At 42.8% G+C, this 245,828-nt stretch overlaps 1 protein-coding gene across 2 annotated transcripts; it reads left to right on the forward strand.

Moving 5' to 3' along the window:
- The first annotated feature begins 15,721 nt into the window (after positions 1-15,721).
- Positions 15,722-223,147, forward strand: LOC144678970 (lysophosphatidylcholine acyltransferase 1). Of its 2 annotated transcripts, none has more exons than XM_078539111.1 (14): positions 15,722-16,006; positions 72,456-72,598; positions 114,224-114,438; positions 135,759-135,871; positions 138,573-138,633; positions 151,563-151,621; positions 166,736-166,770; positions 170,997-171,051; positions 172,880-172,962; positions 174,128-174,253; positions 188,696-188,849; positions 195,336-195,434; positions 201,859-201,997; positions 218,857-223,147. In XM_078539111.1, exons 1-14 carry the CDS (start codon positions 15,869-15,871, stop codon positions 219,048-219,050), a joined length of 1,614 nt encoding a protein of 537 aa, XP_078395237.1. In that variant the 5' UTR covers positions 15,722-15,868; the 3' UTR covers positions 219,051-223,147. The 2 variants fall into 2 exon arrangements, with proteins under 2 accessions (XP_078395237.1, XP_078395238.1); XM_078539112.1 differs by lacking the exon at positions 15,722-16,006 and adding an exon at positions 75,273-75,401 and having other exon boundaries at positions 72,503-72,598.
- Positions 223,148-245,828: the final 22,681 nt, after the last annotated feature.

Here is a 245,828-nt window from a genome sequence, read left to right on the forward strand (position 1 = left end):
ATAGGTTAAAAATTTATGAAGACGTATTAAAGAGGCTTGCTGTACTTAAAGTTGTTAAGTCATCAGGACCCATTCAGATGAATTCAAGGATACTGAGGGAAGTAAGGGTGGAAATTATGGAGACATTGCCCATAATCTTACAATTTTCCTTAGATACAAGGGTAATACTAGAGAAATTAAGAATTGAAAATGTTCCACCAACGTTCAAAAGAGGTTGTTGCAAAGGGCAAATCATGTTCAGCTAACTTGATTACGTTTTTTGATGTGATAACAAGAGAGTTGAAGAGGTTAATACAGTTACTGTGCTGTACATGGATACATGGTCTTCCATAAGGTGTCTGATAAAGTGTCATATAACAGGCTTGTCAGCAAATTAAAGCCATGGGACGAAAGGAATAGTGGCAGCGTGGATATGAAGTTGGTTGAGTTGTTTCTCAGACCGATGGAAGGTATGCAGTGGGGTTCTTCAAGGATCAGTACTGAGACCGCTGCTTTTTTTGATCTATATTAATGGCCTAGACTTGGGTGTCCAGGCACAATTTCAAAATTTGCAGATGACACAAAACTTGAAGATGTTGTGAACTGTTAGGAGGAACTGGTGGAATGGGCAGGTGAATTTTAATACAGGGAAGTATGAAATGATTCATTTTGCTAGGGAGAATGTGGAAAGGCAATACAAACTAAAGGATACAATTCTAAAGGGGGGCACAGGTACAGAGGGACATAGCAGCAAATGTGCACAAACCATTGAAGGTGGCAGGGCAAGTTGAGAAACCAGTTAATAAATCATATGGGATGCCAAGCTTCAGTATAGAGAAATAGTGCATAAAAGCATGGAATTAATGGTGAACCTTTATAAAACACTGGTTTGGCCTCAACTGAGTATTGTGTCCATTTCTGGGGACCACACTTTAACCACAAAATTGAAGCTCCAAATATTTGTCAACAAAAGCAAGCCAAAGGGGTAATAAACAGGTTTTGGAATCACGAAAGGGAATTTAATGAGTTAAATGGCCTGCAGACTTATGAAAATAGCAGAAAAGGATATCAAAAATGATCTCAGTAAAACACCCAATAGACACTAAAACTAAGGAATACTATGCTCACTTCCTTTATGCTATTCTCTTTCTCAAATTCATATTCCCTGTACTAGTTCAGTCCATATTTATTGCAAAGTATTTGTCTTAAAAATATAAAGTCACGGTTCAAGAATGTGACATCATTAAGGAAAAAATTAAAATCAGTATCAAAAATTAATGCACTACATAATGTCACTATCAGGGTTCAAGGGCACTTATATTTTGGTGGTACAGTGTTGTCTGAATACCATTTTGAATGATACAGCACAGAAGGAAATTCAGCCCATTATATCTGTGCTGGGTCTTTGAAAGAACTATCCAACTAATTGCACTCCCCTGGTCTTTCCCCATAGCCCTGCAATTTTTTTTTGGTTCAAGGATGTATCCCTTATTCCCTTTAAAATGTTATCGAGTCTGCTTCCACCGCCCTTTCAGGCACTCCATAACAACTCAATATGTAAACAAATTTCTTCTCGTTTCACCTTTGGTTTTTTTTTACCAATTATCTGACATTGGTGTTCTCTGGTTGCTGACCCTTTTTCAGTAAAGCAGTTTCTGCTTTATTACTCTATCAAAATCCTTTATGAATTTGAGTACCTCTATAAATCTCCCTTTAACATTCTCTACTCTAACTCCAGGTTCTCTAGTTTCTGCACATAACCAAAATCCCACATCTATGGCACCATTCTGCTAAATTTCTTCTGCACCCTCTCTAAAGCCTTGACAGCTTTTCTAACATGTGTCCAATTCTAGGCACCACAACGGCCCAAATCATCCAGTCTCCAAATCGTCAGGAACCCGACGTACAACTGAGATGCACATCGGGACCCTGTGGAAGTCTAACTTCTGATGGGCAATTCCCCTGGGGCCCTCCGCAAATATCTTCGACTGAGTTAGTGTCAGAGGATTCGGACAGTTCAATGGAACTTACCTGAATAGTTACCCAGGAAATGTCAGAGAGGTTAAAACCTAGTCGAACATCTGTGTAATTACAGGACTGATCCCCCAATCACTCACACTGACCCCTGAATCCCCGCTGACCTGACCTGATCATCCCCAACAACCCGACTACATAAGAACATAAGAAATAGGAGCAGGAGTAGGCCATTCGCCCCTCAAGCCTGCCCCACCATTCAATAAGATCATGGCTGATCTGCCCCAGGCCTCAACTCCACTTTCGTGCCAGCTCCTCATAGCCCTCAAATCCCCGATATTTCAATAATCTATCTACCTCCTCTTTAAATACTTTCAGTGATCTAGCCTCCACAACTCTCTGCAGTAGAGAATTCCAGACATTCACTACACCCTGAGGGAAGAAATTCCTTCGCATCTCAGTTTTAAATGGGTGTCTCCTTATTCTGTAACTATGTCCCCTAGTTTGAGATTCCCCCACTAGTGAAAACATCTTCTCAACATCTACCCTGTCAAGCCCCCTCAGAATCTTGTACATTTCAATGAGATCACCCCTCATTCTTCTAAACTCTAATGAATAAAGGCCCAACCTGTTTAGCTGTGCTTGATAAGTCAACCCCTTCAACCCAGGAATCAGCCTAGTGAACCTCTTTTGAATTGCCTCCAATGCTAGTATATCCTTTCTTAAATACGGGGACCAAAACTGTACACAGTACTCCAGGTGCGTCCTCACCAACACCCTGTACAGTTGTAACAAGACTTCCCTATTTTTAAACTCCAACCTCCTAGCAATACAGGCCAAAATTCCATTTTCCTTCTTAATTGCTTGCTGCACCTGCATGCTAACTTTTTGTGTTTCATGCATAAGAACACCCAGTTCCCTCTATGCTGCACTTTTTTGGGGGACTCTCTCCATTCAAATAATAGTCTGCCTTTAAATTCTTCCTACCAAAGTGCATGACGTCACACTTTCCTACATTAAACTCCATCTGCCAAATTTTTGCCCACTCAACATATCTATATCACCTTTCAGATTCATTATGTCCTCATCACAACATGCCCTCTCACCTATTTTTGCATCATCAGCAAATTTGGATATATTACACTTTGCCCCTCCCCGGCCAAGTCATTAATATAGATAGTAAATAATTGAGGCCCTAGGACTGATCCTTGTGGCACTGTATTAGTTGCATCTTTCCAAACTGAAAAAGACCCAGTAATCTCGACACTCTGTCTTTTGCGTGTTAACCAATCTTCAATCCATGCAAATACACTACCCCCAATACCATGAGCTCCAATCTTGTGCAATAACCTTTTATGTGGCACCTTATCGAATTCTTTCTGGAAATCCAAATACAATACATCTACCTGTTCCCCTTTATCATCTCTACTTGTTATATCCTCAAAGAACTCTAGCAAATTTGTCAAACATGATTTCCCTTTCACAAAACTATGTTGACTCTGTTTCATTGCGTTAAGCTTTTCTAAATGGCCTATTTCTTCCTTAATAATGGACTCTGGCATTTTCCCAACGACAGATGTTAGGCCAACAGGCCTATAGTTTCCTGCTTTTTGTCTCCCTCCCTTCTTAAACAAGGGCGTCACATTAGCAGTTTTCCATTCCACCGGGGCCCTCCCGGAATCCAGTGAGTTCTGGAATATTTTGATCAATGCCTCCACTATCTCTGCAGCCACTTCCTTTAAAACCCTTGGAAGCAGGCCTCAGGTCCTGGCGACTTGTCTGCCTTTAGTCTCCCATTAGTTTGTCAAATACTTTGTCTCTTGTGATTGAGACGGTTACAAGATCTTTCCTCCCATTAGCTCCTTGCTTATCTGATATCTTTGGGATCTTTATAGTGTCTTCCACTGTGAAGACCGATGCAAAATATTGGTTTAAATTATCTGCCATTTCCAGGTTCCCCGTTATCAATTCCCCAGTCACAACCTCCAAGGGTCACACGCTCACTTTAGCCACTTTCTTTTTATACACCCGTAGAAGCTTTTGCTTTTTTAAAAATATATATTTCTTGCCAATTTACTCTTAATTAGCTTTTTAGTCATCTGCTGCTGGTTCCTAAAAATTCCCAATCCTCTGGCCTACCACTAGTTTTCACTGATTTGTATGCCTTAGTTTTTGATTGGATACTCTCCTTGACCACCTTTGTTAACCACAGGCGGTTCATCCTTCTCATCAAGTCCCTCTTTTTGACCGGGATAAATTTTTGCTGAGTGTTATGAAATATCTGTTTAAATGTCTGCCACTGCTCATCCACTGACCTTCCCCTTAGTCTATTTTCCCAGCCTGTTTCAGACAACTCTTTCTTCATACCTCTGTAATTGCCCTTATTTAAGTTGAGGATACTAGTTTGAGACCCGAGTTGCTCACCCTCAAAATGAATTTGAAATTATACCATGTTGTGAGCGCTACCCCCTAGAGGATCCTTAACTACGATATCTCTTATTAATCCCACCTCATTACACATTACTAGATTTAATATAGCCTGTTCCCAGGTAGGTTCTGCAACATATTGCTCTAAGAAACAACCCCTGGTGCACTCTACAAATTAGTCTTCCATGTTACCCCTGCCAATCTGATTTGTCCAGTCAATATGCAGATTACAGCCACCCATGACAATTGTAGCTTTCTTACACGCTTTCCCAATTTATACTTTGTCCTACAGTGAGGCAACTCTTCGGGGGCCTATAGAAGACTTCCACCCATGACTTCTTCTCCTTGCTATTCCTTATTTCCACTCAAACTGATTCCACATCACAATCTATTGCACTTATATCATTACTCACCACCGCACTGATACCTTCCTTTATTAACAAAGCTACCCCACCTCCTTTTCCGTTTTGCCTATTTTTCCGGAACATCAAATACCCTTGAACATTGAGTTCCCAGTCTTGGTCACCCTGCAACCATGTCCTGTAATAGCTATCAAGTCATATTCATTTATTTCTATTTGTGCCGTCAACAAATGCTGCATGAATTCAGAAAAAGAGCCTTGAGCTTTGACTTTTTATCATTATTGCTCATTCTGGTTCTAATTTCTGCTTCTCTCTGCTGCACTCTTCTGGTTATATTTTCTCCCCCTTCCTGTCACACTTGATTCTCGTTCACCTCTTCAGTACCCTGCATCTCGGCTCTCGTTTCTTTTTGATTTTTTAAACTTCCTTTCAATTGAACCCTGCCCACCCTCCTCCACCCCGCCCCACTAATTAGTTTAAAGTCCTATCTACAACCCTAGTTACAATGATCCCAGCATGGTTCAAATGAAGCCCATCTTAACGGAACAGCTTTCTCCTTCCCCAGTACTGGTACCAGTACCCCATGAATCGGAACCCATTTCTCCCACACCAATCTTTGAGCCACGCATTTACCTCTCTAATCTTATTTCCATCATGCCAATTTGCACGTGGCTCAGGTAGTAATCTAGAGATTATTACCTTTGTGGTTCTGCTTTTTAATTTAGCCCCGAGCTGCTCGTAGTCCCTCGGCAGCACCTCTTTCCTAGTCCTCCTATGTCGTTGGTACCTACGTGGACCACGACAACTGGATCCTTCCCCTCCCACTCCAAGTTCCTCTCCAGCCCAGAACAGATGACTTAACCTTGGCACTAGGTTTGCTGCAGAGAGCAGTATCTATTCCCCTAACTATGCTATCCCCTATTACTACTGTGTTTCTCTTTTCTCCCCCGACTTGAATCATGCTCCATGCCACAATGCTGTGGTCAGTTCGCTCATCCTCCCTGCAGTCTGTGCCCTCGTCCACACCGGGAGCAAGAGTCTCGTACCTATTTGACCTGGGCACTGGCTGAGGCTCCTCTAAAGCTAAATTCTGGATCCCCATACCTGTCTCACTCGTAGTCACACCCTCCTGTCCCTGACCACAGTCCAAATTTGATGTAATTAATCTAAGGGGTGTGACTGTCTCCTGAAACAGTGTCCAGGTAGCTCTCCCCTTCCCTGACTTGTTGCAGTGTCCGCAGCTTGGACTCCAGCTCATTAACTCTGAGCCGAAGTTCCTCGAGCAGCCAACACTTGCTGCAGATGTGGTCACCATGGATCGTATCAGCGTCCACCAGCTCCCACATACTACAGCTGCAAAAAGATCACCTGCCCAGCCATCTCTATTCTATTTAATTAATTAATTTGGATGTTAAATACTTCAAAAGTGAATTTCTTAACTGTACTCTTCATCTGCAATAACATCTCCTGATTTAAGCCACTTGGCCAATCAAAAGATACACAGAAGAGATACCCACCTACCTGTTTTCCTTTGACGTCACACTTCAGCTCTGACAGGTAGAAACAGGTTTATTATAACAGGTTGAAGGGGCTCTCTGCCGCCAGTTTTTAATCTTCCGCCACTGCTGCCCTTCTCACGCAGGTCCGCTCTCCGTGTGCTGAGAGCACAAAGCCAACTACAACACTGACAACACGAATACACCACTGACCAGACCCAACCACCCGATCAGCCTCCCCCGACTAACCCTCCGACTAGACCTGAAACAACCAATCGCCCAACTATCCTACGAGTACCTGACTACCCTCCCCAACCCAACTCGACCACCCTACAGACCTTTGGACTACCCCCAGACCCAACTATGACCTCACCCACCTCCCACTTTGTCCACCCACCACCTCACACCTCAACCACTTGCCATCTCATCCATCTGATACCCTACCCACCTGCCACCTCACCCACCTACCCATCTCCTCACCTACCTACCTCACTCCCTTACCCATTTCCCCATCTCATCCATTTGCCACCTTACCCATCCAACCCACCTCATCCATTTACTCATCTCACCCACCTACTCAACTCACCTTCCTCTGCACCTCACCCACTTGCCCACTAACCCACCTCATCCACCCTACCCACTTAACTCAACCACCTGCACACCCTACCCATTCACTCATTTAGCCAGTCATCTATTCACTAACATTCAAACTTGTCTTTTAAACTTACCATACAGCAGCTGGTGCCGTAAAAAGGAGGCGTATCCTGTCTTCCCCCAACTCTATTCCGCTACACCAGAGTTCCCTGAATGACACTGCGCTCTGATTCCTGGAAAACCTGGTCTCAGAAGGCACCGGAAGAAATGCAGAGCAGCATCAAATAGGGGGAATTTTTGGAAGATCCTAGTTATTACTTCAGCTGCAGCATGACCAGTGAATTGATAAAGGTTTAACAAAATATCCTTGCTTTTTTTACTGTATATCTCTGTTTATAAAATACAGGATGCGATATGATTTTTTAAACAGTCCTCTCAGATTGTGGGATAACCTTCAAAACCCCTGGACTTCTTTATTGTGCATCGTCTCTAAAATTTTCAGTTTAGTTTATGTTTCCTCTCCTCTCTTTGCCTACAAAAATCAATCATTTCACTCTTTTCTATGCAGGGTCAGCCTTGCCTAGAACACTGTGGTCAGGGTGGGGTGTGGGGCGCGGGTAAACCTGAATTGAATTGAATTGAATTGATGGTTAAAAGATGTTGACAGTGATTTTTTTTCCATTTAGTCATTTTTTTTCATCAGCAAATATTTTGGCAATCAAATTGAGCAGAACTATCCTTGCTCCCCACCCTCTGATCCTTCAATAAGGAGTTCCATCAGTGGGCTGCCAGTTTGCTTGATTGACAACCAGAGGCAGAACACTCAGTGCTATAACAGGAATTTAGATCAGATAAATAAGCAAATGAGTCCGACTGGAAACAGGCTTGGTATGAGTAGGAGGCAGGAGTGGAGTGTGGCTGCCATATGTGAAGCACAAACTGGACTGGCTGTTTCAGCTACAGGAAAACACAGAGGAGCACTGACAGCAGCATGTGTTAAACTCAATGTTCATACACTGAGTAAAGTGTGATCTGGAGCCAGTCTTTTCCTTAACACAGGTTTATTCACAAAACCACAGAACACAGGCACAGACTCCCCTTTTCCCTCCCCTACACTGGTGCATATACTTAAGAATAATTCCCTAATCTTTCCCCAATTAGTAACAGCTGCTCTCACGTACAAACTAAAGCATGCACTTCATTGTAACAGGATTCCAACATTAACAGATTCCCTTCATTCTTAAGAAAAAAAAAGTGCATTTTTATTTTCAGATGAAAAACTGATGAAAGAGAAATAAATCACACATTCTGAGAATCACATCATGAGTCATCCTTCTTCTAGTACTCCCACTAATTTCTTACTAGAAGCATTCCTTTTGGTAAAATAATCTCATAACTGATGGCTTGTATCTGCCCATTTGAGTTTGGAGATTTCCTTTTTCTCCACCATTTGTTTGAGATTTGCAATGTCAATTCTTAACCTTTTCTCATTTACACACTTTGTGGAGTGCACGTTATCCCAAGTAGAACAATTGCCTATATAACATTCGGTTGGGTTAATTTTTTTGGGCATTTCCCTCATATAAAATTTCCCCTAATATCTTCGGTAAGAAGAATGCCATGTTAACTGCCTCAACAAGTGCAAGAGTCTCAGCAACCAGGACACTTTTTACTGTTCTACTTATTTTCTTGGCTTCCCAAGCCAAGAGGCAAAATTTTCCACTTTCCCCCATTAGAAATATTATAAAACCTGCTGCCCTTGAAAACCCATCATGAAAGTTTGCACGAGAGGCTTCACTAAAAACAATCAATTTTATATTCTTAGGGTCAACCAAAGATGGAAATTCCAGCACACATTTCTCCATCTTTTTTTTAAAATGTTTTGTTCACCCATAAAATGTCCTGGACCTTGGGATGTTTCATTATAGTGCTCATCTAAACTTGCATCCAGCTTTGTCTCTATGCCCAGCAGTTCAATTGTTCAAGTAGACATTGCAGTTGCTCTGTCTCATCTTTGGAAGCACCTGCATGTTTTTGTGAGGACCTAGCCCAATTGACTGTGATAGGGTTAATGCCTTCTAAATAAGATTGTTGATATAACATCACACCCACGCTGTTTTATTTCCAACCCAATATATTTAAAGTCCCCAGAAGCCTGATTCCCAAACCTTTCAATTCTGCTCTAATCCTGTCAACAACATTGTTTTGAAATTTGTTAGTACCACCTAATAGGAAGTCATCAACATGCATCATAAAGATGCCTGAGAGTTTCCTACCATGACACTAATAAAACTTGGCAGGATCTGCCTTCAGTTGGAGACAACACAGCTTTAACAACACTGATTTAACTGAAAAGCAGCATACTCTGGAGGCATCATTTAAACCATATACACACTTATTTAACTTCAAAGTCTTCCTTCTACATCTGGCACCTCCTAGCAGGTTTGAGAAACACTGCCCTCTGGAGATGATCTCCCTGCAGGAATGCAGCTTTTATGTCCATTGACTTTCACTCCCAAGAAAAAGTTGCCAAAAGGGCCAAAACAGTTTTCAAAATTAGCTTTCCTGCTGTGAGCAAATCCACTATGATCCTTCTACCTGCTATGTGGTCTTCAAAACCCTGGATCACTAACCTAGGCTTGGTCTTATATGTTCCATCCAGTAGGAATTTTTCTGTGCAGATCCATCTATGCGATAATGCTGGCTGACCCCTAACTGGGACCTCTGAATACATGCCAAATTCCCTTCAACTGTCTAACTCCTGCTGCTTAGCCTCCCATATGGTTTTATCACCCAATTTGCTGGCTGCTATGAGTGCCTCATGGTCATGGGGACTTCTGCTTCTATTATTTTGTCGTGATGGTTCTGCAGTCTTCATTCTACTATGTTGTCTAGTCAGACTGCAACCCCCTACTCGCCTGTTGAAGTCTTTCTGGGCTGTTGCTGTTAGATCCCCTGCATACCATATCTGAGGTCCTTTCCACTGTACATGAAGGCTTCATCACCCAACCCATTATTATAACTTGAGCTATGCTTCCTTATTTTCCATTCTCATACTCCATTCTCCCAGTCCTTAGCCTTCACTGCTTGTCCATAGTCCTGGACATTCAAGCAATTCTTATATTTTTCCAGTTGATTTCCCTGAAATTCCCACTATTGTCGCACCTTTCCAGTTATTTGCTCCTTCTGGATAATACGATAGCCAAGAACCCACTTTGGGCAGCTGACCTCTAAAAAAGAAATAGCCCTTTCCTGTTCATTACAATCAGCTTTTTGACCAGTATCTAACTCTTGATTAATCATATCTTGTCTCCCCAGCTTTGACCCGCAAAATATACGAGTATGCGATGCACATATTGCTTCGTCATCCCCTATCACATTATCGGTATCTGAAAATTCATAATTCACTCTCATGACCAGTGAGGAATGGGTTTTTGTTTGGTTCCCATGTTGGATAGTCACAGTTTTCCCTTCACATCCCAAAACTTTCCCTGGGGCTTTCCATTCTTTATGTCCCTCTCTCTTGCAATAAACCAGATCACTGAAAATAAAGTCTACCTCAGACAGTCTTATGTGATGTTGTAACCCTCTCTGAATTCTTTCCGAAACCTCAGCCTTTGTAAAAGCTTTCCTGCCTGCATGTAATGTATTCAAGTGTGCAGAGAAAATAGAGCTAATGGTGGTTCCTTCTAGAGCAGGGGGTGCACCTGATAGCACCGAAGGCAACTTTAAATTCCTTCCATACACCAATTGATATGGGCTATATCCCTCAACCATTTGCCATTTGCAACTTGCAAGCCGGTTGGTCAGCCGGTATCTTACGTAACATCTCGTCAATCACTGCAAACTTCCTCTCACATAAACCACTGCTGAACAGACACTCAGCCTAGAATTCAAATTCTATCATATGTCTGGAATTCATCATTTGCGAATTCTCCTCCATTAGCTGTCAAAACTTTCGTTGGCGTTCCTAGTCCAGTACCAACCCATTTTTCCATGACCTTGTCTACAATGGTCTATTCGTTCCTGTCATTTATCACTGTAGATAGGCTAAATCTAGTCACCATTTCCACAAAGTGTAATAAAAAAAACCTCGATCCTTGTCCCATACCTGGCTAGTTGAAGACTTACAACAGGACATGGTTGGTGTCCTCTAGTACACGGACGATGTCGCCGTCTTCTGCTCGGATCCGCTGTCGGTGCGCAGACTGATCCACATCTGCGACCAGTTCGAACTGGCCTCGGGAGCCAAGGTAAATCGTGGGAAGAGCGAGGCCATGTTCTTTGGGAACTGGGCTGACTGATCCTTTGTCCCCTTCACTGTCAGGGCTGACGGCCTGAAGGTGCTGGGGATATGGTTCGGAGGGACCAGGGCATGCGTTAGAAACTGGAAGGAGCGAGTGTCTATGGTGAAAAGGAAACCGGGCATGTGGGAGCGATGCTCCCTCTCCATTGCGGGTAAGAACCTGGTCATCAGGTGTGAGGCACTCTTGCTGTTGCTGTATGTGGCACAGGTCTGGCCCATTCCACACTCCTGCGTGGTGGCGATCACCCGAGCCTTCTTCCGCTTTATCTGGAGGTCGAAAATGGATTGTGTCCGCAGAGACACGATGTACAAGCCTCTAGATAAAGGGGAAAAAACGTGCCCAACATCGCCCTCATACTGATGGCCACTTTTGTGTGTGGCTGCATCAAGCAGTGCGTAGACCCTCAGTATGCAAACACCAAGTGTCACTACGTGCTGAGGTTCTACCTGTCCCCGGGGTTGCGAAGGATGGGTCTGGCCACACTGCCGCGGAACGCTCCAAGTAGTTGGACCGTGCCGTACCACCTGTCCCTCGTGGGAAAATTTATGCAGAGAAACACCTTTGACCACAAGTCCATCAGGCAGTGGTTGGCACATAATGTCTTAGAGGCCCTGAGGGAAAAGGAGAGGGTGGATCCTGTGGGATGGTTCCCCGAGCAGACTGTCAAAGTCATTTGGCAGAATGCCTCATCGCCAGAACTTTCCAACAAGCACCAAGACGTAGCTTGGCTGGTGGTGAGAAAGGCCCTCCCCGTCAGATCCTTCCTACACGTCAGGAGTCTCACCCCCTTGGCACGTTGCCCTCGAGGTGGCTGTGGTGGGGAGGAGACCGTTGTTCACCTCCTGGTGGATTGTGCCTTTGCAAAGAAGTTCTGGAGAGAGATGCAGTGGTTTCTGTTGAGGTTCACCCCGAGCAGTTCTGTGACACAGGACTCTGTGCTCTACGGGCTGTTCCCAGGGACACACACCGAGACAAACATCAACTGCAGCTGGAGGATCATCCACTTGGTGAAAGACGCTCTTTGGTCTGCCCGAAACTTTTTGGTCTTCCAGCGCAAAGAGTTGTCCCCGACCGAGTGTTGCAGACTGGCACATTCCAAAGTCCAGGACTACGTGCTGAGGGACGCACTAAAGCTTGGGGCAGCCGCCGCAAAGGCGCAATGGGGAAGGGTCGCTGCCTAAGACCTTTCTGCCACAGTGCACCGAGGGACTGGAACTGTGTAGAGCCCCTCGGGCTGTACAGCTCAAAATGAATGTCTGCAAATGATTGTAATATTCATTTATTGTATTGATGCATTTCGTGATACACGTTGTAAAAGTTGAACCCGATTGTATTTTTGTGATGGTGATTTTGAAATGGTTTGAAATGTTGTTGAAGATATTTTGTGAATAAAGTATATTTTTGCAAAAAAAAAATTTGACACAAATGGCACATTGAGTTGTAATTTGCTCATTAAGAGTTTCATATTCCATATCTACTCCAGATTCCAGCAAGTTCCCAATGATTGACATTAGGCTAACTGGCCTGTAGTTCACTGTTTTCTCTCTCCCTCCTTTCTTAAAAAGCAGTGTCACATTTGCCAACTTCCAATATCGTAGGACCGTTCCTGAATCTAAGGAATTTTGGAAAATCATAGCTACTGCATTCACTATCTCTGTAGCTATCCCTTTTAAAACCCAAGGGTGTAGGCCATCAGGTCTGGGATTTCTAAGATTTTAGTCCCTTAAGTTTCTTTAATACTTTTTTTTGCTAATATTAATTACCTTAATTTTCTCATTCTTTTTAGCCCATAGGTTATCCCTATTTCTGGTACACAATTTGTGTCTTCTACTGTGAAGACAAATCCAAAATATTTGTTCAATACCTCTGCCATTTCCTCATTCCCCATTCTCCTGTCTCTGCTTCTAAGGGGCCAACATTTACTTTAGCTACACTCCATTTTTATTTACTTATAAAAGCTCTTGCAATCTGTTGTTATATTCCTGGCTAGTTTACTCTCATATTCCATTTGGTTTCCCTTTTTATCAACTTTTTGATCGTCCTTTGCTTGTTTCTAAAACACTCTTAGATCCTCAGATTTGTTACTGTTCTTTGCAACATTATAAGTCTCTTCTTTTAATATAAAATTATCCTTAACTTCCTGAATGGATGGGTCTTTCTGGTCATTTTTTTGATGGCATGTATTTTTGTTGAACATTTGTAACTGTTGCTTTAAATGTTTCCCATTGTTCAACTACTGCCATATCTTTTTCTCTATTAACCCAATCAACCTTAACCAGTTCTCCCCTCATACCTATGTAATTGGCTTTGTTTAAGTTTAAGATTCTTCTTTGTACTTGGAGTATTTCACTTTCAAACTTAACATGGAATTCAATGGCATTATGATCACTATTTCCCAGTGGATCTTTTACTATGACATTACTAATTAACCCTGCCTCACTATATGATACCCGATCTAAGAGAGCTTTATCCCTAGATGGTTCCACAATGTATTTCTCCAGGAAACTTACATGAAAACACTCTGCAAACTCATATTCTAGACCACTCTTGCCAATTTGATTGTACCTGTCTACATGAAGAATAAGGACCCTCTCAATTATTACAGTGTCTTAGTTACAAGCTCCAATAATTCCTTGTTTAATGCACTGTCCAATGTTATAACTACTGCTAGGAGGCCTATAAACTACTCCTGCTTGTGTTTTCTGACTCTTGCTGTTGTTAATTTCCATCCATATTGATTCTGCTTCTTGGTCTTCTGAGGCCAGATCACTTCTCACTAATGTCCTTATGTTAGCCTTTACTATCAGGGCTACCCCTCCTCCTTTGCCATTTTGTCTGTCTTTCTGGAATATTGTGTAGGCTGGAATATTTATTTCCCGACTTTGCAACCATGGCTGCCATTTTCTGGCCCCACTAGGGTGGAACCCACTGTGGGGGATGCAGCGGGCCAGCCAAAAGTCCATCGACTTTCAGCAGGACCAGACGATCCTGGCGGTGAGCGGGGTCAGAAAATCCCGCCCGTCTTTCTGCAATGGTGATTTAACCTAAACCATTTACCTCTATTTGTGCCACTAGTTCATCAATCTTTTTGCATATACTTTGTGCATTCAGATAAAGAATGTTTAATTTCATTTGTTTACTTCTGTTCCCTGCAATGACCTTATTCACAATTTATGCTAAACTCTCAGTCCCTTCCTATCCCATGCTGCTTGTCTTTATCCACATCGCTATACTGTTCCATTGCCTCGATCTTTCCCTTTGGATTTCTAAATCTCCCTTCATCTTCCTCTCCCACTCCCCCATTAGTTTAAAACCTTCTCCACAGCTCTAATCATACGATTGGTCAGGACACTGATCCCAACCCAGCTTGAGTGGAACCCATCCCTATGGAATAGCTCACTTTTCTCTGAATACTGAAGCCAGTGCCCCATGAATTGAAATCCCCTCTTCCCATACCACTCTCAGCCAATGTTTAATTCGTTAATCTGCTTACACATGGTCAAGTAACAACCCAGAAATGATCACTTTTGATATTCTGCATTTAATTTTGACCCTAACTCCTCAAAGTATCTTAGCAGAACATCATTCTTGATTCTGCCTGTGTTGTTAGTTCTTATGTGAACCACGACAATTGGAACCACAAGGAGATGGCACCAGGCATCACAACACAACCTTCAACGCTTCCACTCACGGCTGCAGAGAACAGCATCCATCCGTCTCCTATCACCACCACATACTTCTTGGCTCCCTCCACTTGAATGGCATCCTTCACCATGGTGCCATGGTCAGCCGCTCATCCACCCTGCAGCCCTTCTCATCCACACAGGTAGTAAGCACCTTATAACTGTTGGACAAAATCAGGGGCTGAGGCTCCCCCTGTCGCTACATACTGTTCCCTCTATCTGCCTGACTGGCAGTCACACATTCCTGTCCCTGTACATTAACCAACTCTAAGGTTCTGCCTAACCTCAAGGATGTGACTGCCTGCTGAGACAAAGTGTCCAGATAACTCTTCCTCTGCCTGATGCCCCAATGTCTGCAGCTCAGACTCCAGCTCAGCAACCTGAGCTGAAGTCACACAAGCTGCACACATTTGCTGCAGATATGGTTGGCTGGGATTGTAGTGCATTCCACAGATTCTGACACGCTGCAGTCGTGGCACACCTTCAATGTTGCCATCTCCGTTACATTAGGCAATTATTAACATATTAATTTACACTGCAAAAGTAACAGAAAGTAACAATCTCCTAACTTGGAGACAAAGAAAGACTCACCAGCTACTGAAGCCTGAAAAAAGGTAGAAAAGTAAAGATAAATGTATAGGTCAGCCAAATTTTAACTACACTAGCACAGCTGACTAATGAGGCTTAACAGGGGTGGAGGGGATCTCCCAATGGCGTGTAAGTTTTTCCCTATGTCTCACACTTACTCTTTCACTTCATGTATCCTTTGTTAGAAGCTCTATTAGTATCCTCCTCTGGAGCTGATTAAGTTGCAGTGGGTGTGATGTAGCGCGTGCTCCCTTGCTCTGACGGGAGTGTGCGCGCGCGCCGGCGGAGACCTCGCCCGCCTGTGGGGCGCGTGCGCGACGAAGAGGTGGGAGGGAGACGGTAACTGCGACACGGTTGAGAGCGGAGCGAGTGGAATCGGGCACGGTGCCCTCTCCAACCCAGTCAGCCATCCATTCATCCCGAGTGGTGTGGTGTGGCGGGGCGGCTGTCCACCAAACATGAGGATGTCGAGGAGAGGACACCGCTCAGCGAGAGGAAGCGGCGCTGGGGGTGATGAGGAGGAGCAGGCTCGGCTGCCGCCGGTCAGGAATCCCTTTGTACATGACATCCGCTTCTCGGCGCTGCAGAAAGTGCAGGTAAGGAGAGGGGGGCATGGAGCTGGAGCCGATCCGGAGCCTTGGGGCTCGGCACCTACTGTGCTGCAGAGCCCGGCCTGTCGCTCTCATGTTGCTCTCCTTTAGGCCCTGACAGTGACAGCGCCAGAACTGATGAGAGAGATCCACAAGTGATGGGAAACAATCTCCTCTTGTAACCAGCGTTAATTCAGCCTCGCAGTCCCATGGTTGCTGCAAACGCAGTGGCTCAATTGTAGAGTTTATTTTTATTCAATTGTTAGTTTTATTGTGATTTAGATCTCCCTGTTTTTCGCTAGATATTGAGACATGGGGAGAGATTTCTGGCGTAGGTTGCAATTCAGTTTTTCAGTCTGCCCAAAGCTATGGTAAGGTGGTCGTGTAACAGATTAGCAGTGCTATTATTACACTGTAAACGCCACGGACTTGTAAAGTCTGAGTAGAAATGTAAAAACAGCTGCGGTCCATCCGTTATGTGTTGTAGTACTTAAGGCTTACTGCTTCTTTCCTTAAGGAAGCTCCCAGCTGTGAATAGCGTTCCTCTGGGAATCCAATGCGCACAATGTTTAGCTTCCTGTTACTTGTAGCACCGGATCATAGCGACGCCATTGCGAATGTGCTCCACTAATTTTGAAGGCATGACATTCTTAATCGAGTATGCACGGAGGGCTTCTAACTGATACTGCAACCGAGTGCAATATTTACCTTTTGGGGTTGAGGCACTCGACTAGATGAGAATATAATTATCGTTTGTGATATTTTTATGATACTCATCTGGGGAATAAAATCAATAGTGTATCCGTGGATTAAATTTCGTAGTCCCATATGTTACCTTATGTTCCTGAAAGGTAAGCTGGTAATGCACAGCATCTTTAATCAGCCTTTACACGAGTGATCAGTTAAAAGGTGTTTGTGAGGCACATGGTTTATAAGAGTAATAGGAGAAACATTATTTAACAATGGTAATATTCTCATGGGATGTAATTTGACTGCAAATATGCTCCTCATGGTTCAACTGTATGTGTGTGTGTGTTGATACCATAGGTTCTAGGGAGTTGCAGCTGGTGCTTCAGCACACTTGTAGATGCTGGTGGCTCACTGATACTTCTATTATGTATTAGGGAAAAATATGAAGTGACATTGTATGAGTATATAAAGTACTGCAGATGTTGGGAACCTGAAATAAAAACAAAATCCTGGATATATATAGGTCTGGCAGCATCTGTGGAGAGAGAGAGAGCGACAGTTAATTTTTCAGGTCGATGACCCTTTATCAGAGAATTGTACAAGTGTATATCTGAAATATTTTATTCTGCTTTATATAACAAGCATATTGTTTGCCACCAGTTTTACAAACCAAATTGTTTGGGCAACCTCTTGTTTACAACATTTCCCTCAAACTTCCCTTTGATTATTGCAAAATTGAATCCCATTTTTCATTGCATTCATAACTACCTATCCTCATTATTCAAATTAAGCCAATTGTTAAGTAGCCAACTAGATAGAGCACTATGAAGCAACTGAGTATCCTGTCAGGGAAGAGAAAACAGATGTCGCTACACTTTCTGCATGCTGCAAAACACTTTTTTTCCTTCCCCCCCCCCCCCTGCCAGTGGATAAAAAAAATGTATGATTGCAGAAGTATAATTACTGTTTCATGTATGGTTAGTTTTCTACGGAAAAAGCACCAACCATCTGACATGAATATAACTCCTGGCTTTTATCAGGCTGCTGGCTTTTACATCTGAAAATTAAAGGTGAAAAAAAAGTCATTTGCATCAAACCTAATCATTCAGTCAACAGTTAACTGTGTAATTAAAAACAGAAAATGCTGCAAATAGTTAGGTCTGGCAGCATCTGTGGAGAGAAAAACTATTTCAGGTGGATGACTCTTCATCAGAACTATTAGTGCTTGAAGATATTACTGTTTTTAAGTGATCATTTTAATCTTCTATACGGTTCACACTCTCTCTGACCATGTTATCTCTTGGGAGAGGGTAAAATATTGGTTGGCAGTTTCAGGAAAAATGTGACAAATTCCTATCTGACTCCCAAGAAAGTAAAATATCTTCAGAGATCCCTATTGGCAGCGACTTGCCCTAGTCACAGCTAGCTAGAAACTTAACCACTATAACTGGAAATGCCAACTTCTCAAGAATTTGGCAGTTCCATTGTAAAGACTAGTAACTCTTGGTCACCACATGTCTTGATAGTTTGTAGAAGGTGGTGACTCCCAAAGGAAACCATTCCTCTGGATTTTCCAATACTACGCATGCCCATTTTAAATACCTTTCTAACCAGACTGTATCCGTTTCCTCGCTTAGCCTCATTTATATCTGTTGTAAGCCTATTTTTCTCCAAAGTAAATATCCCTACCTCTTGTTGCTTACCCTTATAATTGAGCTGTAAGATTTTTTTATCCTTCTGGTTGCCCTCAGACCCATCTTCTCCAGAAGTTTAATACTTGTGCAGGGTCCAAAACTGGGCACTGTGCTTCAAATGCCCACATACCAAAGCAATGTATATAGGAAGAGGAGTAGGCCATTCAGCCCTTCGAGCCTGATCTGTCATTCCATTAGATCAAGCTGATCATCTACCTCAACACCACTTTTCCACACTATCTCCATATCCCTTGATGTCATTAGTCTCCAGAAATCTATCGATTTATGTCTTGAACATGCTCAATGGTTGAGATTCCACAGCACTCTGGGGTAGAGAATTCTAAAGGCCACCCGCTGAGTGAAGAAATTCCTCCTCATCTCAATCTTAAATGGTCTACCCCTTAACCCGAGATTATGTCCCCTGGTTTTAGGCTCACCAGCCAGGGGAATCATTTTATGTATATCCACTCTGTTACATTCTGTAATAATTTTGTAAGTTTCAACTAGGTCACCCCTCACTCTTCAAAACTCTAGGGAATACAGACCCAGTCTCCCCAATCTCTCCTCACAAAACAATCCTGCCATCCCAGAGATTAATCTGATGAACCTCCGTTGCACTCCCTCTATGGTAAGTATATCTCTTCTTAGATAAGGGGACTAAAACTGCATACTACTCCAGGTTGAGGTCTCACCAAGGGTCTATACAACTGCAGCAAGACACCTTTACTCCTGTACTCAAATCCCCTTGCGATAAAAGGCCAACATACCATTTCCCTTCCTAATTGCTTGCTGCACCTGCATGCTAACTTTTAGTGACTTATGAACAAGGGCATCCGGGTCCCTTTGGACATCTGCACTTCCCAACCTCTCACCATTTAAGAAATATTCTGCCTTTCTGTTTTTTTCTACCTAAGCGAGTAACTTCACACTTATTCACATTATATTCCATCTGCCATGTGCTTGTACATTCACTTAGCCTGTCCAAGTCTTCTTGAAGGCTTCTTGCATTCCCCTCACAACTTGCGTTCCCACCCAGTTTGGTGTCATCAGAAAATTTGGAAATATTACAATTGGTCTCCATATCCAAATCATTGATATAGATTATGAATAGCTGTGGACCTAGCTTGGATCGTTACTGTACCCCACTAGTAACAGCCTGCCATCCTGGGAATAATCTGTTTATTCCTACTCTCTGCTTTCTGTCTTAACCAGTTCTCAACCCATACTTGTATATTTTCCCCCAATCCCATATGCTCTAATTTTATTCACTAACCTGTGTGTAGGACCTTATCAGCAGCCTTCTGAAAATCGAAATACACCACATCCACTGGTTCTCCTTTATCGATGCTCCAAGTAATGTCCTCAAAAAAATTCCAACAAGTTTGTCAAACATGATTTTCCTTTCGTAATTCTATGTTGATTGACTTTGCCCAATTTTACCATGTTTTTCTAAATGTCCAGCTATCACATCCTTAATAATAGGTCATAACATTTTCCCAACTGACGTCAAACTCGGGTAGTTCTCCATTCTCTCTCTTCCCCCTTTCTAAAATAGTGGGGTTACACTTGCTACTTTTCAGTCCGCAAGAATCTTTCCAGAGTCTATAGAATTTTGAAAGATAACCAATGCACCCACTAGCTGCCTCCTTCAACCCTGGGAAGAAGATCACCTGGTCCAGGGGATTATCAACCTTCAATCCAGTTACATTTTCAAGTACTACCTCTTTACGAACACTAATTTCTTTTAGTTCCTCAGTTTCACAAGTCCCTTGATTGCTTAACATTTTTGGGAGATTTTCTGTATCATCATCTGTGAAGACAGATGCCAAATAATTGTTTAGTTTCTCTGCCATTTACCTGCTCTTCATTATAAGTTCTCCTGTCCTCACCTGTAATGGGCCCACACTTGTCCTAGCTAATCTTTTCCTTTTCACATACCTAAAAAAGCTTTTACATGTTCCTCGCTAGTTTGTTTTCATATTCCCTTTTCCCTTTCTTAATCAGTTTCTTGGTCCTCCTTTGTTTGGTTCTAAATTGTCCCCAATCCTCAGGCTTACCACTTTTTCTGGCATCCTTATAAGCCACTTCCTCTGATCTAATGCAATCTTTAATTTCTTTTGTTAACCATGGTTGATTTGTCTTTCCCTTTGTATGTTTGTCTTCGAGGAATGTATATCTGTTGTAGACAGTGTGGTACTTCTTTAAGCACTAGTGATTGCCTGTCTACCGTCAAATCTTTTAGTATATTTTCCCAATCCACCATAGCCAACTTGTCCCTCATACCTTCTTAATTTCCTTTCTTCAGGCTTAAGATCCCAGTTTCAGAATGAACTATATTGCATTCAAACTTAATGTGAAATTCTATCGTATTATCAGTATTTTCCAAAACTCTTTTACAGCAAGGTTATTAATGAGCCCTTTCTCATTACACAACACTAAATCCAAAATAGCCCGATCCCTAGTTGGCTCCTCCTCAACGTATTGCTCCAGAAATCCATCTCATACACACTCCAGGAATAATTCCTCCTGAGTATTAGTGCTGGTTTGGTTAGCCCAGTCTGTGTAAATTGAAGTTGCCCATTATTACTGTATTACCCACAATACATGAATTTTTAATTTCCTAATTTATACCATGCCCAACGCTAGCACTACAGTTTGGTGACCTATAAGCAACCCTTGCCAATGTTTGCTGCCCTTTGCTGTTTCTTAGTCCCACCCAAACTGATTCTACATCGTGACTCTTTGATTTAAGATCCTCTCTTACTTAAGTACTGATCTCGTCCCTTATTAAAAGTGCTACGCCGCCACCTTTTCCTTTTTGCCTATCCCTCGTAAATGCCGAATATCGTTGGATATTCAGTTCCCAGTCTTGCTCACCCTGTAGCCTCATATCCATGATGACAATTAAATCATACCTCTTTACCTCAATTTGTGTATTCAAATCATCAACCCCTTTGCAAATGCTACATGCATTCAGATAGAGTGCATTTAATTCTGTTTTTTCTTAAACATGACACTCTATTAAGTTCCTATTGGATGCTTGCCTGTGCTTTGTCTGTCTATTTTTGCTTTCTACTTTTCTACTTCTGTTTACCAGTTTTGCTTCCGTCGAATCTGAACTCCCTCTCAGGTTCCTACCCCTCTGCCAATCTAGTTTAAACCTTCCCCAACAGCACTAATGAATCTTAGTCCTGGTCCTGCTAAGGTGCAGTCTGTCCATCTTATGGAGGCCCCACCTGCCTCAGAGCCAGTCCTAATGCCTCAGAAATCTGATGCCATCCCTCCTATGCCAGTTTTCCAGCCACATGTTCAATCGCTCAATTCTCCTATTTCTATGCTCACTAACATGTGGGACTGAAAGTATTCCTGAAATTACTGCTTTAGAGATCCTGCTTTTCAATCTCATTCCTAACTCCCTTAAATCTGCTTACAGGACCTCACTCTCCTTCCTACCCAAGTCATCATTACCAACATGGACCATGACCTCTGGCTGTTCACCCTCCCCCAGAAGAATGTCCTGCAGCCGCTCTGTAACATCCTTGACCCTGGCACCAGGGAGGCAGTATACCATCCTGGAGTCACATCTACAGCAGCAGATATTCCTGCCTGTTCCTCTAACTAACGAATCCACTATCATTGCTGCTCTTCCCCTCCTGTACGTCTGAGCCACCCCTGGTGCCACAAACTTGGCTCTGACTCCACACCAAGGAACCAAACAGAAAACCGATTAGTAAGTGGGACATCGGGGGACTCCTGCAGTACCTGCCTGATTCTCTTGGACTGGATGGTGGTCACCCACCCCCTTTCTGCCTCTATGCTCCTAGCCTGCCGCATGACAACCTCTCTGAGCATGCTATCCATGTAGCACTCAGCCTTGCAGTTGCGCCACAGTGACCCCAGCTACTGCTCGAGCTCCAAGGTTTCTGCAACTGGTGACACTTCCTGCACATGTCTCTGGTAGCATCCACGACTTCACACAAACTAGAGGATATGCATTCCACACAATCAAGCTGCCTTGTCATGCCTTAACTTTACTTCACTTATGTTAACTTTATTAACTTAACTTATCAGCTATTGCTCCCCCCCACCACCCCCCCCCCTGCCCCCACACCCAAGCCTCATGCATGATCCGTTACGTATCCAAGTGTATGGTACTATAATATTGCTTATACAAATAACATACTTCTGCTAAAAGCAGCCGAAGGAGCAGAGCTTGCAACTACAGAAAATAACCTCAAATTTTAATATTGCAGCTTCTTGTAGTGCAGACAGCCCAGATGTCTTCTGTCTCCAAATATTGTTAATTGCAGAAATAATGTTCTCTATTATTAAAACACGTAAAAAAAAAAGCAATTGAATACAGAAAATAAAATTGAGTTACCACTATTGTTTGTGGCTCAAAGTTAACAAAATAGGCTGATCAAAGATAAGAAAGCTCAGAAAAGACTCAAGTAACTTACCTTTGGGATTGTAAGATCTTTGACTATAGTCCTGCTTAGGTTTTCAAAATGCTCAAGATAGTCGCCTAAAATAACGGAGTGTCATAGTGTATGATATATAGTAAAAAGTTATGCTATTGAGATTCTTGAAGGTTTATAGTGTAATCTCCTTTCTTGTAATCATTTGCCAGTAGCCTTTTGCTGTATGTGTATTTAGGTATCACAAACTTGGTAGGCTGATAAACATTTTCAAAAGCTCCAAAATCTTTCAAGTAGTAAGTTCTCTGGATAGCCTGCATCAAAGTTGTATTTGCAGACTTAAGCATCCGTTTGCAGCAAGTGAATGGCAGATAAAATTTAGTACAGCCAAGTACTGAATATAAGATGGAAAAGTGGGCAGGCTAGGTGATGAAACAGCTATGGATGAAGTTGAAAGATACTTGAGTCTCAGTAGACTTGACACTGTGTGACCATCCAATGCAGAGTACAATCAACAAAATTAATAGATTAATGATCTATATAGTTAAAACAGTAGAATAAATTCAGAGGAAGTTGTGATCAAACTGTATGGTGCACTGGACAGATCAAACTTTGAGTCCTGTGCCCAGTTATGGTTACCAAGCCAAAGGGGACGTTTTACAATATCAAAAACGCTGCAGAGACGAGCCATGAGTTTCATCCTCAGTGTCAAAAGTTTGGATTACAAAAAGATTGGCGCAACTTGGGTTTTCAACCTTGGTGATGTGTGAGAGATTATATATAGAATTAATGGCATGGAAAGGATAATAAATGCAATTATTTTGAATCAAATTGAGAGTAGGAAACGGAACTATAGGACTTGAGGGTCTTTTGGGATAGACATACTAAATAGGCTGTTTGGCTTTCTTTCTTAATTACCTTATGATTTGTAACTATAGTTCTTGTACTGCAATCAATATTCTACTGTCTGTATCATCTTTCATTAGTCAAGCAATACCAATTTGATATGTTTTGTTTGATTCTTTTAAAAAAGTCATGACATTGCCTTTGTTTTTGTGTTGGTGTAAAATTGATAAAAGGATAATTGTAAGGGACTGACAATGTATAGAAATAATTTTGGTCACCTTTTACTATTTTAGTGTGTCTCTGTTTCTCATCCAGTCTGAATAATAATAGTGATGTGGTACAAAATCTGAGAGTGGGTTTGTGCAAAGAGTTTGTATCCATTTGAAACTGCAAAAATGGGTTGTTTTGACATTGAACTGAGCACTTCTAGATTGGCTGAAGTGCTACTATGCACTATAGCCTCAGAGTTTGGAAATGGCATTTGTTAGCAGTTACTACTTTTGCAAGGAGCAGTTATATTGTAACAATTCAGGTTCAAATTTTAGTTTGGTTAAGTGGCTTCATTATGACATTGAGATCTCAAGTTCATTTAATAATAAATATCCTGTTTCACTATCCAATAAGCAGTAAATGACCTATGTCAGGCAATCTGCTCAGCCTGCTTCTGTTGATATCGTTGCCATACGGCCTCATTATGAATACTTGGCATACTTCCAAGAATGACAAAAGGACTTGGCCCTGTGGGCCGACTGTTTACTCATCTTGAAAGGGGCTACTACCTTTGTTTGAGTTACAGTTTTATGAGATTGTAATAAGTTTATCTTTCTTTGAAGTGGTTTTTCAATAACTGTTTAGACAAGATTAAGAGGCGTTAGGATTAAAGGTTTCTTCATTGTTTGTGTTTGAATGACAGTTTTGAGAATGTGGCAGTTTTATGAGAATGTAAGAGGACCAATGTTTTTGAAAGGAATTTTTGAATGGCTGGCTTTCTTTTAATTTCATGAGCATTTCAAAGACTTGACAGTCTTTATTATATGGCTCATTGGTTGTGTACCTAGTACATATTGGATGAGGGGGGCGAGAAGTGAGGGCTAGAGACCCTAAGAACCATGAATACAACTGTGCTGCTGTCCCAGTAAATGGAGGTGGGCTTTGTAATCTGAAGGCCCTGTCATCCTCCAGCCTCCGTTGCCATTTTGGGAGGCAGTGGCCCTTGCCTCCTTGGGATGACAATATGACGGGTGGACACTGCCATGATGGAGGCAGGGTTGCGAAGTCAGGAAAATTCCGGACACCCGATTCCCGCATCGAAGATGAACATCCAACCCCTTATGTTCTAAGGCCAAGCAATAAATATGCAATAAAACAGATGCCATACCGCATATACTACTGTTTTCTCTAATTCAGTGTGAAGAAACCATTGACACAGCCTATATAGATTAGACAAACAAGTGCTACTCTACCCTTAATTTGAAGTCACCTCATTAAAATTACCTGATAAGTCGGGGTTTTTTTTCCATTAAGTTCTGACTGCTTATATAGTTTTGTTCAAATTGTTGGATAATTCACATTTTTATGTAAATAGCACTTGAATTTAGAACACTGACTTAGTTTACTTTAAGAAGTGAATTGAAGCAGAAATTGAGTAAATGAAAACGTTCTGTCACTGGTACATTAATTGTGTTTTCTGACTACTATAAATGTTTTTCAACAGTCTTAGTTCTTTTCTGGAATCCACAAAACTTTAATATATGAGCGTAGCTGCAGTGATTTGGCCAGACAGTGTAAGAGAACGAACTTCATGTTCTGAGCTAAGGCCACAGTCATATTAATTCCCAGGTTTAACTTCTGCCCATAGAACTGTTGATCAACATCGGAAGAGATGTGCCATATATATGAGCACCAACACCTGAAAATGCTCATAGAAATGCAATGTGCACCTGCTCTGCCATACAAACACAGTATCATCTTAGCTAATAAATCTTCTGCTCATCCTTTTGATATGGAAGAGTTTGAATTGACTGTTCTGAGTAATAGTTAAAATTTTGTGTGATAGATCTTGTTTCATCAGGTAATACCCTTTATGATGTTGTGAATTATCAATTGCAGAGTTGTTCAGCTCATGAATTAATCCATAGGTGATGCATTTGATCAAATATCCATATTTTTATCTGTACATCTCCAAAACACACATCAAAAGTAAGGGAAAGAAATGGAGCAAGGGAATTGATACTGAAAAAAAACTGATACTTAATTACATCCCTACTGACTTTGCATCTGTTTACATCGCATCTATTTGTGAAGCACCTTCGACCTCTGATTTAATGTGCTTATACATGTGCAAATTTTTATTGGTCAAGTGATGTTGAGAATTCGATGTCCAGCTACAGCCTGGGTGGGGAACCCTTTTTCTTATCACGAGCCATTCGCACATAGACAAAATCAGTCGCGGGCTACACACAAAAAAATCAACTTAATTTAGCTTTTTTTAGAATACAGAAATGTTCAACATGCCTGCTATTTTAATGTAATGGCTGAATTTGAATATTATATTGTTAAATATTATAATAGTAATTTAGCCGATGCTTTTATCCAGAACAAATTTGTAGCGATGATGATAAATGCCATTTGGAAGGCGCTACTGTCACAAGTCTATATTTTTAGAAATCTTGCTGGAAGTTGGATGAAATTGAGCAATGGGCCAGATCCGGCCCACAGGCCATAGCTTCCCCACCCCTGAGCTACAGTATTGACAAAGGCTGAAATAAATCAGGCCGTAATGCTAGCCAATTTTGGATTATAGGGATGTGATTTCTCCAATTATTGTTTTTGCTACTTAGGGGTTCTTTTGAATGGCTTTTTAGTTATCGCCTTTCCACCCTCCCCAATTTTGATTAATACACTGGCGATGAGAAATTTCCATCATTTGGCATATCAGAAATCCGCCATTTAAAATATATGTTCTGACCTTCATTGCTGGTATGGGCTTAAATAAAATTCGCAATTCTGCTGTCAGTGAGAGCAGGAACTGACTGCAGAGCTGTGATTGGAAGAGAAGCCAGCGCAAAGGGGATAGAACTTCTCCAATCATAGATTCTGTCTCTCCCGTGCTGGCTGTTCCAGCTCCTCCAATCGCAGATTCCCTTCCTCGTGCTCTTGCTGCTTCTACAGAAGCAAGATATTTGATTGGAGGAGCAGGAAGGAAGGGAACCTCTGATTGGAGGACCTGGAGCAGTTATTCTAGCTGGTCCTGAGGCCGCCATGCAGGAGACTTTCAACTGCACCGGGATCAATCCTGATATCTTTGGAAGACTGAGGAGAAGAATCTGAAAATGAAAGAAGAGGGGGAGTCTCTGTCAGTAATGAGGCTGGAGCAGGGGGTACAGAAGGAGGAGGAGGGGGCTGAGTGAGTGTATCTAGGTGGGAACAGAAAGAAGGGCTGAATGATGGGGGTGGATGAGGGGGGAGGGAAGAACATGAGTGGGAGGCTGAAGGGGAGAGAGGGCATGAGTGAGGAAGGGGTTTGGGAAGAGGTTATTTCTTCAAATGCTGCTGAAATAGTGCACCAGGAAGTGTAATTTGAAAGCAAATATTTAATGTCACCACACTATGGAGGTGGGGGGCCCCTCGACACCCATCATCCCCCCCCCCCGCCCGCTCCACCCACTGCTTGGTCATTTCACTCCCTTGCAGGACTCACCCGTTTTCATGTTTTCGCCTTTGACCCAGTCACACGTCTGGGATTAGCATCTTATCCAACCATTTTTTTTCTTTTCATCTTTTGTTTGACATTAGGATCATTTTTGACCTTGCTGCTTTTGAGCCTTAGGAAGAAAAAAGGTATTGCATTCTCTGGTATTTACTGTAGTGACTGATTTTGAAGACATAAAAACACCTTGTTTTGTGAGGCTAACTAAACATCATGAGTCCATAAATAAATAATAGCAAGTTGCTCCCTCACCAAGAGAGCTGACCTACAATTTGCTTTGCCTGGATTGAGCTCTTAACTCACCCAACAATAATGCAATTTTTTGGTGTTATACACAGCTATACCATATTTGTACTGTACAACTATAGTTCTGTGGACAGTCTGCTGTGAAATGTTGAATTTTTTTAATTCTTTCATGGGATGTGCTCATCACTGGCAAGGCCAGCATTTGCTGCACATTCCTAATTGCCCCTTGAGAAGATGAATTGCCCCTTATTGAACATAGCTCCATGTGGTGTTGGTGCACCCACAGTGCTGTTAAGAAGGGAATTCCAGGATTTTGACCTGGTGATGGTGAAGGAACGGTAAAATCAGGATGGTGTGTGGCTTGGTCGGGGTAGGGGTATCCTGCAGTTGCTGGTGTTACCATTGTCTGCTGCACTTGTCCTTCTAGGTGAATGTGCTCTTAAAGGAGGCTTGATTTGTTGCTGCTGTACATTTTGTGTATGGTACACATTGCTGCCACTGTGAGATGGTGGAGGGAGTGAATGTTTAAGGTGCCGATCAAGCGGGCTGCTTTGTCTTGGATGATGTCAAGCTTCTTGAGAGCTGCTGGAGCTGCACTCATCCAGGCAAGTGGAGAGTATTCCATCACACTCATGGCTTGTGCCTTGTTGATGGTGGACAGGCTTTGGGGAGTCAGGAAATGAGTTACGCGCCACAGAATTCCCAGCCTCTGACCCCTTATAGTCATGTATTTATGTGGCTAGTTCAATTAAGTTTTTTGTCAGTGGTAACCTCCCGGATCTTGATGGGGAATTCAGAGGTGTTAAAGCCATTGAATATCATGGGGAGATAATTAGTTATATTCACTGTTATTGGAGAACATGACATAAGAAATAGGAGCAGGAATAGGCCATTCAGCCCCTTGAGCCTGCCCCGCCATTCGATAAGATCATGGCTGACCTGCCCCAGGCCTCAACTCCTCTTTCGTGCCAGCTCCTCATAGCCCTCAACACGCTGATATTTCAAAAATCTATCTACCTCCTCTTTAAATACTTTCAGTGATCTAGCCACCACAACTCTCTGGGGTAGAGAATTCCAGACATTCACTACCGTCTGAGAGAAGAAATTCCTTCGCATCTCAGTTTTAAATGAGTGTCCCCATATTCTGTAACTATGTCCCCTAGTTTGAGATTTCCCCCTGGTGGAAACATCTTCTCAACATCTACCCTGCCAAGCCCCCTCAGAATCTTGTATGCTTCAATAAGATCACCCCTCATTCTTCCAAACTTCTTCCAAATGAATAAAGGCCTAACCTGTTTAGCCATTCTTGATAAATCAACCCTTTCATCCCAGCAATCAGCCTAGTGAATCTCTCTTGAACTACTTCCAATGCCAGTATATCCTTTCTTAAATACACAGACCAAGACTGTACAGAGTATTCCAGGTGCGTCATCACCAACACCCTGTGCAGTTGTAACAAGACTTCCCTATTTTTAAACTCCAACTCCCTAGCAATACAGGCCAAAATTCCATTTGCCTTCTTAATTACTTGCTGCACCTGTATGCCATCTTTTTGTGTTTCATGCATAAGAACACCCAGATCCCTCTGTGCTGCGCTTTTTTGGGGTCTGTCTCCATTTAAATAATAATCTGCCTTTAGATTCTTCCTACCAAAGTGAATGATCTTTCACTTTCCTACATTAAACTCCATCTGCCAAGTTTTTTTTCCCTCAGTCAACCTATCTATATCCCCTTGCAGATTCCTTATGTCCATCACAACATACCATCCCACTTATTTTTCTATCATCAGCAAATTTGGATACATTTACACGCTGCCCCCTCCTCCAAGTCATTATAGATAGTAAATAATTGAGGACTGATCCTTATGGCACTCCACTAGTTATGTCTTTCCAACCTGAAAAAGACCCATTAATCCAAACTCTGTCTTCTGTGTGTTAACCAATCCTCAGTCCATGCTAATACAATACTGCCAATACTGTGAGCTCCTGTCTTGTGCAGTAACCTTTTATGTGGCACCTCATCAAATGCCTTCTGGAAATCCAAACACACCATATCTACCGGTTCCCTTTTATCAACCCTGCTTGTTGTATCCTCAAAGAGAAGGCAGGACTTGCCACTTGTGTGGTGCGAATGTTACTTGCCACTCATCAGCCCAAGCCTGAATGTTGTCCAGATCTTGCTGCATATGGGCATGGACTGCTTCATTATCTGCAGAGTTACAAATAGGACTGAACATTGCAATTGTCGTGAACATCCCCATTTCTGACCTTATGATGGAGGGATGGTCATTGAGGAAGCAGCTGAAGATGATTAGGTGATACTAACCTGAGGAAGTACTGCAGCAGTGTCCTAGGATTGAGATGATTGACCTCCACAACCATCTTCCTTTGTGCTAGTATAACTCCAAGCAGTGGAAAGATATCCCCTCCCCAATTCCCATTGACTTCAATTTTGCTAGGGCTCCTTGCTGCCACACACTTGGGCAAATGTTGCCTTGATGTCAAGAGCAGTCACTCGCTTCTTGAATTCCGCTCTTTAGCCCATGTTTGGACCAAGGATGTAATGAGGTCAGGTACGTACTGAGTGGAAATTCAGAAAATGTAGTTACGTAGTTTTGAATTATTGGATGGAACCTGGACTTCCATCTAATGATCAGACCCCACATTTCTGCATCTAATGTATAAGTTGATTTAAATCATCTGTTATAGCAGACATTCAGAGTAAATAGTTTATTTGAGCAGTATTTATACACATCTATTATTAAATTCCCTGCAACTCAGTCCACTGCCCATTTCTCACTTTGTTAACTTCCAATGTTCAATCATGTCATGATTTTAGACAAGCATTGTGATATGCTGACACATGGTGATGACTGAAATCATGCTTATTGGAATGTGTTGATTCCAGTTTAGTCCCCCCTCCCCTGCCCCCCCCGGCCAGAGTCTCCCCCAGCAGCCTTCATTACAAACTGAGCTTTCTGTAGCTATCTGCAAAAAAAGTGATTTTTATCAAAGTTAAGATTTTAACTCTGAAAGTTATTTCTAAAATCTGTTTGTTTCAATATTTTTATACAAAATTCATGGCAAATTAACTTTGTTATGGAATTTGTTGCAATGAAAACTGCCCCATTGGATTTTGTTGAAAGCTTTTCTTCTCACATCCTACCCCAGTCCACGCCCTGTCTCCCCTGTCCTTGCTAATTTATTTTGACTTCCAATTCCCTAACGGCTCCAGTTTAGTGTAATCATCCTTGTATTTAAATCCCTTCAGGGCCTCCCCTTTCCTATTTCTATAATTGCCACAAACTCTTTCTCCCCCCTGCCTCCGACAGCTCGCGGACGAACTCTCCCTTCCTTTGACTTTTTTGTCATATTCACGGGATGAGGGCTTCACTGGCTGGGCCAGCATTTATTGCTCATCCCTAGTTGCCCTTGAGAAGGTGGTGGTTTGCTGCCTTCTTGAACTGCTGCAGTCTATGTGGTGTAGGTACACACACAGTCCTGTTAGGGAGGGAGTTCCAGGATTTTGACCTAGCGACAGTGAAGGAACGGGGATATATTTCCACGTGAGGATGGTGAGTGACTTGGAGGGGATTTTCCAGGCAGAGGTGTTCCCATGTATCTGCTGCCCTTGTCCTAGGTGGTGGTGGTCGTTGGATTGGAAGGTGCTGTCTAAGGAGCCTTGGTGAATTCCTGCCGTGCATCTTGTAGATGCTACACACTGCTGCTACTGTGCATCGGTGGTGGAGGGATGAATGTTTGTGGATGGGGTGCCAAACAAGCGGGCTGCTTTGTCCTGGACAGTGTCAAGCTTCTTGAGTGTTGTGGGAGCTGCATTCATCCAGGCAAGTGGGGAGTATTCCATCACACTCCTGACTTGTGCCTTGTAGATGGTTGACAGGCTTTGGGGAGTCAGGAGGCGAGTTACTCGTCGCACGATTCCTAGCCTCTGACCTGCTCTTGTTGCCACAGTATTTATATGGCTAGTCCAGTTCACTTTCTGGTCAATGGTAACCCCTAGCATGTTGCTAGTGGGGGATTCAGTGATGGTAATGCCATTGAACATCGAGGGATGAAAGTTGGATTCTCTCTTGTTGGAGATGGTCATTGCTTGACACTTGTGTGGTGCGAATGTTACTTGCCACTTGTCAGCCAAAGCCTGGATATTGTCCAGGTCTTGCTGCATTTGGACATGGACTGCTTCAGTATCTGAGGAGTCACGAATGGTGCTGAACATTGTGCAATCATCATCGAACATCCCCACTTCTGACCTTATGATGGAAGGAAGGTCATTGATGAAGCAGCTGAAGATGGTTTTGGGCCTAGGACACTTACCCTGAGGAACTCATGCAGTGATCTCCTGGAGCTGAGATGACTGACCTCCGACAACCACAACACCTTCCTTTGCACTAGGTATGACTCCAACCAGCAGAGAGTTTTCCCCTGATTCTCATTGACTCCAGTTTTGCTAGGGTTCCTTGATGCCATACTCGGTCAAATGCTGCCTTAATGTCAAGGGCAGTTACTCTCACCTCACCTCAGGAGTTCAGCTCTTTTATCCATGTTTGAGCCAAGGATGTAATGAGGTCAGGAGCTGGGTGGCACTGGTGGAACCCAAACTGGGCGTCAGTGAGCAGGTTGTTGCTAAGCATGTGCTGCTTGATCGCACTGCTGGTGACCCCTTCCGTTACTTCACTGATGATCGAGTGTGGAATGATGGGGTGGTAATTGGCTGGGTTGGATTTGTCCTGCTTTTTGTGTACAGGACATACCTGCTCAATTTTCCACATAGCCGGGTAGATGCCAGTGTTGTAGCTGTACTGGGACAGCTTGACTGGGGGCGTGGCAAGTTCTGGAGCACAAGTACTATTGCTGGAATGTTGTCAGGGCCCATAGCCTTTGCAATATCCGGTGCCTTCAGCCGTTTCTTGATATCACGAGTGAATCGAATTGGCTGAAGACAGGCACCTCTGATGTCCTCCGGAGGAGGCCAAGGTGCATCATCCACTTGGCACTTCTGGCTGAAGATTGTTGCGAATGCTGCAGCCTTATCTTTAGCACTGATGTGTGGGCTCCTCCATCATGGAGGATGGGGATATTTGTGGAGCCATCACTTCCAGTGAGTTGTTTAATTGTGCACCACTATTCCTGACAGGATGTGGCAGGACTGCAGAGCTTAGATCTGAACCGTTGGTTGAGGGATCGCTTAGCTCTGTCTTATCACTTGCTGCTTATGCTGTTTGGCACGCAAGTAGTCCTGTTTTATAGCTTCACCAGGTTGGTACATCATTTTTAGGTATGCCTGGTGCTGCTCCTGGCATCCCCTCCTGCACTGTTCATTGAACCAGAGTTGATCCCCTGACTTGATGATAATGGTAGAATGGGGAATATGCCGGGCCATGAGGTTACAGATTGTGTTTTGAGTATAATTCTGCTGCTGCTGATGGCCCACAGCGCCTCATGGATACCCAGTCTTGATTTGCTAGATCTGTTTGAAATCTATCTCATTTAGCACAATGATAATGCCACACAACAGGATGGAGGGTATCCTCAATGTGAAGGCGGGACTTCGCCTCCACAAGGACTGTGCGGTGGTCAGTCCTACCGACACTGTCATGGACAGATGCATCTGCGACAGGCAGGTTGATGAGGATGAGGTTAAGTATGTTTTTCCCTCTTGTTGGTTCCCTCACCACTTGCTGTAGATCCAGTCTAGCAGCTATGTCATTTAGGACTCAGCCAGCTTGGTCAGTAGTGGTGCTACCGAGCCACTCTTGGTGATGGACATTGAAGTCCCCCACCCAAAGAACATTCTGTGCCCTTGCCACCCTCAGTGCTTCCACCAAGTGATGTTCAACATGGAGGAACACTGATTCATCAGCTGAGGGAGTGTGGTACGTGGTAATTAGCAGGAGGTTTCCATGCCCATGTTTGACCTGATGCCATGAGGACTCCCAGGGCAACTCCCCCCCCCTTGACTGTTTACCACTGTGCCGCTACCTCTACTGGGTCTGTCCTGTCAGTGGGACAGGACATACCCAGGGATGGTGATGGAGGATTCTGGGACATTACCTGTAAGGTATGATTCCGTGAGGATGAATATGTCAGTCTGATGTTTGACTAGTGTGTGATACAGCTCTCCAAATTTTGGCACAAGCCCCCAGATGTTAGTAAGGAGGACTTTGCAGGGTCGACAGGGCTGCGATTGCCATTGTCGTTTCCAGTGCCTAGGTCGATGCCGAGTGGTCCATCCGGTTTCATTCCTTTTTTTTTGTGTCTTTGTAGTGGTTTGTTACAACTGAGTGGCTTGCTAGGCCATTTCAGAGGGCATGTAAGAGTCAACCACATTGCTGCAGCTTGCGTTGGTTGTCACCTTTGTCGCAGAATTTCCAGCCATACCTTCAGCCATCTAGGCCCAATGCTCTGGAATTTTCTCCCTAAATTTCTTCACCCCACCAATCCCTTCCACACTTTAGTCCCTCCTTAAAGCCCACCTCTTTGACCATGTTTCTGGTTATCCCTCCAAAAATCTTGTTTGGCCTGTCATCCATTTTTGTCTGAGTACGCTTCCACAAAGCAGTTCTGGAAGTCTTTCAGGTGGTATATAAATGCAGTTTGTTGATTTATCTTTTTATTGAAGCAAAGTAAAATCTCTTCTCTTCACTACTTTTTATTGAAATCTTTACTAAAGTTTGATGGAAAATTCTGTGCGTTGCTTGGGTTCATATCCACCTGCTCTGGTGAAAGTTGTGTGACTGCGACAAACTGTGCAGGAAAATCTCTCCTCCCACTTTATAAGGTATATTTTCTTATTCACTATGCTTATCCCTGCTTTCTTAATTTTCCAGCAAAGTTTTCTTTTTCAAATTTTCTCACCTGTTTTATTGTATAAATTCACACTTTAGGGATAACAGCACAGCCTAAATGTCTAGATTTTGAGCTGCAAGAGACCATTGGCTCATTAGTGTGAATAACCAGGAAAATGTGGAATTTGCCTGCCTCAGTGATCTGCAGTTTACACAAATATTAATTGCAGAGTTTGTCAAGTAAGCAAAAGGATTTCCATTCTTGCAAGGATTTGGTGTTAGTGGGTGTCCAGGCTACATTTTTTAAGTTGGATGCAAAGGGATCACAGTGCAAGGAAGTTTTGTTAAGTATGTTATATGTGGGCAGTCGTATATCCTCAATGTATCCATGAGCAATGCACTTGCATTAAGGGATGGATTTTTGCTAGTGAAGTGGGAAGCTCGAGTCGGGAAATTTCCCGACACATCTCCTTGAAAAGGGTCCCTGCCTGCCATATTTTTGTTCTAGGAAGGCAGGGTGGGATGGAGTTGGATCCACTGGGTATGGCCATGGAGGCAGGTGAATACTAGGGCAGACTGGTTAGAAGGCCTGCCTTAGCTCTCTGGGACATCTCTAGGCACAGCTGTATAAAGGCTGTTAGGCCTGCTAGCCCTCGCCTCTCACCCCCCCCACTCCCATACCACATCATGCCCCTTCCAGCATGGGCAGACCTCAGGAGCCATGTGGAGATGAAAAAAAATTGAACTTCTGACAATTTGTGAGAGCTCTCACTCAGATTAATGAGTTTTTTCAGTATCAAATGTATGAAACCCATTCAAAAATATTAAATCCCTTCAAGTGTTCAATCTGGTCACTAACCACTCGAAAGACTGCTAATCCTTTAATAGCCTCTTAAAACTGACAATGAAAATGTGAACCCACATCCCCATCCTGCTGAGAAAAGTCATTGTGGAGCTTTTGAAACTCAGCTAAGCATTTATAATGGTCTCAGCTGTAATAACAGCTCTTGGGAAATGTCAACAATGAAGTTTGTTGAAATTGTGGGTCATGTCATAAAAGTCATACTTATTACAGCATAGGAGGCCATTCGGCCCATCAAGTCTGTGCCAGCCCTCTTTAGAGCAGTCAAATGCTCTATCCCTGTAGCCTGTCAGGTGTATTTTCCTTAAGTGTCCATGGGGCCAGGAAAGGTAATTGCTTAGGAGCTGATTTAGGAAGGGAATGAGCAGCAAACAAGGCTGTCATTAAAAATTTATTTTGGAGAAACTGTTGAGGATGCGGGTTGGGGTCGAGGGGAAGATAGTGGGATTGGCTGTGGGGTGAATATGGGATGCGGTACTGATTAGGAGAAGGGGAGATGGCAATGGGAGCTATGTGGCTAGCCTCAATCTCGGTGACAAATAAATCCATGAACTGTCCATACTTGGTCGTGGAGGTTTGTGAAAAAGGGTTTAAAAAGTTGATTTCTCATAGACACCTGGGTTATTATCACTATGCAGAGTAATCTTAGAATAATAGAAGTTTGGCTAAGGATAGTGAGCCATGGTAGTAGTTAAAATGGTTGAAGAATGACTAGGTCAGGCAACACCAGATGTACTCAAATTTGTGACCCTTGGATTTAAAGTGAAAATAACTGTGCCAGGAGACTGATGGGAGGAAAAGATGGTGCATGGTTTGGTGTTAGCCAGGGTATCAAAAACTGCCGGTCAAAAGTGTCAGGTTGTAAGGCTTTTGAAGGGAGACAAAAGGGAGGTGAGAGTTTTAGTGAACTTGTGAAGGAGTGGGATAGAGTTTTTTTCTTCAGAGTGAGGTGTAAGAGTAGTGAAGTTGGATTAAGGTAGGGAAATGTAGAAGTAAAGGCTGTTTCAGGGTAGTTTAGGTATGGATTGAAATTACTGAGGGTGAGGAATTGCTCTGCAAATGTTAAGGGAGGAGTTCTCTGGTATTGGGAGGGTGGTATCACAGAATCATCCTATGGTTACAGCATTGGAGGAGGCCTTTCAGCCCTTTGTGTCTGTGCTGGCTCTCTGCAAGAGCAACTCACCTAGTTTCTCCCCTGCCTTTTCACCGTAACCTGCATATTTCTTTGCTCAGATAATCATCCAGTTTTCTTTTGAGAGCCTTGATTGAGTCTCTCTCCACCACACAGAAGCAGTGCATTCCAGATCCTAACCATTCGCTGCGTAAGACAAGTTCTTCCTCATGTCCCAGTTGCTTCCTTTGCCAATTGCCTGAAATTGATGTTCTCTTGTTCTCTATCCTTAAGCCAATGGGAACAGTTTTTTCCCTATCGACTCTATCCAGACCCCTCAAAATTTTAAATACCTCTGTCAAATCTTCACCCAAACGTCTCTCCTCCAAGGAGTACAGCCCCAGATTCTCCATAACTACATAACTGTAGTTCCTCATCCCTGAAACCATTCTTGTGACTCTTTTCTGCATCCTCTTATGCTTTCATATTCATCCTAAGCAGTGGTGCCCAAAACTGGACACAATGCTCTAGGTGAAGCCGAAACACTGTTTATCATAACTTCCTTTTGTGTCCTATGCCCCTATTTGTAAAGCCCAATATCCTGTATACTTAATTAACTGTTTTCTCAACCTGTCCTGCCACCTTCAATGCTTTGTGTACATGCACCCAGGTTCCTATGCTCCTGCATCCCCTTTAGATAATCACTAAGAGAAAGGAAGGATATTGTTTCACAGTGAGATCGTGGACAGCAGGAGTCTAATTGGAACGGGTGAATATTGGATAGGGGCAAAATTAAACTCTAAGGAGAAATCTGGGTTGGGATGAATGCCAGATTTGAGGGGATATGGGCTAGCTAGTGATGGGTAGTGCTGAATACCAAAGGAAGCTGTGGGTGCATTCAAGTGGGTTCATTCAAATGGGTTCATTTGCAAGAACTGGTACAGGAGAGAAGGCTGGGATTTACGTTGAATGGGAATTGAAGGCCATGATGTTGGAGGGAAGAGAGATGGAAGGATGTGTGACTGAGGAAATGAGACCAAAGGTGAACAAAGCCAGAAAATGGCTACTGGAGAAGCTGGAACTTAGCTGAACAGATTAAAGTTTCAAAATCTCTGACCAGCATTCGGGCAGTAATATCACAACTGTGCAGGTAAGAAGCATCAATGCAATTATCAGCATTTATATTATTATCTGCACACAGTTGAACCTTGCATTTGACATTCACTGTTTTTCAGCACTCTTGTAACAGTGTTTATTTACCTTGTATTCACATGCCAGCCTGTGAGGTCTTGCTTTGCGCTAATGAGCTTGGTTGTTGTCATTTGAGTTGAAGATTTGTATGCAAGACACGAATCCTTACAGTAGTGTTTTTGCCCATTAACATTTGAGCACTTCAAAGCTTGTGGAAACTTCAACAAAGTGATTCTGCATCTAGTATGTGTAAGAGTATCTTGTCAGATAATATATGCCACTTTGTTTCATTCCGCATCAGTTTAAGATTAGGAGATGGTGGCATAGTTTAGAGGTTCACATTTTTTCTCCCTCCATTTCAGCTGGGAGGAAGGGATTAAGATGGTAAATGTTTTTTCTTTGTCAAGACTGCACCCGTATAGTGTGTGATATTCCAGCCAACCTACACTTTGTCTGTGCTGGCTCTCTGCTATGGGTATGATGGGTCAAATGGCCTCCTGTACTATAACCATTCTGATTCCTCATTTCTTCTTTTAACTGCATGTGCATGGTCTCTGGAACTTGCTGTCTGATTTATTTTTTATAAAGCTGGATATAGTGGTTAAAAACAACAGTGAGGCTGGCAGCCTTACTGTTGTTTTAACTACTATATCCGGTATTTATTCTAGTTTGACTCATTCTAAATTTCTCTTAATCTAGGAACAGTTTACAACACTTGCATGCTCATACCTGTCTTACTGATTACCTTGTTAGTCTTAAACCCAATTTCCAATGCTTATTCATGCTACAAATGCATGATGTATCTTTTTCCCTTAGTGCCTGATGTTTACACTGCAGACTGTTTTTCTTTAGATATTTCCGCCTGGCTGGACAGGACATGCTTGCATAATAAGTCTAGGAATCCTTAAATGTCTGTTTAGATCGCTGACTGATATGATGCAATGATGATTATGTTTATAAACCATTTTTTTGCAGGAAAAGATTTATTGATAACCATGGGTTTGAAGTTTGCATTCAATTTCTACTTTCTGTGGACTGTACCTTTTTTATTAATTTATGAGCATGTATGTTTATACATCATTGATGGAAATATTTTGTAATAAGAGCCAAATTTCATATTGATAACTTATTTAAATAACTTTAGCCAAACACATTTTTAAAGATAATTGTTTGAGCAAATTGTATAACAACTCTGGACAAGGGGCAGATATGTGGTTAACCAAGATATCCAAAACACTTCTGCCCCAATTGTGCCCCACAGTTGTTAGCTTCGTAAAAATGGCATCTCACTGTCTGTCTCACCATTGAAATGCACTACCTGGTGTGAGGTTGCTGTATTTGTATGGTAGATGTGAACTAAACTTGCTACAGAAAGTTAGGTCTTGTCTTTTCAAGTGTAAGTACCATTTTAACAACATGATGAGTAATTATAGCCAGTCAGCTACTGGCTCTGAAAATTAACTATTGCAAGTGTGTAGCGTCATTCCTTCAGGTATTAATTTCAGGAGATTTAAAATGTAAATTTTTAAATGTAAACTTTTTTCTTTCTTTGTTTTTTCCCTCATTTGTCATTTTGTACCTGAAGTCACCCACTCTGATTCCCCTTCCTTCACTGTCCTTGTGCTGTTTATTTTGCAGTCTTCAATCTGGTTAAGGAGTTACACATTTGGTTGTCCTGTTCGCTTACTGTCCTTGCAGCCCTGTTATCAGCTTGCATTTTTTGCAGCTTGCAATCCAAAAAGTTTAAAAACCTAAAAGGATAAGTCAAAATAATGCCAGTACAGTTAGATGCCCTGCTACAGTAAAATCCGAGCTTGGAAGGAATTTTTGTTACCTCATGGTCTGAGACTTGTCTTTCCCACTGATTTGCTCAAAATATGAATCATTGACCATGCAAATTTGTTAGGAATTGCAGTTGCAAATGCTGTGGAAAACATCCTTCATTATTTTGCTACAAGTTTTGAAGTATGTTTACTTACAAGTGCAGCAAGTACTACTAAATTCAAATAAGTGCAGATATTTGCCGATGAAATTTCTGCTTTTCTCAAGAAGACTCTCACAGTTAAGAGAGACCCTGGAGTCATCTCCTTGTCATGCCCATGAATCAATGAAAAATGGACATTTTACTTTCTAAAGTAGAATGAAAAATGGACAATTCACCTTGAAACAAGATGGAGTTAAGGAGGAAGGTGATCTCCCATCTTGTCTACAAATATACATGAAGCTGCGCAAGGCTGGAAGTAGCCAGCTTGTCTGGACAAGACATTAAAATGTGAATGACCTTTTGGAACACTCCTGAAAAGGCAATAAAATGCAACAGGTCTGTCCTGTGGCATTAACAGCCACTATTGTTTAAATGCCTGCAGAAACTGATGTACAATGGCCACCCAGACTTCGTGGCTGCAGGTTGAAATTCTACAAAAAGGGTGTGAAGGAAAAAACCCAGCAAGCAAATCACAAGAAGATGCAAATGGCTGATATTCAATGTGTCAATACTAATGTCATCAGGGACCATCCTTATGGACAATGGGAACACCAGTACTGTGGTCACCTGACAGATACTAGCTTGTGATAAACATTTTATTGACATGCATCTTGAGAGCACCCAAAAGTCAGTCAGTCAGGGAGACAAATACCACAGAGGGGAGGGGGAGGAGATTCCACCCAGCAAAGGAGAGGACCCTGTCTAGAACCTTAATAGAGAGAAGTGGGGCTATCCTTCTATCTGCATATCACTTTGCATTGGCTAAACTGCATCCTATTTCATTATTCAACATTTTTGCTTTCAGTAGACAGCCAGCCCACTCACCCCACCACATACAGACAAACTCACATTTATTTTGGGTCTTTTTTTACTGGCATTTCATAGTTTGGTAAAATGCACTGGTGTAGCACGAGGGCAATAGACGGATACATGTACAAACGGGCACATCATGAAAATTCCAAATAACTTGCATTGTAAAATATACGAGAGGCGCAGTGAAACAGCAGACACTAGCAAATTATGATCCAAGGACTGCCTTTCAATATACTGAGTGCTATTTACTTGGTATATTTTACCCCTTAAACCAGGCCCCAGCTTGAAGTGACCTTTTAAAATATTCAAGGCACATTTTGCATCTGTGTCAGATATGATGATGACTGTTGAGTTTCTAATAGTAACACTGGAGTGTGAGTGGATTTCTTTTTCTTGCCAATAAATAGGGTTTAGAATCTGTGCCTCCTGCAGTAGCCACAGTCACCTCTAGTCCCCAGGTTTGAATTGCCTCACTGCTGACTCTCTGGGATTTGAACCTTCCCTTTAGCTGCTGGCTGCCCCCTGGGGTTTGAATCTGTCCATGGTTACATTCCTGCTGGTTTCTGAGGTTTGAATTCCACCTCCGCAGATCCCCAGGATATGTTGGTGGATTTGTTGATTTTCGGGAGTCTGTCGAATGGAGACAGTGATGGCCTTCCCACAATGTAGAGATGGAGGAACCAGGGTGTTCGTGGCAAGATATGTTAAGAGAACAGTTAGCAAAGCATTGGGATCTTGGACCTCATAAATAGAGGTTTTATGTACAAAAGCAGGGATGTTATGCTGAACCCGTGGTTAGGCCACAATGAGAGTATTGCGTCCAGTTCCGGTCACCACACTTTAGGAAAGATGCAGAGGAAATTTACCAGACTGGTTCCAGGTATGGGACATTTTAGATACAAAGTTTGGTTGCGGAAGCTGGGGCTGTTCTCCTTGGAGCAAAGGAGATTGAAGGGTGATCAAATAGAGGTGGAGAAGATTGACACATTTAAATGTGGTAGACAAAAGCTGCTTGGGGATACAAGGACTAGTGGACACATTTAAGATTTTGGGCAAGACGTGTGGTTGAAATGTGAGGAAGAACTTTTTTATGCAGCAAGTGATAACCTGGAACTCTGTCTATAAGGGTGATGGAAACAGAAACAATTGATTTAAAAAGCAAATTGGGCACTTGAGGGCATGAACATGCAATGCTATGGGGATATAATGGGGGAATGAGACTGACTGGATTGTTCTGCATAGAGCTGGCATGGAATGAATGGTTGGATTGGCCTCCTTTTGTGCTGTTATGATCTATGACTTTTAAAATCAATAATTTTGGGGAATCAGTCTTGCACGGCTGACTTTGCAAAACCTAATCACATTCCCTTACATCCAACCCTGTTAAAGATTGGCACCTTCTGGAGAGTGCAACTCGTTGCTCCTTCAAGATGTACAACTACTTAAATGGAGCAGCTCTTCTTCCTTCATAGCCATAGCTTTTGTCTCTCTCCAGTGTCACTTCTTTTTTTATGTGAATACAGTATCAAAACTCGTCACAAAAGCAGTAACTATACATTTGTGTTCATATTCAAATAATGTGGCTTTATATCTGTTATGGCAAATTTTCTTGCACAGCACAATGCGATTTGGTGTTTGAATCAGGAGAAAAACTCCTTACAACTAGTCTGCAGTCTGTACAAATGACCTCAAATAATTTTTAACTCTAAATAAAACTCTTTGATCCTTTTGTCTGTCCATTGTTTCCACTTCTAAGCATTGGATCTACTTGGTTAATGCATCACAGTTCTAGAATAAGTCTGAAAAGGATGTAACACTTTTTTGTATGATATAAGTTGGGATATTACAATGGTCATGGCACAGAAGGAAGCATTCAGCCCATTGTGGTTTGTGCTGGCTCTCTGTAAGAGCAAATTGGCCAGTTCCACTCCTCCACCCTTTCAGTTCAGCCCTTTCAAATTTTTTCTCTTCTGATGCTTATCCAATTTCATTTTGAAGGTCATGATTGAATCTGCCTCTACCACACCATCAAGTAGTGCACTCCAAATCCTAACCACTCGCTGTTTTTTAAAAAAAACTTTGCCTCATGTTGTCATTGTTTCTTTTGCCAGTGACCTTAAATCAGTCCCCTCTGGTTATTGACCCTTCTGTCAATGGGAACAATTTCTCTATCTGCTCTGTCTAGATCCCTCATGATTTTGAACGCCTCTATCAAATTTCCTCTCAACATTCTCTCGAGAACAATCCCAGCTTCGCTATTCTATCCATGTAACTGGAGCCTATGATCCTTGGAACCATTCTTGTACACCTTTTCTGCGCCCTGTCTTAAAGCCTTTACATCCTTTGCAAAGTTCCGTGCTGGAATTAGACACACTACTGCAGTTGACCTTAAAGTAGTGCTTTACAAAGGGCCATCTTAACCTCCTTGCTTTTGTACTTTATGTCTGTTTATAAAGCCCAGGAATCATTTTTTTTTACCGCTTTTTCAATCTGCCCTGCATCTTCCAACTAATTGTCCACATGTACTCCAAGCCTCCTTTCCTGCATCCCCTTCAGAATTGTTAAACTGACTGGCCTGTAGTTGCTGGGTTTATCCTTGCACTCTTTTTTTCGACAATATGTAACTTTTGCAATTGTCCAATCCTTTGATACCAGTCCTGTATCTAAGAAGAATTGGCAGAGTAAGTCCAGTAGTTTCGCAGTTTCTACCCATACAATCTCCATCCTTGGATACATTCCACCAAGTCGTCTTTCACTGTGATTTTGACAGCAGCAGCTTCCTTGGTAAAGATACATGCAATGTACTTTTTAGTATCTCAGCCATGCTTTCCACCTTGACGCGTAGAACCCCTCTACGATCATTAATTGACCCCAACCCCTCCTTATTGTTTTACTATTTATACGCCAATAGAAGACTTAGTCACTCTTCTCATACTCTCTCATTGCTTCTCTTATTTCTTTTTCACTTCCCTTCTTAACTTTCTATATTGAACCTGATTCTCACTTTAATTATCAACCAGCCATTTGTCATGCTTTATCTTGCTCTCACTTTCTCTCATCATCCAGGAAGCAGTGACTTTGGCTGCCCTAAATTTCCCCTTTATGAAATGTACCCGTAACACCATCTCTTTAAAGGCAGCTCATTGGCAGGGAAAATGGTAAAGGAACAATCAATCCATTTTACTTGGGACAGACTTGTTCTTGACTTGTTCTCATCCCACTGAAATTGGCCCTCCCACAATAAATTATTTTTACCCTGGATAGCCCTTTTCTGTACTTAACTCAAACCTTATACTATGACTGCTGTCCCCAAATATCCCCCTACTGACACTTGATCCAGTTGTCCCGCCTCATTCCTGAGAACCATTCCAGCAATGTCTCCTTCCTTGTGCTGGAAAAAATACTGATCAAGAAAGTTCTCCTGAAGACAACACTTCAGAAACTCATACTCTGCTCTTTACACTATTACTATCCCAGTCTATATTAGGATAATTCAAGTCCCCCGTTATCACTAGTCTATAATTTCTGCACCTCTCTGTAATTTCCCTGCAAAGTTCTTTATCGCTTCGACTATTTGGTGGCCTTTAGAATATACTCAGTATAATGCTACTTTTATAGTCTCTTAACTCTAACCAAATAGACTCTGTCCAGGACATCCTTCATCTCCAGCACTATAATAGAGCCCTGACAGACAACAATTACCGTAATAGTTTAATATACATTGATACAAAAATCTAGTTTCATAATTAATATGCCTTTCAGTTTGGGAATTGGATATTTTTAAAAATGTAAATAAATGGAAATACCTGATTGAGAAACTGGTAATAACCTTGATGTAAATGCAAATCAAACCACCCTGAGTTAATCAAGTTAAAAAGTAACTTGTGTTTATTCAATATGTTCGGAGTTGGTAATGAGAAACTTAAACAATGGACAACCTATCATTGAGCTTTTGGTAGAGGCAGAAAGTCTACACTTACCCCAACCAAAGGTTTAAATTATTCATGTAGATCCCAGACGAAAAGAAGCTGGGAGTAGTTTGTAAACATAGGGATTCCTTAATAGGGTCCAGCAAGTTAGGAAAGAGGGTAATCATATTCATTAGAGATATAAATTATTCATATGCATTACAGAATCAGTTGTGTTGAAGGTGCAGAAGAGGCCCTTTGGCCCTTTGAGTCTGCACCGACACATGAGAAACACCTGACCTACCTTCCGAATCCCATTTACCAGCACTTGGTCCATAGCCTTGAATGTTATGATGTGCCAAGTGCTCATCCAGGTACTTCTTAAAGGATGTGAGGCAACCTGCCTCCACCGCCCTCTCAGGCAGCGCATTCCAGACCGTCACCACCGTCTGGGTAAAAATGTTTTTCCTCGCATCCCCCCCAAACCACCTGCCCCTCACCTTGAACTTGTGTCCCCTCGTGACTGACCCTTCAACTAAGGGGAACAGCTGCTCCCTACCCACCCTGTTCATGCCCCTCATAATCTTGTATACCTCAATCAGGTCGCCCCTCAGTCTTCTCTGCTCCAACGAAAGCAACCCAAGTCTATCCAACCTCTCTTCACAACTTAAATGTTTCATCCCAGGCAACATCCTGGTGAATCTCCTCTGCACCCCCTCCAGTGCAATCACATCCTTCCTCTAATGTGGCAACCAGAACTGCACACAATACTCCAGCTGTGGCCTCACCAAGGTTCTATACAACTCCAACATGACCTCCCTACTTTTGTAATCTATGCCTAGGTTGATAAAGGCAAGTGTCCCATATGCCTTTTTCACCACCTCACTAACATGCCCCTCCGCCTTCAGAAATCTATGGACACACACGCCAAGGTCCCTTTGTTCCTCAGAACTTCCTAGTGTCATGCCGTTTATTGAATACTTCCTTGTCGAATTACTCCTTCCAAAGTGTATCACCTCTCACTTTTCAGGCTTAAATTCCATCTGCCACTTATCTGCCCATTTGACCATCCCGCCTATGTCTTCCTGTACCCCAAGACACTCAACTTCACTGTTAACCACCCGGCCAATCTTTGAACCACCCGGCCAATCTTTGTGTCACCCGCAAACTTACTAATCCTACCCCCCCCACATAGTCATCTATGTCCTTTATATAAATGACGAATAATAGGGGACCCAGCACAGATCTCTGTGATAAGCCACTGGACACTGGCTTCCAGTCACTAAAGCATCCTTCTGTCATCACCCTCTGTCTCCTACAACTAAGCCAATTTTGAATCCACCTCATCAAATTACCCTGTATCCCATGTGCATTTGCCTTCTTTGTAAGTCTCCCATGTGGGACCTTGTCAAAGGCTTTGCTGAAATTCATATAAACTATATCAAGTGCACTACCCTGGTCACCTCCTCAAAAAAATCAATCAAATTTGTTGGGCATGACTTCCCTCTGACAGAGCCATGCTGACTATCCCTGATTAAACCTTGCCTCTCCAAGTGGAAATAGATTCTCCCCTTCAGAATTTTCTCCAATAGTTTCCCTACCACTGACGTGAGACTCATTGGCCTGTAGTTCCCTGGCTTATCTCTACAACCCTTCTTAAATAGCGGAACCACATTAGCTGTTCTGCAGTCCTCTGGCGCCTCCCCCTTGGCCAGAGAGGAATTAAAAATTTGGGTCAGAGCCCCTGCGATCTCCTCCCTTGCCTCCCTCAGCAGTCTGGGACACAAATCATCCAGACCTGGTCATTTGTTCACTTTTAAGCTTGCCAACACATGCAATATCTTGTCACTCCCTATATCAAATTGCAACCTCGCAGTCCCTCTCACCGAGTTCCAGATCTTCATCCTTATTCTCTCGGGGGAAGACGGATGTGAAGTATTCGCTCAACACTCGAGCGATGTCCTCTGGCTCCACCCATAGATTGCCCCCTTGGTCCCTAATTGGCCCTACTCTTTCCCTGGTTATCCTCTTCCCATTGATATACTTGTAGAATATCTTGGGATTTTCCCTACATTTACCAGCCAGAGCCTTCTCAAATCCCCTCTTTGCTCTCCGAATTGGTTTCTTAAGCTCCACCCTGCACTTTCTGTACTCCACTAATGCCTCTGCTGATTTGCTCCCCTTGTACCTACTAAAAGCCCCTCTTTTCCTTCTCATCATATCCTGAATATCTCTGGTCCTCCATCGTTCTCTGGGCTTGTTACTCCTTCCTATCACCCTAGAGGGAACATGCTGAGCCTGTACCCTCCCTATTTCCTTTTTGAATGCCCCCCCACTGCTCTTCTGTAGGTTTCCCCACAAGTAGCTGTTCCCAGTCTACCTTGGCCAGATCCTGCCTTACTTTACTAAAATCCATTCTCCCCCAATCCAAAACATTGTTTTGCAACTTGTCTATTTCTTTGTCCATAACAAGCTTAAATTGTACCATGTTGTGATTGCTATCGCTAAAATGCTCCCCTACCACCACGTCAGCCGCCTGTCCGGCTTCATTTCCCAATATTAGGTCCAGCACTGCACTGGACCTAGTTCTCCTGTACACCTTTCAAGAAATCGACTCCATCCAAGCCCTTAACACTGTCTATCCCAATTAATGTTGGGAAAGTTGAAATCACCTAATATAATTACCCTATTATTGTTTTTACACACCTCCGCAAAATGTGCACATATTTGCTCCTCAATTTCCCGCTGACTATCTGGGGGTCTATAATAAACATCTAACAATGTGGTGGCCCCTTTTTTATTCCTAAGCTCTACCCACAAAGCTTCATTCGATATACCCTCCAAGATATCATCTCTCCTTACTGCAGTAATGGACTCCTTAACTAATAATGCAGTGCCTCCTCCTCTTTTACCCCCTCCCCTGTCTCGCCTGAAGATTCTATATCCCGGAATGTTGAGCTGCCAATCCCGCCCCTCCCTCAACCATGTCTTTGTGATGGCTACTATATCACAATTCCACGTGTCAGTCCTCACCCTTAACTCATCCGTTTTACTTGTAATACTCCTGGCATTAAAGTAGAGGCCATTCAGCCTTGCCTTACTCCCCTGAAACTTAATGCAGCTCTGACTTGATTGTTTTACTGTATTATGATGTGTCCCTATTCTGCTAACATTCTGTGTCCCCCTCCCCCTGCCGAATTAGTTTAAACTCCTCCCAACAGCACTAGCAAACCCACCCGCAAAGATGTTAGTCCTGCTCTGGTTCAGATGTAGACTGTCCCACTTGTATAGGTCCCATCTTCCCCAGAAGCGGTGCCAGTAATCCAGGAATCTAAAACCCTCCCTCCTGCACCAACTCTTAAGCCACTTATTCATCTATGCTAGTCTCCTATTTCTGTGCTCACTAGCACGTGGCACTGGGAGTAATCCAGAGATTATGACCCAAGAGATCCTGCTTTTCAGTCTACTGCCTAACTCCCTGAATTCTTGATGCAAGACCTCATTCCTCTTTCTACCTATGTCATTGGTACCAACATGTACCATGACATCTGCCTTATCACCCTCCCCTTTCAGGATGCCCTGCAGCCATTCAGTGACATTGCGGACTCTGGCACCAGGGAGGCAACACCCAATCCTGGAGTCACATTGATGGCCACAGTAGCGCCTATCTGTTCCTCTGACTATTGAATCTCCTATTACTATTGCTCTTCCTCCCCTCCTGTACAGACAGGCTGCTTGTGGTGCCAGAAGCTTGGCTCTGTCTGCACTCCCTGAAGGAACCAGTGCCCTCATCAGCCTCCAAAATGGAATACTGATTTGCGAGTGGGACCCCAGGGGACTCCTGAACTACCTGCCTGTTTCTGTTGGACTGCCTAGTGGTCACCCATTCCCTCCCTTCCTCAAGTCCCTTCATCTGTGGTGTGACCACCTCTCTAAACGTGCTATCCATGATGCTCTCAGTGTCCACAGCCGCCGTTCCAGCTCTGAAACCCAAGCTTCAGGAGCTGTAGCTGGACACACTTCCTGCACACATGCTGGTCCCGAGCACTGGAAATGTTCCCGGCTTCCCACATGGAGCACGAGGAGCGCACCATGGCTTTGAGCTCTCCTGCCATGACTTATCCCTTTTAAGTCAAACCTTTTAAATCAATTACACTTGGGCCCTTCTTTCCTGATCCTCGTTACTAATATAATATACAAACTATAAACCACAAAAAGACCTTAAACTATAAGCAATAAAAGTAGTAAATACTTACCCGACCGTACCCACTACTTACCAGTCATTCCTCTCCCTTGTAGCCCCTACTGCTGCAGTAGGGCAAGACCACTCTGTGAAGATTTAAGAAGTTGGATAGCAAAGAAAAAATGCAAAGAGCACCTCTTCCCTTCTGCACTGAATTCCCACTGCACCAAATTGCCAATACCCACACTCACTCTGGCTATGTTTTATTCATGATGAGGTGTCTCCCCTGCTCATGTGCCAGCACACTAAAACTGTGCTTCCAATAGTCCCTTTTTAAAATAGAGCTGAGATGACTCATGATAGTTAAGCTTCAAATAGTAATCAACACCTATTCAGGCCCTAATCAGGCTTCAGGTGATTGACAGTTAACTGTCTCACAGCCAGCCGAGTCAGCTACCTTACCAACCTTTTAACTAGACTACTGAATTTACAAAAATTAAAGAGAAAGACTTACCAGTTCAATTCCCACTGTGCACCAAATTGCCAATACCCACACTCACTCTGGCTGTCTCTCACTCTGGATGAGGTGTCTCCCCTGCTCGAGCGCAAGCACACTGATTGTCTTGGAGATGGGCTATGGGGGTTAGAATGTTCCTTTGTTAAATTTATCTGGGCATTTCTCACAAGGCAGTTGCAGAATTGGTTTTGTGTAGGTTGCAGTTTACTTAGAAAAAGAGGAAAAAGAGACTGGAAAATTTGCCTATCTTGGAGCTAGAGTATTAAATCTGTAGTGATCCTCAGTGGAAACAAGCACTTAGCTTGGAGAATGCAGTGTAGCTTAATTTTGAGCTGAGAAGTCCACAGTTGAGGTTTTTAAAAATTGGAGGATTGCTCAGCTAAAAACTAATGGAAGGATCCCCATGAAATTTCGTACCTCTGAGAATAGCTGAAACACCTGAGGAGAAGTCAGTGAATTTTGGAGGGCTTTGGTTGTGGCATAACTTTGGGTTAGTCCCAGGAAAAGTAAATAAATGAGCCTTGAATATTTCGTAAGATGAGACCTGAGTTTATAGCATAGGTCTTTAATAACAACACCATCGCTTATAGTGCTTGCTTTGCATATTTTTTATATACAAAAAAGTTTGGTTTTGTTTAAAAAATGCGAAATCCTGTGGCATAGTTCTGTTTTAGTTAATTACTAGGTGTTCGGATTTCTCTTATAAACTTTAATAGTCCCAAACAGAATTGTACCAAGGTTGTCTTTGTGCTTTGCACTTCAGTTTCACAGTTGTAGAGAGAAGATTGTTTTGTGAATCTGTAATTCTGCTTTAACTGCTTAGCAGTTTCTGACAACAATTTCATGGCTTTGTGGTTACCAATCAGAATAATCCTCCTGCTCTTGGCAGTTGCTGATGCATAACCTACTGTTAGATCTCAGTAGTTGTTCACATCTGCTGGTATCTTGTTTTGTATTGTCTTTCTGAGTTAGGAAAGAACTCTATGCATTCAGATAAGCACTCCTTATACCTAATTGTACAGACTAACTTTGTGTGTTTATCATGTTCTTTACTTTCCCAGGAAGTGAAAGACTCTCCCCTCAGTTTTTCTTTCGTATTCAGTGCTTTGCACATCAATCAAATTGATAATCTCCATCCCAAGAATCCGTTCACAGCAAACAAACTCCCTATTGTCATAAGTTGACAAAGTATTGGTTGAAATGACATAACAGATTACTTATTGCTTCTAGCTGTTGTGGAAAAACAGTAAGGATTGTTGGACTTGCCTCCTCCACGCCGAATAAGTCTGTGGTGGGTAGGTGATTGGTACTTGATCAAGGGACCCCACATTGACAAGGGGAGGTTTTGCTGAGAGCCACTCCCTGCCCTCACTGCAAATCCCTCTCCCGCCATCACACATCTGTGGCCTAGCATTTAGCAATGATACTAGGCCTTGGATGGTAATTGTTCGAACAGTAGCTGCCGACCCTCCCAGTGGTGCTGGCATCTGAGGCCAGCAGCTCTTGACAGGTGGAACTTTCATCCCCCATGGGGTCCTTGATCCTAGGGAAGGTCATCACTGGCCTGTCAAGCACCTGATTGGCACATGAGGCGGCTGGCCTTCCTGAAAAGAGGCGATGCGGAGCTCTCACCAACTCTTCAGCTGGTGGCCAAGACTCCTGTTGCCTCCACAAAATTCCACCCACTGTCTCAATGCCTTCTAGGAAGATTTTCAACCTCTGAACTTAATTTATAAAAAACTTAAATGTTTTCAAAATCTTTGTGGACAAATAGAACAAATCCTGAAACAAGGTGAATGGAAATTATTTTTTCCCTTGAAATTTAAACTAACAATGCCTAAACTAATTGTGCTTGGGACCATGCCCATGGATTACAGAGGGACTTCCATCTTGCCTGTTGAACTTAATTGCATCCTTGGGTGCAATCTTGTGGAGTTGACGGTGGTCTCAGCTGCTTGCTAGAGAGCCTGTGAGACCTGGAGGTGGGGGCAGGGGGAGACAATCCCAACAACAGAGCTGTTGACCAATGGGAGAATGTCAGTTTTTCTGTGTGTTGCCACTATGCTCATCCAAAGCCTCGAATTGAGGGGGAGTTGGGGGGACAAGCACAGGAGAGTGGCAGGAAGAGGGTCGCACAGTAGGTATTGTGGGTTAGGAGTGTGGAGGGCAGTGGGGTGGCTCTCAGCCCCCGCCTTCCCTTTCCAATGCAGGGTCCCTCAAACAGGCACTGTGCCTTTGAACAAGGTGCCCCACCCCCCCATGCAAACCCTGTCATGTTTGTCATGCTCCCCACATGACTGGCCCCTGCCCAACAACAGCGGGATGAGGCCCATAAGTGGGCAGTTAAGGGCAGGAAGGCTGTCTATGGGCCTTCCCGCCGTGGACTTAGATCATGGATGGATCCCCATCCGCCACTCCCCCACCTGATTAAAAGCCCCCCTCATAACCAGGCTCGCTACAGGAGAGGAACACAAGATCCTGTCTCCTGTGTGAAGAAAATGTGATTAAAACTGCAGAGTTGCAATGTTAATTGTGTACCCGAGTAGCTTTCTGAATGAAGTGTGGTGCTGTGAAGCACCATGACTTTTATTTTTTACTTAGGTTAAATTTCTGTGGCTTCTGTAGTTTCAGTACAAATCATGGAAAGTGACCATTCACATTATTTATCTGAGGTTTCCATTGAATTTACTGTGGGACTGTGGGAGAATTCTGATGTATATTTTTAAATAACTTACATTTTGGCTATTAATGTTTGTTAGTGTTATAACAATTTTGCTTCCTGTCTTTTTTTTAATAGTACATTTACTTCTGCTGATACTAGCGGCCAGACTTGAATTGGCTGGGTTGGGTGCTGGTTTGGAAGCTGCTGGCACTGTTAAAACTGTGGAAAAAGTGAGATATTGGGTAGAAGAATGAGACCAGCAACCTGGATGGTGACTGCTGAAGAGAATTAAAGGGAATTGGCTCAGAGACACAGCATGGGAAAGAATGAGAGTAATTGAAGGGAGTGAAATTTCTGTACAAGGATGTCAAGGACTATTCTGAAAGTGAGCTTTGAGCACCGAGTACAAATTCTATGAAGTGCTGATGCTGCCCAAAATGTCATGAGTGTTTAATAGACAGATCATAATTGAAATAGCCTTTGTGCTCAGTTATTTACAACATTTTCACCTCTTACCCATGTTAACTGGAGAGTGTGATAGGGTGAGATTGGACTGTGCAAAACGGGAGCAAAAAAAATCCAAATTCACATGTCTGCCCAAAGTTACCTGAAAAATGCCTGTCAACTCTTTGGTTTGGGGATCATTCTGGAATTCTTTGCTATACCATCAATAGCCAGGGGATGAAGTATAGAATTGGAGCCTCGTCTTTACAGTCTTGCAGGCTTTTATTTATAGAGATGTGCTTTACAAACGTGTGCCTCCCTATCCAACCCCCACAGTTTCATTTTGAGTACGCATTAACAAAGAACTAATAAGTGTCTGCTCCTATATACTCTTTCGAGTTATCAACAGTCACAGATTGCAACTCTTCGAGTACAATCACAGTTCTTGGTTTTCCAGGAGTGGGACATGAACCCACGACCCTCTGATTCAAAGGCGAGGGTGCTATGAACTGAGCCACAGCTGACACCTCTCTGCTCCTATATATAGGAGCACAAATGAATCCCCAGTTAATGCCCGCCATCTGAATACAATTAAATTCCCAGTTAATATACAATTAGCATTGATTTTCAGTACCTTTAAATCCAAGCATGCCCTGCTCCAATGTTTGGTTTCTTCAGTTGCCTAATCAGCAGCCTTTAGTGACGCCAGTAACAAATGGGCAAGTTTTTAACCTTTTTAACCGTGGCTTGATGTGGAACTAGAGTGTCAGAAGTGCTCTTCCTGGCTCCACAGTACTACTGCAGACCCCATCGCATGGCTCCCCCTCCCTGAAGGATTTATCTGAGCCCTACTGCTAGCATCGCCGCTCGAATAATTTGGTACTCTCCAAACTGAAGAGCTAACTCTAATTGCAAGCAGAAATTTTGGACAGGCCTTAAGGTCTTCAACTTCTGGCACGTTCAGTGTGTTACCTATATGGGCTGAATAAAGGGCTCAGTTCAGTTTCTAACCATTTGCCAGATAATGCCAGTAAAAATTAAACAGAGGTCCATGTATGACTCTAGGAGAAGTGAGTGTTCTGTCCAGATATATTTTACCAAATACACAGGAAGTGACCATTCACTTGTTTGTTCCTTTTTGATTACCCATACCAGAGGAAATAGTTTATCTGAATCTTATCTATCAAATCCTTTTAACATTTTAAACACCTCAATCAGATTACCCCTCAATCTTCTAATACTCAAGGGAATACTAACCAAGTTAATGCAATTTGTCCTTATAATTTAACACTCTGCACTCTGATACCATTCTGGTGAATCCACTACCTCTCCAAGCACGAAATAATTTGTTCTTGGACTCCCAAGTTTCTGCTCCTTTACAGTTCTTAGTTTCTCACCATTTAGAAGATACTTCTATTTATCTCTCTTGGTGCAGAGCGGGCAACCTCACACTTGCCCATTTTAAACTTCTTCAGCTGTGCTTTTGTACCCTTACTGTAGCCGTCCCTATTGAAGCTATGATGAGGGAACTCAGAAACAGCAGCAGAATTTCAATCAAACAGTAAATGTGTCAGAGTTACTGGGACCTTCCCATTTAGCTGCAGACAAGTCTGCAAGTCAATCTACTAATAGGTAGGATGAACTTGGTTGGATAAGCAGCAGAAGGTTTGGTTGTGCTCTGTACCTGTCACACTGTGGCGTGCAGTTTCTTTGCGTATACTCTCTAGCACTCCCTCAAAACAAGGAAGGCGCTTGCTGCAGAGTACTGTGGCAAGAGCTTGCACGTGGAGGCTGTTGCACTGCAGCTACCACACGGTTCTTGCTGACCACTGAAACACACCTATGTAAGACTGTAAGAGCAGGAGTACTAGAAGGATTTACAGGTTAATAATCAACCTGTTTGGCCACATTTTGGATGCATCTTCCGTGGCCATCAAATCATGGCATGGGACTTGAACCCAGAGCTTCTGGCTCAGAGGTAGGAGTGCTACCCAATGTGCCACAAGGCCTAATAGTATTTATGTGCTTGAGTGCATATTCTAATTGAACAAATTTGTACAAATAGGCTTCTGGAATGCATAAAGATATGCAGCAAAGAAGAAAGTGACTCACCATTTAGAGCAGAACAAGAGGAGGACTCTGAGGTACCAATGGAGAAGCAGCAAATAAATTAAAAAGGGAACCATATGAAGTTGATAACCCTACACAGATTTTGTGGAAAGTTAGTGCTGAAATAATGGATAATAACCATGGCCGAAATATTAGTCTTTTGGAAAAGGGTCGGATATGGGGGTGAGGGGAGATCATCACATCATTTCTGCATTTTACCGATGGCATTGATATGGAGGGCAGAACTGCACATTGACTCACTGAGATTGTAACAAAGGCAATTAACTGGCCAATTACAGCAATTTTAGTGTTTTTTGAAATTTGTTATCATGAATGGGGATTCAGAATCATGCCAGGTTAAAGGAGGCAGCAAGCAAGTGGAAGCTGGGTGCTGGCTTTCTCTGGCAGCCATGGAGAGAGCCAGTGTGGTATGCCAGAGTGTGTGAAGCAGTGAGGGCAGCAGCAAACAAAGACATATGGGGAGGTGGGGAGGGTGAAGGAAGGTAGGGTGCCATTGGGGCAGTGATTCTTGAGGAAAAGAGTGGGAGTGGGGTGATGGGGCATGTTTGCATAAAAGAGGCTATGTGCCATGGGCTGCATTCATCCAGGCTTCAGGGCTCCTGTAGTGGAGGAAGAGTACCAGAGAGGGAGGCAAAGGCAACAGGACATTGGCAATCCCGGACCAACAGGAGGGTGTGCCTCAGGAGAAGGTTGCAGAGGTATGCCAACAGCCTCTTGCATGCAGAAGAGGCCACCCTCCAGAAGAGGGTCTGTTGTCTGAGGCCCAGCTATCCGTGGTTGTCCGAGTGGCTGTGTCCTTGAAGACTATGCCTCTCCAAGAAGGCTGTCACTGATCTGTGCGCTGCGCTACAGGATGAGCTGAGCCCTATGGGAGTTGGTAGACGCACAATATCAGTGATGCTGGAGGTCACTGTGACAGTGAACTTCTCCGCCGAATCTTTTCAGGAGTCCACTGCAGATATTTGTGGGATGTCGCACTCTGTAGTACATCAATGGTCACTACCTTGATGAAATGTTGCCCTTTTCAAGAGGGCTGATGAGTGCAGTCAAGCTGAGAACCCCCATTGGGTTTGGGGGCCATTGTTGGATCCTGTCCGGTGTTGTGTACATACAAATATAGGAAGTAGGAGTAGGCCACTTGGCCCCTCGAGCCTGCTCCACCAGGTATGATATGGCTGATCGAATTGTAACCTCACCTCCATATTCCCACCTAATCCCGATTAGCTTTCACCCCTTTGCTTATCAAGAATCTATGTAACTCTGCCTTAAAAATATTCAAAGACAATGCTTCCACCACCTTTTGAGGAAAAAAGTGCCAAAGGCACTTAACCCTCAGAAAAAAATTCTCCTCATCTCTATAATAAAAGGGCGACCCCTTATTTTTAAACAATGACCCCTAGCACTAGATTCTCCTACAAGAGAAAACATCCTCTCCACATCAACCCTGTCAAGACCCCTCAGGATCTTATGTTTCAATCAAGCCGCCTCTCACTCTTCTAAACTGCAGCGGATACAAGGCTAGCCTGTCCAACCTTTCCTCATAGGACAACCTGTCCATGCCAGGTATTAGTCTGGTAAACCTTCTCTGAACTGCTTCCAACGTATTTACATCTTTCCTTAAATAAGGAGATCACTACTGTCCACAGAACTCCAGATGTGGTCTCACCAATGTCCTGTTTAGCTGAAGAATAACCTCCCTACCTTTGTATTCCATTCCCCTTGCAATAAACGATAACATTCCATTTGCCTTCCTAATCACTTGCAGCACCTGCATACTAGTCTTTTGTGATTCAAGGTGTGATCGACTGCATGATAGAGGACATCAAGGCTCCCAATGCCCAGATAATAGCTGCTTTCAACAGGAAGGGCTTTCACTCGCTCAATGTACAACTAGTCGGTGAAGGATCCTTCAGGTGCGTGTATGATTCCTGGGAAGCAGCCACAACACCTGCGTACTTTGGCAGCCCCAGGTGCCACAGCTTTTCTGGTCCCTCACACACCTTCAGGGAAGAATGCTTGGAGACGAGGGCTGCTCACCAACATGATTACTAATGCTTGAGAGGAACCCACACGTGTACTGAGAGGATATAAATGCATTGGAAGCAATTCAGGGAAGGTTCATTCGACTGATAACTGGGATGGGTGGGCTATTTTATGAAGAAAGGTTTGACAGGCTGAGCATCTATCCATTGGAGTTTAGAAGATTGAGAGGTGATCTTATTGAAACATATAAGATCCTGAGGGGACTTGACAGAGTGGATGCTGAAAGCATGTTTCACATTGTGGGATAGACTAGAACTAGGGGACACAATTTAAAAATAGGAGATCTCCTATTTAAGACAGAGATGAGAAGAAATTTTTTCTGAGGGTCGTGAATCTTCGGAACACTCTCCGCAGAGAGAGGTGAAAGCAGGTTCATTGAATATTTTCAAGGCAGAGAGATTCTTGAGTAACCAGGGAGTGGAAGGTTATTGGGGCTAGGCAGAATGTGGAGTTGAGGCCGCAATCAGGTCAGCCATGATCTTATTGAATGACAGAGCATGCTCGAGGGCCCAAAGGCCTACACCACCACCTAATTTGTATGTATGTTCTTAACACCTGCCATGGAGCAATCAGAGTGACCATTGAGCAGATCATTGATCTCCTGAAGATACGATTCAAGTGCCTTGATCCAGTGGAGGCCACTGGTATGCCCCAGCCAAGGCCTCACACGTCGTGGTGGTCTGTTATGTATTGCAGAAGCTGGTGCGGCAGAGCGGGGGAGGTGTTGAGCAATGAGGATCTTGTAGATGATGGTGCGTCCTATAACAATGAAGATGTTGAAGAGATTGCTGACCAGGTGATGCAAGATAAAGGATCCCAGGGACCACAGGCAAGATGCAATGAGAAACATGCAAGGGAGACTTGGGAGGCTCTTATACATAGATATTTCATGTGACCCGTACTTCCTGTTGGAACTATACCAATAAAGCTTTACCTTTATGCAGCTCTGCTGTCGTCTCCAGCGCCCAGGTACACATTGCATAATGGCAAGGCTAGAGCATTTACTACGTGCAGTGCAGCCTCTCAAATGCAGCCTCTTGTGGGAGCTAGGGTGTAACTGAAGTCCCAAAGGGCAGCAAGAAAAGAAAGGACATGTAGCATAATACATTAATCCTGAATTAAGTGGCACAACGCATGGCTTAAAACTTTTCGCCTGTGAACTCTAAGTGGAGCTAAGTTTTATTCTTAATTCTATGACACATGCTCCTACATGTGCTTGCCAACACTTTTAGCTGGGCTAGAGACACGCTGCTGACCTTGCTATATCATGACTTGTGATGACCTTGATGGTACAGTAGTCCTCTAACTGCTTGAGGCCTGCTAGGTACGAAACCCTCTCTGTCATCTGAGCTACATGCACTGGTGACACTGGCTGAGGGGCTCCAAGGAGCTGGATCTACACTTTGAGCTGCCTGAAATGAGCCCCTAGATCTAAAAAGCAGACACTAACCTCTTGAGGTATACTTGCACTTCTCTGCTCAGCAGGAGGTGGAGACTCGAGGTTCCTTGACACTGCTGCATTGAACTAATGGATAGGTGATGGCATATAGATTTGATTGCATCCATTCTGGCAACCACTGACTGGTCTGTTGGTCCTGGCTCTCCTTGAGACTGGCCAATATGTAGGTGGAGGAAGCCATCAGTGCACAAGCCAGAAACATGGCAGCACTTGAGGCCTGCCATGTTAGGTTGTGCTTGGCTGTGTAAAACCTCTGGAAGCTGCCCAGATATTTCCTTGCCTCATGCAGCTGCAGCATTTGATGTGTTGCCAACAACGCCAGAGGTACATCATTAACTTTAGGCTAAGCATTGGACTAGGCTCCCACAGTCCTCCAACCATCAGTGGCCTTGCCTCTCTCAGCCTCCATCAGCTCCTCGGGTGTGTCTGTGCTGTGCTGATCAGGTTGTCTTCCCGTATCTACATGTGAACAGATACTCTTACATCGGTGGGTATCTGCGCTGGTAGAGGGTGCGGGGGAATGATGTGACATTGAATCCTCTGAGGCCCCCTCCTCCTCCTCAGACAGCTAACTGCCTGCTGTGCGGTCTGATCCTGACCAGTATGAGAGATCAGAGATTGAAAGGCTAAGGACTTGCTTTGTCATTCAACTGTCCCTACTCTGGAGCTCTATTAGTTCAGGGGTGTACGTATAAAGACTATGCCTTGTGTGTGCCAGATGCATGCTCACCATTTCAACTCATTCTCACACCCTCACGGGTGGGCGCTCCTGCTTCAACACCAGCAATGGAGCGGCTGTTGTGCGGTCCTGCCAACTCTAAGGCCTCATCCTTCTTGGGGGTCAAGATGGAAAGAAATGGCACCCCTTCTGTTGACCTGACCCTTTGCTTTGTTATGCACTATATTCTGCCAGCATTAGGGTGAACACTTAATTTCTCCGTGGAGACAAACACAGCACAAATGCTGGTGGAAGCCCAGCAGCGTGATGGGGGCACATGAATGCCCCCCTGCATGTAACCATCTTGGGATCTAGTGGAGATCAGCAATAACAGATGGGTACCTCCTTACCTGAATGTAGTCATAGCTCTGACAGCATATGCTATTTCCTGACCCCACTGCCATCAACTGGGTAGTCATTCCCTCTCCACCAAATGCAATCTCTCAAGTTGGCACATGCAACCCCAAAGGGAGAAGAGTATGGAGTACTCACCTTGGCAGTCTGAGTAAGGCCTTGATACGTTTGCAACATTGTATCTAGGTTCTTGAGGTGACCCCCACGGTTGTTGACCTCTGCGATCTCTGTCCAGGCTTGTTTGGTCAAACAGGCTGGCCTCCTATTCTTGGGACCTCTCACCTCACCCTTGGAGTCCTAAGGAGAGCATGCAGGGAGGCATTGTTGAATCTCGGGCCATCAGGAGTCTTCTGCCACTATAACTGCAGGTTTTCTTCAAATTTTTTTAGCAGTAGATGGTGAGTAGGCATCCAACCTAATGTAACTGTTCGATTCATGGGCATGATGTTTATAAGTCTTGCAGTAGCATTCTGATCTTTGCAAAACTAGGCTTGTATCTGTTGGATGAGTAAGAGGCAATGTGATTGAAACATATAAGGTCCTGAGGGGTCTGAATGGATGTGGAGAGAATGTTTCCTCTTGTGGGTGAATCTAGAACTTGGGGTCATTGTTGTTCAAAAAAAAGGGGATCGCCCATTTCAGACAGAGATGAGAATTTTTTTCTGAGGGTAGTGGGTCTTTGGCACTTTCTTCCTCAAAAGGCAGTGGAAGCAGTCTGAATATTTTTAAGGCAGAGGTAGATAGATTCTTGATAAGCAAGGGAGTGAAAGGTTATTGGGGGTAGGTAGGAATGGGGTTGCAGTTACAATCAGATCAGCCGTGATCTTATTGAATGAAGGAGCATGCTTGAGGGGCCGAGTGGCCACCTTCTCCTAATTCGTATGTTTGTAAATATATTAATCAGGAGTTAGCTGCAACAGGCATTTTCTGTTGAAGTTAATAGAATATTCAGTTTTCTTAAATGAGCCAGAAATACACATTTGCTTTTTGTCATGCCAATTTTGTCAAAGGCCAAAAACATTCGCATTTCCAAATTGCTGAAATGGGTTTGAAGTTTTTGGTTTATTAAAGGGAAGCTGGCTGGAAAAAGAAACTGAGTAGAGTTTGGTGCCTCCTTAGGGAGCAAATTTCAGTAAGAGAACAAATTAGCTGAACAGCATGTGAAATGCTGGTTAAAGAAAAGAAAACTGAGCAAGTTGTCATGGCCATATGTGGTATTGAGAAAGTTCTTTCCCATTGGTATTGTACATGCTCATTAACCATCTGGCAAGGTACAGTAATATAGTGGCTATGTTGCTGCACTGGTAATTTAGAGGCCTGTACAGATCCTACCATTGTAGTTTGAAAATTTAAATTTTAGTTTTTTTTAAAGAAAATTGGAAATCAAAAAAAGGTGATATTAATGAAAAGTGACCATGACCATAAAAAGCCCACCTGGTTCACTAGTGTGGCATTGGCAAGACTGAAGCCATCTGTCTGGTTCTTGCCACATACTTCACATTTTAACCTCAATTGTATCTGATCTAGCTGCTTGGGTTACTTTGTCATCCTTAACTCTGAACTAAATTTTGCGTTGCAGATCTATATTTTTACCTCTTCTATGTCACCTGCTTTCATGCCTGCTCACCACTCTGATGCTCTGATGCTGAAACCCATATTATGCCAGTCAGATCCAGACTTGACTTCTGCAATGATACACTCTCATTAGCCATATTGAACTCTGTTAGAAAAACTACAACCCATCCAGAATTCTGCTGTGAATCCTTCTTGCACCTAGACCCTCTCCCTAATATTGCTCTTGCTAATCCCCTGATTTGCTAATCCTTATCTTCATTTACAGATCTTCCAAAGTTCCACTCCATCAAATTGTGTAATCCTACAGCCCCACCCTCTCATTGGTACTCTGCCCTGCGGTCTGGTCGACTGTTCTGTCTTCACCTTCCACCACTGCCAAATGTGTTTGAGCCGACAGCTGTCATGGCTATGACCTCTGGAAGTTTCTCCCTAAACCTTTTCCTTTTCCAACATCTTAAAAATCCTCTCTCCACCTATTTTGAGTGCATTTTCCAATTCTTCTTGAAGCCTTCCTCCATTTGCGCCCAACTTTGAAGAGCTTTGGGATGCATTACTATATTATGGGCACTTTAATTGCCAAGTTGTGTTTTATTTTGATTTCCACCCCTTACTAATATTTAGGCAGACTGTTTTGTTAGTTTTCTCTGGAATATTTTTCTAAGCATTGATACGTAGCGTCAAATGCATCCCTTCCCTTGGTGAATAATTGTTGTGTCCGGTGCATTAGATGCTTAGTAATGTTGCATAAGAATGAACTGAATTGGCTGGATGATGGTATCTATGATGGTGGCGACCTCAGAAGAAGGCAAAATAGGATAATTCACTCTTCATATTTGGCTGAAAAGGTTTGGAAACATTTCAGCCATGTCTCTTGCATTCATATGTTGGGCCACATCATGGTTGAGGGTGAGAATGTTAATGAAACCTTCTCTTTATCTAACATGCCTGGTTGCAGAAAGGCAATGGAGCTTTGCTCTGATCCATTGACTGTGGGATTTTTTTTTTGACATTCAGTGTACACATGTCACTATGTAGAAGCTTCATATCTCATTCTAAAATATGCCTGATACTGTCCCTGACATGCCCAGCTACACTATGCATTGAATCTTGTTGCTTGGCAGCAATGGAGGCATGATGGATGTACTGGGCAATAAGGTTCTGGTCGTGATGTTACGCTACTCTGCTGCTCTTGATGGCCTACTGCATCTCTTGGATCTCCAATTTTTGCTACATCTCTTTCATCAGTCCCACTTTGCAAGGTCTAGCATAACATTACATGCTGGAGCATTTCCACACAGTGGAGATGAGATCTTGTCTTCACGAGGACTATACAGTGGTCACTTGTACCAATTTTACAGTAGAGAGACCATTTTTATAACAAGTAAGTTGATGAGGATGAGATCACACAGGTTATTCCCTCATGGTTACCTTGCCGCTAATGCAGGCAAAATCTGGCAGCTCTGTCTTTCAAGGCTTTGCCAACTCTGTAATTACCGACCCAGCATTAATGGGCAAAAGAGTCCTCCACCCAAAGTGTATTCATGCTACTTTTGGAGCTTCCACCCACCGATGTTCACGAGGGAGTAGCTTTTCGTCAGTTATACAGTAGTATGTGGTGATCAGCAGGAGACCACTATGACTTTGCTTAATTTGAAGCTGTGAAACTTCATGGGGTCTGTATTCCCTGATGACTCATCAGGCCACTCCGACCTCCACCTCACTCTTGACTAGGAACTATTGCAAATCCACTTGTCAGTAGGATAGGACATACCCGGAAAGAAAACACTTATTAATTTATACAAAACCTTTTCGTGACTTCAGAATGATCCAAAGAGCCTATAGCAAATGAATCGCTCTTAAAGTGTTGTCACTGTTGTAATCTAGGAAATATGGAAGCCAATTTACACCAGGCAACATTCCAGAAACAGCAAAGAGATAATGAGCAGATAATCCATTTTTCAGTGATATTTGTTTAAGGCCTGTTGGCCGGAACACAGCTGTCTTGCTCCTCTTCAAGTAATGTCATGGAATCTTTTATGTCCACCCGAACGGCCAAATAAGGCATCAGTTAGACATCTCATCCAAAGATGGCACCCCTGATAGTACACTGCTCTCTCTATTGCGCTGGAGTGTCAATCTGTTTTATGTGCTCAGTCTTTGGGTTGGGTCTTGAACCCACAATGTTTCTGACACCGAGACGAGAGTGCTACTACATTAGAACAGTGACTACATTTCAAAAAGTACTTCATTGGCTGTTAAGTGCTTTGGATGTCTGCTTATGAAAGATGATATATAAATGCAAGTCGCCTTCCTTTTCCCCTGTGCTCCCTCCCCCAGATGCCTGAGGGCTGGTGATGCAGGACTCTCAGATGTTAGCTGATTGCTTAACTAGTGTCACAACTCAGTGGGCATAGCGCGCTGCAATATCAAGCCCTACTGCTCCCCGAGCTGTGAAAAGTTTGATCAAACCAACCTAATTGTTTAATTTAGGTTAACAAAATACGAACACCAGGTTTATAAACTTAATAAGTAAATAACTGTTTATTGAACAAATTGTCTTTAACCGGTGGCAAAAGAAAGAAATATGAACTGCTAATTTCTAACTCTACCCCTTTTAAATTCCTATACAGACACGATACATACGACACACAAAACATAGATTTTAAGGGTGGGATAAAACAGTTCAATAGCACCAATTCCGGAGTACAGGATTCAATGGGTTGATTTTGATCGATGTCTTCCAAGTTTCTTTCAGTTCTTTATTGATGACATGAGGTGTCCTTCCCAGCACTTTGTCTTTAGTTCACTATTTGAGTACTTGCTTTTCAATGGCTGGGATTTTCCGGCCCCTTCGCGGGCGGGACCTGCCACGGGCGAGGCAGTGCCTCAGCCAGAAGCCCATTGACTTGCAGCGGGACCGGAAGATAGCGGCGGCAGGCGGGTGCAGAAAATCCTGCCGAATGTCTCAAACAGTGATTTTCTGCTTTTCCTCTTAACGAGTTTTTCAGAGAGAGAGAGAGAGAGAGCAGGTTATAGAGATATGAGGAAAAAAACAGCTAGCTATTATTGTAGAATTATTGAAATCTTACACAGGAGAAAGAGGTTTTAGGTCTTTTCTCTTTTCAGGCTTGGAGCTTTTCTCCTGCTGTACTGCTCTCACACAAACCCTGTTCACCCAGTTAGGAGCCAATTAAAATGTTGTTGCCAGGCAGTTCCCCGTTAGACCGGACTCCTCCTTGACACCATCTTGTCTTTCATGGCACACTCTGTCTTGTGTGTGTGTGTGTGTGTGTATCTAATCCCTCACACTGTTCTAGTAGATATGTCCTTCAAACTGCAGCCATTGTAATTTTAATCCACAGTCCACTGGAAATAAAAAGTATATGTTCTTTACACTGGTCTGCGGGGCCGCTCTCCCACTGTGGAAACTAGCTACTGGATGTTCATGAGGAGGATTTAGCAGATTTGCCTGGACTGAGATTGCCTTAGCCACAGCCTAATAGGATGCCTGGATCATTGGTTATGATTCCATCTGATTTTTTTTAAAAAACACTTCCTTTGCAGTTTTTAGTTCTGTTTGAAATATTAATCCCAGGTTTTCCTTTCCCAATAGCAGGGAAGGCTGAGGTGTTCAGTGCCATTGAGGCCACAATGGCACCAAATGTTCAGTGATTGCACATGTGACCTGTAATTTGGGCTGATAGCCCACCAATTCCAATGATTTGCATGATGATTTTCTTAAACTGATATTAGCATGTACAGTGCCTGCTCTGGGGATTCTGCACTATTAGATTATGAAAGCAATATAATATTTTGTTTTATGCAGTAATAAATTCATCATGCAATCTGTAAACCAAACGCTCTTATGCAATTCTCAGAAAAGTACCTTCTGATCTATTGCAATACAAACAAGGAAGCGGTTTCAAGAGCAGGTCACAGAAACTGAACTGCATTGACTCATTCCCACTGTGAGCCAGTAGCTGGGGATTGGCAGTTTATTTCTAGGCGGTTTTGTGTTTTTTCCCTTCCATTGGTTTTATATTAAGTGCTGCTTCTAAACTTGGCAGGATTGAAGAGCGGTGGGGGCAGGGGGAGATGAGAGGAGCAGAATGTACTCAGGTGCTCTCTCTGCCTGTCTCTCTTTTCTCTCTCTCTCATTCCCTCCACATGCTCCCCCCTCTTGCTCCCTGCCCCCTCTCGCTCCCTGCCCCCTCTCGCTCCCTGCCCCCTCTCGCTCCCTGCCCCCTCTCGCTCCCTGCCCCCTCTCGCTCCCTGCCCCCTCTCGCTCCCTGCCCCCTCTCGCTCCCTGCCCCCTCTCGCTCCCTGCCCCCTCTCGCTCCCTGCCCCCTCTCGCTCCCTGCCCCCTCTCGCTCCCTGCCCCCTCTCGCTCCCTGCCCCCTCTCGCTCCCTGCCCCCTCTCGCTCCCTGCCCCCTCTCGCTCCCTGCCCCCTCTCGCTCCCTGCCCCCTCTCGCTCCCTGCCCCCTCTCGCTCCCTGCCCCCTCTCGCTCCCTGCCCCCTCTCGCTCCCTGCCCCCTCTCGCTCCCTGCCCCCTCTCGCTCCCTGCCCCCTCTCGCTCCCTGCCCCCTCTCGCTCCCTGCCCCCTCTCGCTCCCTGCCCCCTCTCGCTCCCTGCCCCCTCTCGCTCCCTGCCCCCTCTCGCTCCCTGCCCCCTCTCGCTCCCTGCCCCCTCTCGCTCCCTGCCCCCTCTCGCTCCCTGCCCCCTCTCGCTCCCTCTCTCCATTCCCTCTCGCTCCCTCTCTCCATTCCCTCTCGCTCCCTCTCTCCATTCCCTCTCGCTCCCTCTCTCCATTCCCTCTCGCTCCCTCTCTCCATTCCCTCTCGCTCCCTCTCTCCATTCCCTCTCGCTCCCTCTCTCCATTCCCTCTCGCTCCCTCTCTCCATTCCCTCTCGCTCCCTCTCTCCATTCCCTCTCGCTCCCTCTCTCCATTCCCTCTCGCTCCCTCTCTCCATTCCCTCTCGCTCCCTCTCTCCATTCCCTCTCGCTCCCTCTCTCCATTCCCTCTCGCTCCCTCTCTCCATTCCCTCTCGCTCCCTCTCTCCATTCCCTCTCGCTCCCTCTCTCCATTCCCTCTCGCTCCCTCTCTCCATTCCCTCTCGCTCCCTCTCTCCATTCCCTCTCGCTCCCTCTCTCCATTCCCTCTCGCTCCCTCTCTCCATTCCCTCTCGCTCCCTCTCTCCATTCCCTCTCGCTCCCTCTCTCCATTCCCTCTCGCTCCCTCTCTCCATTCCCTCTCGCTCCCTCTCTCCATTCCCTCTCGCTCCCTCTCTCCATTCTCTCTCGCTCCCTCTCTCCATTCTCTCTCGCTCCCTCTCTCCATTCTCTCTCGCTCCCTCTCTCCATTCTCTCTCGCTCCCTCTCTCCATTCTCTCTCGCTCCCTCTCTCCATTCTCTCTCGCTCTCCCTCTCCATTCTCTCTCGCTCTCCCTCTCCATTCTCTCTCGCTCTCCCTCTCCATTCTCTCTCGCTCTCCTCTCTCTCCCTCTCCCTCTCCGTTCCCTCTCCCTCTGTGTCTCCCTTTCTGTCTTCCTCTGCATCTGTCTCGCTCTTTCAGTCTCTCTCCATTTCTCCCTCTGTCTCAGTATTTAAAAATTTATAAACTTTTAAAGTCTGTTATAAACTTTTAAATACTTTTAAAGCTATTATAACTGTTTTAAAACATACCATAACTGTTTTAAAATATTTAAAATCATAAATAACTCACCTGCTGTTGAGTTGATGACCAACCTCAAGAAGCATATCTTCAGCTTGTAATGTGGCTTCACCAAAAATGTGCTGCGCTAGACGACTGCTGTCTTTCCGGACACTAGGCCCTGCTGTAGCAAGAAGAGGAAGTTCTCGCTGCAGCCAACAAGCCAAGTAATTCTTCATTGTGCAGCCAGCAGCTAGCTGACCACATCTTAACTGCTGACCAGAAAATACAGGCCATTGGTTTTGGATTTTGCACTGTATGCACAATACTAGTATTTTAGAAAGTTTGTCTTTTTCATAGAGTCATAGAGGTCTATAGCACAGAAAAAGGCCCTTCAGTCCAACGAGTCTGCGCCGATCAAACAAGTACCTAACTATTCTAATTCCATTTTCCAGCACTAGGCCCATAACCTTGTATGCCATGGCATCGCAAGTACACATCCAAACGCTTCTCAAGTGTTATGAGGGTTTCTGCCTCTACCACCCTTTCAGGCAGTAAGTTCCAGATTCCCATCACCCTCTGGGTGAAAAGATTCTTCCTCACATCCCCTCTGAACCTCCTGCCCCTTACCTTAAATCTATGCCCCCTGGTTATTGATCCCTCCACCAAGGGGAAAAGTTCCTTCCTGCCTACCCTATCTATGCCCCTCATAATTTTATACACCTCAATCATGTTCCCCCTCAATCTCCTCTGCTCCATGGAAAATAACCCCAGTCTATCCAATCTCTCCTCATAACTAAAACTCTCCAGCCCAGGCAACATCCTGCTAAAACTCCTCTGCACCCCCTCTTTAGTGCAATCACATCCTTCCTATAATGCAGATTCCAGAACTGCACGCAATACTCTAGCTGTGGCCTAACCAGTGTTTTATACAGTTCCAGCATAACCTCCCTGCTCTTATATTCTATGCCTCGGCTAATAAAGGCAAGTATCCCATATGCCTGCTTAACCACCTTATCTACCTGTCCCGCTACCTTAAGGGACCGGTGGACATGCACACCAAGGTCCCTCTGATCCTCGGTACTTCCCAGGGTCATACCATTCATCGTGTATTCCCGTGTCTTGTTTGTCCTGCCCAAGTGCACCTCGTTATACCTATCTGGATTAAATTCCATTTGCCACTGATCAGCCCATCTGACCAGCCCATCTATATCCTCCTGTAACCTAAGGCTATCCTCACTATTTACCACCCCACCAATTTTCGTGTCATCCACGAAGTTACTCATCAACCCTCCTACATTCAAGTCTAAATCGTTTATATGTATCACAAACAGCAAGGGACCCAACACTGATCCCTGTGGAACCCCACTGGACACAGGCATCCAGTCACAAAAAACCCCTCGACCATCACTCTCTGCTTCCTGCCACTCAGCCAATTCTGGATCCAATTTGCCAAATTGCCTTGGATCCCATGGGTTCTTACCTTCATTATTTTGACTGTCCCCAGTAGATTTTAAAGTAGATTATTGTGGCTAAAGAAAATTCCTAAAGGCTTCAGCACTAACTTGGGAGCAAGTTGCTTTTCAGCAGCATCTGCATTCTGTAAGTGCTGTTGGTTTCATCAGGCTTGTACATAATAACAAGCCTTTCTGTTGTCATGCACTGATTCATTTTCAGTTTGAGGAGTTTAGAGCTCATTTGTGTCCGTCTATTATTTGCATTTTACATTTTGTGCAAGTATATGGTTATGGCACTTCAATGAAATTCTTTAGCAGCCCTTAAAGCTTGGTTTGTTCCAAAAGGATTATTACACGATACTTTTAGTGAAAAATAACAGCACTCAAATGAAGAAGTGAAATCCTTGTAACAGACGAGGCATGATTTGTATTGATCAGCTGCTGTAATTTGTTTTGTAATCCTAACTTACATACTTGAGATTATACTAAGTATTGCACAAACTACAGGAAGACCTCACTATAAGTCACTTTAAGTCATTTCGCTATAATTTACACTTTAGGACCTTTTTTTCTGATTCTATGCACTCTAGCCCCACCACCCTCGTGCTGAACTCTGGGCAATCTGCTGCCATACACTGATGGCGAAGCTGCTGTTGCAGTCACCAGAGGCCTAGGCTGTGAGGAGAGAGCGGGGCCTGAGATCCCAGGAGCGCAGGGCAGGGACAGGAAGCTGTCGGACTGAGTGTAATCTAGGATGGGGACACACCCCACTCTAACTCTTTCGGGGACCCATGGCTTGGTCGCTGCCCTCGGCTTCTATATGCAGTGCCCTGCGGGACAGGGCCTTGGCCCCTGCAAACTGTCAGAAAGGGGTCCAGACTGTGGAGACGAAGAGAAAGATAGAGTGGGAAAGGAGAGAGAGAGACAAACAGTGAAAAAGAGGAGAGAAAAAGAGCATACGTGATGGTGAGAGAGGAGCATGCTACATTTTTTAATATACTGAGGTATGTATTTTTATTTCTTCAACCCAGTTGTACCATCTTCCTTCAAATAGTCATTTGTTAGTACAGATCTTCAGTATTGCTGAAAAAAAGATTTCTTTTGTCGAAGCTTTTTGTTTTGAATTCATCAGGACAATTCGCAAGAATACCAAATGTATGGGGAACAACTGTTTATACTGTATGAGAAGAGAATGCTGATTGGTAGCGGCGTTACCATGGAGAATGCACAGGTTGATGGTGACTGACAGTTAACTGCCAAGCATTGTTTGAAATTTAAACCAGGCAGTTTGCTCTGGTCAAGGCATTGCCCTGAAGAACGAACCAGCAAGTGGCTGTCACATATTTTGTTGAACTGAAACAAGCACAATGTGTGTACACGTTCTTCCTGCCTGCAAAGGACAGGGCCATGTGTATTAATATATGTAGCTTCCAGTACATGCAAACGCACCACACTGCAAGCTTGAATGATAAACTTAAATTGGTTGTCAGCGTAATTCTTAACACACAGAATTATTTTGCAAATGTTGTCCAATCGCAGAATCGCATCTAACGTTGGACACCTCTGAGTTTTGCAAGCATGGGCTAGTTGGGCACAGTCTGTATCTTGCCCTTTGCGAGCAGCGGAAGGGACATGCTATTTGATACATCCCAAAGACTGGCAGATCATAGCATCACACTGGCACTGAAATTCATATACCACCTTACACATTTGTGTGATAGGCAGAACGTTTCTTTTGCTTGACTGCAGTGTCCTGTTAGTGGCGACTATCACTTGTGTTGCTACTGCAAAGTAGCAGAGTTTAACAGCTAGCCTCACCTGTTCCTCATTTTTTGAGATACCTTGCCTTTCTGCAAATACATGAACGGGCCTAAGGCCATCCACTTTCAGCCCTGAAAAGTGCCCAGTCTACCTCAGATTACCCTGGAAGGGCAATTTTCAGCCAATGGAGCCAAACTGGCTAACCAAACATGTCCCCCTGATGTCAACCATGTGCCTCAAGTTATAGGTGAATGCTAAAGATAACCTCCAGAAACTCCATCAGCAGCCTCTGCTGAGAGCAAAGCTGTAGAGCTGCCAAAAAGATTACTGGAAAGGAGTGAAAACTGATTTTGGCTTCACTTCTACAGCTCAAGATTCACATTTAGCTTTGGGAAACATTTTTGGATGAATGCCTTGAAGTCTGAGATGGGCTTTTTGTGGCTGGAAAGTGGCCGGTGCAGAGTTCAAAAGTTGGGAATGTGGGATAGATGGAAAAGGAGTTATTTTCCTCCAATACTTGTAGTAGTTCGTGTAAACTTGATGCAGTAATTGAAATTTTTGTCCAGTATTTTAGGGCCTAGTGTAAATTAGTGTGTGGAAAAGAAAAAAAACTAAGGGGAGGATTTTATGGAAGCACCGGGGGTCTCACCTGCCAGCTGGGGAGTTAGTAAGAGAACTGCTTCGCCTCCTATGGGAAGGTCCATTGGTAATCACCTTACAGGCACTAAAATGGTCATTGGCGGGCCTTCCCCAGGATCGAGGACCCCAGGGGTGGAAATCCCATCTACCAAGCCAAACAGAGGCCAACAGCTCTTTTGTTCATCAGTATCATCAGGAAGACAGTGGCTGTTGCCAGAATGACATCAGGAGACCCACGATATAGGAGCAACCCAGGCTAGAGTAACCTTCCATTCGTGGGTTATGTGCAAAATGTTGGAGTTTACCTATTGCCTGTTCCAGCACTACGTGATGTTGCTGAAAAGTAGTGAGTACCGCTGGAGAAGACTAACACACATGCAAAATTCCGAGAAATGTTCAGGAATGTCATTTAGGGACTTTTGACTATACTTGGGAGAATTGGGTGGGAAGTGGTGGTGTTTTGTACTTGGGTATATTGGCATTCTTTTTGGGCCTGTATCAGCCATATCTTGTCACTTCTGTTTTCTGCTTTTCTAATCTGACTATTGCTTAGCGTCTTTCCCTCTATTATTGTTTCTGTGAGTGGAGGGACGACAACTGTAGTTTTTTCTGGCAGTATTGAAGTCAGTCAAGACAAGATGTTCATAAGTTCATTTTTTTTGGTAGGATGCAATGAATATTTTGCCTCTTCTTGTCTGATGCACAATAATTTGATGTTTTGATAGTTGAGCTAAGAAACCACTGCAGCCCCTTTGCTTGTAATACTCGCAAAGGGTGAAAGATGGACACAATGAGACTCGGCATTTCAGTTAACTGGAAGTTTGTGTGTTATTGGGACAGACCCTCCATACCTCCAAACTCAACCCTGTATCATATATATAGTGATAGGTGGTAAAAACTTATTGCCCACTTTGAGGGGTAAATTTCTCTCGTTGTCATGGCCAGCATTGCTCCCTCGACCAATCCCACCAGAAAGTCTGAAAATGCTGCAAAGATTTGGCAGCTCAGTCAGCATTTGTTGAGAAAACAAACAAGTTGACATTTCTGGTGTAAATTTTCAAACATCTGGAAAATTTTATAGAGTACAGCGTTACAAAACAAATGGGCAAAGGAAAGGGCAAGTGGAATATCTTGTAAAATGCTTGAAAGAAGAACAGGCAATGGCTAAACTGCTAAAGTGAAATTAACATAAGACAATTAGAAGAACTCTAACATAAATGAAGATATGTAATATTTACAAGCTGAGGTCTGAAATGGGAACACGAAAAGCTGGCAAAATGGAGTAAAATTAGCATCCTGCAAAGACCAGTCATTTGACAATGCAGACTGTTCTGCCAGCATGTTGTTATAATCCCAAAAACCAACCTGACAGGTTATATCTGAAACATTAACTTGTCTGTTCTCCCCACAGAAGATAACTGACCTGCTGAATATTTCTTTTGATTATTATTTCTTTGATTCCTAACATTTGCTGTTAGAATCATAGAAAGTTTGTGTCATAGAAAGAGCCCATCATGTTTGCACGAACTGAAAAACTCAGCCTAATCCCACTTTCCAGCATTTTGGTCTGTAGCCCTGAGGTGCATATCCGTACATCTTTTAAATGAGTTGAGGGTTTCTGCCTCTGCTGCCCTTTCAGGCAGAGTTCCAGACTCCCACAGCCCTCTGGGCAAAAACATTTTTCCTCACCTCCCCTCTAATCCTTCCACCAATCACTTAATCTATGCCTCCTAGTCACTGACCTCTCTGCTAAAGTAAATAGGCCTGTCCCATCCAGGCTGCTCACAATTTTGTTTGCATTTATCACCCAAAACAAGCTAAGTGGCCCTTCACTATAATACTGTGCATTTGCTGTAAACAATATAATAATGATTGAATATTAGCATACAATAAAGGAATTTATTTCATGACGACCTGTGAACTATTTGAGACATGAAGTACTATATAAATAAATGTCATTCTATGCATTATTGTGGAATAAAATGTTTTTTTCTTGAACTGTTGTGAATAACCCAGTGCCAACACTTTCAAGTCTTTATACTCAGTTGCAAGTTTAGCAATTTCTGTGATTTTTGTTTATATTACAATAGCTACTTTGTGCATTACAATGATGGTTTTTCTTCTCTGTTCTTTGGGTGCTCTATTGCAAGAAAAATGATCCTCCATTGTTCTGGGCTTGCATGTAATAATTCTACAATGCAAATTCTACTTATCTTTCTCCTTAATGCAAATGCCCCACTATAAGACTTTTAGTGGAATGGTCAGTTTGGAAAAACTACTCTTCCTTCCATAGCAGTTCATGAAATTTTGCAAATTAGAGCTGCTGGCATATGGTCAGTTGAGTGTTTATATTGCTATAATACCTCCTGTGAGTGGTTCAAGCTCTGGGACCAGCAGCGAAAATTGTGTGCATTTCAGATGAAGGGCTTATCTCAAACTTATGTTGTGAACAAAACTTCTTAGAACTTTTAAACATCTAATTATTACATTGAATTGAAAATATTAATGCAACGTACCTATGATTGCCTTGGATGAGAAAATTGCTCTGTTTTGCATTCCAACATTCTGTATTTTTAATTTTGCAGATAGCGATCATGACCATGACTCTGTTCCCGATTCGTCTTCTGCTAGCTGCTTTTATGATGTTGCTGGCTTGGCCATTTGCATTCCTTGCTGCATGGGGCCGTATTGAAAAAGAACCTGAAAAACCAATGAATTTGTGGCGGAAGTAAGTTATTTTCCTATTATACAACTGATTGGTGATACCTTGTTGACCAGTTCTTGTGTGTAGAAAAAAAGCTAAGTTAATTATGTGGGCCACCACATTCAAATAAGGAATCGTTAAAAAAATGCTGAAGTCAGCAAAACAATTATTTCGCGAAAGATGGTTAAGAGGAGGATGCTTGTGTTTTGTTGCAATTTTTGTATACATTTGCAGTTCTGTTATATTTATCTTCTCATTTCAATTTCTTTACTAGATCTAATTCATGGAATTCCAGATTTACTATTGCCACGAGATGTGTTAGTTTAATTAATTATCCATGGTTTTCAGCAGTACTATATGATTTGGGGTATATATGAAGGCTATATACTTTCTTTTCCTACCTTTTTATAGGGCTTTCCTTTGCTATCCAAAGAACGTTTTAAGCATAGTAACAGCATGCTTAGGCAGAGGACCAGCTTGTTTCAGGCTATGTTCTTCAATTTTCTCATTATACAATGCAAGAACTTCAGTGTGGCTGCTTGAACCAATATGCCTCCTCTGTTTATTAATTTGTATCTACTCCATTTGCTGTGAGAAACATTAAATTTTGCAATATGGTCTTAATCATTTGGGGATTTATAAAGTAAGAAAAATAGAAGAAAAAAGATGATTGTACTCTGTTGTTACTTGTAGCTAGCTACTCCTACCAGGAGATCTACTGTCATGCTCATCTATCTTGCATCATCCTCACACATCCACTTTAGTTCTTTAGCAACCACTCTGTGATGTCTGTCATTCAACTACACCTTGGTCTCTTTCTGCTGCTCTCCACTTTGCCATCTAGAAGAGATCTCTAGCTTTTCAGCTCTGATCAAAGGGTTAAAACATTGATGTTTTCTTTTCTGGATGTCACTTTTTAGAATTCTTTTTGTTCTTGCAATTTCGAGCATCTCTTCATTGGTCTTATGGTCTGTATATCGAATTTTGGCATGCGTCTTAGCATTCACATTTCAAAGGCTTCTTTCTTCCACAGATCTTTATTTATTGTCCAGGTTTCTGAGGCACACGGGAAAGTGGATAGATTGTAGCACCTCATGAGTTTTTTTCCATATTGCAAGCTTGAGTTTTTTTGTTGTTAAAACATCCTTCACCTTCACATAATTACTTTTGGTGACCTCTGTCCTTCTAATCTTGGCATTGCATCTGTCATCATTTGTCCTAAATAGACATTCCAGTGTGACAGTGTCCACTTCAATCTTCACTTAGTTTTTTCAAATGTATTCCTTCTAACTGTTTTTGTCTTTTTCATATTCATGCTTTATCTGTATACTAAACTTTTAGATTGTAATTGATCTATGATATTTTGTATCTTCTGATTCTGGAAGTAGTGCTGCGTCATCAGCAAGTTTGTTTTTATTCCTGGAAATGCATCTAATTCTCTGAATATTTCTTCTATGTAAAGATTGAATAATTTTGGTCACAGTACATAGCCATGTCACACTCCCCTCTTCACTTGAAATATGTCAGATTGTCCATCTGCCTGCCTGATGCTCACTATTTGGTTCCAAAAAAGGCTCTGGATAAACCTTGTGTTTTTGAGAAAGAAATTTTTTAACATTATCAGTAATTTCAACTTCAAGACTTGATTTCTTACAACCTCTTGGAGCTTATTCCAGTCATTCTGACTGTTCTATTCAATTAAACCAAAGAAATCCCCAAACGACTCAATGACAACGTACCAGATTTTTGTGTTGTAAAGGAATAGACAAGCTAGTTCGTCAAGCTTGCCCTACTCCATGGCTGGAAGCAGCATAGCTAAACACTTCTTCCCTCTCTGCCAGCCCTTACACTTTCCCCTCAATGATGACATGGCTCATTTACAAAAAAAATTTGAGTTTAAATTGAGTTTTTTGGGGCAATTTATGCAGAGACAATAGGGAATTTTAGTTGCATGAAAGTGGGATCCTGCACTTTTTAAGCAATTTAATCAATTGTTTTTGCTTTGCAGTTGTAAGCTCATGCCTTGATTTTGCAGTTGAAGTGAAAAAACCAAGTACCTTTTATGTATGCATATACCTGTATTCAAATTAATGATGGGCAATTATGGCTGAAAGTTTCCAATTTCACGACATACTTTTTAAAAATAAAACTATAATTCATACATTTTTGTTGTGGTGTCAAACGTGTCAAAATGCAAAATTTAGGGCTGTGATTGAAATATTATAAAATCTGACTCAATTTGATTTTTATTTATTGCTCATGACTTCCATTTGGCAAAAGAATGAAAATTGGCACAAATACAGACATGGAGGTGGAATACTGTGAAGCTTTAAAATCAACACTGCCCTCACTTTTTTCGAAGTTGCATACTATCTCTTCAATCTGAAATGTTTTATTGAACTCTGTATTGTATATTTACAATCTATAAAGTATCATCTTTCAGAATTGTCCTCAGTTATATTTTTGTCATTATATGAGTTACAAAAATTGTACGTTGCCAGGAAGTTATTGAGCTTACAAAACTAGAGAGAGACTTGATTTTGCTCCATTGGAAAATACTCAATTGAGAGAATTTCATAACTATATGGAATCATTAAACACAGTGGTTGAGCACATTATAGTAAAATTAGCATTTAAAAGTTGTGTATATTAAATAACAGAATCTAGAAGTGAATTAAAGGTTGTAATTCATCTACAGCATTCAGAAAATATTTCTAAGTTGAATACTAAAGCAAAATACTGTGGGTGCTGGAAATCTGAAATAAAAACAGATAATGCTAGAAGTACTCTGGTCTGGCAACATCTATGGAGGGAAACAGAATTTCAGGTTGGTACCCTTTCTTAAAAGATGAGTTGACTAATTACTTATGGTTTGAGGCAATAAGCATCAAGCCAGTTTTTGTCTCCATGCCTTTTGGTGTAACTGTATTTTGTTTTAAAATGCAGCCCTCAAGCCAAAGGGAAGCAAAGTAAAAGCATGGAAGGGCAGCTTTGCCACATGAATGTCCTCCTGCAACATGTGGGAAGTCATGGACGCTTCCTGTGGCGTTCACAACCACGTGCAGGAAGTGTCACCAGCTGCAGAAACTTGTGCTCCGGGTTTCAGGACTAAAGCAACACATCCACAGGCTGAGGACTAGGTGGATACCACAGTTAGGGAGGTGGTCACAGCGTAGGTTAAAAGTGCAGGCAGAGAGAATGGGTGACCGCCAGACAGTCTTGGAGGGCCAGGCAGGTAGTGCAGGAGTCCCCCGAGTCCATTTTGCTCACTAACTGGTTTTCCGTTTTGGATACTGATGAGGGCAATGTTTCCACAGAGGAGTGTAACTCGAGCCAAATCTGTGGCAGTATGGGTGGCTGAGCTGCACAGCATGGGAGGAAGAAGAGTTGAAGAACAATAGTGGTAGGAGACTAGACCGGTCCTCCTGCAGCTGTAGACCTGACTCCAGGATGGTGTATTGTCTCCCTGGTGCCAGGGTGTAACTAAACAGCCGAGGACATTCTTATGGGGAAGGGTGAACAACCAGAGGTATTGGCCCACTAACGACATAGGTAGAAAAAGGGATGAGGTCCTGTAAGCACATTTTAAGGAGCTAGGAAAGAGATTAAAAAGCAGGACTTGAAAGGCAGTAATCTCAGGATTACTCCCACTGTCATGTGCTAGTGATTACAGAAATAGGAAGGTAGAGCAAATAAACATATGGCTGGAGAGATGGTGCAAGAGAGAGTGCTTTAGATTTGTGAGGCATTGGGACTTGATCTAGGGTAGGTGGGACCTACACAACGAGGGCAGTTTGCACCTTAGCATGATTGGGGCCAATATCCTTGCAGGGAAATTTGCTATTGCTGTAGGGGTGGGTTGAACTAGCTTGGCGGGGGGGTGGTGGGAACCAGAAGGAATTCGGATAGATGAGGCACAAAGCTGGTAATGATGGGAAGAAAAGTAATAGGCAAAATTGGAAGTCAGTTGAAACAAAGGCCAGCATCAAATAGGGTCAAAATACGAAAATTGTTAAAAAGACAAAATTAAAGGCACTCTAAAGGAACACAGCATTCACAGCAAGGTAGATGAATTGATGAAATAAGTAGAAGTTAAATGGTATGATCTGATTGCCATTACAGAGACATGGCTGCAGGGTGACCAAGGCTAGGAACTAAATTTTCAAGGGTATTCATTTAAGAAGGATAGGCAAAAAGGAAAAGGAGGAGGCGTGTTGTTATTAATAAAGGATGAGTGTACCATTGGTGAGAGAGGATCTTGGATCCAGCAAGCCGCAGCAAACATTGGTGAGAATTATTTATAGGCCACCAAACAGTAGCAGTAATATAGGGCGTGATATAAACCAGGAAATCTGAGATGCATGTAACAAGGGTAAAACAGTAATATGAGGGATTCAATCTATGTATAGACTGGGTAAACCAAATTAGCACTAATGCTATGGAGGACAAATCCCTGGAATGCATACAAAATGGTTTTCTAGGTTCACATAGGTGATGGTATACGTTTGGGGGAAAGAAAACAAACACTTTTTCCAGGACCACAGTGGATCTTCATGATGTTCACCTGATTGAGGAGTTCAAATCATACTCCCAGTTGGTGAGGAGACACCTGCCGGCTACCACAGGAAAACCCCAGCAAATACACCAGGAACAAGTGCGAGATGAGGACTGTGCCCGCATCCGCCATTACTGTCAAGATGGGTGGTCACAGCAGAGACCGAGTGTAGTACCATGAAGACTTGGGTTGAACTGCAGAAGCACTTTCCCGCCATCGCTGCTCTGCTGGTATACAACGTGCGGCTGGTCATTCCTGCCTCACTTTGGCCGGAGATCCTCCAAAAAAGACACCAGGGTATTACCAAATGCAGGGTATGTGCCCAATCTGCAGTTTGGTGACCAGGTGTTTCAAGTGCAGTTGAGGACATGTTAGCAAACTGCTGTGTGCGCGCTACACAAGCAGGACCAGAGGGAGTCCTTTATCCCCACACAGCTCTCAACCAGGCTGTGGGAGTGGTTGAGTATCAATTTATTAGTCTTCAATGGCAGATCCTGCCTCATTGTGGTGGACTACTTCTCCCGATGGATTGAGGTGAAGAAATTATACATGACAACCACAGAGACATTGGTGAGAGCATTTTAGGAGATGCTCGCAAGTCATGACATCCCGGACCAGATAGTGTCAGATAACAGTCCACAATTTGCAAATGAATACTTCACCCAGTTTTCCATAACTTACTGTTTCCAGCACCATACCAGCTCCAAGGTACCCACAGCCAAATGATGAGGTAGAAAGAGGAGTCCGCACCAGAAAAGCACTCCTGAGGAAGAAAAACCCTCCTGAAGAAGAAAGATTGTATGAGAGGAAGCTAGCTGGAAATGTAAAAATGGATAACAAGAGTTTTTACAGGTACTTAAACAGAAAAAGAATAAGTAAAGTGAGTGTTGGTCCTCTAGAGATTGACAGTGGGGAGTTATTGGTGGATAATAAGGAAATGGCAAAAGAAATGAACAAATATTTTGCTTCTGTGTTCACTATAGAGGATACAAAAAACATTCCAGTAATAGCTGCAAATCAGGACATGAATAGGAGGAAGGAACTTGGTGAAATTGAAATCACTAGGGAAATGGTACTGAACAAATTGATGGACCTGTGGGCTGGCGAGTCTCCGGGTCCCGATGGGTTACATCATAGGACCTTAAAAGAGGTGACTAATGAGATAGTCGATGCACTGGTGTTAATTTTCCAAAATTCGCTGGATTCTGCAAAGGTTCCATCAGATTGGAAAGTGGCAAATATAATCCCTCTTATTCAAGAAGGGAGGCAGGCAGAAAACAGGAAACTATAGGCCAGTTAGCTTGATGCCTGTCATGGGGAAGTTATTACAATCGATCATTAAGGATTATTACGGAAAATAGACGTGCATTGTGTAGGGGATAACATATTAGCATGGATAGAAGATTGGCTGGCTGACAGAAAGCAGAGCATATGCATAAATGGGTCTTTTACTGATTGGCAGGATGTGATGAATGGAGTCCCACGGGATCTGTACTGGGGCCTCAAATTTTTACAATTTACATCAGTGACTTAGATGAGGAGAGTGAAGACATGGTAGCCAAGTTTGCAGATGACACAAAGATAGGTAGGAAAGTATATTCTGAAGAGGACGTGAGGAAGCTGCAGATGGATATAGATAGGTTGAGTCTATTGATAAGCAAAGATCTGGCAAATGGGAGTTTAATGTGGGGAAAATGTGAAGTTGTTCACTTTGGCAGGAAGAGCAATAAGTATTACGTAAGTGGAGAACGGCTGCGTAATTCTGAGGTGCAGAGAGATCTAGGTGTTCTAGTACATGAGTCACAGAAAGTTAGTATGGAGTTACAGCAGGGATTGAACATAAAAGCAAGGATGCTATGCTTCAGTTATACAGGGCATTGATGAGACCACACCTTGAATACTGTGTGCAGTTTTGGTCTCTTTATTTAAGGAAGGATGTAAATGCATTGGAGGCGGTTCAAAGGAGGTTTACTGGATTGATACCTGGAATGAGTGGGTTGTCTTATGAGGAAAGGTTGGACAGGCTCGGCTTGTTTCCATTGGAGTTTAGAAGAGTGAGGGGTGATCTAATTGAAGTATACAAGATCCTGAACAGCCTTGACAAGGTAGATGTTGAAAGAGAGCATTTTAGAATTCAGCAAAGAAACTGATAAAGGGGAAATAGAATATGAGAGTAAACTAGCGAGAAGCATAAAAACGGAGTGTAAAAGCATCCATAGTTATGTAAAAAGGAAAAGATTAGCAAAATGTGGGCCCATTACAGGCAGAGACAGGAGAATTTATAATGGGGAATAAAGAAATGGCAGAGAAACTAAACAAATCCTATATGTCTACCTTCATGGAGGAAGATACAAGAAACCTCCCAGAAATACTAGAGAACCAAGGGCTAGCAAGAATGAGGAACTGAAATAAATTAGTATTTGTTAAGAAAAAAAGTACTGGGAAAAATTAATGGGACTGAAAGTTGATAAATCCCCTGGACTTGATGATCTCCATCTCAGTGGGTTTATAGAGGTGGCTGTAGAGATAGTGGTGGTCATATTTCAAAATTCTACAGAATCTGGAATGGTTCCTGCAGATTGGAAGGTAGCAAATGTAACCCCACTATTTAAGAAAGGAGAGAGAAACCTGGGAACTACAGACCTATTACCTGACATCAGTAGTAAGGAAAATGCTAGAATCTGTTATAAAGGATGTGTCAATTAACACTTGGAAAATAATCGTAGGATTGGGCAGAGTTGACATGGATTTATGAAGGGGAAATCATGTTTGAAAAATCTGTTGGGAGTTTTTTGGGGATATTAGCAGAATAGACAAGGAGGAACCAATGAATGTGGTGTACTTGAATTTTCTGAAGGCTTTCAATAAGGTTAGTAAACAAAATTAGAGACCATAGGTTTGGGAGTATTATACTGGCATGGATTGACAATTGGTTAACGGACAGAAAACAGAATAGGAATAACTGGTCGTTCTCGTGTTGGCAGGCTGTGATTCATCGGGTACTGCAAAGGTCAGTCCTTGTGCCTCAGCTGTTCACAATCTATATCAATGGTTTGGATGTGGGGACCGAGTGGAAAAAAAACGCCCAAATGTACTATTTCCAAGTTTTCTGATGACACAAAACTAGGTGGGAAGGTGAATTGTGAGGAGGATGCAAAGAGGCTTCAAGAAGATTTAGACAGGCTAAGTAATGGGCAAGAACATGGCAGATGGAATGTAGTGTGAAAAAATGTAAAGTTATCAACTTTGGTAGGAAAAACATAAAAGCAAAGTATTTCCTAAATGGCGAGAGATTGGGAAGTGTTGAGTCACTGAAAGCTAACATGCAGGTGTAGCAAGCAGTTAGGAAGGCAAATGGTATGTTGGCCTTTATTGCAAGAGGATTTTAGTACAGGTATAAAGATGTCTTGCTGCAGTTGTATAGAGCCTTGTAGCTTCATCACTTTGGAATTATCTGGTAAAGATCATTTGTGGAGTTCTTTGCAGCATATTGCAGATCCCTGGCACTTTGATCCTGCTGTCATAATTATTTTCTTCTGAAACAAACACATCTTTGGCTTTAATGAAAGAATTGACAACGGTGAGTATGGCTGCTGTTGCAATGGTAGACTTCTGAACACAGCTTTTGGAAATTAAATGGGGGGTTTAACAGTCATTGACAGTTACACCATTGGTGTGCAGAAGGGGGCTGTTCGGCCCATCGGGTCCATGTAGAGCAAACCATCATTCAAATTCCCCTGCTTTATCCCTGTAACCCTGGCAAGTTTATTTTCTTCAAGTGTCCACCCAGCATCCTTTTGAAATCATTAATGGTCTCTGCTTCCACCAACTTCATGGGCAGCAAATTATAAACCTTTACCAGTCACTGACAGGAATTTTATGGCCCCGTTGGCACCAGGCATCATGGCGAGAAGGCCAGAAATCATGAAACCAGTTTGCGATCATCCGCTCCACCCATCAGTGGTGGGCCACGTTTCTCACTGCCACACACTGGGAACCTCCTTTTCATACATTTGCATCTAATTATAAGCTCTGCTCACTGGAATCATCATCTCATATCAAATTTACCGCCACATCGGCGTAACTTCAGAATGGCGTGTTTTACGACCGTCTTTAAAAGGCGTACACCTGGCGTCCTGAACTTCGAGTGGAAACCTGTGGTGAGTGCACACAACCTTGCGGAGTGCTCGCGAACATCGCCCGCCTAGGACATCAAGGAAGAGGTGCTGCGCATTCAGCAGGGGTCACAGGCAAGTTGCTTTCTCCCAGCTGGCTTTCAGTGTGGGTCAGGCCAGGCTGGGGGATGGTGGGCAAGGCAGAACAGACTGAAGGAAATGCTCAAGCACATGCTGGGGGGAGGTGCGGGGTTGGGGGTGAGCGAAACGGCCACGTACTTGGAAAAGCTTGTCAAAAGTGAGCGTTTTTCTGCAGCTGAAACCATGCGGCAGCAGCTCCATTGACACTTTTAGAGTCGGGCCTCTGCAGCTTTTCTGCCCACTCAAGCAGTGCAAAATCATGAAAGTGCCACCAAATGCTCCAGAACTTTTCACCCCTTGGGCGCAGACTGCAAATTAATGTGCATTTTCAGGGGCAGCAGAGCAATTGGCCGACTGGGCAAGTTGTACAATCCCCTTGTGAAAGGTGGCCGTGGCGCAGTCACTGGTGGAGGCGCTCACAGCCCTTTGCGATGTCTTTATTAAGGTTTGGACCAGTATCCATTATGGTCCAAGCTAACAGTGCAGCCCTGCAGTGCAGGTTCGGAGAATGCCTGAGCGCAGAGTGCAGCATGCAGTCCAATGGTCAAAGCTGCTGCCAATCGGTCAAGTGGAGTGTGGGGCAGAGGTGGGTAGGGTTTTCGGCAGCCAATGAGTGCACTACACGCTGGCCATCTATGTGGTGGCCAGCTTTCTCCATGTATGATGGGGCCTTCAAGACTTAACTGAGAGGCTCTTAGGATACATATGCTAACCCATGCGTCTGTCTCTTTGATCCTGCAGGAGCAGAACATCAGGATCATGGATCTTGGTGATTTAGCGGTGTGCCTCATGGCTTACAGAGACTAGAGAAGAAGAGAGCGACGGAGGCGCCTGGCTCGCCAACAGGAGGAGCACCACCCTCAAGATAAAAGGGCGGCAGGGACTGCTGCACATGCAGCTGAAGATCCAATGAGAGACGTCACTAGACGTCACTAATGGCTCGCTAGACCCAGGGTTTATAGATGGCACCTGTCATTCCTGCAGATTACCAAGAACCAGTGTCGCCGAAGGCTGTGCGTGTCTAGGAAACTAGTCGGTCACATATGCCACCTTCTGCAGGATTTGGCGACATGGAGAACATCCACTTCCAGTGGCTGTGATAGAGACCATGGCGCTCAATTTTTACGCCAGTGGCTCCTTCCTGGGCCCCACAGGTGATCTTTGTGGGGTCTCGCAAGACTCCGTGCGCAAGTGTACCGATGAGGTCACAGATGCCATCTTTGCGAAGGCACAGAACTTTGCATTTCGCCTGGTATCAGGAAGCAAGAGCGCTGGGATTTGCGCAGATCTCTGGTTTTCCACAGGTGCAGGGTACCAACGACTGCACTCACGTGGCGCTTAGATCTCCGTGGCAACAGGCAATCAACTATATCAACTGCAAGGGCTTCCACTTGCTGAATGTTCAGCTGGTGTGCGATCACCACAAACAAATCCTTCAAGTCTGCGCACGATTCCCAGGGAGCGTCCACGACTCCTGCATCCTTAGCAGGTCTCAGATCCCTGACATCTTCCAGGATCCAGAGAAGCTGCAGGCTACCCACAGAAGATGTGGCTGATGAAGCAAGTGCAGCGGCCTCAAACTGCAGCAGTGTGACAGTATAATGAGGCTCATGCCATGACCTGAACTTTGGACCAAATGATAGGCATCTTGAAAATTTAGATTCTGGTGCCTTGGCAGGTCTGGTGGAGCACTGCAGTACAGCCCTCCGAGGGTGTCGTACATCATCGTCGCTTGCTGAACAGAGCACAACCTGGCGCTGCAATGATGGGAGTACCTGGCTGAGGAGGAGGTGGAGAAGCTGCACGTATCTTCTGATGAGGAGGATGTCGAAGGGGATGACAACGATAAGGTCCTTGAAGGTGAGGATGCTGGTGATAAGGCCATCTGACTGGCGAGGCGGGTGTGCTCGCGAGGTCCCCACAGCAAGATTCATTTGTGGATGATGACAAAATGCGGTGAGACCAGTCCTGACATCCTCATCTTGCATCTGTGAACATTTGACCATGGTATGGCTGATGCAGCGCACATACTCTGTGCTGAGGCTTGTGTCATGGAGATGCAGCGGAGGCCTTCTAAGTCACAAAGTTCCAGCAGGATGATGACATGCAGTGAGGACACTCCATAGATCTTTATATTGCCACGGTGAATGTCTGAGAGTGTATACAAGATGTCTGCCAGCCCAGATGAGGATGCCTGGCATGTGTGGGTGGTGAGTGGTGCCATGGATGCAATAAGGACATGATCCATAGGGCAAATTAAGGTGTATGTGAGAGAGTGACTGGGTGTGGTGGGTTTGTGTGAGTGAGAGTTGAGTGATGAAGAAGAGTGACTTATCCTGGCAGAACGGAGTAGATCATTCATCCTGTTTCGACACTGGGTGGCTGTCCTCTTGCAGGGCGTTGGTGCTGACCACTGCTGCCACCACTCCCATACTGGGTTGGTGACCTTGCTTGCTGGTCTTCGCCCAGACCAGGGGTAGAGGACTTCACGGCGAGCCGCCACTGCATCCAGTAAGCGCCCGAGGGAGACGTTGCTAAATTTGGGGGCAGCATGTTTCCTCCCTTTGGCAGCCTTGACTTTGCAGCAGTGTCCGATCCATTTGAGAGTGATAGCTCTGTTCGGGGGCACCCTTTAAATATGGCGCCTGGATTACTGAAGGCCTGAGGTGATGGCCTGCCCCACCAGTGTTTCGGCATGTTTCCCGGGAATGCATTATTAGTGAGGTGGGGCACGCCAGGAATGGAACGATAACAGTGCGAGAACCTGTCATGGCGGCCGGCAGGTAAAACATCCCTTTTTCTGCCCGCTACCGCACTTTGTGCAAATGTGGGCCAATTCCACCCACTGTGAAACGTTCTTCCTCACATTCCCCCAGCACCTCTTACCCAAAACATTAATCTGTGTCCCCTAGCCCTTGTGCCATCAGTTTAATGGGAGCGGAATAGTGCAGTGTTGTACAATTTGAGGATTTAACTTGTGAAGGAATCTAATTTTTGAGAGAGGAGAGGAGGTGAAATACGTACTTAGGGTTAAATTTTTGTTCTGGGGTCGGGACCCCGATGTTGCACCCCACTTTCAGAGATGGGTGCTATTGATGTAGATAGGTGAAGGAGATGGACATCTCAAGGTAAAGGTGCCCTCTGAAAAATTTTAGAAACAGTAAGAGGGCCAAGTAACCAGGCCTTCACTGTGGAGGGCTAACCCCTCCATAGTGGGCCTGTGGTCGCAGCTGTGACAATTTCTTAATTTGTTGATGTTGTGGAGTGTTTGTCTGAGAGTGGGGTGGATTAAAAAAAGTGCTGCACTAGTCTGCCACTGGAAGGCCAGCCAGGATTCAATTCTGGGTCGGGGGGAGGGTTGGGGCTGACTACCGACTGGAAGATTCCATTTGGCATCGGGTGGTGGCCTTCATGAATAGACCCACTAATAAACTTAATAGCTACCTGCTGCTTGCCCTGAGATGGAATGATGCTGGCAGTCATGCCGGCTGACGGCGGGAAATTCTGTGCTGACCTGCTTCCATAGTCCTTCCAAAATTCAGTCCATTGTGTTATTTAAAAGTAGTTGGTCGGAACTATGCAGATGCTCTAACTATAATCTTCTGATGTTCTCTTGATTTGAGAATCTCCTTTAAATTGAAAAATTGTGCATGTCACTCCACTATTTATGACAGGTGACAGAGACAAACCAGGTAATTATAATGCTAGAGCCCGTATTTAATGTTAGGATGACTGAACACCTTAAAAGCAGCATAGATTTATAAAGGTAGATCATACCTGACACCTGAATGTTTTGAAGAGGTGACTAAAGTAGTGGACAAGGGAATGTCTATGTATTCTATTCGTGTACTTCAGGAAGTATTTGATAAAGCCCCTCTTAAAAGACTGTTAGCTAAAGTTGAAGCTCGTGGAATTGAAGGCAAATTATTGACCTCTCTAGGAAATTATCTGCAGCAGGAGACAGGAGTAATGGACAGGTACTGTAATTGGTAGGGTGTGATCAGTGGTGCCCCACAACAATCTGTATTGGGGCTTCAATAATTCACCATATTTATTAACAACTTAGACAATGGGACAGAAAGCCACATATATAAATTTTCCAATAATACAAAGATAGGCAGCAATGTGGATAGAAGCATAAAATTTCAAAGATATTTTTCTAGATTGAATGGAGAAAAACTGGCAAATTTCAGCATAGACAAATATGAGATCATCACTTTGGACCTCAAAAGGATAGAACAGGTACTTACCAAATGGCCAAAAGCTAGAAACTGTGGAAGCCCAAAGAGACTTCAGGGTCCAGATATCAGATCAAGATATCACTAACATTCTGCACTGCAGAAATTCACCAAGACTCCTTCGACAGCACCTTCCAAACCTATGACCACTACCATTTAGAAGGACTATCGCAGCAGGTAGAGGGGAACACCACCACCTGGAAGTTCCCCTCCAAGTCACTCTCCATCCTGACTTGGAAATATATTGCCATTCCTTCACTGTCACTGGGTCAAAATCCTGAACTCCCTCCCTAACAGCACTGTGGGTGTACATACACCTAATGGACTGCAGTGGTTTAAGAAGTCAGCTCACCATATAGGATGTTAGAATATAAGGAGGTAGAAGTCATATTTTAGCAGTCAAAAACCCTGGTAAAACCACAGTATTTTGAGCAGTTCTGGACACCACATTTTGGGAAGATTATGGCAGATCACTCTTTTAGCCATCCACCATCAGATCTGGTTGTACCAGAATAAGACATTATTATGCCTCGCTCTCATTGCTAAAACTGCTCATCTATTCCAGGTCATCCCGTAATGCAAAGCTAACTCCTGACTTTACTACAAATCATCATCATGAACTCTTCTCCTGTCTCCTCCACCCTCACTCCAACAAGTACGAGGAGCTGAAAGACTTTTGTCACTAAGATTGAGACCAACCAATCAGCTGCCTTTTCCAGTATTCTTCCTTCCGCTAGTCTACCAAACCAAACTTCCTAGGCGCTTGCCTTAGCCCTGAACATGCATTTTTCTCTCCTATAACCCTCTCATGCCCCCTCCAACTCCACTTGTCCATGAGACCCACTTTCTGCTCCTTCCGCCCTATTCCCACTAAACTGGATGGGGTTGCATTTGCCTGGTTCCATTCTTACACTGGCTGCAATTAGATAGGTATCACGTGCAGTGGCTTCTCATTCCTGCTCCTGCACCCTTACCTTTCACGTCTCTCTGATCTATCCTGGGTCCCCTCCAGTACCCGTGTACATGCTGCCCCTTGGTGACGTCATGAAAAAGCACAAACTGAGCTCTGTCTCACGATCACCTCTCACACCGCCTCTACTGTTACTAAATTATCAGACTGATTATTTGACATCCAGTACTAGATGAGCAGACATTTCCTACAATTAAATATTGATCATACTAAAGCCACTGTTTCAATCCCCATTCCCTAGCTATCAACTCAATCCCTCTCCCTGGCAGCTGTCTGAGACAAAAACAAACTGTTGCAACCTTTGTGTCATATTTGACCCTAGGATAAGCTTCCAACCTCATTCGTTCCATCGCTAAGATGGCCTGTTTTCACCCACGTAACTTCACCCATGCATCAGCTTATTTAGTGCTCAAACCCTCATTCATGCCTTTGTTACAAACTTCATTATTCCAATGCACTCCTGGTGGACCACCTACATTCTACCCTGTGTAAGCTTGAGGTTACCCAAAACTCTGCTGCTCTGTCCTAACTAAAATGAGTCTCATTCACTCATCATCCCTGTTCTCATTGATCGAAATTGGTTCCTGGTCAGGCAATGTCTTGATTTTAAAAATCTTTATTTTCAAATTCCTCCATGGTCTTGCCCCTCTGTATCTCCATAATTGCCCCCTCGATGTATCTGCACTCATCTAATTCTGGCATGTTTGAGTATCTCAGATTTTAATCATTCCACCATTGGTGGCTGTGCCTTCAGTTTCCTAATCCCTAAACTCTGGAATTTCCTGCCTAAACCTCACCACCTCTCCCATCTCGTTTTCTTGAAAACATTCCTTGCTTCTTTGACCAAGCTTTTGGTCATCTGTCCTACAACTCATTTTGTGGTTTGGTGTTATATTTTGTTCCTGTTGATATAGTTTGCAGTGACTCAGATACTGAAGCAGTCTGTGTCCATATGCAGCAAGACATGGATAACATTCAGGCTTGGACTGATGTGAAACACACATGTTACTTGCCACTTAAGTGCCAGGCAATGACCAGTTCCAACAAGAGAGAATCTAACCATCTCCCCATGACATTCAACGTCATTACCATTGCTGAAGCCCCCATCATCAATATTCCTCACGGTTATCATTGATGAGAACTTAACTGGACCAGCCATACAAATACTATGGCTACAAGAGCAGATCAGAGACTGGGAATACTCCACTCGCCTGGATGAGTGCAGCTCCATCAAAACTCAAGGAGCACAACATCATAGCAGCTTGTTTGGTTGGCATCTTATCCACCATCTTAAAAATTCACTCCCTCCACCACCAATGCACATTGCAGCAGTGTGTATCATATACAGCATGCACTGCAATAACTCACCAAGCTTCCTTCGATAGCACCTTCCAAATCAGCGACCTCAATCACCTAAAAGGACAAGGGCAGCAGAAGCACATGGTGCGAACACCACCACTTGCAAGTTCCCCTCCAAGCCACTTATCATCCTGACTTGGAACTATATTGCTGATCCTTCACTGTCACTTTGTCAAAATCCTGGAGCTCCCTTCCTAATAGCACTGTGGTATAACTACACCAGATGGACCGCAGCGGTTCAAGGCAGTGGCTCACTGTTACCTTCTCAAGGGCAATTAGAGATGGGTACTGAATGATGGTATTGCCAGCGATGCACACATCCCATGGAAGAATGGAAAAAAAAATACATTGATTTTGGATAGAGTGCAGTATAGATTTACCAGAATTACACCTGGACTTCAAGGGTTAAATTAGGAAGTGAGTTTACACACACATTGGTTGTATTCCCTAGAATTTAAACCTCACCCTGTCTCAATCCTTACTGCAGCTATTCTTTGCGCCCTTACTGTTGCTCTGGCTGAGAACCATTAATTGAATAAATACAAGGTGAAATCTGAGGGCTTCATAGTACAGAAGAATGAGAAGGTCTGTAGGATTAATTTTATTTTGCCCTCGCAAAAGAGAGAGTACAACATTTCTATACTGCAAATGGCAGTAGCTCTAATTTTCAATTCATATTTAAAGTTTTCTGAATTGTGTGAAGCTCCTGATAAAATAGGTTGCAGTTTTGCTAAATATGTATATTGATGTATTCTTAAATACAATAGTCTTGTGTGAGAGTGGATGTTTTTAAAAAATATTTTGGAGAATATTGTGTTATTCTGTAAAGAAGGCTAAGTGTGTGTGTGTGATTTTAATTAAGCTGGGCAAGAGTTTGATAGGAGTTAGGTTGTTTGGGGGTTTGGAAGCATGAAAAGGATAGAAGTGTTATGTTGAGGTACAAGTAAATAGGTTAGATCTTTTTTAGGGAATGTTGTGTAAGACTAATTTTAACTGTGCAACTCTAATCTTGTGTGCTTACGTTTTTTCTATTCTTGTTAATAAAACTTTTACTTTTAATTTTTAAAATCCCAAGAGGGTTACTGGATTTCTTGCTGCTGAAATCAATACGATTTCTTCTCGTTTTCAGAATACAAAAAAAGGATATGGACCATAAGCCAAGTTTCCCTCTGGGATTTGGTTTGCACCACAATTAACATCTATTATGGTCATAACAAATTTGGGGGCTCATCTGGGATTATTACAATTCCTTGATTCCATTGGAGTTTGTGAATCCAAGGGATTCAAGTATGAGAAGAATGCTGACGTGAGAGTTTTGTATTGAGGGATTTTAAAATGGTTGGACTCCAAAATGCATTTGACAATTTCTAAGACTTTTCTGAGAATGGAAAATACGACTGTAAAGTATTTGAAATCTCTGACTAAAACTCAGTTGAGAGAGTTAGCAGGTGAAGTGCGGATAGAGAGAAAAGCAGAATTTTGTAAGGCTGGTATGGTTAAAGTACTTACACAACATTTAAAGTTGGAGGAAGGGATACCTGAAAGTAGTGTGTCACAGCTAGAGGTAGCAAGACTTCAGTTGTAAATGAAGCAGGTTGATTTAGAAAGAGAGAGAAAGGCAAAAGCTTGAATTAGGAGAAAGAAAAAGAAAAATGAAAAAAACTAGAGTTAGAAAGAAGGAGAAATGACAACTTGAAAAGGACAGGTTAAAAGAAATAGAAATAAAAACGCTTCAATGGGAAAAAGAGCAGGGGGGAAAAAATTACAAGAGATAGAAATGCAAAAGCTTGAACTTCAACTTCAGAGAGAGAAGTTAGCAAGTGAGGAAAGAGAAGGAAAGAGATAGAGCTTCAGAGAGAAAGAAACCAGATGGTATGAATTGTCTAAAGTGAAACTTAGAATAAAGGAAGAAAGCAAGTGATTCAGATGGTGACTTTGATTCCTTTGAGGAATTGATTCAACTAAAAATCTTTTGAGGATGGAGTTGAAAGTTATTTCACCTCATTTGAATAGGTAGCTATGAATTTGAGTTGGCTTATCAAAGGAACAGTCTGCAGATTACGAGATAGTGTAGAAGGCAATATTAAATGCTAATGAGCTTGCCCCTGAAGCTTATCAGTTGAGGTTTAGGACTATAAGAAAGATCTCTCATCAGACTTTTGTAGACTTTGCAAGAGAAAAAGTAATTACCTGGGATTAGTGGTTCAGGGCATTAAAATTAGACAAAACATTTTAAAATGTAAGAGAGGTTATAATTATGGAAGAATTTAGAAATAGCATTCTAGTAAACATCAAGACATATTTAGATGAAAGCCAAAGCAATAAGATCAGGGAAGCTGCTGTTTTGGCCGATACGTATGAAATTTCACGCAAACAGTTGAGTGTAGGAAAAGGGTCATTTGGAAATCAGCAAGAAAATTGAAGATTTAGAAAACCTAGTGATTGTAAAAATGTTAGTAGTAAAGATCAAACTGAACGAGTCCATTAAAAATGGAAAGGTGGAATGTGGAGTTGAAGGAAACAAACTGTTATGTAACCATTGTATTAAGGCTGGACATACACGATCAAATTATTGGAGGCTAAACAGGAGACCAATTGCAGCGATAGAAGCTCAGAAAAGTTCTGTAAGAGTACTGTGGGCTCTGAGATCCAGGTGCAAGACCAATCCATGATTTGTGTACAGGTGGAGCAGGAAGAATCAGTGGTAGAGACGTGGAAATGTGTTCACTACCTACCCAAGAGAATTCTGGAAGAACAAGTTAGAGATGTTTAAGGATTTTATGTGCAAAGGGAGAGTGTGGACAGGAAAGAGCAGAAAAGGATGTCAAAATTTTAAGGGACACAGGGGTTAACCAGTCCTTAATGTTAATGGGATAGTGCCATCTGTTGGCCAGAAGGGTTATTGCAGGACAAAATGATAATTAAAGAATATATATAATATATATATTATATAATATGGATCACAGATATTGATGATGCCTAGTGTAGTAGAGCAGCTTTGAGACACAAGCAACAGAGGTGTTTGTATTGTTTCCACATTGTGTGATGACATGATCACAAACACACAAGTTTAGACAGGAAGAGGAGGAATCTAAAATACAGGGGAAGGATGCTGAAATTCAGTTGGCAGGATCAGAGTTTGGAAAGATTACTCAGGAGAAGATTAAAAAGGATAAGATTGAGGTGTTTAGTGAAGTTAGTGGAATTAGAGCAGAAGGATCCAGGTTTGAAGAAATTGTATTAGACAGCTTATTCTGAAACAGAAGCAGTATACATTCCAGAGTGTTATTACATTAAGAACAATGTGTTAATGAGGAAATGGAGACCACTTCATGTTCTGGCAGATGAAAAGTGGGCGGTAGTGCACCAAGTAGTGATATCATCTGAGTACTGCAATTAAATTTTGAGAGTGGCCTATGAAATTTCAATGGCTGGACATTGTGAATTAGGAAAACTCAAGCTAAGATACAGGAATATTTCTATTGGCTTGGACTACATAAAGATGTAGTCAAATTCTGTCAAACGTGTCACATGTGCCAGGTGACAGCCTCAGGCAGTGATTAAGCCTGCACCTTTAATTCAAATTCCAGTATTTGAGGAACCTTTTGACAGGGTCCTGATTTATTGTGTAGGACCCCTCCCTAAGACTAAAAGTGGAAATCAGTACATAATGACAATCGTGGATGTGTCCACAAGATTTCCAGAAGAAATATCTTTAAGGAAAATTACAGCAAAGGTGATAGTATAGGAGTTAACCAAATTCTTTACAAGGTATGGATTACCAAAAGAAATAGTCAGATCAGGGATCACATTTCATGTCACAGCTGTTTAAAGTAATAACGAACAGCCTAGAGATAAAGCAATTCAGCTCGTCAGCTTATCACCCTGAATCACAAGGTGCCTTAGAAAGGTGGCATCAGACTTTAAAGACTATGATTAGAGCATATAGTCAAGATTATCCACATGATTGGGATCGAGGGATTCCATTCTTATTATTTGCTATTGGGGACACCCCTAATGAGTCAACAGGGTTCAGTCCTTTCAAATTAATTTATGGTCATGAAGTAAGGGGGCCACTTTAACTGATTCAGGAGAAATTAGTGAGTCAAAGTTCTGAAACAAATCTCCTGGATTATGTGATGAAATTCGGAGAGATTGAGTAAGGCGTATCGATTAGCTAGGAAACATTTAAAGATATTTCAACAAGTGATGAAGGCAATGCCAGACAAAAAGACAAAGGCTCGTAGTTTTGTGGCTGGTAAAAAGTATTAGTATTGTTGCCAGTGTCAGGCAAGGTTTGTTGAAGGCAAGGGTTAGTGGACCTTACCATATTGAAAAGAAACTGTGTGAGGTAAACTACGTAATAAGTACCCCAGATAGAAGGAAGAGGCAGCGAGTGTGCCATGTAAATATGCTCAAAAAATACTTGGACAAAGTGAATAGACAGGAGCAGGTTCTGGTATTTGTAAGTAAAGAAATGGAGGTAGGAATTATGGATTCTGAAATTGACCTTCCTCTGATTAAATTGGACAATGAGGAAGTACTTAAGAATCTGGATGCAATATTGGATTACTTTCCAGAAAAGTGTTGGGAGTGATTTAAAAGAGTTATTGCATAAAGCAATTTGTGGAAATAAACTGGGGAAAACAGATTTAGCTGTACATGATGTTGATGTGGGGAGTTCAGAGCCAATAAGGCAACACCCATATAGATTAAATCCAGTAAAATTAGCTCGTGTGTAAAGAAATTGAATGCATGCTTCGAAATTACACCATAGAGCCCAGTCGTGATTGGAGTTCATCCATTGTAATGATGCTGAAACCAGATGGATCACAAAGACTATGGCCGGGATTTTCCAGCCCCGTCGCCACAGGCAAGGCGGCACCCCAGCCAGAAGTCTATTGACTTGCGGCGGGACCGGACAATCCCGGCGATTGGCAGATGCGGAAAATCCCACCCTATGTATTGATTACCGGAAAGTGAATGCAGTAACAAAAGCAGATTCGTATCCTATTCCACGATTGGAGGATTGTGCCAAGAAAATGGGACAGTCAACGTTTATCACAAAAATTGACTTGTTTGGAGGATATTGGCAAGTACCCTTATCGGAAAGGGCGAAAGAGAGATCAGCTTTCATGATGCCGGATGGTCTATATCAATGCAAAGTAATGCCTTTTGGTATGAAAAATGCACCAGCAACATTTCAAAGACTAAGAAACAAAGTGACTGAGGGACCGAACATTTGTGCTGTTTATATTGATGGCTTAATAGTATTCAGTCAAACGTGGGAGGAACATTTACAATGCTTAAAGGAGCTGTTTGACCCACTGCAGGAAGCCAATTTGGTTTGAATTTGCAGAAGCGCAAGTTACATATTTAGGCCATGCTGTTGGATGTGGTCAAGCGACCCCACGAGATACAAAAGTAAAAGCCATTGTGGAATTCCCAGGGCCTGCAACAAAATGGAAAGTTTTGAGATTTCTAGGTATGAGTAGATTTTATTGGAAATTTGTGTCAAACTTCAGCAGTGTAGTTGCTCTACTGACTGGATTATTAAAAAAAACAGAAAATTCCAATGGATGCAGGAATATCAGAATGCAGTTGACCGCTTGAAAGCTGTACCTGTTCTATTAGTACCTGATCTAGGAAAGTAGTTTAAGTTGGCTGTGGATGCTAGTGATGTCGGGATTGGTGCTGTATTGCTACAAGATGAACTAGGAATTGAGAAGCAAGTTGAATATACACCAGAAGAAATATTCAACTATAGAGAAAGAGACCTTAAGTTTGGTTTTAGCTTTGCAGCATTTTAAAGTATATGTTGCAAGCAATTCTTCAGAGATAGTTATATATACTGACCACAATCCTTTGAAGTTTCTGGAAAAGTTATGGAACAGAAACGCAAGGCTGCTTCGGTGGAGTTTATTAATGCATCCATTCAATTTACAAACTTTACATGTGGCTGGACGAGAAAATTGTGGATGTGTTGTCAAGAGCTTAAAATTCAAAATAATTTGGATATTGACAAATGGAGAATAGACTGGAATGAATTCTATTTTTACAAAAGACTTATGTATATATTTTCATGGTTAATGCATGTACGCTATAGTGTAATAGTTTTGTTTGTATAGTTAAATATAGTAAGGAATAAGAACTGAGTTGAATAATGAAACCATCTTTTTGGAATTATGGTTCATTTTTTAAGGAAGGAGATGTGAATAAATTTTTAAAATATTTTGGGAATATTGTGTTCTGTAAAGAAGGCTGAGTGCCTGTGTGTGTGACTTAATTAAGCTGGGCAAGAGTTTGATAGGAGTCAGGTTGTCTGGGGGTTTGGAAGCTTGAAAAGGATAGAGGTGTTAAGTTGAGGTACAAATAAATAGGCTAGATGTAACATTTGCATTTTTAGATAAGTTGACAATTTGAATATCAAAGGGGAGTCAGAGGTAACAAGAAACATATTTGCACCTTGCAGCAGTTCCATAGGTAAACATTAGTGGGGATTTCCTATTTTGAGAGTGCAGGAGGAGGACACCGAGCCAGGCAGTCAGCAGCACCTAGAGAAGAATGCAAGAGGAGGACCCTGGAACAGACGGGCAGTCAGCAGCACTGAGTGCCTAACATCACAGAAGAAACATAAGTTCATTGGTTGGTGAAAAACTGCTGTTAGGGAGTGTCATCAAGTAGCTGAAAATTAGAAAAGCACATTCTTTTTAAAAGAAGGGGCTACTTAAATTTAAGTAAGAAACACAAGCAATATGGAAATGAAGTTGTTGAGGCCAGGTAAAATAAAGTTGCATAAGTAAAGCAAAGTAAAATAAAGTTAACGCAAGGGAAGAAAATTGAAGCCATGGCAGGGCAGCTCAGTTGTGTGGAATGCATGTCTTGTAATATGTGGGAAGTTGTGGACGCTGCCATGTCCTAGATGACCACATGTGCAAGAAGTGTCACTAGCTGCAGAACCTTGAGCTCTGGGTTTCGGAGCTCAAGCAGCGGCTGGAGTCACAGTGGCGCATCCATAAGGCTGAGAGCTATGTGGATAGCACATTCAGAGAGGTGGTCACACCGCAGCTTAGGAGCCTGGAGGCATAAAGGGAATGGGTGACCACCAGGCAGTCCAAGAAAATTAAGCAGGTAGTGCAGGAATCCTTGGGGTCATGCTCACCAATCGGTTTTCCTTCTTGGTTCCTCAGAGGAGTGTAGTCAAAGCCAAGTTTGTGGCACTGCAGGCAGCTCTGCTCTATGGGAGGGAGAAAGAAGAGTGTTAGAGCAGTAGTAGTTAGGGGAACAGACAGGCACTTCTGTGGCCATTAACGTAACTCGGGGATGGTATGTTGCCTCTCTGGTGCCAGGGTCAAGGCTGTCATCGAGCGGCTGCAGGACATTCTTCATGCGGGAGGGTGATCAGCCAGAGGTTGTGGTTCATGTTGGCACCAATGACTTAGGTAGGAAAGGGGATGAGGTCCTGAAAGCGGATTTGGGGAGCTAGGAAGGAGATTGAAAAGCAGATTACTCCCAGTCCCACGTGGAGAACTAAGCAAATAAACATGCGGCTGGAAAGCTGGTGTAGGAGGGAGGGCATCAGATTTCTGAGGCATTGGGACTGGTTATGGGGAAGGTGATACCTGTACAAGCATGACAGTCTGCGCCTGAACAGGACTGGGACGAATATCCTCTCAAATCTCCCTCCCTTGCTAGTGCTGTTTGGGTGGGGAGGGGTGGGGGGTGGGGAGAGGTGGGGGGCTGGGGGTGGGGGGTGGGGAGAGGTGGGGGGCTGGGGGTGGGGGGTGGCGTTTAAACTAGATTGGCAGGAGGATGGGAATCTGAGGGCAAATTCGGAGCTGGAGCGGGAGATGGAGAATTAGTGAGTGACCCTGAAAGGCAAGCAGCACAGGCTAAAAAGTATACGGCACAGGAATTTGGCAGTGTCAAAAGGTATGTATGTAAGTACAAGGAGCATAGTAATAAAGCCGATGAGCTGAGGGCACAGGTAGACACATGGCAGTATGATATCATTACTATAATGGAAACTTGGCTTAAGGAGGGACAAAAATGGCAGCTCAACATCCTTGATATAGAGTTTTCAGGCAGGATAGGGAAGAGGATAAAAAAAAAGGCGGTGTAGCATTATTGCTTAAAGAATCAATTACAGTTGTGAGGCGAGATGATATACTAAATGAAGCATCGAATGAGCCCGTATGGATTGAGCTCAGAAATAAAAAAGGCAGCCACGCTGCTAGGAGTGTACTATAGACCCCCAAATAGTGGATGGGAGTTAGAAGAGCAATTATGTAGACAGATTTCTGAGTGTAAAAACAATAGGGTAGTAATTGTTGGAAACTTCAACTACCCTAATATCAATTGGGATACGAACAATGTGAAGGGCACAGAGGGCACAATATCCTTAAACTGCATTCAAGATAACTATTTTGAGCAGCTCGTAACAAGTCCAACTATACTGGGCACAATTCTAGATTTAGTCTCAGGAAATGAAGCTGGGCAAGTGGATGAAGTAGCAGTGGGGGACCATTTTGTAGGTAGTGACCATAATGTATTAGCATCATTATGGAAAAAGACAAAGGAGAACAGGAGTAAAAGTTCTAAATTGCAGGGAGACAAATTTTACAAAGCTGAGAGGTGTACTGGTGAGAATGGACTGAATACAGCTTTTAGAAGGAAAAACTGTCAAATCAGTGGGAGGCATTCAAAGGCGAGATTCTGCGGGCATAGTGTAGACATGTCCCCACAAAGAAAAAGGTTTGACTGCCAAATCTAGAGCTGCCTGGTTATCCAGAAGCACACAGGCCAAGATAAAGCAGAAAAAGAAAGTTTATGACAGTCACAAAAGACTTAATAGTGTAGAAAGCCTAGAGGAGTCTAGAAAGTACAGGGGTGAAGTGAAAGTGGAAATTTGGAAAGCAGAGAGAGGATATGAAAAAATATTGGCAGATAAAATCAAAGAAAACCCAAAGATGTTTTACCAGTACATTAAGAGCAAGAGAATAATGAAGGCAAAAGTGGGACCTATCAGAGATGTACATGGTAACTTGTGGGTTGATGCAGAAGATGTGGGCAAGGTTCTCAGTGAGTACTTTGTCTCTGCCTTCACTAAGGAGAGGGATGATGCAGACATTCTAGTTTAAAGAGGAGTGTAAAATATTAGATACAATAAGCATAGTGAGGAGGGACTGGAGGGACTGACATCCTTTTAAGGTGGATAAATCACCAGGGCCAGATGGATTGTAGCCCAGGTTGTTGAAGGAAACCAGGGAAGAAATAACAGATGCTCTGAGGATCATTTACCATTCCTCACTAGATACAGGCAAGGTCCCAGAAAATTGGAAGTCTGCGAAAGTTGTACCATTATTTAAAAAGGGTGCAAGGGATTGGCCAGAAATTATAGGCCAGTCAGTCTAACTTTGGGGATGGGCAAATTATGGGAAACAATTCTGAGACACAGGATAAACCGTCACTTAGACAGGCACGGATTGATCAGGGATAGTCAAGCATGGTTTTGTTAGGGGAAGATCATTTTTTTTTACTAACTTAATAGAATTTTTTGAGCAAGTAACAAGGAGAATTGATGAGAATAGTACAGTGGATGTTGTCTACATGGATTTCAGTAAGGTAATTGACGAGGTCTGACATGGCAGACTGGTGAGGAAAGTGAGATCTCATGGGATATGGGGGAATGTGGCAGGTTGGACCCAAAATTGGCTCAGTGACAGGAAACAAAGGGTAATGGTTGTTGGATGTTTTTGAGAATGGAAAACGGTTTCCAGTGGTGTTCCACAGGGCTCAGTGTTGGGGGTCCTTGCTGTTCGTTGTATATATTAATGATTTAGACATAAATGTGGGATGTATGATTGGGAATTTTGCAGATGACGCAAAAATTGGCTGTGTAGTTGATAATGAAGAGGATAGCTGTCAACTCCAGAATGATATCAATATTTTGGTTGAGTGGGCGGAGAAGTGGCAAATGGAGTCCAATCAGGAAAAATGAGGTAATGCATTTGGGGAGGGCAATCAAAGCAAGGGAATACTCAATAAATGGGAAATTATTGAGAGGGGTTGAAGAAATGGGAGACCTTGGAGTGCATGTCTATGGGTGGCATAGAACAGGTGGACATGGTGGTCAAGAAAGCATATGGAATGCTTTCCTTTATTGGACAAGGTATTGAATGCAAAAGCAGGGATGTATGATGGAACTGTATAAAATGCTGGTTAGGCCACAGCTGGAATTTTGTGTACAGTTCTGGTCACCACATTACAGGAAGGACATAATTGCTGTGGAGAGAGTGTAGAGGAGATTTACAAGAATGTTGTCAGGGCTTGAAAATTGCAGCTATGAGGAGAGATTGGATAGTTGTTTTCCTTGGAACAGAGGAAGCTATGGAGTGACCTAACTGAGATGTACAAAATTATGAGGAGCCTAGATAGGGTAGGCAGGAAAGACTTGTTTCCCCTAGCTGAGGGGTCAGTTACCAGGGGGCATAGATTTCAGGTGATTGGTAGAAGGATTAGAGGGGACATGAGGAAAAACATCTTCACCCAGAGGGTGGTGGGTATCGAGAATTCACTGCCTACGTTGGTGGTTCGGGCTGAAACGCTCAACTCATTTAAAAGGCACCTGGATCTGCATTTGAAGTGCTTCATCCTGCAAGGCTGTGGACCAGGCACTGGAAAGTGGGATTAAATGAGCAGCTAGTTTCTTTTTTCTCTTTGGCCGGCGCAGGCATGATGAGCTGAATGGCCTCTTTCTGCACTGTAACTTTTCTATGGTTCTGTGGTTCTAAAAGTAAAGACAAGATGGAAACATGAAAGATATTATATTTAGAAGGGTTTGAGTTTCAAAGAGGTGTATGAGAACAATGGGACTGAGATGAAAGGGGAAAAGAGATATTAGAGTTACTGTGGATAGCTGTTGAGCTGACGGAGATAACTGGAGCTCTAGGCTGGAAGAGGATGCCGTTTGAATCGCCCATCCAGTCAAGCCTGAAAAGTCTTGGGCTGCAGCAAGCTGCTTTATTCGAAAGTGGATTCCACCACAGAGTTTGAGGGAAAACGTTATGTGGGACACCTTTATTGAAGCTACAGCAGTTTGCCTTATGCAATATTACTGGATTTCATAGTAGACTTCTATAAGGGAGTGTTGCCTGGAAGGTGTTTGCTTTTGGGTTTGATCAAATAGAGAATTTTGGGGGAATGTTTTGTAAGCCTTAATTGTGTAACTGTAACCTGGTATGCTTAAGTTTTCCTTTTGTTTTTGTTAATAAAACTTCTCGGATTTCAAAAATTAGAAGTAAAAGTTTCACTGGACTTCATACTGCTGAGATCGTATGTCGTCGTCTTGGTTTCAGAATACAAAAAAATGTTGTAGCCTGTAAGCCAAGTTTCCCCAAGGGATTGGTTTGCGCAGCAATTAACACTGGCTGTGGGCATAATATTTGGTAAAGCCATAACAAATATGAGGCAAATGTTTACTTAACAATAGTTTGAGCAAATCTACGTTAATAACTATAGATGCTACAATGTTGAATTATTTGAGCTTTCTTTTGTTTGACTTCATAATTCGTAGTGCTGGAAAAGCAAAATGAATATGGTGTGAAGCACTGACTTTTCAAAACTTTTATTTAAATCTTTATTCTGCGAATTTTAAGTTGAAAAGGAACAAAATCAAATGAGTCCTCACTCTGATTCACTACTGTAAACAAGGCATTATAGTAATGACTTCAAAGAATAGTCTTTCCGCTAAACAAGTTAATATAGGCAAAATAAATTTCTGTGCAAGTCCTTGTATGGTCATGTTTAACCCTGCTGTTTTGCTATACCACGGTAACTACTCGTTTGGTTTAGGATTATGTTACTTCCCTACTGAAATTAATTGTTGTAAACGTCTGAAGTGCTTAATCAACATTGCAGTCTGCATCCATGGAAGAGTTTCAGAGATAATGACTTATGCCACACGTTTAGGGAGCATTATGGATGCAGGCGGACTGAGTATTGATGCTGCTTGACTGTGGATGAGCTGTAAAACAGCTGATGCTAGTCAACATGTGCTCTGTAAATTAGCACTCTGAATGTATTTATTTTTAAAATTATGGTTCTATATGCTTAAAGCATCAGTAAGCTGAGTGAGTTTTGGCACATTATTGTACCAATTTATTTTCTCCATGACTCAGATAAGCTGGGGAATAAAGAAGAATTTAGTAAAGCTGATTAATATGTAGAAGTTTATGAACCTTCCTCTTGCAACTCCATTTCTGTTTCTTATGCTGCTGGCTGGGTTTAGCTGTTTCATTTTGATGAGACTGTGGTTTACAAATTCCCTTACTTGTGCCACTCTTTGGACTTAAGGTTTATCCACTAATGAGGGCAGAAGCACTGATTGATGTTTCCAAATCCAGTTGTGGGTGTTTAAAACAAGTAAACCTAGATCAATTTACAAGATAAAGCTGAAACGGACTGTACCATCAGTAATGCCACTGTTTCAAGAGAGTCCCATGAGCAAGGAGGGAAAACTGAAGGTAGCCATCTGATTGTTGGTGTCACAACTCTAATAACATGGGGGGAGGAACACTGCTAGTCCCTCTTATGGGGTGAGTCAGCTTGACATTAAAAGCAAAATTGACTGGAATTACAAAAGATTAATATAGCAATCTAATTATGAGGTATTTTAGTTTATGGAAGATTTCCTAGATTTAATTATAGTAGTTTGGAAGGCATTACGGCAATAACTGCATATTCCTTTGGATTATACTCAAATTATGTACTTACTTCAAGGCGCAAACATATTTTATTCAATATATTTCAAAGTTTGAATTCAAATTTTATTTGAGTCACATTTGGTACTTTTAATCTTCACTGCATGCAAACTTTGTAGGTAGTTTCCTGGACCTTGCTGTCCCTTTTTTACCACAGACATTTATTCCATCTAACTCCACCTACATCTCTATCTACCACAGGATAGCCTGAGGGTTCATGTCAGCCCAACCAGTACCCAAACTCCATCTTGCTACATTTGTTTGCACTATAAATAACTTCTCCTTTGACTCCACACTTCCTCCAAATAAAAGGGAGCCTGTATAGGCCCTGGAACATTCTTTGTTCCAGTCCTCCTCGGGTCCCCTCCCTCACCTCTTTTTCTGGTAAGTGGATAACTGCATCAGTATTGTTTCCTGTTTTCACCCTGAACTGGAAAATGTCATCAACTTTGCTTCCAAATTCCATCCTTCCCTTTCCTTCATATGGTCCATCTGCGACTCATCCCTTCGTTGGCTTCGCTCTCTCGTGCTCTCGCTCTCTTCTGTGGATAGGCTATTGACCATATCTACCACAAGCCCATTGAGTCCCACACGTACCTTGACGACACTACTTCACACACCATTTCTATTCCATTCTCCCAGTTTTTCTGTCTTTGTCCTGATTATGACACCATTCATACCAGTGTATCCAATATGTCCCTTTTTTTCCTCAACAGAGGTTTCCCCTCCATTATGGCTGACAGATCCTCGACCCTGTCTGTTCCATTTCCTGCACTTTAGTGTTCTCTTCCAGTCCAGCCGAGAACTATTATGGGATTCCTCTTGTCCTTAGCTTGCCTTCATATTCAGCCAATCACCCTCTGCCATTTCCACTATCTCCAGCCATGATGCCACCACCATGGATATTTTCTGCTCCCCTTTCAGCCTTCCAAAGGGCCCATTTTCTCAGTGACACTCTGGCCCTCACATTGATCATCCCCAACAACTCCTCCTCTTCCTGTGCTAGTGCAGAAGATTCAACACTTATCCTTATAAAGTCCATGAAAATTGTGGAAGAGTAGGACATGCCTATCTCTGCAGTGGAGCTGGCCAAATCGCGAGTCTAGGTACGGACTTTTGACAGCAACCAGTCCGCTCCCTTTGAAGGCACTCCCAAAAATCAGACAGCCTGGAATGGGGTCGGGAATCCCAGAATTGGGACCAGCTTGCCACTTTTTTAAAGGGCTCCTGAGTCATCCCAACTTAGCGAAAATCCAGGCCCATGTCTCAACTGTTGAATTTGCATCTGAAATTCATTCAATTTATTCCTTTATACTCCATGAATTTGTAAAAAGCAAGCTTATTTGGGCCACACATGCCAATCTGTCCTGCTTTAATGTTTTACTAAGGAGTGTGAGAGTAGAGAGAGTGGGAGGGAGAGACGAGGGGAGGTGTGAGGAGAGGGAGGGTGATGAAGGAGAGAGTAAGGGTGAAAATAGAAGAGGGGGATTGGAGAGAGAGGGAGGATGAATGAAAGAGAAGTGGGAGATGGGGGAGAGATGGAGAGGAGAGTGTGTGTGTGAAATTAGAGAGTGTATGTGAAAGGCCTTGGATGCTCAGTCATTGAATGCATTCGAGACAGAGATCAATAGATTTTTGAATACTAAGGGATAGTGTGGGAAGGTGAAATTGAGGTAGAAGATCAGCTGCGATCATATCGAAGGCCGGAGCAGACTCAAAGGGCTGAATGACCTACTCCTGGCCCTATTTATGATTTTATGTTCTTATATCTCCTTCCTTGCCATTATCCTAGGCAACAAACACTTGTTCCAGCTGAAATAGAGATTTACTTGCAATTTCAATTCATTGAACCATAAAAATTTATGGCACAGGAGAAGGCCATTGTCTGTGTCAGCTTAATCTCACTTTCTAACTCTTTTACTAGTAGATTTGTAGATTACTGCACTTCCAGTGCATATTCAAGTACTTTTTAAATGCAATGATGATTTCTGCTGTACCCCTTTCAAACAATGAGTTCCAAACCTCCTCCATTCTCTGGATGAAAAAAAATTCTCTTTAGCTTTCTTCTAATCCTTCTACTAATTTAAATTTATTCCTCTTGGTTATTGAGCACTCTGCTAAAGGAAATGGGTCCTCCCCTACCCTCTAAGCCCCTCATAATTTTATATACCTCAATTAAATCTCCCCTCCATTGTCTTTGTTCCAAAGAAAACAACTCCATCTTATCTAATATTTCCTCATAGGTAAAATTTTCCAGTATTGGCAATATTTTTTTTATTGGTTCATGGAATGTGCCCATTGCTGACGAGGCCAGTATTTTATTGTCCATCCCTGATTGTCCTTGAGAAGGTGATGGTGAACTGCTCATTGAACTGCTATAGCCCTTGTGCTGTAGGTACACCCATATTGCCATTAGGTAGGGAGCTCCAGGGTTTTGACCTGTGACAATGAAGGAAGGGATGAAGGAATATTTCCAAGTCAGGGCAGTTTGTGACTTAGAGGGTAACTTGCAGGTGGTAATGTTCCCACGTACACGCTGCTCTTCTTGCTGGTAGAGTTTGGGAGGTATTGCTGAAGAAGCCATGGATGATGGTGCACCAGTGTTAGAGAGCTTGAATGCTTAAGGTGCTGGGTGGACTGTGATGAAAGTATAATAATTTTCATATTATTTTTCTGGTTTATTGTGAAGTAAGTTTATGGGGGTAAGTATAGTCGGGTCTGTGTGAGATTTAATTACGTTTGGAGTCAAGCAGACTACAAGTTTAAATCATCAAGAGAAACTAGGTGCTTGACATGCTAATGAGTAAACATGGATGCTGGTTTAGCATGTAAGCTATGAAGGGAATTTGCATTTTGAGATAAGTGAAGAGATTTGGATTTCAAAGGGATCTTAGTTTGTTTACAACTTGCTAGATAAGCAAGACTAAGAAATGTGTTTATTTTTCCCAAAGGTTACTGATATATATTGACAACATGAAAGTTTTTATATTATGAGGAAGATACAGTTTCAAAGATGTATGGAACAATAGAATGTAAATATTAAAAAAAGAGAAACATATATAAAGGAGAATGAAAGGCTTTGTGCAAAGAGAAGGCCATGTAAGACCTAACAGGAGTGTGTGAAATAGCCTTAATGAAGCCTCCAGCATGTGTGCATAAGTCTGCTATATAACGAAACAAGTTGGGGAAAGCCATTTGGAATTCCATTGTCCAAGGTCTTATGTTAACTTGCTGAGTTTGTTTTAAATCTAAAATTTATTTTGGACCATTGCCTTAAAGGGGGTATAACTAGGGATCAGGTTAATTAGGAATTTTAGGAGTTACTATAGTAGTAAGTAATTTGTAATCTTATGTATGTGCTTGAAATCTTTTATTTTGTTAAATATTTTAATTTAATTTTTTAAAATCTCTGAAGGCCTTGGTGGACTTATTACTTCCGAATTCAATGCACACATCTCGTGATAAATACAAATTGCAAAACTGTTGTGATAGCGCGACCAAGTTTCCCTTGTGGATATGGTCCGCCTGGTACACATCTGTCATAACATAACATTTGTTCTGGATGATGTCAAGTTTCTTGAGTAGTGTTAGAGCTGCATTCATCCAGTCTAATGAAGCATATTGCATTACATTCCTGGCTTGTGCCTTGTAGATAGTAAAAAAGCTTTAAGGAGTTGTGAGTTGAGTTAATTACTGGCCAGAAAATACCTAGCCTTTGACCTGCTTTGTAACCATGGTATTTATGTGGTTGGTCCATTTACGTTTCTGGCACTAGTGACCCCAGGATGTTGATGCTGAGGAATGAATCTGTAGTAATCTTGATGAGTGTCTTGTTGGAAATGGTCATTCCCTGGCTTTTTTATGCGTTCTTGGGATGTGAGCGTCGCTGGCTAGGCCAGCATTTATTGCCCTTCCCTAATTGCCCTTGAGAAGATTGGTGGTGGTGGTGGTTAGCTGCTGTCTTGAACTGCTGCAGTCCATGTGATGTAGGTACACCCACAGTGCTGTTAGGGAGGGAGTTCCAGGATTTTGACCCAGTGACAGCGAAGGAAGTGATATATTTCCAAGTCAGGATGGTGAGTGGCTTGGAGGAGAACTTCCAGGTGGTGGTGTTCCCATGTCTCTGCTGCCCTGGTCCTTCTAGATGGTAGTGGTTGTGGGTTTGAAAGGTGCTGTCTGAGGAGGCTTGATAAGTTCCTGCAATGCACCTTGTGGGGTTACCATTGACCAGAAACTGAACCGGACTAGCCATATAAATACTGTGGCCGCAGGGTTGCTAGCCTCTGGCCTGCTTTTGTAGCCACAATATTTATATGGCTAGTCCAGTTCAGTTTCTGGTCAATGGTAACCCCCAGGGTGTTGATAGTGGGGGATTCAGCGACGGTAATGCCATTGAATGCCAAGGAGAGGTTAGATTCTCTCTTGTTGGGGATGATCATTGCCTGGCACTTGAGTGATTACCACGTGTCAGTCCTAGCCTGGGTATTGTCCAGGTCTTGCTGCCCTTGTCACTTATCAGCCCTAGGGTGAATGTTATTCACATCGTGCTGCATGTGGACATGGACTGCTTCATATTGTAGTTGTGAATGGAACTGTGATCATCAGCAAACATCCCCATCTCTGACCTAATGATAGAAGGAAATTAATTGAAGCAGCTGACGATGTTTGGGTCTAGGGCATTGCCCCGAGGCACTTCTGCAGAAATGTCTTCAGGCTAACATGATTGTCCCACTCCCTAACGAGCACAAATATCTTCCTTTGAGCTAAGCATGATTCCACCCATTGGAGAGATTTTCTCAGATTGCCATTGACTTAAATTTTACTAATGCTCCTTGATGTTACACTCAGTCAAATGCTGCCTTGATGTCAAGGGAAGTTACTCTACCTCCCATTTGGAATTCAGCTTTTTTCTCCACATTTGGGAAAACAAGCTGTATGGAGGTCTGGAACAGGGTGGACCTGTGCATCAGCGATCAGGTTTTTTTGAGTAAGTGTCACTCAATAGCACTGTCAACCATACTTTCCAGCACTTTGCAAATGATTAAAAGTAGAATGACCAGGCAGTAATTGGCTTGATTGGATTTATCCTGCTTTTTGTGGACAGGACATAGCTGGACAGTTATCCACATTCAGAAGCCAGTGCTGTGGCTGTATTTGGAATCGCTCGCTTAGCAGTGTGACTATACCTAAAACACAAGTCCTTAGCGCTACAGCTGGGATATTGTCAAAGGCCATAACTTTTTTGCTGTATCCAGTGCACTCAGCCATTTCTTCATGTCACATGGAGTGAATCAAATATACTGTAATATGGCATCTGTGATGGTGGAGGCTTCAAGAGGAAGCCGAGATGGATCATCAACTCGGCACTTCTGGCTGAAGATCTAAGTGTTGTCAGACTGCTTGTACAATGTAAGGCCAAAGGAGAACTGCAGTTTCCTTGAGATAAACATTGGCAAGGCTAAGTATGTTGTCTTTGGCCCCTTGACAACTGTCCTAACACCCTCGCCAATTGGTGTCTTGGGTTGAACAAGACAGGTGGCAACCTCGGCATTTCATTTGTGTTGTGATGAGCTTTCAATCTCAACCTGTCCATCACATAGACTACCTACTTTAACCTCTTATCATTCCCTGCACCAGCCCATCTGCTGCTGAAAGTCTCATCCATTCCTTTACCACCCACAGATTTAATTATTTCAGCGCTCACTTGCCAGCTTCAATACTCGATAGACTACAGTTTATCCCAAAACTCACCTATCTGCCCTGTCCTTTCTGATCTACATTAGCTCCCAATACCTCCAATTTAAAGCCCTCATTGTTTTGTATAAATACCCATGGTCTTTACCCTCCCTACCTCTGTAACCTACCGCTGTTAGCTTGCCACCCCAGAATTGTCAATCCTCTGACATGATCTCCTAGAACCTCATCCGCCTCACCTTTGGCAGCCATCAGCGATCTAGCACCATCTATAATTCCTTCCCTAAAAATCATCACACTTCCATCTCCCTTTCTTGCAGTGAATCTCCTTAAAAATCTCTCTTTGATTAAGCATTTGGTCGAGTCTCTTATCTCTTTTGTTAGCTCGATGCTTGTTTGTGAAGTGCATTGGAATGTCTATCCATGTTAAGTTTAAATACAAGTTCTTGTTGTTACACCCAAGTCAAAATTATCAATGTTAAAAACAAAAGTGGGCTGAGCACTGATGTCTGAGGTACACCATTTCTAACTCTTCTCCAATGTGACCAGCACCCATTAAACTTAAATAAAAACAGAAAATGCTGGAAATCCTCTGGCAGGTCTGGCAGCATCTGTGAGAGAGAAGCAGCTCATGTTTCAGGTTTGTGACCTTTCATCGGAATTGAGCAAAATGTTGGATATGTAATACGTTTTGAGCAAGTGAAAGGTAGAATGAAGAACAAAAGGGAAGATCTGTGATGGGATGGGGGAGATTAAATGACAAAAGGTTTCATCGTTCAAAAACTGAACGGAGTGGTAATGGGTAAGTCAAGAAACAAAAGATGCATCTAGAGGTGCGAATGGCAGGATAGCTGCTAACCAAATGCAATGTAAAAGAAATAAAGAAGCGAGGGAGAAAAAAAAACCAGCAAACAAACATGAAACAAAATGAGGGCAGAGGTTATGATCTAAAATTGTTGAACTCAAATGTTGAGCCCAAAAGACTAAAATTTCCAATCAAAAGATGGAGTGCCCTTCCTCAAGCTTGCATTGAGCTTTATTGAAGCAATGTAGCAGGCCAAGGACAGGAAAGGTCAGTGGGAGCAAGGTGAAGGATTAAAATGACAGGCAATTCTCCTTAACAAACACCTTTTAGAAAATCTAATGCGTTCCCTTTATTTATATAATCATTTATTTACTCAAATTTCTCTAATACAACTTGCATGTAACAAATCTTATTATCAAAGTTTCTGTATGAACATTATTGATGTGTCATATTAATTGTGTAACATGCCCCTCATCTCATTTATAATTTTTGTTTGCAACTCCCATGTTTGAATCCCTTCAATTAAGTTTCCGCCCTTGCCACAATGTTGATACAACCCTTATCGAAGTCATAAGTGACATGCTATATGACTCTGACAAAGATAAACTATCTCCCCTTATCCCTCTGAACCTGCCTGCGGCCTTTGACATGGCTGACCTATCCTCCTCCAATACCTCTCTCTATTGTACAGGTAGGTGGGGCTACTCCCACGTAATTCTATTCCTGTCTATCTAATCATAGCCAGAGAGTCATCAGTAATGGCTTCTCTTGCCTCTCATGCACGGTAAACCCTGGAGTTGCCCGAATACATGTCCTTGGTCCCCTCCTGTTTCTCAACTACATACTGTCCCTCAGTGACATCATCCAAAAACACATCATGCATCATGCTCCAGCTGTATGCTGACAACACCAAGCTCTACCTCACCACTACCTCACTTTGTTGCAATCTATTTGTTTGACATTCAGTACTGCAGCAGTTTTCTCCAGTTGGGAAGACTGAAACCACCGGATTCAGTCCCTGTCATCAATTCCATTGCTCCCGTTGACCATTGTCTGAGACTGAACCAGACTACTCACAACTTTGGTGTTGTATTTTCCCCTGATATGAGCCCACAACTACATCCACTCCATCACCAAGACCAACATCCTACTTCCACCTCCATACCATTGCCCAAATCAGCCTCTGCCTTAGTTCAGTTGCTGCTGAAAGTCTCATTCTTGCCTTTGTTGCCTCTCATATTGACTATTCCAGTGCTGTCCTGTCCATCTTCCACTTGTCTTCTACCCTACCTAAGTTTCAGCTCATCCAAAACTCTGCTGCCCATACCCAAATTTGCACCAAAATACATTCACCCATCATCTCTGTGCCAGCTGACCAATGTTGGCTCCCGGTCCATCAATGTCTTTATTTGAAACTTTTCATGTTTGTTTTCAAAGAACAATGATAGCCTCACCCCTCCCTATCTAAGCAACTTCCTACAACCATTAAAAATCTGTGCTCCTCTAATTCTGATCTCTTGCACATTCTCAATTTTAATCACTCTACTTTCAGCTGCCTAGGTAGACCATAAGACATAGGAGCAGAAGTAGGCCATTTGGCCCATCGAGTTTGCTCAGCCATTCAATGAAATTATGGCTGATCTGATAATCCTCAACTCCACTTTCCTGCCTTTTCCCCATAACCCTTGATTCCCTTACTGATTACAAATCTGTCTATCTCAGCCTTGAATATACTTAACGACCCAGCCTCTACAGCCCTCTGTGATAAAGAATTTCACAGATTGACTATTCTTTGAGAGAAGAAATTCCTCCTCATCTCTGTTTTAAATGGGCACCCCCTTACTCTGAGATTATGCCCTCTGGTTCTAGACTCTCCCACAAGGGGAAACAACCTCTCAGCGTCTACCCTGTCAAGCCCCCTAAGAACCTTTTATACTTCAATAAGGTCGCCTCTCATTCTTCTAAACTCCAATGAGTACAGGCCCAACCGACTCAATCTCTCCTCAAAAGAAAATCCCTCCATCCCTGGGCTCAACCTAGTGAACCTTCTCTGGACTGCCTCCAATGCCAGTATATCTCTCCTTTAGAAAAGGGGACCAAAATTGTTCACAGTATTCTAGGTGTTGTCTAACTAGTGCTTTGTATAGTTTTAGCAAGACTTCCCTATTTTTCATATTCCATTCCCTTTGAAATAAAGGCCAACATTCCATTTGCCTTCCCTATTACCTGTTGAACTTGTGTGTTAGTTTTTTGGGATTCATGCACAAGGATTCCCAAATCACTCTGTGCTGCAGTCTTTCTCCATTTAAATAATATTCAGCTCCTCTATCCTTCCTGCCAAAGTGCATAACCTCACATTTTCCCACATTATATTCCATCTGCCAAGGTTTTGCTCACTCACCTAACCTGTCTATATCCCTCTGTAGACTCTTTGTGTCATCCTCACCACTTGCCTTCCCACCTATTTTTGTGTCATATGCAAATTTGGCGATAGTACATTCACTTCCCTCATCTAAGTCATTAATATATATTGTAAATAATTGAGGCCTCAGCACTGATCCCTGTGGCACTCCATCCTGAAAATGCCCCCCTTATCCCAACTGTCTTCAGTGCTTTGGAATTCCCTCCCTCAATCTTTCTACATCTTTCTGCTCTCACCTCCTTTAAAGTTATCTTTAAAACCTACTCCCTTGACCAGGTTTTTGGCCATCTGTCCAAACATTTCCGTAAGTGACTAAATATCAGATTTTGTTAACACTCCTTTTTACATCTGCTCTGGTTTTCACACTCCGGACGTGGAACTTTTTTCTATTCATTCATGGGATGTGGGTGCTGCTGGCTAGACCAGCACTCACTGCCCATCCCTAATTGCCTTTGAGAAGGTAGTGGTGAGCTGCCACCTTGAACTGCTGCAGTCCATGTGTTGTAGGAACACCCTCCGTGCTGTTAAGAAGGGAGTTCCAGGATTTTGACCCAGGGATAGTGAAGGAACGGCAATATAGTTCCAAGTTAGGATGGTGCGTGTGGCCTGAAGGGAAACTTGAAGGTGGTGTTCCCATGCATCTGCTGTCCTTGTCATTCTAGGTGGTAGAGGTCATGTGTTTGGAAGGTGCCGCCAAAGGCGCCCTGGTGAGTTGCTGCAGTGCATCTTGTAAATTGTACACACTGCTACTGCTGTGTCAGTGGTGCAGGGAGTGAATGTTGAAGGTGGTGGATGGGGTGCCAGTCAAGTGGGCTGCTTTGTCCTGAATGGTGTCGAGCTTCTTGGATATTGTTGGACCTGCACTCATCCAAGCAAGTGGAGTGTATTCCATCATACTCCTGATTTGTTAACTTAAACCAGAAACTGAACTGGACTACCTATATAAATACTGTGGCTACAAGAGCAGGTCAGAAGCTAGGAATCGTGTGGCGAGTAACTTACCTCCTGACACCCCAAAGCCTGTCCACCATCTACAAGGCACAAGCCAGGAATGTTATGGAATGCTCTCCACTTTCTTAGATGAGTGCAGCCCCAACAACACAAAGAAGCTTGACACCGTCCAGGACAAAGCCTGCTTGACTGGCACCCTGACCGCAAATATTCACTCCCTCCGCCACCACTGTACTGTGGCAGCATTGTGTACCATCTACAAACTGCACTGCAGGAACTCACCAAGGATCCTTAGGCAGCACCTTCCTAACCCACGACTACTACCATCTGGAAGGACAAGCACAGCAGACACATCGGAACACCACCACATGGAAGTTCCCCCACAAGCCACTCGCCACCCTGACTGGGAAATATATCGCCGTTCCTTTACTGTCACTGGGTCAAAATCGTGGAACTCTCTCCCTAACAACATTATGGGTGTATCTACACTACATGGACTGCAGCAGGTCAGGAAAGCAGCTCACCACTATCACCTTGAGGGCATTTAGGGATGGCCAGTAAATGCTGGCCTAGCCAGTGCCACCCACATCCCATAAATGAATAAAAAAAATACTTGTGCCTTGTAGATGATCAACCGGCCTTGGGGAGTCAGGAGATCAGTTGCACACCACAGAATTCCCAGCTTCTGACCTGTTCTTGTAGCCACAGTAGTTATATGGCTGGTCCAATTCAGTTGCTGGTCAATAGTATCCCCAGAATGTTGATAGTGGGGGATTCAGGGGTGGTAATGCCATTTAATGCCAAGGGGAGATGGTTAGATTCTCTCTTGTTGGAGGTGACCATTGCCTGGCACTTTTAAGTGGCAAGTAACATTCACATCACACATCAGCCCAAGCCTGAATCCTGTTCAGGACTTGCTTCACATGGACACTGATTGCTTCAGTATCTGAGGAGTCGCGAATGGTGCTGAACATTGTGCAAACATCTGCGAACATCTCCACAACTGATCTTATGAAGAAGGGAAGGTCATTGATGAAACAGCTGAAGATGTTTGGGCCTAGAACACTACCCTGAACTCCTGCAGTGATGTCCTGGGGCTGAGATCTTTGACCTTAACAACCACAACCACCATCTTTGTGTTAAGTATGACTCCAAGCAGTGGGGGGTTTCCCCCCTGATTCTCATTGACTTCAATTTTCAAGGGGCTAATCTCACTTAGTTCCCTGAACTGCCTTGGTCAATCCAATGAAGCATTACTTTGATTCTTGGGGTTGGCAAGAGGATATAATGATGCCAATAATGTTATTGGAAATTATTTTAAAATAAAGTCAGCTGGTCTCGAGGCTTTGATGTATAGAAGAGAAGTAGGTTTGAAATGGTAATTAGATAAACATGGGGAAATAGAAGGTGAGGTGTAAAGGGCCAATTTGCATGTTTAAATAGACCATTCAAAAGAGCGGGTGAAATATTGCACCTAACCAGGTGAAGCACAGAAACAATGTGTTTACTTTTTTTTCAAAGCTCACTAGTAAAGTGGGTATCATGAAAGGGTTTTATTGTTAGAAGATTTAAAGTTTAAAAAACACTAGTGACAATGAGAATTTGCATTCAAAGAGGAAAATATTTATAAAGGAAGAGAAGGCTGTTGGTGAAAGGAGGAGAGATTCTAAGATCTAAAGCCTCCAACCTGTAAACCTCAAATCTGTCTGCAAGGACCCAGAGCTGAAAGAAACTCATTTTGAATGCGACTGTCCAGGGTGTGCTTTTCCAGGGGTCTGTTTAAATCTGTGTTTTACTGTTGCCTTAACAGGGGTGTAACTGAGAGCCAGATTAATTAGGGGATTTTGTAGTTATAGTAATTTTGTAGAATTATGGATGTGCTTGCAATCTTTCTTATATTAATAAATGTTTAATTTAGTTTTATAAAAAACCTCAAGACTCCATGGTCTTATTACTACTGAATTCAAAGCCTGCATTTCAAAACATACGAATTGCAAAAATGGGTTATAACAGTTGTTTCAAGTTTCCCTCTGGGATTTGAACAATGCAGCTTTTACCATCGGCTGTGTCATAATAGGTTTAGTAGAAATATTTAGTCATCTATTGACAGCCTCTTGCTGTTTTGACAGATGAAGTTTCATGTATTTCAGAAGCAACCATTATACTCTGCATTGTCCTGGAATTTTGTTCCAAAGCTCAGCTTTTAATTTAAAAAAATCTATTCTCTAGTATAATTTCCATTTCGAGCCAGTCAGAGAAAGAAAGAAGTGGAATAGAGCTTAACATTCTTCTAGTGAGCTTATTTCCAGTAAGATAGTACTTGTGCTAAGTAAAATTGTGCACATGCTATTTTTTATTAAGGATGAATATTACAATAATAACGGTACTAATAGCATTTCAACTGCTTTGATAGCGATTGTTTCAGTATTATAATGCATGAGCAGAAAATTCATAGAACCATCTAGTCTTAAAAGTTTATAATGTTCGTGGTTACACATTACTGTCATTATTGCTAGTTGACCCAGCAGCATGTATGTAAATTCTGTTCTGAACTATGCAGTTAGTTTATTTTTTCCTCCTCCTAAACATTTTTTATTTGAAAAAAAAATTTGGTATGTTTTGTCATTTTCTGCATTTAACATTAGTATATTTGATTCTTTTCTCTTGGAAGCTCTAGAATAGTTTCACTAAGTTTTAATATTTTTTTCATAAAGTCAAAAATGCCATTCTTTTTGTCCAGTGCATATTTTTTCACAATAATGGTTCTAAAATTCCCATTATGTGGACAGTTGATTGTGCAATAAAATGACAAATATATGGTACTGGAGCAGCAACCAGTTATATTGAGTTGAAATTCCACCACGCCAAGTTTTTGAGTCTGAGTTCAATAAATCTGATTTTTTTTATCTGTTCATGGTATGTGGGAATTGCCAGGCCAGCATTTATTGTCCATCTCTAATTGCCCTTGAGAAGGTGATGGTAAGCCACTGCAGTCCTTGTGGTGTAGATACAGTTGCTTATGGGAAGGGAGTTCCAGAATTTTGACCCAGTGGTAGTGAAGGATTAATGATATATTCCCAGCTCAGGGTAGTGTGTGACTTGGAGGGGAGCTTGCAGTTGGTGGTTCATGTGCCTGCTGCCCATGTTCTTTTAGGACAATTTTTAAGGCAGGTTTGAGAAAGATGATCACAAAAGTTGCCATATTGTCATAAAATTCATTGATTCACTCATGTTCTTCAGGCCGAAATGTTCTGGATGACTCTGAAGTGATAAAGCAAGCCACAGCAAGTTAGAACACTAAGAATTTCCTACCTCCCAATATTGCGGGGAGACTGAGGCAGCTCAAGGAGAAAGCCCAGTACTACCTTCATTGGTTCTAGGTGGTAAATGGTGGAACAACTCCCACCATTTAATTGACATATGGAGCAATAAACTATATTTTTTTCTCTCCAAGTTGATATATTAAGTGAATCTAGGAGCACTTTGTTTGCTTTCCCTGCTAAAGGAGCAAGCTAGCGGCCTTGATTCAAGTTGATGAAAATTGTACAAGTTCTGTCGTTTCTCAACTGTGAGATTCTAAGTGCATCATTCACTTGAAAATTGTAGTCTTTGACATGTTCATGTTTTGTGTTTTGTAGGACATTGGATTTTTTGCTGAAAGTGATTATGAGAGCTATGTGGTTTGCGGGTGGCTTTCATTGGATGAGTGTAAAGGGGCGCCGTGCTTTGCCCACAGAAGCACCTATAATGACATTAGCACCACATTCTTCATACTTTGATGCAATTCCAGTTACCATGACCATGGCTTCCATTGTAATGAAGGCAGAAAGCAAAGACATTCCTATATGGGGAAGTAAGTAATTCTTTACTGAAAATGATATAAATTTTAAAAATTGCAGGAATTGATCAGTGTCTATTAGCGCAAGACTGAAACTGCTGTACTGTACCTGTGCTCATTCATCACTTCTTATCATGCATTATGACATGTAAAATCTGTTTCATATTCATTGATTTCACATATTGAAATGTGAACGTTAAGTAGAATCGGGATACCAGAGATAATTTCTGAACTGCTGCTGCATAATATTTTATGTAACTATTGCCATGTAGTTAGTTAGTTTAGTTTTTCCACCAGTCACTTACTAGCAATAGTATAATATTTTTGCATCATTCTATTATGAGACTTTGGGATAGGCAAATCCAGTCTCCTAAGTATTGTAGTTTAATTTTTGCAAACCTTTAGATTGCGTATTGATCTTTTAATGAACACAACTCACAATTTAATACAAGCATTTAGTCATAAATCTTCAATTCATAGTTTTTTCAACCAGTAGAATTTATGGCAAAATTCCTATGACTGTTTTAGCACTGAGGATTTTACAGTCAGGCATGCACATGTACTATGTTTTGCTTTAGTAAAAATATTTATGGCATGAAAGTGCCCTGAAGACAATTGAAATGCGATAAATATTAATGTTGCTAATGTCATATTTGTGTTGCTGACTAAATAAAGTTATACTACTGTGACACTACTAACCAATTTTCTTCTCTGCGCTAGTATATAGTCTGGGCATACTGCAATGCTAAACTCAGCTTTTGGGAAATGAAAGCAATTTAAATCTATTTCCTAGAATGCTTAAAAATCAGTACACTCATCCTGGGTTCAGGTAGTGATGTAAACTGGTTTAAGTGTTATGGTCATGTCTTATTATGCTTCTAAGCTGCTTGATAAGATTACAATTTCAGTTGTTCAGATTTCCACTCTGACGTTTGTTATTTAGCTGCCTAATTTGCATAATGTGAAGCCTGTAACTTTTATATCCTGTTATACTCAATTTTAAGTGTATTTTATATGTAAAACAGCAAGTGAGTCACAGATTTGCATGGAATATGTTTTGTACCTGTAGGTAGTATGGAAATTGGATCAGTTCAGGATAAAATTGTATGGTAACAGTACAAGCTTTCAAAAAATTTGCACTAGCATTCTGGCTATTTGAGTCTCCAGTGGCTTCCATAATCTAACCGCTCAGTGCCTAAATGTAAATGAACCTACCAGCTCCCAAAGGCTCAGGAAGTGGATTGAGTATTCTTGGATGATGAAATGCTAATTATAATTCCATTTTTTTAAAACTACATTTCTCCATATCTCACGCGATTTACTTCCAAGATTTCTAAACTTTCAGTCCCTCATGCTGACCAAGAAGCATAGCTTGCTGACTGAAAGGTCGTAAGAAAGAGGACCCATCGAACCTGCTCTGCCATTCAATAGGGTCATGGATGATCTGATTGTGGCCTTTCCTGGCTCCCTATAACCCTTGACTCCCTTGTCAACCAAAAATTTGTCTAACTTAGCATTGAATATATTCAGTTGCCCATGGCTCTTTGTGGAAGAGAATTTCAAAGACTAATGACCCGCAGAAGACATTCTTCCTCATCTCAGTCTTAAATGGGAGACATCTTATCTTTAAAAACAAAGAAAGAAAAATTTGTCTAACTTAGCATTGAATATATTCAGTTGCCCATGGCTCTTTGTGGAAGAGAATTTCAAAGACTAATGACCCGCAGGAGACATTCTTCCTCATCTCAGTCTTAAATGGGAGACATCTTATCTTTAAAAACAAAGAAAGAAAAGAAAGAACAAAGAAAAGTACAGTGCACGAACAGGCCCTTCAGCCCTCCAAGCCTGCGCCGATCATATTGCCTGTCAAACTAAAACATTTTGCACTTCCGGGGTCCGAATCCCTCTATTCCCATCCTATTCATGTATTTGTCAAGCTGCCTCTTAAACACCACTATCGTAACTGCTTCCACCACCTCTGGCAGCGAATTCCAGACACTCACTACCCTCTGCGTAAAAAAACTTGCCCTGCACATCTCCTCTATAGTTTTCTCCTCTCACCTTAAATCTATGTCCCCTGGTAGTTGACTCTTCCACCCTGGGAAAAAGCTTCTGACTATCTTCTCTGTCCATGCCACTCATAATTTTGTAAACTTCTATCAAGTCGCCCCTCAATCTCCGTTACTCTAGTGAGAACAATCCGAGTTTCTCCAAGCTCTCCTCATAGCTAATAACCTTCAGACCTGGCAGCATCCTGGTAAACCTCCTCTGCACCCTCTCCAACACCCCCATATTCTTCTGGTAATGTGGTGACCAGAATTGCACGCAATATTCCAAGTGTGGTCTAACCAAGATTCTATACAGCTACAGCATGACTTCCCAGCTTTTATACTCAATGCCCCTGCCAATGAAGGCAAGCATGCCATATGCCTTCCTGACTACCTTATCCACCTGCGTTGCCACTTTCAGTGATCTATGGACCTGTACACCCAGATCCCTCTGCCCGTCGATGCACTTAAGGGTTCTGCCATTTACTGTGTAATTCCTACCTGTGTTAGACCTTCCAAAATGCATTACCTCGCATTTGTCCAGATTAAACGCCATCTGCCATTTCTCCGCCCAAGTCTCCAACCGATCTATATCCCGTTGTATCCTTTGACAATCCTCTTCACTATCTGCAACTCCTCCAACCTTCGTGTCGTCTGCAAACTTACTAATTAGCCCAGTTACATTTTCCTCCAAATCATTTACGTATACTACAAACAGCAAAGGTCCCAGCACTGATCCCTGTGGAACACCACTAGTCACAGCTCTCCATTCAGAAAAGCACCCTTCCACTGCTACCCTCTGTCTTCTATGACCAAGCCAATTCTGTATCCATCTTGCCAGCTCACCTCTGATCCCGTGCGACTTTACCTTCTGTACCAGTCTGCCATGAGGGACCTTGTTAAAGGCCTCACTGAAATCCATGTAGATAACATCCACTGCCCTTCCATCGTCGATCATCTTTGTCACTTCCTCGAAAAACTCAATCAAGTTAGTGAGACACGACCTCCCCTTCACAAAACCATGCTGCCTCTCACTAATTCGCCCGTTTGCTTCCAAATGGTAGTAAATCCTGTCGCAAAGAATCTTCTCCAATAATTTCCCTACCACTGACATAAGGCTCACCGGCCTGTAATTTCCTGGATTATCCCTGCTACCCTTAAACAATGGGACAGCATTGGCCATTCTCCAGTCCTCTGGGACCTCACCCGTAGCCAGTGAGGATACAAAGATTTCTGTCAAGGCCCCAGCAATCTCCTCCCTTGCCTCCCTCAGTACTCTGGGGTAGATCCAATCTGGTCCTGGGGACTTATCCACCTTAATATTCTTCAAGATGCCTAACACCTCTTTTTTGATCTCAACATGATCCAGGCTATATACCATGTCCTCCAGTGTAGCAACTGTCAGGCAGCCTATAAACCACTCCCACCAGCGACTTATTTCCTTTGCTCTTTACTATCTCCACCCAAAATGACTCTACATCAAGATCATTTCTCACTACTATATTGATCTCATCCTCTACCACCACCTCTTTCCCCCTCAATCTCATCCCATGTTTTCCTGTTCTTGCCTTTTTCCCATCATTCCATCTTCGCTCAACCCTTGTTCTGTCCGGACACACATTTTAAGAGTGCATATATACTACAACTTTTACATTAATGCAAATTGGATTTGAGCTTGCATCATCAACAGTAGCAACTTGTATTTAGGTATGGCAGCTTCAGCACGCACAAACATCCCATTACACTTTGCAGAGGCATAATAAAAGCAGCATAACATCAAGGAAAGAAGACCAGCTTTGCTTTTACCTCTATCTTTACTGAAATATATTGGCTTTTGGACTCCAAAGCCTTAAATTTAAAATTTATCTCCTCATCTTTAAACTCTTTCTGGACTTGCCCATTGTGACTTCGGTAATCACTTCTCACTCTAACAATCTCTTCTTGTGCATCTTTTCCTCTCCACCAAAGTTGATGAATGTGCCTTCAGGCATGAAGGCCCTGTGCTTCGGAACGCCTTCTGTTATTTTACCTGTTTTTGTCCCTTAACACCCTCCACCTCGCGGTCTCAGCCTGCTACCTTCCTCTGCAGCAAGTGTAACAAAGACTGCTATGCCAGAGTGGGGCTTCTGAACCATACCAGGCAATGCTTAATATACAGTTGACCACTAAGGCGTATACCATCATCCCACAAGATGGAAGGCTAATGGTACAGTTCACTACTGCTGAGCCCCATTTGCCATGTGATTTCACCCTTTGCCTGGACTTCCGTAATAACAAGAACTGGCTGAAAATGCTTCCCAGTACCAACCATAGACTCCTGTGAGGGAACTAAGACCTCAACCTTTACATTTTTATGCTATATATAGATATACTCGTGGCTATTTCTAAAATTTTAAAAACTGGACAAAGAATTTTTAAAATGGCTGAAGCTATGTCTGTCTATGACCTGTGAACAAAAGGAGCTATCTGGTAGTATCAGTGAAACTTGCACTTTATTATCTCTGAAGAGAACTATACAAAGGCCATCTGCATTTCATAACCCAGGTTAGCCAACTGGAGTCGACTTGTCTGCTAGAACAAAGGGCCTCGCAACCTTCCTTTCAATTCTTAATGGTTGAGACATCAAACCATCTCAGGGCCCAGATGAGGGATACACAGCCCTTGTCCCAGACAATATGGAAAGGTGGGAATCATGTGATATGGACCCCCAGCTTATAGACCCAGTTATATTGCCTTGCTGTACTCTGCCATTTTACCATCTAACATCACAGAAAAGGGGCGCTGCCCAGATTAAATACCTGGCCCCATCTACACTGTACCATCGCCGACAAAACTGATTCATCCTTGCATGCCTTTCTTACTGTGTGAAGTCAACACCACCGGAAAATTATATTATACTGCATCAGTTTTCTGCCCACTGGCCTCCATGAAGGAATACCTCACTAGACTTTGATTCTGGACTCTGAATCCATGTGAAACAATATTTATTTTCTCTGTGGTCTCTGTGCTGTAAATCTTTCCTTTCTCTATCTCTCTCTTACTGTATAAATGTGAAGGAGGCAACGTTGCTACCCTGATCCCGTGCTTGTGTGTGCAAATAAACCAACCCTATGAGTTTGTCCTATCTCAAGTTTGCTGTGAGGTTATTAATAGAAAATTGGATCACACCAAAACTGAGTTTGGGAAATACGCCACCGCTTATAGAGGGGAAGGCAAATCAAAAACACCTTTCTGTTTACAGGCGGGTGTTGAGAAGAGAAATTAGTGCGGTTTAAATTAACCCCCCTCTTGTCCGTTACAAACTCCTGTAATGGAGATTTGTCTTGTATTCCATGTTTACCTTCAATAATTACTTTGACAGGCTCCACAATGTTGATTTCAGCGAGTCACTATTTTTGTAATATAATCTGCAGGTATAGCACTTATAAACAAAAAACATAATGATAAATGTACTTTTTTCATAAAGATCAGATTTTTAAAAATTAGTTCTTTGGATATAGACATTGCTGGTGAGGCTGGAATTTATTGCCCATCTGACTTTCCCCAGACGGGGAGACATGGGTCGTCTTATTTAATGCTACAGACTTAGATATGGTCCTCCTGTGTACTTGCTGCCTTTGGTCTCCTGCTTAATATGTAGATGGTACACGCTAACCATGATATGCCAGTGATGGAAGAGGTGGACATTTAAGCTAGAAAATAAAGATCAAATGAGTTTCTTTATCCTGGATGGTGTCAAGTTTCTTGAGTATTGTTGCAGCTGTACCTATCCAGGCTAGTGGAGAGTATCCTATCAGATTCCTGACATGTGCTTTGTAGAAGCTGTAAAGGCTTTGAGAAGGCAGGAAGTGAGCCACTTGCCATAGAATGCTGAGCCTTTGACTTGCTGTAGTATCCATGGCATTTATGTGGCTAGTCCAGTTGAATTTCTCGTCATTGGTAACCTGCAGGATGTTAATCGTGGGTAACATGGTGATGGCTGTGTGATTAAATGTCATGGGGAGGTGGTTAATTTTGTGTTCTCATTTGTGATGGTCACTGCCTGGTACTTGTGTGGCATAAATGTTACTTTCTACATAATAACCCAGTTCTGGATGTTATCCAGGCCTTGCTGCATGCGGACATAAACTTCAGTGTTCTCTGAGGAATTAAAACTGGAGGTGAATACTAAAATCATCAGCTAACAGCCCAACTTCTGACTTTATGATGAAGGGACAGTCATTTATGAAGCAGCAGAAGATAATTCAGCCTGTGCACAGCCCTGAGGGTTCCTTCAGTAATGTCCTGGGGCTGAAATAATTAATCTCCAACAACCACAGTAATCTTCATTCTTGATGACCCTAGCCAATGGAATGTTCCCTGAACCCCATTGACTTCAGTTTTACTTTGGCTTCTTGGTTCCAGGTTTGGTTATGTCCAAAGGAGTCACTTGCTTAGCTCACCTTACCGTATCCAATTCATACAACCATTGCCTTACCGCTAAACATCAACAAAGCAAAAAACAAAAAGCTAAAAGCTACTGCGGATGCTGGAAATCCAAAACAAAAGCAGAATTACCTGGAACAAAGCAACAAAGCAATGTCAACAGTGTTATCAAATAGCAATCAACAACCTGTCTACCGATGCTCAGGTTGGGTTTCGCCCGGACAACTTGGCTTTAGATCACATTAAAGTCTTGGCCCAAATATGGACACAAAACATTAATTCCAGGGATGGAAATACTCAACAAGTCTGGCAGCATTTGTGGTGAGAGAAACAGAGTTAACCATTTCAGGTCGGTGACCTTTCATCAGAAGTGAGAAAAGATAGAGATCTAATATATTTTAAGCAAGTGAAGGGGGAAGAATGGGGCAAAGGACAAAAGGGAAGGCCTGTGATAAGGTAGATGGCAGAGAAATATTAAATGACAAAAGGTTGATCATGCAAGGCCAAAGGGAGTGGTAATAGGATAAGCAAGGAAACAGAAAATGTGCCCAGAGAAATCTGAATGGCAAAATCAAGAACAGTTGCCTCAGGAAACAAAAAAGAGGAAAATGAGAGAAGAACCAAAACCAGCAGAGAATAAGGAAACAAAATGTGGTTATGATCTGAAATTGGTGATCTCAACATTGAGGCCAGAGGGATGTAAAATGCCTTATCAAAAGATAAGGTGCTATTCCTCAAGCTTACACTGAGGTTCATTGGAACACTGCAGGAAAGCGAGGTCAGAGTGGGAGCAAGGTGGAAAATTAAAATAACCAGTGACCAGAGTCTCAGGGTCATGCTTGCAGAGTGGATTAAGGAGTTCTGCAAAGCAGTCACCCAGTCTTGAGTTTGGTCACCCAGTGTAGAGGAGACCACATTGTGAGCAGCAAATATGGTGTACTGTATTGAAAGAAGTACATGTAAATTGTTCCACCTGCAAGGAGTGTTTGGAGCCTTGAATGGTGAGAAGGGAGGAGGTCAAAGAATCTGAGTAATTGTGACACAGAAAGAGACCATTTGACCCAAGAAGACCATGTCGACTCCCTCTAGAACAATACAGTCAGTCCCATTCCCCTGCTGAATCTCTGTAACCTGTTAAGTTCAGTTCCCTCAAGTGCCCAACCTATTTCTTTTTGAAATCATTCATTGTCTTCACTTCCACCACTTTCATAGGCAGAGTGTTCTGGGTCAAAACCACTTGCTGTGTGTTTGAAACAAAAAGCTCATCCTCACATTGCCCCTGCATCTTTTGCCCAAAGGCCTCAATCTGTGTTACCTAGTACTATCAGCTAATAGGAACAGTTTTTCTTTGTCTACCATATCTAAACCTGTCATGATCTGGATTATCAATTTTAAAAGCTTTCCTACCACCAGGGTTAAGCTGACTGGCCTGTAATTGCTGGGCTTATCTTTGTACCATTTTTTGAACAAGAGCATGACATTTGCAATTCTCTGGTCCTCTGGCACCACACTTGCATCCAGAGGATTGGAAGATTCTGGCCAGTGCCTCTGCAATTTGCACCCATAACACACTCAGTATCCTTACATGCATCTGATCTGGACATGATGACATGAATATACCAGCCTATCTATACTTCTTTAACTTTTAGTCCATCCAGTGTCCCAACTACCTACTCTTCCACAATGACTTTGGCAGCATCTTCCACGGTAAAGACATCATGCAAAGTCCTCATTTAGTATCTCAGCCATGCCCTGTGTGTCCATGTGTAAATCACCTTCCTGGCCTCAGCCCTACTCCTTTTACTATTTATATGCCTGTAGAAGACTTTTGAATTCCCTTTTATGTCGGCTGCCAGTCTCCCCTCATACTTCTTACTGATCTTATTTTCTTTTTTCAATTCCCCTCTGAGCTTTCTATATTCAGCCTGGTTCTCACTGGTATTATTAACTTGATATCTGGCATATGCACCCCTTTTCTGTTTCATCTTACTTTCTATCTCTTTTATCATCCAGGGAGCTAGGCTTTGTTTGTGCTACCTTTCCCCCTATGGGAATGAACCTCGAATATACCTGAACTATCTTCTCTTTAAAGGCAGCCCATAATTTTGAGGATTGTAGGGCTAGCCGAGGTTAGAGAGGGAGGAGGATGAGGCCATGGAGGGATTTGAAAACATGGATGAGAATATTAAAACCAAGACATTGCTTGACCCGGTGCTAATGTAGGTCAGCCAGCAGAGGGATAGTTGGTGAACCAGACTTGCTGAATGTTAAGACATGGGCAGCAGAGTTTTGGAATGGCCCCAAGTTTACAGAGGGTAGAATGTGGGAGACCAGCCAGGAGTGCATTGGAACAATCAAGACTGGGAGGTAAAAAAGGCAGGAATGAGGGTTTCAACAACAGCTTGACTGAGACCAGGGCAAAGTCAGGCCATATTACGGAGGTGGAAATAGGCAGCCTTTGTGATGGTGCAAATGTGCAGTTGGAAGCTCACCTCAGGGTTAAATGTGACACCAAGGTTTGAAACAGACTGGCGTAGTCCTACTGTTGCCAGGGAGAGGGATGGAATTCATAACTAGGGAATAGAGTTTTGAGTGTGATCTGAAAATGATGACTCCAGTTATCCCAATATTTAATTGGAGGAAATTTCTACTCATCCTGTACAGGATGGCAGGTGAGCAGCGTGATAATTTGATGAGTGAGGGGAGGTATCAAGAAGTAGGTGTGAGGTAGAACAGGTAAGAATAGAATAGATGAGAATAGAACCAGCTGTGAGCAGTCCCACGCAGCTGGACAACAGTGGAAAGGAGCTTGAGGAGGATGGTGTGGTCAGCCATGTGAAAGGTTGCAGAGAGGATGAGAAGGGATAGTTTTACCTTTGTCACAATCACATGGGATGTCACTTTTGATTCTGATAATAGCCTTTTTGATAAGGGACGCAAGCCTGATTGGAGTGGTTCAAATATGGAGCTTTGAGAAGGAGGGGCATGAATTTGGGCAATGACTGTATGTTCTACAGGGAGTCAACATGGTGGTCTTGGGTCAAATGGTCTCTTTCTGTGTCACAATTACTGAGAGGAAAGGGAGGCTGGAGACAGTACAGCAGTTTGCAAGGATGGTGGGGTTACGGGTTGATTTTTTTTTTCATGAGAGGTGATAACGATAGATTTAAGGGAGCGAGGGGCAACATCTGAAGAGAGTGAACCATTAACAATACCAGTTCATATATAATTGTCAGCAATGATATGTTAAGATTTCCGTAGAGACCAATAACTTGAAAAAGAAATCAAACGTGAATGGCTGAAATGATCACAAGAACACAAGAAATAGAAGCAGGCCCGTCAAGCCTATGATCATGGCTGATCATGAGCTTCAACTCCATTTTCCTGTCCATTCCCCATAATCTTTAATTCCAAGACACCAAAAATCTGTCTATATCAGCCTTAAAGGTATTCAACGATGGAGCATCCACAATCCTCTGGGGTAGGGAATTCCAGAGGTTCACAACCCTTTGAAGTAATTTCTCCTCATCTCGGTTCTAAATGATTGGCCCCTTATCCTGAGACTGTTTTAAATTCCCCAGTCGGTGGAAATAATCTCTCAGCGTCTACCCTATCAAACCCCCTCAGAATTTAGGTTTCAAAGAGCTCGCCTTTCATTCTTCTAAACTCCAGAGAATATAAGCCCAATTTACTTAGCATTTTATCATGGGACAATCCTCTCATGCCAGGGATCAATTTTGTGAGCCTTTGCTGTATCGCCTCCAATGCAAGTATATCCTTTCTTAAATGTGGAGATCAAAACTGCAAACAGTATTCCAAATGTGGCCTCACCAAAACCATGTACAACTGTAGCAAGACTTTTTTTATTCTTGTACTCCAATCCCCTTGCAATTAAGGTAAGTGTTCCATTTGCCTTCCTATTTGCTTGCTGCACCTGCATGCTAACTTTCCACATTCCTTCTACAAATCTCTTTGAACATCAATACTTATAGGGTTCATACCTTCTGAAAAAATATTCTGCTTTTCTATTCTTCTGACCAAAGTGAATAACTTCACCTTGCCCAACCTTATACTCTGTCTGCCATCGTGTTACTCAGTGTCATTTAACCTGTCTATATCTCTTTCCAGCCTCTCTGCCCTCCCCATAGCTTACCTTCCCACCTAGCTTAGCAACACCAGCAAACTTTAATACATTGCTCTCTGTCTCTTCATTTAAGTCATTAATATAGATTATAAATAGCCAACATGAAAAAGCCCTGTTTTGCCCTCTCTGTTTTCCATCTGTCAACCAACCCTCTATCCATTCTAAAATACTACCCTCAACTCCATGTGTCCTTGTCTTGCCTATTAACCTTTTGTGTGGCACCTTTATCAAATGCCATTTGGAAATCCAGGTATACTATATCTACTGGTTCCCCTTTATCTACCCTACTAGTTACATCCTCAAAAAACTCATGAATTTGTCAAACAGGATTTCCCGTTAATAAAACCATATTGATTTGCTCTAATACTATGCCTTTCTAAGTGCATTGTTAAGACTTCCTTAATAATAGATTCCAGCATTTTTCCCAACAACTGATGTTAGGCTAACAGGCCTGTAGTTCAATGCTTTCTCTCTCCTTCCTTTCTTCCTTGAAAAGTGGTGTAACATTTGTCAACTTCCAATCTAGTGGGACTGCTCCTGAATCTCAGGAATTTTGGAAAATCCTAGCCCGCCCATCCACTATCGCTGCAGCTAAAACCCCAGGATCTAGACCATCAGGTCCCAGGGATTTGTCTGATTTTTAGTCCCTTAAATTTTGCCAATATTCTTTCTCTGCTGATGTTATTTTCCTCACTTTTTTAGTCCCTAGGATACTCTGTTTCTGGTCTTGTGGATACTTGTGTCTTCTGCTGTGAAGACAGATAAAATATTTGTTCAGTGCCTCTGCTATTTCCTCATTCCCCATGATAACTTCTCCTGTCTCTGCTTCTAAGGGGCTAACATTTACTTTAGCTACACTCTTCCTCTTGATAGCCTTATAAAAGCTCCTACAAATCTGTTTTTATATTCCAGGCTGATTTACTCTCATTCTAATTTTTCCCTTTTTATCAACTTTTTGATGGTCCTCTGGTTTCTAAAACAGTTCAATCCTCAGACTTGCTATTGTTTTTTGTGACATTACAAGCATCTTCTTTTGATTTAATACTGCCCTTAACTTCGAGTGAGCCATGGGTGGGTCTTGTTTGAGCTTTTGTTTTTCAATGGAATGTATTTTTGATTAAGTTATTGTTTCTTTAAATGTTTCCCACTGTTCATTTACCTTCATACCTTTTAGTCTAATCACCAATTAACCTTAACCAGTTCTCCCCTCATACCCATGTAATTGGCGTTGTTTAAGATTCTTGTTTGTGATTGGAATATGTCACTTTCAAACTTAACATGGAATTCAATGGTATTATGATCACTATTTCCCAATAGATCTTTTACCATGACATCATTAGTTAATGCTTCATTACGTAATACTGGGTTGAAGATAGCTTTATCCCTAGTTGGTTCCACAATGTATTACTCCAAGAAAGTGTCATGAAAACATTCACAAGCTCATCTTCTACACCACTCTCTTGACAATTTGATTGTCCCAGTCTGTATTGATGATTAAAGCTCTCCACAATTATTACATGGCCTTTGTTACAGGTTCCAATAATTTCTTGTTTAATGCTCTGCTCAATGGTATAATTACTATTATGGGGAGATCTATAAACCAATGCTTTCTGACTTGTGCTATTCCTAATTTCCACCTATACTGATGCTACTTCATGATCTTCTGAGGCAAGACCCTTTCTCACTATTGTCCTTATGTCATCTTTTACTATCAGGATCATCCATCCTCATTTGCCATTCTGTCTCTTTCCTAAATATTGTGTACCCTCGAATATTTATTTCCCACCCTTGATCACCATGTAACCATGTCTCTGTAATGGCAATTAAATCAAAATCATTTATCTCTATTTATGCCACTAGTTCATTTTGTCTTTTTGTGGATGCTTCGAGTATTCAAATAAAGAACCTTTAATTTCAATTTTTACTTCTATTCCCTATAATGTCTTAATTCGCCAATATGCAAATTTTGTTAATGCCTCGACCTTTCCCTTTGGATTTCTAAATCTCTCTTTACCCGAGCCCGCCACTTTCACACCACCACATGCCCATTAGTTTCAAGCCCTGTCCACAGCCCTAGTTATACGATTGCCCAGGACACCGGTCTCAGCCTGGTTCAAATGGAACCGATCTTGACAGAATAGCTCACTCTTCCCTGAGTATTGATGCCAGTACCCATGAATCGAAACCTCTTCTTTCTTCTTCCCATACCGCTCTGAACCACACGTTTAATTCCCTTGACCCTGTACCAATTTGTATGTGGCTCAGGTAACAATCCAGTGATGATTATCTTAGATGTTCTATGTTTTAATTTGGTGCCCAGCTCCTCAAATTCTCTTAGCAGAGCATCATTCCTGATTGTACCTATGTTGTTGGTTCCCACGTGGATCACGACATCTGGATCCTCCCCCTCCAACTCCCAAGTTCTTCTCCAGTCACAAGGTGATGTCCTTAACCCTAGGACCGGGCAGGCAACACAACCTTTGGAGCTTCTTGTTGTAGCTGCAGAGAACAGTATCTGTCCCCCCACTTGAGTGGCATCCTTCACCATGGCACTGTGGTCAATCCGTTCATCCAACTTGCAGTCCTTCTCATCCACACAAGTAGAAAGCATTTCATACCTTGTTGGACAAAGTCAGGGGCTGAGGCTCCTCCATCATACATGCCTGTTCCCCTTATCTGCCTGGCTCGCAGCCACACCTTCCTGTCCCTATACGCTGACCAACTCTAAAGTTCTGCCTAACCTAAGGGGTGTGACTGCCTCCTGGAACAGAGTGTCCAGATAACCCTTCCTCTGCCTGATGCTCCACAATGTCTGCAACTCAGACTCCAGCTCAGCAACCTGAACCAAAGTTACACAAGCTGCAGACATTTACTGCAGATATGGTTGGCTGGGATTGTAGTGCATTCTACAGGCTGCAGTCATTGCACATCAATCCTGCCATGCCTGTTTAATTAGTCAATTAAATATTAATAATTAATTTATACAGTAAAAGTAGTAGAAAGTTGCACTCACCTAGCAGAGACAAGGAAAGAAACTCGCCAACTACTGGAGGCTGAAAAAAAGCAGAAAAAGGTGGACCTCTTTGCTCCTCTGCACCGGATTCCCACCTGAACCAAATTCCCAATGACTGACTCAATCTGTGTGTCGCTTAGGTGTAGTCTCATGTCTGTGCATTCATCCGAAAATCCCCCAACCATGGTTATGTTTTACTCTGTCCCTTAAGTGGACACCTTCTTCAGGAATGAGTCCAAAGGTATTCTCAGTTCCCTTTTCCTTTTCCAGCTGGATAACTCTTATTCCTCATCTAGCTTTCAAGGTGAGGGACAATTTGGAGATCCCTCCCTTGAGCCAAAGATGGTGAATCATCCGGCTTTGTTTAAACCCTCATGAGTTTGGGCCCTTCAACCTGAGTGTGAATTCTTGTCTGCAGCCTGCATAGTGAGCAGTAGAGCCTTGCTGCCCCCACTCCCTTTCTCCCTCGTGCGGCCCCACCTTGTGTGGCTCTCTCTCCACACACACTCACACACTCTCTCTCTCTCCCTCTCTCTCTCTCTTTTTCTCTCCTCCCCCCACTCCCTCTCTCAGCTCCCTTTCCTCCCCCTCTCTCTCCGCTCCCCTCGCCCCTCTCTCTCTCCGCTCCCCTCCCCCCTCTCTCTCCGCTCCCCTCCCCCCTCTCTCTCCGCTCCCCTCCCCCTCTCTCTCCGCTCCCCTCCCCCCTCTCTCTCCGCTCCCCTCCCCCCTCTCTCTCCGCTCCCCTCCCCCTCTCTCTCCGCTCCCCTCCCCTCTCTCTCCGCTCCCCTCCCCCCTCGCTCTCCGCTCCCCTCCCCCCTCTCTCTCCACTCCCCTCCCCCTCTCTCTCCGCTCCCCTCCCCCCTCTCTCTCCGCTCCCCTCCCCCTCTTTCTCCGCTCGCCTCCCCCCTCTCTCTCCGCTCGCCTCCCCCCTCTCTCTCCGCTCGCCTCCCCCCTCTCTCTCCGCTCGCCTCCCCCCTCTCTCTCCGCTCCCCTCCCCCCTCTCTCTCCGCTCCCCTCCCCCCTCTCTCTCCGCTCCCCTCCCCCCTCTCTCTCCGCTCCCCTCCCCCCTCTCTCTCCGCTCCCCTCCCCCCTCTCTCTCCGCTCCCCTCCCCCCTCTCTCTCCGCTCCCCTCCCCCCTCTCTCTCCGCTCCCCTCCCCCCTCTCTCTCCACTCCCCTCCCCCCTCTCTCTCCGCTCCCCTCCCCCCTCTCTCTCCGCTCCCCTCCCCCCTCTCTCTCCGCTCCCCTCCCCCCTCTCTCTCCGCTCCCCTCCCCCCTCTCTCTCCGCTCCCCTCAGTCCCCCTCCACTCTCTCTCGCTCTGCAGCCCCCCCCACCCCCACTCCCATTCTTGCAGACTGACCCTGTCTGTGAGGTTCAGTGATATTGTTAGGAAGACAGAAACACTAATTAGCTATGCTCCACACCCCCAACTCTGTAATCTTGGAATTGACAGTTTAAAGTAGAACTGTTTACATAATCTGACATTCCTAACTCTTCACTGTGATTTGAAGGCTAACAGTCTATCTACTGTCAACACAGCTGCTCTGGTCATTGCTTACAGGAATATCTTGCACCTTCCTCCCAGTTAAACAACCTGGGCCTCTTTTTAACCTTGAACAACCAAGCCGTCCAAGCTTCTTGTCAGTATAATTCAGAACAGGTTACATGATCTACTTCATTCCTCCATTTTACCCTCAATTAAAGACAAGAGTCCCGAAACACAATCTCATAAACCTCATACTTGCAGCAATTTTGAAGGGGAAGGTCATGCTTGTATTATTTGAAGAAGTAATAGAAAGATAGATTAGGTTAATACAGTAGATATAATACCTCTAGATTTCCAAAAAGCCTTGGATAGGTAACCACATAGTAGATACATGACTAAGATTAGAACATACAAATTAGGTGTGGGAATAGGTCACTTGGCCACAGAGGCTGCTCCGCCATTCAATAAGAACATGGCTGATCTAATTTTAACCTCAACCTCACATTCCTGCCCACCCCTGATAACTTCTCTCTCCCTTGCTTATCAAGAATCTATCTACTTCTGCCTAAAAGATATTCAAAGACTCTGCCCCAATCACCTTTTGAGGAAGAAAATTCCAAAGTGTCTCAACCCTCAGAGAAACAATGTTTCCTCATCTGTCTTAAATTATGTGACCTCTTCTTTTTAGACAGTGGCCCCTAGTTCTAGATGCTCCTACAAAAGGAAACATCCTTTCCACATTCATCCTGTCAAGTACCCTCAGGATCTTATGTTTCAATCAAGTCTCCTCTTATTCTCCTAACAAGCCTAGCCTGTCCAATCTTTACTCATAAGACAATCTGCCCATTCCAGGTATTAATCTAGCAAACTTTCTCATAAATGTATTGGAAGCAGTTCAATCTTTCCTTAAATAAGGTGACCAATACTATACACAGTACTCCACATGTGGTCTCACCAATGCCCTGTGTGACTGAAACATAACCTCTCTACTCTTGTATTCAATTCCCCTGTAAGAAACTGTAACATTCTATTAGCTTTGCTAATTATTTGCTGCACCTGCATACTAACCTTTTGTGATTCATGCACCAGATCCCTCTGCATCTCAGCTCTGCAATCTCTCACCATTTAGATAATTAGCTTTTTTATTCGTCCTGCCAATATGGACATTTTCACATTTTCCCACATGATACTCCATTTGCCAGATCTTTGCCCACTCACTTAACCTATCTATGTCACTTTGTAGTCTCCTTATGTCCTTTTCACAGCTTACTTTCCTACCTATCTTTGTGTCACCAGCACATTTAGCAACCATACCATCAGCCCCTTCATCCAAACCATTTATATAAATTGTAAAGAGTTGAGGCCCCAGCACTGATCCCTGTGGCACACCACTCATTACATCCTGCCAACCAGAAAATGATCTGTTTATGCCTACTCTGTTTCTTGTTAGCCAATCTTTTATCAATGCCAATATTTTACCCCCTACACCATGAGCTTTTATTTTCCACAATAACCTTTGATGAGGCACTTTTTCAAATGCCTTCTGAAAATCTAATTACAGTACATCTGCCATATTCCCTTTGTCTACACCACCTGTTATTTCTTCAAAGAACTCCAATAAATTGTTTATACATGATTTCTCTTTCACAAAACCATATTAACTCTCCCTGACTACCTTGAATTTATCTAAGTGCCCTGTTATAACATCTTTAATAATAGCTTCTAACATGTTCCCTATGATGGTTAAAACATGCGGAGTCAGGGACAAGTGGCAGAATGGATACCAAACTGGCTTCAAAACAGAAAATAAAGTAGGGGTTGAAATTAGTTATTCAGATTAGCAAATGGTGGAATGTGGTGTTTAACAAGGTTGGGATCACTGATCACCATTTGCCTAAACGATTTGTGCTTGGAAACCTGAAGTACAATTTCAGAATTTGCGAATGACAGAAAATTGGGGGTTATACTTAATATAGAGGAGAACTGCAATTAAAAATATAGGAAGATATTAATAAACTTGGAAAATGTGTGCGCATTTGCCAAATGAGTTTCAAAATGGTAAAGTGTGATGCAGTACATTTTTGGTAGGAAAATGCAGAAACCAAATACTCCTTGGAAAATAAGTGTCTGAGATCTGGGGGCAAAGGTACACTCTTCAATAAGGGTAGTGACGGGAAACAAACAAAACTCAGATTAGGGATAAAATTGAAAAGCAGACAAGTTATCTTAAATCTGTCTAGAACCTTGGTTAGAGAATATTTGAAGTAACGTGACCAGTCCTTCTCTCCATATTTATAAAAAGTGTATTGAAGCACTGGAGAAAGTGCAAAAAAAATTTCCTAGAGTGTTAACAACTGAGTTTATACGCATCAGGAAATACTTTTTTTACCCTCTGAGAGAAAACCTTAGTGGTGACATCATTCAAATTTTGAAATTGTTTAATAGGGTAGACTTGGAGAACATGTACCGATTTCTAGGCGAGACCAGAACTCCAGGCCATGAATATGATACTCACTAAAAAAAAGTTCAGAAGTTCAGGAAGAACTTATTTTCCCAGAGAGTAGTGAAAATGTGGAACTCACTACAATGAAGTGTAGTTGAGATGAATGGCGCAGATGCATTTAGAGGGAAGTTAGGTAAGCGAATGCAGGAGAAAGAAATAGAAGGGTGTGTTGACTAGGTTAGATATAGTGGGGTGGGAGAAGGCTCATGTGTAGCATAAATACTGGCATGGACCTATTGGGCCGAATAGTCTGTTTCTGAACTGTGAATACTTTGTATTGTTACATTGACTGACTAGCCTGGTGGATTAAAGCCATCATTATGTATGTAACACATTTCTGCTTGCATATTGGTGATTTAATCATTCAGATCTAATTTTACAGGAGAACACTAACATTGCAGTAACAAAACAAATGCTGAACTGTAGATTTTGTCTTTTATGTATTAACTGCGCCAACAGAACAGAATTGAACTAGAGCTGGTTCAATGTGACAACAAGTTACTATGAAATATACGGCATGCCTTTTTAATGAGGATGACTATTCAGTCCAAATTAAAGATCAATTAAAATAAAAAGAAATTGGAAATAGACAGCGAACTAAAACATCTGAAAGAGGGAAGCAGATTAACAGTTCAAGTCAGATTCTCTCATTATTTTCAGTTTCTTTTTAAATTTGGCTTTGCAGATCTGTGGTAATTTTTTCCATGATTATTGCAATGCTTTGAAAGTGTTCTTTTTCTAAATTATTTTTGGCTCTGTTCATACAATATAGTTATGAATATGCCTAACAGTTGTTATGCCAAAGTACAATAAGTAAACTGAGGACATCTTGTCATCTGAGCTATCTAATGTGCAGAGCTACATCAATCCAAAAAACAGCTTGCATTATATTCAATCTTTCAACATGGCAAAATATCATAAAGCACTTAAAATAAATCCTTACTCACAATACTATTGTCCGTAGCATTGAGATGCAGGTGGATCGCAGAATTTGTAGTGAGTAGATCTTGTAAATTAGATGAGGTCAAAAGCCGACACCAGAATTCAGGGAAATTTCCAGTGGGAGCCCTAAACAAAGGGAACAGTGAAGGTATGTGGGGCAAGTTGGCTGTGGTAGATTGGGAAAACACATTAAAAGGTATGCCGGTAGACAGGCAATGGCTAGCATTTAAAGAGTTAATACATGGTTTATAACATGTATACATTCCTTTGAGGCACAAAAACCCAACAGGAAAAGTGTTCCAACCATGGCTAACAAAAGAAGTTAAAGATTGTATTAGATCGATGGAAGAGGCTTATAAAGTTGCTAAAAAAAAGTAAGTTAGCCTGAAGATTGGGAGCATTTTAGAATTCAGCAAAAGAGGACCTGGAAAATATAATATGAAAGTATACTAGCAAGAAACATATAGATGGATTGTAAGAGCTTCTATGGGTATGTATAAAGGAAAATATTAGCAATGCCAAATGTGGGTGTATTACAGACAGAGACAGGAGAATTTATAATGGGGAATAAGGAAATGGCAGAGAAACTAAACAAATACTGTGTGTTTGCCTTCATGGAGGAAGATGCAAGACACCTCAGAAATATGAGAACTAAGGGACTAGTGAGAATAAGAAACTGAAATAAATTAGTGTTAGTAAAAATATAACACTGGAGAAATTAATGGGACTGAAAGTTGATAAATCCCCTGGCCCTGATTACTTCCATCCCAGAGCATTGAAAGAGGTGACTGTAGAGATAGTGGATACATTGGTGGTTATCTTCCAAAATTCTGTTGATTCTGGAATAGTTCCTGGAGATTGGAAGGAGGGAGATATTAAAGACATCATGGGATATGGGGATGGTGCGGGAAAATGACATTGAGGTAGTTCAGCCGTGATATAGTTGAATGAGGAAGTTAGCTCGACCTACTTCCTAAGTTCCGAAAGGACAGTGGAGGACATTGCATTTTCTATGTTGCATTTAACTTCCAATAAAATAACAGGCCAATGTGATTGGATTTTCAAATCACTATCCGATGAGATCTCTCACACCCAAGATTCCAATGATGGGTCACTCTATGCTGGGTTACTCTATGCATTACAGGCAGAGACAGGAGAATTTATAATGGTGGGGGGGAATGTTTGCCCTACATAAATAAGGATGCCTTATGTTAAAACAGATAATATCTCGCACATCAAAAATTTGAACATATACGTAAAGCTGTCTGAAATGGTTAGGGTTCACTGTTTACATATATAAGATGAAGTACAGATTATTAAAGGTCAAGTAACTTTCTGAAAGAAAACCCAGGCTTTCTGCCTGTTAACTCATTTAAGGCCATTGCTGTTGGCTGGAAAGTTTTGGATCTTAAATAATGGTCAAAAATCACAGGTTTTCAGGAACAGTGAAATTCAGTGGAATCATTCTTAAGCAGCTGGAGAGATTTTCTAATTCTTATGCCAAATATTCACTTCCCTTTGTTCCTTTTTCCTCACCAGCAACTGGGAAGATATAAATTGTGGCCTAATGGTAATCTGAATAGCTCAGTAAAATATGAAAAAGCAATTATGAGTGTCGCCTTTGGTAGCTGAGACCATACCATTCACTAATGACAGAGCACTAGACTATGAAATAGGGATAGAGTAACAACGCTGCTGTTTCATTACTTCAACCACTGTAAGTGGGTAGAGGTAATGTTTTTGCTGCGTTTTTTTAGTCTGTCTCAACAATGTATCTCAAAAACTAATGGACAGATTTCAACAAAAGTTGGTACACAGGGTATGGCCCAAGGAAGAACAAAATAGTTTAAGTTGAAGATGTGGACCCGGACCCTGGAATTTTTTTTAAAGGCTCCTTTAATATTGGGAGATGGGGCATATTTTTTTAAAAGAATAACGCGTTATTTTATTTAGTATATTGTTTGATTTTGAATGTTGTGGATTGTCTCAGCTGCTGTGGAGGAATTTGTCACAGCTGTTAAAATGTGAGCAGAGTTTTCAGTGCAGTTGTTGCATGTGGATTGGCCTGAAGCCTCCTCAGTGGTGAAAAGTTTTAATAATTATTTCTTTCACAGCCCATCAACCAGGCAGGGAAAAAAAATCTCAAGGAAGAGCTGTGTAATTGTAATAATGTTGAGTTAACACACTGGGATGGGGTATGCGCTCGACTGAGTGCCCTCTTCTCAACTATGACTGCAGGAATGCAATCTAACATTTCCTCCAGAGTTTTGATCTTCAAATCCTTTACCAAACGCCCAAGCTTAGTTACTGGCACCCACTCCTTATCTTCAGCCTTTCCACCACGGCCCCTGCCACATCCCACGTAGTTTGGAATATGTACCATTACTGTGATAAAACTACTACCCACAAACTAGTCCTATTTGCTGTACTATAAATTTATGATTCTAGGGATCTAACTGCTTCATCAGAGAATGGCACCTCGTGCAAGGATGTACAGAACCAGGAAACAACTTCACTAGCGTTCAATGTTGTTTTTGGTAATAATATATTCATGACTGCATGATGTGAGCAAAATGGCTATTGCAATAAGGAGCAATATCCTTGTCGAGTGTGACATTGTGATATCCCTGATTACAATTTGCTCAAAAATATGCAATTAAAATCTTGACATTACACTACGTGTCAATTTTCAATTATTCCATGGTGGATAGCACCATGACGCACAAGATCCTCATGCTTTTGTTTAATTAAGTTTTGTGACATTTTTTCCACCAGCCTTAATCAAGTACATTCAGCCAGTCTTAGTGTCTCGCTCAGATCAGTATTCTCGCCGGAAAACAGTTGAAGAAATAAAGCAAAGAGCTCTGTCTAATGGCAGATGGCCACAGGTGAATTTTTATTTTGTTTAAGTTTATGCCAATGCTTAAGTTTACTAAGTTGCTATGTGTGTGTATATGTGATGTGAAGAAATATATAAAATAAATTGGAAATACACGACTGGTTGGGCAATGTTTAGAAAAGAAAGCTAGGTGAATTTTGCATGTGAAATACCAAGATATGTTTCTCTATTCTAGGAATCAGTTTTTCTTTTTAATATTGGGTATTAGAAGCTTGATATTTTCTTTCAACATCTTATGGAAGCACGTTATAAGATATGCTCTTCATGAGCATAAGATGCAGTTACTACAACTTTAAGCTGCTAGAAAATGGTTTCATTGAAATAAGTTGCAATACAAGTCCAGAGTTGGGAACTAACCTAACTTCTTTAAAGGCAGGTTGTCTCACACTGGTTTGGTTTAACGCCATATGAAAAGTATCTCTAGTGCAGTGTCAAAAGTGCTCTTAGAAATTTATTTTTTAACTACCTACATAGTTGGTTTTAAATTTTTTTTCAAAACATTTAAATTTTGGTTGCCATGGGGACAGCAGCATTGCATGATTGCATTTCTGATCAAGGATAGATGTCCGCAGCTTTAACTTACAATTTATCTTTACAGAAATTACCTGGCTTGCTGTGTATTTCCATTATTTGCTGTTTATATTGCAGATTTTCTCTGTAAACAAGAGACTGCCTGGCTGAAAATCATTCTACAACTGCAGGTCTCAGACTGCTGCATTAAATATATCCCTCAAGCACCATATTGAATTCCTGGAACATTTGACTTTAGATTTCAAGAAGTCTATAGTATTTGTTTTAAATTATTTGGACACCAAGATTATTCAGACTTTGTTTGGATTTCACTATTTAAAATCAACAATATGTTGGATCACAGAATATGTTGACCTTTTGGTGCTGTAAAGGAAGTGTTACTATTTGGTTAAATGATATAACCAAGTAGAGGGAGTTACAGAAATGGGGATGAGGAGTTTCTTTAAAAATCTGAAGAAGTTTCGAAACGTTAACTCCGTTTCTCTCTCCACAACTGATGCCGGACCTGTTGAGTTTTTCCAGCGTCGTCTGATTTTATTTCAGATTTCCAGCATCTGCAGTATTTTGCTTTTTTCTTTAAAAATCACTTCATTTTCTATGTTTGATAGTCTCATCAGAAGGCTTTAGAAGAACATCTTTACTGCAGCAGTCAGTATATGTAAATTATATTGAAGGTGTTCAGTTTTTGAACATTGATTATAGATAGAAAATGTAACATCTTAGACTTCTTCCAAAGATAAGCACTGAGTCCCCTGGGCAAATCATTGATCCAGTTGAACTAGAATGTGCCTTTACCTGCCCAACAGTTGGGTAGCTTCCAATGAACTAGAGGTCAGACTGAGAATCCTCTTTTATTGTAGTATGGCTCACTGGATACATATTTGACCTTCCTTGATGTTGAAAAGTAGATAATACTTTGCTAGACCATGGCTTAGGTTAAAGTTTGCCAAAGAGATTTATTGAACTGGACTGAAGGAGTGGCACACTAAAGTTGCAATAAATACAAGTTTAACATTCCTATCTTGGAATATAAAAAATGCCAATCATAGTGACTGTGTTGAACTGCAGTGCAAATTGGCCCAGACTAAGGTCCCTGAATATTGATCTTTACACAGGTTTACTTTGCTGACTGACTACAGTGTCCTTTGAGCTAATTATCTCTCTGGCTATAGGCAGACTACTTAATTGGAGAAGTATAGATTGAGAACAATTATATTTTCTAAAAAAGTAGAACTGAAGAAATTGTCTCAAACTCTAAACACAAATAAAACCTGCTAGGTGCTTGCATTTGAATTGAATGCAGGTTTGCTTCCTCCCTTTGATATCTGGCCAGACACACCATCTATATTCTGGATTTATTTTATTAAAACAAGCTGTACTCTTTTTTGATGAACCTCTTTTTTAAAACACTATATATATAATGTGACAAAGAACGATGACATAAAATGTTTCATTTTTGTCACATTTGGCTGTAAGATGTATAAGTTTATAACTCGGTGAAAAAGTTCCTTAGTAATTATGAACAACACAGATGTACTTCTGTGCCCTTGGTCATTCTCCCAAATTAGACATCTGCTGTAAGTACCAAAGAGCCCTAGGTTTGGCATGTTTAAATATTATATATAGCATGACCAAATGTAGAGCAGGGCTCCCTCTGCTTTGCTCTCTTAATCTTGGGTATCTTTTGCTTTATCTGTGTGTTGTCCTTCTCCCAATAACAAATGTATTCAAACCTCTCTGAGATGAGCAGATCAGAGTTCTAAGTTTATATCTACAAGGAACTGGTTCCTGTGTAAAATGAATTTGAGCAACAACCCAAGAATGGAAATTGGTATGGCCATCTGTTTTTGACTAAATTTAAATCTGCTCCCTAGAGGCCAGGATGCTAAATTACTGGACCATCCTTCTCCTAAACTGTTACCTTTTTGTTGAAGGATGCTTCAGTTTTATTGTGAAGTATCCTGCTAACCGTTTTTTTGATGTGTACTTTGGAAACGTTTTCAACTTACCATATGCTTAACATTTTTTTTGAAATATTGAATACACATATATAATAGTGAGTACCACATATGTGATTGTGGTACTTTCATTTTTAAAGAGCTGGTTGTTAAAGAAATGATGTATACATTCAGTTGAATGGTTCATGATCTTAATTCTAGGTAATGATATTTCCAGAGGGTACGTGTACTAATAGATCCTGTTTGATCACCTTCAAACCTGGTAAGGCTATAATTTCATTTTCATCAATACAGTTTTAGTAAAGCATAATGGGTAAATACAATATTTAAAATGTGACTACTTGAACTGTGAATCACTCAGCAGTATCATTTTTGGATAGAGACTGGAGAGGATGTTTCAATTTGTTTAACACTAGACTGAAGTATTACTGATTACAATTCTGTCACTATTGGTAGAAAAAATTGAGATGAATAATTAAGAGTACCACATCGGCATAAATTAATACATATTAACTTGAGTTTTTTTGGAAACGTATTTTGCATGTTAACATAAAACTGAACTCATTTTATAAATCCTAAATCGGAAGTCTTTTTGTTTATGAAGTCCACAGTTTATCTATATTTGGTGATGCTCTTGGCTTGAAGCGGTTTTGTAAATACTAGTGTTTCCTGGCAGTTTTATTTTGTGGAGCTACTTCAAGAAGCAGTGGTGTCTTAGGAACTCCGAAGCTGTAAAAACCACCCGCTTTCTATTTCAGAGCAGTTTAACAGCAAGTGGAACTGAAAGACTCAATGCACAAATTCGTATGCTTCTACCTAAAGATAAAATTCCTGTTTGTGACCTCCTTATTTACCCACTGAAACATAAGCTGGAATTTTCTGTCCCCATTGGCGTGGGCATCATGGCGGGCGTGAGCGGACAACATGGCAGGAAGGCCAAAAATCGGTTTAACGACATTGTGAAACCAGTTTACGATCTTCCACTCCAACCGTCAATGGCGGGCCATGTTTCCCACCACCGGACGTCAGGAACGTCATTTTAATACATCTGCATATCATTATAGACCCTGCTGGCCAAAATCATCCTCCAAATGTGGATCATCTGGGCACCATGCCGACATGTTTCACAGCAGCATTTAAAAGGCGTGTGCGTGCAAATGGCGAGCTAAACTTCAAGGGAAACTTGGAGGTGAGTGCACACTAATGTTGCGCAGTGCTCGCGAGGGATGCCCATTGGACTTAAAGGTGAGGCATTGCGCATTCAGGCGAGGGCAGAGGCAAGTTGCTTTTTCCCAGCTGTCTGACGGTGCCAGGGTAAGGGCTGCACTGCAGTTGGGGTGAATTGTGGGGACAGGGCAGCACACTGAGAGGCGAGTTCAGGGGTGAAAGGGCTGCACTGAGGTTGGGGGGGGCTGGAAGGTCTGCAGTGCATCTGAGGTGAGTTGGAGGGGCAAGGCAGCCTGTCTTGACAGTAGTGCACAAGCATATGCCAGGGGGTGGGGAGGGAAGTAGCCACGCATTAGGGAAACCTTATATAAAGTGGCCATTCCTCCGCAGCTGAGACAGTCCAGGCGCAGCCACATTGACGCTTGGAGTCAGGCCTCTAACTCAACTGCCCAGTCAAACAACGCAGAGGTATGAAAGTGCTACCAAATGCTCCAGAGCTTTTCACCCCTCAGACACAGACTGTAAGCTAATGAGTGTTTTAGTGGACTGCAGAACAATTGGGCAAGTTGTACAGTCTCCTTGTGAAATCTGGCCATGGAGCAGTCATTTGGTGGAGGCGCTCACAACCCCTTGCAATGTCATCATTCAGGTTTGGACCAGTCTCCCCCATGGTTCAAATTAACAGTGCAGCCTTGCAGTGCGGGTTAGGAGAATGCCTGAAACTGAGCTGAGAGCACAGCATGCAGTCCAATGGGCAAAACTGCCGCCAATTAGTCAGGTGGAGTGGGGCAAAGGTGGGTGGGGTTTCGAGCCGCCATGTAGTGCCTTAAACTCTGGCCATCCAAGTGGTGGCCAGCACTCTCTGGGATGAGTTAACGAGCCTTCAGACTTAACCAAGAGAAGTTCTTAGTACACTCATGTTAACCCACGCTTGATTCTGCAGGAGGAGTACAAGAGGAGCATGCAGCCAGGTGACCTAGCTGGATGCCTCATGGCTTACAGGGAGCAGAGAGGAAGGAGAAGAGAGTGACGGAGGTGCCTGGCTGGACAGGGGGAAGAGCAGCACCCTCAAGAAGAAGGGGCAGCTGGGGATGCATGTGCCACTGAAGAGCCACAGTGAGCCGTTGCTGGCCGGCCGCCGAGCTAGACCCAGGGTCTATAGACGCCGCCTCTCATTCATGCAGATGACCGAGAACCAGCATCATCAAAGACTGTGCTTGTCCAGGGAACTGGTCAGTCGCACCTGCCACCTGCTGCAGGATTGGCACCACAAGGACATTGAGGGCATCCACTGCCAGTGGCTATGAAAGTGACCGCGGCACTCAATTTTTATGCCAGTGGCTCCTTCCAGGTGACCTCTGTGGGATATCACAAGCCTGCATACACAAATGCATCCAGGATGTCACGGACGCCATAATCACGAAGGCACAACTTTGTGCATTTCACCCGGGATCAGGAAAGCCAGGAAGCAAAAGTGCTTGTATTTGCACAATCTCAGGTTTCCCACAGGTGCACATGCCATCGACTGCACTCATGTGGCGCTCAGATCTCCATGCAGCAAGTGGTCAACTACGTCAACTGCAAGGGCTTCCACTCACTGAATGTTCAGCTGGTGTGCGACCATCACAACTGCATCCTACAGGTCTGCGCACAGTTTCCAGGGAGTGTGCATGACTCCTGCATTCTCAATAGGTCTCGGTTCCCTGACATCTTCCAGGGTCCACAGATGCTGCAGGGCTGGCTCCTCGGGGACTAGGGCTACCCACAGGGGACGTGGCTGATGACGCCCATGCAGCAGACAGAAGGTACGAGGCTCATGCTGCAACCCGCACCTTGGTGAAGCAAACAGTCGGGATGTTGAAAATGAGGTTCCGGTACCTGGACCGGTCTGGTGGAGCCCTGCAATACAGTCCACGCATCGTTGTCGCCTGGTGCGCCCTTCACAACCTGGAGCTGGAACAAGGAGAGGAGCTGGCTGAGGAAGAGATGGAGGAGCTATACATCTCTGATATGAAGGATGTCCACGGGGATGAAGGTGAGGAGCTCCTCAAAGGCAATGAGGCCATCGCACTGGCCAAATGAGGCAGGCACACTCGGGTGGCCTTGATAGCTGCTAGATTCCTGGAGGATGATGACGACATGCAGTAAGGAGACTCCATACATCCTCACGTTTCATCTGTTAAGATTTGACTCCTGTCTGGCTGATGGCAGCGCAGATACCTTCTGTGATAAGGCTCCTCTCATGGACATGTAGGGAATATGGGCATCCACTGCATTCCAGTAGGATGATGAGGATATGCAGTGGGTTCACTCCATAGATTGTCACATAACTTATGTAAATGTCTCAACTCCTGTCTGACTGATGGCAGATGGCTTGTGCTTTGTGAACAGGGTCATATCATGGCGATGCAGCAGGGAAGCTTTCACTTCTCCTGATCCCATGGCATCCTTTGTGAGCTGAACCTTTCAGGACCCCACTGTCACTGGATACAGATGCTGATGAGACAGGGTCATCTGCACCTCAGCGGTGCTGAGAGAGCACAGAGAATGGCGGAACTTTGTACTACTGGCCTAGGAGATTCTGACAGCAGTGATGAGCCCCATCGAGGTGCAGGCGTGACTGATGTGACTAGTGACTGTGAAGACGCACCATCAGTGTGCTGGGAAGGTTGCACAAAGCACAAAGACACCTGCCTTTATCTTGTGCAGGGACCAAGGTTTCACATCTGAGTGACACAAACACTGCTCATCATAACAAGGAGTCATAGGCAAGGAGATATTCTGGGGAGTTTGTTTACAATAGTGAGCATTATGTATAAGTGATTAATGCCCGTGCCCAAGCTGTTCAACTACATCTTCTAAACCTTCCTAACCCTGCCACTACGACTTGATCTTCCCCAGACACCCACAGCGGAGTGGAGGCAGACTTCTCACTGCTACACCCTTTCTGTGATGACTTTGACGGGTGTCCTTTGGAGGGCCAAGACCTGGAGGGCTCTGGCCTGCTTATGGGGTCCTGCTGTGTAGCAGTGGGCACCTTCCTTGGCGTGTGGAGCTGGAGCTGCTGGAGTCTTGAGAAGGGGGAGTTCTGATGGGCTGGCTACTCCTGAAGTCACCAGGGTGGAGGCCCCAGGGTGTGCACCTGCAGATCCACCTCCCTATGGGTGCCTGAGGGCCCCTGGCTGACTCCTTAAGGAGAAGGGGAAGCTGGAGAGAGATCGAGCTGCCCCACACTCCTCTCACGTTGACACAGTTGGAGGCCAGCTATGGCATCAGCGATGCAGCTCAGCTCATGCAGCAGTGCAGGAGTGAAGTCCTGGACCAAGGTCTCTGGTGACTACCATCCTACCAGTGTTGGCCTTTGTGCATTGGCGTGCTGGCACTATCACCTCTGACTGAAGGCAGACGGACTCCTCTATCATGCCTTGCAACCTGAGGAGAGCAGTGGACATGACATCCCTTCCTGATGTTCCCGAGCTTGCCTTGCAGCTGCAGCAACTGAAGTATGACCGAGTCCAGAGGTTCGTCATCTGACTCGGATTCAACAGATTTCTGGTCTCTAGCAGTCCTCTGAATGCCGGAAACTTGGGAAGTCTCGACCGCCGCCTGCTGTGGATCAGACAGTGTGGTGTGCTGATCAGATTGTGACCCCGAGGCTACTATAAAGCTAGGTCCTGCCGAGTTGTGTGTCTCTGCGCTGGTTGAGGGTGTGGGTGAGCACTGTGACAGGTCTTCAATGAGGGTGTCATAACATTCTTTTTCTGAGGTGTCTTCGGGACTTGAGTGAAGGACCTGGGCTGTGGATCCCCTCGGCTGTCTTCCAGTTGTGCTTGCAAAAGCAAGGAGAGATAATTAGTGCATGATAGGGGGACTGCAGAACAGAGGAAGTGACTTACAGCATGGTTGTCTGATGGATGTTGCACTGCTAAATCCTTAGCACCGCCGGTCTCATCGTCAGCACAGGAACGGTCCAGATCATCTCTGGCCAGCTGGATGACTCTATTTTCAAAGTTCGTGAGGACCTTGATTTCAGGCATTCTTCCACCAGTCTGCGACCTCTCCATTTTCTTGTGTGCCTTCTTGCCCTGCATAAATACAGATGGAGACTGTGGAAGCAGGACACCTGCCAGGCCAGATGATAAGAATGCCTAGCATACGTGGGTGGTGTGATGCCATGGGCAGGATGAGGACATGATCTGCAGGGCAAATGAAGATGTGTGTGAGAGAATGAATGGTGATGGCCCTTGAATTGGCAGTAAATGAGGTCCCTGCGGATGTGTGATAGGTTTGAGAGTGAGAGAGTTGAGAGTGATGACGAGAGTGACTTACTCTGGTGGAACGGAGGAGATCATTCATCCTCTTTCGGCACTGGACTTCTGTCCTCTTTTGCAGGACGTTGGTGCTGAGCACCACTCTCACTGCCCCCCATGCTGGATTGGTGACCTTGCTTGCTGGCCTTTGCCCGGAGCGGGAGTAGAGGACATCACAGTGGGCCTCCACTACATTTAGTAGGCGCTCGAGGGAGGCGTCGCTAAATCTGGGTTCAGCATATTTCCCTTTGGCAGCCACCAGTTCCCAGCAGCTTCCTTCCTTGAAGAGTACTAGCTCTTTGCAGGGGCAACCTTTAAATATGGTGCCCGGTTTACTGAAGGCCCGAGGTGATGGCAGGGCAGGCGAATCAGAGGACGCCCCACCAGTGACCCAGTGTGCTTCTCGGGAATTCATAATTAATTAGGCGGGAATGGGTCAATACAGTGTGAAAACTTGTCATTGCGGCCAGCTGGTAAAACATCCTTTTTCCTGCCCGCTACCACAGTTAGTGCAAATCTGGGATGATTCCACCTATAGGAACAGGTTCTGGCCATTCAGCCCCTGGAGTCTATTCCACTGTTTAATTAGTTCTGTATCTTAAATCCATCTGTTCACCTTAGTTCCATATTCCTTAACACCCACATCAAAGAAAAAACCATTAATCTCAGTTTTGAAATTATTAATGAACCTAGCCTCAGTGACTTTCCAGAGAAAATCTTTCCTGATATCACTACTGAATGGTCTAGCCCCTAGTATTAATGCCTCTTCGTTCTGCCTACCCTCTTAAATCCTTTAATAATTTTAAGCTCAGTTTGATCACCTCTTAATCTTCCAAATTTAAGGGAATATAAATCTAGTCTATTCTTGAATTGAACCTTTTCATCCCTAGTATCATTCTGGTGAATCTGCTGCAGTCCCCCTCTGAGGCCGGTATACCCTTCCTGAGGTGCAGAGCCCAGAACTGCATGCAGACTAGGTGCCTTCTTAGAAGAGCTTTATACAACTGTAGGATGGCTTCTATCCCTTTGTTTTCCAGCCTCCTTGAGATGAAGGCCAAGATCCTATTAGCCTGTCCACTGGTTTTTTCCACTTCTGATGAAAGGTTGTAAAACTGAAATTTTAACTGTTTATAAATTTCCACAGATTGTGCGCAATCTGAGTGTTCCCAGCATCATTTTCTGTTTTATTTGATTTCCAGCATCTGCAGTACCTTGCACCATCCCCCCTCCACTGCAAGACGGCACCTGTGGTGTCACTTATGCTCAATGTGAGTGCTGCCCACCAGTGTCTTGTGCATCCCACAGTTCTACCCCTGCCTCTTAAGTTATTTGGGTTGTCAGACCCTGAGCTAGTGCCTGTGACAGTGGTAGCAGCTGATGCAGTGCCATCTTCCTCGCTGTCCTCTTTTTCTAGGGAGCATAGTGGCTTTCCCTGTCATCTTCCATTTCCTCCTGGGGAGCAAGATGGACTTTGCTCTTAGGAGCCTGCAATGATAAAGTTAGAAGGCCTAGTGTGTGTGGGTGAGGAGATCGTATAGTTTTCCTGGTGTGACACCATTTTAATGCCCTAGACTTTACATGACCCCAGAGTGAAAATTTGGGAGATACGAGAATTGTTGAGGGGGGTGGGGAGGGAGGTGAGTGACCTTCAGCTGCTGAGTGGGGTGAAGGGTTGGTGGGCTTCACCTAATACCGGTATAATTTTTTTCCTTCTAAGCAACAATTTTTTGCAAAAATATACTTTATTCATAAAATATCTAAAAGAACATTACAAAACATTTCAAAATGGTCAGCCTAGTGCAATGATATTTGAACTATCTACAGAGATCATGTTGCACTCTGAGGTGCTTCAATACAATTGTGATGCATGTAATATTTACTGTATATATTCAGTGAGAGTCATACAGCCAGAGGGGTTTCTACACAATCCCCAGCCCCTCAGTACACTATGGCTGAAAGGTCTTAGACAGCAACCTTCCCCATTATGCCTCTGCGGCAGCTGCACCAAGCTTCAGTGCATTTCTCCACACGTAGTCCTGAACCTTGGAATGTGCCAGTCTGCAACATGCAGTCGAGGACAACTCTTTGCACTGGAAGACCAACAAGTTTCGGGCAGACCAAAGAGCACCTTTCACTGAGTTGATGATCCTTCAGCAGCAGTTGATGTTTGTCTCAGCGTGTGTCCCTGGGAACAGCCCGTAGAGCGCAGAGTCCTGCGTCACGGAACTGCTTGGGATGAACCTCGACAAAAGCCACTGCATATCCCTCCAGACCTTCTTTGCAAAGGCACGTTTCACAAGGAGGTGAACAAATGGTCTCTTCCCCACCACAGCCACCTCAAGGGCAACGTGCGGAGGGGGTGAGACTCCAGGCGTCTAGGAAGGATCTGACGGGCAGGGCCATTCTCACCACTAGCCAAGCTATGTATTGGTGCTTGAGGCATTCTGCCAAATGATTTTGACAGTCTGCTCAGGGAACCATTTGACAGGATCTACCATCTGCCTACCCTGCAGGGTCTCTAGGATGTTACGTGCAGACGACTGCTTGATGGGCTTGTGGTCAAAGATATTTCTCTGCATAAATTTTTCCATAAGGGATAGGTGGTCTAACTACTTGAAGCGTTCTGCGGCAGTGTGGCCAGACATCCTTTGCAACACCAGAATATGCTTCACATACAACGATCAAAAATGTTAACTTTTGTAATTAAAAGATATAGCCATTCTCTTTTTCCAGTTTTTCCAGGTAATTCTGTTTTTGTTTTGGATTTCCAGCATCCGCAGTAGTTTTTTGTTTTTATGCTGCCAGACCTGCTGAGTTTTTCCAGGTAATTCTGTTTTTGTTTAGCCATTCTCTTTGCACTTTACAGTACACTTTTTTTGTAATGCTTGGCTGTAATTAGGAAGTTTAATCCCATATACTTGACTTAATCACTAGAACTCTGCAACTGCTCATTTAAAACCTAACCTGCCCCCACCCATAAGTTCTGAATAAACTGCACGCTTTGTAAACCTAGTTTGACTAAACCACATGCCTTTTTTTGCAGCAGGAATCGAGCCTTGAAGATCTGTTAGGCCACACCCTCCAATTGGGGAAAAAAACAAGGTTTTAAAAGGGCCTTGCAGCTGAGCTCCACATTGCTGCTTTAAAACTCGTGACCCCAGTTTGAGAAGCCCTGAGGTTAAAGATTCCATGGCACTATTTTGAAGAAGAGCCAGAGGTTTTATCTTCAGTGTCCTGAACAATCTTTATACCTCGGTCAAGATAATAAAAAGATTATTTGATCGTTATTACATTGCTGTTTGAGAGCTTGTTTTATGCAAATTGTCTGCCACGTTTCTTGCATTACAACAATGATTACAAAAAAAAGTACTTCATTGGCTGTAAAGTACTTTGAGGTTTGGGTGCTGAGATAGTGATAAGTGCTACAGAAATGCAAGTCCATCTGTCTTTTCTTATATGGGTGGAAGAGCCATGAGGTGTGTCTGAAGTGAGAGTATTGCTGATGAGTGAGGGAGGTGGTGGCATAGTGGTATTCACTGGACTAGTATTCCAGAGACCCAGGGTAATACTCTGGGACCCCGGGTTTGAATCGCACCACGGCTGATGGTGAAATTTTGAATTTAATAAAAATCTGGAAGTCTGATGATGATTGCCGATTGTTGTAAAAACCCATCTGATTCATTAATGTCCTTTAGGGAAGGAAATCTGCCGTCCTTACCTGGTCTGGCCAAATGCGACTCTAGACCTACAGCATGTGGTTGACTCTTGACTGAACAAGGGATGGGCAATAAATGCTGGCCTAGTCAGCGATGCCCACATCCCATGAACGAATAAAACCAAAAGCCTAATTGATGCCAGTTTATAGTTAAATGTAGCATGACATTTATGTGGTGTGGTTATTGAGAAGTGTGTTTGAGATGGGACCTTACCTTGACCTATCTTTTGTGTTATTGGAACCACATCGTGGGGGAGGTGCTCCTGGCTGGGTTGGGAGGAGCACTTTCTCTATGGCCTCCTTCACCCCATGTGGCTACAGGACTTCCCTCACTGGTACTGCTGTACCTTCTCTACTAAAACCTCCAGTATTTCCCCATAGAACCTGTGAGCCCACTTCATCAGCCCCTGAGCCATCCTGGCAAGTTCTGTCCTGTTCCTCAAACAGCAATCCAAACTTTCAAAGTGTGTGCATGGAGGCTAAGCCTATAGGCCTGTTTTCACACATCCAGGCATGTTTAAATTATGGTAATCAACAGTTAACCCCAATATTGCAGGCTAAATCCAGACTTTTAAATAAGCATGTTTTATTAGTACACCACCACTTGACACCTATTTCCATCCTTTTCTTGAAGTAACCTCCACTAATTTTACAAGAGTAGTAGGTTTAAAATGAAATATCATGACACCATGCATAAGTTTCTTCATTGTGCTTGTGAAATTGATGTTGGTATTATGCTTGTACATGTGAATTAATTTGTAATGTGAGTGGGTAACATCAAGTGAATATGTAATAAAGGCCTTAAGCAAGTGAGATTAGGCTTTTTTTTTCATTCGTTCATGGGATGTGGTGTTGTTGGCTGGGCCAGTATTTATTGCCCATCCTTAATTCCCCTTGACAAGGTGGTGGTGAGCTGACTTCTTGAACCGCTGCAGTCCATGGTGTAGGTACACCCACAGTGCTGTTAAGGAGGGAGTTCCAGGATTTCGACCCAGTGACAGTGAAGGAACAGTGATATATTTACAAGTCAGGATGCTGAGTGGCTTGGAGGGGAACTTCCAGGTGATGGTGTTCCCATGTGTCTGCTGCTCTTGCCCTCCTAGATGGTTGCGGTCGTGGGTTTGGAAGGTGTTGGTTAAGGAGGCTTGCTGAGTTCCTGCAGTGCACCTTGTCGATGGTACACACAGCTGCCACTGTGCATTGTTGGTGGGCAAGTGAATGTTTGTGGACGGGGTGCCAGTCAAGCGAGCTGCTTTGTCCTGATTGGTGTCCAGCTTCTTGAGTGTTGTTGGAGCTGCACTCATACAGGCAATTGGAGAGTATTCCATCACACTCCTGACTTGTGCCTTGTAGATGGTAGACAGGCTTTCTAGTCAGGAGGTGAGTACTCACTGCAGGATTCCTAGCCTCTGACCTGCACTTGCAGCCACAGTATTTGGTTTCTGGCCAAAATTCCATTTCATTTAGAAATTTTCTCCATTAATGTAAATTGGTAGTTTGTTAGAGGCACTCGTGCAGGAACGTGCACTTGTGGCAATTTTATCTATGATATTTACTTTGTGATAACCTGTACATAGATAAGGGCTTTATTGTTGACTCTAGTTATTCAAGCTGCACTTAGTAGCTATTCGTGGCCTATTGACTTAATTCTTTGATTAAATATGAATGGGCGAAGAGTGGATTTGTTTTTCAAATGAGCTGCTATGTATTGGCATTTCACAATGTTTTCAGTAAGCCGCAGCTTAGTGTAGTAATATAGTAATGAGGCTGTCAAAAATGTCCAGTTGAACTAAAAAATATCATTCTTGATTTGTATATTCAGTTGACAAATACAAGACTACATTAATTTCATTACATGAAATTAAAACTTTGGTCAATTTTGGCATACATGCAAATCCTTGGGAATCAAATATCTTTAAATCTTAATATTATCTGTATTTGTTGTATTTGCCATAATTACTTTCTACATTTCTATCCTGATTCTCAAACAGTAGTCAACGTTAATACTCATATACATAACTGAGTTTGAACCTCTATTTATCACTTTATTATGTAAAACTTGAAAGCTAAGATATCATGTTTTGATAGGTTCAGCTAACCATATATGGAAGTTATCACATGCCACTTAGAAGGTAAAAGTCAATAATCGGGCTAACTGTTCAAAAAGGGGAAGAGTGATAAACTGGGTGACCACAGGTCAGTCAATCTAATGCTGGTGGTGGGGGAGCTTTGAGAAAATAATCTGGGACAAAATCATTTGGCACTTGGAAAAAATATAGGTTAATAAATAAAACCCAGCATGGATGTATTAAAGGCAAATTGAATTTGACCACCTTGATAATAATACGGTTGGTGTATATATGGACCTTCAAAAGGCATTTGAATAAGTACTACGTATTAGACTTGTTAGCAAAATTGAACCCCAGTGGATTAAAGAGGCCGTGACTGCATGTGTATGAAAGGGGCAGAATGCAAGAGTAGCGGTGAGCAGTTAATTTCAGACTGAAGGGAAGGGTATGGTGTTGTCTGCCAAGGATCAGTATTGGGCCCAGTGTTCTTTTTGATAAATATTAATAACTCGGATTTGGATATACAGAGCTTAATTTCTAAATTCGACACAAAACTCTAAATGTGGTAATCAGAAAGAAGGTTAGGATTGGACTTCAGGAGGATTAAAAATAAATAAATGCTGGAAATACTCAGCAGGTCAAGCAACACATGGAGAGCGAAACAGTTAATGTTTCAGGTTGATCTTTCATCAGACCTAACTGATGAAAGGTCATCATACTAAAATATTAACTCTCTTTTTCTCTTCACATATGTTGCTTGACTTACTATTTCTGTCTCAGATTTCCAGCATCTGCAGCATTTTGCTTTTGCGTTGAGAATACAATCTAGTAATTTTAGGCAAAGACAAGGCAGATGAAATTTAACACAATTGTGAAGTGTGATGCCTTTTGGTAGAAAGAATAATGTGGGGTGATATAAACTAAGTGGTACAATTCCAAAGTGGAGGGTGGGTGCAGGAACACACAAACTTGGCGGTATACGTAGTCAAGTGTTAGGACAAGTTGAGGAGGTTTTTAAAAAGGCATATGGGTTCCTTGGTTTTATAAAGGAGGCAGAGAGCACAAAAGCTAGAAAGTTATGCCTAAACTTTTATAAATCATCAGTTAGGCCTCACTGGAGCATTGTGTCCAGTTGTGGGCACCACAGTTTTGGAAGAATGTCAAGGCTAAGGGGGCACAGAAACCATTTACTAGAATGGTATCAGGGCTGAAAAACTTCAGTTATTTTGAGACTCGAGAAACTTGGGTTGCTGTCCTTAGAGCAGAGAAGGTTATGGGGAGATTTGATAGTTATTCAAAATCATGAAGAGTAATTGAGGAGAATCTGTTTCCAGTGGCAGAATGGTCAGTCATCAGAGGATATTGATTTAAGGTAATTGCCAGAAGAGCCAGAGGTGACATGAAAATGTGTCTTACACTGTGAGTTGTTATGGTTTGGAATGCAGTGCCTGAAAGGATGGTAGAAACAGATTCAGTAATAAGTTTTAAAAGGAAATTAGATAAGTAATAGAAGAGGGATGCTTGCAGAGCTATGGGGAAAGAGCAGGGACTCATTGGATAGCTTTTTTAAAGAGCCGGATGGGTTGAATAGCCTCCTTATGTGCAGCATGGCTTGATGATAGAGTCCCTTTTGTTCATTGAAACTGTGGTTTCTGTGGAAGTTCATGCAGATCAAGCAGCGTTATTCAAGTTTAGTTTTGAGGAGTTGAGAAGTAGGCTGCATCACTCCAGCTGTGGTGCTAATGTCTAGTCAAAAAGTCTGTCCCCACACTTGAATAATGGTCAATTAAATTAGGTACTGGAAGGCAATTGTACCTTTGATAATTTCCCAGTAAAGAGTGAGTCTTTTCAGGAATAGTGGGAGAAAAAGTAATTGACCGATCAGAGAGGGAAAAAAACTATATTAATTTTTTTCATATTTTCCCTTCAGGTGCATTCATTCCTGGAGTTCCTGTGCAACCTGTAGTCTTGCGTTACCCCAATAAAATGGTGAGTGCTTTTTAAAGTGTGTGAAAATCTGAATTTTTAATCCATGTTACATTTTTCATGATTGCATTTTTATTATCTAGTTAAATTGTTTACATCAAATCATTGTTCAATTGCATCTGCTTTAAATAAGGTTTTACTAACTGAAATCTGTTGTGCTTTAGTATTTTTCTGAGCCCAGAAAAAATCCTCTGTGATTCTAAGACTTCTATGGACTAGTATTGCCTCGTTCATACTGAGAAACTGTTGTGTGCGCCCACATAAAAAATGTTGACGTAACATTGCAAAATAGATATGTCAAAAATATCCTAATCCTATGTTCAAGAAAGCCCCAGAGAAAGCACTATTTTATTATTGTTCCCCCCAACTATGGGCTCTTTGCTAATTGTATTGGTCCTCTGATTCCCAAAAGTTTAGGACCAAATCTGCCGTCTTTCTACAGAGGCAGGTGAATAAACAGAAGATGAAACATTAATTCAGTATATTTAGCCTTTGTTTCCTTTTTCATGTTTCCCAGGAGCCCAAGATTCCAACAGTAGCCACAAACTTCCAGAAAATATACTACATATTTCTTTTCAAAGGAAGCATACAGAATAAAGAAAAGCTAGGCACTATGGTAGTACCACAGTAACCCCTAGGTGGCCAAATAGTAAATAAAGCCATCAATAACAAAGTATCAGTGTACAAAAGGAAAGGCTAAATTGAATTTTTGCATTGGCTTGGTCATGCAGTAGATCCTTTAGCAATTACCCATCAAAACAAAATAACTACTTCCATAAATGAGAAAACAACACATGGTTCTAATATGGTTTTAATATGGTTCAAAGTACAATTGCTCAGTCACATTTTTTGCATAAGATGCTTGTTGCCAAAATCAAATACACCACTTCCTACACTTTCCTCAGATCCATGAATCAATAATATTCAGAACAAGATCAATAAGCCTAATTATTCCATTCAAGCCCAGTCATAATAACATTATCAGCCAAAGTAGACAAACCTCAGGGAAATAGAGTTAGAACACAATCAAGAGAGAAGACATTTCTACTTCAGTTATTTGGTAATTCACAATCAAAGGGATTCTGATTGGTTTACTTTCCTTAAGACAGTTGGTTTACTTTCCTTAAGACAGGAGCTCAAGGCAGATATATTACCACATACCATCCCTGTAGTGCGACAGGCAACTGGTAGTCAGCCGTAGACCTATAAGTTGCTTATTGCCATGTTGCCATACAAGAATGCCATTGGAGATTCCTTGGCTTCTGTTTCAAAGACAAAGCTATTCAAGCAAATTACTCCCCTATGGCTTTTTCTCAGTGCACAAGGCCTTTGACTGTGTATTTGAATAGTCGCAATGAACAGCAGGATGCTGTAACTCCATCTGTACATGAGGGGCTATTATTTTCAAGTTCTAGGTTTGATATTTTATGTGTTGAACTTTGGGGCATCATAAGACATGAGATCCTGGATTGTCTTGTTTTCCTTTTATGGAATCATATTTTGCAGCACAGGAAACTATGCATTCAATCACTCAGTCCAATTCATCTGCCCTCTATTTAAGCCCTTTTTAAAATGATCTATTTCCCTTTAAAAAGCTGTATTGGATTCTGCTGTTTACTGTTTCTTGTAGAGCATTCCATATCCCAACAATCTCCTGCATACGTAAAAGAAGTAAATACCCTAACATCTCCCGTCATTGTTTTGGTAATTATAAATGTGAACCCTCTAGTTGTAAATTCCCTGACCAATGGAGATTTTTTTTTCCTATATCTTATCAAAACTCAATACATCAGATTGTCTCTTAACCTTCAGGTCTAGTGGAGAAAAAAGCTCCAGTCCTGGTATCTTAGTAAATCTAAACCATTTGGAGTTCATATTCTTCCCAAAAATAGACACAGTAATCTAGTTTCAACCTTACTTTTGATTTCTATATGTTTAGCATAGCTTCAACCCATAATTATTAATCAATTATATTTGATCTGGAAGTCTGGAAAGCCCACAGGATTTGCCTTTTTACTTAAGGTTGCTTTCTTGATTTGGACCAAAAAGTTGGCACACCATTGTCGTCTTTGTCACATAAGTCAGAATTATAATCTTGTTTTTATTGTATATAGATATTTAAAGAGTTCTTGTATTTATCTGGAGAGAGCAGTTAAAGCAGCCTTAACAAATTTCCCCCTTGATTTAACTTCAGCACCATGGGGAGAATTTTTAGCTCGTCAGGTGGGCGTGCGCCTGACCTGACCGAGTGTAAAATGACGTGCAGTGCCATTGGTCAAACGCCCCAACAGCATCGCGCACTCATGCGATATTTCAGTCGGGTGTGCACCAGAGTCGGCAGTGCACCCACCAACAATTAAAAGGCCTATTAAGGCCATTAAAAAGGTAATTGAAACAAATTTTTCACTGCCCGTCCAACCTTACAGTTGGTGGGCAGGCGAAAAGGCCAAAGTGGCCTTGCATTTTTTAGGAAACCTCATCCATGAGCAGGATGAGATTTCCAACAGCAATTAAAACTTTTAAATTTCAGTTAAAACATGTCCCTGCCCATATGACAGAGTCACATGAGAGAACATGTTTTATAACATTTTTAAAACCTTTATTTTTGATGTGTAAACTGTTCATCTCCTTGAGGGATCTCTGTGTGTCAGGGAGCTCTTCCAGGGTGTACCTGCACACATGCGTGAAATTTGCGCTTGCCCCCCCCACCAAGCGCACAGGCAGCACTGAGCGCTAACGCTCACTTTTCATGCTGGGCGAGCCTTAATTGGCCTGCCAGCATGAAATCGCGGTCTGGCCCCGATTGCGGGCGGCTTCCTGACTGCCCCCACCAAGCCTGCCCGCCGAGGGGACAATCCTTTCCCATAGGTAAATCAGTTCAGATAGTTGAAATTATACAGGTACCTCCTGCTTCTCCTAAATTTGTTCTACTTTAGTACTCCTCGGAAAAGATTCTTTTTAAAAAGGTATTACTTTCCTTAAAGATTTTCTTTTATTGATTCATATGCATCTTTTACACCCTGAACCCCATCTTTGCAAACTTGCAAAGGTTTAGTTTGAGAGTTAAATAAGTGGTTAGTTTTCAGCTTGTTTCAAATCAAAATGGACTACTTCTAAAACTCTGATCCTGCTGTTTCATAGAAATGGGAGTAGGAGGCCATATGAATGCCACCTGTTGGCATAAAGACTTACAGTTATGCTTATTCAGCATATGGTTTCCATTGAACAAGCTAGGATATACCTTTTTACTGTGAGGGATGTAGCTTACTTAAAAGATGAAAAACAGTTTATCTAAATCTGATTTCCAGTTCATGGATGGTTACCATCAATTGAATGGAATATTCAAGTCAAAAACCATTTGGATGAAACTAAGATAAAAGAGAGGTAATATGAGGAACTAAGTCATGAACAGGTTTTTGCAACCTTGCCGTTCCTGTATAGTTGTTTGCTATTTCACCTCGATTTAACTTTTCAAAATGAGACTATTTTGACATGTCACATTCTAACACTGCACTCAATATTTTGCCTTTACGTCCTAATTTCTTAGTGAAGTTGAAATAAAATATATCATGTTTCATGACCCTCTGCAGGCTTTTTATGCCAAGGAAGTTTTTTTTGTGATCGCTTAGTAATTGGCTGATTAGGAATGTAACGTTAAACTTTTTTAAAATAAACTTATCCACAGGTAAAGAAAGACCTAGGGTTATCTGACTTTTGTTAAATTATTCATTCAAGCCAGATTTATGCCCCTCTTAAATAGTAGAACTTCCTTTTAATTTGCTTGTAACTTGAGCACTAGTTTGACTATCATGTCTGCTATGGTTAACTTTTTTAAAAGTATGTATTACTGTACACCTTTAGTGAATGACATACAGTTTGAGTTTGCTGACGAGAATAAATTTTTTCTTTTTTTTTGGATTTTTTTTTTCTTCAGATTGGTGACAGTATTAACTGTTCCTAAATTTGGGATTCCTTACTGGGGCCACTAACCTTGCACCTTGGTTTAGTAATGTCCTTTAGGGAAGGAAATCTGCTGCCCTTACCGGGTCTGGCCTACATGTGACTCCAGACCCACAACAATGTGGTTGACCCTTAAATGGCCTAGCAAGCCACTCAATTATATCAAACTGCTACAACGTCTTCAAAAAGGAATGAAACCGGATGGAGTGCCTGGCATCGACCAAGGCACTGGAAATGATGTCACACCTAGCCCTGTCGACCATGCAAAGTTCTCCTTACTAACACTGGAGGACTTGCGCTAAATTGGGAGAGCTGTCCCTCAGATTAGTCAAGCAGCAACCTGACATAGCCATACTCACTGAATCGTACCTTACAGACAATGTTCCAGACACCACCATCACCATGCCTGGGTATGTCGTCCCACTGCCAGGAGAGACGCACCAGAAGAGGTGGCACAGTGGTCTACAGTTTGGAGAGAGTTGCCCTGCACCTCATGAAGTCTCATGGTATTAGGTCAAACATAGGCAAGGAAATCTCCTGCTGGTTATCATGTACCACCCCAGCTCTCACCTCAGCTGATGAATCAGTACTCCTCCATGTTGAACATCATTTGGAGGGAGCACTGAGGGTGGCAAGGATACAGAATGTACTCTGGGTCAGGGACTTCAGTGTCCATTACAAAAAGAAGCTCAGTAGCAGCACCACTGACCAAGCTGGCCGAGTCCTAAAGGACTGCTGGACTAGATCTTAAGGACTGCTGGACTAGATCTTCGGCATGAGGTGAGGGAACCAACAAGAGGGAAAACCCTGCTTGACCTTGGCCTCACCAATCTACCTGTTGCAGAAACATCTATCCATGACAGCCTTAGTAGAAGTGACCACCATACAGCCCTTGTGGAGAGGAAGTCCCGACTTCACATTGAAGATACTCTCCATTGTGTTGTGTGGCATTACCACCATGCTAATTGGGATAGATTTCGAACAGATCTAGCAACTCAAAACTGGGCATCCATGAAGTGCAGTGGGTCATTAGTAGTAGCAGCAGAATTGTATACAAACACAATCTGTAACCTGATGGCCCGGCATATCCCTCACTCCACCGTCACCATCAAACCGGTGGATCAACCCTGGTTTAATGAAGAGTGCAGGAGGGCATGCCAGGAGCAGCAGCAGGCATACTGAAAAATGAGGTATCAACCTGGTGAAGTAACACAGGACTGCTTGCATGCCAAACAGCGGAAGCAGCAGACGATAACAGAGCTAAGCGATCTGGCAACCAATAGATCAGATCTAAGCTGTGCAGTCCTGCCACGCTCTGTCATGAATGGTGGTGGACAATTAAACAATTAACTGGAGGCGCACGCTCCATAAATATCCCCATCCTCTTTGATGGGGGAGCCCAGCACATCAGTGCAAAAGACAAGGTTGAAGCATTTGCAGCCATCTTCAGACAGAAATGCTGAGTGGATGATCCATCTCGGCCTCCCCATGAGGTCCCCAGCATCACAGATCTTCACAGTCTTCAGCCTCTATTCGCATCACGTGGTATCAAGAAATGGCTGAAGGTACTGGATACTGCAAAGGCTATGGGCTCTGACAGCATTCCAGCAATCGTACTGAAGACTTGTGCTCCAGAACTAGCTGTACCCTTAGCCAAGCTGCTCCAGTACAGCTACGACACTGGCATCTACCCAGCAATGTGGAAAATTTCCCAGGTATGTCCTGTACACAAAAAGGACAAATCAAACCTGACCAGTTACCACACTGACCAGTTACCACACCATCAGTATGCTTTTGATCATAGGCAAAGTGATGGAAAGTGTCGTCGACAGTAGTATCAACCGGCACTTACTCAGCAACAACCTGCTCATTGACGTTTGGGTTCCATCAATGCCACTCAGCTCCTGATCTCATCACAGCCTTTGTCCAAACATGGACAAAAGAGCTGAACTCCAGAGGTGAGGTGAGAGTGAATATCCTTGACATCAAGGAACATTTGACCAAGTGTGACATCAAGGAGCCCTAGTAAAACTGAAGTCAATAGGAATCTGGGAAAACTTTCCACTTGTTGGAGTTATACCTAGCACGAAGGAAAATGGTTGCGGTTGTTGGTCAGTCATCTCAGTCCTGGGACATCGCTGCTGGTGTTTCTCAGGGTAGTGTCCTAGGCCCAACCATCTTCAGCTGTTTCACCAATGACATTCCCTCCATCACGAGGTCAAAAGTAGGGATGTTCACAGATGATTGCACAATGTTCACCATTTGCCACTCCTCAGATACTGAAGCAGCCCATGTCCAAATGCAGCAAGACCTGAACAACATAGATGCTTGGACAGGTAAGTGGCAAGTAACATTCACACCATGCAAGTGCCAGGCAATGACCATTTCTGGCAAGAGAGAATATGACCATCTCCCCTTGACATTTAATGGCATTATCATCACTGAATCCCCCACTATCAACATCCTGGCGGTTACCATTGACCAGAAACTGAACTGGACCAGCCACTTAAATACTGGGCTACAAGAGCAGGTCGGAGGCTGGGAATTCTGCAGTGAGTAACTCATCTTCCCTGACTCCCCAAAGCCTAACCACCATCTACAAGGCACAAGTCAGGAGTGTGATGGAATACTCTCCACTTGCCTAGATGAGTGCAGTTCCAACAACAGAAGCTCAACACCGTCCAGGGCAAAGCACCCCACTTGATTGACACCCCATCCACCACCTTCATTATTCACCCCCTCCACCACCAATGCACAGTGGCAGCAGTGTGTACCATCTGCAAGGTGTATTGCGGCAACTCACCAAGGCTCCTTCGACAGCAACTTCCAAACCTGTGACCTACCACCTGAAAGGACATCACCATTGGCATGTTCCTCATCCAAGCCTCACCATGCTGATTTGGAACTATAGCACAGTTCCTTTACTGTCGCTGGGTCTTAATCCTGGAGCTCCCTTCCTAACAACACTGTGGGTGTACCTACACCACATGGACTGCAGCAGTTCAAAAACGCTGCTCACCACCACCTTCTCAAGGGCAACTAGGAATGGGCAAGAAACACTGGCCTAGCCAGTGATGCCCATATCCCATGAACGAACAGAAAAATACCTTGTTCCACTTAATAGAGTGAATGGATGCTTTATGTAAAAAACAAAAACCCAAAGTTAAATCATTTTGCAGGAACACACCTACAAATCCTATTCTAAACCTAGGAAGTATTCAACAGAGTTGTTTCATTTGCTGTCTTGCATCCCATATTTGATTCAAATCAAAAGTGGTTTATAATATGTGCAATTTAATGGTAAATTTATTACATATTCATATACACCCTATCTAACCATAAAAATAATTTCAAGTTCACCTGATAAACATTTGGTTTGTGCTGGTGATTTTTTGTTTTTTTTTATTTGATAACAATGTTGATAATTCTGTGCACCATGCCAGCCGGACTTTAATATCTGGCAGTATCATTGATCAAGAATTGTTTTAAGCTGATGAATAATGGAATGCATTAAACCAAGGCAGCTAAGTGAATTGAAATTTTTTTGACTTTTGCTGTTGAAATCTACCAAAATTACCCCTGTTGAGATTAAGTCTGTGGAATGTAGATATCAAGCCTTTGAAATACGTTGCAGTGTGCTGTGGCTATTTTAGACCATTCTGGACAAGAGTGTAGCTCCCTCTATTATGAAGAATTGGACAGTTGCATTTTACATATATAACTGCAAAAATTATGCATTTCTTTTATTAAAGCTATAGGTAATTCTGATAATTAAGTGAATTTCTACAATGACATTTACAACTATATAAACAATTGGCGCTTTGGTCTGAAAAGTAAACTGATTATTTAGCTGCCTCTACTGCTTTTTCCTTTTTCTATTTGTCAGACCTTTTCTCAATCCCTCTCACACTCCAGCCCTTAAGCTCTCCCCATTTCTCTTTGGTTTTTCTTCTATTTGTTGTCTCCTCACCTTGCTCGCTCTAAAGTCATTTAGTCCATGTGACCCACCTCCCATTCATGAACATCATTCCCACTCAACTCCTAATTGCTTAATTTACTTTTCTGGGCCCGTGTCAGTTGACCTAGTAAATGGTTACACCTCCATGGGCACTGGTCCCTTTGCTTTCAAGATCACTACCATTACCCCACTCCTCAAAACATCCACCTATCTCACTAACTGCTATCCATTTCCACCCTCCCAAGTCTCTCTAAGGTCCATGAACGTCTCATTGCATCTTAACTCAATTTCCATATCTCCCACAGCTTCCATTTGAATCCTTCCAACTGGATCTCACTCCCCACACAGTATTGAAGTTGCCCCAAACAAGGTAACAACTGACAATCTTTGTAATTGATGGGGGTACATAATCCTTCGCAAACGCTCTGCAGCCTTCAACACAATTGGGCACAATGTCCCCCCACACCTGTTCATCATTGTGCTGTTCAGGAAGAAGACCTTCACTTGGCTCCACATTTAAATTAGCTAGAGCTTAAATCTGCAGCAGTGGAAATTGTAACGGCACTGGCCATAATTTTTCAGTCTTCCTTAGACTCGGGTGATGCCAGAGGACTAGAGAATTGCAAATGTTACAAAATTACAAAAGGTAATCAAAATCATGAGGGATCTGGACAAAGTAGGTAGGGGCAAGCTGTTCCCACTCGTCACAGAATCGAGAGCGAGAAGGCACAAATTTAAAGTAATTTGCAAAAGAAGCAAAAGCGATATGAGAGAGAACTTTTTCACCCAGCAGATGGTTAAGGTCTGGAATGCATTACCTGAGAGTGTGGAGGAGGTAGGTTCAATCAAGGCATTCAAAAAGGAATTAGACTGTTATTTGAAAAGGAGCAATGTGCAGGGTTATGGGGAGAGGGCAGGAGAATGGCACCTAAGCACATTGCTCATTCAGAGAGCCAGTGCAGACATGATGGACTAAATGGCCTTTGCTGTAAAAAATTGTATGATACCCCAAACCACCACATCTGGAGTTGCATAAGGATCTATCCTTCACCCCATTCCTCTTCCTTATATTTCCTGTTCCTAGATATTGGGGCTCGATTCCATGCTTACTGTGACAACGCAAACTGTTTGTCCTCCCCAAAGCTAATCTTCGTACTGACGATACCTTCCATCATGTCGTATAGCCTTACCACCATGCCAAATGGGATAAATTCAGAACGGATATAACGGGGTATCCATGAGGTGCTATGGGCCATCAGCAACAGAATAGTATTCCACTACAATCGATAGCCTCATGGTATACAAGTATACAAGATCCTGAACGGCCTTGACAAGGTGGATGTCTAAAGGATGTTTCCTCTTGTGGGTGAGTCCAGAACTGGGGGCACTGTTTTAAAATTAGGGGTTGCCCTTTTAGGACAGATGAGGAGAATTTTTTTCTGAGCATTGTGCAACTTTGGAATTCTCTGCCTCAGAAGGTGTTGGAGGTGGGATCATTGAATATTTTTAAGGCAGAGATAGATAGATTCTTGTTGGGAAGGGGAATCAAAGGGTTAGATTAAAAATGTGGAAATCCAAACACAAGATCATCAGCCATGATCTTTTTGAATGGCTGATCAGGCTCGAGTGGCCGACTGGTCTACTCCTGCTCCTACTTCTTATGCCCTTATGGTCAGGTATACCCCTCACTATCATTACCCACAAGTCCAGGCATCAACTTTAGTTCATTCAGGATTGTAGCAGAGTATGCCAGGAGCAGTACCAGGCATACCTAAAATGAGATGCCAACCTGGTGAAACTACAACATGGATACATACATGCCATATAGCAGAAACAGCATGCTGTAGAAAGAGCTAAGTGGTTCCATGACTTAAGAGACCAGATTTAAGCTTTGCAGTCCTGCCACATTCGGTAGTGAATGATGGTGGACAGTTAAACAACTAGTGGAAGGAGGAAGCTCCATGAATATCCCTATCCTCACTGGGCCCTGCCATCGTTATGAGTGTAAAAGACAAGGTCGAAGTCTTTCCAACCATCTTCAGCCAGAAGTGCATAGTGGAGATCTATCTCAGTCTCCTGAGATCGTCACCATCATAGAAGCCAGTTTTCAGCCAGATCGATTCACTTCACATGATATTGAGAAAAAGCTGAGCACACTGGTTGCAGCGAAGCCTATGGACTCCAGCAACATCTACACTGGATACTTGTGGTCCAAAACTTGCTGCTGCTCTAGCCAAGCTGCTCCTGTATGGATACAACTGCAGCACTAACTGATTAAGTGGAAAATTTCCCAGGTATGTCCTACGTACAAAAAGCAGGACAATCCAGCCAATTATCATCCTATTACCATCCTACTCCCAATCATCAGAAAATGACAGTGTCCTCAACAGTGCTATTAAGTGTCACCTACTCACCGGTAAACCTCACCAATGCTCAGTTTGGGTTCTGCTGGGCCACTCGGCTCCAGACTTCATTACAGCCTTCATACACACATGGACAAAAGAGCTGATTTCCAGGGGTGAGGTGAGAGTGACTTCCTCGATATCAAGGCAGCTTTAGACCAATTTGGCACCAAGGAGCCCTGTAAAATTGAAATTACTGAAAATAAAGGAAAACTCTGCTGGCTTTATTGATACTGAGCAGAAAGGAAGATGGCAGTGGTTTTTGGAGGCCAGTCATCTCAGACCCAGAACAATGCTGCAGGAGTCCTCAGTGCCCTAGACCCAACCATCTTCAGCTGCTTTATCAGTGACCTTCCCTGCATCAGAAGGTCAGAAGTGGAAACTGTCCGCTGACTGCATAGTGCCACATCCATTCACATCTCCTCAAAATGAAGCCCTTTCCTGCATGCCGCAAGACCTGGGAAGCATTCAGCCTTAAGCTGATAACTGACAAGTAACATTATGCCACATTTATGCCATTGACCATCTAACGGTCTAACCACCATCCAACAGTCTAACCATCACCTATTGATTTCAGTGACATTATCAACACCAAACCCTCCTCTACCAACATGCTGCACCGCTGACCCAACATGGCCACAATATTTAGGCATACTACAAGGTACAGTGTAGTGACTTGCCAAGGCTGCTTCAACAGCACCTTTCAAACCTGCAATCTTCACTACCTAGAAGGACAAGGGCAGCAGGCACAGGAGAACTCCGCCACCTTTAAATTCCCTCTAAGTTGCACACCGCCCTAACTTGAAAATATACCACTATCCCTTCTTCATCACTGGCCATATTTATACCTATCAGCACCATGAGAGTACCTTCTCTATGCTGTACATAGATTTCCAGAAGGCATTTGATAAGGTGTCACACCCAAGGTTATTGCGGAAAATAAAAATTTGTGGCGTAGGGGGTAACATTGGCATCGATAGAAGATTGGCTAGCTAAGAGGAAACAGTAGGCATAAATGGGTCATTTCCTGGTTGGCAGGATGTAATGAGTGATGTGCCACAGGGACAACTGCTGGGTCCTCAACTTTTTACAGTTCATATAAATACCTTCGATCCCTTCATCTAAGTCATGGTTGCTAACTTTGCTGACGAGATAAAGATAGGAAAGTAAGTTGTGAAAAGGGCATACAGAGGCTACAAAGGGATGTAGATAGGTTAAATGAGTGGGCAAAGATCTGGCAAATAGAGGATTATGTGGAAAACTGAAATTTTCCATTTTGGCAGGAAGAATTAAAAAGAAGCATATTATCTAAATGGTGAGAGAATGCAGAGGGATCTGGGTGACCTGGTGCATGAATTACAAAAGGTTATGCAGGTACAGCAACTAATTAGGAAAGCTAATAAAATGTTATTGTTTACCACGAGGGGAATTGAATACAAAAGTAGGAAGGTTATTCTTTAGTTATACAGGGCATTGGTGAGACCACGTCTGGAATTCTGTGTTCCGTATTGGTCTCCTTATTTAAGGAAGGGTGTGAATGCATTGGAAGCAGTTCAGCAAAGGTTTACTAGACTAAAACCTGGAATGGGGTTCACTTATGAGGCTAGGCTTATATCTGCTGGAGTTTAGGAGAGTAAGAGGTGACTTGATTGAAACACAGAAGATCTTGAGGGATCTTGACAGGGTGGATGTGAAAAAGATGATTCCTGTTGTGGGAGAATCTAGAACTAAGGGGAACAGTTTAAAAATAGGGGAGTCGTCCACTTAAGACAGATGAGAATTTTTTTCTCTGAGGTTAGTGAGTCTTTGGAACTCTTCCTCAAAAGGTGGTGAAGGCAGAGTCCTTGAATATTTTTAAGGCCGTGGGAGATTCTTGATCAGCAGGGCAGTGAAAACTTATGGGGGTAGGCTGGTATGTGGAGTTGAGGTTACAATCAGAATCAACCATTAAATGGCGGAGCAGGCTCAAGGGGCTGAGTGGACTACTTCTAATTCGTATGTTCTTATCTGCTTTCTCCGTCACAAATTCTGTAACTTTTGCCACTGACAACCTTCTCTGTTGTCAATATCTCAGGTTAAAGCAAATTATTTGCAATCTTGGTGTACTGTTGGGCCCCAATTTGGCTTCTAAACTTATCATTTGTATCAAAGACAGCCTACTTTCCCCTCTATAATCACACCTGCCATTTCTCCTACATCAGCCAATCTGCCAGTAAAACCCTAATTTGAGTTTTTGTCATCTCCAACTCCATCACTCCAGTGCAGCCACAGCTAGCCTGCCAGCCTCCACCCTCCATAAATGTTAGAGCACCTGGAACTCTACTTCCCCTTTTTTTTTTCACGCACTAGGTTCTGCTTACCCCAGATTCCTTTTCTCATAGACTTAGGTTGGCTGCCAGTCCTCAAGGATTAAAATTTTACAATTTCATCTTTCCACGACTTCAGCCTCCCTATCTCTGTAACCTTCTCCAGTCCTGTTACCCTCCTCTCCCAAGCACTGTTCCACTAAATCCAGCTGTCTGGACAATTCTTTCACCCTGCCATTGGCAGCCACCCCTGCAGCCACCTACATCCTATTCGCTAGAATACTCTCTCCAAACTTCCTGCTTTTTCATCTCGCTTCCTGTTTCCTACTCAAAACTCACTTTGGTCAGCCTTTCTTCTTAACTCTGAAGCGCCTTGGGACATTTTTGATATTTATGGTGCTATACAAGTGAAAGTTACTAATTTAAAACAGATTTTATTATTTTTCTTTCATTGCTAACACATGTATGTGACACATTTACCTACCCCTGGTTAGAAGTAAAAAGCATATGAAAGCAAGAAAGGGCTCTTTTGGTTTGTCAAGGTCACTCTTTATACAGAGTAATTCGATTGTTGATGAGTTTTTGTCTTTATCCTAGCAATTTTCTAGCAAAATTTCAATTATAATGACTGATCAAAAATTCAGGCAGTTGTCCAATCTTGCACCATACATTAATCGTTGAACTCGTGTCCAGTACGAGTTCATCTTGTCCACGATCCCACCACCTGCTCACTCGACCCTATTCCCAATAAACTGACTCCCAGTTTCCCTTCTATTCCCTTGTTAGCTTATATTCTTAATGGTTCTTTCTCATAAAGTGCTGTCCCTCCTTTAAGTCTGCCATTATCACCCCTCTCCTCAAAAACCCAATCCTGAGCCCCATTGTCCTTGTAAACTACTGCCCCATCTTCAATCTCCTTTTCTGCCCCAGAGCCCTTGAGTATGCTGTCGCCTCCCAAATACATGCCCGTCTTTCCCAGAACTCCCATGTCTGAATCCCTCCAATGAGGGTTCTGCCCCTGCCACAGTACTGAAACAACTCTTATCGAAATGACATCCTGTGTGACTGTGACAAATGTAAACTTTTCCTTCTCAACCTCTCTGCAGCCTTTGACAAGGGTGAACACCTCACCATCGCCTCCCCACTGCCATTCAGCTGGGTGGGACTGCACTTGCCTGGTTCCATTTTTATCCATCTAACCGTAGCTCGAGTATTTCTTGCATTGGCTTCTCTTCCTGTTCCTGCAACGTTACCCTCTAGTCCCCCAAGGATCTATCCTTTGTCACCATTTATTTCTCATCTTCATACCATTCCTCAGCAACATCATCCAAAATTTTCACATGCATGCTGACGACACCCAACTCTACCTCACCACCACCTCTCTTGAACCCTCAACTGTTGCTAAATTATCAGACTACTAAAATTTAAACATTGGGCATACTGGAGCTGTTAGCTTTGGTTTCTACTCTGAACTCCATTTCCTAGCTTTTAACTCCAAATCCATCCCTGGGACAAAACCAGACTGTTCACGAGCTTGGTGCCATATTTGACCTTGATGTGACCTTCCAACTACATATCCATGCCATTATTAAGACTGCCTATTTCTGCCTCTGTGACTTCACCCCTGCCTCAGCTCATCTAAGATGCTGAAAGTCCCACTCAAACCTTTGTTACCTCTAAACTTGACTATTTTAATGCAGTCCTGGCTGGCCTCCCAAAGTCTATCCTCTGTAAACTTGAGATCATCCAAAACGCTGCCCAAGTCCTTACTCACCAAGTCTCAGTTCCCCATCACCTACATTACAACTCTGAATACATTTCAAAAGTACTTTGGGATGTCTGGTGGTCATGAAAGGCGCTATATAAATGCAAGCCCTTTTTCACCCTTGTGCTCACTGATTCACTTTGGCTCCTGGTCAAGCAGCACCTTGATTTTAAAATCCTTACCCTTGTTTTCAAATTCCTCCATGGCTTTGTCCCTCCCTATCTCTGTAACCACCTTAGCCTCACAACCCTCCTAGAATCTGCGTTTATCTAATTCTGGCCTCTTGAGTTTCCCTGATTTTAATTGGCCCACTATTGGTGGCCGTGCCTTCAGCTACCTCGGCTCTAAGCTCTAGAATTCCCTCCCTAAACTGCTCTAACTCTATCTCTCTTTCTTCCTTTAAAATGCTCCTTAAAAACTACCACTTTGACCAACTTGGCAATCTGGCCTAATATCTCCTTATGTGACTCGATATCTAATTTTATTTTATAATGCTCCTGTGAAGAACTTTAGGATGTTTTATTACGTCAAAGGCATTATATAAATCTAAGTTGTTGGCTCATTGTATTCCTTTGATGGAATCATGGGATTTCCATACAATTGGAACAGTATTTTCAAGTAATGCGCTATCCGTACTTAAGCCTATAAAACTAAAGCCAGTTTGAAAATCTGTTTGTCTACAGTAAACAAGCATTTTAAACCAGATTTTCATTTTTAACATTCTAGGATACAATCACTTGGACGTGGCAAGGACCTGGAGCGTAAGTTGACTTAATTTTTTGTTCTTTTTCCTTGTTAGCAAATTTATATTCATTTAGCACATAGTCCATGTCATTTAGATGCTTTATATGGAAAATAATGGAAATTAATTAGATTAACGTTTTCATTGAATTAAAAAGGTCATTGAATGTCTTGGTTTGTGCTACATTACAGCTTTCATTATATGGTTCTTGCAGTAAATAGTAGTGAAGATTTGAGTTGGCAGGACATGATGGGGATGGGGTCAATGGGTCAGGAACTTGCTGAGTAATGGGCGAAGGCAGGGACAATGTGCAACTTCTTGATATAGCTAGTGAGGAATCTCCAACCTGAAATGATAATTTCAGAGTACCTCTGATTGAAAGGATGAGGTGAACTGCATCTTGTGGTGTTTGCTCAATCCTATGCATAGCCTATTTATCATTTTTTGAAGCGGCAGATAACGAGTGCCTGCTTTATCTATTACCTTTAACAGAGAAGTGAGTTGTGCACATTTTCATACCACTAATAGCTAGAACTGGGCAATCACATAACAAATAACAGGAACTTTGTTCTGCAATAAATGTGAGGTTAAAAGAATAATCGTGACTTTGAATAATTTTCTGTTTAGAGCAGTTGCTTATTCAAAATCATGTTACAAATATGAATATTGCATGATTTTTTGCAAAGGTGTTTAGCTGTATGGAAGTGCTTTCTTTGCAAAGTAATTCAAAAGAAGCATTTCACTGTTTCAAATATAGTTGACTCCTTGCACCACCTTCCTGCATCGTTCAAAACATGTTATACTGAAAAGAGTATCTTGCATGCTTTCTTGAATGGCATAAAGTGAAAAAAAACTTGGACAATTAGAAAAGATGTATAAGGTATTAGAAAATGGTCTGAGCAAGCTCCACCTGTGATAGAGATCTCCATCATCTGAAGGCCCTCTATGATGAAGGAAATGTGTGAGTGAGGTATCGGTTTGGTGGGTGAGGTTGAGAAATTTGAGGAGGACAATTAAGTTGATGAAGTTGGGGTTTGAGAAGCTAAAATAGGGCTTGAAATTACTGAAATTTATGTCACCTCAGTTCAGAAACAGGGTCGATAGGAAGGAGAAATTTTCAGAACACCTGGTGTTTTAAGCACCTCATACAAGAAGTGGGCAGAGTGGTTATAAAGGGCGAAGTGCTTAAAAGCTAAGGTAGAAGTATAGGCCAAAGTGGGCTTGGCATTCAGACAGGATGACATGTTGGGGTTGAGCCTCAGAATAACTGACACTGGTAAAATCGGTCACCCTTAGCAGGGCAACCCATTCCTCTGAGAAGAGGTACTTGCCACTGTTGGTTCAGAAGGGTTGATGAATCTTACAGAAGCTGTGCAATGGAGATGGGGAATGTCTATTGGATGGTGCCTAAATTCAAACAGGAAGAAGCTTTAGGCCACATCAAGGAGGGGCAGGAGCCTTGAGCGGAAAAGCTTCTACAGGGGAAAGAAATTGGGGAAAGAATAACGGAACAGGAAAGAAGCAGAGCACGACATGGTATCCAGAGTGGCAGCCATTTTGCATTAATAGGAGAAACTGGAGCCCCTCCTGCATAGCTCCTTAAGAGTGGCCTGGGCACAGGCCTGGAAGGAAATGACCTGTCTGCTCTTTTGATTAGTGAGTAATGCGGGGAGAACTGGAGAAGCGTTTATTCTAAGTAAGAAAACTTAACACACTAATAAAACCAACCTCGAGCTTAAGCATCCAATTACAGGAGATAGCTACTATATTACATTAAATTCATAAGTGTAAGCTATTTTAGTTTATTTGGTAGATCATAACTTTTTCATCTGACAGATTTTAGTCTGTACCAAATCTGAGATATTCTGTTTAAAATCAGTCAAAAGTGGGGATACCTGCAGTTTTTAGTCCATGAATTAAAGATCAGAAAATCTAAAGCGTATTCCATATCTGCGTAAGGCTACTCTGATGTCTGCTGAAGATTTAGTGAAAGCGTTATTAGTCAAATCAGTAATTTGACAGATTTGCAAATCATTTTCCAGTTGGCAATTACATGTGTGCATTCATTTTTCCACTTCAGAGATTAGGGCCTACTTTTGCTGGCCGCCTCTTCAGAGATTCATGTCCTAAGCACACCCCCTTTTCCTAAGAAACAATATTTTTGCTTAATCAATGATAGCGTAGATACAGCGAGTAACCCAAAATATTTCAACTTAGCCACGTTAACTGCTCTTAATTCTGGCTCCTTACAATTTTGGATTTTAATTTGGTCCAGCATTATCCCTGGCTGGAAAATTCCTGCGACCTGTTTCCACTTCACTGGTATAAATTTGCCAAAAGTGCAGCACAAGCCCCATTTAGGTGTTTAAAAGGGATTTCCACACACTCTTCCTGAAGTTGCACCAGTGAAGTGAGCAGATCCAGTAAGTTAATGCTATGTTTACATGCTGTAAGCAACTTCACAAAGGAACACTGTGGGCCTCTCCTCTCTTCAGGTTGAAGATGAGTGGCTTGCAGGATGAATAAACCTGTTTGGACAGATCTAAAATAGGCCGATGGTTGGCATGGAACAAGTTGTAATGATTCATTGGATTGATTTGGAGGACAATTAAGGACCAGTGAGATGGTATTCAATTATTAATTTATTTCTCCATTTAACATGAGATCAAATATGCAGGCAACATAAAATCCAAGCAGGGCAAAATTAACTTTCCAGAAGTGTGCAGAGCACTGGAAAATAGTCATTTTTGAGAGTCAAGGCAAGTTTTTAAAGGAAGATTATTTATTAACTTATTCCCTCAAGTGTCTCAAAAAATGCAATAGTTGAGGATGTTGAAGGAAAATGAAGATGCTCTTTTAACAGGTTTTTAAAGCAGAGTCATTTGACTTGTTATTTATTTGTTCATTTATGGCAGCACATTGCCTAGGTCTTGTGAGCACTTTGGGAAAAAAAACAAATATGTATAAGGTACAGCAGAAGGAAAATAACTTTTTATCAAACACATTTAAACTGAGTATTGAAAACAACCGGTAAGCTGGAAGTTTTTTGCAGGGGAGGCCTGATTTTTCAGCAGGAGCACAATCAGGAATCAGTATAACAGTTGGAGTGTTACTGCATCATTAATGGAGACAGCATGTACTACCTGTTAGCAAGTTACATGTAGCATCCATTTCTCCTTTCCCAATATCCTCCAAGTGCACCCTGCACCCCCCCAAAGAGGAGAGGCACTCTAGTTTTGGGAATCTCAGTTCTAGTTTTACAAGTTCACTTTGAAGTAATAATAGTATTGGAGGGGAAATTCATGTTACAACCTTAAATTGTAAATTTAATATTGTGTATGTACTTTGTGGTATGTCATGGTACAACTTGTATCCTTGTCAGGAAAATATAATAATTTTCATAATGTTATTGGAATTTATTATAATAGTGGAATGTGTGTATGTGTGTGTGAGACTTAATTGAATTAAAGACAGCTGGTCTGAAGGCTTTGATGTTATAGAAGATAAGCTAGGTTTGAAATGTTAAGTAGGTAAACATAGGTGTCAAGGGAACATTTGCACTTTTAAATGAACTAACTAACTAGATTGATTTCAAAAGAAGTAGTGAAATATTACACCTAGCTGGGGAAAATAAGAAACAGCATGTTTATTTTTTCCAAAGATTACTGGTAAAATTGGTACTAAGAGAGATTTTTATAATTAACAGGTAAAGTCGAAAGACAACGTGAAACAATGGGAATTTGCATTCAAAAGGGGGAATATGTATAAAAGAGTGAAGGCTATGTGTAAGGGTAGGCATTCTAAGATCTAACAAGTGTGAAAAGCCTTCAGCATCTACGCCTCAAGCTGCTATCTATAAAGAGCTGAAGTTGAGAAAACTCTAGATTAACTAAGGGATTTAGAAGTTATCATAGTAATTTGTAGATCTATGTGTGTACTTAAAATCATTTCTTCTATTAATAAAGATTTAATTTTTTTGTAAGAAACCCATAAGACTCAGTGGTCTTATTACTACTGAATTCAAGGCACGCATCTCAAAATGTATACAAATTGCAAAACAGTTGTGGCAGTTGTTTCAAGTTTCCCTTTGGGATTTCAGCAGCTCAGCATTTACCATTAGCTGTGCCATAACAATCCTATAAGCATGTTGTTATAAATTTCCTGATTTAATATATTCTGGTAACATTGTCTTGCAGATACTATCATGTTAATACCATTTCCACAGTATGCAATTTTATTTCTCAGGTTAAAAATCCTTTGGCTCACATTGTGCCAGCTACACAATAATGTGGAAATGGAGGTTAGTTTTTGTTTTGCCTTTATTGTCAACTTTATTATTTGGGTTAGATTTTAAAAATACCTAGCTAGAAAAGATTCATCAGTCTTGTCAGAGTAGTACCTTCTAACAAAGGTTGTGATTTAATGATCGATCTTATTTGTATATAAAGTCTCCCTTAGGAAATAGATCTGTCAGCCACAATGGAAAATCACTGAACAGATAGGTCTGATGAGGACTTAATCAGATTTCATGAGACTCTTGATCTCTCTGATCCGTACTGCATTAAAACTCCAGCCACTGATCAATTTCTAGTTCTGTTTCTTTCTGTTCCTTTCCAAATAAGAAGAACAATGCTCTTTTGAGAGAAAAAAAATGCCTTGACAACTCGGTTTAGCTTTGGTGCCCTTATCTTGATTCAGCTGAATTTTCTGACACCTGTCTTATCCCTATCAATCAAGGACAATTACATTTAAATGAGAAGTGCTTTTTACTCACCAAACTAAAATTTTGTACACTATGTTAAGACTGTTTGTTTGTCATGAAGTTAAAACAGGTATTACAGCCATTGTGCAACTGCAAAATCCATCTTGTTCCATTTTAACTTTTGAAATGTAACGTGCTTCACACTTAATTAGTTGGAAAGCCTGATGCACATTTCTATAAAAATGAATAAAAGCTATTTAGAATATAATTTTTTCCTTCATTATAATGTAAAAGAATATTGGATGAATGCATCATTTGTTACAAATAGCAGTTGGTGGGCACAAACCACACAGTAAAACTGAAATTTAGAATATTAAAAAGGTTTTGCATTGCAAATGTTTCAGAATGGCCTGTGCATATGGTTGTTTTTTTTTAAAAAGCTATCTAATTTCTTAGGAATTTATCACAAAATGCAGTGGGATGTTTTTAAATCCAGTTTAGCAGTCCGATTTGTGGAATTCCTTCATTTATTTTGCATGTATGGTGGTTTCATTACCGTTCAGAATGACTGGTTTGATTTTGTCCTAAAGTGCTTGAGAATGTAGAATTTTGAAACAAATAATTTGAGTTAAAAGATTCAGTAAACTCCACAGGCTGAATTTCCCACCCCCCGCCCAGGGGATCCTGCGAGGGTGGGCAGGAGCGAGCGCGAACCTGATTGGTGCCCCCAATCGGGTGTGCACTGCCATTTTACGTGGGCGGGCCAATTAAGGCGCTGAGTGCTCCCTACGCAGGCAGGGGGTTCCCTGCGCTGTTTCACACATGCATGTGAAAGAGCGCAGAGATCTCCCCGAGGCACGGAGGTGCCTCGGCGATTTGTTTCAGTGCTAAAGTTTCAAATAAAAGTTTGTAACACTTTTAAACCATGTTCCGTCATGTGACACTATCGCATGAGCTGGGACATGTCAAAGAATAAAAGTATAAATTTTTATTACGTTTTAAAACACTTCATGAAACCTCATCCCACCCGTGGATGGTTTCATGAAAAATGCGAAGGCCGCCTGGGCTCTTCGCCTGCCCACCAACTTTAAGGTTGGACAGGCAGCTCATTGAATTGAATTAATTAGGTTTTAAACGGCCTTAATGGGCCTTTGACAGTTCGGCTGTACACCGCCGAACTGAGGATCTGAACGATGCGCGGTGACGTCGGGATGCACGCCCGACATCACCATGTGTCATTCTACATGTTGGCGAGCGGGCCCCGCCCCGCTTGCCGACGGGAAAATTCTTCCCCATATATATAATAAAACAAGACCTTCTTGTATTAAAGATAATTCCACCATTCTGTATAAGTTGTTTGAATATTATTTGGTTGTCAGTTAAAAATAATTTTGACCCTTCAGAAAGATATCGATTTTGTTTTCAGTTTCTGCCAATTTATACGCCTTCTGAGGAGGAAAGGAAAAACCCCATTTTGTATGCAAACAATGTCAGAAAGGTAATGGCAAAGTAAGTATAATACTTACTAAATGTAAAATCAACACATCTATAATTCTTTATCTTCATTGATATTGGGGAATATTTTGGTGTTGGAAAAATTGTTTTTCTTTCCCCCTCAGTATCTCACTCCTTATAACCTCTGAGTGATGCTGATATCTTAATGGTGAATTGAGAGCAATTTTGGCATGACCAGGCCCATGAGCCACTGGACAAAGACTCCCTAAACTCATTTCACACACGCGAAGAAAAAGTATTTGTCCCCCGTTCTGGGCTAAATTTGAGGCAGAAAAGTAGCACCAACCTATGTGTTGAGTTAGCAGACTTATGATCCTGAATTACTAAAAGCGTAATGAAAATTAATTTCAATATTTTTATTTGCTAAAATATTTTGCACCGCAGAAGTCATACATTTACAAATATTTGCAATCTTAAAATGCCTAAGGCAGCTAGTTGCGTTCAGGGAAAATAATATACTTCATTAATGGTATAAAACACCTGCAAAAATGCATTATCTGACCTGCAATCCACTAAATAGAAATCTAGAGCACTATTACTATAGTAACACATGGAGTATATGGCTTGACATATGTATATGATGAATGATGGATAAAAACATATTTAATCACTTGTATACAGTTCCACGTAGACTCAAGTTTTATAATGGTCTAGTTGAAACTAGCAGTAACATGAATTCATAAATCTTAACCACTACCTCCTTTGTTGTACTATGTTGTCATCAATGCAAACATTTTTCTAATAGTCTCCTATATATCAGAGTAGCTGGGCCCCCTCCCTCAGTGAGGGAATGTTCAACCTCCACTAACCATCTCAAATTCAAATGCAGCGCCATGAATCTGCTTTTCTCATTTTGCCTTGTGGTAAATGTCTTCCGCTTAATGTTCATTGTATTTTTTAAGTGCTCCATCATATCATTTTTGAGGTGATTTATGTTGTTTATTTCTTAATGGAAAGGAATGGGTAGCAATTATCCATTGTGTTTTTAATAATTGAATAATGTGATTCATGTGTAGTTCATTGCTTTGTACACAAACATAAAGTTCAGAGTATTCAAAATATTTCCATCAAACTCGCCCTTCTTTATCCAAGCCTGAAGCATGATAATTAATATACAATAACATTTCCATACTCTTATTTTTGAACCTGTTCCTGGTAGAGCTCTTGGTGTACCTGTTACTGACTACACATTTGAAGATTGTCAGCTTGTAATGTCTGACAGCCAGCTGAAGCTTCCTGTGGATACCTGTCTACTAGAATTTGCAAAGCTTGTCAGAAAACTCAAGTGAGTTCTGTTTTATTTTTCTTTATAATAGCTACTTTAAAAGAAGGAAAACAATCTTATTGTTGTCTAATTTGAATCTTATTGCCTACCTTGAATTATTTTGTGATGGTCTAACCCTTGGTTGTTTAAGACATGACATGTTTTGGTCCATTCATGTGGAATGTGTTAAATTTATTGACAAATGTTCAACTAGTAATTTGAGCTGAGGGATAGTAAACTTGGAATCCTCTTTTTCAAAATGTTTGAGGGATGGGGCTGGTGGTTTTTGAAATTGTCTAGGTTTCTCTGTAAACTCATTAACATACGCCTAAATGTAAAATTTCTTGTGAATCAGTGGGATTATGGGAAATGAGCAACTTTTTAAAATTGATTTCAGCAGCTACAGGACAGCCCAATGACTTCAGTTGACTGCTGAACTTCACTTAACTAATTAATATTTCTGTAGCAACAGATCTCTGGCATCAAGTGACTGCTGGTCAAGAGATTTATAATGCTGAATTCATGTAACTACATGTGCCTTTGTGCCTGTGAATGTGGATGTAATGTAACAAAGCACCCCAAACAAGTACAATTGGTGGAAACTCTCCATTCTGAACTGTAGAGGCTTTGTGGGTGGTGATTGGTTTGAGTGAGTGGGCTTAAAAGATTGCAGAGACTTGGGTAGAATATAGGTATGGGCACACTAACTTGTGCTTCAACTTCAGTGCCTTTTCTGTGCTATTTGATTTGATTCCACCCCAATTAAGCTTTTGTCTGGGAAGAAATTATGCGGAAATTCAACACTGCAATGTTTTGGAATTATCTCAACAGTAAACTGGTTACTTTGTGAAAGCTTACCTTTTTAAAAATTCCATTAACCGCATGTCTTGTAGAGAATCTTTCAGAGTTTTACAAAATTCAGTAAAGAAACTAAGGATTTCAGTTTTAGTTCAATTTTGGCAGTGAATGGGTTAACCCCTAAAGCATCTGCTTGAATTCCAAGGTGATGGAGTCAAGGCAAATGACATACATTTGTGTCAAAACATATCTTGTGCAAAACTTGACATTGCAGTAACGCTAGACAGTCTGCTTTCTTAGAGTGGAGTTGATTCATGAGTTTGAATGTTTGATATAATTTGTTTCGGCTGCACACATCGATTTCCAACTAGTTAGTTTTAAACTTGAGTTGTGCAATGAAACTTTGTGGAGGAAATGAATAAAAGCAATAATTTAATTTAGCTGCGTGAATACGGCATACAGTGAATTACAGTTTGAAGCAAGGCAAGTAAACTAAGGTATGTTAATTTTGTACAATGAATGCTGCTTATTAGCATCTCCATGCAAGCTAAAGGTATTATTCTCCACTGTAGTGAAAAGTGTCATTTGTGACTTTTTAAAATAACTGATTTCTGTGTAGGATTTATCAAGCATGTGTCATTGTTTTTGATATATTGAAGAACTGCACTAAAGCTCCTGTGCTGCTTGCGAATAATAGCTTGCATTTTGGAGCAAGAAGTTGAAAAAAAAAATTAATTCCTATAGATACCTTAATAGATCCATTTTTCAGTAATTTGGGTACTTGAGACTGAACATCCAGACTTAGTTCTGCAACCCATCCTCCTTACACAATACAAATGCAGCTTTTATTTCCCTGGAAATTATCTTTATGTTTCACAGAAAATGGCAGAATCTGCTATGGCAGTGATCACTAGATAATACAATGACATTCAGCCCATTTTAGTTAATCCATCAAGAAAGGCCTTGTAATCCCTGTATTCAGGTATCCAGTTGTTGAATCATTCCAGTTTTTATGACTCCATCATCCTGTCTGGAAGTCCAAAATATGCTGTGAAAATGGATGTTTTTTTTTAAATATTTTTGGGGAATATTGTGTTATTCTGTGAAGAAGGCTGTGTGTTGATGATTTAAATAAGCTGGGGAAAAATTACTAGAAGATAGGTTGCTTGGGAGGTTTAAGACATGAAAGGATAGAGGCGTTAGGTCTGAGGTACAGGTGAATAAGTTGGATCTAACATTTGCCTTTTTAGATAAGTTGAGAATTAGTTTGAATATCAAAGGGAAGTCAGAGGTACCAAGAAACATGTTTGCATCTTGTAGGAGTTCCATAGGTAAACAGTAGAGGGTATATTACATTTTATTGACCCAAAAGCAGAGACAAAATAGAAACATGGAAGATTTTATATTTGGAAGGATTTGAGTTTCAAAGAAGCATGAGAGCAATGGAACCTGAGATGAAAGGGGGACAAAGGTATTTTAGAGTTACTGTGGAAAGCTGGGGGCTAGCTGTGGGCTATTGGCTTTATGAGGAAGATCTACTGGATCTCTAGACTAGGAGAAGATACAGTTTGAATCTGACATCCAGTCAAGCCTGATAAGTTTTGGGCTTCAAAAAGCAGCCTTATTCTGAAGCCATGAATTTCCATAACAGTGGGAGAGAGTTTGAGGTCATGTGGTGTGCTTTTGTTAAAGCTGCAGCAGTTTGCTTTGGTTAATATTGCTGAATTTTTAAACCTAAACATCTATAAGGGAGTGTTGCCTGGAAGGTGTTTACTTGTGGCTCTTACCAAGTAGAGTGACTTTTTGGAGCAATGTTTTGTAAGACTAATTTTAACTGTGCAACTGTAATCTTGTGTGCTTAAATTTTCGTTTATTCTTGTTAATAAAACTTCTTTTAATTTTTAAAATTCCGCAAGTGTTACTGGGCTAGTGGCTGAGATCAATACGTCATCATCTCGTTTTCAGAATATAAAGAAAAGCGTATGACCCATAAGCCAAGTTTCCCTCTGGGATTTGGTTTGCGCCGCAGTTAACATCTGCTATGGTCATAAATTTGGGGCTTGTCTGGGATTATTAAAATTACTTGATAGGTTGGAGTTTGTGAGCCCAAGGGATTTGAGTACGAGAAGAACGCTGTACTCAGGAATTTTGCGTTGAGGGATTTTAAAGTGGTTGGACTGCAAAATGGCTTTGACAATTGCTAAGACTTTTCTGCGAGTGACTGTGGAGCATTTGAAATCTCTGACTAAAACTCAGTTGAGAGAGTTAGCAGATGAAGTGCAGGTAGAGAGAAAAGCAGAATTTCGTAAGGCTGATATGGTTAAAGTACTTGCCCAGCATTTAAAGTTGGAGGAAGGGATACCTGAATCTAGTGTATCACAGCTAGACATAGCAAGACTTCAGTTGCAAATGAAGCAGGTTGATATAGAAAGAGATAGAGAAGGGCAAAAGCTTGAATTGGAAGGAAGAGAAATGACAACACTTGAAAAGGACAGATTAAACAAAATAGAAATTAAAAAGCTTCAATGGGAAGAAGAGCAGGAAGAAAAAAGATTACAAGAGAAAGAAATGCGAAAGCTTGAACTTCAACTTTAGAGAGAAAAGTTAGCAAGTGAGGAAAGAGAGAAGGAAAGCGATAGAGCTTCAGAGAGAGAAAGAAGCCAAGTAGCATGAATTGTCAGAATGTAGTGGGCAGGCGCCACAGAATTCTCTCATTCTTTCTGCGTGCCCTCAGCACCTTTAAGGAGGAGCTGGCCCCCACCTTTTCATCTGTGACCACTGATGCTGTGCTCCAGCTCCTGAAGGGCACAAGCACTGAAAGCAGACAAATCATCAGATGCTTCTGAAGTTTCTTGGCTGCGTCTGATATGACCCTGACCATTGAGGGCTAGCGAGCTGTCCTCGGCCAGACAGGAGTCAAACATTCTCAGAGGCTGTGTGAAGATGTATGGAGTGTCCTCACTGCATGTTGTCGTCATCATCCTGCAATCAAGCGACTATTAGGGCTTCCACTGTATTTCCATGACAGGAGCATTCTTATAGAGGGTATTCGCCCTGCCATAAGCCAGACCGGAGTCAAACATTCACAAATGTGCTGTGAGGATCTATGGGGTCACCTCACTGCATGTTGTCGTCGTCATCCACGAGTCTAGCAGCTATGAGGGCCTCCTGAGCACCTGCCTCGTCTGGCCAGTGCAAGGGCCTTATCCCTGTCATCTTCGCCTCCAAGGACCACCTCACCCTCATCGCCATCAGCAGCGCCCCCCGCCAGAAGAGGAGACGTGCAGCTCCTCCATCTCCTCCTCAGCCAGCTTGTCTCCCCACTGGAGCACCAAGTTTGTAAAAGGTGCAGCAGACGACAGCGATGAGTGACGATGATCCGTGGTAGCCCTTGTTTCTGAGGAGCCATCCCTGCAGCTTCTATGGACCCTGGAATACGTCCGGGATCTGTGACCGACTGCGAACGTAGTCGTCGTGCACACTCCCTGGAAACCAAGCACATAGCTGCAGGATGGGTTTCTGGCGATCGTATACCAGCTGCAAGTTCAGTGAGTGGAATCCCTTGCGATTGATGTAGTCCACCATGCAGTGACAGAGACCGGACTGCCACATGGGTGCAGTCAATCGCACCCTGCACCTGCGGGAATCCCAAGATCCGTGCGAATCCAATGGCCTTGCATCCTGGCTGTCCCGGTCCCGGATGAAATGCGCAAAGTTGTGTGCCCTCGAGAAAATGGCATGCATGACCTCATGGATGCATTTGTGGGAGTGGCTTGTGATATCCCACAGAGGTCACCTGTGGAGCCCTGAAGGGAGCCACTGGCATAGAAATTGAGCACCGTGGTCACTTTCACAGCCACTGCTACTAGATGCCCCCCATGTCCCCTTGGTGCCAAGCCGAACAGTAAGTGGCAGATGTGAGCCACCAGGCCCCTAGACATGCATGGTCGCCGGCGACACAGGTTCTCAGTCATCTGCAGAAATGACAGGTAGCATCTATAGACCCTGGGTGTCGCTAGGCGCCGACCAGCTGTGGCTCGCTGTCGCTCCTGGGCAGCGTTTGCAGGAGCCCCTGCTGCCCCTTCCTGAGGTTGCTGCTCCTGCCTTTGCGCGTCCAAGCACTTAGTCGCTCTCTTTCCTCTGTCGTTTTTGCTCTCTGTAGGCCACCAGGCCCCATGCTCCTGATGTGGTCCTCCTGCGGCATGAAAGAGAGAGAGGCATGGTTAGCATAGTTGAACTTAGCACCTTTCCTGGCCCTTTTAATGGCCCCTTAATGCTTCCTGGAGAGTGTTGGCCACAGATGAGTGTGCTGCACGGCTGCCCTGTCAACCTGCGACATAGGGGAGACAGCTCCTAATCGGGTTGCTGAGATTGTAAGGGGCTGTGAGCACCTCTAGTAGTGACTGCTACATGGCCAGTGTTGTTGAGGAGATTGTACAACGTGTGCAGTCCAACTGCTCTGCGGTCCAGTAAAGTGGTCGCGGACTCGCAGTCTGTGCTGGTGGGGGGGCGGTGGATATAGGGGCGTTTGGGGGTAAGGCCTGTAGCGCTTGGTGGCATTTTGGTGCCCTTGCATCACTTATGTGCGCGGGCAGGCTAGGAGCCTAACCCCAATCATATCACTGTGGCTGCACGTGAACTGTCTCAGTTGCAGAGTAATAGTCAGTTTATACAGGTGTCCCTACTGCATGGCCACTTACCTCGCCTAACCTGCCCCCCACCCCGATTGCTTGTGCGTGGGATCCAACACTAGGACAGCATTTGTCTCCCCACCCTCCCTGACAACAGCAACAGTTGCCTCCGTGGCAGGGCAGCAGTTGCGCCCCCCCATCCCCCCCAAAAAAAAGTGACCCCTGAGGCAAGGTGGCACTTCACCCAGGCACCCCGGCGCCCCTGAAGCCTGAAAAGCAACCTGCGGCCGTGGTGAGCTGTGGAAGACAATGCTGTTCACTCACCTCAGTTCCCCCAAAGTGAAGGCGGCCAAGTGCACGTCGCCTGTGCCATTGTGAAACATGTCAACGTGCTTTCCCGCCGACGTGGACGAACAATCTGGCTGGAGTCCAAGATCCTGGTGGAATGGCCTTTTAATGTTATGCTAATGTATTACAATACGCTCCCCGGTGACCGTTGATGGGAAATGCAGCCCGCCAAGTGGAAGATTGTGACCTGCTTTCCAACCATCGTGAAATCGATCGTGCCATGTTGTCTGCACACACCACCTATCACACCCGCTACCAGCAGGCATGGAAAATTCCGCCCTAAAAGTGGGAATCAGTATTTACTAATAATCGTGTATATGTTCACAAGATTTCTAGAAGCAATACCTTTAAGGAAAATTGCAGCAAAGGTGATTGTAGAGGAGTTAACCAAATTCTTTACAACTTATGGATTACCCAAGGAAGTACAGTTGGATCAGAGTTCAAAATTTATGTCACAGCTGTTTAAAGTAGTAATGAACCTCCTACAAATAAAGCAATTCAGCTCGTTAGCTTATCACCCTAAATCACAAGGTGCCTTTGTCTTGACTATGATTAGAGCATATAGTCAAGACTATTCACGTCCATTGAGGGGTTCCATTCTCCTTGTTTGCTATTAGGGACGCCCCTAATGAGTCAACAGGGTTCAGTCCTTTCAAGTTAATTAATGGTCATGAAGTAAGGGGACCATTTAAATTGATTCAGAGAAATTAGTGAATCAGAGTTCTGAAACTACTCTCCTGGATTATGTCAGAGAAGGATTAATTAAGGCATGTGAGCTAGCTAGGAAACATTTCAAGATATCTCACAAGTGATGAAGGCAAATGCAGATAAAAGAGCAAAGACTCGTAGTTTTGTAGCTGGAGAAAAAGTGTTAGCATTGTTGCCTGTGTCAGGCGAACCATTGAAGGCAAGATTTAGTGGATCTTAGCAGATCAAAAAGTGAGGTAAAACTATGTACTAAATACCCCAGATGGAAGAAAGAGTCAGCGAGTGTGCCATGTAAATATGCTCAAAAAAAATACCTTGACGGAGAGGATAAACATGAGGTAGCTGTAAGTAAGGAAACGGGTGCCAAAAGTCAGGATTCTGAAATTGGCCTTCCTCTGATTAAATTGGACAATGAGGAAGTACTTAAGAATCTAAATATGATGTTAGGTTACCTTCCAGAAAAGAGTCAGAGTGATTTGAAACAGCTATTGTAGTCACACAAAGCAATTTGTGGAAATAAATTGGGGAAAACAGATTTAGCTATACATGATGTTGATGTGGGAAGTTCAGATTCAATAAGACAACACCCATATAGATCAAATCCAGTAAAATTAGCTCAAGTGCAGAAAGAAATTGAATGTATGCTTCAAAATGACATCATAAAGCCCAGCCACAGCAATTGGAGTTCACCCATTGTAATGGTGCCAAAACTAGATGGATCACAGACTATGTATCAATTACCAAAAAGTGAAGGCAGATTCATATCCTATTCCACGATTGGAGGATTGAATCGAGAAAGTGGGACAGTCGACGCTTATCACAAAAATTGACTAGCCGTGAGGATATTGATGAATACCCTTAACGGAAAGAGCAAAAGAGCTATCAGCTTTCGTGACGACAGGTGGTCTATATCAATGCAAAGTAATGCCCTTTGGTATGAAAAATGCACCAGCAACTTTTCGGAGACTAACCAACAGTGATTGAGGGACTGAGCAATTGTGCTGTTTATATTGATAACTTAGTACTATTTGGTCAATTGTGGAAGGAACATTTACAATGTTTAAAGGAACTGTTTGATCAACTGCAGGAAGGCAGTTTTCTTGTAAATTTGACTAAAAGTGAATTTGCAAAAGCGCAAGTTACATATTTAGGCCACACAGTTGGACATGGTCAAGTGGCCCCACGAGATGCAAAAGTAAAAGCTACTGTGAAATTCCCAGTGCCTACAACAAAACGGGAAGTATCGTGATTTCTGGGCGAGTGGATTTTATCAGAAACTCGTGCCAAATTTCAGCTGTGTATTTGGTCTGTTGACTATCAAAAAAGAACAGAAAATTCCAATGGACACATGATTGTCAGAATGCATTCAACACCTAAAAAGCTGTACTATCAGCACCTGATATACAAAGCAGTTTAAGTTGACTGTTGACGTCAGTGATGCAGGTGTTGGTGCTGTGTTGCTACAAGATGAACTGGGAATTGAGAAGCCAGTAGGATATGTGTCTCGGAATTTGAATGTATGCCAGAAGAAATATTCAAGTATAGAGCATGTTTGGTGTTAGCTTTGCAGCATTTTATTGCAATTCATATTGCAAGCAATTCTTCAGAGACAGTTATATATACTGACCACAATCTTTTGACATTTCTGGAAAAGTTTTGAAATAAAAACACCAGACTGTTTCGGTGGAGTTTATTATTGCAACCGTTCAATTTACAAATTATACATGTGGCTGGACAAGAGAATTTAATTGCAGATGCGTTGTGAAGAGTTTAAAATTCAAAAGCACTTCGATGTTGACAACTGGAGAATGGACTGGAATGAACTCTTTTTTTCACGAAAGACTTGTATATGTTTTCATGTTTGATGCATGTACACTAGTGTAATTGTTTGTATAGATAAATGTAAGGAATATGAAATGGGTTGAAAAATAAAACCATCTTTTTGAAATTATGGGGTTTTTTTAAACAAAGGGAGGTGTGAGAATGGATGTTTTTTAAATGTTTTGGAGGAATATCGTGTTATTCTGTGAAGAAGGCTGTGTGTGTGTTTAACTGATTTAATTAAGCTGGTTACCAGAAGATAGGTTGTCTAGGAAGTTCAAGACATGAAAAGATAGAGGCGTTAGGTTTGAGATACAAGTGAATATGTTGGATCTAACATTTGCATTTTTAGATAAGTTGAGAGTTAGCTTGAATATCAAAGGGAAGTCAGAGGTAGAAAGAAACATGTTTGCATCTTGCAGGAGTTTCATAGGTAAACAGAAGAGGGTATATTACAGTTTATTGACCCGAAAGCAGAGAAAAAGTAGAAACATGAAAGATTATATATTTGAAAGGATTTGAGTTTCAAAGATGTGTGGGATGAATGGAAGCGGAGATGGAAAGGGAATAAAGGTATTTTAGAACTACTGTGGAAAGCTTAGGGACAGTTGCTGGTAGCTGTTGGCTGTTAGCTGTAGCTGTGGACTATTGGTTGTTTGAGGAAGATCTCCTGGAAACAGCTCTGGACTCAGAGAAGATGCAGTTTGAATCAGCCATCCTGTCAAGCCTGATAAGTCTTGCGCTGCAAAAAGCAGTCTTGTCCTGAAGTCTTGGATTTCCATAGCAGAGCGGGAGAGAGTTTAAGAGGTCGTGTGGTTTGCCTTAAGCTACAGCAGTTTGCTTTGGGTAATGTTACTGAATTTTTATAGTTAAAACATCTAAAAGGGAGTGTTGCCTGGAAGGTGTTTACTTATGGCTCTGACTAAGTAGAGTATCTTTTTGGGGGAATGTTTTGTAAGACTAATGTTAACTGTGCAACTGTAATCTTGTGTGCTTAAGTTTTCTTTTATTCTTGTTAACAAAAATTTTACTTTTAACTTTTAAAGTCGTAAAAGTGTTACTGGACTTCTTGCTGCTGAAATCGGTACGTTGTCATCTTGTTTTCAGAATACAAAAACAAGGGTATGGCCTGTGAGCTAAGTTTCCCTCTGGGATTTGGTTTGTACAGCAATTAACATCTGCTGTGGTCATAACAATGCGCTCATTATTTCTCCTAATGTTGATCAAGATTTGCCTTTTATAATTTGCGTAAATGGCCCTGACCCCTAGTTTGTTTTGCGTTTATTTTCCAGATTTACCCTTGGCATGCAGAATGTTTTTTTCCAAAAAATTTAATATTCCCTATGCTTCTATAAATTGATATCTGTCACCTCCTTTCAAGGTTGAAAAAAAAGCAAAAGTCTTAACTTTTAACTGACAACATTGGGAAATGAAAGCATCACACGAAGAATTCACTCGAAGAATTCACTCAACGGCAGTACTACTTTAGGTTGTTGTTTGAATTCTTTAGCAGGGTGTTGTGCCCTCTAGTGGTTATTGCTGATGTTCTCAAAACATAAAAAATATTTCTATTACGATTGTGATGTTTGCATAGAAATAATATGTTGAAGAACTTGTATAAAATGATTTTTAAAAGCTGCTGAGCTCTTACTTGGTTTGCGTCTGTGGGGTTATTTGCTGCTCCTCAACAGGAAATTTTAAACTACACTGAGCTACCTCTGATCCAGCTGGTTCCCATCCTGCTATAGATTTTGCTCCTTTCTCTACATATCCTCCAGAACTTCTGCCACCTTTTGTTGGACTGTGTTGAAATGGCTTCTCCAGCTGCTCCCAATCTTTTGTGCTGCTCAGTCTCTACAGATGGCCTTGGACCAGCTTACTCAGCTGCACTGATCCTGTGATTTATCTGCGACTGTCTCTTGGTTTTTTGGATTTCACTGATATTGAGTTTCATTCACATTGCCTCACTAGTCTGCTCTAACACTGGATTTGCTAGTGTACACTGCAAACATCAGAGGCCACTGTGCACCTTTACTGGACCTGCCAATTAAACCTCTGCTGTTTCAAGGAGGTGGTGGCAGAGTGGTATTATCACTGGACTTGTAATCCAGAGACCCAGGGAGTCCCAAAACACCAGATTTTTTTAAAAAACCATTGCCAATTGTCAGAAAAACCCATCTGATGTTCTTCCTTTAGGGAAGGAAAGCTGCCGTCCTCACCTGGTCTGGCCCTCAACCACAGCAATGTGGTTGACTCTTAAATGCCCTATGAGATTGCCTAGCAAGCCATTCAGTTGCATAAAACCACTAAAAGGGATGAAACCAGACAGACCATCTGGCATGAACCTCCGTGCTGGAAACGGCAACAGCAAACTCGGCCCTGTTGATCCTGCAAAACCCTCTGTACTAACATCTGCCAAAATTGGGAGAGATGTCCAACAGACTAGTCAAGCAACAGGCTGACATGGTCATACTCATGGAACCATACCTTACAGATAATATCCCAGACACAAAAAATTACCACTCCTGCCAGTGGGACAGGACATACCCAGCAGAGTGGCAGCACAGTGGTATACAGTCGGGAGAGAGTTGCCCTTGACAAGGCATTGACTCCAAACCACATGAACTCTCGTGGCATCAGGTCAAACACAGGCAAAGAAACCTCCTGCTGATTACCACGTACCGTCTCCCTCTCAGCTGATGAATCAGTACTCCTCCATGTTGAAAACCACCTGGAGGAGATACCGAGGGCGGCAAGGGCACAGAATGTACTCTGGGTAGGGGGTCTTCAACGTCCATCATCAATAGTAGCTCGGTAACACCAGTAGAGATCGAGCTGGTTGAGTCCTAAAGGACATAGCTGCTAACCTGGGCCTGTAGCAGGTGGTGAGGGAACCAACAAGAGGTAAAAACATACTTGTCCTCATCCTCACCAATCTACCTGTCGCAGATGCATCAGCCCATGACGGTATCGGTAGGATTGACCACCGCACAGCCCTTGCACATTCACATTGAGGATACCCTCCATTGTGTTGTGTGGCATCACCACCATGCTAAATGGGATAGATTTCAAACAAATCTAGCAACTAGAGACTGGGCACCCATGAGGGGCTGTGGGCTAGCAGTAGCAGCAGAAGAATTGTACTCTAGCAATCTGTACCTCATGGCCTGGGATATCCCCCATCTACCATTACCACCAAGCCAGGGAATCAATCCTAGTTCAATGAAAAGTGCAGGAGAGCATGCCAGGTACAGCACCAGGCATACCTAAAATGAGGTGTCAACCTGGTGAAGCTACAACACAGCACTTACTCATGTGCCAGACAGCAAGGAGCAAGCAATAGAAGGAGCTAAGCGATCCCGCAACCAACGCATCCGATCTAAGCTCTACAGTCCTGCCACATCTAGAATGGTGGCAGTCAATTAAACAACACACTGGAGGAGGAGGAGACTCCACAAATATCCCCTTCCGCATTGATGGAGGAGCCCGCCACATCAGTACATTCACAGCAATCTTCAGCCAAAAGTGCCAAGTGGATGATGCATCTTGGCCTCCTCCGGAGGTCCCCAGCATCACAGGTGCCAGTCTTAAGCCAATTCGATTCAGTCCACGTGACGTCAAGAAACGGCTGAAGGCACTGGATACAGCAAAGGCTATGGGCCCTGACAATATTCCGGTAATAGTACTGAAGACTTGTGCTCCAGAACTTGCTGTACTCCTGGCCAAGCTGTTCCAGTACAGCTACAACACTGGCATCTACCCGGCTATGTGGGAAATTGCCCTGCTATGTCCTGTACACAAAGAGCAGGACAAATCCAACCTGGCCAATTACAGCTCCATTATTCTACATCAGTAAAGTGATGGAAGGGGTCATCAACAGTGCTATCAAGCAGCACTTGCTTAGCAATAACCTGCTCACTGATGCTCAGTTTGGGTTCCGCCAAGGCCACTCAGCTCCTGACCTCATTACAGTTCAAACGTGGACAAAAAGGCTGAACTCCTTAGCTGAGGTGAGCATGACTGCCCTTGACATCAAGGCAGCATTTGACTGAGTGTGGCATCAAGGAGCCCAAGCAAAACTAGAGTCAATGGGAATCGGGTGGGGGGGAAACTCTCTGCTTGGTTGGAGTGATACCGAGTGCAAAGGAAGGTGGTTGTGATTGTTGGAGGCCAATCATTTCAGTTTCAAGACATAATCACTGCAGGAGTTCCTCAGGGTAGTGTCCTCAGTCCAATCAACTTCAACTGCTTCATCAATAACTTTCCTTCCATCATAAGATCAGAAGTGGGGATGTTCACTGGTGATTGCACAATGTTCAGTACCATTCTCAACTCCTCAGATACTGAGATAAAAGCAAAAAACTTCGGATGCTGGAAATCCATAACAAAAACAAAAATACCTGGAAAAACTCAGCAGGTTTGGCAGCATCTGCGGAGAGGAACACAGTTAACGTTTCGAGTCCAAAGGGTCAACAGGGTCATTCGGACTCGAAACGTTAACTGTGTTCCTCTCCGCAGATGCTGCCAGACCTGCTGAGTTTTTCCAGGTATTTTTGTTTTTGTTTTCCTCAGATACTGAAGCAGTCCATGTCCACATGCAACAAGACCTGGACGATATCCCAGCTTGAGCTGACAGGTGCCAAGTAACACTCATGCTACACAAGTGCCAGACAATAGCCATCTCCAACAAGAGAGAATCTAACCATCTCTCCTTGGCATTCAGTGGCATTACCATCACTGAATTCCCCCCCCCCACCACTATCAACATCCTGGGGGTTACCATTGACCAGAAACTGAACTGGACTAGCCATATAAATATTGTGGCTACAAGAGCAGGTCAGAGGCTAGGAATCCTGCGGCGAGTAACTCAACTCCTGACTCCCCAAAGCCTGTCCACAATCTACAAGGCACAAGTCAAGAGTGTGATGGAACACTCAATACTTGCCTGGATGAGTGCAGCTGCAACAAATCTCAAGAAGCTTGACACCATCCAAGACAAAGCCTGCTTGATTGGCACCCCATCCACAAGCATTCACTCCCTCCATCACCGACACACAATGGCAGCAATGTGTACCATCTACAAGTTGCACTGCATCAAGCCTCCTTAGACAGCACCTTCCAAACCCACAACCACTACTATCTAGAGGGACAAGAGCAACAGACACATGGGAACACCACCACCTGGAAGTTCCCCTCCAAGCCACTCACCACCCTGACTTGGAAATATATCGCCATTCCTTCACTCACTGGATCAAAATCCTGGAACTCCCTAACAGCACTGCGAGTGTACCTACACCATATGGACTGCAGCAGTTGAAGAAGGCAGCTCACTACCACCTTCTCAAGGGCAATTAGCGATGGGCAATTAAGGATAGGCAATAAATGCTGGCTTGCCCAGTGATGCCTGTATCCCATGAACGAATAAAAAATAACTCTCTCATCCTCAGCTGCCTGTTTGCACTGGTCAACTTTCAGCAATGCACCCACTTTGCCTCGTGAATAGCTTCAGTACCCTCTCCACACCTGGACATTTCTCCATTTGCACTCCAAAATGATTCCACTTGGTCTACAAATCAACCATGCCACCTTTTATTTCTCACCTGTCAGAACCTTTGCTCCTGCTCTATCTAACCATCCCATCATGATTCCTCCAGCTTCCTACTCTCCTGGGTGATGTCCCAGGCTTGAACCCCAAGCCCTATATAAGCCACAGCTATCCTTTCTGACTCTTCTCCAGATTCTCTGAAGGACCTGTCAAGACATTCTTCGTTGTCGTCTTAGAGGCAACAACACCAACTGCCACATCCCGTCTCATCGACTTCCCTCTAGGTGTTCCTGCTTGGGATAATTTGGCAACTTCCTTTGTCTTGCTCAAGCCACCCACCATTGGCCCTTCAGACTCTGCCAATAAAGACTTACTGATTCTCTGTATAAAATCAAATTTAATTCGAAACTTTTTAGAGACCTGCATGAGGCAAAATAGCATATGCATTCCGTAGTGACCTCACTCCACATACACACTTATGAATGTAACTTACTTTTGATAAGCTGATGCTGTTAACATTTTTTATTTAAGGTAATCACCTATGTCACTGTCTCAGAATTTTGAAATTAACACTGTGGTGATCATAATGTTTGTTTTTATTTACAATTTCAGTTTAAAACCTGACAGAGTTGAAAAGGAACTGGATGGACTTGCAGAAAGTGCCAAAAATGTGAAAGGAAAACGGGTAACTCTGGAGACGTTTGCTGATTATTTGAAGTTGCCAATTTGTGATGCATTAACAGATATGTTTTTACTTTTTGATGAGGTAAGCTATATTGGCAATCAATGTTATCCTAAATGTATGAAGTTTGCTGAGTTTGTGAATTCGCATTAATACTGGAAGAGACTGAATGTGCTTTTATCTATATAAATTTGTGCCACTAATATACTGTACCAGCATATTACCAGTTATTGAATGTATTGTGATTTTATAGAAAAACATATTTATCTTTCCTTATATTTACATGCCCCCATACCCTCCACTAACCCAGGCACTGCTTCATGACCTCAAACAGAGGGCAAGTTGGCATCCTGCTCCATTCCTTGAATGATATTGGTCCCAACTACTCAACAGGAAACGTGTGCCCTTGGAAAAAGGTGGTAGCAAGCTGGTGAAAGCAGCTGACAGTTACTGTCACTGGCTATGTCTGACTTCGGTTACGTATTAACTGTGATTGTCCTAACAACTTGATTTGTTTTGTATTTGTTTTGCTGCTCAGCTTGGCACTGTGAAACCGTCACTCGCAGTCATTGCCATGCAAGTGGAATAACGTCTGCCGATGTGATTGCTGACATCTTGGTGGGTGTGACCTAAAGGCTGTTAATCTTACTGTCATGTTCATGCAGTGGCGTAGAAGGCTGCATGCCAGTGTGAGCAACAGCCAGCATAACTGGCAACATTCGCCTTGCATGACATCCTGAAGGTTATGCTTCTAAGGAATCATCCACCATTACAGTTAATCAGGCTTTCGTATACCATATTTATGCCATTGGGTTTGATGTAACAATCTACCTTGAAAATTTGGGACTTCTACAAATTAAACTATATGCACTTTCTCTCAGACATGTAGCTGAGAGTACAGGTGACAGAACACAGCTGGTGCATTCTGATCTGCCTGATGCCCTTCTACTAATCTTCTGTTTTTGCCTTGAAAATGTTTCCCATACATGCATTCCAATTGGAGCACACTTTTGTTGCATTAAAGGAGCTGTAACAAGGAAAAAAAGCAATGGAATTACCACAAAGTTTCATGAATACCTAAGTGGAAACAGAATAAAATCAATGCAAAATTGAGATTTAAAATGGTTCATTTAAAGGGAAATGTAGAAATCAGCTTCCACCTGCGCCTTATACTCTGACATCTCTGGCTGTCCCTGAAATCAGTGTGTTTTGCATTTGGCACTGTAGCAGCATGATGGCTAAAAAAATAATGAAGGCATTTTCTGTGTTCTTTTGCTATTGTAATGCCTCACCGTATTAGGAAGGGTGCTTTCTCTGCACCCCACCCCAGATGAAGTTCAAATAGGCAGAGAACTGTTATCAGACTTCCATCCACATTGCCCACACATTACACCCACAAACGGCCACACACTGTTGAAATAGACATGAAAACTTGCTCTTGATTGGAGGAACCTGCAGAAGGTCATTTACATTGTAGATAAGAGAACTGAGCATGTAATAGATTACATACAAATTAAATTAGTGTTACTGTCTTAGAGTGCTGTATGTTGGGTGAAGGTATTCAGAAAAGAATGCAGTGGCAATATTGGTCAAAGAAACAATAATTGCCATGGTGAGAGTTAATGGAGTTGAGGGGTGAAAGGCAGTCTAGTTGGTTAGAATTGAGTAACCATTGAGGAACTATTACACTTCTGAGTACATACTATAGGCCACGAATAGTGGGAAGGAGATAGAGTAAAGTTGTAAGCAAATTAGAGAAAGGTGCAAGTAGATATAGAGTAGTGATAAGAGATTTCAATTGTCCTACACACTGGGATAGTAATAGTGCAAATGGTAAAGGGGGGAAGGAATTCTGAAATGTGTATGAGAGAACTTTTTTGATGTGTTTCCAGCTCAAGAGGAAGGGAAGCAGTGCTGGATCTAGTTCTGAAGATCAAAATGGGGCAAGTGGAGTATGTTACAGTGGGGGAGCATTTGGGGAACAATGATCATGATATCATCAGGCTTAGAATAGTTATGGAAAAGAACATGTACAATCAAGCATAAATGTACTTAACTTGGAGAAGGGCTGATGATTTGCAAAGAAATTGACACGGATGAATTGTAATCAAAAATTGGTAGGTAATGCAATGATGTAACAATGGGAGGTCTTCAAAGACAGTCTGGTTCAGAGACAAAGCAGGTGCACCTGATCAGGGAGAAAGGAAAAGCATCCAAAACTTGAGCACTCTGGATAATTAAAGGCATAGAAGTTAAAATGAGACAATAAAGGAGCCTTGTGACAATTGTAAAATTAATAATGCATTAGAGAATCATCTTGAATATAGAAAGAATATAGGTTTATAAAAAGGAAATAAGAGAGGCACAGTGTATGAGATTAGCAAAGGTAGCCTGAAAATCTTTTGTAGACATATAAATGGTAAAAAGATAATCAAATGATTACGGACCAAAATGGAGATCATCTTAATCAAATGGCTCAGGAATGAAGTACCTTGCATCTGTCTTTACTAGAAAAGAGGATGCTGGATAGGATAAAAAAAATAGAGGCTGTACTTAAAAGATTGGCCACTGTGAAAGGAGATAAGTCACCTAGTCCTGATGGGATCCGTCCTGAATTACTGAGGAAAGTAAGGGTGGAAATTGTGGAGGCTTTGTCCATAATCTTTCAGTCCTCTTTGGATATTTGGGTGGTGTCAGGTGACTAGAAGATTGCAAATGTTACACCCTGAACTTAAAAAAAAATAGGCTGGAGAGAGATAAACCTGGCAGCGACAGGAGAGTCAGTCTAAGGTCAATGGTGGGGAAAATTTTGAGACAGCAATCTGGCACAAAACTAATTAGCGCCCGGGAAAGTATGGGCTAATAAACGAAAGACAGCACAGATTTGTTGAAGGCAAAGCTTTTTTACTAACTGGATCAACTTTGTTGAAGTAATGGAAAGTGTGGTTGATAGTAGTGCAATTGATGATGTGTATATGGACTTTCAAAAGTCATTTGACAGATTATTACTACTGTACTAATTTATAGATGTGATGGAAAAATAAAGCCTATGGGATTAAGGAGTGGCAGCATGGATAAAAAATTAGCTTAGAGAAAGAAAGCAGAGAATAGTAGTTAGTGTACAGTTGGTTTTCAGATTGGATGAAAGCGTGTAGTGTTCCCCATGGATCAGCATTAGGACCACTGTTCTTTTTGATATATGAACAAGATCTGACTTAATGCAAAGAAGTGTAAAATGATACATTTTTTGTAGAAAAAATGAGATGCATTATAAACTATATGGCGCAATTTTAAAGGGGCTGTAGGAATGCAGAACCTGAGGATGAATCTACATAAATCTTAGAAGGTGGCAGGACAAGCTGTGAAGGCTATTTAAAAGACCTTTAGCCATCTCTCTGGACCTTCTTGCCTCTTGCAAGCTGATGTCAGCTGGATCACTGTTAAATTCTGGGCACCACAATTTAAGAAGGATGCCAAGATGCCTTGGAGAGGTTGCAGAAGAAATTTACTAGAATGGTGCTAGTGATGAGGAACTTCAGCTACGTGGAGAAGCTGAGCTTGTTCTCCATATAGCAGAGAAGGGTAAGAGGAGATTTGATAGAGGTGTTGAAAAATCCATAAATGGCATTGATAAATAAGGAGAAACTATTTTCAGTGGCAGAGGGACTGGTAACCCAAGGACACAGATTGAAGGTAATTGGCTAAAGAATCAGAGGCACTATGAGGAAAATTATTTTTATACTGTAAGTTGTGAACTGAAAGGCATTGCCTCAAAGGATGGGGGGAGCAGGTTCAGTAACTTTGAAAAAGGAATTGTATATATCCTTGAAGTGGAAACATTTACATGGCATTAGGAAATAGAGACAGTTTAGGTAAGTTATATTTGTATTTGTGCGTGTTAGGAATGAATTTTAGCTTTAATGTTTAAGTTTGATTTGTATTTCTGTATCTGTGTGTTAAGAAAGGTCAAATTAAGTTATAGTTTCACTTTTAAAAGTGCCTGTATTTCTGATGAGAGTTTTATGACTGTGGCAGCTAAGTTAGACAAACAAGAGGAGAGAAACTGGGCTGTTGTCTAACAACAGGAGTCCAGAGATGCAGGTTCCTCCCACAGACCACACACACATACTAAAGAAACAGCAGTTTTGAGTTCAGTTTGAAGCCAGGACTCCAGAGAGACTGAACACTGGGAGAGGGAACTGCAAAGTGAGAGCAGATTTCCCAAATGGTCCCAAGGCCAAAGGAGTGAGTCAGAAACAGAGGAAAGTCCCATGCAGACCTTATAGTCAAAGGAAGGAAAGGGACCTGGAAAAGGTCCTGTTAATGAAGTTAAGAGTGAGGGGCAGAGAGAAAGGCTTCAGATTTAATGAGACAAAAGCTGCAGAAAGCAGATTTAAAGTGAGAGTAGCTTGCAAGAGGCAAGGAGGTGCAGAGAGACAGCTGAAGGTCTGTAATTCTTTGCTATGGGCATGTGAAGCAGTGGTGTATTGTTGAGGGCTGTCGGTGAGAGTGAATGCATGGAAGACGGCTCGAATGCACGTGGTGACCCAGAGAAGAGGAACATTGGAAGAAGAGTTCGAAGTCCTGGAGGTGAACCCTTGCGGAAGGCATCTGAGAGAAAGCGTTGGTTTGGGAGAAAATTCCAAAGTTCTTGGAGAGTGGAGATTGGAAAACCCTTGTGTGAAAGATGGAGTTCAGTGAGACTGATTGGCTCACGGCGTGACAAGTGTCTGGGGGGAGTTGAGAGATTCAGAGCATCTGTGTGGAGTGGCATCTGTCACTTGGTTTCAGAGTGTAGTGTGTCTGACCACAGGTCGTCATAGGTTTACATGGACTGTGTATTTACTGTGAACATTGAAGTATAAGATAGCTTTTGTAACTTGTGTTATCATTACAAATCAATATATATATCTGTAAAGGTATATTTGTGGGTGAAGGAGTATTGTAATACAGTTCATCTTTTCTTGTTGAATAAATGTTTTATTCTTTTGTTAAAATTTCATCAGCTGACTCCTATGACTCTGTTCAGTAGCTACTCTCCAGGTGTCTGCTCAAACAAATAAAAGTTAGGATCTATCAAGCTGGGTTCTACCCTGGGATCAGGCTTCTCCAGTGGTAACCTGAGCTGGGGATCGTAACAAGGGCTATGAGAAAAGAGCAGGAGGGTGAGATTAGTTATAGATAACTCTACCAAAGAATCAGCATAGGCATGATGGACTGAATGGCCTCCTGTGACGTATCATTTTATGATTCTATCTTACATTTATGTTCTACGTTTTTCCACCTGTTCTATAATTTCCTGTTAATTAATGAAGAACATTTCATGGGGCCAATTTTGCTGCTATATTGTAATTCATAGAATTGTTATTGATTTCATTGGATTTTTGAAAGATTGATACAATACCCAAGTTGTACAACCAATATTTCCCAACACGTCATGCTACTAATCTTTATTGAAATGTCTAGGCAGGTTCCCGCAGAGGGAAAAGACAGTAGCTTAATCACTCTGGATTTCTCTTGTACTCCTGTTAGAAGTTAGTTGGAAATGACTACCACATGGAAAAGTATTGCCTGACAGCATCTCCATAGTATAGGAAGATTGAATTTTTTTTTAAATTACTTGCTGTCTCAAGCAAGTTCTAATTGCGTTTCATCTCCCTGAATAATCAGTTGTTCATGAAAATCCTGCCACCGGTAAGTTATTGAAAAAAATGTATACAGTATTAGAATCAAATTTCCATCGTATCTCTTTCCCATTCCTCACATGAAATCCAAATATTTATGTCCATTAACTGACTTTTGTTTTAAGGCAGTAGGCAACAATCTGAAGATCAAAGTATTCCCTCAACATCAAGTGAATTATATAAAGAATATGAGCCGATATTTATTGACTTACAAGAAAATAGTAAAATTATAATCAGCATATTTGATAGCTTAATTTTGTGGTGTGGATTTCTCTTAAGAAACCATCTAAATTTAGGCATAATTTAAATTTATTCTGTGGTGATTTGCCATAGTTTCTCACTGTGTGCACCAAGAGTTGCTACACTCTTAAGTTAATGAGTGAGAGTGGTGATAAACTGGCTGCAGTACAAATTTCCTAGAAGAAAAGTTTTTTTTTTAATCATAACTGTAATCAGGAAATAGTTGGTGTGGAGATTAATTGTAGCTAGATAGAAATTCTGGCCACTATAGTTTAAAATGCTTTGGTCATGGAATGTGCTGGGTCATGTGCCACAAATTCAAATGGTGAAAAATATCAAGGCTAGTCACAGAAATGGCTGTGAATAAACCATAGATGTTCAATATACATGTGATGTAAAACCTTCAAATGAATCTTGAGGTAAGCGTTGTTTCTGGTTATTCCAAAGATGTATGTTTCTGTGATTCTTCTGCAAGAAATCAGTATGTTTGTGTAGCATACAGCACCCTCTGCTGTCTTCATTTCAGAACATCTTTACAGTTCATTTTATCATTGTGAAACATTGCCATTAACATTAGTTATAGTGTTACGTTGTACTCATCAGCTTTGTAGACTTATGTATCGAACTTAATTATTTCTGCTTTCAGAATAAAAATGGAACAATTGATATCAGAGAGTATGTGATTGCCTTGTCTGTAGTATCAAGACCATCTAAAACACATGAAACTATTAAGTTGGCATTTAGGGTAAGTATCATTGCGCAGTGAATACTTATCAATGTTGATTAGACTTGCAATCTGAATGATTGTCTATGTAATTTTATGAAGCTGATTGAAATCCTGCAGTATAATTTTAAGAAACTGATTGAAATTATCGGTTTTTGGCTCTTGTACCAATGCACTTTGAAATGATTGGAGCAAGATGTGTTCAGTACAAAATTAAGCAGCCTCTTGAAATTCAGTAAAACTTTTCCATTTTTGTCTGAAAAAGATTAACATTTATGTTGCGACAATGAATAAATTGTAGGATAGTTTCATTTTATGAATAATTTGAGTTTAAAATATATGCTTATGTTATTGGGTACAGTGTTAGTATAACAGGCATGAATAGACCATTTGATCCATCAAGCCCAACCTTCCACTGATCTTATACAATGTATTCTATCAAATTGGCCAAACTTTCATTTATTTAACCTCGCAAACTCCATTTTTAACTCTGGTTGGTTTGTCTTGCAGAGTTGACACATCCATGGTTGGAGCACCACTGGAACCATCATGTGCCATGGTGTATTTGCTTATCTCTGTCTATACTTGCCATTATAACTTACAGTCCTATTCGTAATCCAATAATTGCCCAAACTTTTTCAAAAAGTTAATTGATTTAAATTAACTGCTTTTGCTGATATTTGTTCCATGTTAAAATAAAAATTGTTCTCTTGAGGGCACTCATTCTAATCTCTAGTCTTTCTAGCTTTTTTGCTTGTGGTTGTAATCCTGCTCCATGAGTGCATGCCAAACAGGCTTCCTACATCTACGTTGCCTATGCAACTCTGCATTTTATAAGCTTGGAATATGTCCCTTTCTCTGTCTCTGAGGGGAATGGTATGGGAGGGTTCACATGAAGAAAGATTTAGAAATTTAAAGAGAAATGACACGACAATAGTGCAGAGTAGGTATATGAGTAATGATAACCAGAGTGTAACAGAAAGAGACAGTGTACAAACCTAAAAGTGCACCAGCAAATAGGGTCAAAGCAGGGAAAAATGGTAAAAAGACAGAATGAAAGGCTCATTATCTGAATGCACCCAGCATTCATAACAACATGGATGAATTGATAGCACAAATTTGAAATAAATCAGTATGATATGATAGCCTTTACAAAGACATGGCTGCAAGGAGACCAAGGCTTAGAACTGAATATTCAGCAGTGTTTGACATTTCGGAAGGCTAGGAAGAAAGTGAGAAATTATCTTGGTTTGGAAGATCAAAGTGTAGAATGAGTTTGGGTGAAAATAAGAAATAGCATGAGAAAGAAGTCACTGATGGGAGTAGTTTATAGGCCTCCTAACGACCTACACTGTAGGACAGAGTCATACCATGTGTGCCCTGCCTGAAGGGAAGTCCTTGACTCATTGTCTCTTGATACTTCAGCCTGAGCCGATTCCTTCGCAAGTCTACCTCAGCCGGAACAGGAACCGAGCCGAGCTATTGGCGTTATCCTGAATCACACACTAGCCATTTAATCAACTGAGCGAACCGGCCTCTAGGGCAAAATATAAATCAAGAAATAATGGAGGCTTGTAAAAAAGGCACTGATTTAATTGTGTGTAATTTTAATCTCCTTGTAGATTGGATGAATCAAATTGGCAACGGTAGCCATGAGCATGAGTTCATAGAATGAGCTCATCAAAGAATAAAAAAATGTATTCAGGACAGTTTCTTAGAACAGTGTTCTGAAACCAACCAGGGAACAGGCTATTTTAGACCTGGTAATGTGTAATGAGACATGATTAATTAATGATGTCATAGGTAAAGGATCCTCCAGGCAAGAGTGATCATAATATGATGAAACTTCGCATTTGGTTTGAAGGTGAGAAACTTGCACCTGAAGCTAGTGTCTTAAAACTTAAAGGAAATTACAAAGGTATGAAGACCAAGTTGGCTATAGTGGACTGGGAAAATAGGTTAAAAGGAAAGACAGTAGTGAAGCAGTGGCAAACATTTAAGGAGATGTTTCATAACTCTCAAAAAGGTGTATTCCATTGAGAAAGAATGACCATGAGAAGGATGCACCATCTGTGGCTAACTGAGGAAGTTGAGGATGTTATCAATTTGAAAGAAAAGGCTACAATACTGTGACGATTAGTGGTAGACCAAAAAAATTGGGGAAATTTTAGAAACCAGCAAAGGATAACTTTTAAAAAATGAAGAGGGAGAAATTAAAATTTGAGAGAAAACTAGCCACAAGAAATATGAAAATAGACAGTAAGAGTCTCTACAAGTATACAAAGAGAGCCTTGGTCCCTTAGAGGATGAGACTGGGGAGTTAATAATGGGAAATGAGTAAATGGCAGAGGTTTTGAAGAAGTATTTTGTATCTATCTTCATGGTAAAAGACACAAAAAGCACCCCAGTAATAGTAGACATTCAAGAGTCAAAAGGGAGAGAGGAACGTAAAACACTCACTATTGTGACTAGCAAAATAGGACCAGGAAAATTAATGGAACCAAAGGCTGACAAGTTTCCTGGACCTGACGGCCTGCATCCTAGGGTTGTAAAAGAAGTGGCTGAAGAGAAAGTGGATGCATGGGTAAGAATCTTCCCAAATTCCTAGATCCTGGAAAGTTCCTAATAGATTGGAAAACCATGAATGTACCACCTCAGCAAGAAACTATAGGTCTGCCAGCCTAGCATCTGTCATTGCGAAAATGCTGGAATCTATAATTAAGGAAGTAGTAGCAGGACATTTAGAAAATCATAATCAAGTAGGGCCAACGTGATTTTGTGAAAGGGAAGTCGTGTTTGACAGATTTATTGGAGTTCTTTGAGGATATAACGAGCAAGGTGGATAAAGGGGAACCAATAGACGTAGTGTGGATTTGGATTTCCAAAAGGCAATCGATAATATGCTACATAGAGTTACTCTACAAGATGAGAGCTTGAGGTGTTACTGGCACAGGTAGAGGACTGGCTATCCAACAGGAAACGGAGTTGTGCTGAATGGGTCATTTTCAAGTTGGCAAACTGTAACTAGTGGAGTTCCACAGGGATCAGTGCTGTTTACAATCAATACTAATGACTTAGATGAAGGGACTGAGTGTATTTTAGCCAAATTTGTAGCCAGTACAAAAATAGGTAGAAAAGCAAGTTGAGGATACAAGAGAGTCTGCAAAAGAATATGGATAGATTAAGTGAGTGGGCAAAAATTTGGCAGATGGAATGTTACATGGGAAAATGTGACTATCAGCTGCATTGTAGTCCAAAGCCAGTTTTCAATCCAACTTGCTTGTTTCTCAACAATTACTTAAGTCTTAGACTTAACAGACTCTGCATGGAACGTTATCTAATGCCTTCTGAAAATCCCAGTTATGTTTACCAATATCATTCATCCAGTAATTTTGTTTCCTCTTTCAAGAATTCCACTTCATTCTAACTGAATCTTTGTTGTTCCTTCAAAAACTAAATTATTTAAAATGCTTACTCAAAGCTATTACTCCTTTTTTTCATAACTCCTTCACAAGAGACTTGCTAAAGACTAGTTTGTTTGCAAGTGGGAATTGTAGTTAAATTATTTCAAATGGGGGAATCTATTTCTCTGCAATTGATATGCACATTTTCAACTAATCATACTTCTAGTCTACAGAGAGTGAACACATTTTAATTAAGGACTAGTCATTATCCTTTTCTGTTGTGTCCTGTAGTTGTGTGTTTTAAACAAATTTTCCTTCCCGTTTTAATTTCCTTTCCCTGGTGATTTTGTTTGTGATAGAAGCGTTCTTTCCTTAAGAGAGTAAAGAGATCCTCACTTTAAGCTGTGCTTCTTCAACAATTTAGGAAACAATGTTATGGGTCAGTACAAGACCTTTTATTGCTGCTTTATATGTTCTTGAATCACTGCTTTAATATTCTGCCAATTTGCTGCAATGTATCCAGTTCTGTTTTTCACTTGATGCATGTGCTGCTCATTAATGCAGCTAAAATCATTCCACAGAGATTAAATTTTCCCGAACAATCTGATCGCTCGTCAGTTTATTTCCTTCCATCAGACCCTGCAGCAATTTAACCGAGCATCAAATAAACCTTTAAAGTTCAAACAAATTAATTAGATATTTTGCTTATATTGCAATATTTAAATTTTACCAACTAAACTCATATTTTCAGTAAGCTTGCTAAGCTCCATTTATCTTGAATTCTACAACTCCAAATGTTTCAATGTTGACTTTAACAGCAGTACAATTATGTTATTCACTTCCATCATAATTGAGGTGGTAAATAGAACCATAGAAAAGTTACAGCGCAGAAAAAATCATTTATCCAATTATGTCTGTGCCAGCCATAAAAAGAGATAAAAAGAAGCTAGCCACTCATTTTTGATCCCACTTTCCAGCACCTGGTCTGTAACTTTGCAGGTTACATAAAGGAAGAATACAAACATCCATACTGAGTATGCTGCACAAGCAGGAATTCAGTCCATAATTGTGGCATTTGCTCAACTTTGACAAGGTCACAAGATAAATACAGATGAGAGCAGCTATTTAGCCCATTTACCCTGAAAGACCCTACAGTTACCTACCTTAAATGGTTTCTGGGTAATCATCCCAACTATCCTAACTGGAATAAAAGCAAAATACTGCAATGCTGGAAATCTGAAATAAAAAAACAGAAAATGATGGAAAAGCTTAGCAGGTCTGACAGCATCTGTGGAGAGAGAAACAGAGTTAACATTTTGAATCCGTATGACCATTCTTCAGAGCTAAAAGAGCTCGACCAATAAGACCAAAATAGTCATTCCATGTTTACATTTAAGGAAGCTTGTGTACAAATTAGCTGCCTCGTCTACCTACTTAACAATGATAACTGCACTTCAAAAGTAATTCAGTACTGTTGGGCACAGATTTGGACCAGTATGAAGAACTATGGAACGTCCTGAGGATGCAATAGGGTACTATATAAATGCACTTCCTTGCTTCCATTTCACTGATCACTGCAATAATTGAGCATGTTGAGTATCAAGTCTATTAAGCACTTTCATCATCATTAATGGAATACGTGTGTCACCATTTTGTTTTCTTATGTTCAATGCTTGTCCATATTAAATTACAGTTGCTATTTTTCTTCACACTATTGTATTTTGCCTGACCCATCTTGTTGTTCTGGAGGTGCCTTTTCAAATTTAACAATCTATCTCACTCGCTCACTTTTCCACAACCACTTTATCCAATTCAGAGTCGTGGGTTGTTGGAGCCTATCCTGACAGGCAATGGGCGCTAGGCGGGGTACACCCAGTCCATCACAAGGCTCACACACTCACACGCACAGACAAGACACACACACCAATTTAACCATGGCCAATCCACCTAACCAGCATGCCTTTGGATGGTGGGAGGAAACCAGAGCACCCAGCAGAAACCCATGTGGACAAAGGAGAACGTGCAAACTCCACATAGTTTAACAGTCTGTCTGATCCTTTTAAATCTTCTAAACCCATATCATTAATGTGAATCAAAAACAGTTAGGCTACCATACCAATTCTTCAGAAATCTGATTCGGCAGTCTCAAGATCCATCCTGACATAATTCTCCCAAAGCACCCTTCAGAAAATTTCTTACTGTGTTGCTCTGAGTGCATCATATACTGTAACAGGGCAAATTTAAAGCACCAGCAATCTTAATGTATTTCAGAACACATCTAATGAAACTGATTTTAGCAATATTACAAGGGCTTCAAATTTCCCAAAGGGTAATTACAGGACAGCGGCTCAGTAAAGTATAAATTGGCTGAATTTTGTATACAAGTAATTTAAGAGACCTTGAAAGAGCTAAGAATCCTTCCATTACAATGCGATTTCCTATTTCACTAGAAACTTAATTTCTTTTTAAGTTGGAAAAATATTAGTTCTTTAAATTTTTGAACAAATTTTATCCCTATTTTTTACGAAAGGTTTTTTGAGCATTATCTGCTTTTGGCTGCTAACATTTCTGTTTGAAGTTTTTTTTGCCCCAGCATCCATTTTATATACCCTGCAGTGATAAATGGCATCAACTTCCTCGTTTTAAATTAAAATTTCCTTGTTGCCAACCTCACTGATATTTAAAATATAACCTTTTAAGTTGCATTGATGTGATGTTAAGTGTCACAATGTCATCAAGCTCATGCATTTTCTAGCTTCCCATTTTTGCAAGTGATTAATCTTGTTCAGGATGGAATAGAATATATATAATATAAACCTTCTATAAAATCAAGTTTATAAATGCATGAGCAATTTAAGGAATTAGTTTGCCTCAGCAATACCTATTGTAGTGGCAATAATGTATAGCAAAATACCTCTACAATTGTTTAATTGTGTACATTTGTTGATCATTCCCACAACAAAAAGAAAATCTCGGTGTATTTTTTTCTCATGTATTATTTCAGACATCTAATATGGGAATATTTTACATTTCTTTAATAGATGTATGAGTCAGCTGAACAAACTATAACAGAAGATGACCTGGCCTGCATTCTGAAGACTGCTTTGGGAGTAAATAAGCTTGATGTATCAAACTTATTTGAGGTTATTGATGCTACTCAGAAGGGGAAGATCAGTTATAGTAAGTGTGACATTCTCTTGATTTTAAAGCCAATAAAATGTTTATTAACAGTTAAATCTATATTTATCCAAGTCATAATGTAACCAGGGGCAGAATCTTCTGCCTGTTAAGCGGGCTGGCCGGGAGCAGGCCTTTTACAAGCCATTTTACGTGGGCGGGCCAATTAAGGCCCGCCCAGCGTGATGCATGTCTGGTAGCGTTCATCACTACCTGTGCAAGTGGGTGGTGGTGGGAGAGTCGGGGCCTGCGCTCTTCCACGCATGCGCGCAAATGATCACAGAAATCCCCCTGAGGCACGGAGCTGCTTCAGGGAGATTAAGTTCAGATTGAATGTTTGAAAAAAAAGATTAAAATTATTCAGGCATGTCCCCTCATGTGACAGTGTCACATGAGCTGGGACATGTTTATGAATTGAGCAAAATGTATTAAAACCTTCATGAAACCTCATCCCGCCCATGGATGAGGTTCCATGAAAAACTTGAAGGCCACTTGGGCTCTTCGCCTGCCCACCGACTTTAAGGTTGGGTGGGCAGCATTGATAATGACAATTGGTTTTTACATGGCTTTAACAGGCCTTTGACAGTTCGGCGGGCACGCAGCCACCTCTGGCGCGCGCCTGCCAAATGGAAGATCTGAATGATGCGTGGTGGCATCAGGATTCACGCCTAATGTGAAGTTGCCTCTGAGTTCTCTTCCTACAGATTTACTAGTGCAGTTGTCCTTTTGTATTAGTCCCATTATTATGAAACTGAGGTCCCCTGCTCCACTCCATGTCAAACAAATTATTTTCTACTTTTACAAATTTAGATTCCTAGATTGAAATTGTAATTTAAGTGAATTTCATCTGAAAATTGACAGATTTACTAATTCGCTCAGTTCCTCAAAATCTGATGGGTTTTCAAGATTTGTTTTTCTGCATCAATAAAGATGGTTTGATCTGTTTCATTTTTTCTCATCAATAAACAACTAAAGGTATAATTTCAAAAAAATTATCGACTCAAATTAAAACTAGAAGAGGTATATTTAAAAGCCTAATTAGCTAATTAGACTTAACTCTGAAAAATTACATGTTCATAATTTTTTTTCTCTTTGCTTACTCTTTTCTCTTCCCCCACCTCCAAATCCCCTCGTGAAACTAAATCTGACAAATATAACATTAATACAAAAGTCAAATACAAATACAAATACTGGGAATGCTCATCAGCCAGACTGCATCTTGAGAGCTGGGATTCACAGAGGAAACAAAGTGGGGGGAAGGTAAGATGTATTTGACAGCATCCCTTAAGCTGTGACAGAAATGGAGCATTGACTGTGGAGCCTGGTGTGGTTAGAAGGTGCACAGGAAGCCCTATCTTGGTTCTGGAAGAGAGGAGAAGGATGAGAGCAGAAGTGCACGAAATGGGACAGACAGGTTTCGGGCCTTATCAACCACAGTGAAAATGAACCCTTGGTTGACAGAAAATATTGACATAGCAGAAGCAGTAGTACAGAGGATTGTCAGAACAGATGTGACGGAGAAACTGGGAGTTTGGAATGGAGTCCTTACAGGAAGTGGAGTGGGAGAAAGTGTAATTGAGGGAGCTGTAACAGTAACCTGCCTGTGGAATCGAAAATAACCTCCGTCTTCAGCTTAAGTGGGATTAAATGGCAAGTGCCTGCTGAGGCAGAGAGTTCCAAAGTCGCACAACCCTTAATAAAATTTTCCCCAGCTCTGGCCTAAAAGGGCAACCCCTAATTTTAAAACAATGCCCCCTAGTTCTGGATTCACCCACAAGAGGAAACATTCTTTCCACGTCCAATGCCGTTTCAGGATCTTATATACTGCAATCAAGTCACCCCTCACTCTTCTAAACTCCAGTGGAAACAAGACCAGTCTGTCTAACCTTTCCTCATAAGGCAACCTGCTCCAGGTATCAATCTAGTAAACCTTCTCTGAACCACCTCCAAAGCATTTATGCCTGCCCTTAAATAAGGAGACCAAAACTACACACAATATCCGAGGTGTGGTCTCCTGTATAACTGAAGCATAACACTCTTCAATTCCAATGTTCAATTCCTCTCATAATAAAGGACAGCATTTCATTAGCTGCCTTAATTACCTGCTGTACCTGCATACTAACTTTTTGTGACTCGTGCACTAGAACACCTAGATCCCGCTGCATCTTGGAATTCTGCTACTGCTCTCTGTTTAAGTAATCTGCTTTTTTTGTTCTTCCTGCCAAAGTGAACAACTTCACATTATACTCCATCAGTCAGATTTTTGCCCACTCGCTCAACCTACCTGCAACCTCCTTATGCCCTCTTCACTACATACTTTCCTACCTATCTTTGTGTCATCTGCAAATTTAGCCACCATGCCTTCACTCCCCTCATCTAAGTCATTGATATAAATTGTAAAAAGCTGAGGCCCCAGCACAGACCCTTGTGGGATGCCACTCGTTACATCCTGCCAATCAGAAAAAGACCCATTTCTGCCAGCCAGCCAGTCTTCTATCCATGTTGTTACCTGCTACAACATGAGCTTTTATTTTCTGCAATAACCTTTGATGTGGCAACTTATCAAATGCCTTCCGGAAATGCAAGTACAGCATGTCTACAAGCTCTCCTTTATCTGCAGCATACTACTTCAAAGAACTCCAATAAATTGGGTAAACATGATTTCCCTTTCACAAAAGCATACTGACTCTTCCTGGTTACCTTGAGTTTCTCTAAGTGCCCAGCTATAACTTCCTTAATGATCGATTTTAACACCTTCCCCACGACAGACGTCAAGCTAACTGTCCTAGAGTTCCATATTTTCTGCCTCCCTCCCTTCTTGAATAGAGGCGTTATATTTGATGCTTTCCAGTCTGATGGAACCTTTCCAAAATCTAGTGAATTTTGGAAAATTAACACCAACTCGTCTACTACCTTATTAGCCACCTCTTTTAAGACCCTAGGATGAAGTCCATCAGGACTCGGAAGCTTGTCAGCCTGCAGCTCCATCAGTTTGCTCAGTACTGCTTCCCTAGTGATAGTAATTTCACCAGGTTTCCCTCTCCCTTCCACCTCCTGATATACAGCTATTACTGGAATGTTTTCTGTATCCTCTATAGTGAAGACAGAAGCAAAATGTTTGTACATTTCATCCATCATTTCCTTATTACCTACCATTAACTCCCCATTCTCACTTTCTAGAGGACCAACACTCACTTTACTTTTTACCTTTTTAAACACCTGTAGAAACCTGTATCCGTTTTTACCTTTCTAACTAGCTTCCTCTCATACTCTAATTTCTTTCTCCTGATTAACTTTTTCTCTGCTGTTCTTTTATATTCTGATCAATTATCTAACCTGCCACTCATCTTTGCACAGTCATATGCTTTTTCCTCAGGTTTTATGCCTTCTTGGTTAACCACGGATGGTGGGTCCTCCCTTTAGATTTTTTCTTTATAGTAGGAATATACTTATTGAGTATTCTGAAATATCCCCTTAAATGTCTGCCACTGTGTCTCTATTGACCTATCCCCTAGCCTAGTATCTCAACTCACTTCAGCTAGCTTAGCTTTCATGTCCACGTAGTTGCCCTTATTTAAGTTTAAAATACTAATCTTAGACCCACTCTTCTCCCTTTCGAACTGGATGTAAAATTCAATCATATTGTGGTCGCTGCTACCTAGGGGTGCCTTTACTATCAGGTAATTAATTAATCCTGTTACATTACACAATATCAAGTCTAATATAACCTGCTCTCTGGCCCCAGAAAGTGCTGCTCTTAAAAAAAACTACCTCAAAAGCATTCTATGAACTCCTTATCCAGGCTACTACTGCCAGTCTGATTTTTCCAGTTCAGATGTAGATTAAAATTGCCCATGATTATTGCCATCCCTTTATCACAAGCACCCAATATTCCTTCTTGTATACTTTGTCCTACATTGTGGTTACTGTTAGGCCTGCAGACCACTCCCACTAGTAACTACTTTCCCCTGCTATTCTCATCTCCACCCAAACCAATTTTATATCCTGATTTCCTGAACCAAGGTCATCTCTAACTATTGCATCAGTGCAATTCTTAATCAGTAATGCTGCCCCTCCACTTTAACTAGCTTCCTATTCTTCTTGAATGTCATATACCTCAATATTCAGGACCCAACCCTTGTCATCCTGCAGCCATGTCTCTGTAATGGCTATCAAATCATATTTATTTATTGACTTATTCATTTACTTTGTTATAAATGCTACACGCATGCAGACACAGCACCTTTAGTTTTGTCTTTTTGTTATCTTTGTAACATCTAGGGCGGAATCATTCCAGATTTGCACAAAGTGCGGCAGCAGGCAAGAAAAAGGACATTTTATCGAGCAGCCGCAATGGCTGGTTTTCGTGCCATATCATCCCACCTCATTAATAATGCAATCACGCCAGATCACTGGCCTCTGATTCGCCCACCTCACCATCACCTTAGGCCTTCAGTAATCCAGGCACCATATTTAACGGGCCCCCCTGCACAGAGCTAGCGCTCTCTAAGGGATCGGGAGCAGCTGCAAAGTCATGTCAAAGGGAGGAAACAGGTTTCCCCCAAATTTAGCAATGCCTCCCTCAGGCGCCTACTGGACGCAATGGAGGCCCGTTGTAAAGTCCTGTATCCACACTCTGGCCAAAGACCAACAAGCAAGGTCACCAATCCAGCATGGGAGGCAGTGGCAGCGGTGGTCGACGCCAACACCCTGCAAATGAGGCCAGTCACCCAGTGCCAAAAGAGGATGAATGATGATCTCCATTCCACGAGGGTAAGTCACTCTTGTCACCACTCTCAACTCTCTCAATCACAAACCCATCACGTATCCACAGGGATCTCACTCACTGCCAGTTCAAGGGCCATCACCATACACACTCTCTCACACACCATCACCTGCCCTGTGGTCATGCCCTCACCCCATCCATGGCACCACCCACCACCCCCACACATGCCAGGCATCCTCCTCATCTGGCCTGGCAGGTGTCCTGCTTGCACTCTCTCCATCTGTCTTCATGCAGGACAAGCTGGGTCACAACCAAAGGGAGAGGTCGCAGACTGCTGGAGGAATGCCTGACATCAAGGTCCTCACAGACTTTGAAAATAGAGTCATCCAGCTGGCCGGCAACAACCTGGACTGTTCCTGTGCTGACAGTGAGGTCGGCAATCAATCAAGTGAGGATCCAGCAGTGCAACATCCATCAGACAACCATGCTGGGAGTCAGTTCTCCTGTTCCGCAGCCCCTTGCCAAACACTAATTATCTCTCCTTGCTTTCACAGGCACATCTGGGAAGCGGCTGAGGGGGTCCGCGACCCAGGTCCTCAACTCAAGGCCCAAAGACACCTCGGAAGAAGAATCTGATGACACCCTAATTGAAGACCTGAAACAGTGCTCACCCACACCCTTCACCAGCACAGACACACCTCGGGACCTAGTTCTCGAGTAGCCTTGGTGTCGCAATATGGTGAGCACATCGCCGTTGTCTTATCCTCAGCAGGGGGCGGCAGGGACTTCCCAGATTTCTGGCACTTGGAGGTCTGCTGGAGGCCAGAAATCTGCGGAGTCCAAGTCAGATGAGGACTCTCTGAATTTGGTCATACATCAGTTGCTAGAGCTGCAACGGCAAGCTTAGGAACATCAGGAAGGGATGTTCGCTGCACTCTTCAGATTGCAAGGTAAGTTCGAGGAGCCTGTCCACCTTCAGTCTGATGTGATAGCGCCAGCATGACAACACTGGTAGGATGGGGGCTGCCATGGAGACCTTGGTCCAGGACATCGGTCCTGCACTGCTGCAGGAGCTGAACTAAATCGCCAACGCCATAGTTAGCCTCCAACAGTTTCACACAAGAGGAGTGCTGGGCAAATCAATCTCACTCCAGCTTCCCCTCCGCAAGGAATCAGCCAGGGGCCCTCAGACACCCATAGGGAGGAGCATCGGCAGGTGTACACCCGAGGACCATCCACCAGGTGATTCCGGGAATATCCGGCACATCCGAATCCCGGCTTCCTGTGACCCCAGAAGCTCCAGCTCCACAGGCCAAGGAGGGTGCCACTGCCACACAGCAGGATCCTGAAATCAGGCCAGGGCCCTCCAGGTCTCAGCCCTCCAGAGGATGCCAGCCAAGATCATCACAGTCAGCAGGCTGCCTCCACCTCCACTGTGGCTGTTGGGGGAGCACCAAGAATTAGCAGCAGGATTAGTAAGTTTAAGAATATGTAACTCTTGCGAGTTATCAACAGATCGCATGTAACTCTTTCGAGTACATTCACAGTTCTTGGTTTCCGGGAGTGGGACATGAACCCACAACCTTCTGATTCAAAGGCGAGGGTGCTATGAACTGAGCCACAGCTGACACCTCGGTTAAGAAGATGTAACTCTTTCGAGTTATCAACATCGCATGTAACTCTTTCGAGTACATTCACAGTTCTTGGTTTCCGGGAGTGGGACATGAACCCACAACCTTCTGATTCAAAGGCGAGGGTGCTATGAACTGAGCCACAGCTGACACCTCGGTTAAGAAGATGTAGCTCTTTCGAGTTATCAACAGTCACAGATTGTAACTCTTTCGAGTACATTCACAGTTCTTGGTTTCCGGGAGTGGGATATGAACCCACAATCTTCTGATTCAAAGGCGAGGGTGCTATGAACTGAGCCACAGCTGACACTTCAGTTAAGAAGATGTAACTCTTTTGAGTTATCAACAGTCACAGATTGTAACTCTTTCGAGTACATTCACAGTTCTTGGTTTCCGGGAGTGGGACATGAACCCACAATCTTCTGATTCAAAGGCGAGGGTGCTATGAACTGAGCCACAGCTGACACCTCGGTTAAGAAGATGTAACTCTTTTGAGTCAAAACAATAAACTAAATTAAAAACAAGGGAGAAATCAAGCACAGCCCCTAAGTCAGGTCAGCTGTAAAATCAAGGAAAAACTTTTAAAGGAACCTTAAAAACATCAAACTAAGATGTGATTAAAGGGGTCAACAAAACACCCCAGTCCCCGCGGTGCCCACCGGGCACAGAAGGCCTCGATGGTGCCGGCAGACACCGCGTGCTCCCTTTCCAGGGACATCCGGCCGCGAACGTAGCCGCGGAAGAGGGACAAACAATCGGGCGGGACTCCCCCGTCGATCGCCCGCTGCCTGGACCTGTTGATGGCCAACTTGGCCAGACCCAGGAGCAGGTTCACGAGGAGGTCCTCCTCCTTCCCGACCCCCTTCCGCACCGGGTGTCCGTAGATCAGGAGCGTGGGACTGAAGTGCAAACAAAATAGTAATAAAAGATTTTTTAAATAACTAAAAAGGGAGTGCAGCCTAAGACACCCTATATACGCATGTCCACGGACTCCACAAGACCGCAAAAAGGGCAAGTGTCCTGAGAGTCCGTGAACCTAAACATCCTCCTATTGTAGGGGACTGCTGCATGCAACACCCTCCAACCCAGGTCCCCGATAGAAAGGGGGAGAACTCCTCCGTAGAGGGCCTCCCATCGGGGGCCTCCGCCGCCGGACGGCAACAAGGCGCGCCAAGGCGTGTCCGGGCGGCAGACCAGGGCGAGAAAATGGAAGGTGTGCAACAGCAGTCCGTACAGAAAACCCCTCCGCACCGTGCCAAATGGCACGGAGGGCATGTCCCCGAGGCGGCTCATATTATTGCGGGGCACCGGCACCCGAGGGAGGGTTCGGGGCTTGGGGCCAATGTGGAATTCCGTCCGAAGAGGGGAACGTTCAGCCGGAAGATCACCGCGCACCTGGGCCACCTCGAGACCTAAAATGACTTCGGGTCCGAGCACGACCGTTTTTAGGTCTTGGATGGCATCGGCTGCGACCTGGACACTCACTGACGCGCAACGCGCCAACTCCTGCGGGAGCATCCAGCCCAGTCCTCCGCCACCCAGCACGTCCCCGACCCTGGTCACCCCGGCAGCCACAGCCCTCCTCTCCGCCAGCCACTGAAAGGGACGGAGGGGCGGATTCCTGAGCAGCGGCTCTCTGACGATAGCCGCTACTCCTGACGGGGGAGAGCTGCGTCGCGTGGCGACCACGTTCCAGACTTTGATCAGGTCCTGGTAAAAGACGGGCAACACCTGGAAGGAGCCACCAAGGCCCCTCTGATCTACAAACAGGAGCTGCACGTCATAATTCAGGCCATGCACCTGGCGGAAGAAATACGTCGCCAGGGCACACCATCTCGGAGGAGGCTCGACGTAAAGGTATCGCTGCAGGGTCTGAAGACGGAACGTCGCCACCTGCGTGCGTAGGCACACTAGCGCCTGACCGCCCTCCCTAAGCGGGAGACTCAGAACCTCAGCAGCGACCCAGTGCAATCTTTTGCCCCAGAAGAATTCGACTAGCATTCTCTGGATTTTCACGACAAAGTCCGGGGGAGGGGTCAAAGTGACCAGCCGATACCACAACATGGCGGCGATCAGCTGGTTTATGACGAGAACTCGACCCCGGTAAGACAGCACTCAGAGCAGTTCTGTCCAGCGCCGCAGGCGAGTGGTGACTTTCGTCTCCAGTTCCTGCCAGTTGGCCAGCCAGGATTCCTCGGCAGGGCAGAGATGGACCCCCAGGTAGAGGATGCTGGTCGTGCTCCAGGTGAAAGGCCTGAGCTCCTCGGGTAGGGGATCCATCTGCCACGGGCCGACCAGGAATCCAGAACATTTCTCCCACTTGATCCTGGCAGAAGAAGCCGCAGAGTAGACCTCCTGGCACTCGCGCATCCTCCGCAGGTCAGCCGGGTCATTAAACATTAGGAGCACGTCATCGGCGTATGCCGAAAGGACCACCCCGATGCCCGGCCTGCGCAGAACCAATCCCGACAACCTCCTCCGCAAGAGGCGCAGGAAAGGCTCCACGCAAATAGAATACAACTGGCCAGACAGGGGGCAGCCCTGACGTACCCCTCTCCCAAAGCGAAGGGGCGCCGTCAGGGACCCGTTAACCTTCACTAGACACTCCGCGGCGGTGTACAGAAGTTGGATCCGGGCGACAAAGTGCGTCCCGAAACCGAATGCTCGCAGAGTCCCGAGTAAATATCCGTGATCCACCCTGTCGAACGCCTTCTCCTGATAAAAGATGGAACTCTTTCGAGTTATCAACAGTCACAGATTGTAACTCTTTCGAGTACATTCACAGTTCTTGGTTTCCGGGAGTGGGACATGAACCCACAACCTTCTGATTCAAAGGCGAGGGTGCTATGAACTGAGCCACAGCTGACACCTCGGTTAAGAAGATGTAGTTGCACAGCCTGGGCACAGGTGTTAATCACTTGTACATAATGTTCACTATTGTCAATAAACTCCCGAGAGTGTCTCCTTACCTATGGCTCCTTGTTCTGATGAGCAGTGTTCATGTCACTCAGATGTCGAACCTTGGTCCCTGCACAAGATAAAGGCAGGTGTTTCAGTCCAGAGCCTCTTCCCTGTGCAGCCTTCAGACTAAAGTGGTGGTCCGGCTTCACGCTCACTGGACACATTATTGATGCCTGCACCTCGATGTTGCTTGTCATTGCTGCCAGAATGTCGTGGGCAGGTGTCACAGAGTATCGCCATTCTCTCTGTGTGCTCTCAGCACCTTTGAGGTGGGGTTGGCCCCCATCTCTTCAGCATCTGTGACTGGTGACGCTGTGCTCCTGAAGGGGTCGGGTGCCGAAGGCTGACAAAGGATCAGGTGCATTTTAAGTTTCACAGCTGGGTCTTCATGATATGACCCTGATCACAGAGCTTGTGTGAGCTGCCCTCAGCCAGACAGGAATCAGACATTAAGATAAAAACAAAAAGCTAAAAGCTACTGCGGATGCTGGAAATCCAAAACAAAAACAGAATTACCTGGAAAAACTCAGCAGGTCTGGCAGCATCAGCGGAGAAGAAATCAGTTAACGTTTCGAGCCTTCATGGCCCTTCGACAGAACTGAAGCATAGTTAGAAGAAGGGAGAAATATAAATTGGTTTAAGGTGGGTGGGGGGGGGGGGGTGAAGAGACACATTGAGGGTGTGGTGATTGTGACTTGTTAGTCTTTCCACCCCACCCCCACTAGAGCTGTACTTTGAATATCCTGTCTTCCATTCTTAATTAGCACTTTTCTCAGACAAATGTCACCACCTTCGACACCTCTTTGACCCTTTTATCTGCTCATCTCCACAAACACCACACCCTCAATGTGTCTCTTCCCCCCCGACCCACCTTAAACCAATTTATATTTCTCCCTTCTTCTAACTATGCTTCAGTTCTGCCGAAGGGCCATGAAGGCTCGAAACGTTAACTGATTTCTTCTCCGCCGATGCTGCCAGACCTGCTGAGTTTTTCCAGGTAATTCTGTTTTTGTTTAGGAATCAGACATTCACAGAGGCTATGTGAAGATCAGTGGAGTGTCCTCATTGCATATTGTCATCAAACTCCACAAATCTTGCCATTATGAGAGCTCCCGAGCACGCCTGCCTCATCTGGCCAGTGTGATGGCCTCTTTGCTGGCATCCTCGCCTTCAAGGACCTCATCATCATCCCCTTCAACGTCCCCCTCATCAGAGGGTACATGCAGCTCATCCATCTCCTGCTCAGCCAGGTCTCTCCTCGTTGCAGCACCAGGTTATGTAGCACACAATAAATGACGATAATGTGCAACACTCTCCAGGGACTGTATTGCAGTGGTCCACCAGACCTGTCAAGACACCAGAACCTCATTTTCAAACTGCCTATCATTTAGTCCACCAAAGTCCAGGTCACAGCTTGAGCCTCGTTATACTGTCACTCTGCTGTAGCTTGAGGCTGCCACGCGAGCATCTTCAGCCAAATCCCCTGTGGTGAGCCATTGTCCCCGAGGAGCCAACCCTGCAGCTTCTCTGGACCCTGGAAGATATCGGGCCTGAGACCTGCTAAGAATGTAGAAGTCGCGGCTGCTCCCGGGAAACGTGCACAGACCTGTAGTTTGTGGTGGTCGCACACCAACTGAACATTCAGCGAGTGGAAGCCCTTGTGGTTTATATTGTTGACTGCTTGTTGCCTCGGAGATCTGAATGGCATGCGAGTGCAGTGGTTGGCACTCTGCACCTGTGGAATACCAGAGATTTGTGCAAATCCCAGGACTCTTGCTTCCTGGCTTTCCTGATCCCAGTCGAAATGCACAAAGTTGTGTGCCTTTGCGAAGATGGCGTTCGTGACCTCCTTGATCCACTTGTGTGTGAAGGCTTTGCAGGTCACTTGTGGAGCCCTGGAAGGAGTAACTGGCATAAAAATTGAGCGCCATGGATACTGGCAGTGGATGCCCTCCATGTCCTCATGGTGCCAAATCCTGTAGCAGGTGGCATATGTGAGTGACCAGTTCTCTAGACATGCAGTCTTGGCTGACACTGGTTCTCAATCATCTGCAGGAATGACAGCCGCCATCTATAGACCCTGGGTCTAGTGAGGCACCTACGAGCGACTGCTCGCTGTGGATCTTCGGCTGTGTGCATAGCAGTCCCTGCTGCCCCTTCATCTAGAGGGAGGTGCTCCTCCATTTGCCAAGCCTGGCACCTCTGCCGCTCTCTTCTTCTCTGGTCTCTAAGCCACGAGGCATACCGCTAAATCACCAGGCTCCATGGTCCTAATCTCCTCCTGCAGGATGAAAGGGAGAGGCGCGTGGGTTAGCATAGGTGCACTAAGAACCTCTCTTGGTTAAGTCTGAAGGCCCCTTCACGCATGCAGAAGTGTGGTCACCACTTGAAGGCCAGTATGTAGTGTGCTTCATAGCTGTCCAAAACCCCACCCACCTCTGCCCCACTTCATTTGACCAGTTGGTGGTAGCTTCAGCCACTTCGGTATGCTGTACTCTCAGCTCAGGCGCAGGCATTCTCCTAACCTGCACTGCTTGAATCATAATGGATACTGGTCCAAATCGTAATAAAGACATTGCAAGGGACTGTGAGTGCCTCCACCAGTGAATGTGCCATGGCCACCTTTCTCAAGGGGTTTGTACAACTTGCCCAGTCGGCCAATTGCTCTACTGTCCCCTAAAACACACATTAATTTGTAATCTGTGCCTGAGGGGTGAAGTTCTGGAACATTTGTTGGCACTTTCTTGCTTTTGCGTTGCTTGAGTGGGCAGAAAAGCTTCAGAGGCCCGACTCCAAAGATGTCAATGCATCCACTACTGAACGACCTCAGCTGCGGAAGAATCCCACTTTTGACCAGCTTTTCCAAGGGCATAGCCACTCTTTCCCCCCCTCCTCACTCCCATGTGCATGAGTATGTCCTTCAGCCTGTGTGACCTTGCCCTCCATTACCTCCCCCCACCTTGGCTTGACCTGCACTGGAGCCCTTGCTCCAACACCACATTGAAAGCCAGCCGGGAAAAGGTGACTTGCCTGTGCACCTCCGAGTGTACAACGCCTCTTCCTTGATGTCCAACGGGCGGTCAGTGTTCACAAGTGCTGCGCAAAGTTGTGTGCACTCGCCGGAACCCCCTTCTCCCACAGTCTTTGAGCCGCACTTTCATCTGTCTAATCTCGTTTGCCCTATGCCAATTTGCACGTGGCTCAGGTAGTAATCCAGAGATTATTACCTTTTGAGATTCTACTTCTTAATTTGGTGCCTAGTTTCTCATACTGAATATGCAGAACCTCTTGTCTTGCCTCTTTATGGAAACTCTTTCCTTGTAACTCACCAGCTGACTCCCCAGAGGCTGTCCACCATCTACAAGGTACAAGTCAGGAGCATGATGGAATGCTCTTCATTTGCCTGGATGAGTGCAGCTCCAGCAACACTCAAAAGCTCCAGGGCAAAGCAGCCTGCTTAATTGGCATCCCATTCACTCCCTCCACTACTGACGTTCAGTAGCAGCAGTGTGCACCATATACAAGATGCACTGCAGAAATTCACCAAAACTTCTTAAACAGCACCCTCCAAATTGTGACCTCTATCACTTAGATGGACAAGGGCACCTGGCGCACGGGAACACCACTACCTGAAAGATCATCTCCAAGTCCCACACCATCCTGACTTGGAACTGTATCACCATGCCTTTACTGTTGCAGGATCAAAACCCTGGAATTCCTTTTCCCAGCACCACAGCAGGTGTACCTGTGGCAAATGGAGTGCAAGAGTTCAAGAATGTGGCTCGCCACCGCCTTCTCAAGGACATTTAGGGATGGGCAATAAATGCTGGTCTAGCCAGCGATGCCCACATACTGTAAATGAATTTTGTTTGAGGGGAATAGTATCAGTAGATTCAGTGCCGTGGTTACATTTGGTAAATCGAGAGCTTGAGGTGGCATGGATGATCAGCCATGAGCCAGCAGAACTTGATCTACATGACCACTGGAGGTGAGCAATTGTGTTGCTAACAAACACCCCCAGATCCACCAGGGTGGAGTGTTGAAATGGCAAGCGACAGGGAGGTCTGGGTCATGCTTGCGGACAGCATGACCTAGACCTCCCTGTCGCTTGCCATTTCAACACTCCACCCTGCTCTCATGCCCACATGTCCGTCCTTGGCCTGCTGCATTGTCCCAGTGAAGCTCAACGCAAACTGGAGGAACAGCACCTCATCTTCCGCCTAGGCACTTTACAGCCTTCCGGACTGAATATTGAGCTCAACAATTTTAGATCATGAACTCTCTCCTCCATCCACACTCCCTTTCTGATCCCCCTTTTTTCCAATAATTTATACAGATTTTTCTTTTCCCACCTATTTCCATTATTTTTAAATGTATTTCCATCCATTGTTTTATCTTTGCCTTTTAGCCTATTTCGATCCCTTCCCCACCCCCACTAGGGCTATCTGTACCTTTATTATCACATTCCTTAGATAATATCACCAGCTTCAACACCTCTTTATCCTTTTGTCTATGACATCTTTTTGTTATCTCCACCTATCACTGGCCCTCTATCCAGCTCTACTTGTCCCACCACCACCCCCCCTTAAATCAGCTTATATTTCACCTCTTTTCTATTTTTCCTTAGTTCTGTTGAAGAGTCATACGGACTCGAAACGTTAACTGTGTTCCTCTCCACAGATGCTGTCAGACCTGCTGAGTTTTTCCAGGTATTTTTGTTTTAGCATTGAAAACCTGATGTCCTGACCAACATTTGCCTCTTAACCGACATCAGTAAAATGTCATTTATCTCATTAAGGTGTGTTGGACCTAGCTGTGTGCAAATTGGCTTCAACATTCCCAACCTCGTATCATTGACCGTACTTCAAAAGTATTTAATAGGTTGCGAAGTGCTCTGTGATCTGGTGAAGTCATGAAAGGCATTATATAAATGCAAGCTCTTTCGTTTCAAATGGTAGTTTATATAAATATTTATTTTAACCAAACAAAAGTAAACTTATGACATGTAAAAGAAATTTAATACTTACCTTCTGAAAGCTTTGAAGAAAAAGACAGGGTGGAATGGAACTGACCAAAATGCACTCAACAGTGTCACCTGGTGTCCGTATTGTATAATTGCAGTATGGCAAGTTTACATGTGGATATTCTTAGATGCTAGCAATTGTTTTTTTACAACTGGAAAGGGATCACTATGCATATGATTGGATTTTTTTGTCATCAAAGCTATTGAAAGGGGACTGTGACATAATATACAAGATCGCTATATTTTCTTCTGAGAACTAGGTTTGAATGCAACTTGGACAGGTGTGAGCTACATACAGAGTCCAGAAGAAATTGAATTTCAACTCTAGCCCCTGTGGTGTATCTGCAACACAAAACCAATTATTTGATTGTAGTGCGAAGTTTCAAAGACCAGAAGGCTGGGTTGTCTGAAATAGAAATATCATTAGTGTACAGTAAAAGTAACAGTTCAGAGATTGTAGTTGAGGCACCTTGCTGAGGCAGTGTAACTGGAGCTTTATGCACCATCTAAGAACTTAAAAAATAGGAATAGGAACCATTCAGCCCCTCGAGCCTGCTCCGCCATTCAATAAGATCATGACTGATCTGTGTTTCAGTTTCCACATTCCCATCTAACCCCGATAACCTTAGATTCTTGTTAGGCAACGGAATCAATCTACCTCTGCCTCAAAAAATATTCAATGACTCTGCCTCCACCGCTTTCTGAGGCAGAGAATTCCAAAGTCTCACAACCCTTAGAGAAAAAATTCTCATCTCTGTCCTAAAAGGGTGACTCCTAATTTCAAAACAGTGCCCCCTAATTCTGGACTCACCCACAAGAGGAAGCATTCTTTCAGCATCCACCATGTTTAGGCTGTTCAGGATCTTGTATACTTCAATCAAATCACCCCTCACTCTTCTAAACTCCAGTGGAAACAAGCCCAGTCTGTTCAACCTTTCCTCATAAGATAACCCACTCATTCCAGATATCAATCTAGTAAACCTCCTTTGAACCACCTCCAACGCATTTACATCCTTAAATAAGGAGACCAAAACTGATCACAAGGTGCGATCTCACCAATGCCTTGTATAACTGAAGCATAACATCCTTACTTTTATGTTCAATCCCTCTAAGGCATGCTATGCCTGCTGGAATGATTTAATCGCTGACACCGGATGCAGTATTTCAAACATAAATAGAAATGTTGCACAAAGAAGCAGATACGTCAATATCAAAAGTAGCTAATGCATTTTTAAGATTTAAGATTTTCATTTTTGATAAAACTATTCCAAAAATATTTAAATTTATGTAGTCGTTAGTTTGGCTTATTTATATAAGCTTAGACGGTTAATAGATTTGCAAACATTGTAAAATCTCGCTATTGTTGTATGTAGCACCTACTATAAACTAACAGTAGAAGTTCCTGAGGCCTCACCTTGCCACTGCAGTGAATAACCATCCCAAATCCCAGGATATGAATAATTCCGTTGGTGTGGGGGTGGCAGCAGCCCAGACACTTTGCCACTAACTCGTAGTTGAAGTAGGAGCTTTGAAGCAGATCTTGGCAACAAGCAGGAAGCTGTTCCAATTTGGCCACAGAGACACAAAATTGCATCAGAAATTTCAGTTTTTAGTTAGAAAACTGGCATTTCTGAGAGTCATGAGCCTCACTTCTGCCAGAATCTGGTCCTTTGTACAGCAAAGTTTGTATTGGAGCAGTGCAGATGGAACTGGTAGGATTTCTGCCTTTCTCATTCTTGGGAAGTGGGCATCACTGGCAAGGTTGGCATTTATTGCTCATCTCTGGTTTCCTTGAGAACGTGCTGGTGGGCCACTACCTTGTTGGACTGGAGTTATTCTATGAAGTAGTTTGATACAGCTGAGTGGCTTGCTGAGCTACTTCATATGGTGGAGCTGGAGTCACATACCAGGGAAGGTCAGAAGATTTCCTTCCATAAAGAACATTAGATATTGGACTTTTATGGCAATCCATTGATGACTTCTAATTCTAAAGCTGGGATTTGAACTTTAATTTACTGGTCTCTTAGTCCTGACCCTGGATTACCAGACAAGCACAGTGAGTTTACCTATTGGTACCACATAGGCTGCAGGGATTCAAGAAGGTGACTCACCACCATCTTCTCAAGAGCAACTAGGGATGGACAATAAATGCTGGCCTTTCCAGTGATGCTCACGCACCACAAATGAATAAAAACAAAAGTAGCATAACTACACAACCATAATCTTCTGATGTCAATGTATTTTTTTCAGTTATGATGTCTGCATGGAAGGGGTGGTGGATGCAAGAAATTTCTGCCCCAGTTTATGGTAGAATTTTCCAACATCCATAGTAATAGGGTCCCTATATCTACTTCAGATGTGTTACTTTTTCTTCCCTCCACTTCCAGCCCAGGCATTTTGAGATCTAGGCATATAAAGTATCTCTGGGTGTAATGCTTCCTGCCACTGTTTGGAATGGCATTTAGGATAACCGTACGCAAATAGAGAATGCATAATCACATGTTTATTTTTCTAACTTCAGTGGACTTCTGCAAGTTTTCATGTATGAATCCCGATTATGCTGAGGAATATCTTTACCTGGACCAGATGATGGGCTTCCCAGGCTGCATGGAAAACCAGCTTGTTCCTACTGCAAATGGATTTTGCACAGACTTCTCACCTGATGACCAAGAGGAGGAGAAAGAAGATAGTACCTTGGCTAAAAAGCTTAACTAACTCCTTGGATATGATCCTTCTCCTGGTGAGAGGGGTGGACCAATTTAGGGCACACACGTTACTTCTGTTGACCTGACTAAATATCCTTCCTGTATGAACTTACTGCCATTTTCCTGTACTTATCATCTCTCCAATATAATATCTGAGTTGAGCTTGGTTTTAAACACAAATTTAAATGTCATTGGAAGCCAAGATTGTGAAGATGCTTATTATTTGTACCTGTACTTGAAGGGAACCAAGCACCTATTTGTTCCATTTTCATATTTATGGTATATGTGTTATGGTAACTATGCATGTTTAAAACTTGTAGCTGCAATTGTGCTAGCGCATTTTGTTTTTCTGTTTCTAGTCCATTTATCTTGTATATGCTTCATTTTATCACACGGCAGCTTTTGAAAAAATGTTTGCAGAAGATGGGAGTAATCATACTTTCCTACCAGTGTTACAGTGTAACAAACCTTTTTGGCGTGGTGCATTCTGTTCTCTAATAACGTGACAACTAGGATATTGTTGCTTACTTAATGTTTTAAGCATCATCACTCTGCTCCTTGCTCTTGCTGTAATAACTGGAGAGAGGAAAATGTTTCTAATGTGAATGAAGTATAAAGGACAACATGAGGGAATGCATTAGTGTTCATATTAACATTTGATTAATATTCTGAATGTAACTTCACAGTTATTTCCATTACAGTTGCATAGGAATTATTTTTAAAGTTTTGTGTTGCTATTTTTAATGTAACAATGTGATGGAAAATACTTGAGGGTAATTATCCCATATAATTCAGTCGGCTAATTGTTTTTAGCAGTGAATCGTATGGTTTTATTTGATCTGGTAATAGAATACATTTTCTGATGTGTGCAAATACCATAAAGCAAATTAACTTGAGAAAGGAACAAGAAAATAAGTATTATAATGGACCAATAAGCAGATGACATATGAAACAAACTAAATATCAAGATTTTGAATGAGATGATGCATGCCAAAGCCTTAATGGTTTGTGCAGTATGTGAAAATAGCCACCCTGTCTGCAACTTGGGAAGGCAAAGTTATTTCTCTGATTCTAAAACCAAATATAAGAATCATTGATGTATGTGTTAACCAGGAGCATTGCATAGTGTATTTACATTCTGGCTCACTTGTATGAATACTTGTCTAATTATTGTGTAAGGCTACCTATGTTGATTTTTTTTTAATTTAAAGCTTGAAAGAAAGGAAGCGACAAGAAATGATGTATGTCTGCTAACTTAAAAAGGAAGGGAGAAGAGAATACAGTTAAAGTTTCAACGGTACAGATTAAAAAGTAGAGTTGGAAATCTTGGACATGACTTTTTTTGTAAAGGAGTTAATAGAAATTCCACGAAATAAATTGCCAAGCCACAGAATATTAAACTTAAGGGAGATATGAATGATATTTTAAATCTAGCTGATGCTGCTTCATGTTATGTCGTATAGCTGATTCTGCTGAAAGTAACTATACACACTATGACTAAGACCATTCCTGAGAGAACTGTATTTTCTAATGTGGTTATATGTTTGGTTTACGGCTAACAGCCACAGAGAACAGTAGGTAAAAGGATGCCACATGTATAATGGGTGGACTTTCCCAAAAAAGAGGTTGAATCACAAGATGTTATTCCATTAAGGATTAGACTGGTAATAGTTATTGCTGCTTCAACTTGGAAAGCAGATGCAACATATGATCTGCATCAAAAGATCATCCTCAGTCTGGCAAATTGCTGTTATCTAGATACAGTGGAAACTTACATAGCTGGGTCAGTGTTGGATTGATGCGCAGTATTGATTGGCTTGGTCCCCTTTGACCTCTGGCGATAACACCTTATCATGAGTGTTCAGGGTGGGACGATGGTCATAAGCCTTGGTGTATTGCAGATTTAACACCACTGCCAGAGAAAATCGGGTCAGTTCTGGGGTGCTGATGTTTCTGCTGGATAAAGTGGATTGAAGATACATAGTTTTTGATTTTTCTTTGAATGAAGTGAGAAAAGGCGGGGTAGTGTTTAGATTGCAAAGTTATAAAATGGAGAAAACTATTTCCAACAAGGGTACAGAAATTGAACTTTTTCCCCTTGAAAGGTGTTTGGTCTTTTCTTAACTGTGTCTCTTGTCAAGTTTGTTTGCCTTGTAGCATGTAAAATTATACAGTTTGGAAGCAAAGTGCACAAGTTGATGTTTGTAAGGAAAATTATGATTCATTTATGTCTGATTTCTGTTAGAATGGTGAAAGTACAGGAGTACAGGAAACCTGCATTTTACCCATACAGATTGATTTTACACATCCACTCCCGTTATTGTGTGAAATAAATATCCTAGGTAAACTCTGCCACTTTACCTTACAGTTAGCTTTTTAGTTTCTTTTTTCCCCCTCCCATGGTGCAATTTTATTCAGTGAATCTATATGTAAACAGTGTTTGAAAAAATATTACTACAATGCTTTAGGAGTGGTAAAATGGCATTGTGCTAGCTTTAAACCTAATGTCTGCTCTTTATCTCATTATAAATGCTGTTGTTGATTCAACCCTTTTGGCTGAATGATGGCGTATAATAATAGATACCCTGAAGCCAATGAATAGGACACCTACAGCTCAACTTGCTTAGTCTATCAGTTTAAAGTCCTAGAAATCAATATGGAACTAGAGTAAGTTAATGCTGAGTAAGAGCAGTTAACTGAGAATTATGCTGAAGCTCATTATTTAAAACAGTTGTGTATTTTGAATTTTGGATAATGTCACAGAGGAACAATTCAAAGTTAGTTGTCAGGATGTTGTTTCAATGTACTATATAACGCACCGTCTTGTTGAACTCCTGTTGGATGATATGAAGCATTTATTGATGAACATCCAGAGGTGTTAACATAACCATTGACATTATCAGGAAAATTTTCAAACTAATGTGGGAGAAATCAGAATTATGGATACTGTGATGAAAGACATTAGTATAATCCTACTGAATTGGCACTGCCACTTGTATAATCAAATAGTCTTCAAAATTAATTGCAACTGTTGCATAATTATGATTAATATTTTTAGAGTTAATATATGCATGTAAATCCTTCCATGTGAATACTGGTGAATCAGATCAAAAGTTAATAAAATCTTGGTGCTGTACACATTATATTCAGTGTTGAAGATGTTGAACTTAAGATTCTTTTTGAAATCAGGTTTGTGGCTTATAGAAAAAATACACTCCAGCACAATATGTAATGAGCCTCAATGAGGATTACAGTGCAATGGGAAGAATTTGGATTTGTCCAACTTTGTGGATTATTCCAGATAAAGCATTATTTGTTTTTGCGATATTCTTCGAAACGTATTGTACTCTTTGAGGACTTTTTGACTTTATTTTGTATGTACATTTACTGAACAGCTATTTCCAATTCCCCTTTTATATGTTTCTGCAAAGGGTGACTGGGTCACATGATTTTGAAACCTGGGGTCAGTACAATTTCACTGTAGTGAGAATGAATGTTTCCAATCATGATCTAAAAAATTAAGTAACAAAGAAATTCTGAAGGTTGGGCATTGCTTATTATGAAAACTGGTCACTGTATCAACACAGGGAACTGAAGATTTACACTCAACACACCGTGATTGAGATTGTTGGGATTATAGCTGAAAGGAGATAATTTACTTGTATTTGAATTAACTTCTTTAAGTGACTGCATAAATGTAAATCATGTAAACATTTACAGATTTGTAGTTTACTGTGTCTTAACTGCAGAACATGTGTGTAAATGACATATTAATAACATTTACAGCATCAGTATGTAATTCCATTATCAGACATAGGCCACATTGGGTTTTGTAAGCTTTTTAATGTGTATACGTCTGTCAAAAAATACCTCAGTAGGCAAGCTATCCTGTGTTCTTGGTTGTCTTTGAAAGGAATCATGAAATGTGCAGAAGGCTGCTTTTTTACTACCTGTTTACTGCTGTATTTTACATTTACCTTGAACAAAATTGAACATTTTACTTTGAGTTAAAGTTTCACGATGGATTATGTATGAAAACCTGTTGCAATAACTGATCATATTTTTCCAAGTTTTCATTGTACATAAAGGGATTACTGCTCAAACTTACATTGGACTTTGTGTTTCACAGTGGAAATTATTTGAGTTGTCTGTATGAATAAACACCAATAAGTGCTGGGGGGTTTTTTTTTTTGCTAATGGGTTATTGAGCACAGAACAAAATTACATAAATTATTTTTTAACTTCTGCAGAAACTTGTGCTCCCAGCTGCTACCCAGTTTTGCCCCTGCACAGCACACACCAAAAATGTGCAGAATAAATGGAATAGTCTCAAGGATTTTGTCATGAGGTCTATCTTTGCCCTGCTGGTAAGAAATTTTTGAGGTGAACAAATTTTGTCTGTCTTTTGTTGTCTCAGAGTAAGCAACTAAGTTGCTTTAAACCTCTAATTCGTGACCCAGCCCAAAACTATGCAAATTCTCCTGTTGGGCACAGGGCATTTGAATGATCAATAGAATCCTGATGTAATGGGAGTCTGTATCAATTACATGAGTGGAGAAGCCAGAAATCCCTGCCTGCTATTCAAGCATAAAGCCAAGAAGTGAGCATGTAATAGGCAGTGAGAGACATCAACTGTGCTTATGAAGCTGTGGTCTAAAATTGAAATATATAAGTTCATGCATATACCAAAGGAGGAAAAAGATTCCATGTTGCAATAGCGTTCTGGCTGAAAGATGAAAATTAATTTTAAGATTGAATCATATAATTCAGACATGCAAAAACACTTCAAAACATAGATTAAGAAGGGAGAGAGAAGCAAAGCTGGAAATGGAAGGTAGAAAGTTACTGAGTGTGAAAAGCAGAGGGGAAAAACGGCTAGAAAATGGACAACACAAAAGTTTGCTAGTGCTTAATATATTCTTCAATGGTGAATAGAGCACAAAGCAGATAGACATTTGGTAGTATCATGTAGATATTATTGAAGCATGGTTTAAAGAGGGATGGGAATGGCAGCTCAATATTCAGGGTGTTCAGAAGAGATGGAGGATTAACAAGGGGAGGAGGTTCACAATAGTGATTAAATAAGCAATTACAACTGTGGCAATGGATGATATGCTGGTAGGGTCAATGCGTGAGGCAATGAGTTGAACTGAGGAACAAAAAATGGGGCAGACACACTGCTGGAAATTTATTTATAGATCCAAATAATCCAATAGGTGACATTTTTGAAGTGAAAAAACAGTAGGCAGTAACGATGAATTTCAACTATCCTAATATTAATTGGATAGTATATATAGATAATATAATCGGTGCAAAAGGTATTGAACTCTCAGAATTCCTAAATACATTCAGGAAAACCTTTTTTAGCTAGTAACTAGTAAACCCAACAAGAGAAGGGGAAGTTATCAGTCATTACCCTTTGTTTTAGGGAATGTAGATGGACAGGTGTGAAGGACAACAATGGGTAAATTCCTTGCCTGAGCTTCTGCTGGAGTTACAAATTTTGTTGGGAGCAAACAATCACAGCTCAATTGAGAAGTAAGGCACAATAAATGTGTCCCACACCTTCAATGGGGGAAGTGATAAGCACCTAATGACCTCAAGAACCAGACAGGAAGATCAGCTCCAATGTGTAAATGCAAGAATGAGAGATGTGGAAGATTGGCATTCTTGAGGTTGATTATCAGCAGGAAATAGACGATTTGTGTCTTTCACAGAAAACTCTTGTTAAAAAAGAGAATGGCAACTTATGATCTCATCCCTGACAATCAGAACTAAAGATTTGGAGTATTGCCAAATTTTGGAAACGTGTTGGCCAGGCCAGCAGCAGAAATGATGTAATTGGGAACAAATCATAGGACGCCACTATTTCTGAAGGCAGTTGAGGAAGTTGGCAGGGCCTGGTCAACTCCACTGAGGGACCTACAACGCCATCAGAACACCAAACAAGGGGTGATTGTATTAAGTTAGGAACAGAGTAGGGGTTTAGCCTCTAATGGGACAGAGTTACAGGTAAGATAACTAGTTGTGACTGTATTCCATGATTGCTGAGTGAAAATCATCTCTGACAGCTGTGGGCAATTCAATAAAGCGATTGTGAGTTATCCAAAGAAACCTGTCTTGCTGGTCATTCTGTTCAAGCCATACACTTGTGAATCTGGTGTCACAATCCCAAATGTGGGGAACGTCTCTGAGGAAGAAAGAGGATCTCCCCCTACCACCCCTCACTACAGGTAGGAGGGGTATCAGCATGCGAGCATTTTGGTGGTAGTGCTCATAATTCGATTAGATTTAGCATGGTTATAAAACAGGGCAAAGATGCACCAGGAATAGAAGTTTTCAACTGGGAAAGGCTAATTTTACTGAGCTGAGATGTGATTTGGCACAAGTGGACTTGAACTAACTACTTGAAAGTAAATCAGCATCAGAGTAGTAGGAGACATCAAAGGAGGAGATAGCAAGGGTTCAGAACCCTGAACCCTGAAATGGTGGTTCCAAATAAACAACCCACTGGATGTTGAGCACACGAGGAAAGTTAAGGCATAAAAGGAAGGTTATGTTAAATAACAAAGCTCAGCACTGAAGAAAGCATGGGAGCATTGAAAATGCAGGTATGAAATTAAAAAGGAAATCAAGAAAGCAAAGAGAGGATAAAAATATTTGCAAGTGAAAACCCAATAACCAGGGGGAATAGATTTAAGTAATTGATAGACGGATTAGAGGTTTTGAGAAATCTTTTCACCTAAAGGGCGGTGGGGTTGTGGAACTCTCTGCCTGAAAAGGTAGCAGAGACACCCTACTTGAATATGCACTTGAAGTGCCATAACCTACAAAGCTAAAAATTGGGATAGTCTGTCTTAGCTAACACAGTCATGATGGGCCAAATAGCCTCTTCCAGAACTTCAAAATTCTATGAAACAATATTTCAACTCATATATAGAAATTATGTACCTTTACACTTGTAAAGGTAAAGAAAAATACAAAAATCATTAAAATGTCGTATGGCATTTTTGTTCTTAAATTTAACCTTTCATGGGATATGGACGTCGCTGGACAAGCAAGCATATATTACCCATCCCTAATTGCTCCTGAGAAGGTGGCGGTGAGCAGTCGCCTTGACCGATGCAATCCATATTGGGAACAAAGTTCCAGGATTTTGACCCAGCGACAGTGAAGGAACGGCGTTATCATTCCAAGTCAGGATAGTGTGTGGCTTGGAGGGGAACTGGCAGACTGGTATTCCCGTACAACTGCTATCCTTGTTCTTCGAGGGGTGGAAGGCATGGATTTGGAAGGTGCTGTTGAAAGAGCCTTGGTGTGTTCTTTCTGTGCATCTTGCAAATGGTACACACTGCCACAGTGTGTCGGTGTTGGATGGGGTGCCAATCAAATGGGCTGCTTTGTCCTGGATGGCATCAAGCTTGTGAATTATTAGAGCTGTGCACATCCAGGCAAGTGGAGAGTATTCCATCACATTCCTGACTTGTGTCTTGTGGGCAGGCTTTGGGGAGCCAAGAGGCGAGTCACTTGCCACGGAATTCCCAGCCTCTGACTGGCTTTTGTAGTCATAGTATTTACATGGCTAGTCCAGCTCAGTGTCTGGTCAATGGTAACCCCCAGGATGTTATTAGTGGGACATTCAGTGATGGAATGTCAAGAGGAGATGGTTGGATTCTCTCTTGTTGGAGATTGTCATTGCCCAGCACTTGTTTGGTGCGAATGTTACTTGCCACTTATCAGCACAAGCCTGAATATTGTCTAGGACTTTCTGCATGTGGACATGGACTGCTTCAGTCACTGAGGAGTCATGAATGGTAGTGAACATTGTGCAATCATCAGTGAACACTCCCTCTTCAGACCTTATGTTGGAAGGAAGGTCACTGATGAAGCAGTTGAAGATAGTTGGGCTGAGGACACTACCCTGAGGAACCCCTGCAGCAATGTCCTGAGACAGATGTTTGACCTCCAACAACCACAACCATCTTCCTTTGTGCTATGTATGACTCCAACCAGTGGAGAGTTTTCCACCTGATTCTCATTGACTTCTGTTTTGCTAAGACTCCTTGATACCTCACTCAGTCAAATGATGCCTTTATGTCAAGGGCACACTCACTCTCTCCCCACTTCTAGAGTTCAGCTCTCTTGCCCATATTTAAACCGAGGCTATAATGGGGTAAAGAGCTGAGTGGCCCTGGCAGAGCCCCAACTGAGCGTCAGTGAACAGGTTATTGCTGAATAAGTGTTGCTTGATGGCACTGTTGACGACACCTTCCATCATTTTACTATTGATTGAGAGTAGACCGAGTAATTGGCCAGATTGATTTGTCCTGCTTTTTGTGAACAAGATGGACCTGGGCAATTTTCCACGTTGCTGGGTAGATGCCAGTGCTGTAGCTATACTGAAACAGCTTGGTTTGGGGCGTGGCAAGTTCTGGAGCATAGGTCTTCAGTACTATTGCTGTCAGAGGCCTTTTGCAGTATCTAGTATCTTCAGCCTTTTCATGCAGTGAACCAGATTGACTGAAGACTGGCAACTGTGATGCCAGGGACCTTAGGAGGATGCCGGGTTGGATTATACACTTGGTACTTCTGACCGAAGATAGTTGCAAATGCTTCAGCTTTGCCTTTGCACTGATGTGCTGGGCTCCCCCCATCATTCTGGATGGGATATTTGTGGAGCTGCTCCTCCAGTTAGTTGTTTAATTGTCCACCACCATTCACAACTGGATGTGGCAGGGCTACAGGGCTTTGATCTGATCCGTTGGTTGTGGGATCGCTTAGCTGTCTATTGCCTGCTCTTTCAAACTTTTTTGGTGTGCAAGTAGTCCTATATTTTGGCTTCACCAGGTTGACACCTCATTTTTAGGTATACCTTGTGCTGCTTCTGGCATGCCCTCCTTAACTCTTCATTGAACCAGGGTTGATCCCCTGGCTTGCTGGTAATGCTAGAGTTGGGGATATCCTGGGCCATGAGATCAAGAATGTGATTGAATACAATTTTGCTGCTTCCCGTTGGCTCACAGCGCTTCATGCGTGCCCAGTTTTGAATTGCTAGATCTGTTTGAAATCTAGTAGTGATGTAGTGCCACACATCACAATAGAGGGTATCTTCAATGGGAAGTCAGGACTTCTCCACAAGGACTGTGTGGTGGTCACTCCTACCAATACCGTCATGGGCAGATGCATCTGTAACAGATTGGTGAGGACAAGGTCAAGTAGGTTTTCCCCTCTTAGTTCCCTCACCACTTGCCACAGACCCAGTCTAGCAGCTGCATCCTTCGGGACTCGCGCAGCTCAGTCAATAATGGTGCTACCAAGCCAGTCTTGGGGATAGACATTGAAATCCCCCACCCAGAGTACATTTTGTGCCCTTGCCACCTTCAGTGCTTCTTCCAATTGGTGTTCAACATGGAGAAATACTGATTCATCAGTTGAGGGAGGGCAGTAGGTGGTAATTAGGATGTTTCCTTGCCCATGTTTGAGCTGATGGCATGAGATTCCATGGGTTCTGGAGTCAATTTTGAGGACTCCCAAGGCAGCTACTTCCCAACTGTATTACACTTCCTCTGCTGGGTCTGTCCTGCTGATGAAACAGGACATACCCAGGGATGGTGATGGTGGTGTCTGGGATATTGGACGGTATGATTCAGTGAGTCAGGCCGTTACTTGACTAGTCTGTGGGACAGCTCTCTCAATTTTAGCACAAACCCCAGATGTGGGTAAGGAGACCTGAGGTACAGCATGTCCAGCCTGAGAATTTGGGCAGATACGCTATTCCTAGACACCCAAAACTGCTTTTACCATCTACAAGGAGGCATATAATAGCTGCTAAGGACAGCTGTCTTCTAATGCAAAGGAATGCAGTCTCAATTGAGTATCTAGTAACACAGTTGTGATTAGGATTCCTATAGCATGTAGTTGTTAAATTGTAAGCTCATTTCAGTGGAATGGCCTGACATACTGTGCTTCAAATTATAAAATATAATTTTCCAAGGTCTGTATGTACTGCTAGGCAGTTGTTGACTGGTATTTTACCTGATGAGGTGCAAGCCTGCAGAAGATGTATTAGAATAAGAGGAAACCAACATCAAAAAAACTTGTGAAATAAAAGCTGAAAATGCTGAAAATACACAGCAGGTGTGGTAACATCTGTCGAGGGTCATTACTTCTTGTTTGCCTCTCCAAAGAAGCTGCCAGGCCTGCTGAGGATTTCCAGCATTTTGTTTTTATTTCTGATTTCTAGTGTTTACACTATTTTGCTTTTGTGTCAAAAAAAATGACAGTATAGGTAGGAGTGGCCACCAGTCAGTGCTTGTGGAGATGAAGTCCCATCTTCACATTGATGTTATATGGCACTCCCATCGCGCTAAATGGGATAGATTTCAAACAGATCTAGAGAGTCAAAAATAGGCATCCATGAAGCGCTGCAGACCAACAGCAGTAGCAGTATTGTATTCAGCCACACAATATGTAACCTCATGGCCTGGCATATCCCCCACTCTATCATTACCATAAAACTGAGGAATCAACTCTGGTTCAATGAGGAGTACAGGAGGGCAAGCCAGGAGTAGTACCAGGCATACCTAAAAATAAGGTGTCAACCTGGTGAAGCCACAGCACAGGGTTACTTGCATGCCAAACAGGGGCAGCAACATGGGATAGAGCCAAAAGCAATTAGGGATAAGCAAGAAATGCTGGCTTAATCAATGACAACCACATCCCATGAATGAATAAAAATATCTGATTCCACAACTAACGGATCAGATCTAAGCCCTGCAGTTCTGTCACATCCAGTCATGAATAGTGGACAATCCTCCCATCCTCTATGGGAGAGCCCAGCACATCAGTACAAAAGATAAGACTAAAATATTTGCAACAGAAGTGACGAGTGCTTGATCTATCTCGGCCTTCCCATGAAGTCCTCAACATCTCAGATGCCAGTCTTCAGCACTGAATACTGCAAAGGCTAGGGCCCCTGACAGCACCCTGGCAATATTACTAGGGTTGCCAACCCTTCAGGATTGGCCTGCACTCCAGGAATTGAAGATCAATCTCCAGGCCACTGCTTTGTGCAACCCTGGAGAAAAATCATAGGGACGGTAAAAAGATTTTTGTAATTTACTCTAAATATTTCTCTTTAACAGACATAAACATATCAAAAGTTGGGGAAAAATGGCTGTTTGGCTGACAGTCAACTATCATCCAATTGGGTAATGAGATTTTGCTTTCCAGATGGTGTAGGAAGGCAGTACGTCAACAAGGATGGATGTGTTTTCCAGCTAATGGCAAGAATATGGGGGCAAGTCATGTGAGGAAACCTCCAGCAATACATTTAACCACAGTTAGCAACCCTAAATAGTACTGAAGACTTGTGCTCCAAAACTAGCCATACCCCACCCCAAACTATTCCAGTATAGCTACAACACTGGCATCTAACCGGCAATGTGGAAAATTGCACCTGCTGTCCTATCCACAAAAAGGACAAATCCAACCCATCAGTCTATTCCCAATTGATAGTAAAATAATGGAAGGGGTTATTGACAGTGGCATCAAGCAACACTCAGCAATAATAATAATAATAATAATAAAAACAAAAAACTGGATGCTGGAAATCCAAAACAAAAACAGAAATACCTGGAAAAACTCAGCAGGTCTGGCAGCATCGGTGGAGAAGAACAAAGTTGATGTTTTGACTCCTCATGACCCTTCAACAGAACTAAGTAGAAATAGGAAAGGGGTGAAATATAAGCTGGTTTACGGGGGAGGGGGTATTGTTGGGACAAGCAAGCAGTGATAGGAGCAGATAACCAAAAGATGTCAGACAAAAGAACAAAGAGGTGTTGAAGAATGTGCTAATTAAGATTGGACAGCAGGACGAGCAAGGTAGCTCTAATGGGGGTGGGGTGAAATAAACCATGGGTGGAATACATTTAAAAATAATGGAATAGGTGGGAAAAGAAAAATCTATATAAATTATTGGATAAAACAAAAGAGAAGGGGAAGAAATGGAAAGGGGATGGGGATGGAGGAGGGAGTTCAAGATCTAAAGTTGTTGAACTCAATATTCAGTCCGGAAGGCTGGAAAGTGCCTAGTCGGAAGATGAGGTGCTGTTCCTCCAGTTTGCGTTGAGCTTCACTGGAACAGTGCAGCAAGCCAAGGACAGACATGTGGGCAAGAGAGCAGGGTGGAGTGTTAAAACGGCAAGCAACAGGGAGGTCTGGGTCATTCTTGCGGACAGACCGAAGGTGTTCCGCAAAGCAGTCGCCCAGTCTGCATTTGGTCTCTCCAATGTAGAGGAAACCTCATTGGGAGCAACGAATGCAGTAGACTAAGTTGGGGGAAATGCAAGTGAAATGCTGCTTCACTTGAAAGGAGTGTTTGGGCCCTTGGACAGTGAGGAGAGAGGAAGTGAAGGGACAGGTGTTGCATATTTTGCGTTTGCATGGGGGGTTGCTGTAGGTGGGGGTTGAGGAGTAGGGGATGATGGAGGAGTGGACTAGGGTGTCACGGAGGGAACGATCCCTATGGAATGCCACCAGGGGGGGGTGAAGGGAAGATGTGTTTGGTGGTGGTATCATGCTGGAGTTGGCGGAAATGGCGGAGGATGATCCTTTGAATGCGGAGGCTGTTGGGGTGATAAGTGAGGACAAGGGGGACCCTATCATGTTTCTGGGAGGGAGGAGAAGGCGTGAGGGCGGATGCGCGGGAGATGGGCTGGACACGGTTGAGGGCCCTGGCAACTACCGTGGGTGGAAAACCTCGGTTAAGGAAGAAGGAGGACATGTCAGAGGAACTGTTTTTGAAGGTAGCATCATCAGAACAGATGTGACGGAGGCGAAGGAACTGAGAGAATGGGATGGAGTCCTTACAGGAAGCGGGGTGTAAGGAGTTGTAGTCGAGGTAGCTGTGGGAGTCGGTAAGCTTGTAATGGATATTGGTGGACAGTCTATCACCAGAAATTGAGACAGAGAGGTCAAGGAAGGGAAGGGAAGTGCCAGAGATGGATCATGTGAAAATGATAGAGGGGTGGAGGTTGGAAGCAAAATTAATAAATTTTTCCAGGTCCCGACAAGAGCATGTAGCAGTACCGAAGTAACCATCGATGTACCGGAGAAAGAGTTGTGGGAGGGTGCCGGAGTAGGACTGGAACAAGGAATGTTCTACATACCCCATAAAGAGACAGGCATAGCTGGGGCCCATGCGGGTACCCATAGCCACACCTTTTATTTGGAGGAAATGAGAGGAGTTAAAGGAGAAATTGTTCAGCGTGAGAACAAGTTCAGCCAGACGGAGGAGAGTAATGGTGGATGGGGATTGTTCGGGCCTCTGTTCGAGGAAGAAGCTGAGAGCCCTCAGACCATCCTGGTGGGGGATGGAGGTGTAGGGGGATTGGACGTCCATGGTGAAGAGGAGGCGGTTGGGGCCAGGGAACTGGAAATTGTTGATGTGACGTAAGGTGTCAGAGGAATCACGGATGTAGGTGGGAAGGGACCGGACAAGGGGATAGAGAAGGGAGTCAAGATAGCGAGAAATGAGATCCATGGGGCAGGAACAGGCTGACACAATCGGTCTGCCGGAACGGTCCTGTTTGTGGATTTTGGGTAGGAGGTAGAAGCGGGCCGTCCGAGGTTGGGCGTCTATCAGATTGGAAGCTGTGGGAGGAAGATCTCCAGAGGAGATGAGGTCAGTGACAGTCCTGGAAACAATAGCTTGATGTTCAGTGGTGGGGTCATGGTCCAGGGAGAGGTAGGAGGAACTGTCGGTGAGTTGACGCTCAGCCTCCACGAGGTAGAGGTCAGTGCGCCAGACAACAACAGCACCACCCTTGTCAGCAGGTTTGATGACAATGTTAGGGTTGGACCTGAGAGAACGGAGTGCAGTAAGTTCAGAGAGAGACAGGTTAGAATGGGTGAGAGGAGCAGAGAAATTGAGACGACTAATGTCACGCCAACAGTTCTAAATTAAAGGACCAAGAGAAGGTAAGAATCCAGAGGGAGGGGTCCAGGTGGAGGGAGAATATTGGAGGTGGGTAAAAGGATCCGTTGAGCGGGGAGAGGACTCCTGCCCAAAGAAGTGAGCACTGAGACGAAGGCGGCGGAAGAAGAGTTCAGTATCGTGCCGAGCCCGAAATTCATTGAGATGAGGGCTTAAGGGTATGAAACTAAGTCCTTTGCTGAGCACTGAACGTTCAGCATCGGAGAGGGGAAGGTCAGGGGATATAGTGAATACACGGCCGGGGCTGGGACTGGAAGATGGGATGGGGACGGAGGGACAGGCAGGGGTGGAGAGTCCTAGATGGGTGTTGGTGTCGATGAGTTGCTGGAGCTTGCGTTCCTTAGCACTTGAGAGAAAGAGAAAAAGTCACTCAGCAATAACCTGCTCACTGACACTCAGTTTGGGTTCTGCCAGGAACACTCAGCTCCTGACCTCATTACAGCCTTGGTCCAAACATGGACAAAAGAGCTGAACTCCAGAGGTTAGGTGCAAGCGAGTGCCCTTGACATCAAGGCAGCATATTACTGAGTGTGATATCAAGGAGCCCGAGCAAAGCTGGAGTCTAGGGGAATCAGGGAAAACTCTCCACTAGTTGGAGTCATACCTAGCACAAAGAAAGATGGTTGTAGTTGTTGGAAGTCAATCGTCTCAGTCTCAGGACAGCATTGCAGGAGTTCCTCAGGGTAATGTCCTTGGACCAACTATCTTTAGCTGCTTCATCAATGACCTTCCCTCCATCATAAGGTCAGAAGTAGGATGTTTGCATTTGATTGCACAATGTTCACCACTCATGACTCACCAGATACTGAAGCAGCCTTTATCCATATGTAGCAAGACCTTGACAACATTCAGGGTTGGGCTGATGTGTGGTCCAAATGTTACTTGCCACTTAAGTGCCAGGCAATGACCATCTCCAACAAGATAGCATCTAACCATCTCCCCTTGACATTCAACGATGTTACCATTGCTGAATTCATCACTATCAACATCCTGGGCATTACCATTGACCAGAAACTGAACTGGACCAGACATATAAATACTGTGGTGACAAGAACAGTTAAGAGGCTGGGCGATCCTGGCAAGTAACTCACCTCTTGATTTCTGAGGAAGAGTGTTCGAAAGACACTCGGTCCTCAGGGAAAAAATTCCTTCTCACCTGTTTTAAATGGGCGGCCCCTTATTTTTAAACAGTGATCCCCTAGTTCTAGATTCTCCCACAAGAGGAAACGTCCTTTCTACATCCACCTTGTCAAGGCTCCTCAGGATCGTATGTTTCGTTCAAGCCACCTGTTACTCTTCTAAACTCCAGCAGATATAAATCTAGCTTTGCTAAGATCAGAATGCAACTGCAAGACTTATAAACACCATGCCTATGAATCAAACAGTTATGTGAGGATGGATGCCTACATGTCATCTACTGCTTAAAAAATTTAAAGAAAACCTGCAGCTACAATGGCAGAAGAAAGATTCCTGGTGGTCCAGCGATTCAACGATGCCTCCCTGCATGCTCTCCTCGGGGGTCCAAGGACAAGGTGAGAGGTCCCAGGCATAGGAGGTGGCGGCCGGCCTGCTTGACCAAGCAAGCCTGGACAGAGATCGCAGAGGAGGTCTTTTGCTCACCCTTTGCTGATGTCTAAAGCGCTCTCAACTTTCAGGTTTCTGCTATGTTTTGCAACATTATCAGCCTCTTCTTTTAATCTAATACCATCTCAGTTTTCCCAGTAAGTCATGGATGGACCTTTCACTGACTTTCTGTGTTTTTTTAATGGAACATATTTTGGTTGAACATTCTGAATCATTTATTTAAATGTTTCTCACTATTTATTTCTTACCATGCCTTTTTGTCTATTTACCCAATCATTTCTCCCATCATATCAATGTAATTGGCATTGTTTAAGTTTAAGATTCTTGTTTTGGACTTGAATATGTCACTTTAAAACTTCATGGAATTAAATTTTTTATTATTTTTTCCCAGTGGATCTTTTACTTTGATTACTAATTAATCCTGCTTCATTACACAAGACTAGATCTAAAATAGCTGTCTCAAGTTGATTCCACAGTGCATTGTTCCAGGAAACTGTCACAGAAGTATTCTACAAACTCATATTCCAATCTACCTTTGCCAGTTTGATTTTTCCAGTCTGTATGAAGATTATTACATTGCCTTTGATACAAGCTACAATTATTTATTGCTTTATGTGCTATCCTGTGGTATGACTGCTGTTAAAGGTCCTTTAAACTACTCCCACCAGGGTTTTCTGACCCATGTTATTCCTAATCGCCACCTATAATGATTCTACTTCCCAATAATCTGAGCAATGATCCTTTCTTGTGAATGCTCTTATGCCATCCTTAAATCCCCTTTTCCATTCTGCCTGTCTTTTTAACATGTTTTGTACCCTGGAATATTTATTTCCTAAGTTTTGTCACCTTGCGACCATGACTCTATAATGGTGATTATATCAAACCCGTTTAACTCAACTATCTTTTTATGAATGTTTTGTGTGTTCACATAAAGAGCCTTTAAATGTATACCTTTACCACCGTCTTTGTGTGGACCTTATCACTCTTGCACTATTGCGATTAAACATGCTGTCCCACTCCTCTGCTACTATTTACCCAACTTGTTACACTGCTATATTACCTCGACTTTTCTCTTGAAATTTATAAATCTCCCTTCACCTGACACCTCTTCTTTTTGTTTAAAGCCTTATCTGTAGCCCCAATTATACGATTCACTCAGGCCCTGATCCCAGTCCAGTTTAAATGGAGCCCATCCCAACAGAACAGTTACCTGTTCCTAGTACTGGTGCCAGTGCCCCAGGGATCGAAATCACTTCTTTTCACACTACAGTTTGAGTCATCCATTTAAGTTTCTAATCTGCTTAACCCTATGCCAATTGATACATGGTAACAATCCAGAGATTAGGGTTCAAATTGAAAAGCAGAACCTCAAACTCCCTCAGCAGAACATCATTCCTAGTACTACTATGTTGTTGTTTCCTATGTGGACCATGACAGCTGGATCTGCCCCCTCCCATTTTAAATTTGTCTCCAGCCATAAGCATATGTCCCAAACTCTGGCAACAGGCAGGCAATACAATCTTCAAAACTCCTGGTCGCCGCTATAGAGAACAGTATCTATTCCCCTGATGATAATGTTCCTCTATTGCTACCCCATTCCTTTTCATTCCCTCCACTTCAATGGGTTCCTGCACCATGGTGTTATGGTCTGTTTAACACCCACCCTGCAGTCCTTGTTCTCATCCACACAGATAGCAAGTATCTTGTACCTATTCATCAACGTCAAGGGCTGAAGCTCCTACATCACTACATCTTGGATCCCCATATCTGCCAGACTCTCAGTCATACCCTCCAGTTCTTGATCATTGACCAACTCTAAAGTTCTGCTTAACCTAAGAGGGGTGACTGGCTCTTGGAACATAATGTGCAGGTATCTCTCCCCCTCCCTGATACCCTGTGATCTCTGCTGCTCGGAGTCCAGCACGACAAGCCTAAGCTGAATTGCTCGAGACACATGCCCCAAATGTGGTTGCAACACTCTGCACAAACACCACATGTTCCAGTTAAGGCACACCACCTGCCTGCCATGTCTGTCTAGCCTTGTTTATTTATTTGATTAATTAATTTTACTAACTTAGTAAAATGATAGCAACTGACAGTTTCCTAGTTTAGAGACAATGGAAAAAACATCCACTAGCTATTGAAGGTAAAGCAAATAAAGGGACCACTTCCTTCCCCCCGCTTTGTAACGAGTTCCAATTTGTACCAAACATCTGTCTTTAGAACTCTGTTTATGAAGCACTCATCCTGTGTTCCACACTCCTGATCTTACAGCCTACAAGCATGGGAAAAGGGACTGATGTCCTAGGGGGAATATTTGCTACAGTGGTTGGGGAGGGTTTAAACTAAAATGGCAGGGGGATGGGAGCCTATGCAAGGAGTCAGAGGAGGGGGAATCAAGGACAAGAACAAAAGATAGAAAGGGGAATAAGAAAACTGATGGGCAGAGAAATCAAGGGCAAGAATCAAAAAGGGCCTCAGTGAAAAAAAGTGGGAACGGGACAAATAATGTTAAAAAGACAAGCCTTAAGGCTTTGTGCCTTAACACGAGGAGCATTCGCAATAAAGTGGATGAATTAACCGCGCAAATGGATGTAAACAGGTATGATATAATCGGGATTATGGAGACGTGGCTGCAGGGTGACCAGAGATGGGAACTGAACATCCAGGGGTATTCAGTATTTAGGAAGGACAGACAAAAAGGAAAAGGCAGTGGAGTTGCATTGATGGTTAAAGAGGAAATTAACGCAATACTGAGGAAGGATATTAGCTCCGACGATGTGGAATCTGTATATGTAGAGCTGAGAAACACTAAGGGGCAAAAAACATTACTGGGGCTTGTATATAGACCCCCAAATTGTAGTGGTGATGTTGGGAATGTCATTAAACAGGAAATTAGAGATTCATGCAATAAAGGAACATCTGTAATTATGGGTGACTTTAACCTGCATATAGATTGGGCAAATCAAATTAGTAACAATACCATCGAGGAGGAATTCCTGGAGTGTATACGGGATGGTTTTCTGGACCAGTACTAGAGAACAGGCCATCCTAGACTGGGTATTGTGTAATGAGAAAGGAATAATTGGCAATCTAGTTGTGCAAGGCCCCTTGGGGATGAGCGACCATAATATGATAGAATTCTTCATCAAGATGGAGAGTAATGCCGTTGATTCCGAGACTAGGGTCCTGAATCTTAATAAAGGAAACTACAATGGTATGAGATGTGAGTTGGCTATGATGGATTGGGAAACGTTACTTAAAGGGATGACGGTGGATAGGCAATGGCAAATGTTCAAAGAGCACATGGATGAACCGCAACAATTGCTTATTCCTGTCTGGCGCAAAAGTAAAACAGGAAAGGTGGCCAAATCATGGCTTATCAGGGAAATTAGAGATAGTATTAGATCCGAGGAAGAGGCATACAAATTGGCCAGAAAAAACAACAGATCTGAGGATTGGGAGCAGTTTAGAATTCAGCAAAGGAGGACCAAGGGATTGATTAAGAAGGGGAAAATAGAATACGAGTGTAAGCTTGCAGGGGACATAAAAACTGACTGTAAAAGTTTCTATAGGTACGTGAAGAGAAAAAGATTGGTGAAGACAAATGTAGGTCCCTTATAGTCAGAAACAGGGGAATTTATAATGGGGAACAAAGAACTGGCTGACCAACTAAATACGTGCTTTGGTTCTGTCTTCACAAAGGAGGACGCTAATAATATACCAGAAATGTCAGGGAACACAGGGTTTAGTGAGAGGGAGGAACTGAAATAAATCAGTATTAGTAGGGAAATGGTGTTGAAGAAATTGATGGGATTGAAGGCTGAAAAATCCCCACGGCCTGATAATCTATATCCCAGAGTACTTAAGGAAGTGGCCCTAGAAATAGTCGATGCATTGGTGGTCATCTTATAAGATTATATAGACTTTGGAACAGTTCCTACAGATTAGAGGGTAGTTAATGTAACCCCACTATTTAAAAAGGAAGGTAGAGAGAAAACAGGGAATTATAGACCAGTCAGCCTGATGTCGGTAGAAAATTCTAGAGTCCATTATAAAGATTTAATAGCTGAGCACTTGGAAAACAATGGCAGAATCGGACAGAGTCAGCATGGATTTACAAAAGGGAAATCATGCTTGACAAATCTACTGGAATTTTTCGAGAATGTAACTAGTAGAGTTGATGAGGGGGAGCCAGTGGATGTGGTTTATTTGGACTTCCAGAAGGCTTTTGACAAAGTCCCACATAAGAGATTAGCGTATAAAATTAAAGCGCATGGGATTGGGGGTAGTGTATTGAGATGGATAGAAAACTGGCTGGCAGACAGGAAACAAAGAGTAGGAATAAACAGGTCTTTTTCAGAATGCCAGGCAGTGACTAGTGGGGTACCGCAGAGATCGGTGCTGGGACCCCAGCTATTCACAATATATATTAATGATTTAGATGAGGGAACTAAATGTAATATCTCCAAATTTGCAGATGACACAAAGCTGGGTGGGAGGGTGAGCTGTGAGGAGGATGCAGAGATGCTTCAGGGTGATTTGGACAAGCTGACTGAGTGGGCAAATGCATGGCAGATGCAATGTTATGTGGTAAATTTGAGGTTATCCACAAAAACAGGAAGGCAGTTTATTATCTGAATGGCTATAAATTGAGAGAGGGGAATGCGCAACGAGACCTGGGTGTCCTCGTACACCAGTCGTTGAAGGTAAGCATGCAGGTGCAGCAGGCGGTAAAGAAGGCAACTGGCCTGTTGGCCTTCATAGCGAGAGGATTTGAGTACAGGAGCTGGGATATCTTGCTGCAATTATACAGGGCCTTGGTGAGACCACACTTGGAATAATATCCGAGGAAGGATGTTCTTGCTATAGAGGGAGTGCGGCGAAGGTTTATCAGACTGATTCCTGGGATGGCGGGACTGACATATGAGGAGAGATTGAGCTGGTTAGGATTATATTCGCTGGAGTTCAGAAGAAAGAGGGGGGGAATCTCATAGAAACCTATAAAATTCTAACAGGACTAGACAGGGTAGATGCAGGAAAGATGTTCCCGATGGTGGGGGAGTCCAGAAGCAGGGGTCACAGTCTGAGGGTACGGGGTAGACCATTTAGGATTGAGATGAGGAGAAATTTCTTCACCCAGTGAGTGATAAGCCTGTGGAATTTGCTACCACAGAAAGTAGTTGAGGCCAAAACATTGTATGTTTTCAAGAAGGGGTTAGATATACCTCTTGGAGCGAAAGGGATCAAAGGACATGGGGAGAAAGCGGGAGCAGGCTATTGAGTTGAATGATCAGCCATGATCATAATGAATGGCGGAGCAGGCTCGAAGGGCCGAATGGCCTACTCCTGCTCCTAGTTTCTATGTTTCTATGACTTAATTTCGCATCCCACCTAATTTTTATTTCCCGAGGGAGGGTTGAGATGCAGAGATAAAGTCAGTGGCGTGTTTGTGACCTGTCGAAAATTATGCTGGCCTGTGGCAGGTTCATACTTCTTATACATTTGCATATCATGAACACTTATTAACCTGAAACAGTTTCAATGAAGTCCTACCCTCAGGAAAATGTCAGCAGTACATGAGAATCTCATGGCACCCGGTTCATGATCGTTTAAAGGTGCGTGCACCAGTTGGCTTTGTGCAGCTGTGACGAAGGTAAGTGGTTGTCCATGTTGAACTCCATGACGCAAGGCAGTGGATGTTGAAAGGTTAGTGTGAGGGTGGACTTCAGTTGCAGGGAGGTGCAGTGGAGGCAAGGGCCTAGTATCCTGGGTGTGGTAGTTCTGTAAGGGGATGGGGTCAATAGGTCAAGCAGGGATTGAAAAATGGATGAAGGGCTTTAAAGGCAGGGTCAGAGCTATCAATGGTGAGGTCAAATTCAGGGTGCTGGGTAGAGGAGGGAACAGTCACAGTTCAAGCGGGAAGTTCTACTCAGTATGGGGGCAGGTCCGATGACAGGTATTGAAGCATCTAATGGTGGGGGCAGACAAAAGCATAGAGGAGGATAACAGGAGGGCTCCGGGTCAGAGTGAATGCTCACTCTGACCCTGAACCCTCCTGTTATCCTCCTCTATGCTTTCAGATTATCACGTATAGGCAGAGAGGGGAGAGATGGCATGCACAGGGAAATGGCAATAGAGTCTGGGGTAACTGGGGAGGTTCAAGGGTAACCAACAGGAGAGGAAAGGTTATATTTGGTGCGTTAAGTTTGATGGGGACAAGTGTGAGGATGACAGGGGAGGATAGAGGGTACATAGTCAGGTTTCAAATGTAACACATACCACTTTCTCTGGCTCACTGGAAACACATTTGGTTGCAAGGATCACAGATCAGGGTGGGAGAAGGGCTGTTTTGTGTGGGTGGAGTTAGGATACAAACAACTGGCCAGTTAAAGGCTCCCTAATAATTGGTTAACAGATGGGAACCATGGATAAGCATGCTCTCACATGCACTGGGTGAAGTGGGCAGACATACAATTGCTGCCATAACCATGGGTCTCAGTCACTGGATTTTCCTACAACCTCAGGAGAAGGAGAGAATGAAAAGAAGGAGAGCTCTTGCTGGCCAACCACAGAGACCTCAAAGCCAACAGCAGACAGCACCAGAGGGGGAGGCTGGCCAGAATGCAGACTTCCAAGGAAGGCATTGGCGAAGATGGCACTGGCATCCAGAGGACAAGAACAAGCTACCCCAGAGGTTACGATAGGGACATCTGAGGGTGGAAATGGTCATTGAGATATGTCAAATTGTTCATCAAGACCTGCAGCCACATGGGTTTGGTGGGAACCCCATGCCAGTGGCCCTCAAGGTTGCAATGGTGCTCATGTGTACTGTGATGGGTGATATATGTGTCATCTCGCAGGCTGCCACACATAGGTGCATAAAGGAAGTGACTGATGCCCTATTTAGTTTTGCCAATGATTTTATCCACTTCACCACCAATGAAGACAGCCAGGCTGCAAGGTCAGCCATGCTCGGTGTCAACATTGGCTTTCCTTGAGTGCAAGGTGTCATCGACTGCACTCATCTGGCCATAGAAGCTTCCTGGGAACAGCCAGCTGGATTTATAAATTGTAAAGGGATTCACCCCTTGAACGTACAACTGGTGTGAGACCACAGGAGAAAAATAGCGTAGGTCTGAGGTCGTTTCCCAGGGAGCTGTCATGACTCATATATCTTGCGCAAGTCCCCGCTCCCAGATGATTTTGAACCCCTACCCAGGTTGATGGAGACAAGGCGGCAAGGATATATGGCTGGTAACGCCAGGGAAGCATCCCTAGAGCAATGTAACACTGCTCTACAATCAAGCTCATACCTCCACCAGAGCCATCATTGAGCACACCGTTGAGCTTTTTAAAATGTGCTGCCTTAATTTGTAACACACAAACTGGTGCTGCAACACAGATGGATGTTGCAAGGGGAAGAGCGAGAGGAATATCAGCCCTCCTCAGATGACAAGGATTTGCCAGAGTTTGAGGAGAAGCCCATAAATCCAATTTTTAAAATTCACTCATGGGATGTGGGTATTGCTGGCTAGGCCAGCATTTATTGTCCATCCCTAATTGCCCTCGAGAAGGTGGTAGTGAGCTGCCTTCTTGATCTGCTGCAGTCCATATGGTGTAGGTATACCAACAGTGCTGTGGGGGCCTTTCATTGATGCAAGGGCCATAGAGAGATATACAAGGGATGCCAGGCAAAAGCTAACCTGCACAAGTTTCACACAATAACGCATCTGCGTGACCATTGCTCCATTGCCAGACTTCCGTCACCTTCTTAGGGTGTAGACCTAGCCTTGCCATTCTCCCTTGCCGAGTTAAATATAAACCTGTGTACTCTACCACCTAGAACAGAATGGAGAACGGAGATTTGTCTCTCACAAACTCGCTAGTGAGTGTTGGTACCAAGGACATCTTAGGGTTTTGTGGACATCCATGTAACAACCTGCCTTGCCCAATTATTCTGATCCAGCTCCATCGTTCAAGTGCTTTGAATGCAACTGCACCTGTCTCAATTATAGCTGCTGACAGTAAAGTGGGCCAAAATCCTCTAAAGTGCATAGAAGGGAGACCAGCTGTGCCTGCATTTTTAAGCCATATTCCACAGAATGATCATCACAGAAATATCAATTCACATGGGCTTCAGTAAAGAATGCATGAAAATGCAACACATCTCATTCAGAAATAATGCCTGTTGCCGGGATTTTCCGTGCCCACTGGCGTCATGCATGTTCAGAGGCGAGTGGATAATATGGGAAGAAAGCCAAATATCGGTTTCACAATGTCGTGAAACTGGTTTGCAATCATCTGCTCCGCCCACCAATGGCAGGCCGAGTTTCCTGCCATTGGACGGTGGGAACCTCATTATAATATATCAGCATAAGGCCAGCCCACTGGGATCCTCCCCGCCTCCACCACCCCACCCACCCACCCCCAGCTGGATTGTCTGCCCACATCGACGTGATTGTACCCCAATGTGTTTCACAGCAGCATGTAATGGGTGTGCACTTTGAGGTGAGCACACAGTGACGTTGCAGAGCGCTCGACCGGATCGCCTGTTGGACTTCAAGATTGAGGCACGTTGCGGGGGGCTGGGGGTGCAAGGGCTGCCCTGTGGTTGAGGCAACTGGGGGAAAGGCATAGGTTGCCCTGCGGTTGATGGTAGCACACAAGCACGTGCAGGGTGGGGGAAGGGAAGCAGCCACACATTAGGGACACCTTGTATAAAGTGACCATTCATTTGCAGCTGAGACAGTTCAGGCACAGCCACATTGACATGATTGGAGTCGGGCCTCCAGCTTATCTGCCCACTCAAGCAACGCAGAGGCATGAAAGTGCCACCAAGTGCTCCCGAGCTTTTCACCCCTCCGGCACAGACTGCAAACTATTGAGCGTTTTAGTGGACTGCAGAACAGTTGGACGACTGGGCACGTTGTACACGCTGGTAGTGGAGCAGTCACTGGTGAAGGTGCTCACAGCCCCTTGGAATATCATCATCCCGATTTGGACCAGTCTCCCTCATGATTCAAGCTAACAGTGCAGCCTTGCAGTGCGGGTTAGGAGAATGCCTGCGCCTGAGCTGAGAGCACAGCATGCAGTCCACAGGGCAAAGCTGCCGCCTATCAGTCAGATGGAGTGGGGTGGAGGTTGGTGGGGTTTTGGGCGGCCATGCAGCACACTAAACTCTGGCCATTCAAGTGGTGGCCAGCACTCTCTAGGATGCATTAAGGGGACTTTAACCAAGACAGGTTCTTAGTACATGCTAACCCACGCATCTGTCTTTCATCCTACAGGAGGAGTACATCAGGATCATGGAGCCTGGTGACCTAGCTGTATGCCTCGTGGTGTACAGAGAGCGGAGATGACAGAGAACAGAGCGACTAAGGCACCTGGCTATGCAGAGGTAGGAGCAACACCCTCTGGAAGAAAGGCGGCTGGGGCTCCCACACACAGCATCGAAGACCTACAGCGAGCTGCCGCTGATCAGTGCCTAGCTAGACCCAGGGGCTATAAACACTGCCTTTCATTCCTGCAGATGACCAAGAACCAGTGTAGCCGAAGGCTGCTCACGTCTAGGGAACTGGTCAGTCACATCTGTTTTCTGAGTCCTGCTGTGTGGCAGTGACACCCTCCCTTGGCCTGTGGACCTGGAGATGTTGAGATCACAGGAAGAGGGGAGCCAGATTGGCAGAACACTCCCAGAGTCACTTAGGTGAATGGCCCCGAAGGGTACACCTACTGATCCTCCTCCCTACGGGTGCCCAAGGGCCCCTGGGTAGAAGGGGTAGCTAGAGTGAAATCGAGCTGACCTGCACCTCTCTTGTGTACACACTGTTGGAGGCCAACTGTGGTGTTGAGCCCGTGCAGGAGTGATGTCCTGGACCAACGTCTCCATGGCAGTTGCCATCATTACCAGTGTTGACCTCGGTGCATTGCGATGCTGGCACTATCACCTCAGACTGAAGGCGGACGGACTCCTCCATTGTGCCTTGCAATCTGAGGAGTGCAGTGGACGTCTCTTCCTAATGTTCTTGAGCTTGCCTTTGCAGCTCCAGCAACTGTGTCATGACCGAATCCAGAGGCTCGTCATCTGACTCGGACTCAGCAAATATCTGCCTTCCAGCAGTCCTCCGAGTGCCGGGGACCTGGGAAGTTCCTGCCACCACCTGCTGTGGATCAAACAGCACGACGTGCTCACCAGATTGTGATCCTGAGGCTACTAAAAAGCTAGGTCCCACCAAGGTGTGTGTCTCTGCGCTGGTGGAGGGTATGGGTGAGCGCTGTGATGGGACTTCAGGGAGGGTGCCTCCAGATTCCTCTTCAGAGACTTCTTTTGAGCTTGATTGGAGGCCCTGGGTTGTGGACTCCAGCTGTTTCCCAGATGTGCCTGCGGAAGCAAGAGGAGATAATTAGTACATGGCAGTGGCCTATGAAACAGGACACATCACTCACAGATTGGTTGTCTGATGAATGTTGCACAGCTGGATCCTCACTTGGTAGAGCACTGCAGACCTCACTGTCAGCACAGAAACAGTCTAGATCCTCACCGGCCAGCTGGATGGCTCTGTTTTCAACGTCCATGAGGACCTTGATTTCAGGCATTCCTCCACTGGTTGGAGGGTGTTGGCGCTGACCACCACTGCCATTACCTCCCAAGCCGGATTAGTAGTGATGTTGCCTATCCTGCGGCCAGAGTGGGGATAGAGGACATCGCGGCGGGCCTTCACTGCGCCCAAAGGTCGCACGAGGGACATGTCATTGAACTTAGGGGCTGCAGTCTTTTTGCCTTTCAGGGCCATGTCTTCTTTACAGCAGTCGTGGGCTGGAAGCACTGAGGGGTGTGTATGGCTGGACTTTAAATATGGTGCCTGGTGTGCTGAAGCGGTGAGGTGATGGCATGGTGGGCAAATGAGAGCCCACCCACTATGGAAACGGTGTATTTCCTGGGAATGCATAATTAACGTGGCAGGTTTGGGACAATACGGCATGAAAAGCCGCCATTGCGGCCGGCAGGTAAAACATCGTTTTACTCGCTTGCTACTGCACTTTGTGCAAATCTGTGTCTCTATCTCCTCTCTAGCCATCACATTGTGAGAAATGTGGGACAGGCTCCAAAAAGCCTCAATTACAAACAATTACAGAAAACAAATTATATTGTGTGTATTTTAACAAGTGAGACAGACATGGTAAAATCACCAATGCCACCTAAGT

The sequence above is a fragment of the Cetorhinus maximus genome, chromosome 3, assembly GCF_964194155.1.
Source record: "Cetorhinus maximus chromosome 3, sCetMax3.hap1.1, whole genome shotgun sequence".
Lineage (NCBI taxonomy): Eukaryota > Metazoa > Chordata > Chondrichthyes > Lamniformes > Cetorhinidae > Cetorhinus > Cetorhinus maximus.

What these genes read in the sequence shown, in the direction of transcription:
- LOC144678970 (XM_078539111.1), top strand. Translation starts at nt 15,869, where the DNA reads ATGAGGATGTCGAGGAGAGGACACCGCTCAGCGAGAGGAAGCGGCGCT. An exon ending in ACGTGGCAAGGACCTGGAGC is followed by an intron (nt 166,771 to 170,996) that starts GTAAGTTGACTT and finishes TTTATTTCTCAG; the next exon opens with GTTAAAAATCCTTTGGCTCA. An exon ending in GTCAGAAAGGTAATGGCAAA is followed by an intron (nt 172,963 to 174,127) that starts GTAAGTATAATA and finishes TGTTCCTGGTAG; the next exon opens with AGCTCTTGGTGTACCTGTTA.